The 288,358-nt window shown below is 38.9% G+C and overlaps 2 protein-coding genes and 1 long non-coding RNA gene across 4 annotated transcripts; 1 reads left to right on the forward strand and 2 right to left on the reverse strand.

The window, feature by feature from the left end:
- Nucleotides 1–17,327: 17,327 nt before the first annotated feature.
- On the reverse strand, nt 17,328–205,207 carry LOC121507973 (alpha-1,6-mannosylglycoprotein 6-beta-N-acetylglucosaminyltransferase B-like). Its single transcript, XM_041784406.1, has 18 exons — nt 204,728–205,207; nt 198,525–198,637; nt 132,621–132,771; nt 115,067–115,176; nt 109,097–109,173; nt 107,260–107,439; nt 99,267–99,431; nt 91,816–91,985; nt 50,741–50,872; nt 40,707–40,840; nt 38,285–38,415; nt 37,440–37,445; nt 33,605–33,760; nt 33,249–33,395; nt 30,973–31,089; nt 22,603–22,677; nt 20,131–20,414; nt 17,328–18,275 (listed from the first exon to the last, which is right to left on the reverse strand). The coding sequence occupies exons 1-18, from the start codon at nt 204,793–204,795 to the stop codon at nt 18,077–18,079; spliced, it is 2,415 nt and encodes an 804-aa protein (XP_041640340.1). The 5' UTR covers nt 204,796–205,207; the 3' UTR covers nt 17,328–18,076.
- Nucleotides 205,208–240,569: 35,362 nt separating this feature from the next.
- On the reverse strand, nt 240,570–244,431 carry LOC121507862. The gene is made up of 3 exons (XR_005991766.1): nt 244,385–244,431; nt 242,552–242,673; nt 240,570–240,736 (listed from the first exon to the last, which is right to left on the reverse strand). It is a non-coding gene; the product is annotated as an uncharacterized LOC121507862 (long non-coding RNA).
- A 37,515-nt stretch (nt 244,432–281,946) lies between these two features.
- Nucleotides 281,947–287,383, forward strand: LOC121508886. Of its 2 annotated transcripts, none has more exons than XM_041786018.1 (4): nt 281,947–281,988; nt 282,116–282,200; nt 282,348–282,683; nt 285,285–287,383. In XM_041786018.1, the coding sequence occupies exons 2-4, from the start codon at nt 282,137–282,139 to the stop codon at nt 285,632–285,634; spliced, it is 750 nt and encodes a 249-aa protein (XP_041641952.1). In that variant the 5' UTR covers nt 281,947–281,988; nt 282,116–282,136; the 3' UTR covers nt 285,635–287,383. The 2 variants fall into 2 exon arrangements, with proteins under 2 accessions (XP_041641952.1, XP_041641951.1); XM_041786017.1 differs by having other exon boundaries at nt 281,969–281,988; nt 282,345–282,683.
- Nucleotides 287,384–288,358: the final 975 nt, after the last annotated feature.

Raw genomic sequence — 288,358 nt, forward strand, 5'->3', positions numbered from 1 at the left:
TTGTTAACATTTATGTACCAACAGCTGCTAGGCTTAAACAAACTGAGGTCAGTATGAGCTCTGGTCCAGACAACAGTAAAGGCTGAGCTCTCATGTCCTGAGCCCTGTGGATTTTTTCACATTATCCTCACACTGTGTAAGAAAGTCCTCATTCAACCTGAATGGGAATTTTTATGGCTGGATAGTGGATTTTTGTCAAATAGATCACAGTGTGTCAGGAATAATAGTGTCTTATCTTCCAAACTTCTCTCCTCCAAAGTTTCAGCAGAGCTTTGCTTTTTGTAGGAGTACTTATGAAAAGAGACATTTGGTAACATTTGCCAATGATACTGTCATTGTGAGTCTTAATGAAGACTTAAATCATAACAGATGGCTTAGGCACCAGTTGATATACAGTGCTTAACAAATTTATTAGACCACCTGTCTCAGAGACCATCCAGCATCATGAAGTGCTTTAATGCGGACTCTTTCATTTTCAGTGAGCTCTCAACGTTTTACCATTTTGAACAGGAATGAGGAATTTCAAACTGAATTCACCCTTTTATACCCAAATTTGAGCCGGCTCACTGGGCTTCTCTGAGAAGTCAGAAATGAATCAAGCATAACATTCAACCACTAAAACTCATTTTTCTGTTCAGGAATGCAAGTAAATAACTAAAATTTCACATAATAATCAAGAAATAATAATGTGCTGTACTATTTTTTCATTTTTTTTTTTTTTGTAAATCAGTCAATTTGAAAATTCATGGATAACAATAATAATTATAGTTTAGCATTAAAAATATCATTTGGGTTAAAGAGCTTCTACATATTGGTGTATTAACCATTGCAGAAACATAAAAAATGATTTTGGCTTTACCAGTTTTTACAAATGCTGTTAATTTAGGGCAGCTGTGGCATAAACCTTACTTTGGGTGGTGGTCTAATAAATTTGATAAGCACTGTAGATTACAGTTTTAGATTGATTACTTCAATTGTTTATAGATTATTTTTTCTTCTGACATCTATTTAAACTTTATTATTCATGTTATTTATTGTTAATATTTTTTACATACTGCACATTTTATTTGACGTTTGTGCGTTGTGTCTGACTTATTTCAGCCTCTGGCTCAGTGTAGTTAAAGTCACTTCTTTCCCCACTTAATCTGTATATAATCTTTAGATCTCTATTGTTGTTGTTTTCTTGAATCTGTTGTGTCCTAATGCCTGCTGCAGATTCAATTTCTTTTGCGATAGTAATAAAGTTGAGGTTGAACTCAAATACTGTTTTTTTTTTTCAAGATTTATTTTTGGGCTTTTTCATGCCTTTATTATAAAGAGGACAGTGGATAGAGTCGGATACGGGGAGGAGAGCGAGGAGAGACACACAGGAGATAGTGCCACGGGCCAGATTCGAGCCTGGGTTGACTGCGTACATGGTACGTGCCCTAACCACTCGGCTACCAGCGTGCCCCACATTTCTGCTGTTTTTGCTGACCATAGTTGGAAATATATCCACCCAATCTTTAGAATAATGTTATATCTTGTACTACAAATACTGAAAATAGAAAATTTGCTCATTACCTTCCTGTTCAGATACTGGAGCATGGCTGCATGCTCTTTTAGAAGAACATTTAAAAACCTCTATAACTTTGGCCAATTTAGGCTTCCTGGCAGGTTAAGTTTTACAAATATGAAACACTAAGATCCTTTTTACACTTGGTGTATGGTTTTGGCCAGTCAGATTACAAGTGGATAACATTTGTTCAAGTGCAGATGCACATCAAGATGAAGTGGGGTCTGATCACCTTTTTTGGCATGTGGCTTTGGAAATGTAACATGTAACAATGTAACATGTAAATGTGCATATATCATTTAGAGTTTAAATGCATGTCTCTCCTTAGGGTGTTGTAGTAGCTTGATTATGTGTGGACTTTTAAAACCCTTTGGTTCTCTAAGCCAGCTCCTACCAAACAAATCTAGAGACAGACCTGCAAATTTCTAAAACCAGGGATACCCGACGATGGTTGTAAAGAAAATTCTATAATGCAATTCAGGACAATAAGCCAATAGGGCGAGTGTGTTGAAAGTTGAAAGGTGAGTGTGACTGAAAATACTCATTGTGAAACATGGAGCATGGTCTCTTCTTTGTCCTTTGCATTTTTTCTTTATGTTTTAACTTCAGGCCAAATTAAACACATTCACTGAATTTGAGTCCACTGCTATGCAGATGATACTCAGCTGTGTCTCTATATGCTCATTCTTAGATTATTCAATTACAAGCTAGCTTGTGTTTACTCAAAAAACTGGACATAACTTACTGATACTATCTGATATGACAGAAATCCTGTTTTTTGGTGCTGGAAATTGAAACAAGTCAATAGTATCTTATGACAACTATGCAATATTTAAGTACAGTATTTTTTCTATGCTTGATCAGCACAATGATTTTTTTGAAATGGCAGTAGTCTACCACAAAACTTAACTGCATTATGAATGCATGCATAATAACTGAGATGTCATGTTTACTGTCCAGCAGTGTGCTTTTTCAAAAGAGATACAGGCATGTCATTGCTCTCCTTATTTCTAACCTTGTCCACTTTCTGTTTGAATAAAAGTATAAAAGGCCCAAATATAATTATTTTAAAAGATCCTGAAACTCTTGCAATTGTTTGAAGTTTTTTGGCATAAAAGAGGTAAAAGACAAGTTGAGTTTTCTAAATCTTGATCAGACTTTGATCTGCTGCCGTTTCTACATAAAACTGAGAAAGGTAAAGCTCTATCTTTTCTTCTGAAATCTCACATCAAATCCAGAGCCCTCAGGAAACTGGACTTGTGTCTGTCCCCAGAGTTAAAAAGCAAAAGAGGAAACTGAGTAATCATTCACTTTTCCACCTCCACACTGACATCAAATAATCTGGTGCAGTGAGGGCTTCAAATCTATCTTTGTCAAATTTCACAAACACCCTACACATCTGCTTAATTTTGTTAGTAGTTTTTTTTTTTAACCAGTACCAGTTAACAGACTGTGAATATCCATTCATGCAGACTGACATTTATCGAGAACAGCTTAAAATACAGTCCTTTTACTGGCAGGTATACTTGACTTCATCATATTTCACATGAATGCTCCCTGTCAGTAATGGGCATTTCTCTGTCTTTCTTCGTCAGTGATTTGCTGTCTGCTTCCTTGGTTCTTATAAACTCATGTGGTCAGGGTGTGAAGTGATGCATTTGTGGTTGATTCAGACATCAGACAGGAAGCGTTGGATGAATGTTAAAGCACACCCTCCCTCCCCTCCTGCTCGTCTCTTCAGCCCTCCTGCTGAGCTTCCTAACTGGGCAGAGGAAAGCTCAAGGCCAGCCTCTTTACAAACACTCAGCTTCTCCGCCACCTTTGATCATTATGCTGTTTTCTTTTTTCCTCTTTTGAAAGCAATCATCTTCGCTTCAAAACAAGATTAGAGGAAAGAGACAATTAGCAAATGGTCCGTCTAAAACCCTAGCTTGTGACTGACATGATCTTGGGTTGTTTTTTCACATCAAATTAGTTTTGATTCTTGTTAACCTGAAAGGGCACATTTAACAAGAGTGGGGCTTCACTTTCCTCTGATTGTGTTGGAACAAATTGCTTTAATGATGCATTTGTGATATTTGCTAAAGAGAATAGCCAAGACAAGCTTATGGCTACATTGCTCCTGAACTGATGCGTCTTTCCTGCTATGTGTGTTCACGGACACACAGCTGGACAGAGAGTGTACTTTAACCCACATCATTTTAAATGCAGAAGAGAGTGCCTTCACCTTTAGACTGATGCAAACCTCAAAAGCTGGTTTCAAAATGCTTGCTTAGTCCTTACATTTATTCCAAAATTGCTAGCACTGGCCTCAAGTTTTGTTTGTTAAAATCCTAATCCATATTTTTATTATTATTTTTAAGTCTTTTCATATCCAAAGTTATCTTGAGACAAAGACGGCAGGTCTGGACTGTACCCTTTCATGTATTATCATAAAGACCCAACATTAATCACCAAGAGCTCTAACCTTGCAAAGCAGATGGATATGCCCATTTCCTTGTTTTTCACTGGCGAATCCATCTTGCAAAGCTCCCATCTGAACCATTTGGGCCCGGTTAGAAAGTGACCGCACCAATCAGCGACGAGGGGCAGTACTTTCAGGCGCAGCAGAGTTGTGACCTAAACAAGCGGCAGCAAGAGCTGGTGCAGTTATGGAGGAAGAGATTAACGTGGATGCTGCTAAAGCACCAGTTTTATCAGAACTTGACGACATTTCTTCTTTAAAAGAAGAGCAAAGAACAGCAGTGAGTTGTTTTCTTTTCATAAACAACGAAAGCCGAGTACTTATATGTCTGTAGTTGCCATGTTTCACGTTATATGTCGGTAGATGCGCACGCGCAGCTTGATAGTGGCTATGTTACGTGTTTTGTTGCTCTGATTGGCCCGTAGAGATGTGACAGACAGAACGTTCACCCAATCATACTTCGAGTTTTCATCAAAGCCTCTGCCCTTTCTCAAACGTTTCCTATTGAAGCTTTCCCAGATGGATGTGTGAAATAAATCCATCTGGCGTGTCAGGTTACAGGAGCTCAGCACTAGCTGAATTTAGCCTCATTGCAGTGGTGAGGAAAACCATCCTTGTTACAGGCAGGAACCTTGAGCAGAACCGGACTCATGAAAAAAGAAAGACGGACCTACTATATGATACTAAAGAGAGCAGATTAAGCACAGTTTGAAATTATTCCACATTACTATTGCAGAGCACAGTAAAATATTAAATTGTACCATTTGCATAAAGACAAATTATATGATGTTCCATATTTCCTGCAATATCATTAAAGGTACAGTATGTAATTTTCAGTAGCATTTAGAAGAACAAACTTGATAAAAACAGAACAAAATGTCTTATGCTTATTCATCTGAATATGAAAAAATAAACATGTGCCATATTCCCTCTAGCAAATTAATAGAAATGGCTCACCTAGGGAAATGTTGCCATCTGTCATCTTATGCAGCGTGGTGTGCAGGAATACGGGTGTGAGGAGTTTCTTTCAATCATCTCACCTCAGTGAACAAATAAAAACAGCTAACTGTCTAGTTATCTTATCTACTATAATGAATGCTTGGTTTTTTAAATGAAGACCTTCAAACATACACAGAAAGTGAATCAGCAGCATCATCTGCAGTAAAACTTGGGCATTTGTTTCAGGTCAGGTTACTGAGGTTGTTTGGGTCAAGCCCCAGATATTTGCCCCCTCAAACTTCATCCTGCCTTGTTACCATACATGTTAAATAGAGGCTAGTAGAGTTTCGCTGCTTAACCACAACTCCTCTCTGATCAGTAGTGAGAGGCTTATTGTAAGCTGTGCTTTAAACATTGTGTTTATGGTATGATGACCCCTTTCTCCTTCAGTCTTAAATGCCTGAGTTTGTGACAGTTTTTTGGGAAAAGTTGCAATGCAAGTTGTAATGTTTTGAAGCCTCTCTTGTTGCACATCCACTGTCAGCAACCAGAAACTCATCAATCATTAAAATTAACAGTTTATTGTTTGACAACACGTCTGTCCCATTTATGTGAAGACCTGCAAAACTGAATGTGTAAAATAAGACTTTTACTGAAATTCCAATTTCACAGCCATCCAGGCAAGCAAGAAAATCCATAGACATGTGCAGTACTTAAAAGGAAAAAAATATTTGCATAGTAATAGCACCACTCTTTTCCTGTTGTACCTCTTTGTACCATTTACCAGCTCAAGCTGAAATGGGCTTTTCTCTTTTGCACCCTGTCTCACTCCCTTCCTCTCTCGCTAGCTCTGTAGCTCATTACTGCCGCTCCCTGAGGGGATCCTTATCACTTCTTGCTGGCCTCACCTCAGCCAGATCTGACAGAACTTGGAGGAAAGGAGGACAGATGCAGAGATGGAGGGAGAACGGTGAAAATTTTGGCAAGAAATGTTGTAGAAAAGTGAGACACAGGTGAAGTAGGTGAGAAAAAGGATGGAAGAAATGCATGCAAACAAGTGTCGGTACACTGAAGAAGTTTTCAGCATGACTACCTGTCACGCACTGAGCGGAAGTTTGAGGGTGATTCTTTGCTCCCTGTCTCACCTGCTCACCTGTCATTGATTCACTGCTCACTTTGAGATGGCTCTTTTATTTACACACAACTTTATTTATTCATGCTTATTCAGGCTCACGTCGACACTCAGGGGGAGTCAGCCAATTACCCATGCATTATTGACGAGGACGTTGTCGACCTCTCGTGCATCTCACCTCTATCCCTCCTTCTTCTACTCCTCTTCCTTTTGTCCTTCCCTCCCGCTATGCTCCCCTACTTTACTCGTACAATTCTTCTATTACCTCTTCCCCCTTTTCTGTTATTTTATGTACACTAATTTCTTCATATCTCCTCATTTTTTCTCCTTTATGTTTCTTTACTTTCTTCCCTTTATTTTGCCTTATCTAGCAGTGCCCAAGTAGATTTGTTGGTATTTAACAAAAAAGAAAAAAAGGTGCACAACCAACAAGCATGAGCTCAGCCTTCAGAGGATTAACAAACAAACTTCACGTGGAAGGTTTAGATAAACATTTGATTTAAATATATAAAACATAAAAAATAAACCCTGCATTTCTTTTAAAATCCTAATATATAAATTGTTGAGTCACTTGAATGAGGATGTTTTAGCCTTGTTTTCTGCATTTATATCTTGAATGTAAGATGCTTATCTGGACTTGTTCAGTAGCGCAGCTTAAATTAAGTTTAATGAGCTATTTAAAACACAAATTTCCACAAATGCTCCTACCTAGATTTGAATCCTTGCAGTGAACATAATGGTGGTGCAAAATATTCAGTTTTTAAGATAAGTTAGAATATCATCAAAAAGGGAAAAGATGAAACAGCAACCTTTATATTAATAACTTCGATTTTTTATATTTATTTGAAAATGTTAGGTCAATGTTCAGTGAAAAGACTGTTTACTGTTTTTGTGAGGAACAGTGGGCAAACCTTGCCAACTCAGAGACGTAAATCTGATAGAGTCACTGGAAAGACAGCATGTTGGAATTAAATCAGAAGGTGCTTCAATAAAGTATTACCCTCTGGGTATGCATATTTATGCACCCTGTTTGGTTTTGTTTGTTTTTGATTGATTTACATATTTCAGGTTCCTTCAAAGACAGAACTAAAATGATAGAAAGTTTCCTCGTTTTTTATATAAAAAAGTGGCATTTTGGGGCACAGGTGGCCGAGTAGTTAAGGCATGTGGGTGGCCCAGGTTTGAATCCGGCCTGAGGCCCTTTACCACGTTTCTCCCCCGCTCTCGCCCCTGTTTCCAACTCTATCCACTATCCTCCTCTATCAAATAAAGGCACAAAAATGCCCAAAAATAAACCTGTGGCGTTTTAACATTCTGTGTGGGCTTTTTATAGCCACTGAATCTCATGCATTGCTATTCAGCTTACAAATATCCAGGAATGATATTTGCTTCATATCGTCCAGCCCTAGTGCATATACATTCTTGATCTTCCTGTTCATGTTAGCCCCTGGCATACATGTTTACATGCATGCATGTATGTACATGCATGCATATATGCATGCATACATACATCTGAATATACATTAGCATCTAATCACTACAATCCCTCAGGTCTGAACCCTGCTGATCTTCACTATTGGAGCACTGAAAGAGATTTTCTTTCCAAAGACAGAAATACAGAGCATCAGATCTGAGACTAACAGGAAACAGGCCCACTCCACCTTGATGTGAAAAGCCCAGCAGGGATCTGACCACATGACTAGAGGAGCGGGATACATCCTCCTCCTCCACTTCAAAAAGGCTGCTGGCTTTGTCACAGAGACGTGCAAAGAAACATGAGAATTATGCTGCAAAGAGATGAGAGTCTGTCTTCACATCTGTGGGCTTGAGAGCGCATAAAACCACACATAAACATAGAGCAGCATTCACTGAAGAAGCATCCACTTACTTTCAGACATCAATGGAGGAGAGTAAACATGATAATTCATGAACTGGACATGTTACTATAAGCACACAGAAATATACACAAGGATAAAAACATGTTTTTTACTAAAACAGCAAACAAAATGTGAGAAAGACAGGCGCACAAAAGGGTTTGTGGGTAAGTTGTACTGCTAAAATACAATTTAGATAGGTTTAAAGCTGATTTGTGTCTGGTGAATGTTTGAAAACTCGTATTGAGAAGAATAATGAGTATTTCAGTGTGCAGACTAACATGACCACACACCCACATATTCTCTAATCTTAATCCCAATAGAGGCTGGTTGTGACAAACACGTTTCCTGTGAGCTTTTTCTGTTTTTTAAATCATTGCTCAGCTCAGCACAGTTTTAACATAAATCTGCTCCTGTACTGATAAATTATTGTTGTGCTGGGATGTGGTTCTGATTCAGATTCCTTAACAGCTGACGGAGCAAATAGGACTGATAATAAGCTCATTAATACTGCTGAGTAGATACAGTCGCCCACAAAACCTGGAAGTAGTGACATATAACTACGAAAATTAGGATGGTGATTAACATGTGGACATAACACAACATTTATTTCAGCACTGTACAAAAGGACCATTTTGGGTTCATTTGAAATGATCTGCTGAAACATCTTTACACACAACCAGTGGATTCAAAAGATTAAACCACCTGTTTTGCCCTTTTAAATCAGCATGTAGATTTTTTTTTAGCAGCAGCTGCTGAAAGCCAATCAGTTGACTGTGGGGGGCCCACAGCCTGCTTTGGAAACCACTGCCATAGCTACAACAAAACAGATCTTGTAACTTTGATGACCTTAACTATTAAGGTCTTTATTTTGAGAAGGGTTTGTAAGTATGAAATCCCTATCTCCTGGTTATAAGATATTTTCCTGTAATTACAAGCTAAGGATCTCATAATTACAAGAAAATATCTCTTATCACGTGATCTGTATCTCTTAATCATGAGATAAGGGGTCCAAAATGTTTTTTTCTTTGGGGAATGAAACACACTCCAGTAACTTATGTACATATGTCCAGGACATCAGAAATCAGATGAGATGATAAAGTGTCAAATTTCTGCTTCTATTCAGTCCCACAAACCAAAGATCTTTGGTCAAAAGAATGAAAGCAAACTAAACATCCATGAGAACCTGGATTTAGAAATTTGACTGAGCTGTTTAAAAAACATCTTAGGCCTTTTCCACAAAAAAAAAAAAAAAAAAAAAAAAAAAAATTGGCATTACACCCACTGGTAAGCATTTCAGTTTTCCATGTATATTTAACTGTTGACTTTACATTTCTATGATTGTTACAAGCTGGCTAACAGTATCCTATGCCACTCACCATTCATTTTTTCTTATCTAATGAAAGTAGTTTTAAGCTAAAAGACATTAGAACATTGTAAAAACAATTTCAGTCAATCAGTTCAGGTTTTTGATTGCTCAAGCCTTTATTATGGCAGCATAGCATTTGTTTGGTGTCAGCAGGGCCAACCCTGGTCAAAGTGAGGCCCTAATGAGAAATCAGCGTCAAGGGGCAGTACTTCCTGGTGCAGCAGAGTCGTGATGTATGCAAGCAGCGAAAAGACGCTGGTGCTGTTATGGCAGAAGATGTTAGCATGGATGCTGCTAAAGCACCAGTTTTATCAGAACTTGATGACATTTCTTTGTTAAAAGAAGAACAAAGAACAGCAGTGAGTTGTTTTCTTTTCAAAAACGACAAAAGTCGTGTACTGACATGTCTACAGTCGTCATGGTTTCCATTATGCCGCTAACTATGGAGTTAATTTGTCGGTAACAGAACACCTCGGTTTGGGGCTTTGAGGTCACATGCTAATTCAGATCTGTGTTCTAGATCAGCTTACAAAAATGCACAACCTGAAACAATAAAGAGACTTCTACTTTCATCGAACATACTGGAACAATATAGCACTACAGTGTTATCCAGAGTCAGATGATGTTCCATAAAACAGATGTCAGCAGAGGGGACCTCACAGTGATGGCTGCAAAAGACAAGGAGGTCTGCAGGCAGCCGCTTGTGATTGATCAGTGATCAGCCTGCAGTGTTTACATCTACAGGTGAGTTGGATCCCTTAGTATTAATTCACACCGGTGTTTCCTGCCAACAGCTCTTCACTAAAAACAAACTCTAAACACATTTATTGTCACATCCTGATCTCCATCAGCTCCCCTTGTTACGAGCGACACAAAGACAACATCGTTTTTCTTTCATGAACAAGAAGCATAATCATGTTGCCCCCCACTGAAACAATAACAGTGGAAATTAAAAAATGTTGTTCTCCAAAACTCCTCCATGTTAGAGAAAAACAAGCTGAATCACAGTGATTGTTTAGTGAGAGTCTCAGTCACTCATGAACAGAAGGAGGGCAGATGTTTTCAGTGAAGGAGGCTTGATTAGACTGACTCCCCAGTCATCACACATTTTCAGTGGAGATGTTTCCAGAATAGCATGGGAAATGAGCTGTGAATACAACCTAACAACAACAACAAATCTGATAAATAACTACTTTTTCTTAAGACAAACATTTTTGAAGCAATAGAAGTGTTGGAGATGACATTTACTTTATGTGCTGAGCTGTTATGTATATGTTTTTCTGTTTTTACAGAACCTCTCCTCAAAATAGAGCAGAGAAACCCAGTTAAAAATCTTCCTGCTGGAACAGTAGCCTGGAGGCATTTTGAGAGTATTTAGGCTCCTGCTGTGCGGCATATCTGCTCTCACATACACAAATATACGCTTACACATACACACATCACACAGTGTCCTTGAGATTGAAGTCAAGAGGTTCTTTGATGGGTCTTCTACAAAAAAACAGGAAATGCAGCTGTTGGAAAAAAAAAAATTCCCATCTGGTTCTTGAGCAGCTCTGAGTTTGAAAGTCAAGAGCACGACTTTCAGAGGAAGTCAGAGAGCTCTGAGTTCACAGGATGAAATCATATCAGATAGTTTTGATGAAACTCTGGGCTTCAATCTTAGTACCTGCAGAAGTGGTAATTCTTTGACTTACATCCTATTTAGCTGGTTAGCATCAGAGATGTATGTGTGTTGTTATGTGGGCAATGTAGTGTAAGGTTTATTAGTATAGTGTAAACAATCTCCAACCCATGGATGTTACACAGAGCAAGGAATGTTTAGCACAGATTTTCCAAACATCCCAGTTTAATTTGGGTGCTCCACACTAAAACAAAATTATTTCACAAAAAAACCCCCAGAAACTACCAAGATTGAAACTATTAGCCCCCTTCAGAACTGACCTTCTTGTTGAGCCACAGCACAAATTGATGTTGTGCAATGATGTGCTTGAACGTTGTAATGCTCAAAGCTTGTAAAATCAAGTTAAACTAAAGGTTATCTTCCAATTTACCCGCAGTGTTATAACTTCAGTATTTGAGCTGACAAAACAAAATAAATCAGTTTAGATTTGAAAAAAAGAATTTCAGTGCTTGCAAAGCAGGAGAAGGAGACACAAAGTTATCACAGCATTTCCAAGTGTCAAGAACTGGAGAGAGGAAGAGAAAGATTTCAAAAAATCTGGAAAGAAAACTAGTGAGAGATGTGTCTTAAGATCCCAGAACAACTGCACAGAAACTGATGAATGACTCAGCCAAGTCAGGAATTGTAGTCTCAAAGAAAGGCACAGAAATGGACTGAGATGTTAGAGACCAAGAAAAACTCAACTTCTGCAAAAGAGACACCTTCAAGCCAGACTGAAGTATGCTAAAGACACCTGGGGAAAGATTCTGTTTACTGGTAGATTGATTCTTGTCTTCATGATGTTTTTGTTCTTCCATTATGGGGATCATGTGCACTCAGGCTCGCTCGCTTTTCCCCTCTCTCTACCTCAGACCAGACCTATTTAAAGTTATTAAAGAAATAATTTGCCATATGTCTTACTTTTAGAAAAGCTTAGAACAACTATGAGTAAACTAGTTTCTCAGGTCTGACGAGAAGCAACTAAGCCACAACACAACATACAAGAAACAACATAATAACATCAAAGCAAAATGCAAACAGGCTTTTGCAATGCAAGGATGCTTAAACTGTCAACAAAATAAAGTCTGCATGAGTCAAAATGTGGGCGTATTGCAGGTGCATGTACTCATAGTGCATAGAAATACAACAGGTATGCACAGTAAAATGCTGTTGATCTCATAAAAACATATGAAAAACAGAGTCAGGACAACATGTATGGCAGCTTTATGCCATACTAACACCTGCCAACTCCCCAGTTTTTTTTAGGCTGTGCAGGTGGTGAATGCATCCCACAATATAACAAAAAAAAAAGTGACAGGCAAAGCGGGGGCTCTTTGGACTGTGGGGGCCACACACACCACAGGGGCTGCAGGGGTATACAGATGATACCTTTATAGATTTAGTGCCCTTGACGTCCAACCCTTACTTGTCCTCAAAGTGATACTTGGAGAAAAAATCTAAAGAAAACTATTAAAGGAAAATTACACTGACAAAATAAGCAAATACCAAAACATTTCATCTCATATTTTAGCACACAAAGTCTATTTCAAAAGAAATTAAGCTAAATTAAAGCCAGCCTCTCATTCACTAACTTTTAATTAACATAGAATAAATTTGTGTAAAAATGACTCATCATCATACTCACACCTCTGATTTTGAGCCTTTTTGTTGGCTGCCGCTCACACTGATGCACTCCTAAGGAGGAAGAACAGATTTTCTACTCAGGACCTAAGTGCTTTTTTATGAGCATTGTAAATATTGAACACAGGAAGATGGATGAATTGGGGACAAGTAAGGTATTCATTGCAATTTGAATAACCCCTTGTGTTAAATTGAAACCACCTTCAGCTGGTTAATGGGCTGACATTTTTCCCATCATGCTCATGCAGGTCAATGAGGATTTGATGAATCTGCTTTGGCCTTCACACTTGTGATTTATTATTCATTGAATTCGGCTTTAGTCACTGGGATTCTGACTAAGAGTGGCTCTTTCCCACACACACCACAAACACACATATGACATGTATAACATACAGATAATTAGTAATGAATCAAAGAGCTGTACATTGATTTCCTTCACTTCAAAAGAGGTTAATCTGGAAATCACTTAACTTTTTACTCTAACTGAAATGGCTTGTTTGAGGTTTTATGAACTAAGGAAAATATGATAACTGACTTTAGTTTACAAATAAAGCTGTAAATCCCCTGTTTTGATAGTAATAAATTATCTACCTGTCTGTGCAAGAGGGAATAAAACAACTGGAATATTTTGAAACATGCTGAAAAGGGGGACAACGATGTCAAGTATTAGAGACATCAGGACATGAAGGCATAAATCTAGACTGACCTGTATGAACCAGTATGTCTGGCCGATGCAGACTCCTGTAATGTTTCAGTAACAATGTTTGACGGAGCGTTACAGTGTTAAAACATGCTGTGGAAAGACCACACCTGAGAGGCCACTGGGTGTTTGTCGACATCCTCATAACATCAGCATCCTCTCGTTCATACTCAGAGCTGTTTACAGTATTCCTAATTTATAAAAAAAATAGCAGCAACTAAAAGGTAGAAGAGCTTTCAAATGCATGGCAAATAGATTAAATGCAATAACTGAAGGGTATTATTTTAGAAAGCTACAGCAGGAATGCTGAACATGACAGCGTTACACTGATTTTAGCCTCTCTGCACTGCTTCCTGCCCATTTCAGGATTGATTTTTTGATTTCATTGATTCTTTTAGAGGTTTCAACAGATTGGCAACCCCCTATTACATTGACCTCCTGCATTAGCATGCTTCAATTAGAAAACTAAGGTCAGCTAACCAGCTGTTCTTGGTAGTCCCCTGGTCAACACTAGGAAAAAAATGAGGGAGCTTGGCTGAGTAGGATTTCTTTATAGACCAGTACTTTGGTCAGTGGGAGTTGTTATTATAGGTGCTTTCTGAATAAATTTGACCTTACATGTACTCCAAGGGCCTCTTTCGCTTCATTTCCACATTTGTATGTGACTGATGTCTGTATATCTGTAAATATATTGGTGATGCCTCCTAGTGTCCAATACAAGGAAGTTCACTTTCTATGGATGGATAGAAACCTGACAAAACTACCTGTAGCCATGGAAAGAGGATAATACTGCAGTTTTTTTTTTTTTGCCATCAAGTAGCTTGGAATAACTGTGAGGGAATACTGGGAAAAAAAAGGATTAAGATTGTATATCAAAATATTAGTGAAGAGGTTGGCATACCTGGAAAGTAGCATTTCATTACAAGGACATTTAAACAGCCGAACAGCCTTTGCTAACATATCAATCACCCCCCCTCTACCTTTCAGATAATGTGTGCTGAAACACAACATTCTCAGATTTTCCCCTCATGATGTCATAAGGGGAGTTAGCACCGCCCCCAGGTTTGGTTGGCCCTCCCAGCTTGAAAGAAGGTTCTGCACTCCTATCCTGATCCTACTCTCACGCCAGCTAAGCTGGTGCTTAATACTGAGGGATCCAACTCAGCTGTAGATGTAAACACTGCAGGCTGATCACTGATCAATCACAACAGGCCGCCTGCAGACCTCCTTGTCTTTTGCAGCTAGTGCATATTCTTCATCAGCGTGCGTTGCCTTGATCTGAGGTTCTTTTGTCTTGCCAGAGATGTTCAAAATTGTCAAACATTTTAAAGAGTTACTGTAACTCTGTCATGTTGTAAAATATTGAACACGTGCAATGGTTAAGTTTAAGTATTTGTAGAGTTTGCTATTACAAACACTTTTAAAGTGTTAAATATAACTCTATATGAGTCTAATTAACACTGCCAATTTTTGCTGTTTAGTTTACTTTATTATAGAGGTGCAACTTTACCTGACCAACCTGGTCTGTTCTATTGTTGTTCTTGCTGATATGGAAAGATCATAACCTTGCAAAGCAGATGGATATGCCCGTTTCCCTGTTTCTTACTGTTGAATCCGTCTTGCAAAGCTCCTATCTGACCCTTTGGGCCTGGTTAAAAAGTGATAGGACCAATCAGCGCCGAGGGGCAGTACTTCCGGGCGCAGCAGAGTCGTGACTCGTGACGTATGCAAGCAGCAAGAAGAGGCCGGTGCAATTATGGTGGAAGACATTGGTGTGGAAGCTGCTAAAGTGTAACCCGACACGCCAGATGGATTTGTTCCACACATCCATCTGGGAAAGCTTCAATAGGAAACGTCTGAGAAAAGGCAGAGGCTTTGAAAAAAAACTCAGAGTATGATTGGGGGATTGTTCTGTCTGTCACACCTCTACGGGTCAATCAGAGCAAAAAGCATGTGACGTAGCCACTATCAAGCTGCGCATGCGCAACAACCGAGGAATAACGTGAAACATGGCGACTGTAGACATGTAAGTACTTGTTTTTAAAGAAAACAACTCACTGCTGTTCTTTGTTCTTCTTTTAACAAAGAAATGTCGTCAAGTTCTGATAAAACTGGCACTTTAGCAGCATCCACGTTAATCTCTTCCTCCATAACTGCACCAGCCTCTTGTTGCTGCTTGTTTACGTCACGACTCTGCCGCGCCTGAAAGTACTGCCCCTTGTCTGATTGGTCCTGTCCTAACCGATCCCAAACGTTTCAGATGTAAGCTTTGCAAGATGGATTCGCCAGTGAAAAACAAGGAAACGGGCGTATCCATCTGCTTTGCAAGGTTAGCTAAAGTGTAAGTTTTATCAGAACTTGACGACAATTCTCTCTTAAATGAAGAACAAAGAACAGCATTGAGTTGTTTTCTTTTCAAAAATGACAGAAGTCGAGTACTGACATGTCTACAGTCACCATGGTTAGCGTTATGCAGCTCTCTATGGAGTTTACTACACCATAGTGGTGAACCTTGGTAGCAGCTACGTCATGTGTTTTGTTGCTCTGATTGGCCTGTAATGATGTGACATACAGAACATTCATCGAATCACCCTCTGAGTTGTTTTTCAAAGGCTCTGCCTTTTCCCAAATGCTGTCATCTGAAGGTTTTCCAGATGGATGTGCCAGGTTAGAAAGATATTTCTATTTCATATTTCACTGTACAGCTCCTCTGTAGCTATTAGTACTTGAAGTTAACTTTAATTAAATACTTTTTACTTTTACTTGAGTACACTGATAGACCAGTACTTTTTTTTTACTTAAGCAAATTTTAGCCAGACTTACTGTGCTTTTGTTTTAGTACAATAGTAATGTACTTTTCCACCTCAGTATACAGTCTCTCTGAAATCCACGACCAAAGATCACATTTTTTTCAGCGTACTTACGTCATATGGATGAAGCTATTGTAGAGGGGAAAAGGTTTCACAGGCCATAGGAATTAACAGACTTACAATTAACTTGTACCCTTGACCGTACGTACTATGTGGAAACAAGGCGTACCTCTATGACTATTCTAAAATAGAAAACACAAGTAAATCACAGCAAAATCACTTCAAAGTGCATTTATAACCTTTTTATAAGTGGTAAAGTGTTGCTTTTAAAGTGATGCTTGATGATGTGCTCTAGGGTTTTAAAGTTTCTCTGCTAAAAACTGCTGTCGGATGCCTTTGAAACTGGGTTATAAATGCAATAAAAGGCTAAAATCTAAGGCTGACAGACAATCAATAGGATGAAGGTCACAGTGTAAACAAATCTGTTAAAACTACACTGTGTTAGTAGTTCATAAATGTGTCAAGTGTTATCAGTCTATTCTCATGATTTGTTCAGGTTTTTATTATTTCATCAGTTTTTTGCAGTGATGTTTTGTTTTTAGCCTGAAACTGAATTGTTTCCCAGATTTCTGGATTGAAGCTAGAAAGCATCAGAGTAAAAGATGAAACTTGATTTTACTTTAGCTGGAGTCGTTTCACCTTTAATGTCAAGCCAGTGCAACCTGATCATGATTGCATTAAATATTTTGAATCTCAAAAATAAAAAAAATAATAAAATAAAAAAAATACAAGCACAGTGTTGACTAAAGAGGAATAATTAAAAATCTAAGAAATAAAATCTGATGTTTTCTGCTCTTGTTACTGACAGCTTCAACCACTGCTTACTTTTGGCTAAATTAGAAATAAATAATCAACCTTTTTCTGCCACAGCTGAACAGACGGATCAGAGTTCAGATGAGAGCGAATATAAAAGAAGGGGCAGAAACTTAAGAGAGACTCAACTTGGACAGACATGATGCCACTGTGTGAAGAAAAGACAAGATAAAAAAAACACCTGAGCACTTTGATTCATTCAGATTTTTTTATTTTATGGTTTTGTTTTTCATCATAAAGCCCACAGGACTCTATAAAAATCCCACAGAGAGCTCTGAAAGCTTATTTATTGAAAAATAATCTTGTACCCTTTATCTTTGTCCTCTGCCACCCCCCTACCATTTTTTCCACGACCAGAGATGATTGCATTGACCGATGTTGCCTCAGACTTGGGGTTCGGTCTGATAAATGACTCTGCTCATCATTGGAGGAGGGGAGAAAGAGTGAGGCAGATAACCTGGTTGTCCATCATCCTTTGTCCAAGTGCAGAGAGGAGATTGGATATTGACCCGAGGTTGCCTTCACCAAGCAAAGATATTTGAAGTCTGTCATGAAGTGACAGAATAATCCAAAAGCTGCGTTTCTTTGCAGTCACTGATTTTTCAAGTGGATATTTTCAAACTTAAGCCACTTAGTTTTTCATGTGACGCAGTTGGAAAAATGACGTGGTTAGTACCATTTCACTGGTCAGCTATTGCTGAAACTTTGAGGGTTAATGTAAATGTCTTTCCCCCTCGTCTTAATGCCCCCTGGTGTTATTGCAGCCTTGTTCAGGGAAGTCTAACTGCATTAGATCTGCAGTTGGTTAGACTGGAACAGCTTTAATAACAACTACAGTTGACTGAAATTCTCACCTACAACCTTGCAGCTATTCATGCCTCCGCTCAGCTCTAATAAACCATGCATGCCTCATTCTCATCATTCTATATTTACCACTGTGGGAGGAAGCTGCCTCTGCACCATCAGCTCCTTTGTAATATCTCCACACCTGTTCAAGCCAGTGAGTGCCCCCTAATCTGTGTCCTATTCATCAGTGTCTTTCCCTCACCTCTCCTGTCATTATAGACAGTCTCTACACAGCGCCACCTGGCCTCGACGAAAGTCTCTACAGGGGCAAAGACGTCTATATTTGGGGGAGTGTCCAGCACAACTGAAGAGGAGGGGTTCCCGCTGGAGACCGCATTCACGCCGCAACACTGAGAAGGCTGGGAGGATGTGGTTGATCTCAGAGTCTACAACCTCGCACTGCACCTCCAACCTGAGGGGTGAAACAGAGGAGAAAATGTCGGTATATGCACCCCAAAATAACACTTCACTGGATGCTATCACAGGGGAAACATCCTTCGGTTGTTTTTCAAAGGTTAACTTAGAAAATAGAAGTAATAAAAGTTATTCTTATTTGAGATGGGTAACAGGAAGGTACAATTGGCATAACCTCAAAATAAAAGGAATGTGGAGACAGGAAAATAGCAAAATTTCACCCCTTTCATCTAACTACAGATGACAATTTGAAAAGAGAGCAAAGAAATTTAGAGAAGAAGTGACAAGGAAGTTGGAAAAACTGTGTGGCAGGTATAAGATGTCAGTATGAAGAAGATAAGTTGCGTCAGTGAGCGAAGCTGAAGTAGGAAGAGGAGAGAAAGATCTGAAACAAGGGGAGCAGCACTGTAAACTAACACAGAGGGAATGGAAGTAAACTCAAAAGATACTCAGAGGATGAAACGAGAGGAAAGAATGAGAGCTGAAAGCAGCAGCAGTAGATTGTTGGGAGGAGAGACTGAAACACCGGCAGGCTTTCAGTCTCTGAGCTCCAGAACTGGCAGTGTCTCAAACTTTCATTTCTGGTTCAAGTGGGTAAAATTTGTACAGTAAATTTAAAAAAATCATGTTTAAGCTGAGCTCTTGGTGTCAACTTTAATAACAAAAAATATCTTTCCAGGCATTGCAGACATACACTGCAAGTTTAGATGCTTCCGTGGGGATATTAGGTTGTAAGACAGTTAAAAACATGTAAATAGATCCACAACTACAGCACCACGGTCTTGAAATGTTAAAAAGATTTTAAAATGGTCTGACTATCTATATATACCAATTGCATACATATGCAAATATTTTTTATTTATGGCTGAAAAGTCAATGTGTTTTTGCTCCAAATGCAAGAGTAAATGAAAGTCATCATTATTACTGCAGAGTGCTTCTAAGCAGGCTGTCTTTTTGTACACATGAGTTTTAACACACTTGCACCACGCAAGATTCCCACATGTGTAAGGCCTGGCAACTGTGTGTGGTAAGGGTCTGCTTGCTCACAAATCAGACTCACGTGAGCGCTGCACAATAAAGCACAGCCCTGATTAGCTTGAGACAAGGGGGCAGAAATCACTGGAAAACTGAGTTCATGCAGAAATTGTATGTCAACAGCAGATTATTGAGCCTTTTGGGGTTGATTTGTAATCCATTCTGCCATGATTCCATGATTTTATTGCTTCTGCCATGGGTGAGTTTATCAGGAAGTTCAACTCTGCGGTAACCCCGCGCTGCTTGTGTACATTGTGTGACCTAACTGCTAAGCCATCTGTGTCAAGAAAGTTAAAGAACTTTTAAGCAATAAATCAGTCTTAAATTGTAGTGTTTCATGCCAGCATGGGACCTGGTAGATCATTATGGAGACGGCCTGAAAGGTGCATAATGGAGAGATAGGGTTTATGATGTGGCCTTTGTGTCATTGTTGTTTTAATACATAGCAGTAAAACTCACAATAATTAGCAGGAAAAAAACAAATTTAAGGCTTGCACTTTAAGGATTTTCATTTTTGATGGAAAATTAAATAAACTGTTCTCTTGTGCTTCTTTGCTCCTCTGTCTTTTGTAGACAGCATTTTGACCTGCTACGGTCAGGCTAAGATGTTGAACTGTTACCAAAAAACATGACTTAACAAGAGTCCAACTTAAAACTGCTGCTGAGAAATTCAATACCCATATCAAAAACTATCAACAAATGCCATACATAGTTGGAAATGGGCCCCCTACTGCCTAGGTAACATTTCTCTGGGTTATATTGAAGGAGAAATGTACACGGCTGAATAAAGGTTACATGTTAGAACTAAAGCGACTCACCCTCGGAGGGCCTCCTTGTTGTTGATGAAGTGGAAGTGAGCAGGTTCACAGATGAAACCAGCTGTGCTGCACGCTTCTACACAGGACTGGCCCTCTTGAGAGACAAGCAGCCTGAGGGAGCTGAGTGGAGGCCAGGCAGCGGGAGCAGTCACGTTGGACGCCCAGCCGACGGCCGTGGTGTTGGGAAGGGGCACAAATAAAGGTCCTGTGATCCTGCTGCCTCCAGCAGACCCAGGTCTGGAGATGTTTGCAGGAATAAAGGAAGGCTCAGGGGCACAGAAGTCCTGGAAATTACACATATGTACCATTAGTGCAAGCATTATACAGTACAGTGGTAGAGGAATTGTTAAAATTTAAAGCTGTTCTTTTACTGATTAACTAAGATTGTGTCTTCTTAACATTTGTGGTCAGAATGAGGTGAAACATGGAGAAAGGATAAATTATAGGTGACAATTTTCTAAATATTTCTTTAGATAAGAAAGTTGCAACTCTTGTTCATGTGATACATAAAACTGCAAGACACTATCTTGAGCAAATATGAATTGTAAAGTTTAAATGAAGCTGATATAAGGCCTTATTGGAGCCTGTCACTCAAACCATGTCCGTTTTAATATTTAAAGAACCAAAAGTTCCCGTCTTTGATTCTCTTTCATAATATTTCCTTGCTGAGTCATACCAGATGAACAGCTATAAAAAAGTTAGAATGAAAGAAAAATTCAAATAGAAGAAAATCTCCTTTTCCTTCTGACATGTCATATTAGCTTCATTTGCACTGAAGGTTCCTGAAGAAAAGGGGGCAAAAACAATGTGAACTTGACAGTGAGGGCTCTCAAAAGTCGTCATGACATCCATGTTTTGCATTTTGAGGGGGCTTTACTTCACTAATGCTGTGAGCTATAGCTAGTTAAAGGTTTTTTGATATGCTGCATGTCACTGCTACTGACCTACTACACCCACCTACTCTATTTAGATCAACATTACAAAGGTTGCAGCTTTAAATAATAAAAATTTACATAATTATAATTATTAAAGATAACAGATAAAAAAAATCATGAAACCAGAGAGAATGAATGATGAAGTATTCAAAACTGATATTGTGTTTGGACAGGAAACAATCAGGCTCAGTAGCTGAAGGTATGACTACTGTAAATGGACTTGAGCCTGTGTGATGCTTTCTGGTGATCTGACAACTTCAAGTGCTTTTTTCACCACAGATCACACTTCACATTCACACACTGATGGTGGAGGCTGCTATTTAACATGGACTTGAGTATTAAATAATCCCATTCGTACACATCCAGACACATTCACATACTACTGACAGCAGTGGGAGCAATTTGGGGTTAAATGTCTTACCCAAGGACATAACGACATGTGACTACAGGAACCTTCTGTTTACCATGAACAGCTGTGGTGCATTTCACATGGCGACAACATAACTTACAAAAAAAGTTCTGTAAAAATAACATAATGTTTGATTTAAAAAGCATTTTCTCCAGGCCATTGTTACTTTAATTGCAAATGCATCAGTTGTGACATATACATTTTCTCCAGTATAAAAGAAGGAGTGAATTAAATAACTGCAAATACATACATCTGTTGTAAAGGAATGTAGTCAATTTGATCTAATAATATCTACCTGTTTTAATTGTTTTTATCTATTCTTATCGTTTAGATGTCTATTCTAGATATCTCTTCTTAATATTTTGTATGCTCCTCTGGCCCTTATGTTTCCCTTTATGTAGAGTTCCTGTGTTACCTGGATTCTTCTAGTTTATTCTGGTTTTTAATTTCCTTTTTCTTTCATTTTTATGTTTCTAGGTTTTAAAAATGGTTTGATGATATGTTCCTGTGTTTTTATAATGCGTCTCCTGGGTTATTATGATGTTTGGTTTACAATGTTGGCTGATATCTTTATTTGTTTCTTCTGTTTTCTGGGGTTTGTCATTCTTATTGTGTTCTTCTGCTTGCGTTTTCATTTGTCGTGTTGGATTTTATTAACTGTGTAAATACAGTAGTAGTTTCTATGTCCCAATCAGCTGCCAGTCAGGGCAAACAAAGCTGTAGAGAGACACTGCAGGCTGTGGGACATTTAGAGTGGCATTATATTAAAAATGTGTCTTTCATCCCAGTCCTCCATCATCATCATCATGCTCAACCTTCTGCTCTCTCCCCTTTTTCATCCCTCCTCATTAGTGTCAGCAGACCCTTTGCTTTGGAGCCAGAGGGCCCAAGCATGGATCGTAATGAGAATTAGCATGTAGATTACCTAAAAATCTACATGCGCGGAGTACAGAGGCACTGATACACAAGCACTCACAATGCTCTACGTAAATGCACACAGTGATAAAATACTACACAGAGAAGGGAGTTTAACAGTTCCTGAAAAGATGGTCAGCATAAACAGAAAAGGAAAATCTTGCCTTAAAGAGAAAATGTTGCATTTGTTTTATCCAGAGTGTTAAACCTCACCTGATGCTGAATGTAGGCATGCACTCTCTCCAGCATCCCCTCACAGGTGTACTCATAAGGCAGATATGGCTCAACCTGAAAACCACACACAAACACAGATCAAAGCATATTATTGTTTCAGTATTATTTTGTTATCATTAGAGCCTACTTTTTTATGCCATCACTTCATTGTTAGTACTAATTACAATAAATTGTCTATTTCCTTGTTAATTGCAGCTGATGAATGTTTCTATTGTCAGATTTCTGCAAGGCCTAATCACTGTGTGTCACTGCTTGGCAACTCATTAGACTTTATTTGCATACCAATAGATCATCCCTGCTGTGATGTGTTGGTTTTACAACTAAAGCACAATTTTAATTGGCTTAATTAGAGATAAGCTGGAAGAACTGCATATATACTGTATGTATACTGTGTGTGTACTCTCTTAGCTTATACCAGTATGTTCAGTACACACTTACTAACTGTCTAACACTAATCGGATAACTGTAAAATGACTTCAACTACAATGTAAGAATTCATCCAAATTCAATTAGTTTATTTGATAAACTGCTCTCTGTTTCTCATATCCTAATTAGAAATCAGCCACACTCCATAGACATGAAAAAAGGCTTCTTGCTTGACTTCAAAGAAATTGTTACAAAAGAGAAATGGATGGAAAGAGTTTTCTCTAAATTTTTCTCCTTGGCTAATGGTAGACGATCGAAGTGGTTCGTCTTCACACCCAAATGCAAAAAGACCTGCCTTTGTAAATGATACACGACTCTCTTAATTGCATTTCCAATCTGAAAATCAAAGCAGCCGACTGTTAAGCCATGTGTGAAATCAGACTTGGCCCATTTCAAGTGAAAAGCACTGAGAAGCAAGTATGCAGGGATGATGCAATTTAAAAAGTTACACTGACTGCAGATCTGATCAAAGCTTTATGTTAATCTGCTTTGTAAGATGGAGCGGAACATAAACACTTGGACAGGAGGGCTCCGTGACATAACAATGAAATTTGTCTAACAAGCCAACAATCCTTTGGGTTTCAAAGAATATTCAACAAATGCAAATGCAACAAATCTGCCAAAAGTCTATGAAACTTTTCACTAACTGAAAACTACAACTTTTGTACAACTTTGAATTATAATTTGACCACAGGTTGTTTTAAAAAAGAGCAAAGGACTGAAAATTAAATGAAGACAGAAAGAAGGGAAGGAGGAAAGAAAGAGAAATCAAAACAAGGCTGAAAGAGAAGGAAAGCCACAAAGAAAGAGATGAAGAAAGGATTTATTGGAACATGAGGACTTGTCAGCCAGCCAGAGATTGCTTTGTCCTGCATGACTGAACCTGAGCCTCTGCCACACACTAATACACACACCAGCTCACGCGAACACAAACACACGAAAAGTGTGCATGATAAAATGTATCTTGGAGTCAGTGGCTGTAATTTGAAAGTAAAGCTCTTTAATCAGTGAATTTTCAGTTTCTCTCCTGTTGTGTTTATTTGTTTGTTTGGATTAATTTGAGAGGAATTTCATTATATGTGTGTATGCGTTTGTGGGGCATTGTGCCTCCAGTGGAGGGTGACGGGGTCCATCAGCTCCCTCTCAGCGGTCTGACAGGGCAGACGGAGACGGAGCAGTCAGCCGGTGCTGCTGAACTGTAGCTTGTCTGACAACACAGACAAGATGCAGAGAACAAACACACACAAACACCCAAACACACATGCAGATATACACAGCTATCACTGCGGATATCAACTTTCCTCTAATCTCCATGCACACAATTTCTAATCTGCTAAAGGCACAAACCATTATGAAGCATTTAAAAGATGATGCAGACAGCTGTCTTCTTACAGCACATCATCCCTCAGCGCCTTTCCTTTTGGAGCATTTCTCTGACTAAATGTTTCTTTTAAATATTAAACATAATTAACAGGATTTGTGACATGGAAAGTTACAAGCCTTATGGCATGTCATGAATCATGTGATGACGTTTGGCAGCAGTATCATGTACTAAACATGTTTTTGTTTTTTTTTCACTCAGATTAAAAATATCTAACCAATTTCAGCCACCGGCAACAAAAGTTGTTGAAGTTCATGATTGCCATTTCCTTTCTCTAAATAAATCACCAAATGTTGTGCGAGCTTTTTCTCTCAGTGATAGGAGTAGACACCTTGGGACACAGCCTTGAGGAAAAAAACACAAGGCTCTATGTACTTCCAGTCACATGGCGTTGTTGAATTCCTGACCCATTTTATCAAGAGCTGAACAGTGACAAATGTTCACAACAAAATCCCATTTTCATATGATAATGACGTTTTTGTGTCTGATAATTGTATACAGTATCAACTTAATCACAAAAGTATACAGAATAACACAAGAAACACAAATATATCATCAGATCAGTGTTAATTTTGACAGCTATTATCAATTTTATTCTTAGCCTTTGATTTAAATGCCTTTCAGTTTAAGTTATATTTTACTCATTTCTACCCTCTACCCGTTTCAGTCTAGTTTTAGTCTATAAAAAGTCCTCACAGTTTAGTCTTTACTTTTAGTCCAAGCATTTATTCTCTTACCTGAATCTGGAACCAAATCACTGTAGTGAGTTCTATGCACCCTGCCACACCTGGGGTCCCTGCTTTCTACTGTGGAAAAGAGCTACAGATGCATTGTATTTTGACAAATTTACTCACACTGAAGAAATATCACGGATTTGAATGTCTCATGAAAACTAAATTATATTTTAGCCTAGCTGTAGTTGTCTTGACAAAAGCTAAAATCACTTTTAGTCTGTTTAAGTCATCGAAGGCCTATCTGGTCTTTCTCATGGAAAAAAGACTGTCGATGAATATTTTCAGTCATAGTTTTAGTTGATGAATTAGCATGGCATCAGATGTATGCAATTTCTCCAAGTGGCAACTACTATTACTTGTGGGCAAATATAATTTTACAATGCCAAAGATTGCACATATTTTGCTCATCTTTTGTGCTAGAATGATGTACTACAGCTCAAATTTACCCAGAGAATTTAACCCTTTATGAGGTACCATAAATATTTCAGTGTTCAAAGGCATTTTTATACTTACACTCAACAAATTGCTGTAAATTTATGAGGAAATTTCAACGGTAAGATCCTGTTATGTTTAAAGGTGATATATTTTACCCTTTTAAGACTGAAAACCTTCAGTGTTAGATTTTTGCATGTCTAAAAACCCCTCTGTTTCAGCCCTTCTCAGAACAAACCGTTTCTGTGTCTGTGGCTTTAAATGGTGATTAGCTGTCTGACGCCGCCCCTGACCACACCCCTCTCAGGAAATGGATGCAGCTGTTGTGATATTACAGACACTTTTTTTTCCCAAAGTTTTGACTGGGATTCAATCCATTAATCTCCCAGACCGTAGTCAGCAGGGTAACCCACTGAGCTATACAGCATCTCAGCTGAGTGGTGGACCCCTGGTGAGGTCACTAGATGTAAAATCTGAGAACGGCTTTTTCAGCACACATTTTCTGAAAGGTGGAGAAAGAGAGGGGGAGAGGGAGTGGATTTTTCTGGTACTTGAGGGGATTGTGGACAGGCCAGGGACACATATTTCTGTTAGAAAAGCCTGAAAAAGTGATTTTTGCATAGTATGTCCCCTTTAAATAGAGGACAACCCTGTATAATAATGGTTTATAACACTATTTTACTGTATTATTGCTTCAAGGAAAGAAAACAGTAATTTCTTGTATTTTTTGCATTGCATTTTGGGAACAAGAAGATGAGAGCACATGCTCGGAAGGAGAGTGGAGTTAAGTGGCATTGTTATCCAACCCCAGCCTAACAATAAACAAGTGAGTGCCTTCCTGCTTTGCTAGTTAGAATAGGCAAAAAACATCACTTACTAAGTTTGAAGTCATTTGTAAGATTAGCATTAGCTAAAGTTTGACATGACACACAAACACCGCAGGAACACACAGTGAGTAAATTCTTTGCCAGCTAACATTAGCTTGATCTTAACAGTTGATAAATGGGAAAACCCCACAAAACATTTTCTTGTAATTTCAAATGTTGATAGGGGTTTTTATATGGGTCTTCAATGCGTTGAGACATATTAATAAAAAGCAGCAACCTCAAAAAAAAAAAAAAAAAAAAAACACAACTTTTCTGCAGCATAAATTGTACGTGTTGTTCACAGCCATGTAGATAATACCGAATAGGTCTGATCAGTTATTGTCATCACGGGCACACACTGTACAGGGCTGAATGTTTTTTAATGGCTCTGTTTGGATTGTGTGAACGCTATGTGTTATCCATAGTTAGACGCCTACTGACATGATCAACAGGTTGGCGCTAAGTAACTATGGGTAGATTGGCATGTGACCCCAACCAGCCTGCTCGGCCCTGACCCGTGTAGCTGGTCTAATGCTGATTTGATGCCGATCAGACTCACAAACACACACACAAGCTGTTCTATGTGCCACATAGCACACAACACGCAGACACTAAAATGGACAGCCACACATACAAGCAAACATGTCGGCTGTGTAGAAGTGAGGTGCCCACCAGCAGAGGAGAAAAAGGTTCGACATACAGGAGGAGAAACACAGAACACTCTGCACTGGCTCCCTCCTCAGCTCTCCACCTCTCTGCTCATGGCTGACTGTATCATAGACTGTTTGCGTATGCGTGTGCGTCCTCTAGCTGTGTGTCTCTCTCTCTCCCTCGCAGCCTGGGGGAGTGCAGCACGTTAACATATCTAATTAATATCCAGTTTATGTGTTAACTGATAGTATTTGGTTATGGAGGGATACTTGAATGATAAAAGCTCAGCATATGAACTTTATTACCTCCGCCAAGGAGGTTATGTGATCGGGTGGGTTTGTTTGTTTGTTTTTTTGTTTGTTTGTTTTTTTGTTAGCAACATAACTCAAAAAGAAGCAGATTTTGATGAAATTTTCAGGAAATGTCAGAAATGGCGTAAGGAAAAACTGATTAGATTTTGAGAGTGATCCGGATCACTGTATGGATCCAGGAATTTTTTAAAGGATTCTGTACTATTGGGAGATAGGGTTAATGGCGGAGGGCTGTGCTGTTACCACTTTACACCAGGAGATGGTGGACATGAGTAACTTCATGTCCACCATCTCACATGGGGATGGATCCAGTAATTTTTTTAAAGGATTCTGTACTATTGGGAGATAGGGCTAATGGCGGAGGTCTGTGCTATCTGAGTGCTTTTCTATTAAAAAAAGTTTGACCTGATTTGAGAAGTAGCCTGCACTTTGCAGGAAATATTATAGATTAATATCGATTATTAAAGGACATAAACATAATTACCATTCACTGAGGCCTCGAGAGACAAAAGAAGACAGGCAAGAGTGTGCAAGTGATCATTTCTTCAGGAGTTAGGGACATTCCAGCTGAACCGAGTGAAGCAGTAAACGTCTCTGTTTCTTTGATTGATCAATTAATGAGATAGAATAAACACCTTGTCATAAAGAGTGTTAATAATAGCTGCTTTAAACTTTCTACAATGTGAAAACTGAATTCAGATAATTCATTTAATGTATTTTTGCTTTTGTTCTAATGTTGTTTTTTTTTAATCTTTACAGAATCCTTGCAGTTCCTGTCCGGCAAGGAAATTCAGAGGGGTGAACCTTAGAAAGCTGACCTTTTTGCAGGAGCTTTTGGCAAAACAGCAGCGATACTTAATACATACCTGTATGTATGTTCAATTTCAATAAAGAGACATGGTTTGAGAAGACACTTTGAAGTTTTATTATTTGTTTTGACATTTTAAGTTGCAGTTTCAAAGGCTATGTTTATTTTGTACATTAAAACATGGTGTTTATAACATGACATGCAAGGAGTAATTTATCAAATCACTAGGTTTAGAAAAATAAATATATTGTCAATTTTGCTAGAAGGAAATGAATTCACAGCAAGGTGTAGTATTTTGCTACAATTCACTGTAAAATTCTGCAAATATACTTCTTAAGAAAAAGTGTGAATAAACGGTAATATACTGCTAATGTTCAACAGTATTTTCATGTTAAGGTTTAAAATATCAGCTTTTTGCTTATTAAAACAGTAGCAAACTGTAAATTTCAGCAACAGCAATATACCGTTAATTTTACAGTAACTTCCTGGCAACCCTACTGCCAGTTGTTTTCCATTTTTTAACAGGGGGATTTTCAAAGAGTGTGGGTTTGTCTTTCCTCCTGGGCAACCCAACAGTGCAGTGCAGTAGTTTTAGTTAGCCCATAGCTGCTAGCAAACACGTCAAGACAAATCTGGACACGTAGGAGTAAAATGTGGCAGTACTTATCTTAGATAACTAAAGATCTAATATGTAGCCAGTACCAGTACCAGTACCAGTACCACTGGCTGAATTGCACTGTTTGTTAAAGCTAAAAGGGCTGGATCATGATAAATACAGTGAGGACACTGTTGTTTAAAAAAGGCTAGAATTTAAATAAAGTTTTGACCAAAATAAAAAAGTCTAATTGTGACACTTTCATAAAATGGCATCTGTCTGTACCAACAGAGCTAACTCCTGAAAGTTTTACACATCGAGGAGAAAAGGACAAAGGAATTTCTGTTGATTGTTGTAACTTCATACATAGTCTTCTTCTTGTTGTCCACATTTAGGTACATTTTTGGTGAAATAAAAGTCCTATTCGCAAGGGATTTGAATTTCCTGGAGACCTCTGGTAATTTGTAATAAATCACAAAGGACGTCCGTGTTTTTGTCCTGTAAGAAGTGACCACGTCCATAATTTGCGGAGTAAAATTCCAGGGCAGATAAGCTACCATAATTCAGCACACACAGGGGTCCACAGTCAGTTCTAATACCATGTGAATCGGCATCTCTGTAATTTGGGGTGGTAATTTTGTTTTTACAGTCCATGTGGCTTTTTCTGCTCCTTTTTCTGATCTAAAAAATAACAGAAGCTACAAAGGAAATTGCAAACAAAGTTTTGACACATGTAGGTTATAAATAGTGCTTTTCTTTCAGTTAATTTCAGCTTATGTGTAAAAATGGCTTTATTTTACTTAAATTATTAATTTAAACTTTGCTGACCAAATGTGCATGCACTCACTGCTGCTCTGCTTCCCCCAGTTTCTGTTTGAAGTGCCTGACCATACATCAGTATTTTTTATCTCCAACATTTTAAGCATTTACGAATTGATATGTTTCCCTTAGTATTCACTGGTAAGGCTGCAACAGCCGATCTGCATCTACGGAGTTGTTGTGGATGCATAATGATCCCAAAATCCCAAATAGAGTGCAGAATCATATTCACATATTCACCTGCATAAAACTGTTAAAAGTAACAGGAGAGGTTCATAATTAACATTAGACATCTCCCTTTTTCTTACGTTAACAGGAGGAATGCTCCACTTTCTCTTTCTTCCTCTGTCTGATCAGCTGCAGATACACACAGGTGACTTACATGACCTAAATGCCTAATGGTAGTTAGGGGAGATTGTTCACTAGTTTACATGAACTGAGGTTTTATTTGCCCTTATTTCAGAGTGCAGGATAACCCCAGCTTACACAAGTCCTCCATTCTAATGAGAGCTTTCATAAACACACAGATCTTTAGTCAATATGGACTCTCAACCCTCTATCAGTCTTGCTTTTTTTCTTTCTCTATTTTCATCGTTTTCTATTCATACTTTTCCCATTTTCTCCCTGTTTGTCTTCCTTTCTCCGTCTGGTTGACTCTTTAATTAACCTCTCCCACTCTTGGCAGTTCCTATCATCCTTAGATCCTCTATCAGCACACATTTCCTGCATGCAAAAAAGTTGAACACTGCAATATCAGACTGCTTCCCACGTACTGGCAAAGTTGCTCTGGAAAGCTCTGCTGTAGCAAAGCTCCTGTGCTGTTACATCAAACTTTAAAAACAGTTCATCATGCTCACAGCCACAACATGGGGGAATAGAAATTTGACACATTTTTTCGTAGATTCTTAATGACACAAGCACAAAGTGTGAACAGAAAACAGATCATTCATGAATCAAACTTAAACGGTAAAAAGGTTTGAGTGATTTCACAACTCAAATCTGGTGGTCTGGTGGCCACCTCATCATATAAGAATGATCTTGTTCTGATCAAACAGTATGACTTGAGCTTCAGAGGAAAAATCCTCCTCAAATATCCCACATAGCTCCAAGGATTCTTTATATATACAAGCATAACTTTAGGAAATATCTATGCATCAAAATATCTATGGATATGATTCAACCAACGGTGAAGCTGAATGGATTAAAAAAAGCTCCTTTGTTTGACTGCCTGCCAGATTACTTGCATCTAGGGGTTTTAAGTACCATTACACAATGCACACTCATTTTCTACTCTTGTGAATTACAGTGTTTAGAGGGTATGAGTACCTTAGTCCTCATGATTTCCCTGATGGCAGAGTCAAACTCTAGCGAGTTGTTGTAATCCACAGTCATGACATGAGGTCTACCAATGTACTGCTCTGCATACGGGTGCTGGGAGGACACCTATGAGAAAACAAAAGCAGGACCTCAAGTTAGAGCTTTAAGTATATATATTAGGGCTGTCAAAATTAACGTGTTAATGCGGATTAATCCACCATCATGATTAATCTGATGAAAAATTTTAACGAAATTAACCCATCTACAGCGCAGATTGACCCAAAATCCCAGAAACGTCTCTGGCAATGCATTTCAGGCAGTTTGTCCAAGTAGGGTTACCGTTGAGCACGCTGTCGAGCATCCCGCTGCGCATGTGCAATGGGCCGTTGATCCAGTAGTGTGACCAACCAACTCGATATGGAAGACGCTAAACTGCACATTGGCCCTCTTGATGGGAAATTTGAGTACAAAAAAATAAAACAAGACGGAACAGTCGACCGACATAAAGTATTATGCTCATTTTGCAGGAAGGAGTTTTCTTTTCACCAAAGCACTTCCATCTTAAAATACCACATTAATGCAAAGCACACGTTCATCTGGGATTCTGCTAGCACTTTGGCTAACACGTCACCAAGCTTGCAAAATGAAACGAAATTAATGTAGATTAAAAATAAATGATATTTAATCAGGATTAATCGAAATTAATCCACAGCAACCCTGTGATTAATCTGATTAAAAATTGTAATCGTTTGACAGCACTTTTATTTATATATATGTGTATATATATATATATATATATATATATATATATATATGTATATGTATATACTTAAAACAAAAAGTAAGGCAATTTGTGTTTGGTACATTATTTCTTTGTTGTAACAATGCTTCTTGGTAATAAATCTTATACCGTTGGAAAGCCTATTTTGCTTTTGCTGTTGACTCTTGTTTTGTTCTTCTGGTACCCACAGGTGCTGCCAATCAGGCACCTGATTGGCAGCACCTGTGAGCATGGGCCCTGCTACAGTGGTCAGTAGATGTCTGCTTCAAGAATCAGCATGCCACGTTTGACTGATCTGGATAGGCCCATTGGTTGGGCAACTTCAAGCTGGTGTTCCGCAAAACCAAGTTGCAGCATTGTTTGGAGTGAACCCTAGTACCATCGCCAAACTGAAGGCCAAGTTCCATATAACGGGGAATGTCAGAGACAGGCTGTGAAGTGGGCGTCCCAAGAAGACAACACCTCAAAAATACTGTTTTCTCACCCTGTCAGCAAGAACTCTATCCTCCAAGATGATAACACTCACCCCCACAGAGCAAAGTTTATCAGAGACTACCTCCAGAATTTGGGAGTGGAGAGGATGGAATGGCCTGCCAGCAGTCCTGACCTTAACCCCATTGAACACTTGTGGGATCAGCTTGTTGATCAACTTGTTGGTCACTCGTGCCAGAGTGACCAACACAACCATGTTGGCTGACTTGCGACAAATGCTGGTTAAAGAACGGGATGCCATCCCACAGCAGTGTGTGACCAGGCTGGTGACCAGCATGAGGAGGAAGTGCCAGGCTATTGTGGCTGTGTATGGTGCTTCCACACACTACTGAGGCTCCTGTTTGTTAAATGAATAAATTGTTAAATTTTCAATATGTCTTGTTTCTTCAAAATTCAATCATCCAATCCACCAAACACCCAACAAAGTCAATAGCAGAATCAGCTGTTTGGCATTGGCAGAGAAGATTTGGCACATATTTCATGGGCGCAACCCACATACTTAGCTCTGCTGCCTCTCACAAATGCATGTTCCTTACAAATGTGGCATCATTTAAAAGGGTAATAAATAGGCTTTCCAACGGTATAAAATTTATTGCAAAGAAGCATTGTTACAACAAAGAAATAATGTACCAAACACAAATTGCCTTACTTTTTGTGCTAAGTTTATATATACCATGTCAGCTATCAGCTATGTTGCATTTATGGTATTCTTCTCAGGAATTTCATAAACACATTGTACCAGAAGAACATATAGCTAAAGTCATTTGAACATGGGGTTCCTACTTATTAGCAATATCATATTCCATGCTCAGTTTAGAACAGCATGTTCCAGGCTCTGATCAGACACCATCACTGTTAATGAGAGCTTGCTGGCAGCTACAGTTTGTACCAGCTCCTTTTGAGGGATGTGCTGATGAACAGAGTCCCTTGGCAAATTGATGGGTACTGAAAGCTGCAGTGGCAAAAATACAACTGTCACTCACTGATCTTGTAATGAACAGCGTGAGTTTACCTCTCTAGAAGTTGGTTTGCCTCTGAAGAACTCGTGATTGAGTGAGCTGTGAGGTGGCTGGAACTTGGGCTGTAGGAAGATGCAGCCATTGGCTATTGCTTCCAGAGGGGCGGGGCCTTCGTACGGGAAACCAAAGCCAATGAAGAGCTAGAAAAAAAAAAAAAAATGATAATCATGATAAATCAAAACACCATGCTGTTGGTAGGTTTCTGTAATGTTTTGTGTGTAGGGATAAGAGGAGTGGAAATAGGTAGAGTAAGACAGCAGCTGAGCCTGTTTGCTCTAAGAAAGACTCCAGCAGTGAGAATCTGCAGATAAAATACTGTTTGTGTGTGATGTTCCCTTCAGTGGCTTGCCTTGGCCTTGCGCAGCAGTTGCTGTAGCTCATGCTGTGGCAGAAGACCATGGTTTTTCACAAAGGCTGGGACCTCTGGAGGTCTCTGGGTCTCAAAGTACACTGTCCCGTGGACCTCCATGTATCTGTGGAGAATCTGCAGGAAGCTTTCTTTACCCTGCTAGGAGAAGAGGGGTAAAGATAGGTTGGTGAGACTGAAGGCAAAAGATAAAGACAAGAGGGTGTACTGAAGAGCGTTAGAAAAGGTCAACATTAGACTATTTATAAAAATGTGTGTTGAAGTACAGCATGCTGTGTATGTTTTGTGCCCGATCTTTGCTGTCAGTCTTTGGTGTTCATTTAATTCATGTTTCTGAAATGTACCTCATTCAATAACTGTTCTTTTCGCCACAAACAAAGACAATTCTGTCTCATTTGGTACATGTTTTACCTCTTTTACAAAAGAGGGAAACTGACACATCTCTGGGCTGTAGGTTTAAACTGAACCACTATCTGTTCCTGCTACAACTTTGTTATGTGATTTTTAATATACCTATAAGATACATGTAGGACAGCTTCATACTTTATTACCAAAGGAGAGGCTTTGTTGGTTGTAGATTAAATCTGACTCTATGAAGGAGAATCTTGTTTGTGTTAAAAGTAAGGAGTATCATTTATTTAGGAAACCAACAGGTCATTCATCAAAAGGAAAATAGAACAGAAAAATTAAATGTTACTGTGTAAAGAAGATACCAATCAGCAGATAGGTATCTTGCTCACACAATGATATTGCTCTGGTTTTGGCTCTTGTGGTTGTAAGAGGTGTAAAATATATCACTTTCACTTAAAGCTCTGCATTTATCTCTTCTTGCTTTTGTAAAGACCTTTAAAATTACATTCTGTTGTGTGAGACAGCCAGGGGGCCATTCTTTAAAAATCAAGGTTGAGTGTAATGACTGAATAAAGAAACACCCGGCATCAGTTAACAACCAAACCTGAATCATGTGAATGAAGCGTAACCCTGGGCCAGAGTATCGACTGGCCGACTGGTGTTAAGCAGCTTACTGTATCCGTGCACTGTGGTGTAGCCCCCCGCAGCCGTAATTCGAGGCTGTAGCAATCGATAGCTTCCTCTGTGAGGATTTTCCCAGCCAATTAGGAGATTAGCTCAAGCGCTAAGTGCAACAGACAACATGAATTAGCAGTAGGAGAAACACAGGCGAGGAAGAGTGCAGATCCTATAACCAACTAGCACTTTCTCTCTCTAAACCAACTCTCTCAACATGCCTTAGATTAGGGCTGAAAATAGGTATGTGCTGCTGTGCTGACCTTTATCCATTTTTATTCATTTTTTAACTGTTCTTGCATCTCCTGTGATTTGGATTCAAGGAAATTGTTTGCAGGTCATTGGAGCAGACTCTTTTTTAACTCTGGCATGCAGAGTTAAAAAAGGTATATTACCAGAACTTTGAATTTAGATGTAAAGATAAACTGACCTGAACTTATAACCAATCAAAGATCTGAGTTCCTCAGCAAAAGAGAAACACAACATATTCAATGCACTGACTTAAGTATTAGAAACCATTTTACTGGGGCTCTGCTGCTGGTTATCAGAGCTCGTTCTGCATGCTCTGGCTCTGCATCTTCAATCTCCTGAGACTCACACTGACATTATACCTTTCCACATAATCATGCTAGTGTTACATTAAGTGTTCACTAGCTAGGTGTATTACACGACACAGAATCCATCATCAAATTACACTGGATTAAACTCACTTGGATGTTTAACCATTAGGCCTGGGCGATATGGCCTAAAAATCATATCACGGTATTATTCTTGCCCTTGTTGGTATCGGTATTATATCGCGGTATTACAAAATAAAAAAGAGATAATGCTTTTCAATCCAAATTCAAGTGTTATTAACCCCCTTCTCCCCTTAAAACAAGCCTTTGATGAAAAAAATGTTTTTTTTTTTTTTAGTCTCTCTGGGTTTACTTCTGTCTAACTGCACTCCAAGTTTCATATTTCATCATCTATCCTGATGAGGTGTGTTAAGCTACTAATGACTTGAACACGTTTCCTGGTGAAGGCAATCACAATAAAAGCGTTTCAGAAGTAAAAACAGCCACGGACTTTTATTGTGAAGAGCTTGATGGAAGTAGATGGTTTAGCATTTAGTTAGCTTAGCTTTGGCTGCTGTACCGTAGAGTTTTTGCAGCTAGTTTACAGCAGCTTCTTTGACCTCATCTAATATCGCAGCCTGGATCTTTGACTCACTGTGGACTTAGAAAAGAAATTCAAAAGTTAAAAGAGACATTTAAACGGATGTTTAAGCTGTTGTAAGATGAAGACCTGCAGTGCTGGGCTCTACACAAACCGAGACCAGCCAAAGCAGCACTTAGCTTGTGTTAAAGCCCCAGGCTGTTGCGGTACAGCCATTGAAGTTTGAGAGGAAAGAACACGTGTTTTTGCCTGCTAACCATGCTTAGTTTCAAAGACAAGAGCGGGTGACATCGGTTAGTTACCTGGCTACATGTAATACTAGAGCTAAACGTGCTATTGACTGGACTCAGCCTGAACTGTCCATCACAAATCACTCGCTCTGCCAGCTGTGGGAGCAGATAGGGGTAAAGATAGGTTGGTGAGATTGTCTCACACGTGCATCACAGCACAACGTAGGCATTTAAACCGGTGATGACGGTGTTGCAGAAATCTATTTCGCAGCAAAAATTTTACCGTTGACAGTATTAATACCAGTTTACCGCCTACCTCTATTAACCATTTTATTTTATTTTTTTTTTACTCAATCATGGTCAATATAATTCAGCCTTTTTGAATAAAAAATACAAAAAAAACTCTTTAATGAAATCAGGATTACCTAAGTGTAAATAACTGCAGTGTAAAGACACCTGTGTCTGGAAGGTCTAGTTCATCAGTATTCCTGGCTACCATTACATCATGAAGACAAAAGAAAACTACAAAGGATTACTGAAAAGCATGGGAAAATCCAGAAGGACAATCTTATTCAGTCTGCAAGAGAAATACAACATGGGAAGAGATTTGTTTTCCAGCAATGCATACAATCAAAGCCACACAAAAATGGTTAAAAGACAACAAAGGGAATACTGCAGTCAGATGTTTTGCATTACAAGTTTTTTATTCACTTGACATTACTTCGGAGAAATCTGTTTTCACTTTGACATTAAAGTGTTTTATTCTTTTTTTTTCTAAAAAGCCAATTATATTGAACATGGTTGATTTATAAAATTAAGAAAATGGTAGAAACATCCAGAGGAGTGAACACTTTCTATAGGCCTTTTTTTGTATTAAATCTGCCTGAGAAAATTCGGAACTGTTTCAACTACAGATCCTTGACTTTATAGACAGGCAGACAACAGTTACTATTTTATATGATGAAATAACCACAATATTGTCCAACATCACAATCACTGAAGCATTGCCAAAGCAAGCAAGAGAATGCCCTCAAAAGTTTGAATAAATGGAAACTGAACAGTCTTGGTACAAAGCAAAAATTAAATCCATCAAATTTCTGGTTGTGTAACTCATCTTTGTCTCTCCTGACAAGTAAGAGGATAAAAAGATGATCGCTGTCATACATCAAACTCTGTCAGAGTGGTGGCAGTCTCAGTGAATTCTGTGGTGTATTTGAGTGTGCTTGTGAATTTGTGATGAGTAGCTTCTCATAAATCACTTTTCTGGACCCAACCCCAACAATAGCTGTGTTTGCATAAATACTTGTGTGTATTACTAGGCATGCTTGTAGTTATATGATGCATTCTCACAAACTGTGAGGTTTACCACATAGGATTATGGAGGGAAAATAACAGGCTCTTACCTGAAGCTAATGAGCAGACAGTTCGATTCACAGCAAAAACAAAAACAGAAGAAAAATAAGAGACACAACAGAGAAGTCAGATATAAATGTAGATGTAGCTGGGAGAACAAACAAAAACATTACATTCTTCCTAAGGTTGCCTTTCCTAGGGGTTTTACAAATTAGGGTATTGTATTCTCATAACCCCTGTGTCTACTCTGTGCCTGCATTTTTGACAAGCCAGAAGTATAAAAAAGAAAGAATCCAGGAGATTGTACACAACGTCTTCATAATCATTTTAACAATGGAGACACAATTGTGCTCCTCTGCAGTTTGCACAGGAACAAGCAGACAGCTTTGGAGGGGAAAATTGCCTGTAAATTAAAGCTGAACAATTGTGTATATAAAGCCACATGAAGCTGAGCTGTAATGGTGCAAACAGCAGGGTGTGCGAAATGCTGTCATTGGATTTTTCTGTTAACTCTGCAGTCTTTTGTGGGGGTATTGTGTGTGTGTGTGTAAGTGCGTGTGTAAGTCGGCACGTGTAAACAATGTAAAAGACTGCAGTCTGAGGAATCCAGATTGTTACCTGCACTTCAAAAGCATCCATTTAACAGACATAAAAACACACAGGGAAACCTTTATGTTAATGCTTGTGAGATGTTTCATATGTGTTCATGCTGATTAAAAACGTGTGCATTCTTGTTTTACTGACAGTATACTCTACGCACACAGTGATGTGTGCATGAATAAAGATGTATGTTTGATTGTTTACATTTGATTTGTGTTTATGTAGCTACATTAATGCCCTCGAGGAAAAACATTCAATTTCTTTATAGACACACGGAAGCACAGATTTGTTGTACCTTCCACATGCTGGCCTCTTTCCCGTACACTACGGCCATATTGTCGACTTTGTTCTGCTGGATGCTTCTTTTCTCCGTCTCGTTCAGCTCCTCGGAAACAAAGCCCATGAACGAGTTGTCTGGTGTGTGAGCTGAAGTGTGCGTTTGTGAGTTGCACGTAAGTAATAAGAAAAGCCAGGAAAGAAGTTCAGAACACAAAGAGGGAAAGAAAGTGTATTTGTAAGAGCCATATAGAAAAGACAGAAAAACAGATACTTGCATGCTATGGTTTAATGGCTGAGCCAATGAGATTGTTGCATCCAAATTACAACCCCAATTCAAAAAAAGCTGGGTCACTGTGTGAAATACAAAAAAACATAATAAATTTCAAATCTCATCTACCCATATTTTACCCACAATAGAACAAAAACAACATGTCAGATGTTGAAACTGAAACATTTTACAATTTCATGAAAAATGTAAAATAATTTTGAATTTGATTGTTTGTAAACATCATGGAAGTATGGAGACCAGTTGCTGGAGAGGAATATTGCCCCATTCTTGTCTGATGTGGGATTTTGGCTGTTTAAGAGCCCTGGATCTTCCTTGCTGGGCATGTCATTTTGGGATGTGCCAAATGTTTTCTATTGAACGGTGGAGAGGTGAAAGGTCTGGACTGCAGGCAGACCAGTTCAGCACCTTGACCTTTCTACTGCAAAGCAGGCTTTTGAATTGTGTGCTGATAACAAGCTGGGTGGTCCCCTTTCTCTTCAGTTCACAGGACACAGAGTCTAAGGTTTCCAAAGAGAATTGCACATTTTGATTCATCTGACCACAGAACAGTTTTTAAATGACCTTTGGCCCAGAGAAGATGGTGGTGTTTTTGGATTGTGTTCACATATGGCTTCTTCTTTGTATGTTACAGATTTAACTTGTATTTGTGGATGACATGGTGAACTGTGTTGATTTCTGGAAGTCTTGCTGAGCCTATGCAGTGATTTCCAGAGGAATCAAATGCAGTGCCATCTGAGGGCCCGGTGATCAAGAGCATCCAATATTGACCAATGGTCTTGTCCTTTGTGCACAGATTCTCTGAATCTTTTGATGATTATTATGTACTGTAGATGGTGGGTTATATTAAGTCTTTGGAAATTTACATTATCCTGAAATCGTTCTAAATTGTTTCACAATTTTTGACACAGCTATTTGCAGATCAGTGAACCTCTGCCCATCTTTACCTGTGATAGAAATTGTCCACCTAAAATGCTCTTTTGATACCCAGTCATGTAACTGACCTGTTGCAAAATTCTCCTCCTGTTTCTTATATTAGTACCATATACTTTTCCAGCCTTTTGTTGCCCCATCCTCATTTTCGAGATAGAGACCTTAAATTAAAACATATGCTATTTTTTCATGAAATGGTAGAATATCTCAGTTTCAACATGTTGTTTGTGTTCTGTTGGGAAGAAAATAAGGGTATATGAGATTTGCAAATCATTGCATTCTATTTTCATTTACATTTTACACAACACCCAATTTTTAAGAACTGTGGTTGTAATACAAATGGTAATTAGTAGAAAGGAAGCTGTTAAAAGATAGTTCCACCAAGGTGGCATTCTAAAAATGAAGTGTATTCATGATTTTACAGCTATTTCCTCTTTTTCATCCACATAGGTCATGCCAATTTGTATTTTCTGCTATCAACATTTTCATATTGAATGAAAAGCACTAAATTATTTCTCCAGCTGCTCTCTGACAAGTATGGAGCAATTTGTAGAGGTTGAATCAGTCATAATAGCATAGGACAGTGTGAAATGTTGGCATCTACAGCAGTGCATATTGACGTTCTAATGATCCTACTGCTGAGTGCCAACTACAGCTGAAAGGGCATGACAGTGTTGAGAAGGGAATATGAAAGCAGAAGAGAGATAAGCAGTCCATGTTTCAGTCAGGAGTAGAGAGACAGACACACAACGAGGGCTTTGAAAACAGCAGATTGCATTGTGTAGCATGAAACACAGAAAGAAAAGGGAAAAAATACAGATGATTTTGAGCTTGAAGGGATGTTAGAAGCTGGGGTGGAGCTGAAAATAGCTGCATTAGTCACATTACTCCAAATTAATGTGGACAGGCAGCCACACCTGTCAGAGAAAGTGAAAACATTGAATTGGAGTCATTTTATCATTTCTAGAGAGGCTGTCAAAGCTGATGACACATCAGAGTGTGTGACAGTTCAGAGTTTTAACTTTGATCTTTTCAAGTTATGAAAAATTCAGATGCTTGACAGGATGTGAGGATATGAAAGGTAAATTCTATTTTTAAAATCAAGAATAAGTCAATATTATCATTTCCAAACAACACCACTTATTTTACTGACAGACATCTCAAGAAAGAACAATAAATTCACTCAATATAATATTTGAAATGGGGGGATTGCTCTTACGGAACATGGTCATGTACTGCCTGGCGTTGAGGTTCCAGTAACCCCAGTTGGTACGGTAGCCATGAAGTGTTGCATACTCCTCATGATTGTACGCTGGCTCTGTCCCAAATGTGTCAATCACTCGGATATGACATCTGTGAAGTCAAAACAGAAACACTTTTAACAATGTGGACCATGAGCATTATTTGGATGTATGAGCACTACAAAAATATGATACATCTAAAACAAGAATACACTCCTCAGGATTAACACTGATTACTTAACCTGACTACCTGTATATCCACCATCATGCTGTACTACATCTCTCAAGGGTCTTTGTCTACAGGACGTGCAATCACAGAATACAGCACAATGAAGAACAACACAGAGGACATCACTGCCCTCCCCACGTTGTAGCTCATTTTGAGTAATTTAAGTCAAAGAGGTCCACCAACACTAGTTTAAAATTATTATTGAGAGGAATGGATGTATCAATCCTATGCCATGTCAATATAAACATGCAGTATGAAGCACTCACAACAGCCAAACACATTGGACCCTGGGGGTCAAATGTGCTCAGGCATAGTAAAAATTACCTAGTCTGAGTGCTCTCTAAGTTAAAAAAGAAATTCTGGTATAACCAAACAAAAGCCCATTCATACTCAGAGTCACAAGAAGATAGCGTTCCCCTTCACTGTAACAAAGACAGTCTATTTCTTCCACTTTTTAGCAAAGGTCGCTCCTCTAATTCTTAGAGAAAAAAGTCTTTTTCATTTTATTTATTTCTCTGACTATATCACCCCATCTGTTGAGGTTTGGGGAGCAGGTTTTGACCTTTTCCTTGCAATTGTTGTTTTCTTGTTGTTTGTTTTTGCAAGCAGTATTTCACAGAAACCATTTTTTAAATGATAAGATTCTCTCTCATCAAACCAAAATACAGGACCTTTAGAGCATTCAGTATCAAATCACCAATCCCCCCCTTTTTTTGCAGGCTGAACCCATGTGTCCCAGAAATCCAAATCTTAATGTCTACTTATTATAAATCCTTTAAAAGGATATTTATACTAAATAATATACATTAAGCTGTTTGTATGTTTTATAAATCAATAACAATCCTCTAGTTTTCAATGAAATTGAAAACAGATGTTTAACTAATTTATTACATAATCAATTAATCAATCCCTTATGTGCTGAAGTCGTGCCATAACCTAATATCTCAATTTTTTTCATGATTCAATTCTTTTTGCCATAAATCAATGCTATTGGTATCCCTTTACATCTGTCAGTGAGTTTTAACCAATTTTAAAGCAATGGAAATGTAAAAAAAAAAGATGCTGGTTATAACCACTAAGTGTAAAATTAACTGAAAAATACACAGTTTTTTTCATTCCCTGAAAAGTGATGATTTTGGAGATAGGAGGTTTTGGCTAGACGCCAGAGATAGCACCTTTTAAAAAAATCCCATTTCAGTTAAAAGTGCTTCATAGCAGAGTAAAAAAATGACTGACAAAAAGGTAGAATGGTAGAAGGATTAAGAAATTATTGCACACTAGAATTAATCAAATAATTAAAAAGATAGATGATTAAAAAGACAATTAAAATAAAAAAGAGACAGAGGGCAAAAGGCAAATCAATGAAGAAAAAAAAATAAAAAATAAAAATTTAAAACAGTAAAACTGAATAAAGCAATGATAAAATACAAAAACCCCCACAAATAATCAAAAGCCTCTGAAACTGGACATAATATGATCATAAATAGGGGTAAATAAAATCCTAAAACTCCTCCATGAAAAATCAGAAAGTGACTAAAATAAGAAATAGAATAAAACAGAACAATGACTGTGATAGTACTACTACCAATAAAATTACTAAGTGCTACAGAAAAGCCAGACTAATCAACCTAAAAAAATTGACAAGCACACACTCCCCTCCAAAAGTGTTTAAACAGTGAGGCCAATTTCTTTATCTTTGTTGAAGACAGAAAACATTTGGGTTTGACACAAAAAGATGAATGTTAGATTCCCTTGAGTCTCCTCTTCAGCAGGTAAAATGCATGCTCTTTAGGGTTTAGGTCTGGAGATTGACTTTGCCAGTCTAAAACCTTTGTTGTTTTGCCAGTGTTTTTTGGGTCATTTTCTTGCTGCATGATGAAGGATCTCCTAATCACTTTGGTTGTTTTGGCAAATTCCAGCCTGGCCTGAGTGGTTTGCATCATCTGGTATAGCCTCTGTACTTTTGATCATGAAGTCTTCAGTGAACAGTAGATTGTAATACCCAGAGCCGCCCCTGGCCAAAGTGAGGCCCTGAGCAGACTCTGATACCCCCCCAACACTTTCATTAAATCACCTGAAAATATATGTTGTCTTTATTTATTCACCTGCGATCTGATTTTAAAACAGCTGAAAGTTCGACAGCGTCAATTAATTCCTAATCAGAATTAGAGTGGGAACTTTACTGAGTTTTATCATAAATTCACAAACTAAACAATAGTAGAAGTTAATGTTTGACAGGAGGTTGCAGACTAACAGGTGAAGTTTCTGTGCTGCAAATATCAGGAGAGGGAGAGAGAAAAGAAGGGAGAGCAAGTGTGAGCGGACACTGCCCGCACTTAATTGATCACGGATGGCACCAATCTCCAAAAATAGATATTTTTAGGGTTAATTTACTAATGTGTGATAGCCAGGTAAAGTTTATTTTTTGTCAACGTTGTATACATACATTAACTGGATCATGTTTATCAGGCAAACACCAAACTGATGTGTGGAGGGAGAAGAAAAAAACGCCAAAAACGAGGCCCTACGTGCTATGCGTAGTCTGTGTATAGGCAAGGGCAGGCCTGGTAATACCTTCACTCCTGACCTTTTGTTGATGTCACTAACAGTTGTTTTAGGGTCTTTCTTTACAGCTCTCACAATGTTTCTGCCGTCAACTGCAGATGTTTGCCTTGGTCTACCCGTTCAATGTCTGTTACTGAGTACACCAGTGGTTTCTGTCTTCTTCAGGTCTTCCAAATGGTTGTACTGGCTAGGACCAGTGTCTGTGCAACGGCTCTGATAAAGGAATTGGCCTCACAGTTCCAATACTTTTGGAGGGGAGTGTAATCTGTCTTGAACTTTCATGTTAGGAAAATACATTTTTGAAAAGAGTTCATGATGGAAAATCTTTAGAAACACAAAACAGTCCAACATTATTATTACACAATGAAGTCAAAGGTTTTGCCAAAAGTGAAAGCATGATAAATGACATCGGTGTTGAGAAAACAACAAAAACAGCAACCATTAATTAAGATGCCAGATGCAGTGTGGGAGACTTGACATGAAAATGAGAGAAATATAAAAATATACTTGCACTAAAGCACTTAGTGTAGCACACACATAAAGCTCACACATGAAACTTACAATGTCTGTTTCAGTAGCAGTGAGTGTGTTGAATCCTCCTGGTCTGTGAGCTCAGGGAGATTAATAAGAGCGAAAGGTGGCAGAGTTGGCTATCTCAGCTTTCACTCTCTCCTGGCAGATAACAGTCTATCAGTGTGCCTCTGTGTTAGTGTGATTCAGTCTGTGTGTCAGAAATGATCCCATGACATTCTCCATTAATAAAGCTTTTCTGGTACACCACTGGGAATGCATGCATGCTGTGTGTTATTTGCATGTTAAAAATAGAAATGTACTTGAGTTGGCTTCAGTCTACATTAGCAGTGCTTGAACTTTTCTACCATTTTAGATGCTAAAAATGATACAAAAATGATACTATAATAATATCAACCACCAGAGTGTGCTTGTGTTTAGATATGGCACACAATAAATAGTTCAAGGAAAAATATCTGACAACAGAACTGTCAAAGTCTATTAAAATGTTTAATTTATCTAAGAATACATTCGAGACCCACAGAAGAAGAAGCACAGCTAAAAAGGCTGTAGAGACAGCCATAGCCATCCCTCAGCTGTCTTCTGACCACTCAGGTTAACTCCTTTGTCAAATACAACGTGTCTGGTTGTTGTTCTGCTTTATGGTCTATTGGAGCCGCTCACAGTGGAGAAATTGGTTTCCCTGTCTGTTCGATGATGGATTTCTTTCTGTTTACTTGTTGAACAAGGGTGCAAATGTTGAGTTCAAAGAAAAAAAAATACCCTGATTCTGAAAAGCTGACAGCTTTAAGAATGTATTAATACATTTCTGTGCTGTACCTGCAGTGGGAAAACATGGAGGAGGTGTCATGTTTTCTATATTGGATGAGTTTTAACTTTTTAATGACCTATGTATTTTAAACAGTTGACTTGTTTTTAATCAGGCTTTTTCTTTGCAGAGTTCCTCGACTTACTCAAAATGATGCATAGCCTACTGAAGTGAATCCAGCTTTACTGCTGCATAGAGACAGATCACAAAGGTGAAAGTTTTCAGGAGCTTTCATGCAGAAGACAAAGTTCTCGTTTGAGACAAGGTCACACCCCAATCTTGTTTGACACATCTCAGATATTTCTGTCAATATCTGCAGTAATACATCTTGGGAAAAGCAGCTTATAAAAACAGGCTTATCTGCAAAACAGAGACAAAAAAAGCTATGCTATCTGTGCAGACTTGTTTTGAAGCAGGAAGGATGAGATTCTCTGGAAACTGTTATGTGTCTATTTGTACGGGTCACAGAAAGCTGACAATGAATTATTAATAACAAATCTAAGTTTCACTTGTCTCTGCCCTTTCTGGCTTCTCTCTTTTCTCTCTCCAACCTGCGCTATCACATATCGCCAGCTCCAAAACCAGGAAAATGTTTCTGCCTGCAGATAAGGGGTCCCGAAGGAAGGCGAGAAAGAAGGAGAGGAAGAAGAGGGGATAAGCGGAGGAGTAGCTGAGCTGAATATCTATCGGGGGATCAGAGTATGGGGCTAATCTGGGTTAAACGGCTGCTCAGCAAGGCTCAACAACCCTTCAGGGTGAAGGGAATATGGCAGGGTGGTGTGTCGTCACCCACAGTTTCAGCTTTAGCTATGGGGGATAAGGGCAGTCAGAATAAAACAGAACAACAGTCGCCTCAAACTTGAATCCCAAGCTGTTTTTGTGTTTTCATGCTTTACCTGTGGAATACATTAGCTTCATGCTGAACTCAGGCAAAATCTCTGTGGCTTTTAAAATGCAGATGCACAGAGACGGTTCAATCACAGCACCTCAGATGAACCTACATACTTTCCAAAAAAACTGCTTGTTATAAATTCAAAGAACATGTAATAAGAAACAGAGAATTAGAAATGAAGCAGACTTTCCCAACATTTAAGAGATCCTCTTTGATAGGGAGATGAGTAGGCTTATAATCTCCGAAACATGAAGTTATTGCAGCAATAAAAGGAAGTGAAAGGGGCTGTACAGTTTGACGGAGCTCTTAAACAATTCCTGCAGCAGCTAAAGAGAAAGCATTTGCTATTTAATCAAACAAACATGAACGTACACTCTTGTCTTTTAAATAAAAGATAGGGAAATGGCACATTAAGCACAGGCTGGGGTGGTTGTGTTCCAAGGTTTTATAGAGCATGAAAACTAATGAAATAACAACAATTGAAAGTAAAAATTATGTTAATTAACAAGACTACAAAAAAAAAAAATCTGGATTTTGTGCCGGTCAAACTCACTTAAAAACTAAAACTACAGACAAATTGTCCTTGTCTTATACATGATGATTTAGGCTATATGTTTCATGAGTTTGTTGATAGTACAAATTTAAACTGATCTTTTTAAAGCTACAGGCAAGAACTTTGTTCTTTTAAATAACGTGTGATGTAAAGCCTAAATATCAAACCACTCTTTCTGATGATCTGGTGATCTCAAACATCCAATAAATCAAGGGCTATTTAATAAATCATCAATAGAAAAAAATCTATAGAATTGTTTATGTGCACTGCTTGTAACATACAGTGTAACATGACAGCTTTCAAAGAAAGAACACTTGTATTTTAGGTGTTTTAGAAATAAGACAATCCCAATACAGATAAGTGTACATCACAAGTGAGATATTAGTATTTTGTTTTTGTTTTGGACATTATTTTAGTGGAGAGATGTCCTGGAACCAGGAGAATTTGGAAGAAATAGCTAAAAACCAGTGTTTCATTGTCATCTGCACATTTGTATCAGCATTTCACTGACATCTTAGTGGGTTTAATTAGCTTTAATGCTGTTGCTGCAAATCAGCACATGTGCTAATGCTGCCCTTCAACAGCTGGTGTGACCCTGGAGCAAAAGGTTTTTTCAAAATAAAGGTAGTGCTTTTAGTGTTGTTTAAACACAAGTTAAATTGCTCAAATAGGGGTAAAATTGGTCATTTTAGCTAGAGGAGGTTTTAATTTTTCACACGCTATGCAGCTTACCTTTGTCTCAGTGACTGCCTTTGTTTCAACGTGTAGTGGGGCATAAAATACCTCATCATTTGTCCTACATTACTTCAGCATTACTTGCTTTATTGACTATACTACATCTGTTAGACTGCAGCAGAGTTTGTAGAGTGGAATTATTTTAGTGTGTGTTGTTGTTATCCTTGGAGCTTGAGAATTGATGTTTGTCATGCATGAAGAGAGCTAAACAGCCCAAGAACATGGAGAGCATTCCTTCATGTGTTGTTCACATAAGATCCAGCTACTTACACCTCTACGGAACCCAATTTTCTGCTAGCTTAAATTAATTAGCCTGTTAAAAGTTAGACATGTATTCCCAAAGACCCAAAACTCTGGGAAAGCACAGGCGCTATAAGTTGTGTTGTGCATTAGAAAGGAGTTATTCCATTTGTTCTTCTGCAGACCAACTCCTGGATAAGTTCTCAGATTTGCCAGATTTGCCATTTCAGAGCAGTAGATTCAGAACACAGAGAGAATCAGTGTGGTGGTCCAATTATCAGATGATGGGGTGTGATTTAAGACTGTACTCCATTGGTTTCCAGAATCTTTTACAGCAGCACATGTGCACTGAAAAACCCTGATGTGCTCATGTGTACACAAACATGCATAGTCCCACATACACAACAACACACTGGGCAGGACAGCTCAGTCTTGTCTAGGCATAATAAATGAATGTGGACGTCTGTGGGAACATAAAGCAAAAGTAATTAAAGAGAGCTGAAGAGCCCCAAAGCTCAGAGCGCTTGATTAATGATGCCTTTCAGCTCACAGGATTCGACTAGACTGGTCTAACCGGACAAGAGGGGAGAGAGAGAGGAACAGAGAGGAAGAGAGAGAGAGAGAGGAAGAGAGGGAGAGAAGGGAGGGGTGAATAGGTGTGTGACTGACCTCTTGTAAACCTGTAAGGGATTGTGGAATTGTTGGGTTAAGATAAATCTGAAACAGGTCAAAGTAAAGATGCACCAGATCAATATGAGTTTTTGAGTTTTCTCAGCTACAACAGTAGTATAACACATTATGTATTTTCTTTATATATTTGAAATCATTAAAGCGCATCCTGAAGTGCTGAAGTGAAGATAAATGTTCTGTCCATGTTTAGTGCTGAAACATTCAGATAATCTCCTCACCGCAAGCTTCTTGGAGAACAAAAGACCCGTCTCTTATAAACACTAAAAGTCACATTGTGTTAGCGAAAGCAGAAATCAAGACTCTACGCGGTAATGTCAGACCAGAGAAGTGCTGACCTCAGCAGGCAATTAGGTGCAAACTGCAGGCTGACTGGCATCCTGTCTAGGTGAATTGTGAGATTTTGTGTATGTGTGTGTGTGTAACAGAGAAATTGTGAGGAACAGAGAGAGGACTAAACAGGATGTGTGCTGGAAAGAAAAAGGTCTCCAGCCCACCCATAATGCATTTTTCCCTCTCTTATAATTGGATTTTAAAAATACATGGAGCAGCCCTTTATATGTGGTGTCAGGCTGACTGAAGACACCTCCCACTTCCTGAAATGTCTGGTTTCTCTCTTTATGTTCTCCTTTGTTGCCATCTTCACCGTTTCATCTTCCTCTTAAGTTGTCACTTTCATTAATTATGCCCTCAAATCTTCTATCTATTTTTGTCAGACCTTTACCTTAGAGCAGGAAAAAAGAAGAGCAAAATGCCAATTGCTTCCATCACATGCAGGGGGTCAACAAAAATTCCAATTTACTGGACCAGGAAAGATGAGATAGGGACAGAAGGGGGGCAGCTACATGCTGTTTTTAAGGGGTTAGAGAGGACGAGGCACAAGTTGATCTTTCAGTTTTATGTGTTTGTGGGGCAACAACACGGCTGACTTATAATGTCATAATGGGCATGTGTTGCTGTGCTCTGCGGGGTCGTGCAGCAGATGTTCTTTTTTAATGGGTAGTTTAAATTCTTGTTTTGTGGTATAACTTTCCTGTTTTTTTTAGCCTCAGATGCATGCCTGTCATGGCCTGCTTTTAAAGTTGTTTAATCCATGTAGCAATGCCAAAAGCCAATAAGCAAAATTTAGTAACAACAAAACTCTCAGTCTGATCCCTTTATTCATATCACTAATCTTATTTTTTTCTCATGAACCTGGTGTTGCCTGTCTACTTAGTTCTGTGTTAAATCCCAATATTCCAGTCTGAAAGTAAATGAGTGCAAATAGAACTCTGAAACTGATGGCAGTTTCTTTATCATAATTCAACCGTTCATATTAAACTTAACATAAAAACCTGAGTTCATTGTGATTAGAAAGAACATGAATACATTCAATAAAATAAATCTAAAAGCCCATATTTTCAAACCAGGGCATGGAGGACTGGGAATAATGCCCATGCTCTTACACATTTTGGTGTTGTCATATGGAACTCAAACCAGCTTTTCAATGGGGATGTAATGGCAAAAAATAAAATACCAAGTCAAAAATGAAGACTGGGGTAAAAAAGTGATGTCTGCATTTATTATATAACAATTGCACTTCGAATATGTGCAAATGGTGCAGTAGGTGTGCATTGAGCTTAAAATATATACGTACATAGACATTTCTAGACACTGGGAAACCAAAATGTTTGCTAGAGCCTCCACAATCTCAAAAACTTGTCACTTGGTTCCCCCTCACTACTCGTGGCATCTATGAAGCTATTATTGTTGTAAAACTATTTGCAAATGTGTACAAAGCTCTGTACACAAATCTGCAAAAAGTTGTGTACAAAGGTCCACAAATGTGTGCACTTAAAGTTGTAACTGATTCATGTGAATACCTTTACAACTTAAAGAAAAAAGAGTGAGTTTCCTGAACCAAAATAAACTAAGTCCACAATAAAAAATTGGTCTACACATTTGCAGATTAGTGCACCTATAACTGAATTATTTTCCACCTAATTCCATTTTTATCTCAGGTCTGCACAATATTGGAATAAACTTGATATGCTATAATACTGCGCCATGTTGTAATAAGGATATAAAATATGATCAATACGCTCAACCTTTTTTTATAGCTTCAAAATAAATCGAAAACGCATTTTTTAACCACTAAATTGGCTCATACAAATGTGAAGGCTGCTGATTGTAAGCTTGGGCTTCATCTAACCAAGTCACAATAGTATGAAAGCATTGCTGTAACACACAGGCCTCCGGTCATCAGGTAAAATGTACATACTGTATTCTGATTGAAAAAGCACTGCTTCTTCCATAAAGTAATTTGATCTAATTTACTGTAAGGAATTTAGACTTTTAAATATAAACCAAAAAAAAATTGAACTATAAAACTATAACTAACTTTAATGGCTTTCATGACATTTCAATGATGATAAAATTGCACCTAATAAGAGGTGAATTATTTTATTAAGTGCAATTTACTGCATCTTCTCCTGTGCATTTGAGGTATTTAAAAAATAGAGATTGATAGTTACAGGGAGGCTGGAGCATGTTTATCTGACAGAAATAGTGTATGAAATTAACAAGCTGAGTGAATTATACTCAGACATCTGGACAGAGACATGACACCTTATTACCAGCAATAATTACTCCATAAACACGGCCAATAAACCCACCAACCTGCCTGGAAAATTGCTGACACTCACAGAGACACCCATACACAAACTCAGGTAAAGCATCACACATATTCAGAGAAAAACTGGGGCTCCAGAAACTCAATGAAAGTTCACTTACTTGTGTTTCTTGAGTGAGAGCCCCATGTGTTGCTTCATCTGCTGCAGGCCATGGTAGTCCGTGTAGATGAGGTCAAAGGGGAGTGGGCCGGTCAGCGGGCAACTGCCTCTGCCTGGGGGTACACCGAGGAACCTGCAACGCGCAAGAACAAAATACAGTTTAGACAAGCAGACACATGGGGCAGAGAGAGAAGAGAGGAGGTCTACTCCAGAAATACTGAGTGCATTTTAGCCTGGAGAACCAACGGAGCCTCAGTAGCATTCATTTTTAACTCAGACTAAAATCTTTGATTCTTGCTGGAGAAAAGAAAGCAATCTACTGGAGGAAGAAAGCCTTTTCACCATAACAATCAAATGGATTTTTGTGATTTAAAAAAGTATAAATTGAGATTGTTTTTCTTTGGATGTTTTTAATTTTTTGGAATAAAAATTCATACAGATTCTTTAGGGTAGTTTATTGCTGTATGAAAAGGTTTTTTTTCCCTTAAGGCATTTAAAGGTGTTGTAGAGCATTAAGGTGACCCCAAGAAAAACTAGCAGAGATAAAACAAGCAATCTTCACCCTGCAGCAATTTCTTGTCTCACTAGCCTGAATTTTAACAACCGAATGAATGAAAACCTTCTTTACATTAATTTTCTGCCCTTAAATAGTAATTAGTCAATCAATCAATCATCAGTTTCTTTTAAAAAATATTCTGTATTGTTCAATGCTGCTTGGACACAATCCAGGGCCTGATCAACCGTGGCTGGGTTTGCCTGAGAGAGGGTGTCTGATGTTGTTAGACCCAAAACACCCGATGACCTCAGGAAACTTCACTGATGATGTGTTCAAGTGTATCCATGGATGTATCTGCATACCAATAAGATTGATGGTTTGTAGAGTAAGAACATTTAAATCACATCACACAGACCGTAAAGACCAAATAAAGACTTTCTCTCATTCTGTTCTGTAGGCAAATGGTAATCACCTCCATCTTTCCACAGGATCAGTCACACAGTTGCATCAAAGTTATTGAAACTGCTAGAAAATAAACCACAAATATTGGAAAGCGTTTAGTTTGACTTTAGGTATTAATGTTAAGTGACTTTCTCTCAGAAGTCCTCTGTGATACAGTAGAACCAGAATGATTTGTCTCAGCCAGTCAGTGGAGATCAGTCAATGTCACGAATAGGAACACCACACCATCCTAACGATCAGCAGTGGCAGAGCATCAGAGCATCTTAAACTTAAACTTCTTATAGAACTCCTAAAATGCAGTTTTATGTCTCCTTTGCTCCCATAAAAATGTCCCTAAAATCCTAACTAATTACAATAAGCTGATGAAGCTTACGCATTATAAAGGTTAATAGTAGGGCTAAATGTCATGACAGGTTTTGCTTGGGATTTCTAGCAGTTACTGAAATTTTAGTGTGAAAAGTGGAGGAATCATATCAGGATATAGGGGTGTAAAATGATGTCTTAATTTAGACATACAGCCAACTCATCTAGCATACAAAGAGAATTTTCTTGACAATAACTCATTATAATGTACAGGATAATAGTACTCTATAGTGTAGCTGGATGTTTCCACAGGTTTGTAAAACCAGGTTTGTAAAACAATTAAAGAGTGATCCAGTGGTAAATTTGACTAAGTTATAGAAATTTTCATAGTAAACAGGATTCAGAAAGTTTTAGAACCTTGTAATGTTTTTTTTTTATATATATATATATATATATTAACTTATGTGGTTTATATCAGTTTCTATTTTTTCTTTAGCCTTACTTCTGCTTAATTTAGTTTAGAAATTTGTAATTTTTTTTTACATTTTCTGGTGGAATAATAAAGAAAAATAAATTGTATGAAAAAGTATATGATTTCATTTGTTTTACACAAGCATAACAATTTTATTAAACATAAATGGCATAAACCAGTTCACTTTTTAATTAACATTCACTAGGTTATTCAATATTTTTGATTATTAGGTGGCCTGTTGGAACTATAAGATAGGACTGGTGGTACCACAATTACTTTTATATTATCCTGAAGCTAGTCATGCCTTGCCTATAAAAGAGGTCTGAATCTAAAGGCAACCTCACCATGTCTTGCCAAACGAGTATTTTGTATTTAAATGACTTATCAATGTGCAAGTCAATACTCTTTAAACTACACGTGTTTATTTTTCATTTTTAGCATCTTAATATCCTAACACTTTATGGATTTTTGTTCAGTCAGGACCACTTGGTCAAGACGCACATATGATTTGCAGCTAAAAACATCTCTTTACTAGCAGTTATCAATTAGCACTTATGTTGTTATTTATGTTTGGCAGGGTGGCTGTTTTGGGATTTCCTACGAGCCTATATGGAAAGCATCAAACAGGAACCGCTCTTCCTATGCCGATAAGGAAAGCCTAAGGCAGGGAGAGAAGCAGCAAAAACCCAGAGCAGAGCAGGCATCAATGACAACAGATGACACTGGTTAAGTCAGAAGCAAAATGAAGGAGGAGCTGGGGTGGAGGAGGGTCGCAAGAGCAGTGTGCAGAGCGAGCAGCAGAGCGATTAGTCAATAGCATGCTTAGAGCATATCAGCTTGCCGTCAGTTGCATGAGATGAACTGATCTCAATTATATGGCAGCACTTGATTCCATGGTCTGCCTTAACTCACACTACATGCTCATTTTTTTACCATAAACAGGCAAGAAACCATGTATGTTCACTTTGGTGACCTTGATTTTCCCCATAATAATTATATGCATATCTATACCGTATACATAGGATTGTCCACCAATAATACTCTTGGGCTTAAATTCTGAATTTCCAAGTATTTCAATGAGTGCCTTGTAAAGGGTTAAACCAAACTTTCTTCAACATCTAAAGAGTAATGTCCTCCACATCAGCTTCAACTCCACTAAAATCTGCTGTTTTTTAAGTGCCTGCAATACTGGAGTTATTTTTCTATGGCTGATTCTGAAAGAGACATTTTGCCAGCAATAAGTGAAAATGTATTATCATTTTTCTTGTTAGAGCTTCAAAGTCCAAATTCATAACACAATGTCAGCTGGAATCATCTGGAAAGTAAGGCATGCTGAATAACAGATTCCCATCAGCATAGTGTTTTAGTGTGAGCAGTGATAGCTGAACAGGCAAAGACTGCAGCAACACAGAAAAAAAAAACTTCTTCAGCATAAAAGCCTGTGTGACTGACAGCTAAATTCTGAAAAGTGCAGGGGGCAAACCACAGCCGTGAGGTCTAAGTACAAAATATGGATTTTTGTTTTTGAAAGAACTGTGAAGCTTTACACGAACAGATGTATACATTTTTAAAACGCATGCCCCTTAAAGAAATCAAAGCCCTTAACCCGGGGGCCGTAACACTCAACCTGCTGAGCCACACAGCAACATAAGTGAGAAAAATAGACTGAGCAGATTGCAAAAGGAGGGGAAAACTGAAGCTCAGCATGAAGAGAAATTGTATCAAAAAGTGAAGTTTAAAAATCAAATCACAGCAGAGAAAACTTCTTGCATTGTGTCCTACAAAAGGACCAAGGGTGAACTCTTGACAAAATAACACAACAGGGTGACCTGAAATAATCAAACGCCATCACTGTTTACATCTGCCCTTGCTTTGGGAAGACTCTATCAAAGTGAAATCTCTTTCCCCTGAAGTGAAGAGAGTAAAAAAAGCTATTAAAAGGAAAATTGTGTTTTGATGGAGAGCTGAATTAAAAGTGTTTGTTTATCAGATAGGATCGTATGTGTGACGCTGAGTTCAATCAAAGTCAAACCAGGAGGAGCTGGAAGGCTTTTGGCAAAACATGATTCAGACAAACAGGATGAAAAGAGCTGAATGTGTAATGACCTGGCTCTTGTACCTTACAGCAGCAACATCAACAACAACAGATGGTCAAAGCATGGAGGGAGAGAAATATAAAAAGACTAACTCACGTATTGAGACTGTGTGTGTGTTTGTGTTTGATTTGTGCTTAGCTGTAAGAAGCTGTTTTTTTGCTGTGATGTGGACCTGCTGTGTGACTGCCTGTTAGAGTCTATTTGATTCCATTAAGACCTTGAAGACACACTGTAGACACCTATACACCAGTACAAACTAAAGAAGATGGAGATATAATTATTATGTATGCTGTACACTGTGTCCACAATCACATCCTTGTTTGACTCACTTTCAACTCATTGATCATCTGTTGGCCTCTCTGTTACCGTGCCAACAGACCTGCCATTGGATACCTGACCTGTGAGTGGTCTGCTAGCTCTTACTTAGCTCTCTTTTCTATGACAGATGAGGCCAAAGGCTAATGGAGACTGTAATGTAATTCATACCCCATGTGAATTTCCTCTGGCTATGCTAGTTTCATATTGGAGTCTTTCTGGCTGCTCTGCTTATGCTAAAAGGTTATTTGATAGTGTTGTAAGGGAAGCACTAAAACGAGCTCTGCTGGCAACTGCCAACCATCAAAGTCAGCAGTGAATAAATTGAGAAAAAATGAGTTTAATGAAATGATTGAAAAAAAAATTGAAATAAAAAAGTACAACTGTTTGTTGTAGCATGCGGGGAACAGGATGTTTTATTTCTGGGCATTTGAGGCTGAAAGTACAACATCACTGAACATTTTTGCAGCTCAAATTTTCACTTTAGAATACTGACACATACATATTAAAACAATTCTTGGATATTTATGACTGTCTCTCCAGCCTTGTAAAGATGCCTCATAATAAATGATAATAATATGTTTATTTATATAGCATCTTTTAAGAACAGCAAAGTCACAAAGTGTTTTACAAAAAAGGCTAAAAGAAACAGACAACGATACAAAGTACATATGAAAAGAAACCATAGTACACAAAACAGTAAAGTCAGTAAATGCCAGTCTGAACAACTAGGTCTTAGTTGCATTTAAAAAGAGTCAACAGTGTCTACTGATCTTAAAACCAATGGAGGAGAGTTTCAGAGTCGAAACAATTACCTTAAACGCACAGTCTCCTTTGGTTTTAAGTTTGGAGTGTGGAACAACCAACAGAGCCAGATCAGAGGACCGAACAGTCCTTCTGGAACTGTAAGGGTGCAAAAGTTCTGTAGGGTAGGTTGATGCCTATCCATGCAGGGCTTTAAAAGTATAACCAAGAATTTTGAAATAGATTCTGAATGTATGGGAAGGCAGAGGAGAAAGTACAGTGTTGGTGTTACGGGTGACTTTTTGAAGACTTGGCAAAAGGGATGGGCGGTAATACAGTAATACCATATCCTGGGGTATTAAAAAAATAGCCGGGGTATTGCTTTGATTACCGTCATAAAAAACAGTGCTGGGTAATGAGAACATTTTATTTATGATATAATAAATTCCTCAAGAATGTGTCTTTTTCCACCAGCAGCACCACTGTCTACGTATCATGCTTTAAAGTGATGAATGAACTCCTGTTAATGATGTTGGGCCAATTTTGCAAAAGACAAACAGTCATATATATATATATATATATATATATATATATATATATATATATATATACTGGTGCATGGATACCCGTGTGCCGTGGTGCTGACATGGCTCTAGCACTGTGGACAATGTGAGTTTAAAAACACTTACATTCTTCTTCCTGGGTGTAAATCAGTGATGAGAAATGATAAAATTCATTAACAGTTCTATGTGCTGCATCCTGCAGCAGCCATGCGAGGCACAATTAAAACAAACAAAGGTTTTTAAAAAACATTTAGATTTATTTTTACCCATTTTGCTGTAAATGTAGATTAAGTTAATCAGTGATTGTTGGTTATTTTAGGTACTGAATTATGAGGTGATTCCTCAGCAAGAAGGAGCTCGCCATTTAAAACAAAATGCAGAAATAAATCATATTTAGAAACAATCTTTATCTATTTAAAAGCAAATGGAGCATTACTTCACATTCCCAGATCCTATAGTTTGGGATTATTCTCATACTAATTCTGAGAGGAAATGAGGGAAGAAGGAAAAGAGTGGATGCCTGTGTCATTCATGGAGAGAAAAGAGAAACTTCATTTGATCCTCTGTCCTGATTCAACATATTTTACTTAACAAGTATAAGAACAATGCTTCAACTATAAATTACTTCCAGCACTCCTGTAAACACACCATGAGCCATACATACCATACATGTGTGTGTATAAAAAATTGAGATATGAGTTTTTTTCCCCAACACCAGTGATATGTAAATCATTTTTCCTCATTCAAAAATAGCGAAATTACTTATAAAACTGAGCAGATGTTTGTTTTGTAAAAACCAATGCAACTTAACCTGGCACGCCAGATGGATGTGTATCACACATCCATCTGGGAAACCACTCATAGACAGCGTTTGGGAAAGGGCAGAGCTTTTGAAAAAAACTCTCGAAGGGTGATTGGATGAACGTTCTGTCAGGAGTGTTTCCCCTATATGCATCCAGCAGCGGTGGTTCAATTCAATAAAATGAATTCACACACACACACTCGTAAATATTTTGTATTAATTAAACAGTGTATACACACTTGATCTTGCATGGCTGTTTTGATTACTATGCAATCTCATGTTATCAACTAACAAAAACCAGCTGTAATAAATATGCGTAATCCATTTATCATGAAACATCATTCAGTCTAATTATTATTATTATTTTTTATTTTTCTGCAGGCGTCTAAAGCAGTCTCTTTATGTGTCAGCTTTCTTGGCAGAGACAGTAGAGATGTAAGGCCAGTGAGACAGAATTCTGTTGTGGTTATTTTGATTCAGCAGAAAAAGACAGTTGGACATCAAATGAAGGTAAAATGAAAACAGGCATGGACTGAAACGTGCCAACCGCTGAGAAAAAAGCAACACAACAGAATTTAAAGAGGTTTTTCTTATTCTACCAGCAGCCCATTTTATCTAATTCTTTTCCTGTAATCCCTTTCTTTTGGCAGCTATTCCACCAAAGCATATCGCCCAGGAAAGAAAATGACTTGTTTTTTTTTTTTTTTCAAATAGTCTCATTTCTCCGTTTCTTTTGTGAAGGAACACCGGAGGGCGATTTGGCTTATGAAACTCTTCTGAATAACGGCCTTTGAATGACACATTTTAACCCAGCTGAAGTGAACCGGCCGCCCATTAAATTCACCCTCTGATAGAGGTCAGTCAAATACCAACAGCCTGCTCCAGCCTTGTATAAGACAGCTCAATGGCATATAGACAAGTTTGGATGTTCTGCTGACCTTGTTATAATTTGTTTTAGATGTTGCAGATGACATATGTTGTAACATTGGTGCAATAAAATGCACAACTACTGTGAATGTTCCTAATGTCCCAATGTGTATGTGCATTATTGAAATGAAAGTGTGCAGCTTTATTACATTAACATTTCTCTAATGATGACATGTATGTATCCTTTCCAAGCCACTGTTGATAATAAGCACTTAATAGAAGCTCAGGTTGCTAGGATTAGGCTTTGGTATGCATATAATGTACTTAACACAATGTTGACATCAGTTCAGAGACATTTCAAACATCAACATTTCAGTTTTGTCTTTGAAAGGTCCAAAGATGTTAATGTATTAAAAAAAGAGATGTTAGTAATTGAGATTGAATATTGAAAAAAAAAACAATAATAACAATCAGAACCCATTTGTATCAGTTTAGATTTAGATCAACTTTGTCAAATACAACAATAATAATTAGTATAGTAAATAAAAATACTTAAACAAAGTGTACATCATGTATTAAGATGGCATCTTTAATCCAACACAGACACTCAAAACAGACATCAGTAATAGACACAGTGACACACACAAGCACACACTCACTTAGGATGGCAACCATCCCAGACACAAATCCACTGCCATGCAAGGCCACACAGGAGTCCAATTACCCAAGGTTCTCTTGTCTCCTGTCTGGCATGTAGTCAACGAGCTCACACAATGATCACACACACATACACACCAACACGCATACACAATATACTGCCATGGAGAACAAAATACACGAGTAAGGCAGAAAAGACATAATTCACTTTTCCACAAAAGTTTTTGTTTAAAAGAAATATAGGAAGGTAGACTACATTATGCTTGAAAGGAACCATACATGATAATACAAGTTCATCTTATGCTCTCAGCGTAAATTGAAGAAAATAGAGACATAGAGGCAAAACAACAGTGAGTGGAGCTGATAGTTTGTTACAGTGCCTGCTGAGAGAGGGAGATCGCCTGTCTAGGTGAGCAGTCCTGGTTGTTGACACTCACACAGCTCTAAGTCCCACTATTCACACCTGGTTTGATCCTTGTCATATCCCAATGTATCAGTGATCACCTAAACGCTTTCCTTTTTTATATGCAAACAAAGATGGAGCCCCATTCACCTTCAATAGCCCTTACAAGCAGGATATTAGTGACATACCGCGCAATGTTGTGTTAATTAGGCAGGCCTTTAACCCTATGGTTTTTGTTAATGTATACAGAGCCTCGCTTCATAAAACAAGGTGTTAAGCATGTAGAAACAGAGAAATAAAAAGATGGACCAGGCTACTTTGGCTAAATGCTAATATTAAAATATGAACCAGGTTACATGGAAAATTAACAGAAACAGTATGGCTGCATTTTGTGAACCATATCATCCATAGAAATTGTCAGTGCATTTTTTTGGGAGTATTTCTTACATGATTCAGATGCTGTGATGTCAGAGATCTCAAAATCACTGTTTTATGAAATTACTGAAATCGTGGGCTGAGTATTATACTTCATAATGTGAGTTACCCTACAATTCCCAACCCTCATTATTATTAAATAATGTAATCCACATGAAAATGCCCTTACCTTAGAGCAGTGATACTCTGTCTGTGGTTCTCAAGCCACATGTGGCTCTTTAGTGACCAGCTGCAGCTCTTTTAACCCTTTAAAGCCTGTTGTATCATATTTCATATATACTTTTGTGAGACCTCTATCTAATCAACATGATCAATCAATGAATCAAAAACCCTTTGTATACAATATGATAAATGATAAATGCCCTACAGAGGATTTACCAAAAAATTCCTGATGTATCAGTTGTGATACAAAAAAAATCTATCTGTGAAATTGTTTGGGAATTTAATCCTTTTTTTTATTTTGGTAAAAGTTAAATAAACATTTCAGTTCCAGAAAATGAGAACTTTCTGGCTATTATTTGAGTTTTTAGGCTTTAAGGGGTTAAGGCTTACTAGGAAAAAATAATCCTCATGAAAAACATTTACAAAGGTAAACACAGTCATCAGTAAAGATTCCTTGCGAGTTGCATCGATAAATCCATTTCCAACACAAAGAAGACATACTGGGAGAGCTGGAGGTGTGGAGGGCAGGTTTTAGTCATTTGGAAGTCAAAGGCAAAGCATGGAAAATAAGTGGGAAAAAAAAATAGAAAGCATCTTTTTTAAATTAACAGAGCCACAGAACTACAGTAAATGTTCAAATGTGATATAAAAACACCAAAATAGACAATCATTATTCATCAGTTCTTTGAAAAGCATCTCATAGCTCAAACTTGGCACATTCTAGTATTTAAACAAGTCTTTAGTCCAGGTGGACCTTACATAAATAAAATGATAGATGTTCATATCATTTCTTCTAACACTACAGACATTTTCATGGAGCCTGTTGCATCCTATCAAACCACACAATAATCCACCAATTTTTGTTAGATTTAATTTCAGCTATGAATCAGTTGATCTTTGGATCTACCTAACATCCCCTGTTTTGGATTGTGTCTCTTACAAAAGTAATCTTAAGACAATGTTGCTCTTGGCTAGAATAAGGCTGAGTACCACTGCCTTAGATTCTGTCTTCAGCTTTTATTTCTACAGTTTCTTACACATTCCTTCCTTTTCTGTCTCATGTTATCAGCCTTCTCAGCTTCAAAGCCTTTGCTCATTCATTACATGAAAAATCAATAGCATCTGAAATGCTTGCAATTCACTGTATATGTGTGAATGCGTGCACCTATGTGTGTCTGTGTGCGTGTTACAGTTGTGTTTTCCAAGCACGGGAATATATAGCTATTCGGCTCAATACCAAATGACTGTATTGATCTCCTGAGGAGCAATTTAGCAGGGTGTTATTAGATGCACAAAAGCACAAAATGAGCAATAACACATAGAGCCTGTGGAGAGCAATATAAGTCATTTTGCACATGGGTCTGTTACTGTATACTGTGTGTGTCATGCATGTGTCTTAATCAGATGGTGAGGTAAAAGAGATGTTGTATTCTAACTCTCTCCTGCTCCTTAGTCTGTACTTACTGTACTGTGTGAGATAGTGTGTAGGTCTGATACATCTCTCTGTCCAGTCCCGTGTCTGTGTGTGTGTTGGCTGGCCAAGTGTCACTGCGAGGTGAAGGGATTCCTCTCCTCTGCCAACACTGAGAAAACAGACGATCACCCTGGCTGAGTGCACGTGTGTCAGCACAGATGTGTTTGTCTCCATGTCACTAAAGTTGAAGGACATTCCAATCAGCACTGTCAGCTAATGTCATGCCCACCGTCCTGGCTGACAGAGGGCGAGACGGGGTCAGCAGTGAAGCAGTGAGGAGGGGGATGGAAGCAGCTGAGACTGTGACAGGCACTGCCCAGAAAGTGTGTTTATGTCTGTGTGTGTTTGTGTGTACGTGACAGATATAACCCAGCAAGTGTAAAAAATGATGATTGTTGTGTTCAGCATCAGATCCAAATCAGATCAAGGTTTTGTTGCTATCTGATGCTCTTTATTCTACTTTGCATAATTTCTGCTTCAACCAAAGAAAATTTTATTTCTTTAACAGGGAGTTTTGCATTAAAACTAACATGTTTATGTCTATAGACTTATTCATCAACCTCTAAAATCACACAAAGAAAATCCAACCAGGCATATATCCTTGACTCAGAGTGATCTATTGTGGGCTTTAAAAGAACACTGTCTTGTCTGAAATTTTTTTTCAGATGTATCACGATACAAATTATCTCTCTAAGAAAAAAATAATGCAACCATTATTTGTTTCATTACCATTTTCAAATGGACAATGGTCAGGCCAGATGCATCTTTAGAGTGCATAGATAAAAAGGAAACACTAAATATTAGGGCTGTCAAAATTGACGCGTTAATGCGGATTAATCCATCATCATGATTAATCTGATTAAAAATTTGAACCCATCTACAGCGCAGAATGACTCAAAATCCCTGTCACGTCTCTGGCAACGCATTTCGGGCAGTTTGTCCAAGTAGGGTTACTGTCGAGCATGCCGCCGCGCATGTGCAAATGGGCCGTTGCTCCAGTAGTAACAAACCAAATCAATATGGAAGACACTAAACAGCACATTGGCCCTCTTGATGAGAAATTTGAGTACAAAAAAAACCCCAAGACGGAACACTTGACCGACATAAAGTATCATGCAAATTCTGCAGGAAGGAATTTTCTTTTTACTGAAGCACTTCCAGCTTAAAATACCACATTAACGCGAAGCATACGTTCATCGGGGATTCTGCTAGCACTTTGGCAAATGCGTTGCCAAGCTTCCGACCAATCCCCCTCACAGAACGCCAAATTTAAAAGGGAGATTATGAATTAAAGTGAATATTTTTCATCAAATTGATCTGTATTGTTTCGAAATTTGACATTACCAGCTGCTTACTGGGTGCAAAACATGTCTGGCCCATCTACATTTCTAGATTTAAAAATCTGGCCCAGTTGAATTTGCAATTGAATAGCCCTGGCATATATATTCCCTTCTTTCTTGAGTCTGCTTGCTTATGCAAAATGAAACGTGATTAATATAGATTAAAAATGAATGATATTTAATCATGATTAATCTAAATTAATCCACAGCAACCCTGACATCATGCCTTGACAGCACTACTAAATATCAAAGCATCATTTTATTGTAGTACTTGTCAATAATCAGCAGGTTGAGTTTGTTTCGAGATGCTGTGAAGATGTCTGAATATAAAGAATATAATAAATATAATAAGAAAGAAATCAGGATGGTACAGTGCTAACAAAATGTTTGTAACTACAGAATTTATTACGATCCTAACTGCCTCAAAGGGATATATCAGTATTTTTTAAGTTGGGTTGTATGAGGTACCTAGCAGTAGTAGTGCATTAGCCTCTGGTGATCTCAGTGAGCATTACTCCTTTAAGAAAGACTTGCTAGTTATACCAGCCAAGAAGCTATGCTATACAGCATAACAAATGGGTACAGTTTCTCCGTGGAATTTAGCAGGTATTAGGGAAAAGCGGGCTTCAAAGCAATATTGGCTCAAGTGTACGCACTATTGAAAGCTTTTGAAGAATTTTGTTTTTTACCAAGAAAGCCTCTGTGTTTTTGTCACTATTTTGCAATGCAGGCTTTGGCTACTATGTGCTCTTGCATTGCAAATAGTGAGCAGCTGAGACCAAGAAGAAGGAAATATCTACTCTTTTCTGCAGCTAAACAAGGAGGGAAAAGTCCACTTTTTCCTGATATGTGGCTACATTCCACCTCTGAGACATGCTGCCACCTCAATCCAAGAGGAAGACAGATAGAAAGAGGTACTTTAAAAATACAACCGCTTGCTTCTGGTCAAAAGTGTGCCAAGATAATGCAGAGTAAACTTGCCAATACAGTCTCTAACATGACCAAGTAAATCATTTTTGTCATCACAGGGCCCTAGTAGTCTGTAGCTCCAGGCAATTGCCTGCCTTTGCAAGATAGTTAACCACCTCTGTTTGAAAGCAAAAGTGGTATACAGGGGAAGTGACATGATGGGGGATAGGGAGGGTGGCAAACTGAAGCAAAAGATGCAATAATATTGGATTTTATTGAAAATCTGTACATATTTATGATGTTTTCATGGCACCAGTTTCAAACCAGTACACCAAAGAAGTCTTCTGAAAGGTAACAAGGACAATTGGAGCAACAGTGTGGCATGCAAACAGAGACAGACAGACAGACAGACACGTAGTTAGTTTTTTTTTTTGAGCCATTCAAGGGTGGACTTGCTGGTATTTTTCAGGTCATTGTCCTGCTGCATAACCCAAGAGCACTTGAGCCTGAAAGCATGAACTGATGGCCGGCCGTTGGCCTTCAGGATTTTCTGGTAGACAGCAGAATTCATTGTTCCATCAATCACAGCAAGTGGTCCAGGTACTGAAGCAGCAAAGCAGCCCCAGACCATCAAACTGCCACCACCATGTTTGACTGTTGGCATGATGTTCTTTTTATCAAATGCTGTGTTATTTTTACGCCCGATGTAACAGGCCGCACACCTTCCAAAAAGTTCAACGTCAGTCCACAGAATATTTCTTCAAAAGTCTTGGGGATCATCAAGATGTTTCTTGGCAAATGTGAGACGAGCCTTTGTGTTCTTCTTTGTCAGCAGTGGTTTTGGCCTTGGAACTCTCCCATGATGCCATTTTTGCCCAGTGTCTTTCTTATGGCTGAGTCATGAACTCTGACCTTAACTGAGGCCAGTGAGACATGCAGTTCTTTGGATGTGGTTCTGGGTTCTTTTGTGACCTCCTGGATGAGTCGTCGTTGCACTCTTGGAGTCATTTTGGTTGGCCGACCACTCCTGGGAATGTTCACCACTGTTCCCAGTTTTCTCCATTTGTGGATAATGGCTCTGACTGTTGTTCACTGAAGTCCCAAAGCCTTAGAAATGGCTTTGTAACCTTTTCTAGACTGATAGATTTCAGTCACTTTGTTTCTCATTTGTTCTTGAATGTTTTTGGATTGTGGCATGATGCGTTTCTCTTTGAGATCTTGTAGCCTACTTCACTTTGTCTGACATCTTCTATTTAAGTGATTTCTTGAAATCTGGTGGTAATCAGGCCTGGGTGTGGCCAGTGAAATTGAACTCAGCTTTCCAGTTCACTCAAGATTTAACAAGGGGGGGCGATTACTTTTTCACATAGGGTCAGATAGGTTTGGATTTTTTCCCCCCTTTAATAATTCAGACACTGCATTTTGTATTTACTTGAATTGTCTTAGTAAAATATAAAAATTGGTTTGATGATCTGAAACATTTAAGTGTTATAAATATGCAAAAACATCAGGAATCAGAAAGGGGTCAAATACTTTTTCATGGCACTGTAATTAAAAACATTTACAAATTTTAAAACAGAGCACGTTGTATTGTGGGACTTTGTTAATAAGACTGTACTTCATTAAAACAAAGACCTTAAAGCAGTTACAGTGCCAAAACACTTTTTTGTCTTTAATTGTTTCAGATGGGTTCATAATATACAGTAATCCTTTATCACTAGTAGGCTGTTGTATTGAATTTGAAATATGATTTTATGATACAAAATGTCATCTTGTTGTCCATAGAGTTGATATCATGTCATGAAGAACTGGTGATTTACACTGCTTCTAAATTAGGCAGTAACATAATTCCATCTGATGTGAAGCCAAACTTCACTACCTGAACCTCATAAAATCTCACTTAAAAAACAAACAAAAAAAGAAAAAAACCCTGAGCAATTTCATTATAATGTTTACAAGAGGTCTAATATATAACGGTTTCAAAGACTGGCATAACAAATATCAAAAAGTGGAACCAAAGAAGTCTTTAATGTCTTGAAAATGTTGCCTTAGTGTTGCGTAAGGTGACATCAAAAAGTTTCTGCCTTTAAGCCTGAAGAGTTGAATCTGGTTAAAAAGTTTATCACCGTGACATGATGACAAAATTGTGCAACACCAACTTGATCCTCTTATGTGTGGACCCCGGAGGCAGGCGTAGGCAGCGTAATACTCCCGCTTTAGAGAGACAAGTCGACTTTACACGTCATAAAGTTAGGTCAGTGATGTGGGTGTGTTTGCGTGCTCTTTGGTGCATAAACGCATAGATAGCTTGAATATATAAAAAAACTGCTCTGAAAAGATAGACACATAAATCAACATGTTTTTAAATCTCAATCAAAAGATGGGGCACATACACACACACACACACACACACACACACACAAAGACACACAGACATAGGCATAATCAAACGCTGACACATCTATGTAATCATCTGTTTCCATATCCGCCTCTGATTACCACCAGCCGATGGTAATCTGTGAGCGCGCTGCCAAAGTTCCTCGAACTTGAAACGTCCAAGCTCACACACACACGCATATGTATAAGCAGATAAGCACACAATCTTGTACACAACTGCACTCTCACACTTACATACACAGCGGTGCTGGAAGCAGCTGACAGGCCCCAGTTATCAGCCAAGGCAGGGAGCACTAGATAAGGGAGCTGCAAGGCATCATAAACACCAATACAGAGACAGAGAGAGAGAGAAAGAAAGAGAGTGAGAGAGAGGGAGAGAGAGAGAGTAGAAGAAGGGATGAATCAGAGATGAAAGAAGGAAGAGGAAAAAAATTCAACACTCCTGTCAGAGATAATAAAATCCTACGATGAAGAGCCGTGATCCAGTGAGAGAGAATTAGAGTCGCTGGGGGAAGAAGACAGAGACAGGGAGAGAGAGAGAGAGATGAGGGAGCAAGGTGAAAGGAGACATGACAAGTTACCTGCAAGGGGCAGGTAGTCAAAGAGAGAGAGGGAGAAGAAGTGGGACATAGCTAGAGGGGAGAAGAGGAGGGGTGGAGTGAAAAGGGAAGGAGAAGAGGCCAAGAGAAGAAAGAGAAATCAGCAAGTGAAGAAAGCCTCTTTGTTTGGCACTATTTTGTGATGCAACATTTGGTGACGTGTTCTTCCACCACAGCGTATTGTCATTTCCTGATCAGCTGTTTGGGCATGCAGGTTTTGACAGAGATAACAACAAACTAAACTAAACTAAACCAAACAAAACAAAAACTAGTTATTGCACAAGATTTCCACTTCAAAAGCTGGTACATGGGTTTGATACAGAAGACATCCTGTAGACTGGATTTTGTCTGTATTAAAAGAATGAAGCAGCCAAAAACTTAGTTGGATGACAAATTTACATTCAACTCAGCTGGTCGGGGTCTGTTTTTACAATTAATCTCTGGAGAGTTGAAGAAAGTCTGTTAAACACAAGTATTCAGTAAGGCATTAGTTCCCAACCTGGGGGTGCCAAAATTTCAGGGGGGTGAGTGGCTCTGTTGATCTGAGGTTGTCAAAATAAGATCAGCAGACATTTTCTTAAAATCATGGTTAGACACATAATGGCAGGGTTAGAAAGCAACTTATTACATTTACTCAAAATACTGTAATTAAGCAGCTTTTTAGGCACTTGTAGGTTTTTGAGTACATTTTGAAATCAGTAAATTTTCTTATAGTTCAGTAAATTCTAACCAGAGTAACCATACTTTTATCTGAGTACAATACTCTTGTACTTTTACCATGCTGTTGACTGCACAGTAGCACATAGAGAGAGAAACATTCTACATCACATCTGGAGTGTTGATATTGCAGGTTTATTAATTTCAGAGTTGATTTTAACTCCCAAAAATATCAAGTCAATGAGTGAAATGATCTTCAACATTGAAGTTACTTGACAGTTTTGATCCACCAGTGTTAGTTCAACTCTGTAGAGTTAGCTGATCTAAGCTCTGCCCACTGTGATTTCCAATCCAGGGGGATGCGTGGTGATGTTTCCCATCATGCCCTTGGGCAGTGTTTAGTTGTGTTTGGATGTTGCCTGTTGTACAGTGATCCCTGCTTGGTTTTTGTTTTGCTCATGTGTCTGGTGGATTGTTGTTTCTGACGTAAGACATATTTGCACCATGGTTGAAGTTTTCAACTGAATTAGGGTTCCCATGTGTCTTTAGATGCTCCTATAAGATGCATAGTGCATATTCTTCATCAGGATGCATTCACACCAGCATGCACATCTCTAAAGTCTTACCCTTATGAGAAAAAAGAAATAAAAGATCATACAACTCTTCAGTATCTACTCAGTACTCATTAATTAAAGTAAACTTTAAATAAAATACTTTTTTGTGTACTTGAAAAAATGTATTGATCGCTATTCTTACTTTTACTTGTATACATTTTAACAGAGCACCTGTACTTTTACTTGACTACAATAGTCACGTACTTTTTCCACCTCTGTATAATGAATAGTTCATTGACAGATCTTTTGGCATTGACAAGGCTTTTTCTTTTGAGATTTTAACAAAGTAAACAATAAATAATTTACTTTTAATCTTTTCATGTTGATCCTGTTGGGGCCCAGCTTTTCTTAGGAATAAGTTAAGGGGTCCCTGATTAAAAAAAAAAAAAAAAAGCTGGGAACCACTGCAGTAAGGCAGGGCATCCTGGCTGAAGAATGATGCAGACTGCTAATGTATGTGAGCTGCTATCATCTGTGGTTTGAAGGCCCACTTTTGACAGCAGTGGTACTCTTGGTTAGTGGGCATGGGCTCACAGTTTGTACACCTACACCACTGGGCAACTTGGGATCTTTCAAGCTCACCAGTTTCCAGCGAAGTTTCTCCTCTTTCTTTCTCTTGGCTTGCTGAGTCTCAATCTGCAGAAGTTGTTCCTCTGTGTACTCCGGGTCATAAAAGAATCCATTCCAATCCACAGTAAACAGCATGTCATTGTCACTCGAGTCAATATGGCAGATTTTTGTTTCATTTTATGTTCACTTCGCTGTCTCTGTCAAAGCTGCCGATTCAAACAGTGGTGCCCCCAGCTCCCTCTGCTTAAGGGGACAATGCACACTGACATGTCTGGAGGCTAATGCCATCACTATTGCCATGTACCTTATACAACCAACTTAAAAAAAAATCCAAAATATGCCTTTAAGAGGCTCAAAAATTAGAATAAAAGAGATGAGAGAAGCATAGGCGAGTGTGTCACCTTTACAATGATGTGATAATTAGAACAAGAAAATACACCTTTATAACCTCCCAGATCTGACTTGTATAGAAGTCAGCGTTCTCAATGATGTGAATGTACACACAAACACACACACTGAATATGCACCCTTCACTAATAAAACAAGCTGCTGCTTTGTCTCCCAAGACGTCAGGCAGTCTGCTCTTTTCCCTTCGTCAGCAACTTTTGATCTAATCCCACTAAATCAAGAAGAATAAGAGGCGGCATTGGTAGTGACGGAGGAAGTCGAGGGAATAGAAAAAGCACACACGCCAGTGGATCAACGAGTAAGACCACACAGCACAGGCTCACACACTTTAATGAAAATACATATGGTGGGGGATATGGACGTGTAAATAGATACTTTGGCAGATGTACATATCATTACGCTCTCACACATGGTGCAGATCAGATAAATCCACTTTGCAACCTGCTGTGGCACTCAGGAAGGAATGAAACAGAAGCAGAGTGCCAGTGGAGTGGAACAGCGAGCAGATGCCTTTCAGTCAAGTGTGCAGCGAACGCGCGCATGTGGATGAAAGTGTAGGAACAAACACAAATCATCTGAAGTCAAGTGGACGTGTGGTGGATGCAAGTGCCATCCCACATCTCAGCACACAACGCACACCAACAAACACATACTCAACATATTCAAGTGATCTCATTAGTATTACCCAGCTGACAGGATGAAGCACCAACTGAACTCATTTTTATCGATGTGTGTTGTACACCACTGACCCTGTGAAGCCGCTCTCAAGCTCCCACCTGACATTAAACTTTCAAACCCACACTAACTCTAAAGGAGAGATTTTCTAGTAGCAGTCAACTGACAGAGAACCAATCCATCTCTCATCTTTACCTCTGTAGCATGATGAAAAACTTTTGAAGAATAGTTATTGAAGTACTCTTTAAACATGAAATATGAAATATAACATGAAATATAGAACTTCTAAAAAACATCCTCACCATAAATATCTGCAAAAACAATGACAGAAACATTTGTTTCAGCTGTGAAAATAGGCTAATTCCAGCATTTCAATGTGCTAAGCTAATCTGATGCACCAGGAAGATCAATCCTTGAAAAAAAAGGCCTCTTAGTTTCAGAATATACAACATAGTAGTCGAGCACTTCCACAGAAAGTAAACTACAAAATGTTAGCTTGACACGCAGCTTTAACCATCTAAAACAGTCACAGTTGAATATAGTTAAAGTTGAATCTTAATTCCTGCCAAAGGCCAAGATGTGCAAAGGGTGATAGAATGCTAACTAGACATGATCAGAAGTATACCTTATGCAAGGATATGGGCAGATGTAAATGAGGTAGATAAGATGATTTAAGATAGTTCTTTAGTGCAAATGTAAATGTGAGGTGAGGCATTTTACCACAGAGAGCCTTCTTACAGAATTTGAGTTACAGTCAAAAAATAAAATATTTACAGCACTTGAGTAAAGTAAAAGGATTATACTTGTAATTAGTGCAGTATATATAGTGCAAATGTGCATATGAGGAAAGGAATTTTACCAGAGTGAACATTCTTACAGTTTTTGAGACACATTAAAGCAGTAAGAGACGGTACAGGATATTTTAAATATTTGCAAAGGGGTATGCTTGCTCAAATCATCACAGAGCAGGATTAGTGGAACAAACCATATTCTTACTCTTAACAAAATCTCATTGTGCCTAAACCTAATCAAACTGTATTACAGCTATGTAAGATGCAAAAAAAAAAAAAAAAAAAAACCAACCAAAAAAAACCCAAAACGATATATATATGGCAGGTTGACCTTGGACGTCATGGCAATTAATGATGCTTTGCTTACTGTAACTTTGGATCTGCATGGTGAGGGTGTCTTTGCCCTAAGTGAATGAGTTGAAGTACCTTGGGGTCTTGTTCGCTAGTGAGGGTAGAAGTGACCGCAAGATTGACAGGCAGATTGGTGCAGCATCTGTGGTATTACAGATGTTGTACCACGCCGTCGGGTAAAGAGGGTGCTAAGCCGGAAGTCAAAACTCTCAATTTACTAGTCGATCTTTGCCCTAACTCTCACCTATGGTCATGAAATCTGGGTAATGACTAAAAGAACAAGGTCATGGGTTCAAGCGATCGAAATGAGATTCCTCAGTGGGGTGTCTGGGCTCAGCCTTAGAGATGGGTGAGGAGCTCGGACATCCAGAAGGATCTCGAAGTAGAGCCGCTGCTCCTTTGCGTCAAAAGGAGCTAGCTGAGGTCATTCAGGCTTCTGATCAGAATGCGTTCTTGACCCCTCCCTGTGGAAGACTTCTAAATACGTCCAACTGGAAGGAGACCCGGGGGTAGACCCAGAACTCGCTTAAGGGATTCTATAACTCATCTGACCTGGGAACGCCTTTGAATCCCTCAGGAGGAGTTGGAAAATGTTGCTGGGGAGAAAGATGTCTGGGTTGACTTGCTTGGCCTGCTGCCATCGTAACCTGACCCCAGATAAGTGGAAGAAAATAGATGGATGGATGGATCAGAAAATACTGATGTGTGCTGTTTTTAGGGCAATTAGTAAAATATCAAATTGAACTTAATTTGGAGGAGTTTAGAAAAAGTATTTCCAGGATGAAATAAACAAAGGCACAGAAAATATCAGATTTACAGTAATGTACTGGGTTATAATGATGAGATCTCACCAAAAGAGACAGATGAAGACATGGGAAAATAAAAACAAAAGTGTTAAAAGTGTTTTTTTGTAGCACACAGATGTTATGGGCCGTCTAATGTCTGCTCACTGCTCTCCATCAGAGAAATGGAGCAGAAACACAATGTTAGGTTGTCAGTGAAGGAGCTATAATAAAGCTGTTAGAGCAGCATCTGTCCAGACTGATATTGTACAACGAATACACAAAAAGAGCTGCCAGTGTATTTTATAACTGCCTTAAACTGCTTGAGTTCAGTTATCAGCCGAGATCTGCCACACAATCAAAGACACAGAGAGAGGAAAAAGCCAAAGTAAGACAAAGTGGGGATTCAAACAGAAAGTAAAGGTGAGAGAAGAGACAGCAATCTATTCAGAGTTAGTGAAATCAACACCTTGCCTCGCTTAGCCTAATTTCAAGCCTGGCTGCCCTAAAATGTCCCATTTTCTCCTCAGAGAGGGCACACAGATATCAGGTGTAATGACAGCGTGTCACTTTTAAAGCCATTAGGAAGAGGAGACGCTGACAGTATCATCAAGCAAAATATTTCAGGCTCCTGTGTTAACTCTTAACTCCAAGGACACTTGCCTGGTGAGGTAGTGTATGTAGGTAACAAATCCAATTATTCTTGACTTTGCTCACATCAGCCGTGCTCTCGTTTCTATGAAAGTGGAGATAACAAGGGCTGTGATAGAACTAAAAAGCACTGTCAAGTTTCGTAGAGGAAAAAGGCTGTAATAAGAGGTGTCTGACCTCATTTTAAGCAGTACTCCATACCGGCATGCTAAATTGGTGTCTCTAGTGTGAATGTTATTTAACTTACTCTAAGTTTAAGAGATAAGATTAATTACTCTAATATGCAGCTACAGTGAAGGCTCATAAAAATCGAGCTGTCATGACCATAACATGTCACTCACAAAAGCAAAATACAACGATTTCTAGGGAATTCAAGCATGAGTCAAAATGTGAGAACTGTGTCTGAGCCTCTGCCAGCTGTTAAGCTTTACGATGCTCAGAATTGATGATGCACATATTGATATTTTCCTCTAATGCATCACCGCATACTCTCCAAACATCCGAACAGATGACTAAATGCTTGCTCTGCAGGTACTGTGTGCTCATTTATCAGTTGTGGTCATGCACTACTGCACTGAAAACCAATTAAGGACCATTATAAAGTTCACAATCTTTCAAGCCAGGGCTCATTATTTCTCCATTTCTCTTAACTAAAAAAATGACTCTAGTTCTTTCAGCCTTACCCTTCAGGATCCATGACATTTTGCCAGATTTCAGGGTAAGATGGCACGTTAAATATACTGCCTGAAAGAGACCTGTTATTAAATGGATGGATGGATGTTAGCGCATACTTAAACATAGTGCATTCGAAAAGTATTCTGACCCATTCACTTTAATTAGTTTTCTTATGTTGTAACCTGATGATGCAGTTGAGTAAAGAAATATATATTCTAATTAATCTATGCTCAGTACCCTATCATGACAATGTGAAAACAGATTTTTAGAAAATTTTACAAATTCATAAAAAGCAAAAAACTGAAACATCACATTTACAAAAGTATTCAGACACGCTGCAAAACACTTGAAATGTAGCTCAGGTTCCTCCTAAATTACAAGTGATACTACATGAGGTTACATTTCTTCTGAAAACTCCTTTTCTTTCTACTCTAGTCAACATCTTAAGAAGAATAAAGCTTGTTGAGTGAAAGGAGGTTGATAGATGGCTGATATCGCTGGTTTTACCGGGGCTTGCTCAGTGTGTCCCCAGGCCTCGGAGTCCATTCAGTGGCTGAACTCCCCTCCTCTATTTCCAGTAAGAGGAGATTGAAAAGCCCTTGGTGCCTGGATCTGGAATGATGAAACACACACACGCCTATGCAACACATTCACCTTGTCTGCCACACATCCCCTTTCTGTACCTGTCTGTGCACCTTCTTTTGTTTCCCTTCACTTTATTTAGCCTGAGCCAACTGTTTTGGCCCCTCAGCCGATAGAGGCTGACCTCTCTCAGCCTTTCTTCACATAGCCAGACAACTGAGGCTGCTTTTATTCTCCTCTCTATCCCTCTATTTTGGTGGTTTTCTTTCACACAGTGGAGAAAATGACTGGCTGAAATAGCTGACAGAAAGTTGTTTCACCAGCAGGACAAGAGACCCTTAGTGGGCAGTTCTGGCTTGAATAACAGCTGTGATAAATACAACAGAAAAAATGTCTTTAATCTTAATAATGAGGCTGCAATGGCAACAGCAATCCACATGTACACAGAGTAACACGTGCCAATGTAAAATGCAATGAACATACAGTATATTGCACATACTCTTATCACACAAGATTAAAGTTTAAACTATTATGATAACAATGAGGAAAAGATTATATACAATAAGATAAAATCTAAAAATGTGAAAGTGAAGAGAAAAGAGAAAACCATAACGTTACTGCACAATCCACACAGCCTAAAGAAACATTATTCTAAATCCTGATTTACTTCAATACAGTTTGTATTGAGTAGGGCTTATTTATTGTCCTCTATAATGATCAGCAGTGTATTTTATGTATTTTATCTTGGCAGCTGAGGTGTCAGGTGTTTGTCCTTGCTAAATGGAAGTTTTATATATGTTTTGTGTCAGCTTTATGTGGAACTACAGATGAAATCTTGTGCAACTATGTTTTCATTTATGTATGAAATATCAATGTCTTTGATCACTGTCCCTTGTAGGGCTGTGTATTAGCAAGAATCAGGTGACATGATACAGGGGTGCTGATACGATAAATTGTGATACTAAAAGCAAGGTGATATAATGTGACTTTTTAAAATGGTATATACAGTATGACTACTATGTAAAATTAAATTAATAAACACAGAATAAAAAACAGAATTAAACTATTCTTCCATAGAAAACTACTGCACCACCAAAGTAAATTATGAATTAATAAAACATCACTACAGAATTGTGCCACGAAATATCTCAGTATTTTAGCCTATTGATATTTTCTAACACCCCTAGTCCCTTGATAAACACATAAACTAAACAAATCAAGGTGGGCACAAACAAGTTTTCAAGCCAGTTCAGTTTACATTTGGTGACTCTTTATTGTCTACCAATGGTAAGAGTTCATACTCAAAGAAGAGGATGTAAGAGCAGGCAAAACTTACTGAGCTTGCCTTAGAGAAGACTGCTCATATACGGACTGCAGGAAAAGGTTTTCAGCCCTCCCAACAACCTTTGTCTGGGCTATTATAGCAAAAATCAGAACCATGATTAAGTGAACTTTTACCTCAGTTACAATCTACAATCTACCCTACCATCTTGTGCTCTTGTGGTAATTAACCCAGAGGGCCTGATAAAAAACTGTCATTGACTTAAATATTAGTTAAAAATTTCTTTGGGCTAATGGATGTTTAATTTCATGTCCATAATAAAACACTGACAGTCTCTCAAATTTTCATTCAAAAATTCTCAAAAGTGCACCAGGTCACATGACCATCTCACAATGTAACTCAAACAAATCTTCACCAGAAATTTTGTTCCACACCTTATTTAGCTGACATAGCAGGTTAAGGTGGATTTAAAAAAAAAAAAAAAAAAAAAAAAAAAAACATTCAGGAAAGTTAGTTCTCAGCTGGAACCAAGAATACTTGGACCAAATAATCAGACTCAAGAAACTGCCTGAGTAATGCAGAGAACCAGCCGCCCACTTTGGTAATGCTTACACTGGTGTGAACACATGCTGGTTCACTGAAAGCACCAAGGTTTGGAGACTCGAGAAGAGTGCCAGAGCAGAACCAGAACTGTATGTGTGTTCACAGACTGCTTGAGAACAGGGCACCAAGCTAGAGTGATATCAGATCAATATAATACCTTTCCACAACTATTATTCATAAAAAAAACAGCTGGCTGACTGTCAACTATACACTAAAACAGCACATGATGAATTGTAAACATGTAGACAGCACGTAAGACCACATTTTTTGTTGTCTTCTCCCACACAGCTCTTTTAGCTGTTGAACTGATCAGGGATCAGATAAATGCTTCAACAACTCAGTGTGCTTTCTGTGTAATTACATGTCTTGAAATTGCAATGCCCACTCTGTCTTTGTGTCAGGAAGAATGACAGCTAATTTCAGTGCAACTTCAGGTGTCATGCAGCAGAGACGGGCATTGTCGGGTCAGGCTACCACAGGTGGAATAGAGCATTGTTAATGTTATTAGTTACGCTTGTCCATCTTTTCTGTGGGGAAAATTGAGACTGTTGCAAAGCCAATCATTTCTTCTCATACAGTCACAGACGAAAGTATTGGTGCCCCTGGAATTTTTCCAGAAAAATACACCATTTCTCCCAGAGATTGTTGCAATTACAAATGTTTTTGGTATGCACATGTTTATTTCATTTATGTGCATTGGAACGACACAAAAAAGCAGAAGAAAAAAGCCAAAATTGAGATAATTTTTCACAAAACTCAAAAATGGGCCCAAGGAAATTATTGGCATCCTTTTAAAAATGTGTGTAAATCATTTTTTTTCCAAGCATGTGATGCTCATTTAAACTCATCTCTGGCAAGTAACAGGTGCTGGCAATATAGAAATCACACATGAAGTCAGTTAGAATGTGTAAAAGTTGACTGAACCATTGTGTTGTGTGCCTGTGTGTGTCACACCAAGCATGGAGAAGAGAAATAAGAGTCGAGAATTGTCTAAGGACTTAAGAAGCAAACTTGTGGAAAAAAATATGAAATATTTTACAAGACAATAGTTACAAGACCATCTCCAGAGATCTTGAAATTCTGTTGTCCTCTGTGCATAATATAATCAAGAAGTTTATAACCATGGAACTGTGGCTAATCTCCCTAGACATGGACAGAAGAGAAAAATTGTCAAAAGAATGCAACGCAGGATAGTTGGAATGGTGGATAAACATCCTCAGTCAACTTCCACTAAAATTCAGGCTGTCCTGCAGACTCAGGGTGCAAAAGTGTCAGCTCGGACCATACGTCGTCATCTGAATGAGATGAAGCGCTATGGCAGGAGACTGAGGAGAACCCCACTGCTGACAAAGAGACTTAAAATAGCCAGACTGGAGTTTGCAAAAATGTACCTGAGTAAGCCTCAATCCTTCTGGGAAAACATTTTGTGGAAACATGAGACTAAGGTAGAGCTTTTTGGAAAAGCACGTCATTCTACTGTTTACAGAAAATGGAATGAGACCGACAAAGATTAGAACACAGTACCTACAGTCAAACATGGTGGAGGTTCAAAGATATTTTGGGGTTATTTTGTTGCCTCTGGCACTGGGTGCCCTACTGTGTGCAAGAAATCATGAAATCTGAGACTATCAAAAAGTTTTGGGCTGCAATGTAGGGCCTAGTGTCAGAAAGCTGGGTCTGCGTCAGAGGTCATGGGTGTTCCAGCAGGACAACGACTTGAAATATACCTCAAAAAGCACCAAGAAATGGTTGGAGACAAAGCACTGGAGAGTTCTGAAGTGGCAAACAATGAGTCCGGATCCCTTTGAACACCTATGAAGAGATCTCAAAATTGCTGTTGCAAGAAGGCACCCTTCAAATCTGAGAGACCTGGAGCAGTTTGCAAAAGAAGAGTGGTCCAAAATTTCAGTCGAGAGGTGTAAGAAGCTTGGTGATGGTTGTAGGAAGCAAATGTTTTCAGTTATTTTTTCCCAAGGGTGTGCAACCAAATATTAAGTTGAGGGTGCCAACAATTTTGTCCGGCCCATTTTTGAGCTGTGTGTAAAATTATGTCAAGTTTGACTTTTTTCCTCCTTTTTTGTGTTGTTCCAATGCACATAAAGGAAATACACATGTGTATACCAAAAACATTTGTAATTGCAACAATTTCTGGGAGAAATGGTGTATTTTCTGGAAAAATTGCAGGGGTGCCAATACTTTCATCCATGACTGTAGGTTTAATCCAGAAAATACTGAGTAAAAATCTGTTGAAAACACATCATCATCGCCACAGTTTCAAGGGATATCAAGTGAAATAAAGGTAGAATAAGTGCATTCAATTATGACCAAGTTTTAATTTGTGTTATAATCGGCCTACATGTAAGAGGTCTAAAAAACAAATTTCACCAGACTGTAAACTAGAAAACACACTAGATATATGCTGTGACTTGTCCTGTTTGTTTTTCCAGTCCCTGTTGTGTCATGCAGACCAATTAGAGGGAACGTCATGCAGAGATGTGAACCTAAGCAACACCACTAACAAAAGAGAAAGTCACCCTAGGGCCACTACTGTTATTTTCCCTTCAGTTCTTTAAATCTGAGAAAAGGGATAAGGAAAGTCATTACCAAGTGTGTGCCTCAGTGGTGTCTGTGTCTGTGAGGGGTTAGACTAAAGGACAGGGGTGATGAAATGCTGTAAAAATCTGGGAAGTTGCTAACAAGCACATTGATTTAAGCTTAGAGGGGAACAACTGTAGCAAGAAAGAAAAGGAAGCCAAAGACAAAGAGGGAGCAAGAGCCAGACTGATAGGGATGGAAAGAGAGAGACAAAAAAAAAAACAAAACAAAGATGAGGAGGCCCAAGGACAGAGAGGAGGGGTGGAGATATTGTACAAAATGACAGGGAGACCAAGGGCAGAGTATGGAGATGTTCTACTTTATTTAAAAGAATACTCATACCCTACTGAAAAAACATGACTGTATAATCCAGGACCGAGAGAGTGCTATTATAATAACTGTGCAGGGCAATACTGAGATCAATATGAAAAATAATTAAGCTCATCAAAAGTTTGCTAACTATTTTCTGCTTTAAGTGTTGCTGCACCTATTTAGTGAACAATTTTCAAATGATAGCTAAGATGCCTAGTGTTTTTTCATGTTCTAAACCCAATATTGTATTGTTTTTGAAGAGCTAGTGTCCAATCTACTCCAGGAAAGAAACTGCAGCTGTTTTAAAAGGAAAAAAATGTAATGGACATGGTTTGCAAGCATGAATATGCGCTTTGAGTGTGTATGTAGTTACCCTATTCTTAACTGTGCTTTTATTTGTATGTGTTTGACTTGTATCACTGCAGCGGATCCATCCTGCTATGTGTATAAATAAAGTATAAACATTTTTATATCTGTCAGTGTCTGATATGTTGTTTACTCTAAATACTCCATGTTGCAGAGCTCAAGGGCCAGCTGCTAAGAAGCATCCCCACAGCATGATGCTGCCACTACCGTGCTTCACAGTGGGGATGGTGTGTTTGTTGTGATGTGCAGTGATTGGTGTCCTCTGGACACAGCGTCTTGTCTGATGGCAAAAAGGCAGTTTAGTCTCATCAGACCAGAGAACTTTCTTTACCTTGACATGGAGGCATGCCTCTTTGTGAACTCTATTCAATCAAGATCTAGTATAAATTTTGGACAACAGTGGCTTTCTCTTTGCCACTTCCCATAAAGCTTCTGGTGAAGAACTCGGACAACAACTGTTGTATGCAGAGTCTCCCCCATCTCAGCTTCTGAAGTTTTTAACTCCTTCAGAGAAGTGATAGGTGTAATACTCTGTTTGTAAGGACAGTCTGATCTAGGCAGATTAACACATGCCATATTCCTTCCATTTCTTGATGATGGATTTCACTGATGTTCAGTGAGTTGGACTTCTTTTTGTATCTTCATGGTGTAATGGTAGCCAGGAATATACATGAACTTTCCAGACACAGGTGTTTTGATACTACAATCACCTGAGACACATTCACACCACTCAGTTGATCAGGAGATACTTTTTATGGGCACTGTATGTGGGTTATCAGTAGATGGATGGCGTCTCATAGGAGACGCACAGTTTGTTAAGATATTATCTATGACTGAAAATACTTAGCACATCTTTTTATGATACAGGTGTGTAGGGGGGTCCATCAAAAAACTTACAGGTAAATTGTTGTTTATTGTCTGACTTACAAAAGCAATTATATTACCAGTGTTTTGGTACTAGATCATCATTAGGCAAATGGTTTATTAAGAAGGGCAGAACATCTAAGTTGTTAGTCTAAGCTGATAATCAACAGTTATATGACAACCTAATACTAATCAAGGCCTCATAGGCGGTGGGCCGAGGCCACAAATCTGCTTTAGTTTGGAAAAATAGCAATCTCCACTGAGGGAGGAGCCAGATTTCTCAAATTATGAAGATAATTTCACTATTAATCTGATTCTGTTTGTTGTCACTTGAAATACTTGCACATTTTTCTACCAAACCTAAACCTAAAGTTCGTTAATTTTCAGGCAAACACCTCTGCCTCCTATAATGTTTGGCCAATAGCAGGCTATGATTTTTATGGCGTGGGTGCTATTGGCCAATCAGAGACTGCGTTACACTGAGAACTGGTTTCAACACTAAAGGACGGTGTAGTATGCCTATACCTGCAGAATCAGTCACCTGAAAATTGTGCTGCTGTCTATACACTCGGCGAGTAAAAGGTAAGTTTATGTTATTGCAAACAGTGACTATGAAGTTCCCTTTTCTTGTAAACAATATGTTTAAACGTATGTTTACTCATTGTAAGAGTAAAGGTAGCATGAGCTAATGCAATACCATGTGTAGCATTATTGTAGTTGACATGATGCTAATCACGTTAGTGATTACTAAAATGGTAAAAGTACTAAAAAACTAAATTACTGGCTTTAGATTTAAAGGTACTAAAGGTAATGATATCCTTACAAGAACATAAGACATGATTTTTCTGCTCTTGTTAAAGTGACCTCAACTCGTTTATCGTGTTATGATGTTGACATTTCTGATGCCATGCAATGAAGTTAAAAAGCTGGTGTGCTACGAAATTTATACTCTGTTATCAGAGTGCCACATAACTCACAACTAATTTGGGCAATATGGAAAAAAAACATATCTTAGTAGTAAATTAGCTGAATGATTTATATTTGGTTATTTTTAACCTACAAAGAAATATCAAGAACAGTCACCTCTAAGTCAAATCCACATGGATCAGATGTCCCACTGTCACTTTTATTAACAACAAGCTGATCAGTGTCAACATTGACATGGAAAATTACATAAAAATAAACTACATGTTTGTGGGGAAGACACACTATTTAACAATAAAGGCTTTTAAATTAAATAAGAAAAATAAAATGTTATTTTTCCACAAGACTAAGCATTTAGAATGAATTATTTTATGGTCAGTAAGCCTGTTAGTGATTTATAGTCCTAGTATTCCTGACTTTTTAGAAGTGCTGGTACTGCATACTGGTGCGCACTGGCCCACTTAAAGCATTGTTTAAAGATCATGTTGTTGTTTTGACAGGTAAGGTGTATAAACTCTGTCGCTGCTGAAGTGAAATTGTACTTCTTTGGCCACCAAATCCCTGTCCCTGATTTGTAGAAGCACACCCTGATCTCTTTCTGGAGCTGCATGGAGCAACTTTCCTGCAGTGAGTGTTTCAAACTGAACTAGTTTTTCTTTCATCTCTTTTTTGACTGAGTTTCTCATGTTTGAATAGAAAGCTTGTGCTTTAACATTAAGCTACAAAAAATCAAAAGGTAGTCTAATATAGTATTTCCTTTTGGTTTGCTCCTTATTTCCATTACTTGTCTTCTTCAGATCAAAAGTTCAAGGCTCAAATTGAATTAAAGATCCTTGAATCAGTTCCTTTAATGTTTGATACTAACCTTGTTTGACAGTCTCTCTCTGAATAAAGACTGGCCTTTATTGTCTCTTCTGGGTTTATTTCATCTTGGTAATGTTTGTGAAACAGCTGTAGTGATAACCAGTGTTAGCTAGCATAGCTGCAGGGGTCTGCATATCCTCATACAGCTTGAAATGTACTACTGCCTCTTCCCTGATGCCAAGCCATTTCAAAGAAAAACAGAATTAATACAATTTCCCCACCCTGTGTCTGTGACTGGGGTGATGGGCCCATTAGTCTCCACTGTGTGCATACAACACTCCGGAAAGAGTAGTACATAGGTCATTTTTCACATCATTTTATAGCATTTGAGTGTATAGATAATTAATAAACAATGGAAATCTTCCCAGAACGCACTTCACAGGAATTTAATGTTATTGTTATTGTTGTATATAGATGCAATTTAAAATTTTATGGATTGTAATTTGACATACAGTATATATATCAAAACATATATAAATACACATAAATGTGACAGTAAACACAGCCGTTATCCAATTAGCAATAAAATTACATACAACCCTGCTACTTAAAATGACTTCTGTAATCACAGTATGTAATATGTTGTGTGTTTTCTGTGATTTTTTAATAACTGTAACCTCCTGTGTAGTTAAATATGGATGTACACAACTATCTAAGTCAAATCAATTGATAATTAGTCCATTCATTCGTCTGACAGCTACAACAGACCTTTGAGCCCGAGACAGTTTTTCAAGCGCACCACTGGATGAGAATCCTAATTACGTCATGCATATCGGACCCCAAATGTAGCTGTCTACACTATTTGCTGGTTAAAATAACTTCTAAAACTTATCGATTACAAAAAATGTGTAAGAAGTGAGCGTGACAACAATTTTAATTTACTTGTACTGAAATGGAGATTCAGCAGTCAAAGAATTATGTATTCCCTCGCAAGGTATCATCTAAACACACGATATCTCCTCTTGGCCCTCCGCCTATCACTGATATTTTGCTGGTCAGTTGTTGGTAGTTTTAGTATTTTAAGCATTATGTGTTGACTTAAACTTGCTGTCAAGTTTAATTGGAAAATTTGCATTGTTCGTGTCACATGTCACACAATTCATTGGTGGTTGAAATAACTGTCGAAATCACCTCTTGTAAAATGTAATGAACTGTTTTGAATATGTATAAATAGGTAACATGCAATATGGTTCTGGACAGTGTTTGGACATGCTAAATAAATTGTACTCAACATTGTTTTTTTCTGAGTGTCTTTTCACCTTTAGACTGCTGAACTAGTCTGAGCTTCAAAGCCTGTATCATTAAAAGGAATTTGGTTGCTAGGAACACCTTTAAGGCTGATTTGTGTGTAAACTGCATTTATTTTGATTGTATTTCTTCAAATCCACCCAAAGCTTACGGATACGGACCAAACATTGCAATGCCACTGGTAATTACAGGGGCAGTGTTTAACAGTGTAGATTAGAGGAAACTGTTCTCCAACTTTCTGAGGGAATATTATCCAATAATGCGTGAGTTAGTAGATACTACAAAAATATACAAAACATGTGTTGACTTGGGCACACAGACAGACAGCAATGTGTGATGAACCAACCTTTTCTGTAACAGTAGCTGGTTGATATCAAACTGTCAAATGATTTCAACCTAGTGTAAAAATTGACCAGCAACACGTAGTAAAAAAAAGACTCAGTTTAAGTACTGGTACATTGAAGTTATACTTAAGAGCTATTTGTGTATTCATATCTACTTAAATTCATGTGGGGTGGGGTGGGGTGGGGGTGGCTGCCGGTTTGTTTTCTTAAAGGAGACATAATGTTGCAGACTGAGCATACAGCTCATTTACACGCTCTAGTTTTTAACAAAGAGAAAGCTGACGCTCCATTTCCCTCACCCAACATACACACATAAACACACACAAACTGCTCTCGCTACTGATAAATGTTAAAGTGCTACCTTTTCTTTAAAAAAAAAAAAAAAAAAAAAAAGGCTCCCGTCAGGAGTTTTACACACCTCAGCAGGTTCTCCTAAATAAAGGGGTCGGATACACCCCGCCTTAATAATATTAAAAAAAAAAGGTTGTCCCCTGCACTTAAAAAGACGAGTGAATAAAATTGTTGTGAGTCAGCTGCTTTATAAGTCTTTTCCCTCCAAACCTCCACAACTAAGTCAGGAACAGAATAATAATTAAGCAATGAAAGAAATAAGATAAAGCACTGGTGTAAGGAAAGTAGGAAACAGCCTAATTGCCAGGGAAGAAAGAAAGAAAGAAACATCAGTGCTTTAAAAAGGATTTGTGTGTGCCGTTTGTGTGTTTGTTCTCATCTGCTTGAAGCAGCAAACAGCCCGCAGGAGAACATGAGGTGAACTGAGGTCACTGACTCCAGTCTCTCTGCAGGCTTCGCTTTAATGATGGCAGAAGGTGGGGGAGTCAGGACAATGGTGGATGATGAAGGAAGAAGAGACAGTGGGAGAGCGGAGGCACAGAGTGAAAGTTTTGGATCATTGTGACACCCAAGGACAAAAAAAACCTGAAGTAGTGTACAATCTGAAAAAAAAAAACAGAATCTCTCTCAAACACCCATGCATTACCAAGAACTCACTTAATCTGCATGTTGCCTACCAGAGGGTGAGAATCATAGGGGAACTCACAATACAGGTTAGGATAGGATGAGATGGGATGAAATAGGATAGGATAGGATAGGATAGGATAGGATAGGATAGAATAGGATAGAATAGGATGGGATGGGATGGGATGGGATGGGAACAATGCAGTACAAAAAAGACAGTGTGATACGATGCAATGCAAAGCAGTGTGATAAATCATAATACAATACAACACTGTAAAATAATGACAACTAGAAAAGCAATCGGAGAGCGCAGACCTCCACCATTAGCCCCGACTCCTAATAGCAAAGAATCCTTTCAAAAATTTCTGGATCCAGACGGTGATCCGGATCACTCCCAAAATCTAATCAGTTCTTCCTTGTGCCATTTCTGACATTTCCTGAAAATGTCATCAAAATCCGTCCCTAACTTTTTGAGTTATGTTACTAACTAACTAACTAACTAACTAACTAACTAACTAACCCTGCTGATCACATAACCTCCCTGGCAGAGATAATAATTAACCTTGCAGAGCAGATGGATACGCCTGTTTCCTTGTTTCTCACTGGCGAATCTATCTTGCAAAGCTCCCATCTGAACTGTTTGGGCCTAGTTAGAAAGTGACAGGACCAATCAGCAACAAGGGGCAGTACTTTCAGGCGCAGAAGAGTCGTGACATAAACAAGCAGCAGCAAGAGCTGGTGCAGTTATAGAGGAAGAGATTAGCTAAAGCACCAGTTTTATCAGAACTTGACAACATTTCTTTGTTAAAAGAAGAACAAAGAACAGCAGTGAGTTGTTTACTTTTCAAAAATGACAAAAGTCAAATACTTACATTTCTATAGTCACCATGTTTCGCATTATTCCTCAGTAGCTGCGCATGCGCAGCTCGATAGCAGCTACGGCACATGTTTTGTTGCTCTGATTGGCCCATAGAGATGTGACAGAATGTTCATCCGATCACACTCCGAGTTTTTTTTAAAGCCTCTGCCTTTTCTCAAATGTTTCCTATTGAGGCTTTCCTAGATGGATGTGTTTCACACATCCATCTGGCATGTCAGGTTAGGTAATAATGTGATATGGTAGGATTTTGCAATACTCATTTGGTCCTATTATAATGATAACATCATGATACAGCATTTCTTCAACAATTTATACATTGCAAGCCAATGCAACGCAATGCAATAATACAGGGACGTTTTTGAATAATTTAAGAATAAAAATACCAATAAAAGTGTAATGTAACCATTTTCAGGATTTATAGTCTATTTCACCGCATGTTATGCTTAATCTCTTAATTTATGAACACCACTGTCCAAAATTGCATCACTGTCTTCTTCTTTTATTCCAATCTTAACTTCTTCTTTTGCCAATTAAAGAGCAACTTATAGGTTGGATAGCCCAGTCAATCAGCTTGTAGGAAAATAACCAAGAAACAAAACACTTCAGTGTGGGTACCAGTACAATTTCCAGTGTCTGGTGGCCATGTACCTGAGTGCTTCCTGTATAGAAGGTGTTCTTCTGCTCTTTGTCCATGTCCTTACCCTATTATATTTCTGAGCAGTAATCCTTGACTTGCTTGATAAAGGTATTGAGCTGACTTGAGTTGACAGACATTTTAAAACCCACACAATGCATTTGACAAGATCAGGGTAGATGTAAGTATCTTAAATGAGATACAGATCAAAGCAAAAGAAGAAATGGCAGTGAACAGGAAAGAGAAAGAAGAAAATTGATATGAAATATGAAGAGTCCACAAAGAGTCCCACAATGCAGACATGATCAAACTAGAGCACTCACAGGCCAAAGCAAAATACATATGAAATTAAGTGTGTATCTGAAGACCAATCCAATTCTATAAATTGTTACATAACCTCAGTATTTGCTCTTTTTGCATTAATCTCCTGGGTTATGCAAGCCATTTCTAGGCCAAAGTGCCAGACTTAAGCCAATGAGCTTATGATGCAAACTAGTTCACACACATGGATTCACATACACATACGGAGCCCTTCTCTTCTTGTAAAAACACACGACAGGCGGAATTACACACAGACCAACAGGTAGATTAAACACAAACACAAACACACACGTACACAGACAACAGCTGGATTAGACTGGCTTAAGGCCCAGATGTAGCACTCACTTTAGCCTAGCCTTACTATAAGACACCAGATGCCCTGTATTGATAAAATGTCAGACAGATATTCAAGCAAAACATCACAGGCCAGCAGATTGTTCCTTTTTATACAGTGATGAGATGTGTTTAAACCCCCTGTGTAGGTGAAAAGATTTATAAAAATCCAAACAAAAATCCAAACAGAACAAACAAAATCCAGTATCATTGTGCAAGAAAAACAGCTCTCTCACCACTTACTCTTCCTATGAGAGAGAGCTCAAAGCACCAGGGGATATAAACCAAGGAGTGACACTGACTGAGCTCCCCTGGTCCTGTGAATGATGGTCTTTAGTTGTCTGAATGGAAAAGAGGAAAGCAGAAAGGAGAGCTGTGGAGCCTTAACTATGAATATTTTAATGCACATAGAATAGAGTGGCTGACAATATACAGAGGCAAATAAAGGTTTAATGGCACTGATGAAAGTTAATGTGCAAAACATTGGTGAACAGATGACTGTTACAGCAAGAGTTGGCTGTAAGTTTGAATGGTAATAAAACTAAAAACCCTACCATCTTATCACCTGAGTGAATCTTTGACACATAATGTTTCTAAAGAAACAAATGACCAGGAAGTTTTGTCCACACTTTCATCTTAATAACTGTATTAACAGAGGACCATCTAGTAAAAAGAGCATTAACTACTGGCTTAAGCTGAGGCCTTAAAAAGTATTTCTTCAGCTTAAAACTTCACATCAGCGCTGTAATGTAGGAAGTAATTTACTCCTCTGAGTTTCTGAAATAAAAACTCTATTCACTCCTATTCATTGAAATGAACCCTAACAGACCTTAGTGACTCAAAATTAAACTAGCAGAAATTTAGGCTTTAATGATTTTGTATTGGTTTACCAAGAAACACAGCTTTACATGAATGTTAAATGAAGAGTTTAACGCTACAGTTGGTCGTAATCAAATGGAGCATATAGCGTTGGATCAGGCTGGCCACGCGGAGCACCACCTTGTATTTGAGATCAGTTGATCTCACGCAACCCCTTATTAGCTGAGAGCCAGCTGATTCGCTCTAAGCAAGCTGTTGGCTAATTGCTGTCATGCTGCCATGTTTAAACTGCTTAAGCCTGGCTCAGTGTTGCTGCTCCCTCTGCAAGCTGCTTTTTGCAACCCTCCCCCATCCCAGCTCCTCTTCTACTGACTTAATCAGTGTCATTATGGCAACCCCATAACACAGAAACCTAAGGGCCGGACTTTGATTCTGATGGTAGTCACACTAGTTTTTTGTGCAAGTAAAGGCACTGTACTGGATAAATGTACACAGCAAGATAAACAACATGTAAACAGAGACAATAAGACCTTTCAATGAGTGCACACAAAATACTTTGTACAGTTAGATCTGCCCAGGTTAAAGCCTCTTACTTGTGATTACTGTGTATGATTAGAGTCTGGTGTCCAGCTGCTCTCAGGAGTAAGTACTGATCCATTAATGCTCCTTCCATGGTTCCAGCGAGTGAAAAGTCTTGTGGAGTCAAGAATCAGCTTTAAGATGAGAGCAGGGCTTGTATTGTGCTTTGGGCTGCACGAGAAGAGTTGGTTTCTGTAGCACTCATCAAAGGAAGGAAAAAAGTAATTTGTACTCGACTGGCCGATTGTTTAAAGTGCTACAATGTAAGGTGAAGCTGGAAGCATGAAGTACACAGTGGAAGGCAATTGGTCTACTTATGTGCGGGCAGTAGTTTGGGCCATGGGGGGGTGGTCACAGTGAGTTTTATTACCTGTCGACCCCCTGCAGAGTATCCTTGATTCTCCTCCAATTAGGGAGGAGATTGTGTCCTTCTGCATGGGCTACTGAAAGGATGAGTCTTTCTAGGATGACTGAACATTCTTGAAAGTTTTTCGCCAAACTACAAACTACAGGTTTCAGGACTGCCATGTACGCTGAGTCTATGTTCATGGCTGATTCCTAACAGTAAGTTAAACTCATGAAAGTGAGAAAAAGGTGCAGCATCAGTTTCACAGCTCTACCTACTCCACCGATACGTCCACATGTCTTGGCTCCAAATGAAGTCGCAAGAATAACATGTCAGCAATTATCATGGGGTATTTCAGATTCACTTTTGGACAATGGAAGGAGATGAGAGATGAAATACACATTTATACAAGTTTTGTACTGCTGCAGTCTGTAAACTGCATATTTCATTTTTTGTTCTCTCCTGAGCAATAATATTACACATCACAAAACTTTTAATTTCTTTACTTACAGTATTGACAAAACAAAGCAAAAGTTGCTGACCATCTTCCTTTACACCTCTCAGATCTGAACCTCTAAGCCTTTAATGTAGAACAGGGGGAGCACTGTCTTTTCTCTTTCACACACCAATACATCTCAGATGCTTCGCCAATCAAATTGGCACCAAAATAAGCCTCATTTCCATCAGGGCGCTCTGTAAGTCACCACTGTGAGGAGTGCACACTCAGCAGATGTGTATGGATGGAAAAATCTGGAATGAATCACCTCTGGTTTGTGTGCTGTTGTGTGCTGACAATTAAAGCTGCTGGTTTATTTTTGCCTTGTACAGAAATAAACAACAATCAAAAATATTCCAACAAATTTTTCACAATTATGAGCGCTTTCAAAAAAAAGCACCAGTTTCATGCATCAAACCATTATTTTCATATTTGAATAACAAGAGTCTCCGTCCCAACAGATGTCAACTCAGCACTTTGCTCTCCTTCTCCTTTTTCCTCTGCTCCCCTGCAGGCTTCCCTTTCTCTTCAATCCATTCATTTGCACACTGACAGCCTTGACACTAAACTATGACTCTGCTCTGTCACAGAGAAGGATGATTCTAATTGAATTATTCCCAGTTTCATTATGACCTGCAGGCCACAAGACAACACAATCACATTAATGTAGAGAGAGAACCACAAAAATCTAAAAAGGTTATTATTATTATCTATAACATACATTTTCTATCTTTATAAGCCAATTCAGTCCAGAAATAAATCTATTTAAGATAAGTGACCTTGGCAGCAAACCTAGTATGTGTGTGAGTCCCTATGTGCTCTGTATGTGAATCTCTAGAGATTTATGTCCAGCAACCTAAGTGTATTATAGACTGAGAACTACAAAGCAGGCTGTATGCTATATACTGTAAACATTTAGACCAAATCATCCCCTCGGTGACCAATTACAGCTACCCTTTGTTTCCTCCTCAGCCAATTACAACTCTCTGTGGTGGCCATGAGAGCAAAATATCACAGACTAGCAACACAAACCATCAAGGAACTGTGGAGGTGGTGGGACCCTTAGCACTTTTTGTTCTGCTCAAAGCAAAGCTATGAAAAGTTTTCAAATCGGTGTCTGGACTCAGCACTAAGAAGCCTCTTTGGGGCGGTTGTCTGTTTATCTGCCTGGTTTTCTGTTTGTCTCAGTTGGCAGCAGGGTCCAGACTACCTACCTGTTTGTCTTCAGACAGAAAAACAGACAAATAAAAACCGTCAATGTCCCGCCTACTGCTTTTTGCAGAAGTCCTACATATTATTTTGGATATTAGGGAAAAGGAAATAAGCACTTTGTCTCCAAAAAAAAAAAGAAAAAAAAAAGAAAAAGGGGAATCATTGGGAAAAGGTGAGGTAAAGTTTATATTAAAAATCAGCTAACTACAATATGGCACTCTAACAGAGAAAAATAGCCTGAGTCAAAATGAAGATGTTTAAAGGTTTGAAGAGAAAAAGAAAAAAAAAAGAATAAACAAAATATAAAAGACTATCCATCACTATAACTTTCTTAAAACTAGCATACAGTGTTCTGCCTTGATGCAATAACTCAACATCAGCAGGAAAAATGAAATTAAAAAAACAAGTCAGTATGGAAATGCTGTAAACAGATGCACTTGTGAATCTAATCTCCAGGATATTCTTGTGAAACATTGGTTGCAAGCGACTTGTTTTATGTCTGTAACAAGCCACTTTGTTTTTTGTTTGTGTCAGCTAACAGAAACAATGCTCCATTTGCTTTAAATATTGCGTACACTAGGAATGGGCTGATGTGGCCGTCATTACATGTGCACTGTGAGGACACCAATTTAAGCTGCCATATTTTGACTGATTTAGGATTACATGTGTACTTGAACTTGCCAGGGTCATCTAACTGAATAAACTTTATGAGGAATAAAAAAAAAGTAAGACAATTTTGAATGGTACCCAGTGGTACACCCTCTTCAATATGGCTCCAGCTTTATTACAGTAACGGACATATTTCTGATGCTGGTATCAGAATCGGAACAACTCTGCTTTTTGGCCACCAGACCAGATACTGTTTGGTGGATGGCAAACACTGCACATCACCAAAAACACAACCATCCCTACTGTGAAGCACAGTGATGGCAGCATCATGCTGTGGGGAAGCTTCTCAGCAGCCAGCCCTGGAGGGCTTGTAAAGATAAAGGGGAAAATGGATTGGGCATATCAGGACAATCCTGGAAGACAATCTTATTCAGCCTGCAAGAGAACTTTTGGTATTGAGAGAGGACTTAACTGATTCACAAATAATGCCTCTACCATGATTATGGGGTCCCAAGGAACAAAAAGAAATCAGTCTTAAGCACTGGATTCAACAAACAATGTATTCCCTATGGCTTGACTGTAACATTATTTTTTCAATCTCTCTGAAAGCACAGGATGGAAAAAAAGTCTTTAGGAGCAAAAAATGATACATCACAAAAAAGGATTGTTACATGCTTCCACTGCCCTGCAGCAAACCTTGTGGAAAGATGGGCATCAGGAGGCAAGAAAATGTGATTTTTATCACACTTGTGTTTACGGTATAAAAGACTTCATCAGGATCTTAATGTAGTTTACTGAAAGCCTGAACTGCAGCCTCGAATAATCCAAAGCTGAGAGATATTTTATTTTCCAAAGCCATTCTATGATAGCAAGGTGAACAAAATATTTCTTCTTACTGGTGTGTTAGATTAGACTGCTGATTTCCTAACACATCACAGCACAGGTTATGAGATAGGCCAATTTTAAAATGGAGGTCCCGAGACACTGCGACAACCGCACTCAGTATAAACGATCCTGCCATCCATTTCAAATCTGACAAGTAAGCCTAGCCTTGTGGATGTCCCTGCCATCTCTAAACTCATTTTTTATATATAAAATTCCAGCAGATTTCCTCTTCTCTGCTGCTCCCAGCAGAGGTGTTATATGTCTACAGAATGACTGCCAAAGGCTGGGGGTCAATACAATACTTCTTCTATGATTTGTGGGAGTTGTCGCAGGCAGTGCACAGTGTAAAAGAGTGCAGTAGGGTCTCTGTAGACATCATTATATTGATCTATACTCCATACATGTGTCATAGCAGTGACCAACGATGGCAGAAAGACAAAGACTATCAGCCCAATCAAGGATGAACAAAGACGTCACTCATCTGTAATGTGATACGGACATTTGCAAGAGCTAATACCTCTTGAATGCATAATTTTTAGTGATCAGTATTAGTCATCCATCTTCATGGGAGCCTGACAACCTGTGTGATTTATTCCGTCAGGTAGATATTGCACGGACTGGACGGAACAAGCCTTAGGGATTTCTCCCAACAGGGTAGATTTACATCTATCCTTGTGTGTGCGTTGGCTTCACATCAGTATCCGTCAGCAGAAACATGCAAGTGTGCTGACGTAGGGGATAAAGAGACACACACCACTGCAGACACGCTGACAGGAAGCTGAGGAGTGTGTCGATTCAGGATCAATACGGCAACTGATAAATCAACGGCACCTTAGGGCCCTCATAGCTCTTTGGTTAAAGTGGGAGTGAGGTGTAATTAGAGCACAATGCTTTAGTACACATTTTAATGCACTATGTGGGCGTAAAAGTGCACATTAATAATGTATAGGATGTAAAGGATCATTGTTTTTTGTCAAACCTGTCGTCAGGATTCATTTCCTCAAGACATCATGCACCTCCTTATACAAATGTGATGAATAAAACAGGCTGCCATTGAAGAAAGTTATCAATACAGCAAATATAACATGTATGTATAAGAAAGACATTCCCTTATTCAAATAATCAAACTGTTTATTGAAAGTTTCAATCAAGCTTATAACTGTCCTCTCTTTTCATAGTAAGCAATAATCCCTGAACTGACATTATGGCTGGTCAATTGGGAAAATTTTGTCTACAAGCTTACTTTAATAACCGTTAAAGGTTTGTGGCTTTGATCAGCTACAAGCCTCCGCTATACCACAGCAAACGTAAGCATAAGTAAACAGTAACTCACCCCTGCAGCTCCTTGACAGACATGGAGATCTTGAGGTTATGTCCCAAAACATGCAGGGCAGTAAGGATGTCCGCCCACTGGACCATCTCTCCCAGAGGACCCCCCTTCAGCACCTTGGGGCTGAAAACATCTCCAGACTCCTCTGTCAGGAAGCCGACGTGGACCAGGATCTGAAAGGAAACAGGAACACAATGTGGTAGAGTCTAGGTTAACGTCTGTGGAGAAGCTGCAAAACAAAGATTCATATGAGAAGAACACTAATTGCAAGACATATTTTGATGTTTGGCTTAATATTTAATCACTTCAGAAGCTTGTTAAATTTTCAATGATGGCATATCAGTTTATATTAAAGACTATTACAGCTTTAGTCTATATGTTATAGTCTCAATCAACCTTTAAATTGGTTACAAAAGCACTGTACCTTTAAGATTGCCACATAGGATACGATACAGTACGATATGATTTATTTTTTTGAATCCTTTGGGGAAATTTGTCGTTGACTCCAAGTCCTGCACCCATACAGCTGCCATCAGATTAATAAAGAGAACATTAAGCAACAACAATTCCCTTGTAAACATAAATACACAAATAAAGAAGTACATTCCAATGAAAACAAAGAACCAGCATACAGTTTATTGCACATACACCTTGCTAGTACTGTGTTGGACCCCCTTTTGCCTTCAGAATTGCTTTAATTGTTTGTGGCATAGTTTCAACAAGGTGTTGGAAACATTCCTCAGAGATTTTTGTCCATAATGACATGATAGCATCACACAGTGGCTGCAGATTTGTCAGCTGCAAATCCATGATCCAAATCTCCTGTTCCATCACATCCCAAAATTGCTCTACTGGATTGAGATCTGGTGACTCTTGATGTCATAGGAGTACTGTGAACTCACTGTCATGTTCAAGACACCACTTTGTAATGATCTGAGCTTTGTGCATTATCCTGCTGGAAGTAGCCATCAGAAGATGGTCATACACTGTGGTCATAAAGGGATGGACATGGTCAGAAACAATACTCAGATAGTCTGTAGTGTTTAAAAAATGATCAATTGGTACTAAGGGGCCCAAAGTGTGCCAAGAAAATATCCCCCACACCATTACACAACTACACCACCCTCAACTGTTGACACAGAGCAGGATGGATCCACCCGTTCATGTTGCTACACCAATGTTTTTCTAACTCCTATCGTCCATTTTTGGTGAACCTATGTGAATTGTAGCCTCAGTTTCCTGTTCCTGGCCAACGGGAGTGGCACCCAGTGCAGTCCTCTGCTGCTGTAGCCCATTTGCTCCAAGGTTCGAAGTGTTATCGATTCAGAGATTGTATTCTGCATACCTTGGTTGTAATGAGTGGTTATTTGAGTTAAGGTTGCCTTTTTGTCATCTTAAACCAGTCTGCCCGTTCTCCTCTGACCTCTAACATCAACAAGACATTTTCATCCACACAACTGCCGTTCACTGGATATTTTCCCTTTTTTGGACCATCCTCTGTAAACCCTTGAGATGGTTGTGTGTGAAAACCCAATAGCGCAGCAGTTTCTGAAATGCTCAGGCCAGCCTGATTCTGATGCTCAGTTTGAACTTCAGCAAGTGAGGAAAAAAATATGGCAAGATAAAATATAGAAAGGTAAAAATAGGAAAAGTAATGGTATAATGGTACTGCTACAGTCAAGTTTAGCAAACCTATTAATTTTAAGACATGACGCCTGAGTAGAAAAGTTAAATATGGTGGCAAGATTAAAATTATACATAACCATCTTTTCCCCCTCTAAAATTAGGTTGATTAACCCAGAGTTCACTTGAGACCTACACCATCATCATACTGTATTTTTATAACCTATTTATTTACAATTAAAGATGGAGGGAAGGCTGAAGTTACTCTTGAAAAAGTAACACTTCATCACAAACAGGTCAAGGCAGCAATAAACAGGAAAGGGTGCACATTTTTCATGGACTCTACATTATTTGAATACCCATTTACATACATTATAATGATTCCTTAATACAGTTTAATAGTTTATGATGTCCTGCAGCTGATTATGGCATTTTCTGAACTCCTCATTAACTCTTTTTAAAGTTCATATTCCCTACTTTTCAATAACAACCTTAAAGTGTACATTCATTCATCAGTATTATCACAAAGAGCATTTATTAGACTCACATACTTAAGGGCAAGATGCACTGATAGTTGTTCAGTAATTTATATATAAATTATGTAAAATGTGTATATTTCAAAGCAGATTTAATTAATCTCATTTCCATTATAATATTTATAGATGTGTGGGTGCTGTGTAAAGTTAAGCTCCTTGAAAGTTAAGCTTGTGCAGTGCAAACTGTTTTAATGAGTTTGAGGATTAGAATCATTAGAATTTCAGACTCTTCCAAAAGAAAATTATGGAAACCAAAAAGTAATTCTTTTGAAATCCCCAATGAATTATCCCCACATGCCCCACTGGAGCAGCATATGCATGTAGAAATCCATCATAATGGACTTGACTGTACAACTCATTTCATATGCACTGTATGTCTCTGCAGATAACTGTATCTAATTTCTCTGCACCCCCATGGGGAAATGCCCTTTGTTTTAACACATTATGTTACACGCGTGATGCAGTTATCACAGTCTATATGTTCCGGTGTAAAACAACTTTGCACACAATCCAATCATGCATGTCCATGAAGCTGCTGCATAATTACTGCTTCACACCGAGAAATAAGCAACACGTTGCCTTTCACACCGGATTAAACACAACCATGTCTAAATGTTGCTCTGCTGAGTAATCCTGATTAACAAACACAGCATGAACACATCCATGAAACACACAAAATAAGCTCAAAGCCAACTGTGGGAGCTTTGCCAGAAAGTTCCCCATGTCTCATGCTAGCATTGGGTCTCACTCTGGCTTGTAGGTGAGTTAATGTGCATCCTCACATATTTACAGGCCTAGAATGACTACTCTAAAAACTGAGACTGAGAAAAATACACATCTCATATGTCATTTTTGGGATAATTTTGTGGGCAAAAGAAAAAAATGAATAGCAAAGCAACTGCAGTCGTTCCACTGATGTCATAAAGTTAACGTGCAGAATGCATGTAAAACATCAGACAATGGTGCGTATGCAGCAGAGTCAAGCTCCAGTGACACTCCAGCTGGCGTGAAAAATCCCCTGATTTAATAAGCCTGCTCTATTAACTTCTGCTTCATAAAAAAGATAAGTGAAATTTAATTACAGTTTGGGTGGCAGATGGCAAGAGTGAGAATTTGTGGCGCCAGTACTGTTCACTCTCCTGGCTCAGTGGTGGTTGTGGTGCTGGTGAGGCTGGATCACACAAACACTGGCAAACACGCAATACTGGAGACAGAAGGGGGCCGACTTTCACACACTGGCAGCAGCAGCAGCAGCACTAACGCGGCTAAACAAATATGAGAAATATCACAGAGTGGAAGGAGAGCTGAATAACTCTGGAATGGATTCTATAAAACTGGCATCCATACACAAATGCAAAGTTTATATAGAGAAGCTGCTTTACATAACTGGCAGCTTGAGTCTGGATGTGACTACTGATGAGCGACTTCACTTTCTCTCTAATAGGCAGGATTTATCTTCATTTACAAATGTTAGCTGCTCTGTTTGGTATCTGAATTAGAGAAGAGTTAAATGAAACACACCAGAATGAGGCTAAGGAAAGAGGCAGCCTTTAAATTACAAAAAGGGAATCAAAAGGTAGAAGGTGAGAAACAAAGGGACATGTTTCTGACTGTGCAGATCAACACCTTTACCTCTGAGACAACCTCATATGTATGCTCATGCACTTGCATGTAAATGAACTACAGAAAAAGCCATGAAATGGGAAGATGAGGGAGTATCTCAAGCTCAAGCTGTACTTCCACATAAACTCCTGTTATCAAGGCCAGCTTCCTCCCACAGGAGTCTGATCACACATGAGAGAGTAGAGAGCTCTTTATTCAGTGGACTTATGCTAGTCCCAGATGGCATGTGTCTGATAATGGATCTTTAATGTTGTGTGTTTTTGTTTGTTTGCGTACATGAATGAGCTGTGTGCGGGATGTTTGTATGTGTTAAGCATGAACGCTCCCTGTCAGCTCGGGGGGATTCTCAAAAAGAACCAAAGCTACTCACTATGTTAGCATCCTTTGGGGATTTAGCACAAAGACATGGCAAACCCCACTGAGACAGGCAGAGAAGCACGATGACAATCTCACTCACCTCTATAACTAACTGCTGGGTGCATTTTTTCACGCGCCACCTCTCTCACACAAACTCTCTTCTGGATGTGTTTTTTGGGATTATGTAACAGGTTTAAGCTTAAAGAAATCTTCAGTGTTTGATGTGAAAAATGTTTCATGCTATACAAGTACACGTCTGTATAAAATCCTTGAAAAGTCCTTGGTGTGCACACTCAAGAGCAGGAGAGTAGAAGTGGCTCTTGAGTACGTTGTAGCACTCCACTGTTCCACTCTGCTCCACTCATCACTAACAGGCTAACGACGGGAGAATGCTAATGCCTGTTTCTGCATCTGTTAGCGCACATGTACATGTGTGTTTGACTCCAAGGGTGTGTGAGACCCTGTTCACTCACGCTCCATAGCCCTCATGAAGGTCGCAGCTGTCAGTTGGAAGGCCACGGGTGGGAACACAAGCTGGCACTGCCAACCATCGCTTCCCTACCCTTATTTTCACCTTTTCCATCATCCTTCTTTTTAAGCCTCTACTGACTACTTCCTTTTCTCTCTTTCTCCTCACGTTTCATCTCCTTCTTGTCACATCCCTGCGACCTAACCCCCACCACTCCGTTCTCTTTCCTCCTCATCTTTACTTCCTTATGCCCCCCTTACACCCCCAATATACTTACTTCACCTTCCATATCCCATTAGTCTGTAACACTGTCTGCACTTCATCAGTCAGGGGTCAATTTACTCTCAGGAGGGCAGACACATGGAGACAGGAAATTAGCAGTTAGGCATGTGCTGACAAACACACTAAATGTGAACGCTTGAAGCACACAGAGAAGGCACAGATGCACGGATTCACTTGCTGGGACACTTAAGGTAACACTGCACATATAGAGAATACGCTGGAGGAGGTTAACAGGATACGGTCAGTGTCTTTAAATATGTGCTATCATCTCTTAAAAACCTTTCATAGCTGAGCATAATGTCCCTACTTTGATGTCTAGTTGAATTGTATTATCTCTGAACTCTAAAAGCACTGTGGAAATAGACAGATTATACACAAAATAAGAGATTTCCAAGAATATCTGAGGCAGGCTTCGACTTCACTCACAGCGGCACTCTGCATACAAAAGCGTCCGCCTCTTAAACACATTTGACTGCGCATAAATCTCTTCTGCTCTGATTGTAAGGTAAAAAAAAAGAAACCTTCAGAATAAGTTCCTGCCTTTGACAGCTAAAAGAGTCGTCTTGTCTTTTCTCTTATTCTCCTCTCGCTCTAGATCTTTTCTCCTGCCATACTTGCCATCTCTGCTCTGCTAATTTATTCTTTTTCTGGGTAAACATCCACTCTGCTCACAATCAAAGCGAAGCCAAACAAGGATACAGAGCAGAATCAACAGAGTCCTGTTGGAAAAGCAAAGACTGCAAACTCATGCAGGCAGTAGGTTTTGATAATAGCAAAGTTTAGGTGTGCACAAAGCGTATTCACGTCGAATGATTGATTTTACTGAGGTCAGCATCAATTAAAACCCAATTTGTTCTTCTTCTTCATGTAAAGTAAGTACTTCATTTTAGATAAATGAAAATGAATCTCCCAGTGAGGGAAACAGTCAAAAACATTAAATTTGATTGGTACTGACAGAAATTTAATTTCCAAATAAAATGTATGACATTCTGCCTTTGGCTTCAATTTTAACGATATCCAATTAGCAGTCATGCTCAGGCACACACATACAAACCCACACAGACAGACACAAACACATTTTCACTTCAGCTTCTAATTATTGTGATAAACAGCTTCTGACAGCCAAGGCTAACTCTTGCTAACGCCAAGACATCTGCTGTTGAGATAGCTGCGGCACGTTGTAAGGCATAAAGGCTTCTCGAGCAGCCACAGAGCCGTGATAGAGGATAACAAATCCCCTCTGTGCACTACAAGAAAAGAGAACATCCATCTCAATGACAGAGGACTATTTCCACCCTTGTTAACTTATTTTAGAGAGATGAGGGCAGAGGGAAACATTTTGGGGAGAGGGAGCAGAATCAGAGCATAATCTGCCTACTCACATTAAACCATACATTCATCGCTATTTTGGTAAGATTATGAGTCTACTCAGACTAAGATAGGAAATGCAGAGTAGGTGGAGAGGCTAGAGACAGTAAAAGGTTACACACAGCAAAAAAGTTTCTAGGACTCCCAAAGTTTTAATTACACATTGCTTTCATTGACATTTGGAGAAGTGGGACTCTATATTATACCCCTAGTTTTATATTAAATCCACTTTTTAATGAAATAGCCAGCATCAATAGCTACCTTAGCCTTACTGTCTTTGTCTAAGCGGTACCTCACGACTCCTCTCTCTGCCTTCATCAATCCCCTCCTAATCCATATTCCACAGTACTTTCATCACTTCCACCCACCTCCATTCATGCCCTTCTTTTCTCGTCTTATTCTTCTCCCTCTGGCACTGGCACATGCTTGGCCTTTCATCTTAATCCCGATCATTCATCAACATCATTTCTTACCTTTTTTCTCCTCCTCTCTCCATCTCCCTCATCTAACCTTCCATTCCTCTCCCCTTTCTCTCACACTGGGCCTTTGGCATGCACAGCTAAGGCAGTCTTCAATGCCAGCAAAAGTGAGATGTAACAATTTAACTGCATGGAGTCTGCAGTAAATTCTTATTTAACAGTGTACAGAAGTATTTTCGAAACAGATACATAATGACACCTACACAGAAATTATGCAGGAAGAATGCAAGAGAATGCAATGAATGCCCTTCATTACATTTTATATCATTTATCAGCCACCACCATTTAGATGCAGAACCCAATGAGAAAAAGGGGTTTTTATATGCCTAACTGCTTGACTGGATGCTCATGCTTCCCTTATACATCTCTGAATCAAAAAACAGTTAGCTAGCCTTGAATACTCAATTTAAGTATGTGCCATCATAGTGAGTAAGAGTGTTGTTAAACATTCAAAATAGTACATACCTTCACATATCAGTGTTAGTTTAAAATGAGTACTAATGTATTTCACCTGCTAGAGTTCAGTTTATTTGCTGTGCATGCTTCTTTATTTATTGCTGTTTTGTATTGGAGTATTATATAACACCCTTCATCCTAGACTTGTTTGGTCAGTTTTTTCCTTATCCACATTTTATAAGTCTCACAAATGAATGTCATTAGAGAACCTAAACAATGTCCTCCATGAGCAATCATTTTTTAATTTTCTCTCACTCTCACCTTCTTCTGGTCCCTCCACCGTTGCTCCAGCTTGATATCGAGACGGTTGGCAGCTGTTGCCCACTGCTGTGCGAGGCGGCGAATTCTGCGCTTCATGAAGCTGAGGGACTCCTTTCCTGTCCCGACCTGATCCAACAGTACAGAGAGGTCTGTGCGGAAAGCAGCCTGGGGACAAAAAAAAAATGGAAAAAATAGAAGCAAAGATATAAGTTAGAAGTCAAAGGAGGTTTTAGGTGGAAAGGGGATAACTGTTATTTAAATGCTTGCATTAAACAGGTGTGTCCATCAGATCCTTGGAGGACTAAAGTAGTGTCAGCTGAGAAAAGTGCTGATATTGTTAACAACAGCATGAAAAACTAAGAAAAGTTCACACTTAACAAAATCAGTTAGGTGAAGCATGAGAGAAAGAAGGACAAGGGATCAATAGTGAGCTGTTTGAGCCAAATTTACAGGTAAGTTACCTTTAATTGTTACTCTCCACTCTGCTGCTGTGAAGTCTTCATTATTTTTCAGAAGATGATGAATTTGATGATGATTAAATATTTTTTTGCATGTTTGTGATGAATATAAGGTACAGTGTATGGGTGTGCATTTGTGTTGTATAAGATGAGATTGTTGAAGTTTCTACTGAAAATGTTTTTGTGTGTTAATTTGGCGTTGTCCATGGTGCTGACTGACAACTGTCACGTATAGAGAGTGAAGGAAGGAGAAAGGCTGTAAACACTTCTTTCCACTCTCTGGTAGAGATTCTGAGTGATTATCGTGATTGCTCCGGTATGTCCGTCAGATTGTACTGATGATGCAGTCGTGACCCATGATCATGGATGCTGTTGTTTGTTGAATGGACCAAAGCGTGCCTTTCCTACTGCATTCCCGTATGTGACGTAGACAGACAGACCGCAGTATGTGATAGAGAGAAGACATGAAGTAGAGAAGGTTTCATCTTTAGGTCAACAGTAGGCAGCTACAATATCCTACATTCCCTCTGTCTGACAGCAAGTCTGACTGGAGAGTTATCAGTGTAAAAAAACATATCAGTGGATGGCCACATACCTTTGCTCCATCAGTAATGTTGATAAGTAAAGACTTAATTGCATCACCCCCTTATTGTAAGGTTCAAATGTGTTTTCCAGCCCTTCAAAGATTTTCTGGAAGGGGGTATAAGCAAAAAAAGCAACTTTGCATATCATCTCAATAATCTTTGGACAGAATTCAATTTTCAAAAGCTATTTGCTTCCCATCAATAAACTTTGCATGATTCCTGTATTGTTTTTCTGTTCCTGCAACCAGCAGATAAACTTTGCTGTGTGAGGCCCAGCTCTGAGATTTGCAATGCAACAAACCTGTTTAAGAATAGCACTGGGAACAGTTGCAGTTATCTGAACTGAGCTGCGCATATAGCTCGAACAATAATCAAGGTGATGTTAATGTGCAATACTGTCCTTCTTGTAAACACAGTCTCAAGTTTAAACTTGCCTTGCCCCAAGTCTTTGGCCTGAACTGTGTCTGTTATTGTGATGTCTTATTCACTGCTGGACTGATCAACACATCGACCAAAGATCAAAGATAATTTGCTTCTTTGTTGTTCCTCTGACTTTCTAAAAATTACAACCATCAGGTGATATTTTAACTTACCTATAACTCTTATCATAAAGTAACATACCTATTAGAGCCCGACTGATATGGGATTTTTGGGGCCGATGCCGATATCGATATTGGGGGCTAAAAAAAGCAGATATATATTGCCTGATAACGGATATTTTGGCCGATATATAAAAGAAGGACATTGATATACACAGGATATATACTGTATATGAACACAAATGTGGACATATGAATAACCAGTTGCATTTATCTTTGTTTATTTCACAAAGATGCAACTTAGATGACATTAAAATGCTGTATAATAGTCTTATACTGTGGCTGTGGACAATATTAGACAGGAAAATGATAAATGGAGAGCCATATTTACATCGTTGTGGCAAATATGCACATAGAATATGTTTACAATGTGTTTCTTGATAACCCTGAGGAAGGCCACAAGCTTAAATGCGCCTGTTTTATAAAGTTGTTCTCTAAAGATCTACTATTAGCAGAGGTGTGGACTCGAGTCAGACTCAAGTCACAATTTTGATGACTTTGGACTCGACTTGACAATATCATCAAAGACTTGCAACTCGGACTTGGACTTTGACATCAATGACTTGACTCAGGACTTGACTTGGACTTTAGTCCGATGACTTGAAAATACTTGAGATTTTCAGTGAGTGTGCTGAGTAAAATGTGCCCCCATTCAAAGTGTTCAACTAACGCAGTGATACCCAACCCTCTCGAGCCGCATGTGGCTCTTTAGTGGCCGGTGGCGGCACTTTTAAGGCTTACTTTAAAAACATCCCCCCAAATCCTCTATAAATATAAGTCCACACAAAGAAGACAGACTTTAACTTCCAAATTCAAATGAAAACTTGTGGGTTATACCATTGGATGTGTGCTGGACGGAGGAATGTGCGTAAAAGAGCACTGAGGAAGTCCACTGGTGTCGCGTTTCTTCATTAAGTTCATTTATAGAGGTGTGCTGTCTTGTGTTCAAATTGAAGCTTCTAATGCTCTCGTTTAAACACATTTCTTCAGTCACTCCCTGCCGATGCTCTCCCATACTCGTATTTGATGATGACTTTTATGGTGCGCATCATCATCAACGAGCCAAACACAGACAGATCACATTTTGAAATCATGTAAAATTGAGTAAAACTTGTCCAAATGTGGGTGTTTTATTTGATCTTAAACATACTAATGATAAATTCTGTCAAAAGGGCAGAAACAGAAAAATGAAAGCAACAAACTGGCAGGGCAGAAAGATTTGTGAGGGGGAGCTGCAGGTGTGAAGCAGGGCCGGTTTAAGCCATTTGGAGGCCCAGGCAAAGACCAATATGGGGATCGTCCCCCTTTAGCCAAAAGCAATAACAATGAGAGGAAAAAAATAGAAGGCACAATTTTTTTTAAGATTTATTTTTGGGCCTTTTCATGCCTTTATTTGATGGAGGAAGGACAGTGGATAGACTTGGAAACAGAGAAGAGAATGGGGAGAGACATGCGGTAAAGGACCTCAGGCCAGACTCGAATCCGTGCCGCCCCCGTACATGGGTAGCGCCTTAAACCACTCGACCATCTGCGCGCCCAGAAAGAATAACTTTAAGTTAACTGTCACAGAACTACAGTAAATGTCAAAATATTAAATATAAATACCCAAACAGACACCATGATTCATTGGCTCTTTTTTTGTGTATTCACTAGGAGGCAGTCATTGTGTTCACATAACTTGACGTCTTATAACTTAACACATAACACATAACTTGAGGTTAAGAACTGGTTATAACACCTTAAACCTAATGTTGACCAGTCAAACATGTTCACTCACAAACACACACAAACCCTATAAATCCACTCACACACCTATAAATATACACCAACTCACCACACAGACACACACACTCACATTAGATGAGTTAAAATGACTGTACAACGTCTTCAGAAGTTCATTTGTTGTTGCACCACTTAGCACTGATTATATCCTGAATGCTATGTCAGCATTCTTTTTCTGTGTGATTAAGTTCTGTCAGACTGGTCTTATTTTATTTAAAAAAATAAATCAATTCAAAATGTATTCATTGTATTTGTCAAATTTAATAGATTGTTACATTGTTAAAATGGCATTTTATTTGGTAAACAGTGCTTATGACTTGTAAGGACTCGAAAATTTCAAGCCTATGACTTCAGATTTGACTCAACTTGTCTTGTCTTTACTTGAGACTTGACTTGGACTTGCACGTCTTTACTTGAGACTTGACTTGAGACTTGGGATTAAAGACTTGAGACTTACTTGAGACTTGCAAAACAATGACTTTCTCCCACCTCTGACTATTAGTGAAACTTTCTGTCTCCACACTGGTAGAATATGTCACAGGAAAGATAAACACCGTATGAATGCTTTTCTGGTTTGTGCTTTTCAAAGTAAAAGCCCGGTTTAGCATTTCTATAGGAATACTCCATTCACTTGTACAGAATGCTTTTATTTTGAAAAGTTTGTGACACACTTCCTCTGTACACTAAATCAAGCAGCTTTTAGCAGTGTTTACTGAGGTAAAACTTATGAAGAAGGACAGGGCTTTGAAAGCAGGGAGATGCGGCTGACATGCAGAAAACTCGCGCCCTGCACAAGGACGGGGCTACCTGTGAGTGCTTAGGGACGGAGAGGGGCCCATGGCAGCAGCGCTGCTCAGTGAGAAGAGCAACAAAGATACGTGCTTCTATGTCAGAGTCTCAAAAACTCTCCAGTAACACCAGAATAAGTCGCTAGATTTGTCGCTAGTTGCTTTTTTGAAAAAGAGTCGCCAGAGGGGTCTGAAAACTTGTTAAATATAGCGATGAAGTCGCTAAGTTGGCAACACTCAGTGAGGGAGAGCTGCTGCTGCACTCTGCGTCTGAGGCGGAGGGGACAGGCACTCAGGCTGAGTTCAGCATGGGGACATAACCCAAAGCGACAAGAGCAGAGACAATCACCACGGAGCAAAGAAAAGTTATTATATCGGCTACATTTTGGCCGATGTTAATTAATCTGTAAAGTGCTATAATCGGCCCAATTAATCAGCTCGCCAATAAATCTGTCGGGCTCTTATACCTATAAAGTGAATTCTCTGAGCATAGCAGCCTCAGTAAACCATTAGCTCTCTTTTTGAAAATCTTCGCATTGTTAGACTTGTTTTGCCTTGGATTGTGTAAAAAAACTGTGCTGTAAAGCAATGTAAATGTTATAGTAGGTATAGATTTAAAAGAGGAACATGCCATTCGCAAATTTAATATTTTTTAGCCAATGAAACCTTTGTTACAAATCTTTTTGTTGGCTTTTCTAAGAAGGTATTTTGGTATTCCCTACAAATGGAGAAAATCCCCCGTTGGTAGAGTTTTTAAAGAATAAATCATTTTGCAACATGCCACAATATCTGCCTTGCAGTTGCTTATGTGTAAAATAAATATTTCAAGAAAACGTTTGTCCTTAGAGAACCTTTTCCCCCCCTGCTATTAGTTTCCCAATGTCAAAGAAATGTATGGTAAGAGGGTACAACAGCATTCATTTTCCAGCTACTGCTGCTCTAAAAAACTTGTCTCCTCTGAGGACAACCTTGGCTGAACTCTGTTTGTGTGAAAGATACAGGAAGACTGTAATCCACAGTTCAGTAATTTGGGTCACAGGGCAAGATGGAGATATCAGTCTTCATTTACACTGACATTCTGCTTTGCCTCCCGGAAATTTTACTGCTTCCACAAATAAATAACCTGTAAAAAACAAGGTGAAAGCATACAGGAAAAGATAATGCACACACATCACTTTTATGACTGCTTTAAACTTTTATGATTACTTTGTGCTCTAAAATAAACATGAAAAAGGCTGAAAAGGCCACTGTAGATGTGAACACTGCAGTCTGAAAGAGTGTGTGCACGCTGTCATAATTTAATTTTTCAGACATATCAATCTTAGGAGGTTATAACCCCAGCTTTGTTAAAATCTCGTAAAAACGTGAGGTTGTTTTGTTGACTTTTGGTGCTGTTTTTTCTGTATAATTGCACTCTTAGTAAATACAAAAAAAATGTGAAAATACATTAGCAGGTAAATAGTGAAGCACTAGTTGATGTCAAGTTATTTTTTAAATTAAAAAGTTTCTAATAATTTCTATTCCTGTCAATAGATGATCTCACTGTCAGTTTTTGACAGTACACTTCTCTTGAACCTCTCATCACTGCCCATCAACACCTGTCCAGCATCTGCTGTGTGATGGCATTTTCTGACAGTGCTTGGCGCAGAGCAAAAGAATTGCAATGATGATCAAGTCTTTTCCTTTTCTCTGAATTTGAATTAATTTATGGTTTTCTGACTCCCTAAAAGCCAAGTAGTAATTTAAACACTGGATATGATCCTCAGATGGCTCTCTTCGTAGTACCAGTCTGTCTAGAATTAATCTATTAATATTTTCATTGCACCATGACCCAGAAAGCAATGTTAGAAAAACAAGAGAGGATAATGTTGAGAAGGGGGCAGCCCTGTTTTGATAATTAGTCTGAAGAGGGTCAGATGAAGGTTAACTATTTTGTTGTAATGGGGGCAGAGATCTCACAGTCTTGTTACTGAACAGCTTCTATTGAGCATAAGGGACTGTTTTCTTCTCCCTAATTTAAGATTGCTCTTGACCTCTGACTGACAACACAATGAGAACTATTAATCTTTATGACCATAATTTTGAGATATCTTTTAATTTTAGGGTGTCTCACACTTACTATATAGAGGGGACAATTTGGGACAAACGTTGGAGATGGAAATACTCAAGTGGGAGTATTTTTGGTTTTGTTTAACTGTGATCATAACAAGTTCATGTCTTATTCAACCATCCAGGCAGCTGATATGGACAACATCTTTGCCTAATTTAATCTCATTTTTTTCCCAACTTCATTAAATCGACTGTTCTTATCTAAAGAAAAATAATTAACTTTAATTTACAAAAATGCATTACATACTGTAGCTAGTAAACAAAAGACAAGGTCAGAACCAACAGGAGAATGCTCATTAACATGACACATGACAAAACAATGCCGAGCTTCACCATGTTTGCAACATGTTTTATTCATGTCACAAGGGCAATGCTGCTGTTATTTCCCACAATGCTATTTGTTTGTTTGTTATTGAAATCATGTTAGTGTTCTTACTAGTGATGCAATGGAAAAGAAACCTCTTCATTAAAAATGACAAACACTATCTAAGCTGGACAAGCATAAATCATAAACCATATATCAGTTCAGTTAAAAAGTTTGAATGGGTTGAGATAAAGCACTCCTAATAATAAGAAGCACTCTTTAAAAAAGAAACTCATGTCTGATTTTTCATTAATTTGATCCACCGTGTTTTTCCACATAACCTCAGTGATCTTAGCACGTCTCAGTGAGAGGCCTGGTCGTGCTTTGGCCTCTCTGAGCAAACTGAAAAGAGAGCAGTTCCACAACTTGACTGTTTTTATTCAAGCTTAATGAAAAGAAGCAAGTTTAAATTTCAGGGTTAATGGAGAGAATAATATTTTTTTCACAGAGCAGTAGATAGAGATCCTAAGCTTTTCTGGCAACAGAGTAACAATATAGTTTTGTAAAATAAAACTTCTCATTATTTTTCAGCAGACTGGGAAGTTTGACACACAGTACCAGTTTTTGATCTTTGACTGTACTGTATAGATGATACTTCAACATATATTTGCTCTTCCTCTCCCACACTTGAGTGAATATTTCTCTTTGACTGTCACAATAAAGTAAACTGATTTGAAAAACTCTAGAAGGACTTACTATGATTTCATAAAACCCAGGATTGACCTCAAAGATGTATGTAAATTCATTTCCCATCATTTTTAATACCTTGAAGAAATGTTCATGTATGCTCATACTTGTCATAAAAAGCTAAAGAACTTGATTGACTTAAGTTTACTTGTTTGAAACAAAAAAAAATTAGTAACTTTTTCACTGCAATGTCAGACTGAACAGATACGGATGGTTGAAAAAAATGTAGTTGTGTTTACTTGAAAATCCAATACAGCTTTTTAACTCTCTTACTACTCTTAACTCAATTAAACATTTCAATCTCAGTTTTCTTCACTTGAAATAAAAAATTTAAAACTAGCACAGCACACTTAAAATAATACGGTTAGCATCAGTATTTATTACTCAGAAATAATACATTGGTGGGATTGCAGCACATTTAAAATATCTAACTCACAAAATTCAACTTTAGTTTACTTGTCATTTCTGAGGCAACTGTCACATTATTTTTAAGTAAGCTCAACTCATTTTATTTTACAGTGATCCTTCACAAAAGCAGTAAGCTGCTACAAACACTTCTGACAGCGGTGTTTTATAATTTGTGGTTTGTGTATTCCTGTCTCCTTGTGGAAACTGTCCTCACCTGTCTCTTTGGGGCTTTTGTCTGATGTGAATTCTGGGTGGGGGGGCTGCTGTGATTCCTCCAGGCCAGAGGGGGGCAGAACCACTCCACCTCACTCAGGTAGATGAGGAAGGAGCAGTCAGAGCCATCAACACCGTAGAAGGCATAGCAGGGGTCTGAGGTCCAACGCGCACGCATCCACTACATGGTGAAAAGACCATGTATAAGTGAAGGGTGATTTACATTAACAGACAAAAAAAAATACATGCAGTAGATAACAGCGGGGAAGTGGTGGTGGTGATGGTGGTGGTGGGGGGTGGCAGGCTCTGTTGTGTCCCCAGGAAGAGATAACTTGTGCATCATTTCAAGAGGACACCTATTACAAGTGCATACTGCATAAAATAGAAACGGTGCAAATTTGACAGCAATAAAGATGTTGAACAAACATATATCCGCATATATCTAGTATATTCTTTGAAATAAAATGCAAAGACAAAGTAAGCCATCTTGTAAAAATATAGATTAAAACATTTCAGTTCACAATTTAATTCTTTCTAAAAGCCTCCAAATGAATTCTAATGTCAAAACAGCATTGTTGAGCTCTTAACATTCAAACTTGTCAAGAAAAGTATTCAGATTTCACAATCATTTAGGTCTAATTGTTTCATAATGAATGAAATCTACAATATATTTTATTTTTACTTTTTGTTAAATTAAAGTGCAGTTTACAAATTTTTCGATCAATTCTTACACATTTTGTAGGAAAAGATATACAGTCATGGACAAAAGTGTTGGCGTCCCTGGAACTTTTCCAGAAAATATACTACTTCTCCCAGAAATTGTTGCAATTACAAATGTTTTTGGTATACACATGTTTATTTCATTCATGTGCATTGGAACAACACAAAAAAGCAGAAGAAAAAAAGCCAAAATTGACATAATTTTACACAAAACTCAAAAAATGGGCCAGACTAAACTGTTGGCACCCTTAACTTAATGATGGTGGTTGCACACCCTCACCCTTGCACATGCTCATTTAAACTCACACAGGTGATTTTAAATGAGCATCACATATTTGAAATGAAATTATTTACCCACAGTTTTTAAAGGGTGCCAATAATTTTGTCAGACCCATTTTTGAGTTTTGTGTAAAATTATGTCAACTTTGGCTTTTTTCTCCTGCTTTTTGTGTTGTTCCAATGCACATAAATGAAATAAACATGCGTATACCAAAAACCAATACTTTCGTCCATGACTGTATGAGACCACACGTTAGACTGCCACCTGAACAAAACAAGGGCAATATGAAAGGTGAAACAACAGAGAAAGGCTTGATAGGCTTATAATAATCTCCCTCAGCCGAGAATCCTTCACTCAGAAGGAAACTGTAAGTAAAAACAGCACATTAATGTGCAGGACTGGGTACCGTTGCAATTTAGGCGGGTTAAAGCAAGATCCACCTCCATGACACATAAAACTATGGCATTAGACCCAGTCCCTTAGTAAGTCATTAATCTTACTTCACAGTACAGCTCTCTGGTCATGAGAGAAATACTTTGGATTGATGACTTCCAAACTTCAGGGTCATGTAGGGATGATTAGCTACAAGGGTGCACTAAATCTTTCAAAAAAAAGGAAAAAAATGAATTTCTAAATCCATATATCAAATTCACTGCAAACATACTGACCGTACGGTGCTGTACCGTAACTTAAGAATGGCTTAGTTTGAGACTTCCTTGTAGAAAAAGGTAGTAAAACTTAAGTTCTGACATCCAAACACAAAAAGTAACAATGCTGTCAATAAGAGAAGGTTAAGAATACAAACAATGTCATGAGATCCCAGAAGATTATCACTCACATCTACTTTCCCAGGACACTCTGGAAAGCGGGGATCTCTTGGTACTTCACACTGGCCTGATGTCCCGTCTCTCACAGCTGTTAAGACACAGTAACTTTCATTTAATTTTGATATGAGTAATCAAGCATAGAAACATCTATTGTACATCAAGATCCACTTCAGTTTTTGAAATCTAAAACACTATCAAATATTATGGCCTCTCACCAAATACAATACAGTTTTTGCTTTGCCCAAATCCTTCCTCATTAGTTTAGATCAGTGGTTCTTAACTGGTCTAGCATCAAGTCCCACCATCATCCCCTGTGCAACAGGTTGCGACCCAAAATTCTTAAATTTTCAAATTACAACAAAATGTTTTTAAGGTTAAATGTGGCTGTTTGGACTTGAGATGGAACAAAAGTTGTCGCAGAACAAAGAGACAGAGACATATCCTACAAAATAAAAGCACAATCATAGACTTTTTTGCCCTATATTTTCTCCAAGCACATAGTCATGACCCAATGAAAGTGGCTTTTGGGACCAGACCCACCAGAAATCAAGGGTTTAGAGCAGTGATCATCAACCAGGGGCCACATCAGGCACCCCATCTGGCCCTCAAAAGATTATCAGTCAGAAAATGTACAGAGGAAAATATGTAATGGTATTTAAGGTTTCTTTCTTTTTAAATCCCTACAGCTACTAAAGCAACTGCCCAAAATTTTTTTATTCAAAATTTGTCATCAGTAATGGTTTTAAATTTTATTAGCATTTACAGGACTCTATCTGTCAACCAATAATAACCAGGCACATCCATCTTGAAAAGCTCCAATTCACATCATTTGAGAGTACGGTCTAGACCTGCCCACCTTATAAAGTGTCTTGAGACAACTTCGGTTATAAATTTGAACTAAACAAACAATTATTGATTGACTGATTGATTGATTGATTGATTGAAGTATGATGCATGATAAATTTGTACTGATCAGTCCACTCTTGATTAAAGTTGCAACTTTCAGCATCCATATCAGACGCAGGATCTTAGTAAATGCTATTTTCCTTTCCTGAGAATAAAAACTCAGGGCCAGCTTCTTGAGTGTGATTTCACCTATCATGACAGAGCATATTAGCATCAAACTCACTGATGGGAAACATGACAGCTCCAGAAATATGTGGCTAAATACCTCAATCGCCACCTTGTGGCTGGTTGTACTATAAAGCAAACATAACTAAACTCACTAACAAAGGATACAATTTATGCCCATTTGAAAGAAACTAAAAATGAACAAACACACATTAAGTAGACCAAATTTGTGTTCATTTAAGTTTATTCTTAATCCATCACACCAAAGCATCAGCCAAGGAGAAAGCTGAGCCTCGTAAAATTGTAGTTGATGACCCCTGGTTTAGAGCATCACTAAATTTTCTCCCTAGTGTCACTTGGCTATAATGTAAATGTCCAGTGGAGAAACAGCACTCAACTGGCATAAAATTATCTGTCAGCACATTTAACAGTATATGATGCCTGTCAAAGTCTCTTTAAACTCAGATCTTATTTCTGAAACTAAATAATCCTTACAAAACGTATCTCTAGACTTGAACTGGTTTGACCCCGAGGCCCACACTTACAAGGGGACAGGCTACAGTTCCATTCATTTACAGCTTAGTATTCTGGTTTTATGGCAATCTCTCTATCATTATTTATCATCACATTCAGCATTTCCCATGTGTGCTGTCGCTGTCCATAAATCCCTGTGGTTTCCACTTTGTGACATCACTAAATTCATGCTCTGCTGCAGTGAACACTATTCACTGAGCCCTGACAAAGCAGAGCAGCCTTTCTGCCACTGCTGCCAACCATCCTGGGGTTACGCTAGTAAGTCCGCCTGCTCACTTAGGCTACACTCCCTGCATTAATTGCTCCACTGACTTAGTTAACCATCTCCCTGCTGCTGATGTGAGGGAGGAGAAGGGCAGAGAGTGACAGAGAGAATGAAAACTGGGATGGTGTGTCCCAGAAGAAAACCAATGTAGCATTAATTTCTTATTGTTTTCTTTCTTTCACACTCTATCTTTGAATTCACTCTCTTTTTTCTCTCTGTGGACCAACAAATTTGCTTCTCTTGGATCCGTCTGTTTCCATTTGCCTAATGAAAAAGAGACTTTTCTCCACATAAGTCTTCCCTTGGGCTTCTCTCCATGGACTGAAAACACTTACACCGAAACACACACTGCCTACAAATATGATTACAATAGCAACCACGGCAGCAACAATTGTAAATGTGGTCAACTAACTAGATAAAAACTTGACTCTTATCCCTGCCAGACAGAACATAAAAGCCTTGTCAGTGCTTAAGGGGAGAGGAAATTCTAATCACGTCTCTCTTTTCTCCTGTCGTTCCCTCTCGCACATGCCTGACCACGAGATAAATAAACCGCCACTGAGCCGTATGATAATAAAGTGTGCCAGCAGTGTTTCAATTCATCTGTGATTAGAGAAAGCAGCAGTGTTTTCATTTTGGCGTGCGCCGTCGCCCCTGCAGATGCAGTGGGGGAAAACAAAAGGAGATGTAATGCTCATTTATTCTCTTGTAAAGAGTTGGGCAATTACCCTCAAGAGAAAAAGTGAGAGAGGAGGATAAGGGGGAAGAAATAATCATAATGGTAGATACATTATGTGTTTGTGTGTCTGTGTGTTTCAGTGTATAGACCTGTCACAAGCTTAGCATTATTTAGGCTTTGATTAAAAATGTGCAAGAACCAGACAAGAGCAAAAAAACAGGGTGGGATGGATGCAGTTAAGATAGGATTAAATATACAGAAACAGCTAGAGTCCTTCATTTACAACGGTACTTCCAAATCATTTGGTTACATTTATCTCTCTTGCTTTCCTTTATTAAAATGAATGGGCAAGCAATAATTCATTTGACTTTGGGCAAAGCTGGAAAATCTCCAGAATTAAACTGTTTAGAGTCTATAACTCCCAGAACTTCACATTATCTATTGACATAATGGTTGATAACCTATTTTTAACTTTACTCTGGTAATCAAACACACAATGTTTTGTCTGACTAAGGCACATCTGTATTTTGCCAGCTGTCAGGAATAGTCGCATAATTGTGAATTTAGCATGTGCGTGTCAGTCTGCAGATCTGTGTTCTGTCTGCTAAGCAACTGAGGTTTTGCTCCAACACAAGTTAACAGCTGTGCATGAGCCCAGCTGTGCTTCAAGCTGAATAAAACAAACAAAAAAAAATGCTAGCTACAAAGACAGGCACTTTAGACTGCCCTTCAATCTGTCTGTAAGGCAATTTTCTAGACAACCTCTCATCTGATTTAGGTCACACTCAGATGTTTTGCTGAGGACCAAAGGAAGAGTAGTTATGGGTCTTGCTGGAATGTTGCTGCCTAAAAAAGACTAAGTCATATTCTAATTGGTGCTTCTTTTTGTATCACACACTATGAGGAGCTGCCACTCTCTGACTCTCACTGCCCCCTCCTTGGTCAGTGAAACCTGCACATACTTTTTGGCTTGGAGAAAATTTGGCTAAAGACATTATTATTAAGACACGGGTGTGTTTGCACTGAGCCAAGGTTACAAGTAGCAATGTTAGTGATAAATACCAGAAGTGAAATAATTTCTGTATTCGACTATAAATGCAAATGTCAATGGTTATTGTAATTATTTCCCTTTATTCTAGTGAGTCTACTTTCTAAATCTCTCCATTCAATCTCAGGAGGAAACTCTTTATTAACTCTTTATTATAAAAATATTTAGAAAACCATTTATTGTAAGGTATAACATATTTATAGGTAAGATTATATATTTTGGTAGATGTTCTCTATGATGATTGATTGTCCTCCATTGACTTTATCTACTCATTTTCTCTCTCTTCACTATTATTATCCACACACATTGCACATCTTTGTCTCCTCCTGTTGTCTCTATGCCTGTCTGATCTTTTGTCAATACTTTTATGTTTATAAAGGTTGAAGAGGTTCTGTCCTAATCTGCATATGGATGAGGTTTATTTAGGAGCGTAAATAACGATCATAAACATTGCCAATAGCATCAGGTGCTTTGAGAAACATGCACGCAAGGAATAAAAAGACAAAATGGGTCGTCCACCAGTTCATTGATCCCAGATGAATGAATGTTAAAATGATAAATCAATCATAAGGTGACCCACGGATGGGTCAGTCAGTCATAGTCTGTATAGGAACTGATCCCCTCCAATATTCACGGCATACCTGCCCCCAGTCACCTGTGAGGGGCCGTGCGTATTTCTGCCTGCTGTGGTGAGAAAATCATAAAGGAGCCGGTGCAGACATGAACCCAACTATCACTGATTTTAGCCACGTTTCCCTATGGTTTGTCACTTTGCAGCGTGATATGCGTGATATTCTAGCAAACATTAAGTCAAGTCAAGTAAAACTTTATTTCTTTAGCACATTTCATACACAAGGCAACACAGTGGGCTTCACAATCATAGGCAAATTAAAAACAAAATTGAAGGTACAGAAGAGAAATGAAGGCAGAAACTCAAATAAGTACAACACACCCATCACACAATAGCCACACAGATTAACGCATACAAACACACACACACACACACCCACACACCACACACGCATACATACCGTGCACACACACACACACACCCCCCCACACACACACACACACACACACACACACATACAACCACACTGAAAAACAAGCAATAAGATCTTGCCATAAACTGATGCAAAGAGTAAAGTTTTCAACTTGCTTTTAAAAGTGTTTACTGTTGGAGCAGCTCTTAGGTTTGCGAGCAGGGCATTCCATTTACTCGGGGCATAGAAGCCAAAAGCAGCCTCCCCTGCTTTGGAATTAATGCGTGAAATGGTCAGAAGACCTCTACCTGCAGACCTGAGAGTTCTGGCTGGAGCATAGCTTATTAGTATATCTTTAATGTACTGAGGTGCCAGGCCATTCAGTGCTTTGTAAACCAGCAACAAAATCTTAAAATCGATCCTAGTTTGGACCAGGAGCCAGTGGAAAGATTTGAGAACTGGCGTGATATGTTCAAATTTTTTTGGTTCTGGTAAGAACTCTTGCGGCAGCATTTTGAATGAGCTGTAATCTCTGAACAGATGATTTAGGAAGGCCGGTGAATAAACCATTGCAGCACTCTAACCTGCTTGTAATAAATGCGTGTACAATTTTTCTGCATTGGGTGTTGACAGAAGGTTCCATATTTTCTAGATGTTTTTTAGATGATAAAATGCTCATTTTGTGATCTGATTTATGTGACTTTTGAAGTTTAGATCACTGTCCATGATAACACCAAGATTTTTTGCTTCTGTAGTTCATTGGAAGGATACTGAACTGAGATGACCAGTGATTTTATGTCTCTGAGTTAGAAATTATGATTTATGGTTCAAAAGTTTTCTAGCTTTTCCCAACCTGTGTCACTTCTTGTTGTACTGTATATGACAATGCCAGTCTGGCAGGGTTAAACAGTGCACTCTTTTGTTTGTTTAGCTTACTTTATGGTTTTTCTTTTTTTTATTTTTAGGGCAATATACTGTGCATTTTGGAAAGTCTGGGTCAAAAAGAGAAAGCCATTTTCCCAGTTGCTTTTCTTTTAGTTTAAAAAGTTTGGGAAACCCTGCTGGAGTTGATCTATGCTCTCAAATATTGTAGCCAAGAAGACACAAAGATGGAAATTACTGCAGCCAATCTTATTTTCTTTTCATGACAACTCATTATCCGAACGCTAGGTAAACCTACTGATGAGTACCAAAGAAAGCACAGGCAATATAGAGTATTTTTAGGATGGTTTTAAAAGTTATTTTGGTGACAAAAGCTATTGAGTTGCACAATCAAAATGACAAATGTTCTAAAAAATTATTTCCCGGACAGTAACTGTGGTTTCTTTGATACATGTGGTGTATTTACTTTGACACATCAGCAGTACGATGACAAACACTGTGGCTGTCTTATGGCCTTACCTCTTCCTTGCACCATACTGTTCTGCAGAATCTGCTCCACTCTGATGGCCATGTTTGACACATTCTGGGCTATAGCTTGGATCCTCTCCACCAGGCCAGCTGGTTGAAACCTGCATAAAAACATAAAAACAAAGAGAGAGTGAGACAGAAAAATTGTTCATTCAAAGTTCTTTCACTCTAAAAGTTTGGGGTTTTAGTGGTGGACAGGACAGAGGTTGCTTTAATCGAAAATTGTCTGTCACTGGCAAGATTTTTTTAAAGGATAACTGAGAATTTAGAAGGCTGGCCGACATGTGACCGGCTGGAATAATGAGGATGACCCTGCGTTTCAGCACACTCAAACACACAGACGCAAAGACCTTTTCTACTTTGCACACATGGCCCATCATGGAGGTTATAAAATCTATAATTCATATGAAATTTACCTTATTACAAAACGAGTGTCAGCTTATGCAGAAAAAAATGATAATGAGAGCAGGGGCTGAGTACTCTGTAGTGTTAATGAGATCATTCAAAGGACTAGCGTGCTCAAATAAAAAAAATCCAGGAATATCTGTGCCAGCTCAAAAAGCCCTTCATAGCAAAAACAAAATCCCAAACAGATCAGCACTCATCCTAAAGTCTTACACTTTGTTATTAAAGAAAATATAAGGCGGCAGCATACCGAAATGGAGCCGATTGAAATGGTTCCACATTTGTAAGGAACATGCTTTTGTTGGATGAGTGGCAGAGCTTAGTATGTGGGTTGCACCCATAAAAATTTGCCAAATCTTCTCTGTCAAGGCCAAATAGCTTATTCTGACATTAATTCTTGTTTTCTGTTGTTTGGTGGATTAAATGATTGAAGTCTAAAGGAACAAGACAAATTGGCAATTTAATGCTTTATTCATTTAACAAACAGGAGCCTCAATAGCATTTGAGAGAACCAAACACAGCCACAACAGCCTGGCACCTAGGATTGGGTGATATTCACTTTTTATTACAGTCGTACCTCCCCAAATTTGACCAGGGTATATGGTTTCACTGCCAGGTGTTCAAAAACCACATTATACAGTCACTTGTGAGCATGCACACGCAAGCACAGCAAGCAGAGCGTGCACTGCCACCAGCGTTTCATTAAATCGTTTATGAAAATGCTTGAGTCTAAAAAAACTATAACAACGTTCATGAGGCAAGGTTTACAGGAGTGCAGGAAGCAATTTATGGCTGAAGAATTGTTCTTATATGTAATAAGTAAACTGAGCTACAGACAATTACAAAAGAAGTTCCTCTCTTTTTTCTCTTTGTCTGTGGCACATATGCACTCTTTTTCTCTGTCTCCGCCCTCCCCTCCTCCCTGATTATCATATAAGACCTGGAAATGTGAAGTAATGTTCCATGTGCCTTTAAAAATGTCTCCTCCACACTTCAACCCTACAGTCTAAGCCGTAGATCCAAGCCTACAGTTTCTAAGTGCCAGCAGGGTGAGGAAATGGTCTTCTTGGGGCATCATCTTGTTATCATGCCTGTCTCTGACATCTCCTGTTATATGGAACTTTGCCTTCAGTTTGGAACTGGTTCAATGGCTTGCTCCATATAAGGCCATAATGTGGTTTTGTAGAACACCAGCTTGAAGTTGCCCTATCACACAGCCCTAACCAGATCAAATGTGGCATGACAGTTCTTGGAACAGATGCCTGCTGATCACTGTAGCAGAGCACATGGTCACAGGTGTTGGCAGCTGTGAGCACCTTGTGGTATCAGAAGCAACACAAGCAACAGTGAAATGAGCTGTTTGGCATTAGCAGAGAAGATTTGGCAACTTTTTCATGGGTGCAACCAACATACTCTGCTCTGCTGCTCATCCCACAAACACATGTTCCTTAGAAATGTGGCACCACTTAAAAGGGAAATAAACTGGTTTTCCAAGGGTACTGGATGTATTACCAAGAAGAATCATTATAACCAAGAAATAATCTACCAAACACAAACTTCCTTCCACAATTGCTTGTTCCAGTTTCTTAAACATAAGAATCTCTTGTTTGTTGTCAGAGGAATTGGTTTAACTCTGTTGGTTTGACAAAAGAGGCCATTTAAAGATTCACATTGGGCTCTGGGAAATTTTAATGAGCATTTTCCAAAACACTCTGCCATTTATTGACATTCTGTTTAATTAATTACGTAAAAACAAATTAGCACTGATTAATCAAACAAACAACTGTATGCTGCAAACTGAAGAATGACTCAGGCCGAGAGTGTGCAACTCTGCATTAAGAGAACATCTAATCATATGCTTATTCACTCTATACACACAAAACTTCTTCAAAACTAACTTTCAGAGCTGCAAAAAGTCCTTCCTTCCTCACTTCAGGCATGGGCTACAGTCATTTTCCTCCTCAGTTATTTGTGTCTTGTTGCTGTATCTCATTGTTGTTGGTTTTTTCTGCCTCAACATTTTCTCCAACTCCTCTCCTTCGCCTGTCGTCCCCGGCTTCCTCTCCCTGCCTATTTACATCTCAACAGATGTAGAAGTGTTGCTGGGAGATGCAAATTGTTAGACACTTGGTTGGAGCGTGAAATAGAAAAAGACCGTTGCTGTTAATACTACTTCCTCTATGGGGTGAGAGACTTCCCATACACATAAGATATGTTGAGTATGTGTGTGTATGTGTTTGAGTCTGCCTCCATGTGATCATCGTGTTTCTGCATATTTTTGAAGCATCTCACTGCATGATTACACACCAGGAAAAGCCAAATTTCCTACTGCTGTGCCCATTGTGTTCAATAAAGTGACTTGATATCAGTGTGCATTTGTGTCTGTGTTTGTCTTTGTTTGTACCTTCCTGTGTTCTGTATTGTCCAACTAGCAGATGCTATTAGCCCTTCTTAAAACCAGAGGCTTCAACTCTGTGTGAAGGCCTATCAAAAGAGCTGATAATCAGATTGATTGATTGTGTGTGCATGTATTGTGTGTTTGGGCACAGGCTGATAAACAGTTGACAGTAGCTGCATTAGACTAAAAATAATAGAAGGCAGTCATAAAAGTCACAGAAAGTCCCCATGCTCCATTAACAGCTTTGTGTCACTTCTAAGCATCCTGTTGAATACATTTCTACAACTGAGAAGCCATGATGATCCAGGTAATGTTTGTTTCAAGTAAACAGACGTCTTCAAAACATTATATAAAGAGTTTGTAGGTATTGAAATTGTGGTGTCATCCTGTTCATATTGCTTAACTGCAGCATGTTAGCCTGCCAATAAATGTAATATAAATGTACCATTTATTGAGGTGGAAGTAGTTTTTTTGAAAGTTACGGAAAAAGTACATGACCAGATCTCAGTTCTTTCAGACTCTCAATGACATTTAGGTGAAAATGTCAAACGGCACTTTGCTAAAAAGAAAACAAACAAACAAACAAACAAACAAACAAAAAAAAACTAAAATGAAATAAGGATCTTTATTTCAAACAAATGTATTCTGGAGGGGGGATAACAATTCTGTAATGTATTATCTTCCTAACTGATGTTCAGAAATGCAATCACTACTGCAATTTAACTTTGATGAAGACAAACTATTTTCCCTGGCAATATGGCTAACTCCTCATTGTGAAGCTGATGACATAAATAAGTGTAATATGAATAGCAGTAAGCTAGTGAAAGATGACAATGATAGCAGGCTAAAATAAAGAAGAAAACAGCCGGGTAATATGTAACAGTGTTTGAAAGGAGAGGCCTTCTATGGTGGGGCGTTCAGCAGCAGACCTCTACACTCTAATGCTCTATACTTTACTATGTTGTGTTTTTAACACTGCCTAAAAGTTATCCTTATGAACATTAAAGTGAAAGTCAATGTCACTGAAGTGAAAGTTACTTTCTGTGAGACTTAAGCTAAGACAAACACTCGCCTCAGCTCAGTTTGGCATATAACATTAATTACTTGCCATTTGGCAAGCTTAGCTCAATGACCTTCACTTTGCATACCTCTACCGAACTCCTCTTAGGGGATCTCAAAAAGGCTTCTGAAGCTAAATAGCATGCATAATCCTGTTACTGTGCTCTGGCTCTGCTGTATGGTCTTCTTCCAGTTGGTCATGCATGGAACGCTTCCACAGAGAAACATCCCGGAGGCATCCAAACAAATACCACAGCAACTTCACCTTCTTAAGAAACAGGCAGCTAGTTCTACATTTTTTTGGATGATTGTATCTTATGACCAGTGGGGTGCCAACCGTCCTGAGAAGGAAATTAATTTTGCCACTTGAAGTCATGATAGCACTGGGCAGTTATAAAAGGCTGATAGTAGTGGACAAGGGTAGACCACTCACACAAGAGGACTGTCTTTAGAGTTCAACTAAATTCAAAAAGACACCTGAGAAGTGACAACTCTGACCACTACCATCTACTGTTGGCCTTAGACTGTTATCAAGGTCATTTCACAGCCCTTCAGTGTTTAACTTAAGCTTCCAACATCTCACGAGGTAGGCATATTAAAGTGCAGAATTGCAGTCATAGACTTGCACAACAGGGATTCATTTCAATCAAGAAATGAGAAATCTTCCATTTTAGTTGGTGAGGTTACTGAGTGCAGTGAATGTTTTCTTTTTCCTATGTTAAAACAGAAAAGCTAACCTTTTAAGCTACACTCAGCGTGTAAGCACAAAGAATAGAGTTATTTCAATTTAGACAGAGCTAATTATTATTTCACTTCCCTGTTATGTGCAGCTGAGGCAAATAAAGTGTACACATTAGAGAAAGTTATTACCTTATATTGTCTTATAATGAGAGCATGCATTATATTAAGCTATAAAAGGACATTAAAATATTAACATCTTACCATGAAGCTCTACACTAAAGTTCCTAGCTGTGGAGGATAACAGCCAGGCCACCTTTGCCTAGAAGCTGCAGTGTATTTACTGAACCTTTGCTTTGTAAGCTGGGTAACCTATGAAACTATAAAGCTCTCTTTGGGAGGCTTCACTGTAACCAAGCAAGCTGGCTTTTCTATGACTTGACCTTTTCATCTGAACTCTAATGTCTGCTACTCGTCTTAGGAGTGATGGAGAATAGAGGAAAGTCAAATGTATGAAAGGCGGAGAAGGAGAGGACTTCACATTGAGATCTGAGGAGGGCAGGGGGAAAAGCACACACAGCGGGGGAGTAGAGGAATAAATGCAGACAGAAAATAAAGAGAAGGAGATGAACCATCCAAAGCAAACAAAGTACCAAGGGGGACCTCTGAGTAAAGAAAGAGAACTGATAAAATAAAGAGATGCTCGGTCCTCATGTGGAAGTCAGCGAAGCAGCTTGAGTGAAACATTAAATGATGATTATGATCAAAGAATACAAGGATATGCATATTTGATGGCCCGCTGTTACGCTCTACTTGCAGTGAAACTTCCTCCCTGTTTGATGAATGTAGACAGTTGGCTCTTTTACAAATGAGTGAAACAACACAGTAATGAGGGAGAACAAAGAGACGACAAAACGGGAGGAGAGTATGGGGGAGAAGAAATGAGAGGAAAATCCACTGAGCAGAGAAAGAACACAGAAATAAAAGAAGAAATCAGGAAGCAGTAAGAGAAAATCAATGATTACCAGAGGGAGAGTTTCTAAGGATACAATGTGTGCTCGTGTTCTCCTTATTTCTCTCCCTCCCTCTCCGTCTAATGAGCTCATCCTCTTAAGGGAGGAGGACAGATCTGGCTGTATCGCATGGGCTAAAGCTGTCCAGGGCAAGAGATGCATGTGACAAGATGTAAGGATGGGATTGTGTGTTTGTATGGGTGTGTCCCGATTTATGACAGCCATGCTTATGTTTTTCTCTTGAGTTTTAGAGCCATCTAAAGTCAAACAGTACATATTCTGCAGCATGAGCTATTTCTAAGTAATTTCACATTTGTTCTCTTATGCTCTGCGTATAAATGATGCTTTAATTGTGTGTTAAATTTCACACTTTAACCCAGAGACAACATGCATCCATACATTTTATTTAACTCCTTTTTCTTTTTATGATAAAGAGTACTTGGTGGTTAGTCTATTTATTCCATGTGCTTATGTGCTTTATGCCTTTATTAGATAGGACAGCCAAAGAAGAGACAGTAAATATGGGGAGAGAGAGTGGGAGAAGACAAGCACCAAATGCCCCGGGACCTGGAACTGATCCCATAACCATTGTATTGATGACTATAACCTCAGACAGTAGGTGCCTGCTCCACTCCTGTTTACTCATGATCTTAACTGATTCATCTTACAATCTCTTCTCATAAGTTTATTCAAACATTATCCGGTGATGATGACAAAAAAAAGTAAAAACAAATGTATGGACATGATACAAAGACATGACATTACACATTTAATCATAGTGGATTCAAAATATAATGTAAAAACATTTTCTTCTTGGACATGCCCAATGGCGCTCCAAAGTCACATGACAAGAACAAGCAGGGAACACAAGTCTGATTGGTTGCCAAAGTCCAGTGACACGGAAAAGCAGTAAAGGCAACACAGTCTGGAGGAGAGAGGAACAGGAGAAGCAGTGGCAAGATATATGTCCAAGTACTGATATCGACACTGCCTACTATGGTGGAGAGTAATGAAAGTAAAATAACAGAGTGAATTGTGACCAGAGTTTACACTCGACTTTTTGTGTCTACGGCCAACTTAGCCAACAGTCGCCAAGAATTCCAGCCGTTTCAAACAACTACTGGACATGAATTAGATAGCCACGTGTAACTGATAACTTGCATTTAACAGCAATAAAACATAAAAACCAAGACACTGATACAGCTTTATGTCTGCACTAAAAATAAATCAACCTGAGTCCAAAATAGTGGAGACGGAGCTCCACAATAAACCCGAATTGCCGTTACCCTTTGATTACAGCCTGTTTGACATAACAATGTGACCAGAGCTTGGAAATGACTGAGAAAAGACATTCTTTGATTCGTCTTAATGTAAGTTGGTAAGACAAAAATAAAGAAAGCTGTGTGCTGTTCCTTACACACATTAAGTCAGTTGGCACAACAGAGCGGTGCAGGAATGAGTCTAACACACAGAAGTGAGACAGCATTTTACCACTTCCAGTTTCCTTGTCTGAAAGTCAGTGGGATTTTTGACTGTTTTTTAGTTAAATGCCTGAAGTATGTGGAGAACACAAGCTCATGAGATTTTAACATTTTTTTTCTATAACATAAAATACATAAATAATATCATTATATCAAAGTGTCCCATTTTTGAATTTTATATCTTCCTGCATCTTAATAAAGGCAGGTGTTAAAAAGCAGCTAACTAGGACTACAGTGTTATACGTCATCACGCTGAGCGTGGCAACTGAGCCTGCCACTCACTCATATCCTCGCATGGGACACGCACACTGATGATGTTAAATTCAACTGTGTTGTAGATCAATATGGCATTAGCTTTTTACTTTCATCAATTCAATTTATATGAACCAATTATGATGCTTGTATTATTAACTCATGGAAAATATCTTTCTGAACAAAATATGTAAGTTTCAAAAACTTTTATTGGACATTGCTCTAATTTTCAGCATTGATCCAAAAACCCATATTAAAAAATGCCACAGGCTAACCGCTGAGGTACCCCTAGACAGATCCGCACATCTGCTTGTGAAACTGGCAAAAAGCCGGTAAATACCGGCTAAAGTAAACTCTGACTGTGACAGAAACAATGTTAATTGAATCCTGGCTTTTTGCTTCTGAAATTTTGTGCCCAATTCTGGAATTGGGCACGAAATATCAAATTACCACATGTCTGGCAGTCATCATGTGGGAAAATGCCACATGAATATAAAGTCCCTGTATGTCACACAGATGACCTTTTCAAGGTTGAGTACAGGTCAGGCTGGATGCAGGAATGTTCAGATAAGACATTAACATATAATTGAAACTCTAATCAGCACACTGAGCTGAATCAGCCCCTAAAGTATCAACTGGATGCACATGTCACAATAACAGACAACAATGTTGTGGTGAAGCAGAGAGATCAATAACTTTAAATCTATTTTATATAACAGTCATGTATTTAGCATTGGCCAGAACTCTATTATGTGTACTGTAATATAAAGGGCTAAATAAAGGCATCACAACATATTCTGTTTATTTTTAATTTTCCATACCTAGAGATGAAAAATGATCTAAAAAGAGAAACGAAAGGTTTCTTTGCTGCTGTATGGCATTGATAGAAGTGCTGTGGAACAGCAGGCCTCCTGGTATAAAGGTTGTTTCTGACAGAGCTCAGATGGGTGCTTAAGAGAGGAGAAATAGGTAAAGCCAAGCCAGAGCGGTGATCTTCAGAGAGCGTATGCCTTAGGGGAGACTTACCAATCTCCTCTCTTATCCGCTGCTGAGTGAATCAACTCTGCATCCTTCTCCTCTTCCTTCATCCCCCTCTCTCATTTTCTAATCCTAACCCCCACCCCCTCACCCTAACTCCCTTATCTTCCTTTTCTCCCTTGTTATTTTGCCTCCGTTTTCTGCTCTAACGAGTGGCTGCCCCGTGGGCGAATTGCAAGCTGGGGCCTTAGACATCAAGTCCCATTCGCTGAAACACAGGAGTGTGTCAGCAGTGATGAAGCTCACATGGAGATGGGGCTCCCTCCCTGTAAGTGAGGGAGTGCGTATACATCTTGACTCTCTGACTGCGTGCCTGACTGGCCTGGATTTGGGCTATGTTTTCATAAAGCTCTCTCTTCCCATTTGCTCCTCTCCCCATAGGCAAAATCACTTTACCATGTCACTCATATCCAAACAACTTTCTTACATGCTGTCTTACTCTCTGACTGTGTGAGTGCAAAGAATGGGAAGAGAAGAAAGAAAGTGTAGTAAATAAGAGGGTAGAGAGAATAAAAGTGCAGAGAGACAGGAGAAGAGGGGAAACAAGTGATGAAATCAAAGTCATTCGACTGAAAACTTAGGTCATCTTGTTGTGAGAGTGTGTGAGTGTGCATGTGTTAGTCCATTAATCCTGCAGGTTATGTCCTCAGTCAGGGGTCTGAGCCCTGGTCTCACGCCCAGACTGGTTGGAACAAGTGTAACCTTAAGTAAACTACGCAGACACAAGCATGGCACATTCACAAACTTCATGGTTCTTAAAGTCTCTGTAAAGACATATAACTTCTCTATTTTAGGCTTTGTTGTAAGACAGAGGGCTTTTATTAACTGAAATGTCAAAAAATAGGCAAGAGAAAATCTGCGGTAGGATGTTGAGGGTGTGCTGAAGCCACACCCACTCATGAGAAAGATCACCCTCTCCCAAAATAAAAAAAAGGCTATAACCTGAATGGAGGACTCATCTGTCTGCTAGGTTAGAGCCACCAGAGACACAATCACATTCATGTCATGACAAGCAGAAAAACACCTGAGGTCCAGATCCACTCAAGAATAGTGTGGCTTTTTGCAAGTTCTGTAGCTGTATAAATGGCAAAGAGGTTGCATCTGATCACAGAGCACACGAAAAAGTGAAATTGATGCTAACTGCTCACAAAATGCACACAAACTGCATAGCCAAGCTGGCAGTGCCCGGTTTCATTTGCATGCATGTAAATGCAATGCCTCACTACAAATAGCGACTAATTCCAGAAGGCCAGCACTGTCTGCCACAAGCAGCAAGAGTTGAGCAATTTAATGTCAAATAAAACCAGGTATTAAATTGGCCCTGTTTCTTACTCTACCTCTCACTGCCTCCGCCTCTGTCTGCTTAAGTCAGTGCATCCAGAGATAAACTTTTCATTTCCATTGGTTGTGGAACCAGTAGGACCAGAGCATCACTCACTTTTGAATAAAGATTTTTTAATGGAATATACTATTCAGATATATCTGGTACTGATTCCATGTGTTCCCCACATCCCCTATCTGAAATAAATCATTTTGTTTGAAAAAAACACTCCAGATGAGTGTGAGCTGAATTATTTAAGGAGCAGTGGTAAGTGTGAAATGTTCTTTGCTATTTCGCAGTATGAAATCAGATGTTAGAGTGATATGCCTTAACATTGAGTAACTTTACATGGACCAGATCAGTTAAAAATAAATGTTGTCAGATAGGTCTACCCTTTAGTATTGTGCGTAGAAGTAGTTCTACATGATATAACTTTTTCTTCATTTACAATAGCTATTTATCTAGAAATTGTAAATGCTTCCAAAAGAAATAAACAGCTCCACCATTACGCAGGGTACATGCACTGTTTTGTACACTGAGATGTTTTGTTTTTCAGCACAAAAGTAGTCCAAGATATTTGATCCTAAAATAATTTGGTTTACCCAAAAAAGAATGTAAAGAACACTGTATATTAACAGTCCGGTGCTGTCTTATCTAAATCTCGCATTTCTCCCCTGTTTGAGTTGTTAGGTTGCAGCAGAATACACTCCAATTCCTGAAGATTCTCTTTAAAATAAAAGTCTTCACTGATATTAACTTGACTTTAGCATTGTGACGCTAGCAGACAGCGGGCCTCTGCTTTGAGAGAGACAAAGCCACAGCCGACTTCTTTGAATCATCCAAGACTTAAGACAAGTAAGGCATTAGTTGTATCACACTTTTAGATGCTTGCTCCTGCTGGACTGGGCTGTAGCGTAACCAAGACAACCACTTCAGCATGGTTGCACTCGTCGTCTCAGAGTGTGTCTGCTTGTCTCTGAGTAGAAGAGGTGGAAGCTTGAGATTAAATTGACTTTTTTTTCTGTCACAACAATCAACAACGTCATATGATAGATACATCTTTATTCTAAAATTCCTGTTTGATAGATATCTGCAATCTTCAAATTGAGTTGTTCTTTCATTTCATGGAACAATGTTTTAAATGTCCCCTTCACAGTATGATTTACTGGTATTGCTTTAACCAGCTGCTCATAGAGTATTACATGTGCTTGGTAAACAAACAGATATTATGTCAAAATGAACCTTTACAGTTCTCAAATCAGCAACAAATATAGGAAATGGGTTAAATACCAGTTGTGTTTAATGGGGCACACAGCCAAGCCTAAGGCACTGCCTCCAGGGATTATTAAGCCTGAGTCTCTGCAGTGTTGGCTGAGCGCACTTTACCCCATAGAGAGGCCTTGTGAGTAAACCCAAATATCAGACGATTTTAATCATGCACAATTTATCTTAAGCCAAAAAGACCGGCTCTGTTAATAAAACTGACTTGTTTATTGAATGTATGAAGTGGAATTAAACATGTAAACTCTGTCAAATGGCACCATGATAACCTTTAAAGGGGAAATATTTTACCCTTTTAACACAAGTTTCTATTGGTCTCAGAGGTCCCCAAAACATGCCTGTGAAGTTTGTTGCTGAAAAAACACTCTGGGGTAGGAATTTTGCATGTCTAAAAAGCCCTCTGTTTCAGCCTTTCTCAGAACGAGCCATTTCTGTGTCTGTGGCTTTCAATGTTAATGAGCTGTCTGACTCCAGCCCTGACCACACCCCTCTTAGGAAATGGACGTGGCTCTCCTGATGTTGCCCAATGTTACAGACACTTTTATCCAAAGTTTAGGACCTGACTGGGATTCAAACCATCAATCTCCTAGACCATAGTCAGCAGAGTAACCCACTGAGCTATCCAGCATCTCAGCTGGTAGTTGAGAGGAAGATCAGGAGAGGAGAGTGGAACTTTCCTCCAAGTGGGGGAGGGCCAATCAAACCTGGGGGGCAGGCGCTTACTCCCCACATGATATCATGAGGGGAAAATCTGAGAACGACTTGTTTCAGCACACATTTTCTGAAAGGTGGAGAAAGAGAAGGTGGAAGGAAATGGATTTTTCTGGTGCTTGAGGGGATTGTGGACAGGCCAGGGGCACATATTTTTGTTAGAAAAGGTTGAAAAAGGGATTTTTGCATATGTCCCCTTTAAGCTGTGAATACTTACAAGATATTAACTTTTTTTTGCCCATCTCTGCCTCCATTAACTTTGAACTTATATCCTATAATGACTATGCTTTTAGAATCTAAAACAGAAACTATCATTAATGCTTTATTATTTTCCGTGTTATTAAAGTAATGATGATAAAACTATCCTATTGATGCGTCTTAAACTCCAGGGGTCTGATGACAGCACACTTTTTTAACACCTTTTTTATCACTGTACATTTATTTTGCCTTATTGATTTCTGCATTTTTGGCTGACCACTGAGGGCAGTGCTACAGATGGCTCTGTGTCTGAGTATGTCCGTCGGTTAGTAACTGAGTGAGTGAGTGACGCTTTTGGTTCAGCATAAGCCTTAGAATACAGAGTTGCGTTTGCTTGGACTGCATGCTGGCAGTGATGGCTCCCTCCACTGTGTTAACTAGGCTCTAGTTAACATTATGTATGGCTCATACATACAGACTTGCTCTATGGGCGGGGTTTACTCATGCTGACAGTCCTTTCATGGCTGCCCTTACTGCTCTGAATACTCATATGTTTAACCAGAACTGGGCCACATTTATGTATGGCAAAGAATAAACAACCCTATAAGCTTTTCATGTTGAGGAAGATGTTTTTACTCCTCTGCTGAGCTGCTTTGACATGACTATGTGATACTTTAGGGGGAAAAGTGTGACTTATTTGAATGCTTGTGGCAGCTAGCCAAACATTAGCTAGGTCTTAGGCAGACTGACACATTTCTTCATCACTTTTAGCGCTGAGAGCAACACGGAAAGCTTTCTGCGAAAGAAAACGGAGATGTTGTTCTTCCGCCCCCTGCTTTGGCATGACAATGTGATAGTTAAGGGGAAAGAGTTGCTTGTTGTGTACAGCTAATAAGTTCTTGTGTCCCAGCTAATGGTTAGCAGGCCTGTCTTTAGCTGGGACTGAGCCGAGTGGCGCTTCTGTCTGAACCAGACAACGTGTCTGAATCCAAACAAGCACAGAGAGCAACACTGAAAGCTTTCTGTGACAGAAAAAATGTTCTCTGTCCACTCTGTTTCGGCATGTTATTCCGATCATGGCGGTGAGCTTGTCCCGTTTACTCTGTTAGCTGCGTTAGCTGTTAGCTTGGACGTCGCAGTAGGACCACTAATGTTTAATCCAATCTAGGCGCTGTTCTTGTTCAAATCAGGGCACAGCGACAGCTTGTCTTGTGCAAAGGATGGCCTTTTGCTCTTTCCTTGGATATCTTCCATGGTGATTTCCAGTTCAACATCTGACTCTGTCATATGGCTGCTGATCTGCATCTATGTACTGATACTGTGCGCCAGTTTTCCCCTTAAGGAGAAATATCGTCACATTTTCACATTGCAGCTTGAGATCTCAGCACACCCCTGGTAAACACCTGTCATAATTTCACAATATTTTAAACAGATTTAAAAGGACACACTTTTTCTCACGTTCTAGGTTGATTACTAGTCCAGTGGCTTAAAGCTATCTGATCATTTACCATATTTAAAGGGGATAGTAGCATAAAATTGATTCAAGCTCTTGTGTTCGACCCTCATTACAACGTGACCATAACCTTCTATCCACCCAAACGGCCCTCTTCAGAGCAATAACTACAAATTGATTTCTGTTACAGCTACATGTGCATGTACTGTCCTCTGGATACTCCCTCAGCAGGGCACTTCTTACCAGTCATGGCCTAAGAGTAAAACAGCTTCCCCCACATTAAACAGCCCATTACTAGACATTGATTGCAGTTAACACTAACGCCACTCCGTATTAATCGTTCCATCCTTCCGCTCTGGTACCTCTGTGCAGATCTAAACCTGAGCGCTTATCCAGGATCATCTAACAAGGTTGGAAGAAGTGAGGGGATTTCTGTCAGCACGTATCACATCACTTGTGCAGCGCTGGGTTTAGTCAGTCTGTTTGAAAATGAAAGGAGTCAGAATGAGGAGGACGTTAGATTGGAAAGACAAATGGGATGTTTTTGTACTAACGGGGCAAAATGAGGAGCTGTTTGATAAAACCAGTAGCAGCAAGGTCAGACAGACTTGTCTGTTTTCAGCAGCGGTTTGGAGGTAATAGGCGGCAATTTCCACAAGCAACTGTATGAGGAAAAAGTTGAGAGTAAAGATGAGAGGGAAATACTATAAGGCAAGGAGTAAAAAGGAAAGATGGTAGAAGTCATGACTACACTGGAGATAGAGAGGAGATGTGGGGTATGAATGACAGTGGGGAATAAATCTTTAATATGATGGGTTCTATTAGGGAATTATATGTTTATCTGTCATAAAAACATTAATCTCACACAGTTCTACCAGACGCTCTCTGTTTGTATGAATGTGCGGGTGCTTTCACACCGTCAGCTCATTTGCTTTGTTCTGATTCAGGTGATAAAATGAATCATGGTTGAAATTTTCCCTTGGGTTGTTTGTGGTCACACTGCAATATTGTAGAGTAGGCGTAAGCACACACCAGCTGTCCTTACGTCATTACATCATAGGCTGCTTTTCTCACTGTGGAGGTAAACATAGCCACTTTTCTCCAAGATGCTAGCCAGCTAGCCTATCATTAAAATGAGTAGTGGGTTGGCTGCATGAATAATAGAGGCTTTCAATGATCCACCGGTGTCATGGAAAATTGTGTGACCATGTTAAATGATCTTCAGTGGCTTTCTTTATGAAATTGTCTTGCATAATTTTCATTAAAAAAATCTGTCAAACTCTTTTTTAATTCAAGTAATAAAATGAACAGAGAGGCCTAGATTTGCTGCTTCACATCTGTTGTAACTACAGCATTACAGACAGCATTGGCTGGAAATCACAAGTTAACATGGTCAGTCTTTAAATCGTAACATCTGTTGGTGTTGTTCTAATGATTCTATAGATAACATTAGGCAGTTGCTATTTGTATGCCTTTTTGTGCCTGAGCATCTAAAGCAGTGCAGAGACCCAACCCAGGTCAACAGTTTGGACGGCTCTGGTCTAGAAGTAAATTCCTCGTACAAGTCCTCCTTAAACATTTCCAAAAATCCTTTAATCAACATTTTTAATCATAGAACCAAACAAACCAGCTACCCCAACACTTATGACAAGAAAACTTTATTGGGCATGAAAGTAGCATTCACAAATGAGGAGGAAGTGTAAAGGTACAAGGGACTATACCACAATCTATTATGATTCTTTTTATTCACTATGAATGACCGTTTTTCAAACTGTCAAACCATACCTGTACCTTCTCAAAGTCTTTACATTTTTAAGGTTAATAAATATTTCACAGGTTGCGGTACCACTCTAAGATTGTGGGTACTGTAGTATTTTTGAATAAGATCATTGATAAACTTTGTTTTTCCTTGAGAACAGGTTGATATCTTAAGAACTCTGGTCTTCTCCGGGAGCATATACCAGTGTTCAACACTCAGGTAGCTTATGGTAAGTGTAACTTGGGTATTTCTGACATTACTGTGATTAATCAAATCTACTGTGAAGAACATGAATGGGACTTTTACTTCTGGAACTACACTGCTGAGCTTTATTGGATGGCAAATAATAGGTTCATCAAAATTGCCTCATAGCCATACTACCACTGCTGCTGCTGCTGCTGCTTACACTACTGGACAATGATAAGACAACCTGCAATTTGTTCTGGTTGCTAGTTTGACTGCATTTGCACTGCAAAGGAACCGCTCCAAGGTTTGACTGGAAGTGAGCCAAGACCACCACCACTGAGCAATCTCAGCTTTCTTGTGTTCCCGAATCAGAAAATAAATCAGGCCAAAGGTGGAGCGCTTGTTTTAATAAAACTTCAACAACAAAAGGAATCCTGATGTATCATAGGAGTGATAATAAGTAGTAGTGTAAAGATAAACTGATCTAAATCAGTTAACTGATCTGTACATTAAAGATCCTAGAGCATCGGTCCGTTGGGCCCTGGATTGGTAAAATTTAGGCCTGTAGTCAACCAAAGAAAAAATTGTTCGATCAAAATTACACTCACACCAATCAATTGATTCAAGAAGTAAGGAAAAAAACAAGGGGGAAAAAAACCCCTCACATTATCTCAAAATAAGTAGAGTCCATGACAGGTTCCTCATTGCACTCTCCTGATAGTCTCAATGATCTTAAAAAAAAAAAAAACATTATTATAAAAGTGTTATTAATCATTTTCAACCTCATTATGTTGCACTAAAATAACAGCTGACTCAAAGATGATCAGTGAGCATCTGCCTTCAACCATATAATTACCGTGATCACGGCACAATAACTATTTAGCACCATATAGCCCACAAAATATCCTCAGATCTTTTTTGTATTGATTCATAACAATAACTATTAACAGGAGAACCTGACCCAGTAATTTACAAGCATATTTCAGACAGCATCTTACTTTACCAAGGTAAAGTAAAAAAAAAAAAAAAAAGTCTGCTAGATTTAATGACCAGGAGTTAGCGTGTTTTCTCTGTTCTGCTTTCTGTCCGTATGTAACAGACACTAACGCAGATGTGTACATTTAAATGAATGATAAAAGGACTTAATACTGGTATTTGCTGACCAGTGAATTAAACAAGGCATAGGAGTTGATGCTTTGATGGAGGGCAGCAAAGACATTTTTCAGCCAAACTTCTACACAAACACCCTGCATCTTCATGTTGAGTTTAAGACATGCTGTTTCCACCATCCAGACAGCAGGATTTTAGTCAGATGAGAGCGTATCAACCAACCAATTGGAAGGTGTCAGCCCTAGTATAATTGTAACACAAATCTTCTTTTATTGTGAGCCATGCTTTGGCTCAGCATCTTTAATCCTGCATGATTTGTGGTGACCTTTAACCTTCAACTGAGAGTAATGGTGAGAGTCAAAGTGAAACACCTGGGCAGGTGTGTGATGAAGACATGTCTGAAGGTTTGCACAGGAGGCCTGTAGTTTTTTTCCTACTATAGATAAACTCAAAGAAACTCAGCCTATTTTGAAATCATCTCGTCTCCTGCTTTTTCTCACTTTTACAAAGGAAAAATCATGTGGTTTCCTCAATAAATCTGCATAAGATCGAATCAAATTTAGACTGGAGCCAACCGAAGTGTTCTGTATTTAACGATCATCAGTAAATCAAATCATAGTCCATGAATCGAGATTTGAATAAAATTGTTCTGATAAGGAGAGATTCACAACCCCTATAATAAACACTGAAATATTTGTGCTATCACTGCATAATATTGTTCAATGCAAATTTATTTACGTAAAAAAAAGCTTGAATTTCCATTTAAATGCTACGAAATAATTGAAGTTTTCATGTGAAGGAGAAAACAAGAAAAATATTGCAAATTATTTAATCTAATACATGATAAAATAGAGGTAGTTTGACCTTATATGTATGATTTTTCTTTCAATGAATATAATTTTTAAATCTATTTAGGTTTTTCTTCTTCTATACTTCTAAAGAGTTCAGAATTAATTTTTTTGCATTTAATTCGTGATCAAATTCAGTGCTCTGCAAACAGATGAAGACCAAGCTGCACACATGTGATCCACTGCTTTGTTGACCAATAAGTGATTAATTTAAAGAAGAATAATTAATAAAACTACTATTTTGCGAATCTCACTGATGTTTGTAAGCAGCAAAATAAAAATGTTTTAAAATAGTAAAAGTTAGCACAAGATAAATGGTTAAATACATAAAATACCATAAAATAGTCAGAGTACCTGTTGATAGCAGAGCTGAGCTCGTCGAGACGTCGTGCGTCGGTGGTGGACGTGTTGTCGAGTTTGGACAGGCTGTCCATCCTCTTCAGAATCACCTCCAGCATGTCACTGATCTTCCTCAGCACCCCACGTGACTCCACGCCTCCCAGCACTGAGTGGAGCCGAGAGACAGGAGATAAATGAAAAGCTGGACAGCCGAGTACATAACAAACTTGTAGAACAGCATGCATATTAATCACAAAGCCTGCAGCTCTTCTGGCTCATCAAACTGTAACTGATGTTGGCTGAGTTTTTGCTTTAGACAACTGTCTCTTTGCACTTCACTGCCACACTGATAAAAAATGCTCATTCCCTTCTGTGTGCCAAACAAATGTGTAATGTTTATATGTCTAGATAGTATCATAATATTGCATCCCTTTTGTGGTCAAAAATAATTATTGTGGTTATGTTTGTTTATTTTTTGAAGCTTTTTTTTATATTGAAAACAGTCTAAAGGCCAATGAAAAAAAAACATTTTTTCTGTCTTTGTTTTGATTGACAGCTGCTGGAAATCTATGGAGGTGTAGGCATTGTACTGTAGAAACTAGACAGGGTAAACAAACATGAGCTGAGGTCCACATGTTATGGACAGACAGACTGGAATATTTCAGAGGGAGGTCGACAGAAGCAATGAACTAAACAAATATAACATTCACACATAGTTTGAGATGCTGCATTTACATGGATTGTAGCTTTGGGTTTTGTGTTTTATGCATGATCTGAATTATGCTTGGTGAAACTAAAATATTATAAATGTTTTAACAGATGGTAGTGAAAATATGATAGATCTCACAATCCCACCCATTAGCTATACTACTTATACTATGTGTGGGTGCAGCTGATCCCAGCTGTCACAAGGTAAGAGGTGAGGTACAACCTAGATTGATCACCAGTCAATCATAAGAGTTCCAACTCTCAAACTAGAAATCCTGTAATATCTCATGTTCTTATGTAACATTTTAATCATCATTCAATCAGAAATATGAAAAAAACTATGGATGAATATCTAAATGCAGCCTAAATATGGGCTGTTTTAGTAGAGTGCAAGCTGGAGACAAGATAAAATGGATTGTGGTTGTTGTGCTTCCTTCGTTCAAAGCCTTTTCAAATGGCTATCATTTTCCTCCATGTGACAATCCACAGAACATACTCAGCAAACTTCCCACTTGCTTTTTGTTGAAGTAAAGCTATAAAACCTCATTTTGTTTAGCTGCACTGAAAGTTAAGAACACTGAAACACAAGGACTTTAACTTTTAAGTGAGAATACACCTACAAAGACATCACTTAAACTTCATTAGAGCGAGTCATCTTTGTGTGATCCTGAATATGATCTCTTAAAGTCCTAAAGCCAACAGTTTGATCATCCCCGCCTTTAACCATTTTATCTACAGCTTGATCTTTCATTTCCTCTGTCCACAGCACTCAGCACTGTTTTCTGATCTTGTGTCATAAATTGACTTTTGTTCAGGCCAGACACCCAGACACTCTGGAGTCTGATGTCTGAATAAGGGCTTACTTTTATATCCTTTGATTCCCCTTTGATATGAGAATGAGGAATTCACCAAGACTGAGTTATAAAAGGCCACAAACTAATTACACCATGTCTCTGTTTTCTCTGTCTGCCACTGTGTAATTACAAATTTAATTCTTTCACCTTGCGTGACAGACGGAGCTCTCTGTGGACGAAGGGGAAGGGCTGAGAATGGTGTTTGTGTGTGCAGAGATGCATCACTGGTCAGCATCACAGCTAGAAGTTTCTACACAAAATTACATGCAAATATAAGCAGCTGCAGGAGGCAGAACACAATATGAATGAATACACTCCTGTAGTCAGAGTGTCTTTGCAATTAGTTATAAAAGCCAAGAAAAAGAGAGGCATTAAAGCCAGAGAAAAAGATGGAATCATTCTCTAGAAGTGTATCAGTAGTTTGTTGGCCTCACTTTCTAAGTCCTTGCAGAGAAAAAGTTGGAGGAATCTTCAAATAACAATCAACACATCAGAGGGTATTAAATAAGGCCACGTTATTGCTTTAATTACATTCATGAAAAAAGGTGCTGTGTAATGTGTTCATGCTTAATATAAATGCCTCAAGAGTGGGTGTCTGTTTCCAGCACCAGCACTACTGCCTGTGTGGAGATGTTATAAAAGTGATGACAGAAATCCTGTTAATGTTGTCAGCCTCATTTTTCAAATAACACACCTGTAGAAAAAAAGGACCTGCTATTTAGACGTGCTCATACTGGCACATCACAGGATAGGACTGTGCAAGGGTTGTCTCTACTGTCAAACTGTAAAACATGTACTGATGCTGGTAATGTGATCCATGGCAATTTCAGTTTGAAAACACTTTTCTTCTTTCTAGGGGTGAATTAGTGATCAGAAATGATCTGAAGTTTATTCTTAATAATCATATGTACTGTAAGATACTGCAGCAACATCAGGCAGGATTAAAACCAACAGTTTTCAAAAATGTTTAAACTTAGATTAGCCTCTTTTTATGGGAAATGTAGGTGAGGTTGATCAATAGAGGCACTAAAGTGATCTAGAACTTAAGTGTCTAGCCCAGTGATACATCAACATGTGACTGCAGGAGAATTTAACCCACATACTTCAGATTGCAGGACAACTGGCTCTACCTTCTGAGCCACAACAATGAAAGGTAGTTGTTATATATCACATGGTGCTGATGACTTTTGACTTTTCCACTGAGCTGTCTGTAATTTTTTTTTAAGTAAAATGAGACATTAAGGAGCAGCGATGGACTTATTTGACATCACTGTGACTGCAGGGAGAACCCATAATGGCTAAACCAAAGTGTGCTTTAAGGGAAAATAAAACATGCAGTTTAAACCTATCATGGACCTTAATTAATCTGAGAATAATCTTGACAATCTTGAGTGCAAAAAGACTGAATAAATAAATGAGCAAGAATGAACACTCAAACATGGGTTCTAGCAAAAGTTTTCTCCCTTAAACTAGTTTGGTAAAATTATTTTAAAACCCTTGGTTCCCAGGCAAAAGCTCTGCAAAATTCAACATTTTGTCTTATCTGCTGACCAGTAGCGTCAAATGTAAACAAGTAAGTTTAGTATAGAGAAGGAAATGTTGTTCTGCTCTTGTAGTGCAAGAAGGATTTGTCTGTCTCGTCTGGTGTGTAAAAAAAAAAATCAGAGCAGTTCATTTTGTTAATTTTAAGAGTAAATTCTTGACTGTTATTTTACTAAATAATGTTCTTGGGCCAGTGTTCTGGAAAAGCCACATGCCCAGAATGCCAGTAACAAATGTAATTTGAACCCAGGAAACGTAATGTTTTGTTTGTACATAACAGATTTCTACTTGTTTTTTCATTGATGCATTTTAATGTCAGGTGCAAGTTTCACTCATGTAAATAAATCAAAATCAGCTTAATCCAAATACTGCCATTCATGATAATGCAGAGTAAATATGGCTTGCGGGAATATGCCATTACTGCACATGATGCAGTAAATGGGCTAATAGGATACAGCTTGAGGACATTAGGGACACAAAGATCAGATTGTAGACCTCTAGGCTCCTTTCAGAGAACTTGGCAGGGCCCATATTGACACTGCAAACACCTGGATTACTCTGTCTGACCACTCTGTCAAAGCCCACGTCTGCCGCCTGACAGGCAATTACAGCCAATGGGCTCCGGTGCCGAACAGCTCCAGTGCAAGGTCATTGTTCGCCTCGATCTCAAGCAGCGTCTGAAGGAATCCTCCGTTCACTGAGTTATCTCCTCAGCCACAGAATTGGTCGGCTCAGACTGACGGTGTCATGTCCTCTGACTGTGATGAATCGCAGTGTCACAGTGGGTCAGAGGGTTGCTCTGGTGACATCTTTATGATTGGCTGATAATGGGTAACATCTGTGTGAAGGGTCAAGGGAATGAGACTGATAAAATGGTAAGCAATTTGTACAACGGAGTTAAAAGAAATGATATCAACATTTTAAAAAATCTGATTAATTGGAAAATAGCCTTGCTGATAGATCAGTCACAGACACTAATAAAGCAGCGACAAAGCAGAGAGGGTGTAATGGACTACCTTAAACTAAATCCAAAGGTCTGTACAGCACAAACAGTTCATGAGTTGATCTTTCATATGTTCCAGTGGTTTGACGTATCAAATGGCATCTCCAGTCAGGGGGCCAATTGTTCTCTGTGAGTCTGTATTTCTTGACAAATCACTGTGTCAGGATTTAGTCACAGAAGCTGCACTCCCATGGATCGCAAATGACCAGCTGTGATAAATGAGATGTGCCTCAGAAAAGCTGATCTTAGCAGCGATCTGTATGTGAGCTTTGATGAAAACACACAGGAAATCTTTTTAATGAGTTGCACTAAGATGCCCAACGACAAATGTAAAGGATAACTGCCAATTTTCTAAAAGCTTGCCTGAATGATGCCATCATAGAGGAAATGACTGCCCGCGTCTGCCCTGACTGGATGAAACCTCTTTCAGATCTAACTGGTGTAATATATTAGAGAGTGAAGGACACTGTGACCATCGATGATGTATGTAATAGACAGAAGCAGAAGATAAACAGCAGCAACATTACCGCAGAGATGGAGATGGTTTGACTCGCTCATGCTCAAAGGGCAGAGGAGTCGAAAACAGTGGAGTGTGTGTATGAGTGTGACACACTGGTATTAACAGACAAAACAGTCTAGAAGAACAGATTAATGATTTGTGTAAAACAAGATGTGAGGGAAAAGGACTGAAAGAAAAAAAAGGCTAAAGACTGCTCGCTGCAGGATCAAATTTAAAATGCTTCTTGTTCACGCTCCAGCCAGAGAAATGGAGTTCAGAGAAAAATCACACAGGAAGACTGTTTCTACTCATTCATTAGTCACCACTCGTTTATCCATCCCTTTATCCATTCTTCTTCTCATCCCACATTATGATTAGCTGATATGAGCATTCACTCCCTTGAGTGCTAAGCTAATCAGATTCTGCCACAACTTTGTTTGACTAATCATCATGCACCTGTCATATTTCAAATCTATCATACTCTCTTTCACAGTCAGTGAAAATGTCAACGCTGCAACCCTCCTCACCCCCAGCTACCTCCAGTCAGTTCATCAGCATCTAGTCCAGATTCTCACAGGCCATCTGCTCATCTCATCCTGCATACCTCATCAACACCACCAGGGTCTAGACTCTGTAGGGGGATATCTTTTTCCTGCTGTTTGCTGTACTACCCCTTCAAGTACATGAAGTCATCACGATGGACTCTAATCACCAAGGACTTTGCACACTTATCTTTAATTAGAATTTGTAAAACAAATTACTGTTAAACTCGGATTAAGTCTCTCCTGATTGGGCTGTGGTCAGTCAACACCTGCTCCTTGTTGTTCAAATTGTTCAAAATTGTTCAAAACAAGGTTCAAATCTAGGGAGAATCGAGAACCTGTGGAACAGCATAACACTCCATAGATAAGATCTACCACTACAGATTTCATATATTTTACTTTAACTACTATTCTGTGATGGGTTGTGTATTTTTCCTCCATGTTAACATTAGTTGCTTCAAACATGCTTACAAATAGAGTTGACTTGTTGTGCCAAGTTTATCTTGTGGTGACTGCATAAATAAAAAAATGTTAAGGACCTAGTACATGGTTTGACCATTGTGCTCTGTTTACAAAAGGGTAGCTAGGTCAGTATCCCATAAATGGTGTTAATCTGTTAAAACAAATTCCGTTCTCCATCTATGAAAGCATACTCTAAAGCACACAAGGGAAAATCCTTATTGCATTATTCATCATAAGCAAGCATCATAAATTCTACTTGTGTGTGCAAAAGTAATTATTACTAGTGCACCAGTGGTTGTTTCACTTGCAGACTGCCACACAAAAGTGAAAGTTGCATTAAAATGTTTCTGCATAGTTGAAGTATTGTATTAAGTCATGAGTGGGGTTCAGGATAGATTTTAAGATTTTATTGATCATTTTAAAGCACTCAAAGGTCTCCGCCCCAGTTACATTACTAACCTTTTAACTCCTTATTCCCGTGCACCCACACTGAGATCCTTGGGCAAGGGTCTTTTATCTGTGCCAGAATCTCAGCTGAAAACTAAGGTTGACCGAGCATTTTTAGTCCAGGGAAAAGCGTCTGGAACAACCTACCTGAGGAAAGGTCGGCTGGCTCTGTGCTTTCCTTTAAGTCACTTTTAAACATATTTTTACTGGGGGGGGCTTTTCCTGCCTTTAAGTAGGGGTTGAATATAATATGTCTTTAAATTATTGGCTTTTCTTACACTTTGAATCTCATTGGGTTTATGGGTTAGCTGGTGCATAAATACAACCGTTCCTATGGAATTTGCTGATTTTAATTTGATCTGTTGTGCATGTCTTGTGTTCTGTGAAGCACTTTGTAACATCTGTTTCTAAAAGTGCTTCACAAATAAAGGTTATTGTGATTATTATCATTACTATCCACCAGTTTATTATTTGCACATTGAAAACCCAACCGGAAATGCTGCAAACTAAAAACCCACAACATATCTACAGCTGTAGTCAACCAAAGAAAACAGATATTAGATGATTGGATGCGAGCTCATTGGCTGACTAAATGACCAGTCACCTACAGGATGTCAGCCCTAAAAATAAAAAGCTTTTAATTTTGGAGGAGGAGTTAAAGTCGGCGCATCTTTTAAGGAAAAATGGGGTTTCTTGCAGTAGAGACATAATAAATGAATACATGCCAATATCTCTGCATTAACATGCTTAAGTACGACTCTCCATTTCCACTGATAAAGTCCTCCTGAGTTTTTTATCTCTATACTACTTTCTACAGTCATGAGTAGATGCTACACTGTAGCGGCTTTAGCCATTAACTAATTACTGTTTTTAAGACCAGAAACCAGCTAGGTCAGGCTCAGCATACTGCAAATAAGCAGACTGGCAGTCTTACCACGACTATTATCAAACCCGGCATAGCACACTGAGGCAGGTAAGAATATTCAACAGAATCAACTTCAAAGACACAGACTGTCAACCATAATGCAACATGGTGCTGAGCCCTCCTCTTCTCCAATGTTTTGTCATTTTTTTCATGAGTAACACAATCTACTGCTCAACCTGTTCACTCCAAATACTTGCAAAACATTAGTGGATTAAGATACACACAAATGTGCATTTTCTTTTTCAAAATTTCTAAAAATGATTGTACATTTTATGAAACATTTTTATGGTTGACCCAGTATGGTTGCCTTAAGGACTAACATTGAGCAAGTTTAAGTAAAACACCCAACCAAAGGCATCCATGAGGCAGAATGACTGAAGAGAGAGTGGGCACCATTAACATGAGCTGTCCAAGAGTAACGCAATGAGTGACTTTGTGTCATGTTGAAATTGCTCAATGAGAGCAATGCATGCAAAGCCGATAGATGTTTCACCCGCCCCTGGAGCTCCAGTTAGGACAGAACGGCACACAAAATTAGTTTACTGGCCTTCAGTCAGACAGAGTTGATGCCTTTCTGCCTCACTACCTGTTTGTGTTAGCATCAGATGAATGCAGACTTAAGATTCAATGAGAGTAAAAGTGTTCAGCTAACAGGCACAAGCTGCTGGTGCACTATTTCATGCCACGTTTGGCTTCCCCCACTGGCATAGGCAGGAATAAATAAAAGAAACACACCCTGCACAGTCACACAGAGTGCCCTGCTTTAGCCACCATATTGGACTGAATATTTAGTGTCACGGTACATCATATTTCTCCTGAGGACTGAAATGCATGAAGCGTGAACAGAATCCTTGTTAGTGTCTCTGCTGAAAACTGAGTCCAAGACTTATTGTGTAAGTGTAAAGTGTGTGTGTGTCTGCAGAAGCCTCCAAAGAAAGTCGACTCTTCTCCCTCATCTAATTTCAGTGTCCCAGCAGCACAATTTTGACGGTGGAAAGAATAAACATCAGTGGCTTGAAACTAAATCGCCAGCCACATGCAGCTTTACTAAGAATCCATACAAATGACTGAAATTTCACTGAGGAGTAGCTGTGTCCGTCTTTGTGCAGAAAATCCGTGCATGAAATAGCCACAGCATGTTTGACAGCTTGACTTTTACAGTAAAGTTCATGACACAAAAGGTCACGCAATATATATCAGCAATGACTTCTCTCCATTAAATCCTTTTATGTTACTGAATTCAAACATTTACAATTCATTCAGCAGGAAAAGTATTTGTCATTGTCAGCTGTTCTCTTCAAAAGACCTTTCATATCCCAGCACAGCAGGGTGCCACAGTGTAATAGACACAGCACAGGCAGGGGAGTGTCTCTTCAGCATAACAACGACTATGACTATGACATGTATTGTGTAAGAACTACAATCTGTAATGGATTCTTCCGCTGAGGTTGACTTCTTAGCATAAAAAGAGTGAAACAGCGGGTTTGCTTCTGTTTAAAGAGCACGATTGTGCCCCTGGGTGTTCTGGCACCCTGTGTGAGTCTGAGTGTTTATCTTTGTTAAAAGGACAGAGGGCAAAGAAAGGGCATTCTGCAGTAGACTGAGTTTGGTTAACTCTGTTTTTTTTTTCTTTTTTTGCATGTTTAATTTGATCAAACCTTTAGGTATTGATTGCAAAATGTAATCCCAAATCTAACAGCATGTGTGCACTTGATCGCAGATGTTTGGATTTGGATTTGCTAAGTTTATTGAACAGCTAATTCTCACAGTCTAGAAGTACAAATCAAATACTGCATGATCCCATAAAAAGCATTATGAAAATGATGAAATCATATCTAAAGAAACTCATCTAAAAGAGAGGAATGAGTTTCCGCCTGCAGTGAAGTAATGGCACTTTGCTGTCGCCACACATCAAGCACTATGAAGCTCTGTCTTTGAAAATGAAAACGTCTTGAAGCGCACTCTGTCATTTGATATGTAGTGGGTTTGTGAGACAGCTCTGAACTATAATCCTTCCTATGTGAGCCCGCCAATCATTCTCCCATGTTTGTGTGTGGATGGCATCCAATTTGTGTGTCTACACATCATCTCTGAGATGGTTGCAGCTGTACGCAGCACACAAGTGACTAACTGATAAGTCAGCACACCCAAACGTGCACATACACACACACATCTGTGGGCATGAGGTATTCTGGGTGCCAGAGCAGGATGGTTTTCTGATTGGCTGCGGGGGGGAGTTTGCATATTCATGAGAGGAAAACCATTTGTGGTTTGATGAATGCTGACAGAAGGGCCTGCTGGATAAGAGTTGACACAGCTAAATTAACCGGAGAGCGATGTCATTTCATCACAGGAGGTGCACACACACTCTGACACACAGGACTGAAAGCTACTAAATCAGGAAAATCAACCTCAAAGAGGAGTCAATGAATTAAAACAACAAACAATTCTATTTGAGCTGGGAAACAGAGTCACCATGTTACATTATGGAAATGTTTCATTAGTGCTTAATAACTCTGTGGGGCTCAGAAGTGTTTGTTAGAGATTCCATCCCAGTGAGTATAATCTGAAAGCAGAGCTTCCAGCTGTGACTAAGAATAAGCAGACACATCCCAGTGAAATCACCATGGGTGCTGTCATGGTGTCCTGCCTGTTGTTTCCCATTATTCGCTGTCAGCTCCAGCATTCGTCTCCAGATGACATCATCACTGCAGTCTGTTTGGGTACCTCAGGAGACTTTTTCAAAATCACAACCTCAAGCTAAAAAGACACACAAATTCACATCTATGTTTGTATACTTCCTATTTATCATCATTCCCTTGATCTTAAAGCTCCTGAGAATTTATCTGGTAATGAGACGGCCTTAAATTAATGCTGAAGCATCCTTAAAAGTGAAGAAATCAAAGCAGGTCATCAGCATGAATTTTGGCTTTTTGTGTTTTGTTTTCTGATGCTGTTACCACAGAGTAAATGGGAGCCATGCAGAAAGAGGTCCAAGCCAAAGATTCTAAATGAGTACAGCCGGGCGATACAGCTCAAACTTTATTTCAGTCAGGAACACTCTCATTATATATTTTACCTTTTTAATTGCAAAATGGATTGCTTGGCAGAGAAGGCTCTTCTCAAAAGATGCTCCCTGGGTAAGACCAGCAGCATGCTCTGACTTTCCAGGAGGTGCATAACTAGAAACTCATACATGGATAGCTATATAATTGACAATGTACTGAACATAATAAAGTTAGTTCAAAAGCAATAACAAACTTAGTAGCATAACTCTCAATATGAGGGTGCAACAAGCTTTATGCTATAAAGGAGGAGGCTGGGGTGGAGGAGGTTAAGCTTTGTCAGCAGCAGCAGTATGGTACATCAGAATTAATGCAAATAGGGATACCAAGTCATATTTAAATGGGCCACTGTGTTGAGAGAAAGAGCTGTGATTGGCTGTGGGAGCTGGGTGATGATAATTGGGATCAGTAACAATTGTGATAATCTGCACCTGTGGTTTTTAAGTTTAATTTCTCTCCTGCAGAGGTGTGTCATGCTGCTTCTGACAACTAAGGCCTAACTGATTAATATGCTGGCAAATTTAATCAGTTGATTATACCTTATATAAAATTATTAGTAATTGGCCAAGAGTTGTCTGATAGACGCCGATATTAACACTTAAATTTTTGCTGATAATGTGAGGCGGATAACACTTTAATATATGGGGATTCAAATAAATAAACAATAAACAAATCTCTTCAAAGACACTTTAAATTTCCTTCTCTTTCTTTCCCCTCACATGCCTTTCTTTTCCCGTTTTCCTCTTGTCCCATCTAACTACTCCACTGACATGGAAATCGCCTCAGTTTACATCACACTCCCTCTCATCTGCAGTAAAGGAAATGACATAATCAAAACAGTTAAAGTCTGGGCAGACAGACTGGTGCTCCATACAGCTACCACTCCAATCTCCACTACATCCGCTCTCCTCATTTCCACACCCACACTCAATTACAACAAATTGCATGCAGCTTAATTATTATGGCACGGGAAATCTACCGTTCATTAGCTGAAAAATGCCGGGATTGAGTGCAGACAAAAAAGGGTGGGATGGAGTTTCTTTTGTGAGCATCACGGTAGAAATGGAAGACTTCAGCGCAAGCAGAGCTTTGAAATACAGAAATGTGGCAAATGAAGCATGAAGGGAGTGAAATATCATAGTGGCAATAAAGCAAATACAATGAATATCAATGATGGAAAAGAGTATTTAATAAGATGTAGGACCACATTTGGCAGGATGATCAATATGCTATTTTGAACCTTATGGGATAGATTGGAACAGAATCAAACCAGCTAGTGATGATTGAAAAGAAAAAAATAATCTTAATCCCTCCTCTTGATTTAGCTTTTAAAATTTGTATTGTTCATCTGGTTTTGACATTTTTTCACCATTCATTCAACATTGTCACGGCAAATTGGATTTCATGACAGCAGATGGGATGGATGAGAGGATATTAAAGACATAAAGAAAGACAGACAGCTACAAAGCTTATTAATGCTGACATTTACTGTCACTTCTCTTTTTAACGATTTTCCCTCGCAAAGTGATCGAGGAGGGGGATTAGGAAAAAGTTGGAGCATCACTCCAACTCTTGTGTCTTTAAAGATTAACTTCAAATTCAGAATGGTTTGCATACAGCCTAAGACAACTGTCGTTTTGTCAGTCAGTCTCAAAACGGGCAAGATATTTATCTCTATATATTACAATCCTGCTCTAGCTTCATTATCTCCTCGTATTTTTTTATTTTCTATCACTCTCTAATTTTCTGTTTCCCTCTGTGTCTTCTTGATTTTTCATAGTTCATCTTTCGATGATGACAGAGGCTGAAAAACTGCTATCTCTGAGCTCGCAGACAAACACCCACACAAAGCACTTGAGACAGACAAATAAAAAACAATATTTGAATAGAGACTAAATTGTATATGCTCACAAACAGCATGAAAGGCTAATCTGATGACAAGCTCAGTGTGTCTGCGTGGGTGTGGGTGTGTTTGCTTCTTGATGAAACTGTGATGAAATGTTGTGATAGCGACGTCTGTCTCAAATGGAATACAAAACAATGGATTTCTTCTGAGCATTACACATGAACGAGCACTGTTTTCTCCGCCGAACTGAACGGTGACATTTACGAGTGATGACCTCACATTTGATGTCTTAACGCACCCACCCTCTTCACGCACCATCCTGACAAGTTTGACAGACACAGGCCTGGCCCTCATTACCATCTCCACCACCTACTGAAGTTGCTGTCTCTCAGAAAGCATTTCTCTGATGACTTTCACTGCTTCAGCGCGGCTGTGCTGTTCAGAACAGACAGACATGCAGCTCCAGGGGCCCCTTTCAACACAACCACGTCACTGTTTGTTAGCGTGACAGAGCGTTGTGCTTTCATGGCCAGACTGGCAGAGATGGAGAGGCTGAGTTAAGAGTATGTGTAAGGTGGGGGTATACAGGATTTAGATGGGAAATATGTGTGACATGACCTTTTCACTGTTCTTTGTAGCTGAGCGTGCATATTTGGCCACAGTGTGGAAACAAAAGAGTGTTTGTTTATGTGTGCAGGTTATGACAGCATGATGTTTTTCCTCTAAGAGGAATCTAGGAAATGTGAGGAGAAACTAAGAGAGGAAATGCCAGGTGTGGTCAGCTTGCAATTTATATATATTTATATATTATATATATATATATAAAAGCACAGTGGACAAATTCTCATGTTTGTGGATTCTTATTTTTAGTTAGTAAGTTAAAGCTAAGAAATAACGTTCCAATGCCGCAACATAAAATCCATTAAATTAAGGAACAAAAGTCAGATTTCGCAGCTAAAGTACAATAAAATGCATTAGACAAAAAGAGAAAGTAACCTTGTTTTCATCTAGGTTGTTCTTTCTGTTCTCTGCTCTCATGCACAGATGTTAGCTGGGTAATGAAGGCTTGTTTGAGGAAATGGAGGTTACAGTGCATGAAACTTAGTTCATATGCACAGTCCCATATGTGTCCATTTTGTACCAAAATGCCCGACTACTGTCACTGCAAAAAGGGAAAGAAAGCCATGATGTAAATTTCTGGTCAAACTGTCGATGCCTGGGTGTTAAAGACTACAAAACACAAAACAAAACTAAAATGGTGTTAGGAGAGTTTTTGCCTATAAATGTTTGGGAGTGGGTGTGGGGTTGCTCCTTCCACGTTCCAGCAAGTTAAAAGTCTTGTGGCATCAAAATTCAAGTAATTGAGTGTTTTAAAAAGGTAGAGATAACAAGCTTACCAGTTCACAGTGATTAAAAAACAGCAAACTGTTGCAATGTGCATAAGGAGAGAACAAATTGGTAGGGATTAAGGCTGAACGATTTGCAAAAATTATCTAATTGCAATTTTTTTTTCCCTTAATATTGCGATGTGATATAATATGCAATTATTCTTAGGTCAATCTTGTGTTTTTTTTTTGTTTTTTTTTTGATAAATTCAAGCAATAGATAATTCCATAAATAAGACCATGTGCATTGAAAATAATTAAATTATTTAAGAAGCAATTAATACATATAATATATAAAATAATATAATATATATAATGTATATAATATAATATATAATAATAATATAATATTTAATAATAATATAAAATATAACAGTAGCATGATTCTGAATATGGGGGTACAAAAGCTTTAAGCTATAAAAGAGGCAGCTGGGGTGGAGGAGGTGTAGCGTGCTACCAGCTGATCGCAGCTGGGGGTATGACTTTTATAAAGTAACGCAGGCTTCTCAGTTTAATTTAGAATGAGCTTACTATTTTTGCTCATATTGCAAATGTGATGTCATTTGCTTTGTTTAGACATTAGCATTTTTATGTCACTCATTTTGATTGAGAAAAACACAAAAAAACATGAAAAGGAGGATTTTTATAAACCATAAAAAAATGTCACTTGAATGTTTGCGTAATGTGCATAAAATCTCTTAAGCTGCTGCTGCAAAAAATATCAAACTGGTATTTTAACACATTTTGATTTAAAGAAATACTGCAATTTCTGTGATTTGTAAATTGCAGCAGGTCAAATTGTGATTTAATGTAATTTGCAATTAATTTCCCAGCCCTAGTAAGGATGCACGATTTTAATGGCATCTGCATGGGCAGATATTGGCTTAAAAAGCTAAATACCAGCTTCACATATAATACTCCTGAAGATATTTACAGCTGTTATATCAGCCATACATATCAGCAGTAATATACTGGAATTAAATTTTGGCAAAATGTACAACTGTAAAATGAAGGATGGTAAGTATTAAGGGTGCCACTCACTCAAGGGCCCCCAAACAATCTGAATGAGACCATAAAGTAAAACTTCTCCCAGATTGTGGACCTCCTTGTCCCTTTCTTTGCACTCGTGCACTAGATGTTCTTTACAATAAAAAAGGTATCTGTATCAGTATCACTTAAAATGAGTTTGGAAATATCTGTATATTGGATATTGCCAAAACTCTAATACATCCCTATAAATTAGGTACATTTTGCACTAGTTTGGTGCAAATAAGCAAGGCTCATTGCAAAGCTTGGTAAAATTGGCAAATAGGTTCACTTAATGCATAGAAGTATACACAGAAGTAGAAAGGAAAAGGGTTAAATGTGAAAATATCTTTTGAATTTCCCAAAAATTAGGCCAGTTAGGATTCTTTTATGTCAGCTGACCATGTGTCTTGCTGTCTAGAGATCAAAACGTACCTGCTCATAGGTGCATTACCACCATATTTTCAGATTACATTGTTGTACAAAGCGTCAGAAATTGTTCTGAGCAGCTTTTTATTTTATTTTATTTTTTAAGACAAAACTATCTAAAGTCACATTCAATAACTAAAATGAAAAAGTTTAATTTGAAACATGGCTTCCAAATAATCCTCAGAGACAAACCATGTCATTTCAGTTTAGTAAGCATGATTGCTAAGTTCATTTCTATAGCAACATAAAACCTCTGCCAGCCATGAATCAGGCTGTACAGAAGAAATGAATTCATGACACTAAAGGATGCAATCCCACTAAGCAGATTGGACTGCTTTGTTTCTTTTTTCTTTTGCTACCATTAAAAGAAAGAGTTTAACATTAAGACTATTACATTGCCCCTTTGTTGGGCTCTGTGTTTTGTTAAACCTAACCAAAGAAAACCTTGTACCATATGGTCTGACTAGATTGAAAAAATATTCCACAGTAAAAGATGCCCATGAGTTGGTTGCAGAGCAAAGCCTTAGGTAGACATTGCATGTGCTCTATCCTCGTTGCCTCTGCATTATCTTTCGCCACATTTCCCGAAGGCCTCCTATCAATCAACATGCCAATGAAACATGGTTGCACTGCAGGCCTTAGGGGAGGATAAGGCGAGGATGGAGGACTGAGAGTAGGACAGCAGTAAAACCCATCTAGGACGAGTGGATTGTAGTGGTCATTCATCGGTTTTCGAGAAATGTTAGGATAATGCCAGAGGCCAGTGTCAGATTCTGCTTATCATGCAGAAAAAATAGCCATGATGCCATCCAACAAAAAAGGGTGAAATAAATGTTCAGCTCTGCTTTGCTTGCTTCCTCTCCTTGTCCTCCATTTCACTTCAGTGACACACTTGCTGGAAACTTTTCTAGTTTTGCAGCTTACTTTAGCGAGTGTTTACCAGCTAATCTGTCTGTTGCCAGGCTCTCTGATGACTTACAGTGATTCATTCTCACCTGTATGCTCAACTATGACCCCTTTACACTGTGTGCAAACTTTTTTGACTCAGTGTTTTGTCAACACTTGTATAAAAGTCAGAATATGCTAGGGGTAATTTCTATGGTGATGTGCAACCACAAATAGGCTCACCATATTTTTTGTCTCTACACATTTATCCTGTTAGAGTACAGATACTTTAAAAGCTATTTGGTCCTACAATCTGCCTATTCTCTGAACTCTCAATCATCTTCCTTTCATCTGTCTTCATTTTTTTTGGGTCTCAGACTCTTTTATCCTCATTCTTTCCCTTTAAATCTTATCAATTAGTCCCTCCATCTTTCTCTCTCTAGACCTTTAACTGTTTGTCTCTGTAATTCAGCCTTCGGCACATAAATTAGCGTCTCTCAGGCTCTGTGCTGAGAGCTTTGGCAGGATCTGCTCTCTTTTTTTGCTCAGTGAAATACTTTAGCACCCTGGCACTTTCACTCATTCTGTTATTTACTCTGACTCGCAGGTAATGGAGCAGAGGACTAGTGAAACCGTGTGTGAGAGAGGAATGACAACCCGCTCTTGGGGCCAGAAAGGACATCTGGCCTTCTGATGATGGGAGACTGGGTTGCAAACTGAGGATATACAAATTTTTACAGCAGAAATTAACAGCTGGGCTGTGGGCATTAGCCAGTGGCAACATCAGTGCAACATCAGAGTCTCACTGAGCTGAAACAAGCCTTTCCACTTCTCTTATTCCTGGTTCTTTGTAAAAAGAACTTTTAGACTGAAAAAATTAAATTCCTCTGCATTCCTGGAAAAGTTTTGCAACAAAAAGAGAATTTTTAGGGTGTAAGCAGCAGCTGTGGTGCTTTAGAAACGGGATGCACCTTTTTTTTGAAAGTCATCATGCTTTCTGAGTGCTACAAGCTTCTGAACTTGAAGTCGCTGATAGAATTTTAAAGAAGCAATTTTTTTGTTCCCAGAGAAGGCAAAACAGAGGGCCTTGTTTAATTTTTCAGGACACACAGCTAGCAGCAACTAGCTAATCTCAAAGACACACTGAATAAGAAAACAGTGATAATTATTTTATGTGTAACTGTGAGACATCTCATCTATATGTTTTTCTTTTCAGCTTACTGAAACAAACACTACAGATTTAAAAAAGGGTTATAAAAGTTGTTTTTATTGACTTGAGATTTAAAAAAGAGTAATTATTCGCTCAAATGTGTTAAAAACATTCAAACCAGTTTAAAGTAATTTTGATGAAGAGGCATAGAGGATTCAGATTTCAGGGGAAGTTAAAATGTATAATATTTGTGCAGGTGATTTCTTTTTTTTTTTTTTAACAGTTTACATTGCCTATAAAAAGTATCCACCCCTTGGATGCTTTGCCCTTTTATTGATTTTACAAATCAGTTATGGTCAATATAATTTGACTTTATTTACCAAAAAAAAAAAAAAGTTAAAATAACCTCTTCAATGTCAGAGTGAAAATAGATTTCTACAAAGTAATGCCAATTGAATAAAAATATGTAATGTAAAATAAGTGAGTGTATAAATATTCACCCCTTCAAGTTAGTATTTAGTAGATTCGCCTTTGGCTGCAATCACAGCACTAAGTCCGTGTGGATAGATCTCCATCAGGCTTGCACATCTGGACACTGCAATTTTACTTCATTCTTCTTTGCAAAACTGTTCAAGCTCTGTCGGGTTGCACAGGGATTGGAAGTGAATGGCTCTTTTTAAGTGCAGCCACAAATTCTCTATTTGATTGAGGTCTGGGCTTTGATTCAGCCAATCCAGAACATTCACCTTGTTGTCTCTGAAACCATTTCTGTGTAGCTTTCTCTGTATGTTTCAAGTCATTGTCTTGCTGGAAAATGAATCTTCTCCCAAGCAGACTGAATAAGACTGTCCCCCAGGATTTTCCTATATGTTGTCATATTCATTTTACCCTCTACCTTTACAAGCCTCCCAGATCCGGCTATAAGAGGCATCCCCACAGCATGATGCTGCAACCAAGGGCTTCACAGTGGGGGTGGTGTGTTTGGTGTCTGCCAAATGAAGTGTCTTGTCTGATGGCCAAAAAGCACCATAATGGTCTCATCAGACCAAATGAACTTTCTTCCACTTGTCCATGGAGCCTCCCATGTGCCTTCTGGCAAAACTCTAGTCGAGATTTAATTTGAGTTTTCTTCAACAGTGGCTTTCTCCTTGCCACTCTCCTATAAAGTTTTTGACTGGTAAATAGTGGTGTAAAGATAATCCAATATGGATCGGCTAACTGATCTTGACGTAAGCGGTCCGAGTGCATCGGTCCGCGGAGCCCTGGATCGGAAAAAATGCGGCATGAACCGGTCTTTGGACAGGTTTTAATGCGTCAGCGTCAGCGTCTGTAATCTCGCAGGACCTGCAGTGACCTCTTACCTTGAACGAGAGTTCCGTTTGCCGCAGGTGCTCGCTAGGTAGCTGTTTCACTGGTTGTTGCCTAAACAGTTACAGTTCTGCATCTCAGGACAAAGTCATGTGGACTTTATATGAAGGAAGGATAACTTTCTAAATGTCTGCCCATCTGTACGTTTTGGAGAAAAGAGATTGAGAACTACAGCAGCTCATAAATCTCACCTGTTGAGACAGCGGAGCTAAAGTTTAGCTAAGATGCTAACGCTAAATGCAGCATAAACAGACCCAAACAAACACTTTTCTGAGTTAAAACTCTGAGAAGTCTTCAGTTATCACAAAATATTCACCGGGTTTACAACTGTAACGTATTGTTGGGAGTGATTGATTTGGTGACATAATCAATACATCTGAGCCCACTGATATGACATTAAACAGAGAGGACTTCACTGAGCTGGAGATCAGCTGTTCTCCAGTGAATTAATTCAAGAATGAAAACAATCAAGAACGGTCAGATACACAGAGAAAGGAAATAACCATGTTTTTGCGACATGTAGACTGAATACTCACATTAAGAGGAATTATGAAAGGAAAAAAATGTATAGAAAGCTGTTTTAATTTGACTGTTTTCAATATTATTTTAACCCCTTGTTCTCCTGTACCAGCAGACACACAGAGCTCTGTCTATCAAAATCTCCTTGCGACTTAAAATTTGTTTCAATTTGTGCTTCTTGGGAAAATCTGATATTTAGTTTGCGCTGTTATTGGGCTTAATAACGCTAAGGAAGTAACAAGTACAGAAGGACGAACATGTACCAGTAAAAACTCATATTAATATTTATCTCCCACTTTAACGTCAAAGTAAGACACCTGGGTGTGATGAAAACTTTCTTAAACATGATTTCAGAATGTTAGCAACAGGAGGCCTGGCATTTAGTCTGTTTTATAAATAAGATCAAATAAACTTAGCTTATTATGAAATTATATTGTTTTCCCCTTTTTTGCTAATTTTTGTTAAAGCAAAAAGTTATTATGATTCTATAATCAGATCGTACTGGATCAAATCGTACCGAACTGAATTGAGTCGGATCGGATTGTCTTCATGGTGTAATGGTAGCCAGGAATTCTGATCAGCCAGTGACTGGAATGTCCAGACACGTGTGTCTTTATACTACAATCACTTGTTTTCACTTTGACATTAAAGAGGTTTTTTGTAACTTTATAAAACAGGCCAACTTATATTGATCATCTCTGATTTGTAAAATCCATAAAAGGTTAAAACATTCATGGAGGTTAATCCTTTTATAGGCACTGTATATACTGTAATGCAACAAAGTGAGGAATAAAAACATTGTCTCCAGCTTCAACAATCTTTGCTTGTCGTGACATTTACCACTATTTATGGCAAACACGGATCCTGCCATGGTCTGTTGTAAATGTCAGATGTAGGATTAGGCAATATCTAATTCTTAATACTGTTAAACCTTCCCTAAATTATTCCCCTCGTATCCAGTATAACAGCATGTGATTAAAAATCACATTATACAAAAGGCTGGACCAAGTAATTGCTAGTTCTTTTACCGCATGTAAAAAAAAAAAAAAAAAAAAAAAAAAAAATGAGGACACTTGGCCTGTATTACAAAGACACAGGACGTGATTCATCATTGGTTACAAACTTTGTTGGCAAACTGAGTTAGGACAGCTGATCAAATGTAAACCTTTTCACTTTACTCTCTTCTTTCCCATCCAGAGGATGTTAACAGCAATCACAACCTTAGACAGATTCTGATAATGTGCAGTAATAATCTGTATGCTACAAGTCAGATAAAGGTAGCCTCCTAAGTATCAGTCTATTTATTCTTTGCAGCTTGATCACAACAGTTACATGTGCTTTGTGGACACTGGACTGTGATCAGCAAACATGGAAGAAAATGTTGGTGTAGTGAGGATCTTACACCAAAAGAAGATGTGGAAAAACATCTGTATTGGTATCAGCTTGGCATAAGCTAAATCAGTCATTTTAGCCATTATATTCTCAATCTGTGGATCTCTAATTATGGCACAACCTTTGTTGTCTACTGGTTTAAAAAGGCATTTGGATCAGTGTCTGCATAAAAGTATGAAAGAATGAAATATTCAATAAAGAGTTTTGTTGTAAACTCTAGCCAGCAAAGTGTGAAATCTTAATCAGGCAGTTAATTAGAAAAACTAATTAAAAAAAATATAATCATAAAATCTCATTCTTGTCAAATATGAGTGTGTGATGAGATTTGCAATCTGCAGCTGAGGATCAGAGAAAATAAACAATGTGGAGAAGAAAACCAAATACAGGCGAGGGAAACGCATATGGCAAAAACTAGGCCAAAAGACAGAGGCCTTTGTGTTTAAATGAACGATGACAAGAGTGACCTCAGTTTCCAACTGTTACTCCGTTTTGTAATCTGCAGCATTCTGCTGCATCTGCCTGCTCTGTGTCTGTCTCTCTCACACACTTAAGTCAACACATACATATACTTAAAGCTCAGACTCTGATGTGTCTTCTTCCAGCTCTGACAGCCATGTCAGCTTCAATAAACCTCTGTCTGCAGCTCAGGCTCTCAGCTCTCCGCCTAATTGCATTATCTCTCAGCTACCTGAAACCCTGCTGTGTTTTATTCTGATGATACTGTGGCAGACGTGAGGAGAGAGCAATTGAAATACTCAAAACAAAGTTACTGCCGTGTTGACAACTTTACTTTTCACTTCAAGGTGATCGTACATGACTTCTACAGTGATGGCCATTGAAATGTGTATACACAACACACTCTGTAACGCGTGAATGCAAAGAACGTGCTTATTAAATCCCACAGGATGCCTTTTCAATTATTTATTCATCCTCCTCTGCTGGGGTCGTTGTTCTTTTGAAATATTGATGACAAGGACTAGACATGGTGTTTTTGTTGTTCCTCTGTGTGTGTGGATGTGGACAGCAATAAATATGTCATTTTGTTACCATGTCTTTGTGTGTGGTGTTTTGCTTGCTGGTGTTATCACGATACCAGAAATTTAACTTTGACATGGATACCAAGTTTTGTGTCACAATACTCCATACTGAAACAATACTTGAAACTGAAACAATACTGGTTCATTATTTAAGGGATCAGAAGCAGGATGTTCACATCTTGGAGAGTTAACTAACAACCTAAGGAGTAAAAAACATATTTAAATAAAGTTTTAGTTATTTAATATTAACTCCTTATTAGTCAATATTCAAGTTTTTGGTATTGTGGTGTTTATTTTGTATTGAATATTTTACTTTGTGGTACTTCCGGTTTCCGGAGCTGGTTGCTGGCTGCTAACTTGACTCTGTTTCTCCTGAGGCGTTCACCCTGCCCCCCTGGTGCTGTGGAGAGGCACACCTGCAGCGAATCCTCTAATCACACCTGCTATTTAAGACTGGCTGCAGCTCTCTACAGCGCCTGAGTCTTGTCTACATTACCTCACGGTAAACGTCGTCTCCAGGCTCCTTCTCGTGATCCTTCAGAGAAGTTCTTTGTGCTTTTTGGATGATTCCAGTGATCTCTAGTGCTTGCATTTTGTCTATATTGTCGCTAACGTGCCTCTCCTCCTTTTTTCCAGTGCCTCCTGCTCAATTCACCACAGCCAGCTCCAGCACTCCCTCACTCCCTCCTGGACTCTTGGAATCCCCTTCCCTGGTGCACTTATCCTCACAAATAAACTGTTAAAACTGCTTCCGTCTCCGCACCTGAGTTCAACCCACACACAAACATCACAGAAGACTCAGGCCAGAAATGGACTCAGCGGAATCGGACACCCTCAAAACAGCCATCACCCACCAAGGACAACGACTAGGACATCACGAGTCCATGTTAAAAGGTATCATGCAATCTCTTCAGACTCTCAACACCCAGGTCTCCAGCATATCCGAGCAGTTACTCTCAGCCACTCAGCCTCACCACCCCACTCCACCTGTCAGTGTTCAGCCACCCTCAGTAGATCCCTCACCTTCTCCTCCCCTCCCCCACTATAGAGAGCCTTATGTACCTCACCCTGATTTCTTCTCAGGAGAAATAGGTAGCGCTAGTGGGTTTTTGTTAAGATGTTCCCTTGTGTTTGACCAGCAGCCCCTGAGTTACCCCACGGACAGGGCCAAGATAGCTTTTGTAATTAATTTGTTACGTGGGAAAGCCTCCCGCTGGGCCACTTCTGTTTGGGAGAGAGAATCCCCAGTGTTAGCTTCTTACTCGTTATTTTCTAGTGAACTATGTCGGATTTTTGATCATCCCCTCTAGGGCCAAGAAGCAGCCAAACGTTTATTTTCCCTCTACCAAGGTAACCAATCAGTAGCTGATTTCTCCATTGATTTTCGTATTGTAGCCTCTGAGAGCGGGTGGGGGGAGACCGAGCTCAAAGGGGTTTTTCTTAAGAGTCTTTCTAGTGAGCTTAAGGATGAACTCGCTTCCCGGGATGAACCTGACTCCCTTGAGGGTTTAATTTCACTAGCCATTCGCATTGACAACCGTTTGAGAGAAAGACGCAGAGAGAGGAGTCAGCAAAGGCCCTCCAGCTCCCGCCCCGTAGCTCCCCCCTCTGGTCAGTCTGCTCTTCAGTCTCCTGAACACACTAGGTCTTCCCGTGACTTTTCCCCCACTTCTGTTGATGAACCCATGCAGTTAGGCCGCACCGACTAACCCCAGTGAGCGCCAAAGACGCTTTAACCTTAGACTGTGTATCTACTGTGGTCAGACAGGTCACTTTCGCTACTTGTCCCCAGACGCCAAAAGACAGGGCTCACCCGTGAACGCAGGGCACTCGGGTGAGCCAGACCTCTTCCTCCTCTAGCCCTCCCCGCGCATAGCCGCTCTAGTGTCCTCTGGGGGCGCGATTCCGTGCCCATTAGTGCGCTTGTTGACTCCGGAGCTGACGACAACTTTATTCAGGACACGTTAGCTCAACAGCTCCAACTCCCCCTTGAACCCTTACCAACTCCTAAGAACGTCACTGCCTTAGACGGCAGGTTGCTTGCTAAGGTTACTCACCGGACAGCCCCCATAACCCTCATTATCTCGGGTAATCACAGTGAAAAAATTCAGCTGTTTGTTATTCCGTCCCCTCATGCTCCCGTTGTTTTAGGTCTCCCCTGGCTCCAATTACATAATCCTCAGATCAATTGGAAAACCGCTACCATAACCAATTGGAGCATACACTGCCACTCTCACTGCTTGCGTTCAGCCAATCCACCGGTCAGTCGTCCTTCCGTCACTCCCACTCCTCCTGATTTATCCAATGTCCCTCAGGAATACCATGATTTAGCCCCGGTCTTCAGCAAGGACCTAGCCGTCTCTCTCCTCCTCACCGTCCCTATGACTGTGCGATCGATTTGCTCCTGGCGCCCCTGCCCAGTAGTCGCCTGTACAACCTCTCCGCCCCGGAGAGGGCGGCCATGGAGACTTACATTCATGATTCTTTAGCCACAGGTCTCATCCGTCCCTCCTCGTCTCCTCTAGGAGCTGGTTTCTTTTTCGTCAAAAAGAAAGACTCCACACTCCACCCCTGTATCGATTTCAGAGGACTTAATGACATCACTGTAAAAAACAAATACTCACTTCCCCTCATTGACCCCTCTTTCGAGCCTCTCTGTTCAGCCCAGGTCTTCTCCAAGCTAGATTTAAGAAATGCCTATCACCTCATCAGAGTTAAAGAGGGAGACGAATGGAAAACAGCCTTTAAGACCCCTATTGGCCACTTCGAATACCAGGTCATGCCTTTTGGTCTCACTAACGCCCCCGCAGTTTTTCAGGCCCTCATTAATGATGTGCTCAGGGACATGCTCAATCGCTTCGTGTTCGTATATCTTGACGATATACTTATCTTCTCCAGGTCACTCCAGGAACACCAGCAACATGTTCGTTTAGTCCTCCAGAGGCTACTAGAGAACAGACTTTATGTCAAACCCGAGAAATGTGAGTTTCACACCCCATCAGTCAGTTTTCTAGGTTTTATCATTGCCCAGGGCCAATTACAACCCGATCCTGCTAAGATCAGAGCAGTCACTGATTGGCCCGTCCCAGGTAACCGTAAGGAACTCCAGCGATTTCTAGGCTTCGCAAACTTTTATAGAAGGTTCATTAGAGATTACAGTAGGGTGGCTGCTCCTCACTAGGCTCACCTCCCTAGTTCCCCTACCGGTGGTCACCTGAGGCTGCTGAGGCATTCACCAGGCTCAAGACTCTGTTCACGTCAGCTCCCGTCCTCAAGCACCCTGACTCCTCCCTCCAATTCGTGGTGGAGGTGGACGCCTCGGAGACCGGAGCCGGGGCTGTTCTGTCACAAAGAGACCCCGTTACGAAGAAGCTTCACCCTTGTGCCTTCTTCTCTCGTCGTTTGTCCCCGTCCAAGAGGAATTATGACGTGGGAAACCGAGAGCTGCTGGCTGTGGTGTGGGCACTACAAGAATGGAGGCACTGGCTGGAGGGCACGCGACAGCCCTTCATCATTTGGACTGACCACAAGAACCTCGACTATCTGCGCACGGCGCGCAGACTCAACTCCCGTCAAGCCCGGTGGGCTCTTTTTCTCAGTCGTTTCCACTTCACCCTCTCCTACAGGCCAGGCTCCAGAAACACTAAACCTGATGCCCTTTCTCGTTTGGACTCCCCTTCTCGTGAGAGTGTTGAGCCGGACCTGATTCTTCCCCCCTCCTGTATCGTCGGTGCTGCCACATGGGACATCATCCAGGCAGTCAAAGACGCCCAGAAAGCCCAACCGGACCCTGGAACTGGACCCCCAGACCGTCTCTTCGTCCCGGACTCAGCTCGCTCTCCAGTGCTCCAGTGGGCTCACGCATCAAAACTCACCTGCCACCCCGGTTTCCAGAGGACCCTCGGGTTCCTACAGCAGAGTTTCTGGTGGCCGGGCATGACCAGAGACACCCGTGAATTCGTGGCTGCTTGCTCCACCTGTGCCAGAGGAAAATCCTCTCATCAACCCCTGCTGGCCTTCTGCGCCCCTGTCCACTCCTGGTCATCCCTGGTCGCACATAGCCTTGGACTTCGTCACCGGTCTCCCACCTTCTGAGGGAAACACAGTCATCCTGACTATAGTGGACCGGTTCTCCAAAGGCGTCCATTACGTCCCTCTCCCCAAGCTCCCCTCTGCCTTGGAGACGGCTCACCTGTTGGTCCTCCATGTCTTCCGTATCCATGGAATTCCTAGCGACCTCGTGTCGGACCGCGGACCCCAGTTTGTATCACGTGTATGGAAAGAGTTCTGCAAGGAGCTGGGGGCCACAGTCAGCCTATCCTCTGGGTACCACCCACAGAGCAACGGCCAGACTGAAAGGGCCAATCAGAGTCTGGAGGCGGCCTTACGTTGTGTTGCTGCCCATCATCCCTCTACCTGGAGCTCTCACCTCCCCTGGATTGAATATGCCCACAACCCTCTCACCTGCGCTGCTACCGGCATGTCTCCGTTCATGTGTTGCCTCGGGTATCAACCCCCCCGTTTCCCTACCAGGAGATCTCGGTCTCCGTCCCTTCCGTGCAGCACCATCTCCAGCGCGTCAGAGAGGTGTGGCGGACAGCCAAGGCGGCACTCTCGCAATAAAAGACTGGCTGACGCCCACCGCACTCCTGCCCCGGAATATCTCCCTGGCCAGAAGGTCTGGCTCTCCTCCAGAGACCTACCCCTCGAGACAGAATCCAAAAAATTGACCCCCCGCTACGTTGGACCTTTTGAGATCACCAAAATCATCAACCCCTCGGCAGTACAGCTCAAACTTCCTGAATCCATGAAGATCCATCCCACCTTTCATGTGTCACTACTCAAGCCGGTCTCCTCCAGTGATCTGAGCCCTCCTACCGTCGCCCCTCCTCCCCCCCGGATCATCGATGACCATCCCGCCTTCACCGTTTCCAAGATCCTGGACGTTAGACCTCGAGGCCGGGGTTACCAGTTTCTGGTAGATTGGGAGGGGTACGGCCCGGAGGAGCGCTCCTGGATTTCCAGAAAACTAATTTTAGACGACAACCTTCTTCGGGATTTCTACAAGGCGCACCCGGACAAGCCTGGCAGGACGCCAGGAGGCGTCCGTTGAGAGGGGGGTACTGTGGTGTTTATTTTGTATTGAATATTTTACTTTGTGGTACTTCCGGTTTCCGGAGCTGGTTGCTGGCTGCTAACTTGACTCTGTTTCTCCTGAGGCGTTCACCCTGCCCCCCTGGTGCTGTGGAGAGGCACACCTGCAGCGAATCCTCTAATCACACCTGCTATTTAAGACTGGCTGCAGCTCTCTACAGCGCCTGAGTCTTGTCTACATTACCTCACGGTAAACGTCGTCTCCAGGCTCCTTCTCGTGATCCTTCAGAGAAGTTCTTTGTGCTTTTTGGATGATTCCAGTGATCTCTAGTGTTTGCATTTTGTCTATATTGTCGCTAACGTGCCTCTCCTCCTTTTTTCCAGTGCCTCCTGCTCAATTCACCACAGCCAGCTCCAGCACTCCCTCACTCCCTCCTGGACTCTTGGAATCCCCTTCCCTGGTGCACTTATCCTCACAAATAAACTGTTAAAACTGCTTCCGTCTCCGCACCTGAGTTCAACCCACACACAAACATCACAGGTATCTGCATTTATTTGTTCGAAGACAGTGTGCTTATGAGACTCTATGAGTTTACAAAGTCCATGTCTAAAGATATCTTTCGTCCAGAGTTGAGCGCTGCCATAAATTTGAGATCAGCTAATCTCAAGCCCTTATCAGCTGACGGGTGGTTTGCTCTAAGCAAGCTATTGGCTAATCATACTCGTGCTGCCTTATTCAAACTGCTCTAGCCTGGCTTAGCTTTGCTGCTCCCTCTGAAAGCTGTGTTTGCCACCCTCCTCCACCCCAGCTCCTCTTTTATTCTGCCTCTGACTTAATCAGTGCCATTCTGTTGTTGCTGATACCTGCTCTGCTCTGGGGTTTTTTGCTGCTTCTCCTGCTGCCTCAGGGTGTCCTTATAGGCACAGGAAAGGCAGGAACGTGTGCTGTTCCTGCTTGATGCTTTACACGTATCGTGGAATGGCAGGGGATCCCAGAACAGCCACACCACCAAATATAGACAACAGCAACTAAGTGCAAATTAGTAACTGCTAGAACATTTATAGCCACACATCATGTATGTTTCTTGACAATGTGGTCCTGACTGAAATGTAATGTTTTGCAGGCTTGCCCTGCACAATGCTCTTATCATTCTATAAATGAAACAGACTGTATTACTCTATGAGCAGGCCTTTTACACTGAATTATTGCTCCAGCAATCAAATCATATTTTATTTCTGTATTTATCCAGGGAATTATGTTTACTGCATTGACATGTTCATAGAGGAAGTGTGACTTTTTGTCTTATCTGACCCTTTAATATCACACTACAGACCCACAATAGTGACATGTAACATATGTTAGTAGCCCTATTGTAAACCATCTAGATTATAAGTTGCTTTAAAAGCACACAAACAAGACACCAATTAACTTTAGCATCATACATTTGTCTTTTTGGAGCTCACGTTTTCCTGTATGTCTGTAAGTCTTTTTATGCTGCAGGTGCGATGTGCTACTAATTTGCTAATGCTAATTTCATTGTGTAACATAATTAAGCAGCCCATCATCTTCCAAGCGGGCTAGCCTGCTAGCTGATATGCAAACCTGTCATGTTCTGGAGAAGTATGCGGGTTTGTCACTGAGGTGCTGGTGATCTAATAAGTGTGTGCTTGCTGGAATGACACTCTTCCAAAGGACCTTTAGCATACATGTTCAGTAAGTTTGTTGATTCAGCGTCGGCTCTGAGGGTAATGTAGCACCATCGAAGATGGTGGTAGCCCATTCTGCTCACCTGGACAGGGCGCAGAGGTACAATATAGGGGGTGACTCGCTGTTGTTGTTAGTAGTGGATATGCTTTCTCTTACAGCTGAGGCTTGAGCTGTATTAAACTGAATGAATGAATGACTGGAGCTAGCAAACAGCTGTCTACTTCACCATGCCTGCCTACTTTGCTCATACTGCCATCTTGTGGCGATCCAAGGGAAACTTTTTAACTCTCTCAGCCTATTTAATACTCGGTGACTTGCACCTGAGCCATATTTGACCAACAAGTGAGTATACCATTTTAAATAGTTATGAAAAGTTCTGACATTTTGGTTTACCTCACAAAGTAGTTACTTGTGAACAAAAGAATGAACAGGAAATATCCACAAAGTCTGACCTTGAAAGTTATGTTCCCTTAAAGCTGTTTTGTGTGTATCATTCCGCACAGTTAAGTAGTGAAATAACCCATCTCTGTCATGTCTGTCTTGAAATAACTGTGAAGAAAAGAAAACTCACAAAAAGTGATTTAAGGTGAGTCATTCAGAAGAAAATGTAATATCAAAAATGCACTGTGTCACATTAGTGAACTGTGGCATAATTGTTGGTAGTCACCACCGCTGTAACAGAAAATATAACCAATACTAACCCTCAAAACCTCTTTGTGATGCAAGTATGTTTAGATAAACTTCAACTTCCATGCTGAGATTTAGTGAGATCCTTGTTTTATCTCAGGATTAAGTAACTCTCTAAAGGCATCGTAATGGATGTTAATTATACTTTTGACTTTTTTTTTTATCTTAATCCAAAGAGCCTGAGGAAGATACTGATATTAATATTATTATTATTATTAAATGTAATTCTGTCAATAGGAAGTAAGTAAAAATAAAGGTCTCTTTCAGTGGATTGACTTTGTCCATAAAGAGTCGATGCAAGATTCAACACAGACACCTTGCACTGCACAAAGGGATGTTACATAAGTGTCACAGACAGTCGATTGACACTGAATTGGCCACTTATTCTTTCCTCATCCCATCATTGGCCCACAAATGATGACATGTGGTCACTTTGACACGCACAACACAGCTTAACCTCAACAAATGTTGTCTGGTCATTGACAGCAGTGACACTGATTGGTCTGGTAATGATGGTATGGTATTGATTTGGTCAGCTGTGGATAGCAGACATTTAGCTTGGAGGCAGAAATGATGGGAGCTTGTCTGCAGGTAATTTCTTTACTTCAAAGGGACTCAAGCAAGGCGAGGTGATAGTTTAATATAAGGGTGTGGAGTAGAGATATTTATAACACAGAGTTTAAATGGTAATAGGTATAAGGAAGATCAGTTTATGAACCGTTAAATAAATATTGTTAAGTGTTTGAGTCTCCCATGCAACATTTGTTTTTCTGGAAAAAGAAACGGCACAGAAAATTGTGGATATATTACAAAGTGAAGAAGACAAAAAGAAGCTATATATGGGACATCCTCCCTTGAAATGATAAGAAGCCTTGTGCAATAACCTTTGCCCTCTTTGCTTCTTGTCCTACCAACATAGAGCGACTAAGCAATCTATTGCTGATGTTTTGCCAATCTTGTCCCGATTTACAAAGCAGGTTTTCAACATATTCAGCTGCTACATTCTTTATGGCTTGCATTGCCTTGGTTATAAACCAGTATATTTCCTCCAGCTGCTGCTTTGACAGCAGTTCACATTGGTTCTATTCCTCTTAGGTAACATGCACCTGCTCTAGATTTGCAGAGTGACAAAGCACCACCACCCCAACCAAAAACATTTTCATTCCACCCTGCAGCACTGCAGTATTTCTTTGTGAACTTGTGCATTAATATCCATCTATCAGCTGAAGTTTAATGCTCCCTGTATGTTAGAAATAAGTGCTAAACTGTCATTGTTGGCAGTTGCGTGTTCATGAGAAAGTCTGCTATTTAGGGATGTAACATTATTTGGAGATTAACTCGAAATTTTTCTCAATTTCAAATGTTCATGCAGACCCCCGTTGAATGTGTGGGCATCCAACTATACATGACAGTACCTTTGTAAGTTTTGCTGATATTTTAGTGGATGGGTGATCTATACTTCCAATATGTATGGCCAATATGCATTTGTTTTACGCTGCTATATGAAGCAATACATACAAATTAAATTACAACATTACTATATAAGGTAAAATATAAATACTACAATAAAGATTAGAGTAGAGACAAGGTATGTTTTGAAAATTGGAAAAACTATCCTTAACAATGAATGAAATGGTGCACAGACTGCTTGACTTCCTATTTAAAATACATTTAATTTCCACAGATATTTTTCGTCTACTTGATAAACTGTCTGAGTTCATCTGCTTTGGAGGCTTGTTGGTATTAGATTTGTGTTTGTGTAAATGTAAGTAAGAGGAAGTCAGAGTTAGTGGCTGCACATGTGTGATGTTGTAAATGTCTGTAAAGAAAGTTTATCTCAGATTTCAAAATCACAGGATGCTGACTTAGACACATTTCATTCTTCTCAGACTGATGGCCACTGGGGAGCCACAGAGCCTGACGCTGCCTCACGCAAGTCCATTAAGGAAATTACAGTGATCAGTCAGAATGAATTAATCGAACTTTAAATCACAAAGGCACACATAGAAATTTGAATACAGACAAGCAGGTCTCCAACATACAGTATATGCAAGGACAAACAGAGCATGCTGGTACTTGTGCCAGTAAAAGAATGTAAACATGATTAAAGCAGATCCATGCAGTTCTGAACTCACAGACCAAGATGAGGCCATTATGGAGCTACTAGCTTTAAGCTTTAATAAGTAGCTGTAGAGCGCTCTAAGTATTTCATGCTTTCTGTCTGCCACTGTAACTCAACCTGAGCTTAAAAGGAACAGGAATAAACTCTCACTTTCATTTGTAAATCCCAGGAAAGAGACTGTACCCCACCGCAGCAATTGTAAGGTGAGTGATTCTGACAAGAAAAAATGGCTGCGCTTGTTAAAGCCATTCCCATTCAAAAGCAATGGATTCTCAGCAGACAAATCTACTGAATGTTACATGACAGAAACAGAGAATGAGAGATTTGAGAAAACCTTTTAGAAAAAAAACCTCCTTCTATTGTGGTTCAGCCCATCTTTTATTTACTGAGAAACGGATGGGCCCGATCATCTGAGCTGACAGGTAATGCCATTTAAACGTTCCCAGAGAGAGAGAAAGCCCAAGGCTCGGCATATACACTGTAACACCTAAGATGCAGTCGATGCTGGAGCAGAAGAGAGCTTGAAGAAAAAGCAACATGTTTATGAAGGAAAAGTCACCATGTGTTCAAAAAGAAATGCTGTTCTGTTCCCATGTTGGACTCATTTTAAAGATTTATGTTATAGACTCCATGCTACTATGAGCAAACAACACTACTTACACTACACTACTACAAAACTACTAATTTTGAAGTACTTGTTCATGGTTTGATGCAAGAAGATAAGTTTATATAGTTTTATCTTTTTTTTTAATGAATACTGGATGGAATGGGCATTTTATGGATGAAAGACTAGACTGAATTTAAAACTGATGCCTGAAGTCAACTACAAAAGCAAAGAAGAACACCAGAAGGTAGATTTAATATGCCTGTACAGTTTTGTTTAAAAGCCTTTCATCCCTGCTGCAGGGTAGGGGCCAGATTGGGCAGATAATAGCGCACTACTAAAACAGCCGTTTGGGTGTTTTTGCCCGAAAACACTCAAAAAATACAGGACAAGATCAGGGAAGAGATTGATTTTCCTGCTTTGTCCATGGGGAGGTGCCAAATTAACCCAATCAGAATGTTTCTCACAGAAGCTTTAAGTTGTCCGTGTTAACATGTTTATTATATATTAAAAATATGTGAGTTGTGGGGCGCAGGTGGCCTAGTGGTTTAAGATGCGCCCCATGTACGTGGACGGACGGGGTTCAAATCTGGCCTAAGGCCCTTTACTGCATGTCTTTCCCTCCCTCTCACCCCTGTTTCCAACTCTATCCACTGTCCTCCTCTATCAAAATAAAGGCACAAAATGCCCAAAACAAATCTGTAAAAAGAAAATATGTGAGTTTTAACTGAGAATACTATTTAAAACATATATTTTTTAAAAGAATGAAAATAAAACACAGTACACAGAGCTAAAGCCTTTCCAGCCACAGCTCTGGCTTTATTGCACAAAGAGTCTGATTACAGCAACAACAAAGCCTTTACAACAGCTACGGTAACTTGCGAGGGTCATATGATTCAAAAGTGCGATAGCCCTGTTAGCATCAGTTAGCACACATTATTTGTGATGACACCAGAGTGAGGAAGATGAGCCTGCCCATAACTTAAGTGGCAACAGCAATAAGCAGGCTGATGGTATCTGACCAAGAAGAAGTAAAGGTCAGCTCAGAGTACATGATTTTTTGGTTGTTCACAACAACACCATGTCAGACTACACAAAAAAAAATCTCATCCTGTCTTGTCTGACAGACTGGCCTCACTACACATGTGGTTTCAACCACTTATCGTATGCTGACGTCACTACTGTCTCTGCATCTCTGTGCAAGTTCACATGTCCCCGGGGGGTCGGGTCAAGGAGAATATATTAACAGTGAAGATACAAAACAAGAAACAAATATGGACTCTTCCTGATGTATCAAGAGGACAATATTGACCGGCTCTCCTTCAAATAGAAGTATGAATGTAAGAAAAAGTCAGGGAAATCACTGTATGTACACAGAAATCCCCAGAGGGAGGAAAAGTGGGGGCTTGTTTAATGCAGTGGTGGAAAGTAACTTATTACATTTACTCATATTACTATAACTGAGTGCCTTTTTCATTTACGTGCACTTTTTTGAGTACAGTTTGAAATCAGTAGTTTTACTTCTACTTAAGTAAGTTTTAACTAGAGTAACTTTAACTCAGTAGAATAGAGTTCCCCATCATGCCCTTGGGCAGATTTTAAACATTGTTTTTAATGTGTTTATTAGTCTTTAGACGTTCCCTGATGTGCAGTGATACCTGCTGGGGTTCTTTTTCCTCATGTTTATGGTTGATTGTTGTTGTTTTTTGTTGTTAGACACATTTGCACCATTGAGTGAAGTTATCCACTAAGCATTGTGCATTAGTAATGCCATGCTCAGGTTTACTCTCTGCTTTGTTCTTGCCAGAGGAGACAACCTTGCAAAAGAGTTACTGCAGCTCTGTCATAATGTGAAATATTTACAGCAAAAGAGGGAGGTTGACTGGCTGCTCAAGATGACTAAGGTGCTTCAATAATAAACCCAAATTGGGTGCTCTTGGAAAACAGGTGGAAAAAAACTGTCCAAAAAGGAGGAGAAAACCAGGCACTCCAAACAACAAAATGAGCAAATGAGGAAGGAAATACTAAAAAGCCTTTATTGTAATGGCCAAATCATTAAAAAGCCAACATGTTTCAACCAAACTGGTCTTCTTAAGGGCTAACAAACATTTGTGGTGTGGTCACAAACCTATGTAGACTACAGCCAAAGAAGGCAGTCACATGAATCAGTGAGAAGAGAAATCAGGTGAGTCTTCACACAGGACGCACTGATCAGGCATTGGCCTCTCCAAATACCAGTACTGGTATTTAAGAAAAGAAAAAGAAATTAATTTGTGTTTTCATGTCAAATTTTTACATTTTGCATCTCACATTACACCTTAAAATTATGATTTTGAGGTTTTTATTTCATATTTTGACCTTTTAGATTCACAGTTTTACATGTAAAGTCATATTTTGACCTTTTAAACTCTTCATTTTGAATATTATATTAGTTTTGACCTTGTCAACTCCTAACTTTGTCTTTTAATCCCGTATTTTGACTTTTTAGACTCATAATTTAAAATTTGAAAGACATTATTTTTTAATGAATCTCAGATTTTGACCTCTTAAATTCCATATTTTGACTTCCTATCTCTTTTATTTTCCCTTTGAAAAAATATTTAGATTTTTAATTTCTGTGTTTTGACCTTTTGAACTAATAAGTTTGACTTTTTACCTCAGGTTTTGAGCCTTTGACTGTTTTCTAAATCTGAAATTAATCTATCATCAGTGTTAAGTTTTTACCCCCATAGTTAATTACTGTTGAAAATAAGGTTGACAGTTCATGATTAAATGTTGACCTTGTTAGGCTGTCAGGTTAGACCTTGATTCAGAATCTAGCCCCTGCTGTGACTGAGTTTGAGGCCCCTGAACTAGACGATGATGAAAGAAAAATGTTCTGTCATGCTAGTCTTGTTGAAAGGTGCGTCTGGGACGTCCCAGACATGCCGTTATTGATGTTACAGTACAAGACTGTTTGTATCTCCTAAAACGCATAATCAACCTCAGCCACTGACAATGAACTGTGATGTTGCTGTTAGGCCGTAATCTCAGCCGGCCTTAAAAGGCCACCATAATGGCTGACAACAGCGATGAGAGTTGAACAGGTACAAAATACTTGAGCTCACACTGTGTTTGCACTGTCAAAACAAAAAGTTATCAAAAAGAATGTAATATAATTATGTAGTTGAAGGGATCTGAGGCACTCAGGGTGATTGATAAAAAGCCTTTATTTAATCAGGGCTACAGACTCATAAAAACATGCCTCATCATCACAAATAAAGCATCAATGCTGACAGCACTTATTTAAAATTATCCATTTTGACCTTTTTTCTCAAAAGTTCAACGTACTTTTTGGGTTTTCTGTGTAGAACTTCACAGTTTTATATTTCAGATATCTGTCAAACACTTACACAGTCAGGTTTTAAATTTAGTAAATAAAAGAAACACAAGAGAGTAAAGTAATCCCAAATTTAAGCCCCTTCTTTTCCTCAAACTAATAACACTAAAACATCACAACGAACACACCTCATAGGAGTAAAAAACAAAATCCGTGATTGGACAGTGACGCTGATAAGTCAGCCATTAGTGGAAGCTTTTGAGAGTGTCAGTGCGTGATAAGCCCTGCAGCCAACATCCACAGCTTCATGACATTATCACGCACCGCTGACAGATGTGCAACAGAGCGGCCAATATCAACGCTGCTGGTGTGATTAGCTCTGCCACATGATTACTGGAAGCATGGGGAAGCTTGACGCATGTTTGGAAGTGTGTGAAGTGTTTGTGTGTGAGGCGAGCAGCAGATTGAGGGAAGGAGAGAAGGGAAGGGGAGAAAAAATAGATGCAGGGAGGCTGACCATAATTTCACCTGACTGCGTGACAAATGCGTAAACGACAGTGTTGTTGCATGCATTTGTCTTTTCAGCCCACATGCATCTTAATTTAGCTTTGCAACCGTGTGTATCCTCATCCTGATTTAAAATGGAACCGTCTCAGTTGCCTTCAAGCTGCTTTCCTCTCCTCTCCTTAACTCTCAGCCATCACTCTCCCCTCTGTTCAGCACTGTTTTACAGGCGGGCCCGGAGCAGTTCATCTCCCAATGTTGCTAACAGGGCCCTCTCTCTCTCTCTCACTTACACACAAAGATACACGTAAACAAACACATCTAGATGAGGTTGAGTCCACCTGTCTGAAGCTTAGAGCCCTCGTTCAGTTCTCTCTCTCGGTCTGATTTTCTTTGGTTTTGTGGTTGAACAGCTGCTCTCATTCCCTGCCATTACCTGTCAGAAGGAGTGGTTTTCTGGTTTATCTTGAGGGTGAAGATGAGGTACTGTGGGCTGGAAATCAAAAGATTTAACTTTGTCTTCAGCTTGTGAGCCAAAAGAAAGTAGAGGCAGTAAGAGTATCCATTCTTTCATCTAGCGGTGTAATGATCAAGGCTACGGCTGTAAGTCATTTCTTGTCTGATTATAAACCTTTATAAAAGAAGATTCTGAAAAGAGAGATGTTCCTATACAATTTTTTCTTTCTTGGTATTGCTTTTTAACCTTCACGTGGGTATTGTCTGTTTCCAGCTGCCATACTAGTGTGACTGAATTTACATACAGCAAAGACATAGTTGAAAAACGAGCTTCTGATATCTAATTTGCAAGGGTTGATATTGATGGCCCTCACTTGTGTCATTTTTAATTATCACACTGTAGTTTTCTTGACAGCTGTAGGTTATTTAAGGACTGATATGTACTACTATATTTGCATGGACTTGTAACATTTATGGAACAGCGATATTCTTTACTTTAAACTAAAATGTACATACAAATGGAAAATGGAAAATGAAAAATTATCTTTGCTATCATTGTTGTTTATTTATTCTAAGTGCCAAAAGGTTTGGGTCAGCTCATTAGGATATGGTTAAAACATGTCAAAGCAGTGCTCTAAGTAGGTAATAAATACATGTATGATATACGTGGGGCCCTATGAAATCTGTTTTATTTTTTTACCAAATCCCGTTTTTTCAGTTTTAATTTTTTGGAATTCCATTTTGTAAGATTTCCACTAATTTTACCATGAAAAAGAATGAATAATGTTCACTAATTAAATAGAAAAAACCTTAAATTTATTGAAAAAGGGCCACAGGTGGCCACAGAGGTGGCCTGGTCTGAGTATTTCAGAAACTGCTGATCTAGTGAGAGTTTCCGACCGGGCATCTCTATGGTTTACAGAGAAAAGTTAGAACAATGGAAAATATCCAGCGAGCAGCAGTTGTGTGTACAAAAATGCATTGTTGATGTCAGAGGTCAGAGAAGAATGGGCTGACTGGTTTGAGATGATAGAAAGGTAAAACTAACTCAAATATCAACTTGTTAAAACCAAGGTATGCAAAATACCATCTCTGAACATGCAACATGTCGAACCTTAAAGCAGATGGGCTACAGCAACAGAGGACTGCACTGGGTGCCACTCCTGTCCGCTAAGAACAGGAAACTGAGACTACAATTCCCACGGGCTCACCAAAACTGGATGACAGAAAATTGGAAAAATGCTGTGGTGTCTGATGAGCCTTGATTTCAGCTGGAACATTCAAATGCTAAAGTCAGAATTTGATGTAAATAACATGGAAGCATGGATCCATCCTGCCTTGTGTCAAGGGTTCACATCTTCTGATGGCTACTTCCAGCAGGATAATGCACCATGTCACAAAGCTCAGATCATCTCAAACTGGTTTCTTGAACATGATGATGAGTTCACTGTACTCCAATGGCCTCCACAGTCACCAGGTGGAATGGGAGATTGTCATCATGGAGGCGAGATAATGACATGATGCTTTCATGTCAATATGGAACAAAATCTCTGAGGAATGTTTCCAACACCTTGTTGAAACTATGCCACAAACAATTAAGGCAGTTCTGAAGGCAAAAGCAGGTCCGATCCGGTACTAACACGGTGTACCAAATAAAGTGGCTGGTGAGTGTATATATCTATAACTTCAGTCCTTCAAACACACTTTAAATTGTAAGAATGAGGATGAACAAAGAAATGGCTTCAGTTGACATACTGTGGGTCTGTTGGTCCTGCCTAAAATGTCATAAAAGTATTCATACATGTGGCCAATATTTACAGCCAATATACAGTTTCTTAATATTGGCAAAAATGTGCATGTCTGTGATATAGTTACCAACTTTCTATGCTTATATCTGCCGATACAATATCATGTGATAATATTGTGAATCCTTATTAAACAGGCAGCAAAAAGACATAAAAATTAAAATATATTGAAATAATAAATAAAAGAATTTAAGAAAATGCATAAAACCAAAATAATACGGTAAAAGACAAGGATGATAGGAAAATATCTTCCTTACACTACAGTGTTATCATGTCCTGATGTCCCTGATTACAGAGTCTTACTTTTCTGAACGGCACAGATTCAGCTGCTTGTCTTGATCAAAACAGATTCCGTTCAACAATCCACCCGAGAATGTCCTGCCAACTATTTAGGTTCATTTTCACTCCATCTGTGTCTAAACTGCCCCAGAAATCCTCAGCAAGCGAGCTGTAATGGTCACAATATGTTACTATGTCACCAGCTGTGATTGAAATGTTTCAGACATATCTCAGTTGTTTCTTGAAAGCTTTTCTTTTTTTTTGCCTTTTATTAATTTAAAGTAACCTGCATATTTGTATGCTGGGTCCGTCAACAATTGTCAACAATGCATATAAGTAATCAGCTCAACACATACACAAGAATTTGGTGCTTTTTTGTCACTAACCATAGAGTTGACTGGTTTTGTCTGAGTAGTCGGCTTGTTCAGCACCACGGACAGCACACTGACACCTCCTCCTCTTTTGGACTGAATTAAGTCGAGCACACATTTGCATAATCTCTTATTCTTTCTTAACACTGAAGATCGGCAATAAAAAAGGGTTTAGTTACATCAACACCTAATCAGTCCAGTCACCTTTATAAGGAAAGAATGCCATATTTTCAGACCAGTACCCATCCTGCCTACACTTACACTGAATGTTCTCAAAAGAGTGAGAAAAGAAACTTTTCAGCCTGTCAGGGCCTTGGCCATAGATGTGTTCATGTAGAGCTAAAATTCTGTAAGCTTTCATTCCTCAGCAGCTTATCTAACTGAACCTGCACATAAATGAAAAAGTAGTTCCATCTGAACTGCAAGAAGGTATCTGTTGTTGAGTTGTTGTGACGTTTACTCCCAGCTGTCTCAAGCTGAAGGCTAGCTTATCAACCTATGAGCTTTTTTAATTGTGAGTAGGGTTCAATCAATCAATCAATCAATCTTTATTTATATAGCACTTTTCATACAATGCAATGTAGCATAAAGTGCTTTACACACAACATAAAAAGTAGAGCTGTGAAAAAATACCGATACAGCAATATATCGCAATACTTTGACATCCGATACAATATTGATACTTCAACTCTTAATATCGATTTTTTTGTAAAAAGTAAAAACTCATATTTCAGCCGAGTTGTTAGTGAAATACGACTTCCGCACCTCCACATGTCTTACAAAATAACAACACCTGCACAATTCAAAGCTGACGTTTGGAAGAATTTAGGCTTCAAAGTTAAAATGGTGAGCACAAACAGCGAGTTAGAGGAAGGAAATGCTGTTTGCAAGCTCTGCCTTGCTGCCGTGAAATATAGCGAGAACACCACCAATGTAGTGTGTGATTTACATATATATCATCTCTATATTTTTCTTAGTTAACTGTGTAGAATGTCGCAATATATCACAATATCCTGATATATCATGATACTATCGTCTCGTGACCCAAGTATCGTGATGCGTATCGTACCGTGAGGTTCTTGCCATTACTCACCCCTAATAAAAAGTTAAAGGGTTAAAACGGGTTAAAACTATTCCTCAATTATCTGAGTGATCCGAATCAAAAAATTCCTCGAGGCAAATTATCTGCCTCGAGGCTTAAATCAGTCCCGTATCCGTATATGTCCACGTTGTAAGCTTGGACATTGCGCCGTGATGTACAGCATGCTGAGTTTCGCACGGACGGCTATTTGTGTGGCACAATGTACTTGTTTTCGCTGTTACTATAACATAGCATGCATGATACGAAGGGGAAAAATCACGAGGGAAGAGAAGTTGGTGCGTTGATGTTGACAGGCACGCGTCCTGTCTTTTACGCATCCACTGGCGTGGCTTCATGGCAGATATGGCACTATGCCTGCACCGGTGAACCTACGCAGATCTCTGAGTTTATGTGCTGCCTGCATGACTCGCTAGTGTGAGACAGTTTGTGTCTGCAGACTTCAGGGAATTTCAAAAACTTCTCTGATTGACCCGACAGTTTCACAGAAGACAGTCAGGCTTCACGATTCAAGTCCTGGTTTGGTGCTTTCCCTCTTTCTCTCTCTCTTCCGTGTATGCACTTTATACATTTGATTATAAATTATCTAAAATTCAGCACACTGACGTCAAAATGTTTTAGCATCCTGAATGATTTGAAAAGACTTATACTGATCATGAATTGACACCAATTAAATAGAAATACGCTATTGCCACAGACAGTAAGTCAGAGAGAGTCTAAATAGGTCAAAGTTCATCATCATAAAGTCAGGATTCAACAGGTCATAGAAGCAGCGTTATCCCTAAAAATGTGTTCTCCATGTCAGTGGATGGTCTTAAAAGGTCAGGTTTTTATGGTGGATGAACTCACAAACAAATACGTGCAAAAATTAAAAGTGAACACCCTTTGAACAAATAGACCATATTCCTGTAATCTAAAGGTTCACCTTTCAGACACCATCAGACCACTGTGTGAATGATGACACTCTAGTCTGGCTAGAATGTGAAATATTACATTCATGCATAAAGTAGAGGATGTTAAAATGATTAAGTCTCCCTTTACTTTCATGGCAAATTGGAAAATAAATATGAACTACAATGAAAGAAATAAAGAGTTGGCATCAAACATTTCCTAGGAGAGGATCCCTAAAACTCCAAATATGGCATAATCTACTGTCATTATTTAACTTCCTTTCCTTGTAACTTTAATAAATGTAAACCATCATCAGAACTTAATTGCACGTTGTAAAATATATTTTCTTTAGAGAACCTCTTACTACCAATTTTTAATAAAGAAGTAGTTCATGTGAGGGGGCAATCTTCTCTTCTCATTTGTCTAGTACTACTTCTCTTGAAAAAAGTAAAAGTGACTGATAAAAAAAAAAGCTATATTTCTTATTAGAGTACTAGATTAATCGCCAGAAGAATTGATAGAGTACTCGACAACAAAAAGAATCGACTACTGCAGCCCTAATTGTGAGTGTCTAGTGTACATGCGCAGTAGTCACATCGCAGGTGTGATATTCGTCACATAACCTAAAGCACATTGCTGCCACTTCTGTGTTGTTTGGTGGAGTCAAAAGGCTTAAGTTTGCTTGTTTACTTGGCAAATCTACATTAACAGCCTGTGATATCCCCATCAATAGTCAGAGAACAGAGCACTGCGCATGCATAGACTGTGTGAGCCCTGCAAAATGTTCTGACTACAGGTGACACTGATGGTATTACAGATACATCAGCATGACACTGGAAGCAGACGTTCAGCTATGCACAGTCCATCTTAGGTGAGTATATTCCCTCAACAGTCACACCTCACCCTGTACACTGTGGCAATATAGACAGCCCGTTAATAGCATGGACATGCCACTGATTGTTTATATTATAGCTGCCTGCGTTCACTGCAGTGTGTGAGTCACAGCAGCGGAGTGATGGACTTTCATGTAATTAGAAAAATAAATCATGAGGCTGATCATGCAGAAGATGCATAACTTTGCACATCATTAAAAATGGTTGATGATGTTTAAGTAACACAATAAATAACAAGCAATAAGTTTTTTTATAATGTTTACCAAGAAATGTATCACTCCATGGAGAGAGAAAGACCACATCATTTCTCTCATCCTCCTCCTCCTCCACGTATCTATGTCAGAGCCATTGTCAGAGGGTTATCTGACAGCAGATAAAATATCGTACAGCATAATTATGGGCTGGGGGTATTTGCTTTAGGTTAGGGAATGCGTTTGTCTCAGAGAGCTGGTGAGATGAGCAATGATTGTGTTAGCCTGCTAGCATTAGCCACAGTTAGCTCACTAATTCTGGAAGTCCGTTTACCTATTTGCAGATCTGTTTTCAATAAAAAGAGAGCAGCCTGCGAGTAACTGGAAGGATTGATCGGATTCATAACTGATCTCAAATCATGTCTTTAGTAAACTTTGAATATATTTAACATAAGTGCGTATTATATAACAAATAATCACATCAATTTTTCTTCTGTACAACTGTTTCACACAAAACTAGAAAAGCACTCAAAGAGCGCAAACCTCTGCTATTAGGCTTATCTCCAAATAGTGAAGAATCCTTTAAAAAATTCCTGGATCCGTCCCCATGTGCCCCCCAACATGGCATTGCCCACCACCAAGCCGATTACTCCCTCCCCAGTAGGGTGGACACGCGGTGAGGCAAAGCATTGGCTTCGCTATAGGTGGACTGTCATGGCGGGAGCATTGCCTGCTGGTGCCAACAGATGAACTGTCTATGGTCTCACTGGACGACTGGAAGTCATGGCAGAGGGTGAATATTCCTCTATTCCTCCCAGCATTGTCAGTACTCTCGCTAAAATTCACTCTATTTCTCTCTGTTACGCTCCAACTTGTCTCCTCGACTGGGCCCGGAGACTCCAAAGCTTTGAATAGAAACACACCCAAAAATACTGCTGGGATTGAAGTTACTCATGTCTGCCATCTCCTGGTGTAAAGTGGTAACAGTGCAGACCTCTGCCATTAGCCCTATCTCCCCATAGTACAGAATCCTTGATCAGGATCACTGCCAAAATCTAATCAGTTCTTCCCTATGCCATTTCTGACATTTCCTAAAAATTTCATCAAAATCTGTCCACAACTTTTTGAGTTATGTTGCTAACAAACTAACAAACGAACAAACCCACCGATCACATAACCTCCTTGGCAGGGGTAACTAGACATATCTTGAAAATGATGCTATTATTCATCCTGGCATTTTTATGTAGTTTAGTTTACATCATTTTCCACCTCCAGAAGCTTAAGTTCAAATTTCCCTTTATTTTTCAAAAGAAGAAAAAAAAACAACCTAATCAGGCCAGCAAAGCTTATTTCCTGAAATAATTCCTTTTTCAGTCTTCAGTCACTCACGCTACAAAGGAGAAACACTGGAAATAAGGATGAAAAGAAGAGCTGCAGTGTTAATGCAGCAAACAAAGTAAATCAAACAGGAGTAAAACATTGAGTGAAACAAACAAGCAGAGCAGAGTTAAGTCTTATTAGAGCATCCCCTCTCATCCTTTGTTTTCTCTTCATCTGTCTATCTATACTGCATCTCTGTTGCCCTAAGAGACGTGTCACTTCCTCCTTGCAGCGGTTCCTGAAATAGCAGCAGTGCCCTCAAAGGCGTAGCACTCTCTCATAAGTACTGTCTCAAACAGAGCCCTTTGGATACAGTACATACAGTAGATGAGATTTACTGAGCCAGCCCTCTAAAATCACTGCTGGTCGCATTATTTATTTACGGCGGCTCATGCATGCATTTCTTTGCTTTGTTAGGCTCTCGCCATGTGTCTGCCTAGGGTGGTTTTATTTTTGTACGATTACAGTGTGTCATGTCATGTGCCATGTTTGCAGCAGGCTTTTTCAAATCCCCTGTAAGGCTTTTTATTTCATGTTTGTATTTTTTTGTGACAAGGACAATGATTTTCATTCATCTCAGTTTTTATGCTGCAAATTGTAGTCACTTCATTTAGGGTTTTTTGTACATTTTCAGACATGTATGAATTATTTAAACCACTTTTCTATTATAAACAGATTATTGTTAATAGTGTGCTTGAGTCAAATGAAACTTTCAAACTTCCCAAATAATCATTATGTGCTGTGATATGTTTGTTGAACCTTCTATCTTGTTTTACCTGATTTTTATAATGATGGTATTTTTTGCATATAAGAAGATATGTACTGGTACGTGCCTCCCATGAATGCACCGACTGCTGTGTAATGTCACATGTTAAAATTATGCTGTTGTTTTAACCTGTTTTGCTGCTTCTTGCTGCCAATATTTCCTCTGTACTAATTTGAAACTGTGAGTAATATTGAGTCTTCATGAATCCTTATCTGTATAGCAGTATTTCCTACAGAAAGCACAGGGATTTCTCCCTACTTTCAGAAATATAAAACCTTTCTATTGCACAATTTAGACTCATTCTGCAATGCAGATTTCACATTATCAAAAAGGTTGAAAACCTGCCAACAGCTATATCTGTTTTGCATTTGGGATGCCCCAATAAGACTTAATGAAGCTGAAGCAAATCACTGATCACCTACGATCAGTTTATATTGATATTAATCATATTTTGTGTGTTAATATAGCTGCTGGTTTAGTGGTTGGCCAGTCTGCTTAGCTATGTAGCGTACTGAGACCACAAACCTCTGAAGGAGAAATGTAGCATGTCCATCAGTAAAGGCCTTTGCACATTAAGGACAGTGTGAATAATTTGGAGGTGAACTATGTAGCCCCTTTCTATGCACATCAGGAGCAATGAGATTTCCTGAATAAATTAGGAAGATTCTGCAAAGGTCTATGGCATTGGCTCCCAACCTGGGGTCTGGGGTGCCAAAGATCTTGGGGGGTGGGGGGGGGGGTTTTCTGCTCTGAGGCTGCCAAAATTAAATTTGCAAATATTGACTTAAACCGTGATAAAGCAGTCATTAAGGAGTTTATACAACAGTATAAACTATGTTGATTTATGTTGATTTTTTAATGGCAGTGTGTCACTTTTTTCTTATCTCCTGGGTCCTGGGGGGTTCCACTTTTCTTAGATACATGTAGGGGGGGCTCCAAGAAAAAATGGTTGGGAAACACTGGTCTACCAAGTGTTTCCTTCTGTCCTCATCGAGCTGACTGATCTAGAGCAAACAACTCTACTCATCTGAGTTTCGGTTCAAATCCCATTTTTTTTCTCACATTTACATCTGACCAAATCATGAGAACTTAATAGTCCTCTTTCTGACCTGTTATGTCAGCTAACTTTTAATCTGCTACACAAATTTCAACATTGAATGAACTTTTTTTTTTAACTAAAGGGACTGATAAAGTTTGGAGGACTGTAATCCCCCTGCTTTAAGTGGGGGACTTTGCAGAAACAGTTGAAGCAGCAGCAGCAGACAAAGTGACGGGATGATTTTCAAGCAGACAGCTGAAGGAGCTGCATTTCAGTTTGATTTGTTTCAAAATGCTGATGTGTTAATACTTAATGTCTGACAGTTCAGTTAGCCTTTATATTTACACTACACTGCTCACACAGTACTTCTCTCAGCTGCAGACACCAAAGTGTAAACCAGATGAGAAAGGCTCTGAGAGTTCAAACTATATTTCCATTATTTAGAAGAGTATTTTGAATAAATATCATCCAATAATGATTGGCAATAGTCATGGCATTTCTATGATATAGTGTATGATATCTTATGAAAGTCTTTACTAATATCCCTCATTCAGACCATCTTAAAATGATGATTTAGGTCTTTCAGAAATGGTAAGAAGGTTAAAAGTCAGGGTCTTTACAGGGTGGCCTTACTCTGTGTTTCTAGATGATGAATGTCTGCTACTGACCTGAAACTAAGCCGAATTATTTAGACACAAATCTTACACTTTGATGATGTAGTAAACTGTTAAGAAGCCTTTATTTCTTTGCCATTTCATCACGCTTCCACTATCAGGGTGTCAAAAAGTATGATTTCTACGGCATTGCAGCAATCATTACTGTCACCATTCAAACAAAAGCAGATGTGTCTTTATGACAATAAAAGAGCTTTCCAACTGTGTTCAACAGAAGCACGCATGGGAGAGTAGAAAAAAAAGGCAGCAGAATAGGCAGAAATGTTCGGGAGAAACAAAGAAAAAGCTACAGCTACCCTGCAATTATTCAGTCTCACACCAGGCATTTAATATATTCATCTCAGAGGGAAAGAAATGAGACAGAATCAGAGGCAGGAGGAGAAGGGGAGAGAGAGAGAGAGGTAGGAGAAGAGGTGGCTCGAGGAAAGAAATAATCTCAAGTCATGCTTGGTGTTCTTTTACAACCTTATCAGCCCACACCAGCGAAGACACCAGACAAATACGGTCAGCTTTTTTGTCAACATAGACATAATACACCGTGAGTCTTCCTAAAACCGTCAGGCAACAGAGGCCGAGTCTTCGTAAACACCATTAGCCATTAGTATATCTGCAGAGAAGAGGCCTGAGCTTGCTTGAGTACGACACTATCAGCACCCGAGCAAATAACCAGCTTATGGCTGAGGAAACGATGAGCTAGCGACCTGTAGACAAAGCTTGATGCAGGCTGGGTAATTGAGACAGCATATTGCTGCAGAGCAGCCTTCCCAGAGACATAACCATCATATAATGTGCTGTGGAGAAATTTCTCATTTACGGCCGGGTAATAGCACTTAGGCCAGAACAATGGCCCTCTCCACTTGGAAATTGGATAGGCTTTCTCATTAATATGTATTGGTGTTAGCAATGCACTAAAGCAGGAATGGCACAGTGAACGTCTGAAGTTTGCACACAGGAGAAACAAAGTCAGGGAGAAGAGTAATAAACAAAGACAGTACGGGTGTTTAAAGATGCAGCCCAGGTTCACACATTTGTATGTGTTTGTCTGATACTGTATTTACAGCATGGATGAGAAAGCAGGGATGACACAGCAGTGTGGGAAAATACATGATTTTTACAATAATTCATTATTATATGGAAAAGATCTGATGTGTTTAGCCAACAAAATAGAAAATAATGATATTTTATGCAATTGCATAAAGAATTGTGTCTTCATTCACGCTTTAACATCAGTAGTTCATTCGCCTACCACTTGGCTACCAGCTGACTACCAACGTCCAACTAAATCTGCAGCTAAGGAAATTTTAATCTGACATGCATACCTACAGTCATGGACAAAAATATTGGCACCCCTGGAATTTTTCCAGAAAATACACCATTTCTCCCAAAAATGGTTGCAATTGCAAATGTTTTTGGTATACACATGTGTTTATTTCCTTTATGTGCATTGAAATAACACAAAAAATCTAAGAAAAAAGACAAAATTGACATAATTTTACACACAGCTCAAAAATGGTCGGGACAAAAATATTGGCACCCTCAAATTAATATTTGGCTGCACACCCTTGGAAAAAATAACTGAAACCAATCACTGCCTATAACCATCAACAAGCTTCTTACATCTCTCAACTGGAATTTTGGACCACTCTCCTTTTCCAAACTGCTCCAGATTTCTCAGATTTGAAGGGTGCTTCTTGCAACAGCAGTTTTAAGATCTCTCTATAGGTGTTCAATGGGATTTAGATCCGAACTCATTGCTGGCCACTTCAGAACTCTCCAGCAATTTGTCTCCAACCATTTCCTGGTGCTTTTGGAGGTATGTTTGGGGTCATTGTCCTGCTGAAACACCCATGACCTCTGATGTAGACCCAGCTTTCTGACATTAGGCCCTACATTGCGGCCCAACATTTTTTGATTGTCTCAGATTTCATGATTCCTTGCACACAGTCAAGGCACCCAGTGCCAGAGGCAGCAAAACAACCCCAAAACATCCTTGAACCTCCACCATGTTTGACTGTAGGTACTGTGTTCTTTTCTTTGTCGGTCTCATTCCATTTTCTGTAAACAGTAGAATGACGTGCTTTTCCAAAAAGCTCTACCTTAGTCACATCTGTCCACAAAATATTCTCCCAGAAGGATTGAGGCTTACTCAGGTACATTTTTGCAAACTCCAGTCTGGCTATTTTAAGTCTCTTTGTCAGCAGGGTTCTCCTCGGTCTCCTGCCATAGCGCTTCATCTCATTCAGATTACGACGTATGGTCCGAGCTGACACTGTTGCACCCTGAGTCTGCAGGACAGCCTGAATTCATGTGGAAGTTGACTAAAGACATTTATCCACCATTCCAACTATCCTGCATTGCATTCATTTGTCAATTTTTCTCTTTCATCCATGTCCAGGGAGATTAGCCACAGTGCCATGGGTTATAAACTTCTTGATTATATTACGCACAATGGACTAAAGAATTTTAAGATCTCTGGAGTTGGTCTTGAAACCTTGAGATTGTTCATATTTTTCCACAATTTTGCTTCTTAAGTCTTCAGACAATTCTCGGCTCCTCTTTCTCCTCCCCATGCTCCATGACACATACAGGCACAAAACACAAAGGTTGAGTCCACTTTTATACATTCTAGCTGGCTTCAGGTGTGATTTTTACATTTTCAACACCTGTTACTGCCACAGGTGAGTTTAAATGAGCATCACATGCTTGAAATAAAATGATTTACCCACAGTTTTAAAAGGGTGCCAATAATTTTGTCCGGCCCATTTTTTGAGTTTTGTGTAAAATTATTTCAATTTTGTCTTTTTTCTTAGATTTTTTGTGTTATTCCAATGCACATGAAGGAAATAAACGTGTGTATACCAAAAACATTTGTAATTGCAACAGTTTCTGGGAGAAATGGTGTATTTTGGTGTAAAATTCCAGGGGTGCCAATATTTTCATCCATGACTATATTACTCAGCTGATACGCTAGACCAGCGACCAGCAACTGGCAGCCTGAGGGCTGCATTAGACCCCAACAGCTTCCCATCCAAACCCAAAAAGATGATCAAATTCAGAAAACATACAGAGGAAAAAAAATGTTGTGGTATAAAGTAGAGCTGCTCGATTATTGTAAAAATCATGGACACAATTATTTTGATTGGTTTTGAGATCAATAAACACAATTACAAACTGATTTTACATCTGTATCTGTGCTTGAATTTCAAATGACTAGGCCTCAGTAAATCAGTGTTGCATGGAGGCAGTCACAGCTGTTCAACAGTGTTAAATATCTTGGTTTTATAAGGACTGATTCTATACAGGAAAGCATGAAGAGATATACTCAACTAGATGAAAACTAATGCACGTCAATAAAACGTATGAATTACTCTGCATTTCACAGGCTGTTTGTGAAACCTTACAGGAATGCTAGGAATACAATCTTTTTTTACAATAAAATATAAGGATATAGGCCACAATTTCTCTATTTGGCTGAAGGCCAAAGGTTCAGTTGTGTTTAAGTGACTAGTCTTAATGTTCAGAAAACAGTCAAATTTAGCAACAGGGTCATACTGTCAGTGGGTATATTATGTGAGGTTGCTGTGCTGATTAGAGGTGTGGCTAAAGTTAGTGGTTAGCTCTGCTGGCCTTTGTTCCTCTTTATGGAATATCAAGCTTAATGTGGTTACTCATCACTTCGGTGGAGTAGTTATTCATGAGTATAACCCTCAACAGCCAACATACAATTTTATTGACATTTTCTAGCTTAAATCACTGTCATACCACGCTCCTCCTATGACACGCTAAACACTAAGCCTCTGGTGTTTACATCCAGCAAAGTGCCAGGGAAAAGCTCTGGCAGGAAGGCAGCAGCATCAACTGAAACTAAAATAGCTACTAGTTTTAAAAGGGTCAGCTGGAGGAAAAGTTGCGCTTCCCATCAATGTAGACCATCAGTGAAGTACTAAGCCCAGGCTCAAAAGTCATACAAAAAAAATTCAAAAAAGGAAGCACATCTTGAAATCCAAGTTATGGAAGACAACACAATAACATAACCTCACATCATGGACAAATGCTTATGCATTTTGGAGCATTTTGGAGCTCTGATGCAGGCCTTGTGCCAAAACGCATACAAGCATTTGTCTATGATGTGAGCCAAATAAACTAGTAAAATGTTATTGTTTTGTCCTCCATAACTTGAATTTTGAGATGTCCTGCCGTTTTGAAACTTTTGAATGAGTTTTAAAAGGGTATTTGATTGGGAATTCAGGTCTGTGTTTAAAAATAGATACATGATCAGTTAAACCCATTGGTACTCAAACGGTGTGGCAAGGCACAAATCTAGGTGTAGAGGGGGAATATGTCCATATGCCATTACTAGAACTATACAACAACAAAAGATATTCAAATCTGTGTTAAATAGGCTATTTTGCATGGATATGAACATGGTGTGCCTTGAGATTTTGGCTTAATCATAGGTGGGCCTTGGGAAAATAAAGTGTGAAAACCACGGTTATTCCAACTTGCAAATCTTACACGGTCAAATTTGTTATTTGAATTTACCCTTTAATCAGGCCAACCACACTTATCCCTATCAAAAACATGAGCTTTAGAAGCACACAGGTGCAAATAAGCACTGCATACACTGCAAGAGTCAGAGAGGGAGCTCGTGAGATCTCAAAGGAATAAATACCACTCATAATCTGCTGATTTAAATGATGAAATAGCATGTGCAAGAGGGTGTTGTGATTCATGTTTTTTTTAAAAAAAAAAAAAAAAAAAAAGGTGGCAAGGACCTGAAAAAAAGACCTTACAACTTTGCAAAGTGACTTTAGAAATAAAATAACTACCTTGGAAACAACTTCAGAATAAAAGTATTGTTTGAAAACTACAGTAGTCTTATAATTAAAAAAAAAAAAATCACACTTTAGTTTTAAATGCTTTATGGAAGTGAACCATACCTTGCATCTTTACCAGGGATGTCGTGGCAGTCAGGATTGAATCTGTTTCAGGATACAGTGCTTTTCAACCTGTTCCTAACCTAGCATAAATGCTCGTCCAGTGGCTGCAGATTGAGCTACAGTAACGCTGTCACTCATAACGAGGAAACAAGACACTGTTCACTGAAACATTTAGCACATTCTGGCACAACCCTGTGGGCACTCTATGCTCTAAAGGGAGGGTGCATGAGCTCCGTTTATGATATTAAAACAAGTGGTGCACTGCATGTGCCATGGTAATAGTTTAGCCCTGATTATCTTAAATAATGTTCATAAGAAGCCACAATCATAACAGTAATTTAAACTCAATTCATCACCCGGCACTAGTACAAGGGTATTTTATTTACCAAAAAAATGTATCTTACAAACTTTGAAGCACTCCCAAAAACGGCTGTAACAAGACTGTCTTCATGTTTGATCTTTTTTACAGAAATCCACCTGTCAGTCATTATTAATGATTATGCTTGAAAAAAACATGATTTTAGTCCACTCCTGAAAAAAACTTTCCACTTCTGGCACTCTGATAGTTCCATTATCCCTGCCAGAGAATCAAAATAGTAGACTTTACTTTTTTTCCACCAATCATGACATAGCATGCTAGCAATAAACCCAGTGATGGACAACCAGACAGCCTTTCAAATATGAAGCAAAAATATCTCATTTGCAGTTGCAGCACAGGTGGTTTTAGTTTATGCCAAAGTCTGACCCCCACAGGACCTGCTAGGAAAAGCTGGCCCTTGTTCAAATGTAGTTGATGACCACTGCTCTATTTAACTGACTCTTTAGGCGCCCTGTCTTAAAGCGCACAGCCTTTTCTGCTACAGCTAACTATAAAACTGTAGAACTCACATGATTGAAGCCTTGACCCAGGTGTCATAACTCTATAGTCAAGTTAGATGATCACCAGTCTGCCATTTTTGTGCATTTGACAGCACTGAAGCTGTGAAGATCAGTAAATGCTCTTCTTTCTTCACCCAGCTATTATCCACTGACTTTTCACTCTCGCCTCTTTCACAGTAAGTATAGTAATTTGTCACACAAACCTCATAACTGTTATGTGTGAAACACAATCTTCAATTTCACCCTCGGTGGTTGCTAGTCATGTTCCCTTCTTAAATCCACAGTGAAGAGGGTGACAAATATGAGAGTCTAATCTCTGTTTGTTTTGTTCTATTTGTTATGCTTTTGCTTACTAGTAGGGGAAAAAGTCAGATAAGGAATAACACCACTCTAGGACTACACTTAGACCCTGACTGAGGTGTTTCTGGTTTTCTCACCAAACAGAATTTTCAAACACAGGTGGGATGCTGTTGAGAAATCATTATGTCACAACAATAGTGTCTCCTGCTGGTTGATCTATAAGCAACGCCTCTTTGTGTGGTCCAGAGGTGGAAATGAACAGCAAAGAAGCAGAAAGCAGATGATGCAACTCTGCATCATGCTGATTTGGTTGCAAATAACAACAGCTGCTCTGAAAATGAAAAAGTGTCTTGGTAGAAATGAAACTTCTATACTGGGAAACTTGCAATGATGTGATGCTACATTTTCTCAGCACTTCTTGTTCTACAGAGGATGCTTGTAACAACTCTCCAATGACAAAAAATGCACTAAGTATTCACCGGCTTCCTTTCACCACTTAAATCCATTAATCCCTGAAACTAATCCCTACACATCCTACTACATTCTCAAGTCTGTCATTATCCTCAGTTTAATTTTACCCCAAAGAACAGTTTGCTTTTCAGATTAACAATATTTGGGATGCTTTTTGACGTCCGTGTTTTATTTGTTTGTTTGATGAAGACCAGATTCCATGCCTGTCATCAGCTGGATCCATCTTGCAAAGCTTCAATCTGAAACACTTCCTGGTCAGAGAATGACTGGGCCAACAGTATCATTTAAGGAGAAAAGGCTGGTAACACCAGGCACAGTTTAGTTCCACTGTAAGCCTGTAAACAATGGCTGCAGCCGGTGAAGAAATTAGCGTGGATGCATCTCCAGTTGTGGTTTTATCAGAAGTGTAGCGTCTAGAAAAGTAAAGAACCAAACTGAAAGCTTCTAGGTGGAAAAGATGTTTCTGCTTGTCTTCTAAAGGCTTCAGCAAGAGTTTGATATAATAACAGGCTCCACTGATCGTGAAGAATGATAACAACTGTTGAGTTTGCATTATGCAGCCTGATGCACAGTTGTGTGTTTAGTTCTGTCGGAGACAAATGCAAAAATCCCTTTTTCAGGCCGTTCACAGTCCCCTCAAATACCAGAAAAATCCATTGCCTTCACCCTCTCTTTCTCCACCTTCTAGAAAATGTGAGCTGAAACAAGCCCTTCCCAGATTTTACCCTCATGACCTCACATGGGGGGTAAGCACTCGCCTCCAGGTTTGGTTGGCCCTCCCCTCTCAGCTGCTAGCTGAGATGCTGGATTGCTCAGTAGGTCACCCTGCTGACTATGGTCTGGGAAGCTAATGGTTTGAATCCCAGTCAGGTCCTAATCTTTGGATGAAAGTTTCTGTAACTTTAGGAGTGCCACATCCATTTCCTGAGAGTGGTGTGGTCAGGGGTGGAGTCAGACAGCTCATTAACATTTAAAGCGACAGACACAGAAATGGCTCATTCTGAGAAAGGCTGAAACAGAGGGGTCTTTAGACATGCAAAAATCCAATACTAGAGTGTTTTTCGGCAATAAACTTCACAGGCATGTTTTAGGGACCTCTGAGAACAATATAAACTTGTCTTTAAAGGGTAAAATATGTCCCCTTTAAGTTATGGTGTAAAGTTCAAACTAAGCCCCTGTGTTGAAACCAGTAAAGTTTGAATGTAAGTTGTGTTATTGTTTGGTTGCACCACAAAGACGCAAAGTTTGTTTTACCTAATAGAGTTTATCGTCTTAAATCAACAAAATAATGTCATAGATATGATGTTTCTGTACCATTTAACCCATCAATGACAAGCATTTTTAACGCAGTGTTTGTTCCAGTGCTGTCTCTTGTGTCAAAATTTCTCTAACCAGGCTAATGGCTGAAAATAACATGCAAAATGCTTAGGTCAGTGCTTCCCAAAGTGTGGGCCAGGGCCCACTGGTGAACCCCAGAGGTAATGCAGTTTGGCTGTGAGAGGTCAAAATACTATGACTATGGGCTCTAATTTCGTGGCACAGCGCAGGGTGGCGCAGGGTGGCGGAGCGTGGCGCACCCCGCGCAGTGGTAATTTCATTCGGTGCACCACCGTGCGCAGCCAATTTGGCAATTTGATTGACCGGGCTGCGCCAAGATGGGTGTGGCGGTGCACCAGGGGAGGTGTCGACAGATTCAGCTTGGCGCTGTGACAATTTCGTGCCGAAAACACTGCGCAGAAGGTGCACTGAAAGCCCGCCAGCTCCAACCTGGTCTATTCTCGGCGCAGGCAAAGCGTGCCCGGTGTTGTGGTAATTTGGCTGACAGGCACGCAGTGCGCACACGTCACCAAAACCTCACAGGCAGGTTTCCAGAGTGTCGGACACATTTCAATGCAATAAACAATCACAGCAACCACTATTTAATGTAACCGTCTGAACCAGCATATACATTTGTATCTATATAAATTGTCCCAACACATCTGATGTCAGATCATAGGTGTTTGTCATGTGTAATTGAAACTAAACCTGATGGCAGCTGGGAGTGATAAAAACTAGCGAGTTCACATCTCTCAGCCAACCACAAACAGCCACGGCATCCGATTTAATCTTTATTCTTAACGTGATCTAAAAAGATGGAGTACATTATTGCAAGGAGGATGAGGAGGAGATACCGGGAGAGAATATATCACCAAAGGTTCTCCTATTTGGTGATGACAGAGCAGGAATGCAGGTGGATCACAAGCATGATGCCTGGATTAGCCTGCTGCTGTGTTTAATGTCATTGTCACTTAATTTTGTAATCTATTCATGACACAGGAACAGATTACATCTGTCCCGCGAGGTGGTCCACACAGTGACGTGCATCGTGGCCTCTGATGCGCAGCCTGGTGGCCACTGTGTGCCTTCTTTGCTCTGACAGCTTTTTTTTTTGGCCCTTCTCCTTACATCATTGAACCGTTTTTTACATTGGGCAGCGGTTCTCAGAATATCTGGGCAAACTTGATTGACAATATCAGTAACTTCCTCCCAGGCACTTTTTGCATCATCAGCCCGTGGAGGTCTGTTAGCATTACCATATATTCTGGTACTGCGAGCTTGGACCTCCCGGACCAGCACATCAGTTTCCTCCTGGGCGAAGTTTGGCACCCTGGAGCTGCTGCTGCTGTCTTCGTCCATGGTGGTGGCGAGGTGAAATTGGCACTGCGCCTTGCCCGCAGTGCATTTAAAGGCAAGAAGAGGCATTCATTTGATTGGTGAAGATTACACTAGGCTGTGTTAAACCCACTCACGCCTTCTCTCCTCCCTCTTTGCCACTTGTGCCGGTGGGAGGGACGGAGGCATGGGTGCGCCGCGCTGCGCCGGACTGCGCCGTGCACGAAAATTGCAAAATGCCCTGTACATATCCCGTTGGTGTGGCGCAGGCGCGGTGCAGGGCAGGTGCGCCGCGTCTGCGCCTGGTCTACGAAAATAGTGCCCTATGTGTTTGGTATGTCTTCTTTGTATCATTTATTTTGTATACAACCAGTGTTACAGTTTACCTAGTGTTGTGATTAAGTGGTAACACTGTTGACTATTCTACTATGCCACTCTCTTCTATTTTTAGAGTTTATTACCGTCTTCAGAGACATCAGTGCTACCAGAAAAGAGACTAATATTACTCAAGAAAAACTGTATACAAGTGCCTCTGCAGAGGCCTGATCATTAGAAATAAATGGCAGTGGCTAATTAACAGTACCTTGTAAGCTCACAAACACTTTGTGTCATGTTGATGTATTTCAAAGTTAAAAACTTGCTTTAAAAATGATCTTTTTATGTAACAAAATATGATAAATTAAAGGTAAATATTTAAGTCTTATGATATGGTTGTACAAGGTTTGTTGTCCAATAAAACTCTGCACCTTCCTGCATGTTTGTGTTGACGTGATTCTGAGTTATTCAGAGGAAAAATTCTGTGAAAAAATCAGAAAATAACATCTTATATCTCTGCATCACTTCTTTGTGAGCGGTCACTCTCTGTAGGACACTCAACTGTGTACAGCACGCTCCCTATCTCATGATTATCTGGCTAATGAGGTTTGGTCAGACGAGGGATCATCGACCAACCAAGTGGAGGGTGGCAGCCTTACAACTTGAACCCCTTTCTTATTAGAGTAAATCTATTTCAGTCCTAAACTGTAAAAGTTTTCAACATGAAGAGGTGACAGATTAATTGACTGAATTACAAATAGTTGTGTTTTTCCTTATTTCATGTCTTTACTGATTGGAAACAAACACTGAATGACTGAATGATGCTCATATTTTTGGAAGCAGTTGATGGTGTTATCTAGAGAGAATCATAAACCCTAAAAACCAAAAACACACACATACACACACAGTCCATTCAAACTCCTCAGGCTATGAGAGCGCTGATAAAGTGTACTCCCAGAGTGACTCCCCTGCTGCACCTAGCGCCAGCGACATGCAGAAGATTGTCATGCCAGATTTGTTCGACACGAAGCGATGGGAAGGAAACATAACTGCAGGGACTGTGAGATAGAGATGAACATCCAGTGTGAAAAAAACATGAAAAGGGACCACAGACTGGGGGGGGGTCTGATGTGCTCAATCGGTACCAGCTGCTGCATACTGATGACCTGAAATCTACACATGCTGAATCATGCAACTTAAAATAAATAAATAAATGCATATGCATATAAAGAGTAAAATCTCTGCTGAGCTTCCCCTTGGATATGAGTAAAACCTCCTCTTGGGAATATGACACATTAGTGTGAGTCTTTTTTCTGACTGATGACGTGGAAACTTTCAGATGCACATCACAGAAGTCTGTTTAATGCGAGCAAAAAAAAAAAAATCGTCTTGGCCCCTGCTTGAATCCAAGCACAGCAGCATTTCCAAGCATAGTATTCTCCTCTAGGCAATCGTAAGTTTTCCATTTCATAAATAACAGCCTTTGATTGACAGTTTTCTCATGCATGTTGAGCCCACAGAGATGAGAGAGAGAGAGAGAGAGGAGAATTATTAGCTGAGGCAAAAATATAAACAGTATATTTTCTTCCTCTCTTAGCAAGAGCCCACCTTGAGAGTATGAAAGGCCCTGCGACTTTCAGCTAGAGCAAACTTTGTTCTTGGTCTTTGTTAATGTAATAAAGTGAAGAGTATATATAAGCCCCATAGGGAGAGCCTTTGATCAGAGCAGCATATCACTTATGTCTAATGTATTTTAATACAGAGAAAGGAAACCTATCTCTTCTTTCAGGTACACAATGCAACCACTAGAATTTTCTTTCTCTTTGCTTAATCTCAGATATACAAACAATCTCTGCTCCTACACCCATGCTCCTCCTCCCCCACTTTCTCATTTTCACTATTGAGCCCCTACCTCTTCATCCCCGGCTCACAGCTCCTGATGAGTTTGTGACTCACCGAGAGGAGACAGGGATTTCAGAAAAAAAATACACTGAACCTCCAGTGGAAGCTGATAATCCACAGAAGCAAGAGGTGGCAACGGAAGTCGGCAAACACCCCAAACAATAGCTATCAGTGATACTCCCACTGAGATGACAAGCCCCTACACACATTTGGCTGCTGTTGTGTATAAACAGCAAGCTAATATTTGTGTATAAATGGCTACGGCACAATAGGAGATGAGGTTCTGTGAATTTGATTTGTATACAGAAAAGCAGATTGTCTTCTTGTGTTGTCAACACATGATGAATAATAATCAGCTTTAGAAAGCAGCTGCCGGATCAGTTAACCCTTTAGTCAGGATAGGAGCACACAGGAATGGCCGTAAGTGGTAGCTTTAGGTTGTTACAGATAATTATTATCATGTAGTGAAAGCAAAGTTTTGAATCATAGACTGGCCAAACAGTGGATGATGCCCACCTTACATTACCGATCAATTAGCTGGTTGCCATTGTGGTTGAAAACTTGAGTTTGGCATTTGGCAGCTGAATTTTTTTAGTTTTCTGAAGCCATCTATAGACTAGAGGTTGGTGTTTGACCTGGCAATGTAATAATAATAATAATAATATCTTGTGAGATATATATTGTGAGGGATAGGGTGAGTGAAAGGCGTAGTTTAGTGAAGACTGTAGGCTGTGGTGAACAGGTGATGCTTGAGACATTTTTTTGAAAATGTCCAAAGATGGAGCTATGGATGTCTACTGGCAGAGTGTTCCAGAGGGTATGGGCTAGAGCGCTGAAGGCTCTGTCTCCAAAGGTTCAGATTTTGATTATGGGAATAGAGAGTAGGCCAGTGTCTGAAGACTGAAGGTTGCGGGTTGGTGTGTATGAATAGAGGAGATCAGAAAGGTACTGAGGAGCCAGGGCATGGAGAGATTTGTATGTGAGGAGGAGGATTTTGTAGTTGATGCGGGACTTGATAGGGAGCCAGTGAAGGTGGATGAGGGTCGGAGTGATGTGTTGCCAGGGTCTAGTATGGGTAGAAGTCTAGCAGCAGAGTTTTGGACAAACTGAAGTCTGTCTGGGGTTTTACTGGGTACCCCAGACAGGACTCCATTGCAGTAGTCTGGGCAGAAGGTTATGAAGGTGTGAATGAGGGTATCTGCCACAGGGTCTGGAAGTGATGGTCAGAGTCTGGAGATGTTTTTTGAGGTGATAGAAAGTGGATTTGATCACAGATTTTATGTGGGACTGAAAGAAGAGGGTGGAGTCCAGGATGACGCCCAGGTTTCGGACCTCGGAGGACAGACAGATTGTTCGGATCTTTTGATGTTATGCCCTCCGAAAAGGCTCACCAGGAAGCACACACTGTTATGACTCGTGTTTGTCTTTGTTTTGAATTTATTAAACTAAATGGCCACAGGTCATAAACCTGAAATACAACAAAAGATAAAGATTACAATATTGTCCTTTTAACATATTGTGTTAAACAGTGAATGTCCAAGCCTTTAAAGCCTTAGGTGTTATTACCTTTGACATTATCTCAATAATAACAAAGCTGACTCAAAATAATGATATTTGACTACATTACCCAGAATGCTTAGTGTTAAGAGACCATGCGCAAACGGCACTCTGCCGTCCGTCACCGGCAGTTGCTATGGACGCGGAGCTTGCGTTCATTTACCACACGTGTTGCTTATAAGATTCATAACACACAAACGTAACACAACGCGATACTCTGCAATGGATTACAGGAACAAAATCACTCTTTACTAGACAACACTGCCATTGTTACAGTAAGTTACCGAGTGTTCAACACACCTAGCATTATGCTAATGGCTAACGTCAACAACCCGAACTTATAAACTGTCCCCGGCTAATAATCATTAGCTGCAACTAACACAACACACAGTGGTAGATGTTAATGTGTACAAACGCTACACATGATATAAACAGTGTTAGTAAGCTGAGTTAGCAGTTAGTTACATACCAACGGGCTGTGTGCTCCTGACGACGGTCTGAGTAAAAATAACAGATAACAGCCCAATGCCAAACGTAACGTTTACCTGACGTAGCTGCGCATATGTGTTACATTCACAGAACCAGAAAAATAGGAAACATCTGGACACTTATAAAACTAAAGATAAAACTTGTTCCTATTTTAACTCAAAATAAGTATCATTTAGTCCATTAACTCAAAAGTCTTAACACAGATGGAGGTCCCGTCCACATCAAGCATGAGATCTCCAACCTTCTGCATGTAGGCTTATTTTATATATTTCAAATATATTCAGTATTTTATGCCATATGAAGACAGCTATGTGAGGCCTAACACATTATAGTAAAATGGAATAGATTTATAATATATAAAATACCTACAGCAAGGGCCAAGATATCACAGAGAGTCTAAGCCCATGGCAAACAATGCCAAGAGGTAAAGCTCACTGACTGAATTAGTTGTGGCTCTCACACAGAAGCACCCACTTAATCCAAAACCAACTTTAAGCCTTACTACCAGCTGTGTTACATAAAAATTCCCCTCACTTTCTACTGAGAAAAAAGAGCTGCAGAGACCAAAAATGCAATAAAGATGTTTAATTCTTTTGTAAAGTTTGGAATATCAATACGGGGCCCTGTGGGGTTAACTCAATTTGGATCTGGCCTCAAGAAGCGACTTGTGGAACTGCACTGTATGGTCCTCATAATATCTGTGGATGGAATAAACCCTACCTTTCCTGCTCATAGATTTCACATGATGCCATGCTAGAGCTGCACGACTCTAGCTAATATAATAATCACAATTATTTTAAAGTGAGGAGAAGATAACTGGATTGAAACAAGGTGAGCAGTTGTTGGAGAACAAAAAAACCTATGTATATTAGAAAATAGAGAATTTGACGTATGATTTAACATAATGTAAAAAGGCTAATATACACTATATGCCAAAAGTATTCACTCACCCATCCAAATAATTGAAATCAGGTGCTCCAATCACTTCCATGTCCACAGGTGTATAAAATCAAGCACCTAGCCATGCAGACTGTTTCTACAAACATTTGTGAAAGAATGGGTCGCTCTCAGGAGCTTGGTGAATTCCAGTGTTGTACTGTGATAGGATGCCACCTGTGCAACAAGTCCAGTTGTGAAATTTCCTCACTACTAAATATTCCACAGTCAACTGTCAGTGTTATTATAACACAGTGGAAGCAATTGGAATGACAGCAACTCAGCCACAAAGTGGTAGGCCACGTAGAATGACAGAGCGGGGTCAGTGGATGCTGAGGCGCATAGTCACAGAGGTTGCCAACTTTCTGCAGTCAATCACTACAGACCTCCAAACAATCTTCAGATTAGCTCAAGAACAGTGCATAGAGAGCTTCATGGAATGCGTTTCCATGGCCGAGCAGCTGCATCCAAGCCATACATCACTAAGTGCAATGCAAAGCGTCAGATGCAGTGGTGTAAAGCACGCCGCCACTGGACTCTAGAGCAGTGGAGACGCGTTCTCTGGAGTGATGAATCCTATTTCTTCATCTGGCAATCTGATGGATGAGTCTGGGTACGGCAGTTGCCAGGAGAACGGTACTTGTCTAACTGCATTGTGCCAAGTGTAAAGTTTGGTGGAGGGGTAATTATGGTGTGGGGTTGTTTTTCACGAGCTGGGCTTGGCCCCTTAGTTCCAGTGAAAGGAACTCTGAATGCTTCGGCATGTTCCCCTTGATAGAACTGATGTATTTCTTACACCAGTTGTATCTTGAAATAACGTTACGTCACAGAGCCTGTGAGACTCGATAGCAGTATTGATAAGCTAAAACGTTATTGATTTTCGGGTATTACAAAAATATAGAACTGGGTCCTTATGGACCTGGGTTTCGATCTCCATCCCTAGTCCAAAGTGACAAAAACTTTAAGTCCACATCAATATCTCTGTGTTTTTATGGTTGACAGGTGATGTATACGGTTCAGACTGGAGCTTTGCAAGATGGAAACACGAAAACAGGTGTATCCATCTGCTTTGCAAGGTTAAAGATTCACATCACTACTACTGTAAACAAACTGACGTACAGTAATAATGATGTGTTAAGGTAAGCTCAGTAAAAGGACCTTATTTGTAAATGTAAATATAATGTCGTGGTGTGTTTAAATGTACCGGATACAGGAAAATGAAACGTCAATAAACACAGCTGTGAGGGTGGGAAATGTGCTTATTCAGCAGTATAAAATAACGGAATTGTGACCTTTGTATCAGCTCTACTCCTCTTAAACCACTTCTGTTAAAAATGGATTTTCATTTTGTCTTTCCACCAAACAAATAGAAAAGTATTTTTGATAGTATTGATAAGGAACCAGATCAATAAGGAGCTTTAGGTTGAAAATATGACTTGCATTTTTTTTTCTTTGGTAACTTTGGTGCTTAAGTGTCCTATCATCCATTAAGATGAAATTCCTTAAGACTGGAATGACGCTTCATAAGAGATAAGCTCCTTTGGGAGATCAGTTTCAGGAAACCATGATAGTGTCAAGTTTCTGGATGAGATTCAATTTGCAATTATTTTTCCATGTATTTAACTACAGGCTTGTATTTTTGGCAAAACAGTAATCAACAAGAATTTTTTGGGTTTTTTTCCCCCAAGAAACAGAGGAGTGTTTGTGGGTGACAAAAATATCTTAGGCAAGTGTTAAATCTAGAAAAAGCAAGGCAAGAGCCAGAGAGAAGGGGAATAATCAACAGATTGATTTTTTTCCAACTCACAGAACAAACATGATCCTACAGCAAAAATATTTTTCCAGTAGCATCTGTCATCATAGCTGATAGAGTCACTGATGCCAACTTTTTACTTGTGGGAGCTTGCTGTCGAGACCCCTTTGATAATAACCAATGTTAGTGAGGTTTGCATTCATGTTTTCATGACAAAACAGCAGCTGATAAAGACACCACAGATAAATGAGCTCTGCTTTGCTGTTCTGAGCAAGAATTGCAGCACCCAAAGGCTGTATTATAATGGTTTTAATTTGGTAATGCAGCCAGTGTCTTCCAGAAAATTTTCACGTACTTAGAAAACAAGGGAGTGGCACTGAATTTCTGCATGTTGCTCTGCAGGTGTCGAGTGGAGGCTTAATGAAAGGGCCAGTTGTTTTTGCGGGGCTGATTTGCAGAGAGCAGATGGATTGGTCTCTCAGTCTCTCCGGTCTCAATCTTGTCCCACATTGCTGCTGTCGGCCCATTTAACAGCCAATTTCCTGCCAGCTCATCACAAACACACATGTACACACTCTGTGGGAGGCTGCAACGAAAATCAGTGTGTAGTTGTTGACCACAGAGACTCACATAAAAGGGAAAAAGGGCGAAACAGTAGGGCATGTACACAAACAACTACACCCAGGCACACTGATAACAGAGATATGGGCATGTTTTGTGCACAGACAAGCACAATTTTGTGAATTAAAAAGTACACAGCAACATTTAGAGACTCACAGGCTAACAGTGGATTCCTAAGGGGAAGCACGTTTGGACAACATGCAGATTTTAATGAGCTTGCTCCAGATGTCTTCCCAGCCTGCAGCACACGACTACTTGATTAATCAAGTACACTTTACCAAGAACCAGGCACACTAATCCTAATTTATCACACAAATGCAGTAATCTCAATTTATCACAAACACAGTAATCCCAAATGACCCCCTCCTCTCTCTGCCTCATTATCTCTCATACACACTTCACCTGGTCTCTAATATGCTTCTACATCTACTGTGAATGCTCACTTAAGTCTGGTATTTGTTCTCCATCCAGCCTCACTGCTTCATTTCTTTCCCTCACAGATTACAATAAAACCACACACTCAAGCACACCAACACCTGACTGAATCACACTCAGAGTTGCACTCGCTCTATCTTTCGGTTACTCCACACCCACGTTAACTGACACATGGCTTGCCTCAGCTACTGTTGTGCCCACACACATTCTACACGCATGTGGAAACGCCCTGAGAGCACACAAACTCTCACATTTACTGCAGAAGAACTGAACAGTAGCTGGTCTCCACAAAATGATCTCTGACTCTCAATCTTGGCGCCTTGTAAAGCTGGAGATTACAAAGGCGCTCCCTTTTCTTCCTGCCTTGCCACTGGCAGTCAGCCTTCACTCCAGGTCATGTGACATAGCTGGCAGGCCAGTGTGCTAATGATATTTCACTGCTGAGATACGGCTCTGCGGGATGAATGTTTCAGTATCCATGCCATACAAGTGTGCAGTATTGTAGAAAATCAGGGTTTTCTGAGTCAATGTGACAGTTTGGATGTGGACTGAAAATTGTGCCAACATTACTGAAGGGTCTAAAAGCACAATGCTTCATTTCCAGGTTTTAACCAATTTATTTTGCATGGAAACTCACAATTCTAGCTTAATTTGCAATAAAACGTGCTCTGTTGCTCCTTTACAGCCACAGCTATCTTTACTGTCTGGTCTTACAGAGCTGATAGCAGTCAAAGGCAGAAAAAGAAAACAATGATTTCCCAAAATTCAATGTTCTATGTGTGCCCACAAAATTTACATCCTCTTTCTAACCTAAACCTTACCAAAAAAACAAAAAACAAAAAAGTTTTCTCCATGACTCCAGGAACAAAAAGAAGAGACAAAGCTCATCACTAACCCTAAAGCAGGGTACAGACTACAAGATAGCCTGGACGCTTCCAATCAAAGCAAGCAAAGGATCCAGTATCTCGCTGAAAAGATTCTCTCATCAAATTTTCCTGTAGTGTGCCATTAGTTATGACTGGTTTTCATCTCCCTGATCATAGCGCCACTCTGATGGAAATATTTAACATTTTCAGTATTTGCAACCAGAAATTCTGCTGTGTGGGGGAAACACTGAGGACAGCCAAGCAAAATGACAGTCAATCAGGAAACACAGCAGACAGCCATGGGACAAAAGTAAATGAAAGTCATATAGTTAGACAGACATCAAAAATGGAGGACCGACTTGTTCATTTGTTGCAACAATACGAGTTTACGCTATGTGCCCTGTAAAACATACCACAAATCAAACTAACCAGGAGGAGAGCTGGACCAAAATTGCTATAGGCTTAGCGGGAAGCTAACAGCTGTTTAGCTGTGTTATCAAAAGCCTTAGCTGACTGAGTGAGATTCTGATTTATGAGAGTCAAGACTAGTTGTTAGTGAGCAGAATCTATTAGTGTGATGTGAAGTGCTGGTCTTGATGAACACCATATTCCAGGGGTCAACTACTTTCGGGCAAGATTTAGTTTTGACAGACTCTGTTTGGCTGGACTCATGGAAAAGACTTGTTTAAATTAAACTAGCATATTATTGTATTAGTATTTGTATTTCCTTCCATTTTTAACTGTTAACACTTAGATCAGCCCCTACAGCTATACTGTAGCCAGTCACAAGGAGAAATTGTAGTTTAATATTTAATAGTTTAATACATTTCTGGGATTGTCATGTTGTCCATCACTGGGGTTGACAGCACTATGCTGTGTCCTGATTAAAGAGAAACATGCAGGAGATAAGTCTTTTCTTGTAATTCACAGGAAAGTTGCACTCTCCAAGAGCCTGAAATGGGGAGTTTACTCAAAAAAATGCAGTTTTAATTTAGGATTTTAATTGTGTTTATCATGTATTGTATTACTAATGATGGCTGACATTTGTCTGATGACTAAGGCCGGCCACACACTACAGGATTTTTTTTTTTTCCTGAGAAGAGCCTCGTCACAAATGACTGTTTGTCTGAGTAGTGTGCATGTGTGTGGTGTCAACACAATTGTTTTACTGCTCCAAATCGTGTCGCAGCCTCCAAAATCCCGAATCGTACATATCAAACACGTTTTATATTTATGATTCTAGGTCGTAGTGCCGCTGACGGAGTACCCACAACAACCAATGAGAGCAAGCAGATAGGGTAGCGTCACAGCCACATCAAACGTCCTTTCACCACTCGCAATCATGAACACAACTTTAACAGGCTTAACTCTTACCCCATGGGTTCCAAGACACTTTCATATCCATCAGCTCCAGTCCAACCTTCCAACCCCCTTGGAAGGTCAACCCTCTTCACATAACATCTAAAGCTGGGCTATTCAACGGCAGGCCTCTGGGTTATATCCAGCCCACAGGCAATCTCTGAGTGGTCCCAACCCAATCAATATAAATGTATCCAATCAATGTATGAAAAAATAATCAAACAGTATGCAGAGCATGTGCATGTGCAAAATTAACAATTGGAACAGAGGTTTATGGACTTAGCTGTGCTCAGAACATTGGGACCATGTTTAGTAGCAGAGCTTTTGAAAACTTCTTTGCACCAAAATAAAAAAAAATGATACTGCCAATTCCAATCACAAAAGCAATAAGCCTCATCAGCAACAACTATGTAGTAAAACCTTAAGAGATATTTATTTTTTAATACAATGAATTGCATCTATTAAAATGTGTCTTAAGAGCAGAGAAAAATTACTCTGAATGCTTCTTTAAATGTCCGACATGTAATTGCATAGCCCAACATTCCTATATCTGCTTCAAGGAAGAGTGTTTTTTGTGCTTGCTATGGTTAACGTAAGTCTGTAATCTAATTTACTCCACAGACTCAAACAAGTATCAGGAAATGAAAAGGAACCCCAGTGCATCTTCCCTGTGTGCTTTCTACTTGTGGTCACAGCTAAAGTTTTATAGGTTTGCTTTAATGGACCTCTATGATGTTGAGAATTACAGATGATTATGACAGGCTGCAGGAGAGCTGTAAAGTGCATTTCAGGCCAGGCTGCTTATTACTTTTCTGTAGTCATCAAAAATTATGAAAGAATAGGAAGGGATATTGAGCTGTTTCTATGTGTTTCTTAAGTTTTTTTGCTTTGTGTTAGGGTTTTTTCAACCACATTTTCACATATGACTTCATCCAAGAGCCATACAGCTTAGAGTCAAAGAGAGAGCTAGCTGCCATCAATCCAGAAACAATGGAAATGGTGCAGGTGAAACACAGAGTTATAAACCTAGCCACCAGCCTTTTACCCACTGAAGATCAGACCAATAACTCCTTAGCTACCCAGTGCTCTCTCTACTTCATATCCCACCCACCAGTTCAATCTGGACTTACAAGCACGTTGATTTAAATCACACCACTTGACTGCAACTATAGAAGAGGCAGCTTTTCCACTGAAGGTTAAATGAATGAATTTCTCATGTCATACAGGATTTGCAGTGGAACTCGCATTTACTTTATGTTTTTTTTTTTTTTTGCCTCATCCTAACATCAGGCCATTTTATGTTTCCAGTGACAGGTGCTGCAGCTTTGACAAAGTGACACAGGGCAGTGAAGCACCAGCAGGACCATAGAGAGTTATAGAACAGCAGTATGCAGTGACATTATGGCATTTATAGCCCAGTGAAGGGACTGTTTACCCACAAACACACATGTATTCTCACAAACTCCACATGTCTGTACCTTCTGTGCGGATGGTGAAGGGGGAGTCCCCCAGTCTCTTGGCTGAGAACTGCCCCCCCAGAGAGGTCATTAGAAAGCACAGGCTGAAGAAGCCAATTCCCACCACGAATATCCTGCAACACAAGGGGAGGAGAGAGGGAATAGATGAAAAGAGAGCTGAGATGGATAGACATATTTATAGGGTAGGGCAGGTAAATAGATGTTTTGGGTTAGTATGGAGATGCAGAGGGAGAGAGAGGGAGGGTGTGATAGTGAGGTGTTTGGAGGCAGAAAATGGAGTGGATAACAAGTTAGCGGCTTGGAAAAGAAAATAAGCATGTAGGCAGATGAACAGGCCGGCAATTATAGAAGATAGGGTTTTGTAAGGCGGAATCATCAGCAGCCAGAAAAAAAGGGAGAGAGAAAATAAAAGACATGCAAAGATGAAGAGACGAGGGAAAATGCGGAAGAGAGCAGATGAGAAAAAGCGAATAAAGGAGTCAAGAAACAGCAGGCAGCACTTCCAGAGGGCAGAGAATAAATAGAGCAAAGATCACACGTAGAAAAGAGGGAACTCAGGGCCAAAGGGCACATGAAATATTTTAGTGTTTTGATGCCATCAGTTGGCATACATGCAGGACAAAACTGCCAGCATAAGGGTGAGCAGTTTGTCCCCAAGTGCAGCCAAAATGATGATGATGATTTATGTAATATCACAGGCACAGCGAGGGCAGATGAAGAAAAGCCAAGAAGAAGACAGAAGATAGCCAAAAACAGTCAGGCATATAAGGTTATTACAAAGGGGTAGAGATGGCTGGAAATGCCAGCCAGACTGGTCTTATCCACACTTATCCATACACACTGAATTAGGTCAGAATAAATTACACTACACTAGTGTTCACGAGAATCATATTAATCTTATTTCAAAGGCCAGATGTCTTGGTCAACTTAATCACTGTTTGCTTAAAAAGAATACACATAAGAATAGTTAGAAGAGATCCTTATAGATACATATATAGATCATTTTGTAAGTGACTGGTAATAAAGCTTACAGTCTTGGGTTTAGCTTGGGAAATAAATGACTTCAGACACTTAAAACTCGTCCAGTGTGCTCATGAACATTATTGCTTTGTACTGACTTTGATAGAAAAATGTGAAAATACCTTTTAAAATTGTTTGCAGGTGCAGATATTCTAAAATCCATTAGGAGTTGTGCAAATCTGAGCTTCTCAAACAAACTCCTGCTTATCCCTGCTCTGTGGCACAGATGCAATATTTGAACACAACCATTTCTCTGAAGGGAATATAAAATGCGACTCTGTGTGGGTTCCCTCTTGTTAAGACAGAATCAGATTTTTGCCTTAAAAGAGTTGGAAATCAGGTCTTTTGTATCTGTGTAAATCCTGCCCTAGTTAAGCTACTCTCTTCAGTGTATGGATCAAAGGTTATTTTATGATGCAAAAACTGTCTGGGGAAGGAGGGAGGCAAAGCCGTCTGTGATTCTCATCCGTTGGACAAAATACCAGTCAGCCTCCATGACTAACAAGTTCCACTTTAAACATGCTTGTTTCTGTGCTGCTAACCCCAAAAGAGGAAGATTTCTGGGAAGAATGTGTAGTTGTGCAGTACAAAGGCAGATTTATGTATCTACAACAAGCAAACAATCCCCATGCTTTTGCTGCATATTGTATCAGCTTAAGTCATATTCCCTTTTTTACTGTGTTGTGCTTTTAGTGTTTTGTTTTGTTTTGGTTCTTTTTAGCTTTTTAGTAGGAGACATTTTGTTGTATTATATGGAGGGCTTCTACAACCCCAATTCCAAAAAAGTTGGGTCACTGTGTACAATGTAAATAAAAACAGAATGCAATGATTTGAAAATCTTATAAACGCTTTTTTTTCACAGTAAAACACAACGGATCAGATGTTGAAACTGAGACATTTTATCATTGAATGAAAAACAGCTCATTTTAATTTGATGGGAGCAACACATCTCAGAAAAGTAGGGACAGGGCAACAAAAGGCTGGAAAATTAAGAGGAACTAATAAAAAAACTGCTGGAGGAGCATTTTGCAACTAATAGGGTTACTTGGGAACGAGCCAGTAACATGGCTGGGTATAAAGGGAGAATTTTAGAGAGGTGGAGTCTCAAAAGTAAAGATGAATCTTAAGCAACATCAGTGTTGTAAAACTGCATGAAGCAAATACACTCATCTTAGATTTTAGGACAAAGTTATGCATGATTACATCTGTATTTATGGCCTCCTTTGTGAGGGCACTTTAAACCTTTAACTTCTACACCAGAGGTTAGAAACCTGAACAAACTTAACATAACAAAAGAATGAATTATTCACATCTTTTGCTTTCTATTCAAAGAAAGACAAGAGCTTTGGGTTTGCCTGAATGCACGGCCCAGTGAGAAATTTGACAGCACTTTCTGGAATGGTACACTAAGTATTTGCAGTCACGCTAAGTTCTGAACGAAACCTGTTAATATTGATGAGGCTGTGAGAAATGAGTTCCTATCAACAGCGAGGAAGTATGGCCACTTAAAAGAGCATTTGCTGGAGTGATCAGATTGACCCAAAGGGATCGAGATGATGCTGAATAATCTGTTAAGTATAGAGCTGGTGGTTTGGCAAGCTCCCAGGGTGACTATATTCCAAGACAGAGCCAATGTGTCTTGTCCTGAGTGGTGATATGCTGGCTTCAAGGACAGACAGAGGGATCTATGATACAAGTTGACACTGAATAATCGTTAAAAAGCCTCCTATCTAAAGAGCGGCATCAAACATGATAACAGCTGTGTGATCACTCCAAAAAGTCATTATCTACAAATTGGTCCTTTATCATCATTTTCCATACATTTTGTAACCCAATTCATCAGATTACAATTTAAGCTGCAGCAGGATCTAATGAATTATCATCCTGATTACACTTGAAAGATGACAAACTATAATTTGTGTATGAATGCATGTTGAGATAAAACCTCCCCCATTCCAATTATCGATGTAATTTGTGTGTAGAGGATTATTAGATGATACTTTGAAGTAATGATGGCTGGATTAAAACTGGAGGCTTCAAATCAAAGTCAGCTTGTCAACAACCTGCCTGTTTGAAACATCTTTATTGATTTAAAACATGAGGAATCATAATGATACTGTATTTAAATCAAAGTGCAAGCATCCAAGCAGCTGGCACACACTCACTCACTAGAGTTTCTCATTTACCTCTCTGTCTGTGATATTATAAAATAATAAAATAAATATTAGTCCCATCTGTTCCAGGCATATTGCAGAATTAATTAGAATAGCTCAATCATTGTCAGAGGACCACAGAGCAGCCACACGATAACTGATGTGAATCCAATCCCATACAGATATGATCAAGGGATTATTTGTCATAAATCTGGCACCATAATGCCTGCATAGATTATGTATTTGCCTTACAGCCATCAGGGTCAGAAAGCCAAGTAGGTGGAAGGTGAAAATCGTTATCAGCAACGTGATTAAGTATTTGCTTTTCATTCTCATTCTTTGTTTGTTATAGTAAGGAAAACTGAATAAAGGTTAACAAAGATAAAAGGTTTACAAGGAGGGAATTTCAGCAAACCCTTCAAATCGGCTTCATCTATTATTTTCTCTGTGATTTATGCATCAATAATGATTTGTGTGAATGTGTTTGTAAAGGATAGGGTGTTCGTTGCAGTGCTGTAAGCTCCACAGTGATGAATCGGAAAAGAACATAGAGGAAAGAGAAAAATATTAAGCTTATGTGGGCGTACAGTATCTGGCCTGATGCAGTCCTAGGGCGATCATTTCTGCTCTTATCATTTAGACATTTTTTTCCAAAGTGGCGTTAGGTGGGTGATATGAGAGGATTAGGTCCCCGGTCCTGCCTGACGAGTCTTTAATTAACAGACTTAAAGTAAATGCTCTGCTCCCTATAATTGGATCAGAAGGCAAGATCTGCTATCAGCTAATTGGCTTCCTCGCACATATAGACTTATCAGATTTTGCCTCTAGGTAGATGATTTTAAAGCTAAGGGAGCTCTGCGAGGCGTGGAGGAGCCGTGGTATTTGTGTTAGTTCTGCTGTTTTTCAAGAAACTTTTTCTACCATCAAAGATAAACCTCAGGACTGAAACAACTTAAAACTTTGGTTACTCATGTGTGACGATGCTGATTCCTGTTGATATGTTTATACTGATAGTGCGGGGAACTCGTATCAATTCAGAACCCTACTATACAAAAAAATGCTTTATTGCTTTGATGCTTTGTTGTTTGGTTTATTATATACCATTAGGTTGAATGGTTTGCAAAAATAATCTAAAATCTGCATTTTTTCCCAACATTGCAATTGTGGTTTAATATGTGATCATTATTAGGTTCCTTATCTTATGTATTTTTCAACAAATTCAAGCAATAAAGCCTTCTATATTATAACCTAAATTCCAAAGAGTGTATAGCTAGAAACCCCCACATGCATAGATACATTTATCCATAGTAGTAATCCATAGTAGCATGAATTTGAACATGAGGATGCAACAAGCTTTAAGCCATAAAGGAGGTGGCTGGGGTAGGGGAGGTAAAGCTTTGCCAGCAGTAGCAGAAGCGTGATGCATCAGCACTGATGCCAACAGAGATTAGTGAGAAGTACGTCATATTTAAATGAACGTCTGTGTTTAGAGAAAGGGCTGTGATTGGCTGTGGGAGCTGAGAGGCAATAATCGGTAGCAGCTGGCTATCAGCTGATTGTAGCGGAGGATATGACTTCCATGAACTAATGCTGAGCTTCATCAATATTAGATAGAATGAATTAGGGCAGAATTAGGAAAAAAATAAATCTAATTGCAATTATGTTGCTTATATTGCAAATTTTATTAATTGCTACATTGAAAGGGATTATTGTTTTTATGTAACTTGTTTTGATTAAGAAAAAACAAACATAAAACATGAAAAGGAGGATTTTTGTAAACCACTCTGAAAAAAATGAAACTTGAATGTTTGCATAATGTACATAAAATGCAAAAAAAAAAAGAATACATTAAACTGTTACTGCAACTTGGCTGCAAGGAAGCGCAGGGGTTAGCGCTGTTGCCTCACAGTAAGGTTCCTGGTTCTCTTCCTGGTCAGGGCCTTTCTGTGCAGAGTTTGCATGTTCTCCCCCATGCATGCGCGGGTTCTCTCTGGGAACTCTGGCTTCCTCCCACCACCAAAAACATACTCTTTAGGTTAACTGATGACTCTAGAGTCTAAATTGACCGTAGGTCTGAGTGTGAGCGTGCCAGGTTGTCTATATGTCAGCCCTGCAATTGACTGGCGACCAGTCCAGGGTGTACCCCGCCTCTCGCTCAATGACAGCTGAAATAGGCTCCAGCCCCACCGTGATCCCTAACGGTATAAGCGGTATAGAAAACGGATGGATGGTACTACAGCTCCTGCGATTTGTAAATTGCAGCAGGATATATTGCTTTATAAACTAATTTGCAATTTATTGGCCAGCCCTAATCCATATTGAATTTTTTTGTACTTTGAATTGTCAAGAAAGTAAAATATGTAATGAAATTAAGTTATAAAGGTCACACAAAGGTCTTGTAACAAGCTTATCTGTATGGCAGGTGAGTATCTAGCAGCATGAGCAAGTCTTTCATGAGGAACTGGCTGCACAGATGTTACAATGTGGAAATACAGTTAGTTACAACAGATCGAGAGTGGGTTAAAAAGTGGCCATCTTTCATCCCCCACTAGGTACCACTAAACTTGAAGAACATATAACAGAGAAAATAGAGAAATTATGATCTCAAAGTCCAGGCACAGAATGATAATAGAGCCATCCATGCAGTAAGAATCACAGTCATACCTGAGATGACTGGTAGTAAAGCTTATTTCGTTGAGATCCTTCATGATTTATTCCGGCATATTGTCCCTCTATCCATATGGCTCTAAATCTCATTCATCCAGCAGAGGAACATCTGGCCTGTGTGAGCATATGTGTGTCCATGCACACCTCCACTCCACACACTGCTGTAGTAGTGAACTTTGTCTAGGCTTTACTCTCATTTCAGCCTTTATATTTAGTAAGTACTTGACACTTCTGTTCAGGAGGGTACGTACAAGTGTCAACATCAGTGCAGTGAAAGAAACATACCATGTAATCGATACTAACCCATTAAAACGCTCGAGGCTGCAAAGAAACAGATAACATCGTGGGCTCTTTGTCTCTTACCTGAACGGTTTGAACGTCACTAGACATCTTCTGACCATTATTTTTCCGTCGGTGCTTCCAGTAATCATTTTCCAAAACGAGCGACCCCTGACATTGTTGCTAACCTCCCGACCGGGATCTTCAGGTGACCACACATTTTATCTTCGTCCCATCCAGAGGTCCGTGTAAGTGGCAGAAACTCGGTTATTTTAATGAACAGGCACCCATGTGTGCTTATCTAACCCCTCCAGAAGAAAAGGTTCAAAGTTTCATTCAGCAAATCTCCTCTCCAGTGAGTGAAAGAGTGATTTAAAGCGTTATTCCTTCATCCAGCGGACTCTCAGAATCTGAGCTGAAATCGCTGCAGGCTGGGTTGGCAGTAGGAGTCATGACCACGTCAATTATTTAAAAATTGCGTTGTTGTGAAATAAAAGTGTTACGTTCCGTGTTTCTTTGTGATATATATCACGGAGAGGACAGCCTGCTTCACGTACGGTTCAACTTCACAGCACAGCCCGCGCGACTGTGTCAGGTAGCCTTGTTGTCTCACACTCACTGACTTCTCACGAGACAAGTTAACTAAGGCAAAGTCTTTTACATCCTGTTGACACTTTCACAATAAAAGCACGGTTGATAAGTACCCCATTGTCATTGAAGAGGCTATCTTTTCTTCTAAATTTATATTGATCAAACCTAAAATCACTGGCATTGCCTGAGATGATTGTACAAATAATTTTAAGTGGATTTGGGGGGGGGGAATAATGTAGACGACTGAAAATAGGAAAAACTTTATAAAATGATTTTTAACAACGGATTTATATATATAAAAGGGATTTCAAATCTGCAAAAGTTTATTGCAATTAATTAAAAAAATTCTGTAAATAATTGTTATTGAGTGCATCCCTTCTTTTAAATCCCATTTTAAAATTCCACTTTAAGATCACAGATGAAGACATGAACTGAGCCATGGCAAAAGGATCATGTTATGATGGCATAAGAAATTAGGGAACAGTACACAGGGACAATGTTTGACAGCACAAAGTACAGATGCCCTTTCTCTTTCTTTCTTTCTTTCTTTCCTCATTCATTCATTAAGGAGTTTCACATTAAGGAGTGGTGGTGGACCAATTTTGCACCACTGTGGCTGCAGGGTATGGTGGCCTTGAGGTGCAATTCAAAATTACAAAGTCTGAAACAATTACAAAGCTTGAAACAAATTCATATATACCGAAACATTTCTACATTTCATAACAGCAAAACACTTTTGCAAATGATGGGAAAAAAATTTATATTAAAAAAAAAAAAAAATTGAAATTGAAATCAGACACAGAATTACAGTCTGACACAGTTTTAACAAACACATTATAACACAAATATAAAACTTGGTAAAGTACAATGGGAATTTGAAATTTGCATTTTAGAAAACAAATTAACACAAACACTGCTGCATGATCTGAGACAAATTCAAGGGTTGTCGAACACTTTTACAACTTCTGGAACAAACTTTCAAACAACGGTATTTATCAGAAAATTACCAGATGCCCGACCTCACCCAAGTTTCAAGTTTTGCAAGAGTGCTTCAGATTTTGTACTTTTTAAAACCAACTTTGTAAATGTGTTAAGTAAAATGTAAGTTTGGTGTTTAAGACTGTAATTTTGAATTGCACTTCCAGGCCACTGTAGCTGGGAGAAGCTGTATAATGGCTGAACTAAAGTGTGTTTTAAGGGACAATAAAGCATGAGATTAATAGTGCCATAAATAAATAAAAGGCACTAACTGTGGATCTGAGTCGTTAATTGGGATTAATGCATTAGTCATTACTTTTTGTTAAAGCCATGACAAACACAAATTCTAAAGTCAGTATTAAAATACTGCACAAGGAAAAAATGTGTCATTCAATGAATAATTAGATGAATTTATTGCTTTTTTTCACAATATGCTGACACTGCTGATAGGGTGAAAGATGGATTATGCTATGTCCTGTCCTCAAGCTGTACTTTCATTGCATTTAAAATGGTTTTACATAGCAGACTGCTATGTAGCAGGGGTCTATTGGTTTAAAACTTTGTAATCAACCTCTTTGGTACAGTAAGCCCAAAGGAATAAACGCTAAAAGCACATTTAGCGAAAGTATCGTTTTCTCTTATTTTGAAGGGGAATCCCGGTTTTCCTGTGTCGGTGTACCTTCCTTTGGTTGATTCGATGCAGGTCCATCGGCACAGTGATGGATAGATCCAAAGGGTTTGAAATCTCGGCAAACATACCACCACCCCCAACACACACACACACACGGCGCTATGACATGACATAAACAAGGCCTAAAAACACCCAAACAGCACTGAAAATTTCAACTTTCACTGTTTCTACATCCAAGCTCAAAATCTCCAAGCTGTGAAAAACTACTTTTTGATTGTACACAAAAAAGATCGTCGCTTGACTGAGCTCTGAATAGCAAAGTTGGATTGATATTGTTGAACAGTGATGCTCAAGGGGTCTTTTAATTAGTTTTAGGGGGTGTCTCTAAAGATTTAAAAGGTCACATTACTTATGGCACTTGTTTTGACTCATTTTGGACCGTGATTGAACCATTTTGTAGTGACTATCAAGAGGGAAGCAGGGGAAAACCCATTTTCTCTGCATGGCCATTTCAGGACCAAGGACAGCGAACGTGAACAGGTGGCAACAGCGGCACCCAGCGACAAGCAGAAGTACAGCAGCAATGGTAGTACTGTGTTGACAATAAAAAAGGGAGAGATGCAGAATTAATTACCACAGTAAACATCTCAGTTCAAGAATGTGGTCTTCTTTTCTCAGCTGCCACCTAGTAAAGTCAAAAACACACAAACCAAAGTGGATATTTCTATACAGGTAAAGGACTTGAGCTACACCTTCAAATCATATTTGTTCTGTTAAATGATCTGCAGTCAGTGGTAGTCAGAGCCCAGATTACACAGTCTTTGTGGCCAGCAGAGCGTTAGAGCAGAAATGGATGCAGAAAGGGGGGAGAGATCTGCAGGGGACCAGACTGAAGATGACAGTGAAATCTCAAACTCCCTTCATGCATCACTTGCTTTGGAACATGTGGATTTGACTGACAGCGTGCCGCCCACGCACGCTGTCCCTCTCTGCGGGTTGTGGGAATAGTTCTCCTCTATCAGCGGGAATCCACTGGGCAAACATAGGATTTTTACACCTTTTGTTTGTATGCCTGTGAGTGTGCGTTTGTGTGTATGCAGTAAGCTTCAATACACGAACACAGGAGTGTGCAGACACACGCAGGCACACATACACTCTCTAGTAGAAATCACTGAAGTTTAGAAAGCATTAGACAGTGGCATGAGGCATCCCCAGACTATGGAAATAGCAAGTATACTTTGTCCCTTGACCACTTTTAATGAATCATTTAGAGATGCCTCCTAACCTTTAGAAAAGCTGTGTTTAAAGAAGCTACCAAAGGCATCAGGGAACAGGTTTTCTTTGAAACCTAAGCTGGTATCAATTGTAATTCAGCTACACTGTTCTGGTCCTGTCACAGCTTTAATAGCCAGCTGTATGCCTTCACTACTCCAGTCCTGCTGTGTTGGTTAAGTTCCCTCTACAGCACTTGTCACTATTGTTAATGAGCTATCTACTTTGAAACAGCATCTCTCCCTAGGCTGTGCTAACCAGCATCTGTAAAGCCACAGACACAGCAGAAGCAGGCAAACTGTAACAAAAACAAAAGACAGACCTGATGTTTTGTGCTGGGCATGTAGTGATGTTGTTCTGCTTTGTTTGTGGTAAGGCTGAGATACTAACCAACATATATGGATGCTGCATGAAGGGGGAAGTTAGGACAGTTCTGCCAGGGGCCCCTAAAACTATGATGATAATTTTTTCCATTCTAAATTATTAACCCATCCCAATGAGAGGATCCTTTCTTCACTCTTGACCAATAAAATAAAGTCTTCTCTTGGTTTTATTGCAGTAAAGTAACATGGAGGTATGAGTTACTAAAAATCAAATCCCTGTATTTTAGATAAGAAATGGTTACCAATACCAGAATTCATAATTTTGATGTGATTTTTAGTAAAAATCAACCATGTTACCTGTTTGATCCCACAACATCAAAGTTAAAGCTCGAGGCACCAACCAAAACTGAATAATCCTTCATTTTAGTTATAAAAAAATGGAAACAAATACTGATATACCATCTAAATTCTACACAGACATTTGCAACATTTTCCTATATAAAACCTGTCAAATGTTTCTATACACTTTTGTGTTTCAGAGTGCAGTAGCTCAGGGTTGGTTTGGGATGTGGTGGTGGGGATCTAATGTGACCTCTTTTCACAGGGCCCATAATTCTTTGCAGCACCTCTACTTGCACACAAAGGCCATTATTTTTCTCAGCAAGTGAGGAATACTGCAGGTATGATCATTAGAGATCTCATTTCAGACTAGGGGATGAAAAAAATGTAATTTAATTTTCCAAGATTTTTTTCATGATGTAGCTCATGCAAGCCAAAATCACCACGCCAAACAAATTTAACCAGTTTTTTTTTTAATCATCTACACGCTCATCCATTATTTCTCTATGCAAAATTTAACAACCAGAGATCCACCACTATGTTCCAGCTGGAGAAAGCAAAGACGTATGATCCCACTTAAGGGCAGAGCCCTGGTCACATCTCTGCTGTGATAGTGTGATTATGTTTCCCCTAGTGAACCTGATATTTATAAAACAGTGGAAGAAAGATTTTTAAAATCAGTCATTGAAAACTGGAAGAATGTTTTCCAAATAAACAATTAATTTTAAATGACACAGCACTGCAATACATTTGAATCAGAAAGCTAAACACATATGCAGCAACACTGCAAAATATAAGGATTGCTGTTAAGAAACTCAAACACTAGGACGCTTTCAAGAGACTCAGAACGACTGGAGCACAGATCACGGCAGCGTTTCATGCATATGGTTTGCTTAACACACCTTTCTTGTAGTCTGGGTGACAAAACAAGTAAACAGACAGGCACATAAAGTAGACTAGAGCAATGGTTTTCACCTGGTCAGGGATCAGGACCCCCCCACCTCCTTCTTAACTTCTTAGAGTTACGGGGACAAAGGGTCAAAAACTCTGACCCATGAATACCCAAATTAAACTGATCGCTGTGTCTGAACCATTTGCAGTACAAGCACAAACAATCTCGCCTGTCTTTAGAAAGGTAACACTGATGTTTCTGCCCAAACAGACTCACTGTAGCTGCTACTGGTACTGAGTAGTACAAAAAAAACTAAATTACATTTTGTAAATAACTAAATAGTTGCAAAGAAAAAAAAATAGAAAAAAAAAAAGGGCCGGCCTGGCGAATCACACCCCAAATACAAAAATGACAATGTATTTCATGGAAAATTTTACAGTTTGGACCCTAAAAGAAAGGGAAAAACTATTAAAGAAAGAGATAGGACAAGGCAAAAACATTTGAAAAGCACAGAGGGATTTTCATGCAGTACTTCTTATTTCACTTTTTTACCTCAGATAGCTGCTGGTTGGTAATTTCTCTTGGAATTTACTTATCTTAGGAAAACCAGCTTTATTATCAAACAAAAAAGAAATAAATAAATGTAAATCTTGAGACAAGTACTGAAATTTATGTGTCATCATAGGAAAGCCAAGAAAATACATGTATGAATTTACTGTAAATCCACTCAGGGGCATAGACATACATAGACTTTTGGTACATTTTCAATAAAAAGAGCTTCCCGACCCATTTTGGGTTCAGCCCACTAGTTGAGAACCACAGAGTTAAAGCATATTTCACCAGAGCTTACCTGCTCTAATGCTTTAATCAGATTCCTGCTTCAAAGACTTTCTTGTAAATGAATAAAGACTTTAAAATAATGATGAAAATCTGAAATAACTGGTCATCGATCATGTGAGTTCAGAAAAGCTGAATATGGCACAGGCATAAGCAAAACTCGTTAAAATGTCACTGGTTGTAAATCATGTCTATGTCTTTCATTTCACTCAATAACTTATAGTTGTTACATTATTTAAAAAATCAGGACAGTCCATGCCGAAGTCATGACATATGATGGCTGACAGAAAGAACATTAGACCTCAGCAGAGATTGCTTTGCCATTGCATGGAGTATGTTTGCATCTCTGTGATTTATTTTTTAGAACATGAAAAAATGTTCAGATAATTGAGTTGCATGTTTTACCAAAGTCAACAGTCCATGTAGGGATTCTCATTTGTTTGGTAGGATTTACTTTACATCCTGGTGCTGAAGCCAAAGTCACAGCTAACACCCCAATTCTTCCTCACTGTTGTTTTTCTTTCTTGTTTTTTTTAAAGACCAGACATTGAATGATTTGTTAATCTTGTGATGTGTCAGGGTTGAGGAATCCCCTTTTCTTGTAAATGTCAGTGCACAGCCTGCAGGATTATCTCCAGCATATTTGATTGTCACATGTTAAATCATCTAAACAAATCTGGATGGATGAAGCAGCACAAATCTGTGACTGAAATGATGACGAATAATAATCAGCGGAGAAATCATTACAGCTTGAAGAATGATTACAAAACTAATCATTGCTCAGCAGCCTTATGTGTCATGAAGATGCCCTCAATTAAACTCTGATCTACCAGCCATTAGTAAATAAATGCTTTTACCTCGTTAAGAAAAGATAATGATTAATGCATCTCCAAAAAAAAAACAAACAAAAAAACAAACAAACTTGTTTTTAACACTTTTTGCTGTTATTTGAATTTTAACGAACTAGAGAAGCCAAACATCAAGGATTTATTATGACTGTCATAAAAATAATCTACAGAATGTTTTTCATACCTGTCAATTAAAGATCACAAAATGCTCTCAGTGATTGGGTGTGTGTCTAGTTGGAGATCTCTGGACATACTGTGTCAAGTTAAGGCTGAGGATTCTGTATTTTTAGTCAACGTAGATTCATCAGGACAGCAGTGTGAACTGATTTCCTGTTTCTGATGGAAGCCAAACTCTAAGCTACTATCTAATTTCTAAATGCATGTTGAAAAGGATGAAGGGAATGCTTAATAAATGAAACAAATGCTATTTTGATTGACTGATTCATGCCAGTGATGTTAAAGGTAAACTGCTGCCTCGGGAAGAGTTGACAAATAGATGGAAAATCAAAATCAAAAACTGATCATGCAGAAAAATCCCATATCACTGCAAACATTGGTTACGGCCAATCTTATTTCTCAGGCAGGGTGGAGAAACTGAAAAAGAAAAGGGAAACAACATAAGTGTTCCAGTTCCTAGGGCATTTTACTAAAGCATCCACATGAGAGCCATGTAGTCTATTATGCTTTTAGCTTGTTTTAGCAAATTTATTAGACCACCCTAACCCTAACCAAAGAAAGGTTTATGCCACAGCTGCCCTAAATTAACAGCATTGGTAATTACCAAAATCTTTTTTTATGTTTCTGCAATGGTTAATACACCAATATGTAGAAGCTCTTTAACCCAAATGATATTTTTAATGCTAAAATATAATAATTATTGTTATCCATGGATTTTCAAATGGACTGATTTACAAAACACTGAAAAAATAGTAGAGCAGATTGTTATTTCTTGATTAATATGTCAAATTATAGTTATTAACTTGCATTCCTGCACAGAAAAATGAGTTTTAGTGGTTGAATGTTATGCTTGATTCATTTCTGACTTCTCAGAGAAGACCTCAGAGAATGGGTGAATTCAGTTTGAAATTCCTCATTCCTGTTAAAAATGGTAAAACGTGGAGAGCTCACTGAAAATGAAAGAGTCCGCATTAAAGCACTTCATGATGCTGGATGGTCTTTGAGACAAATATGACAGGTGGTCTAATAAATTTGTTAAGCACTGTATATACCACAATATATATAAAAATGATACAATAACAGTTGTTCTCATCAAGAGTCAAAATTCACTACAGTGAGGATGAAGATAGGGTTGGGTAATATATAAGGAGTATACTCGATATATCACGGCTTTTGCCACATGAGATGTATAAAATGACTATAGTAACATCTTTTTTTTTTTATTAAAAAGTGTGCTATAATGATTTACCCTTTCTGTAGACAAGCTTTACAAAATATAACACAAAAGTCAACTATAATCATCATACAGGTGACCTTTCATGCATCAAAGAGCTGAATTAAACATTTACACAGCAATTTATAGGAGATTTTTTTATTTTTTTATATAAATTGTGAATCATGATATAGCCTAAAAATATCACAACATACGTTTTAGACCATATTCCCCAGCTCTAGATGAAGGACAGCATGTCTAATATCACAATAATTTTTCATTTTGATTTGATTGAGTTAGCTTACACACTGCACTGAGTCAAGTACACCAAAGCAGATCAAATACTTTGTAGCATAGCTGGTTGGTGTTGCAGCTCCAGATCCTTAACCTGACATGACAGATTGACTGTTTCAAATATCCATGATATATTCACATTCATCTGGGAGAGATCCAATGGAAAGTGTTTGGAAGGGCATAACTTCACACTTCAAGACTACAAGCTTTCGGTGTGGATTTTTGCTCTTGTTTTAAAAGGAAATGTGGTCCATTTCTGATTAAACTACCGCTTTCCTACAGTTAAATCACTACAGCTATCCTTTCCATCATCAAAAGTTTTGATTGTTGCTCTCTTCCCTTTCTAGCTCTGTATACAACCACTCACAAAAAAAACTAACCCTTGCCCCCAAAACTCTCACAAACACATGCTGAAGCAGGCCAGCAGAAGAGTGAAAACATTTTTCCCCATCATGAAAAACATTTAGTGTTGTTTTTATTATTTGTTTCATGCAGAAACATGGTCAAGTTCTGGTAAAACTGTTGCTTTGCTAAAACCACATGCGAGCTAATCTCTGCACTGGAGGCAGCCTTTGCAAACAACTCTGAGCACAACTTCATTCTCCTCAGACGACTGCTGATTGGCCCAAACAGTGCCCTGTTAGGCACAAACATTATGGACTGGAGCTTTTCAAGATGGATTTGCCTGATGACAGAGATGGAGTCTCACAAATCCATCTGCTTTGCACCAGCTTTGTTACCAGATCCTGAGATGATTTCATGTTCAGCCATGTCTTTTTTTTCAATGTCTTGCCAAACAACCCACAAAAGAGAGCATTTTAGTTCACTTCCCTTTTTTGGTCCTTGTTTGACTTGGATCACATTCTTATTACTCTAGAGCACATGGAAGTGAACTGAGACCTCTGTCTTCAAGCAGAATAAAGTTGGAATCTTTGGCCTGTTGCTGAATTCACTTGTAAGTTAACAGCTATTTTTCTTTTGATGCTGGCTGTAAAACCATATCTGGACAAATTATGTATTTACTTAAGTAACTTATACAATCACCTGGCAGTATATGCCTATGCAAGGTATCTAATTGCTGTATGGCAAAAGTACAGTTATGGGTCAAAAAGAAGGGCTGTGGTTTTGTCCGTGGTAGTATGATCCATACACTCTTAAAACTGCTGGATTAAAAATAACACAATTAGGGTTATTTGTAACCCAGTGCTAGGTCCACAAGGGACCGACTCAACCCTGACTTAATTCAGCTCAGCAAGATTGGGTTATGGGCTTGACACAAAAGTGTTGGGTAAAAATGTAAATAAAAATCAATTACCCTAACCCAGACTAGACAGGAAATATCCTATATATAATCCTTCAGCATATTCTGGGTCTCCTTCCAGTCAGATGTGCCTGGATTTAAATGACAGATGCAGAGCTAGGAGGCTCCATGAGTTTAAATGGAATTGCTTTCTCTACAGCAGGCCAACCTTGTCCCCAGTCAGGAAGTGACCAACTTAGTGGATGACTACACTCATGGTGCAGAAGTGTTTAATTGAAACAACAGGAAGACACCAAAAGCATGAGCAAAAGAATCCCAACAATGATTGCTGTACAACACAAAACATCTGAACACATATAAAAGCATCTAAAACACATCTAAACAACCCATCAAAAGCATGATGGGAAACCTCGGCCCCCCAAAATCTGAAATGGCAGTGTCTGTCTTTCATTGCCCTGCCCATTAAGCAACCTATTTTGCTGGGTCCATATTTTAAATCCAACATAGGGTCAAACCTAACCAACCTGTGTCCCAACAGCCTTGACCCAGCATTTGGGTTATAAAATTAACCCTGCATTATTGTGTTGAAATGTTATAGGCAATGGCTGACCAAGGGACTTTATGACTTTGACCTTTGAACTCCAAAATCTAACCATTCAATCTTTGAGTCACCCTGGACATTTGTGCAGTTTGAAAAAATCAGTCTAAGCATTCTTAAGATATCACATTCACAAGCAAAAGATGCACATGAGGCCTTTGACTTTTGACCTGTGGCCTGCAAAATCTTATCAGTTAATCCTTGAGTCCCACTGGACATTTCTGCAAAGTCTCAAGAAGATCCCTCAAAGACCTCAAAAGTTGTGTTCACAGGAATGGCTTGGAAAGGAGCTTATATAAATGTTACCCATTGACCTTGACTTTTGACCTATGGCCTGTAAAATCTAATTATTTCATGATTGAGTCAGGGTGATCATTTCTGTAGAATTTAAGGAAATCTGTCAGCACAATCTGCAGTTATGGTCAGGGCTGCCCAAATAATTGACTGGGCCCCTGAAAAAAAACATGAATGGGCCCTCCCAACTTGTGATTTATCTAGGAAATCAATATGATAGATGGCACTTTTTGGCAAACTTTGCCACTATGTTGTCACTTTTTTGCCACTTTGAACCAGTTTTTACCACTTTCACCATTATTTGCCACTTTTAAAACCATTTTCCACTTTCAACACTTTTTGCCACTTTACACCGTTTTTCTTTTGTTAATATTTGCCCCAGTCTTGCCACTTCATATCCATTTTTTCCCATTTAATTCGCCATTTTTACCCATTTTTGCCACTTTTTGCCAATTTTAACCACTTTTTGGCCATCTCACCATTTTTTTTTTTGCAGTTTTCACCAATTTTTGCCACCTTTCACCTTTTTTTTGCTACTTTCCCAATTGTGTAATTATTTTCTATTAAGCTCTCTGCTTTATGCCCCCTTATGGGCGGCCTTGGATTGTTGTTTATTAGAATGGCCTGACCCTTAGCTATTGATGGTGTGGGGGCATAAAAATGTTTCAGAAGTTCAGCCAATGCAAAATGGGAGTTTAGTAATGGGAAAAATGACTCAGCATCTAACTAGAGGGACTCTGTCATTTGTGGGGCATCAGTCGTGGTGTAGGGATAGTTAGTGTAATGATTCTCATGGGTGTGGTTGTGAAAAGATAAGCTTCCTTCCATTAGGAGCACAAACTGTGAAGGCATCTGTATGCTCTATTTTTTCCTGTGCCAGGACTTTGCTAATTTAGTTCAGGCTTTCATGCCGCTGCAGGGTACTACTTTCTCATGAAAAGGCTCATAAGTTAGCACCTATTTGTTGAACATAGTGGAGCGTTTAGCAGCTTAGCCTCACATATTTCCCTGAGGGGTCCGTTTAGAACAATACAGACACATAGCAAAAGCAGATATCGAATTTACATTCACAAGATTTCAGAGACATTACAGGATGAGTAAAAAGAAACCTGCTTGCAAAGAGATTGCCTCATAGACTTGAAATGTTTTTACATCATTTGGAACATTTTTTTTGTTCTTCTTGGGTAGCAAATAAATTCAGTTATTGCTGCTCACATTTTGGGCACTGTTGCTCAAACAAACAAAAACACAACACAGACTCAGATCTGTATTGTAATTGGGTGTGCTGCTGTCTGTTTGTGCAAGAACAGCGAGAGTTCTGCTTCTGAAACACAAATTTACAACACAAATTAGGAAAGACTACAGCACTCCTGCCAACAAGGGTTATTTTTCTGCTTCAGCACCCAGATTCTGAAAGTCTGCTGCAGAGAAATCCTCAAGTGATAGAACCAAAAGGAGAAAATTAGCCATGGCAGTGAAATAAGCCTCCTTTTGTTAATTTAGAGCCACTCGGTTTTTGTTCCGCCCACCCTGGTCTCTGAAACAAAGACGGCCTAATTGGGAGTCTGGAGTTGGGCACAAAAAACAAACAAAAAACCAATCCATTACCTCTGAACTGTAATTGAAAACAAAGTCTGGAGCTAATTACTAATCATTAATCATCCTTTTCTCTTCCAGCTATCCGCACCCTTTATCGCTTTTAAACTTTTTTATACCAATCACAGAGGCTCCCTCTAGATGGGACAGAGGAGAAAATGTTGAAGGGAGAGATAAAGACAAATTGACAGATTGATAGAAATCGATGGAGGAATAGAGAACTGACTTGAGATAGAGGATTTAACAATAAGGGGGATTGATTTATCAGTAATGAATGAGGGAAATGGCTCACTGGAGTGATTTGTCCCCGGCATGTCTGGGTTGATTGTGAGCCGTTTTGTGAAAGGTTGAAAGGAGATGGAGGTTGTGATGCTGATTGACAGCAGAGGTTGACACAGGAGGGACAATTTGCATTTTCATTACATCCGAGATTGACTTCCTTCTCCTGTGTGACTTGACACTCACATACACTCACACCCTCCATCACATAGCCTTAAACACTTACCGATACAAAGATGGAAATATCTTGGAGCCGTCTCTGTGCAAAGTCTGACCCTCGGCATTTCTGCAGAGTGTGACTGAAAGATACACAGAGGGTTTGTGTCATATTTGGAAATGATAACAAAAGATTTGCTCCTAAAATAGATCAATGATGCCAAATTATTTTTCATGAAGAAACCCTGAATGTGACAAGGGGCTGTATTTTTCCAGAATTTAATCATCTGTTCCACTAGAGACAGGAAATCCAAATCTTTCAACCTTAAAACCCTACTTTTAAGAACAGAAAATACTCTTAGATTTATTGTAGATTTAGGATTCTAAAGGAAAAAATATTGGTTCTTCTTGTGGAGTTCATCATAGTCTGCTTTGGCAATTTTATTTAACATCAGTTTTATGTTTCATCTCAAATACCTCGATGATGATTACTTCCACGGGTGATATTGATTGAATTTTGTTTTCTTTTCTGAAACAAACACTACATTCTACAAATAGCCATACTCAACATAGGTGGAAAAATCTATACAAAATAGTACAAAATTACAATACAGCACAAGCATCATGTTTTAATGTGGGCCTTATTTCATTTTTTCAATGAATTTACTGCAGGCCAATTAAAAATGGACCACACGCTGCAGTTTGGACACTACTGGTAAAAATTGATGATACTTAGGGAAACAAGACAATATTTTTGACACTCTACATGCAGTAAAACTGTAAGAGAGAACATCTATGTTGTATAATTATACTGGGTCCTGATTGATATTCTAATTTAATTCAAAATAACAAATCCCTGCTCTCAAACACATATTGATGGTAGCTCAGAGGTGGAAAAAGTACTAGACTATTGTACTCAAGTAAAAGTAAGGATATTTTGCATCTTTAAATCTACTCAAGTAAAAGTAAAAAGTCATTTAAAATGCTCTCAAAGTGCTAGGTACTGAGAAGCTACTTTTGATACCTGAGGAGGTTACACAGTAAAATATAACCTTTTCTTAAAGTGAAATAATACAAGAGAAAACGAATCGATAACCAGGTTGTTTTTTATAAAGTGTGACTTAACTTAAAATCAAATGCAACAGCTGTTTAGGATGAAATGTGGAATCATTCTCTCGCTACTGAACGCCATGTGCTGTGAAAGTCAAACTTCTGACCATTTACTTGTTGGCAGAAAGCTAAAACCTTCTCGTTTTAGCTTTCTAAACGAATTCTTTTTACTCAGTACTTGATGCTTTTTAAAATGAAGTGAAGAAAATACTTCCGTCAAAATGTACTTAAGTAAAAGTAAAACTAGTGATTTTGAAAAGCACACCAAAAAAGCTACCTAATTACAGTAACTTGAGTAAATGTAATTAGTGACTTTCCACCCCTGTGGTAGCTTAATAAGAAGGTAACATTAACATTAAAGTTGCAAAATCTGTAATAATAAACCTGCAATCTAAATTAATTTTTACTCTAACATTATGCTTATAGTTGATGTAATATGGTGCTGTATTGCTCAACTCCTAACTGTCACTATCTCTACTGAATCTCTCTCTCTCCATCATATACTGCTGTTTGTTGGTCTGTCTCTATTTTCTATAGGACAACTACTTTAAGCACAGACGAGTATTGGCTCGTTAACCATACAACAGCACCTCTAACATCAATGCAGAGAAATAAGCATTATTTTATAAATAATCCTTTAATTAGAAGTTAGAACAGAAGCTAACCACGCTGCCATTTCACCGACTGTAACATGTGGGCTGTAATGAGGAACTGGTCGAATGAGATATGTTGCACTGTGCAGCCCTGTACATGATACAATACGACACATTTTGATATGATACGATAGGATATAATATAATAGGATACAACACAATGTTATATGGAAAGAAAGTACATAGTTTAATACCATTTGATATGATACACTGATATGATACAGTACGACATGGCATAATATATTATTCTTGCAATTAGGGATGTTCATAGGGAACAAATCCTATCCAGTTTAAACCAAATTATATATGCGTTTGCCTGACTAGTCCAAATTTGAGTGAATATATTCTGTAAACCAACTTCACATAGTACCGACGTAAAGTTGGTTTACAGAGTGTGGCTAAAGTTAGCAGTTCTAGCACCACGGGCCTTCAAACTTCTCTGCAGGTTGAGCTCCACATTCCTGTGTTGAATATTGTCTTTCACTGCTTTCACTGTATGTGAGTATAACCTGATACAGCCTCTGGACAACTTCATTCACATTTTCTAGATCGAGAGAGTGCTAAACCATACTGTTTCCATGAGATGCTATTGGTGCTATCAGGTAGCAGTTATTTATATCAGATTTAAGTGCATTGTGGCAGCAAGGCAGTAGTCATTGCAAACAACTACAGTGGCCACTAATGTTTGGGTGGTTGCTTTAATGTTTGGGTGGAGTGTTTGACTGGGATTGTGGGCCTGAAATGATTAAAAAAAAAAAATAGTTAAACCAACTCGCAATCCTGGTGTTGACAAAGGGAACTGACTCTAACCATTTAGCTGGCTAATTGCGAGCATCCTTAACGGAGTAATGTGTTATACACATTCAGCTGCTGCTACAGTAGAATCTTAAGCATGTTTCCAGCAGACCGTTTTGACAACCAGCTACTGAATGGAGCAGCCATCTGAGAGTGGCATCACTAAAGAACATCAAAAAGAAAAAGGCTGCAGGAGACAGTGATGGGCCTTACACTGTCTCTGGCATCATGACCGGCCAACCTATTCTGTGACAGCTGGGTGACCAATATACAGTCAACAAGCTTCTGGGTGCTTGAATACACCTTCTAGGAGAACGAAAACAGCAGATCCTCACATTTGGATCAATATAGAGAGGCTTCTGTTTCCCACAAAACACAGGGGAAACAACAACAGCTACAGGAACCCCATCACGCACAACCATGGCAGAGGAAGTACAGACAAAACAAAGAAACATGAAACAAGATAGGGAGTTACACCTAATCTCACACACAGTACAGGAGAGTGTTCTCCTTTTACTACATGGTCCATAAGTGGACTAGTAGGCAATCTTAATACTATAGGTAGTGTGGTAGTTTTTGAAATAAGTCTAGATCTCAAAACAGATGACAAGACTATTTTGTGGCTGGTTTGGGTTTATGGTCTCATTTCCTCCAGGTTTTGATCTTGTGTTGGCCTTGAAACTCTGGATAGGGTCATGACTTCAGCTCGGCCTGAGTTGGTTGTTTTCACAGCACTTGCCTCAGGACACATTGATTTAGTTCAGTTTATTGGTACATTATAAAAAACAACAACAACAATACAAGGTAATCAAAGTAAACCATTGTAAAGGGGGTGTAAGATGCCCCAGAAGGCTTGTAAAGATGCCTTTCTTTTGAAGTAACACATTCTATTCCTGGCAGTGATGTAGGCTTGAAAAGGAGAAGAAGGTCTCTATATCTGCAAGACATGCGTGCTGCATTAATTTGCACCTTTGATGTCTCTAAATCCTTAAGAGATAATTCTTTTGCAGTTTGTTCATGATCATTTATGTCATAATGTGGGATCAGCATGAACACCATCGAGATGTGTTAAACTGCATTGATCAGAAGTGTCAGTCTACCCTCACAGGAATATTTCCAATGCAGCATATAATTTTCAAAATATCCTGAAAACATATAAATGCAGGATCATAATTGTCATTATTGTGCTTTTAACCTTTACACAACTGTTTCACTGAAGGCTGCTGTCGAAGTGTCTGAATATGTTTAGTCTTGTTATGTGTTGGTTTACTCAGCTTCTTTCAGACCTCGCTGTCTGACTCCCTTGGTACACATTTGTTGAGGCTGAAGCTTCGTCCATCTCCTGCACTGGGAGTAAAAGATAAACTTCACAAAGAGTGTTTGCCCTGAAGCCTTCTAGCTGTATGCTCTACTTACCGCCATCTCCTCCAGCGGCATCCTAACAGTTTCTCATAGGTTCACCAGGGTCTACCATTATAGCTCTGGGCAATCCGCTGCAGCTTCAGGAATTGGACAGTTTTGAAAATTCAGGCAATGAATGAAGCGAGAAAAGCTAACTAGAATCATCCAGTGAGGGAGTGAAGGAGCATTCACATCCAGTTGGAGCTAACTCTGGATGAATCTCTAATCTTTGAGTGAAAAAGCAGAGTCCCAGGGAGGTTTTCTCTGCCAAAAGCCTGCCTGCACAACCACAGTGGTTTAATGAAGTTTAAGCTTAGCCGATGCACATGCTGTATTTCAGAATATTCTCATACATTCATCACTCTAGCATTTACCATTTACTCTGTCATTTCACCTGCAGCAAAGCTGCTAAAGGTGGACTTCCTCTCTCACCCCAGTTCCATTTCCATTTCTTATCACCTCTCAGTACAGGGTTGAATTACTTCAATAGTAGTGAAGAAAAAAGAAGATGCTGATTAACTACTACTTTGTAGAGGTAGCAACATACAAGTTTACCATAATAGCACTATGGCATAATACTGGGGCTTTGAAAACAGACACTTTAGTTGTAGGCTACTAGATCTCTGTTCATTATTTATATTTACTTTAACAAAGCAACAAAAATTAGTTTATATATTTATGCTTTGGTAAGATATAGCCCTCTTAAAAATGTAAACCTTAAGACTGAACAGCCTTTTTATTGATGATGTCAACATTGTGGATGGGCATACTGAGCTAAATCATTAGGAAAGCAATGTCTAGGCCACGATTTGTACAAACATCAGGTTGCAAGACAGTTAAGTAGAATAAGACACAACTTTCATAGAAAATAACTGAATAATTGTGAAAAGAGACAAACAAGGATTTAAAGTGTCTGAAATTGGTTAAAAATTGCAAACATATGGCTAGAAAAGTAAAAATGGGTTAAAAGTGTCAAAAAAAAGAGTACCTCATGTTCTCATTCATTTACTTGAACTGAATGTCTTTTTTATTGTTTTGTCCCATATTACAGGAGGCAGGTCTGCCACATAAGAACACAAGTAGACGAAGAATATGTGAGTTTTTGGACTGAAACCCCAACTATTACATTACAGTGAGGTCCTTGTCTGCACCCAGGTCTCTCTCAAAAAAGTGGTAAACATTGACAAAAAAATACAGGAAAAATTGGTCAAAGGGGGAAAAATTGGTCAAATTGACAAAAAGTTCAGGGAGCAGGTGGCCTAGTGGTTAAAGGCGCTCCCTATGTACACGGGCGGCCCGGGTTCGAACCTGGCCAGAGGCCCTTTACCGCATGTCTCTCCGCCACTCTTGACCCTGTTTCCAACTCTATCCACTGTCCTCCTCTATCTAACCCCTTAAAAAAAGTGTGGCAGTGTGGAGAAAATTGGTTAAAATTAGCAGACAGGAAAAAGACAAGAAATGGGGGAAAAGCAGCAAAAATGGGTTAAAAGTGGTAACAAACAGTGGGAAACAAGGGCAAAAAGCAGCAAAAAATGTGTTTAAGAAGAAAAATGTGAAAAATGGGTGGGAAAGTATAGTTAAATGGGTTTAAAAGTAGCATGGATAAATTATTAAAACATTAGAACCCAATAAAAACTTGACACATTTTTTGCCCCATAATGAGGTTATTGACAGCCAGGATGCTAGCACCAACGCTGCTGATACTTGACATCATCAGTAAATCACAACTGGGGTGGGCCCATTCTCTGGGTTTTTGGGAGCCTAATGAATTCTGTTGGCAGGCATGTTTACATCCCTACAATGCCTCCCTCTAGGAGATCCTACAAAATGTGCTTGAACTCAACAACTTGATAGCTAATTATGCTAACAAATAATTGTTATTAGCTTCTCTCTTGCTTTCATACATTTGTTTCCTTTGAGATGAAACAAACAAACACTGACACTGCCTGGGCGAGCTTAACTACAGCCTTTTGCTACAGTTACACTGATGTCAAATTATTGAAGAACAAACATATTAAGACTACATTGAAAACCTGACCTGACAAGCTAGTACTGCAAAGCTGAAGTAAGCCATATCGTCTGACGCAGTGGCTAACTTATACGTAGCACATTGTATTGCATGATGGAGAGAAAGTGAGAGGGGGCTGGCTACATCTCTGATGCCCCCTATTGCCAACCATTCATATAAGATGCTATCTCTGTCAGAACAGAAATACATATTAAAACTTCAGAAATAAAATTGAATTAAACTTCCATTTAAGGTCAGGGTAAGGGTTAAGGTAACAGGATACTAAAAGTTAAAAGTTACCATCAGAACCTAATTATGAAATATTTAATAAAGCTAAGCAAACAGTTTGGTCTATACATACAGTAATCTAGTCCCAGATTAAACCCCTGACCTTTTTCTTTGTTTTCTTTATGAAATGTTGCTTAGTTTGTAGTGTTTGCCGTGTGGTTATCTTATGGATATAACTGACAGACTTTTTTTATAATGTAAAGTTGATTTTTTTCGCTTTTTTAAATCTGAAACTGGAAATACATTATACCAGCAGACTGTCATGGGGAAAGTAGCAGCTGAGTAGAGGCAAACAGACAACTGCTTCTTGGAAGCTAGCTCGGCATGAATCAGTGCGCTAGTAGGGCTACCTTGACCTTAAAAGTCTAGACACACGGTCCCTACCACTTCCACCATATTACAGCAGCAACATACTTTGATGAATAGTTGTACTTCTCCATCCTCTTGTGTGTCTAAGGAGCCACTGAGGTCTCTGCCTTTAGGTGGCAAATGGAGAAAAGCGGAGTGATTGATCCACTTTCCACCTTATGAGGCAATAAAAAGACAGACCAGGGCAAAAATCAATAGAAGTTCATAAAGGCTGCTGTTGCGCTGTGGATATGATGTTGTGATCATTCTGGACTGAATGGAGTAAGGTGAAGGAATAGGAAGTCTTTTAAGGAGGCAAACATTTCAAAAATAATAATAAAGAATCACACTAATATGTAGGATGGACACTTTTAAACAGCTTTTGTGATGTTAGTGATAGGGTGAGGTGTGATCACAAGAGAAACATCACAGCAATTCTGCATCTTCAGTGCTCTATGAAAGGTCCAAACAACACAGACACTCCCAATATCTAATTGTCTACACGGGATAAGATGGTGTCCTAAATAGGACAAATGGTGCGAGTGGTCTGAGAAGGCAGCGATGTGTCAAACCCTGCCATGGTTGGTGAGAGGTTGGAGAGCCTGAGTGATTAAAGCAATGAATCACTGGTGGGGAGGTCTCAGCTGCTGGCGTCATCACACTCACAAACTAACAATTCAGGGTGCCTATAAGCAGCAATTCTTCACTAAAACAAGAGAACAAAGTGTGTGTTGGTGTGTGAAAAAAGAGGTTTCAATACAGAGACATTGTTTTCCCTCTCCTGCTTACACAACACTGTATAAATGTGTCCAATTTCATCCCTTGCTGGCAGAAACAAGACTCATAAATCTAGATAGTAGATGCGTATATTGGGCCACTAGAGCTTTGTTATACAGAGAGAAAATCAGCTCAGGTGTTATTTGCAGGTGTTTAAAGGGCTGGAGAGATGCCAGACTATTTTTCTGAGATTTGATTATCCTTGATGTAAAGTTAATGTAGATGAAAAAATGTTGCCGTGAAGACTAAAGCAGAAAATAATATAGCTAAAAGAAAACAATGCAAATGAAATCTTTTTTGAGATTGAGGATGGCATCACTGCCAGTGTGAGTCACCAGGCGCTTAGTGACAGAAGGTACATACTTATGATGGAAATCAGCGGGGAGTATGCTGTAAATGGCATTAAGTCATCAGCAGAGAAATGTCTTTCAGTCATTTTTTTTCTAACAAAGAGGGCAAAATAGATCCTCAGCTGATGATAAATGTTTATAGAAATATTTGGATTGAAAGGCTTAGCTGTGCAGTTACAGTAGCTATCCAGTGGCATAGTGTATCATATCAGAGAATTCAATCATTCAGTTAGTGATCAATATAGTATGGACCCCACTCCATCCTCCCTCCTTTTGTTTTTACCATAAAGAAAAATAAAAATCTTAAATATCAGTGGATCAATCATAAGGGGAAATGATATCTAAGGTGACAAGCACACCAATCATTAGATAAAGTAGCCTATAAGTGATTTAACTTGACTCCCACTTAATAACAGTTTATATTAGCAAGATTAAATAAAAGTTGAGTGATCCACTCCATGAGAAGGACTCAGAACTCATCTTTAGTTTTAAAGAAACAGTACTCAATCACTTTGAGTTTTTTGTGCTAAAAATTGTGACAATCAGCTCTTAGTCTGCAGAGTTTTCCTCAAATGCCTCTGAGTATTAGACACTTTGCATCATGAGTGCAGTTACTGATTCAGTTAGAGAAGTCCTGTGTGTGTGGGCCATTCTCAACATGACCAAGATAATGAACTGAATTTTGTGGAAGAGTACATTTTAGGTCAAAGGTCACCCTTCAGTCTTTACAGTAATATTGAACAGTTAAAGGTTATTAAAACAAAACTGAGCTATCTCACCTCTATAGAAAACATTTGGTAGTTTTAAGTAAACCATACTCAGTCACTAAGTATTTTCTAAACAAAATTTTTGATGATCATCCCTTAAAGGGGACTTATTTTACCCTTTTAAGACAAGTCTATATTGTTCTTAGAGGTCCCCAAAACATGCCTGTGAAGATTGTTGCCAAAAAAACACTCCTGCATTGGATTTTTGCATGTCTAAAAAGCCCTCTGTTTCAGCCCTTTTCAGAACGAGCTGTTTCTGTATCTGTGGCTTTGAACACCCCTCTCAGGAAATGGATGCAGCATTCGTAATATCACAGACACTTTTCTTTCCCAAAGTTTAGACTGGGATTCGAACCATCAAATGGGGGAGGGCCAATCAAACCTGGGGACGGATGCTTAGGCCCCTGGTGAGGTCACTAGATGTAAAATCTGAGAACGGCTTGTTTTAGCACACATTTTCTGATAGGTGGAGAAAGAGAGGGGGAGAGGGAATGAATTTTTCTGGTACTTGAGGGGATTGTGGACAGGCCAGGGACATATTTGTGTGGGAAAAGCCTGAAAGGGATTTTTGCATAATATGTCCCCTTTAATCTAACCTGACACGCCAGATGGATGTGTTTCACACATGTATCCGGAAAACCTTCCATAGATGGTGTTTGGAAAAGGGTAGAGCCTTTGAAAAAAAACTCAGAGGGTGATTGGATGAACGTCCTGTTTGTCACATACCGGCAAATCATATCAACAAAACACATGATGTTGCAACCCCAAACCAAGGTGCGCACCTATGAATTAACTCCATAGATAGTCGCATAATGCGAACCATGGTGACTGTAGATGTCAGTAGACGTCTTTTGTCGGTTTTTAAAAAGAAAACAACTCACTGCTGTTCTTTGTTCTTTATTCAGCGAAGAAATGTCATCAAGTTCTGATAAAACTGATGCTTTAGCAGCATCCATGCTAATGTCTTCCGTCATACTTGCACCGGCCTCTTCTCGCTGCTTACCTACGTCACGAATCTGCTGTAAGTAGAGTACTGCTCCTCGGTGCTGATTGATCCTGTCACTTTCTAACCGGGCCCAAACGGTTCAGATGGGAGCTTTGAAAGATGGATTCGCCAGTAAGAAAGAAACACAGACACGGGCGAATCCATCTGCTTTGCAAGGTTACCCTTAATCTGCTGCTTTCTCAGAATGCCCTTAGGCATTAAACACTGTTGCACTTCACCGCGAGTGAAGTTACTGAGTTAGAGAAGTCCTACCTATGGGAAGCAATCACAATGATTTGAGTTCTATTAACTAATTTAAGAAGGCTCTGTAAAATATATATTTAATCTTAAGTCTACTCAAAAAATGTATTTCCACTACTTAAAAACTTTGATGTAATCAGTTCTAACAAGATTTTGAGTATTGGTAACTACTTCAGTTTTACAGTGTAGAAAACAATAAATGAACCCCTGTAATATAGAGAAACAACTTTGTAGAACTTCAATCTTAATTCTGTTTCAGATCTAACATTAATCTAGCCTGGCTTTACAAACTGCTCAGCAACAATCAAGAGAATTGAGAGGAACATAAATTTTAAGTCTGGTTGCAAAGGGCCTGAAAACTTATTTCGATGTGATACTTCATTTTTCTATTTTTCAAACTTAATTCTATATCATGAAATTATTCTTTGATTTTAGTTATTAGTAAGCCTTTGTTTTGTAGCTTGTTCTTCTGTTGAAATAAATTGTTATTTTTTCCTTCTTTACCTCTGCTGAATCTTAAAACTTCACAAAAAGAAAAAGAGCTAGTTAGTAGTACAATATCGCCTCAGCTGACCATGGTCATGCTGGCCACTCTCACAGATCGAGGTGATCAATCCTTGTAGTTCATTTTTAAACCCCTGCCTGCATCATTTATCCTGTTCAAGTGCTGTGTCAATGCCAATATTAATCAATACGTAGTGTGATTGATGATGACACCCACAGTCTGCCACAGTGATTCTCCTGTCCATTACAACAAGACAGTTAAGGTCTGCCTACTGACAGAACAGAAACAGGGTCTGTCCTCTAAAACAGGTCAGAGCACAGTCCATCAAAGGTCACAGCTCCTGTGAACACATCATAATATTCAACAGACATGTTTTGTTGACTCTTTTTTAAACTTACGATAGAAACCAGTGACTATAACATAGTCCACTTAACTCATGTTTTTTTTTTCCACACGGGGGTTAATAGGATAAAATAAAGACACTTCATTTGTCTGATTTAGGCCTCTGATAGCATTGATCATGGCATTGATGAAACAACAGCTATGGATTTATTTTACATCCACATTGTTGTTTGTTTTACTGATCTCTTGGGAAAGGCTTTGAATAAACACTGTGGGCTTCAGGATCTGGTTTTGGTAAGGTTCTTTCTATTTGTAGTACAGGAATTATCAGGTATTGACAGTGACCTTTAACATGGGCTGGACAGTGGTCACTTTAGAGAGCAAAAGGTGAAGAATACAGGCCACTGTACTGTGGTTCTGGAACTCAACAGTAACAATCGAACAGCAATTTGGCTAATTTAACATCTAAATACAAAAGATGGCCGGTTGGCCTCCGCCAAAGCTGCCCCTTATCTATGATTCTGTTTTGTGATTTTCATGAACAGGATCTCCAGATGCACCTAGGGGGAGGATGGTTTTTGGTTGGGTGACCTCAGAATTCCATCCTGCTTTTTGCAGATGATGTGGTTCGTTGGCTTCCTCAGCCGGGGACCTCCAGCAGGCACAAGGAAGGTTTGTAGCTGAGTGTCAAGCGGTTGGGATGAGGGTCAGCACTTCCATATTCAAGGCCATGGTTTTCTGCCAGAAAACTGTGGAATGCTTCTACCAGCTGGGGAGGATGTCTTTGGCTTAAGTGAAGGAGTTCTTAGGGTCTTGATCACGAGTGAGGGTAGATTGGACCTCGAGATCAAAAAGCGAATTGGTGCAGCATCAGCAGTATTGCAAATGTTGAACCATCCCATCATGTTGAAGAGGGAGCTGAGCCAGAAGGCAAAACTCCGAATATACTGGTTGATCTTTGTTCCAACCCTCACTTATGGTCATAAGCTCTGGGTGACAACCGAAAGAATGAGCTAGAGATAGGGTGAGGAGCATCTGGAGGGATCTTGAAGTAGAGCCACTGCTCCTTTGCCTCAAAAGGAGCCAGTCTAATTTGTTCAGACATCTGATCAAGATGCCCCATTGGTTCCCTCCATATGGAGGTCTTCTGGGCACTTCCAACTGGAAGGAGACCCCAGGGTAGACCCAGGACTTGCTGGAGGGATTATATATCTCATTTGGCATGGGAACGCCTCTGAATGTCCCAGGAAGAGTAGGAAAATGTTGCTGGGAGAGAGATGTTGGGGGAACTTGCCCTGAAGATTTGCATGCTGAAGATCTGCAAAAGCTTGTGCAGGTGCAGGTGCACAGCAGTAGATTACCATATCATCAGCATAAAAATGAAACAAGAAATTGGGAACAGTCTGTCCAAGCCAATTTATATGTATATAGTAAGCAACAATTTGGGGGCCCAGTACAGACCCTTGAGGCACCCCCTTCTCAATTCTTAGTACCTAGAGGTAACACCTTCTGATTGAACAGCCTGGGTTTTATCAGTCAGATAGTTAGCAAACCAACTGACAGCATGTTCCGAAAACCCAGTAGCTCTAAGACGGTCCAGTACTGATGCACAGTGTCAAAGGCCTTGGAGAGGTCAATAAAAAGAGACCCTGATAGCAGATCTTTGGTTCAAATAAGGGCCAAATGAACAGCAAAAGATGTGATCCACATTCAGAAGTGAATGACAGTCTAAATCCAGTTTTGAAGGTGTAGCAAACCATATGTGGTTATGATTTGGCCATATCCTATCCAGATGTGGCAGATAAATGCCACATGTAGCCTAAAAGAAAATACTATAACAGCAGAAGTTGAAAAACAAATTCTTTTAGGTTTTCTCAACATTAAACATGGTAAACTCTGTTACCTTGAATGTTTCTTAATCTGTTGACATCTTTAAATCTCCACCTTAAGCACTCTCAGGCCAGTTTCTCTTTACAGGGGCCATACCAACTGGCATCTCTTGTGGCTAATACACTTAACATTTACAAACACCTTATAGGACCTCACTAAAAAATTGCCAAACTATCACTTACAGTCATTAACAGTAAATCTGCTAGTGCACTTTTTTAAACTATGGACGCTCTTAACCTGATCCTCTATGTAAGAGAGATCTCTGGCTTTCAGTAGGACTAACCTTTGAAATAATATTATTTTTTCCAACCAATATACTGTAACTATGAGATAATGTCAGTCTGGGTTTAATTATGTATTGCAGATTCCTCAGCAGGTGCTAGACACGCATGTTATAAATTTAGGGCAGCAGGGAAAATGAAAAAGAAAATTTTGAACTGGCCACCTGCTGATAATATCTTAACCCATGCCAAGCTGGCACAGTCTTAAATATGGTCTTCTTCATTGAGCTAATAGACTCCTGTTTACAGGCATGTGAACAGCAGGAGATCTCTGACCCCAACTCAATCAGCAACTGAGCCTGAATCGTCTGTAGCTACAAGCCTAAATTCATACTGTACTAAACCCGAGACATGGTTTATCATCAAGAGCTCTGTTCTGTGTGTTCCAGGTCTTTTTACTTTTAACTGGCTCAGCAAGAGAGGGATGAAGTCATCACATAAAGCATCCATTATGATGAAACATGGCAGTCAGAATTGTTTTATGTTCTGCCTTTGAGGGCTGTGGGCTTCGGTCATTTGACAGGATTTTGGTTTATTTGGGATGTTATGCCTGGAGAGAGGAAGGGGATCAGAAGGTAGGAAAGCTGTGAAGTGAAGCCAAGTCTGTTCATTTTAGCAGAACATCTTAGTAATAATGATGCTCAAAGTGAAAGTCAAACAGCTCTTTAAAGCTGCCTCCAAATACACAAGGGGCTTTTAAAAAAGAGGGTTGAAAACGGATCTGTTATCTTGTAAAAAGCATCACACTTATAACATTAAAGTGAACAAGACTGTGAAGGAGATGTTGGTAAGATTGTTGTCCAATTGGGGAGGGCTGTGATTGTTAAGTATTTTGAGGAGGCTCATACTGGGGACAAGGAGGGAGAACTGATGGATGATAGGACACTAGAGCTGATAAGTCAACCCTTGAAGTGACAGATTCAGAGAGCTCATTTCCCTTTCATAAGAACAGAGTGGTGGTTGGATTCACCTTGGACTGTGTGTGTATGTGTGTATCAGTGTTATAAAGTTAGCTGCCACCAGTAGGACTTAAGATCTTCAACTCTCTTGCATGCTCTTTCCCCAACTTTATTATCGAGAGTTTTATCTTTTTGAGAAAATAAGTTGGTACTAAACATCAGGAGGGCAATCAGGACATATTCAAAGGAAAACAAAAATACTGAATACCTCATTAGCTTAAGTTTGCAAACAGTTAATGAAGCATTAAGCAACCGTCTATCACTGGCTGTGTTCTAATTCATGGGTTGCATCCTTTGAAAGACACATTTGAAGACTAAAATACCCTTCATTCCACAGCCAGCAAAAGATCTGTCTGGTGCATCCTCCATGTCCTTCCACAAACTTGAGAGGGGTCTAGCTGCAGACTGAACATCAGAGATGCTGTCTCTTTGACAGAGGAAATACACACTAAAACTAAAATCAGATTAAACTTCCATTTAGTGTGAGGGTAAGGGTTAATGAAAGGGCTAGGATACCAAAAGTTAAAACCTGATTACAAAACACTGAATAAAATCAAGTCTGCTGATAGGAAAAAAGCTCATCCTCCATGAAAATATTGTTACACAGCAAGTGTATATATGTAGCTTTTTTTAGCTGCTTAAGTAGATAATGTAGCTATATAGCTAACTGGCTAAAGTTACACTCACAAAGCGGCTGCATAAGCTATGTAGGTGTGAAGCTATGTTAGCTGAAGCTACATTTGCCAAAGCTCAAATGCTAAAGCTAACTTAGCTACATCGGCTTATGTGTTAACATTGTTTACATAACTTGCGTAGCGATGACATCTTTAAGTAAAGCTAGGAAGCTAAAGCAAAGCACCACTCATGGAACTGTTTTTAAAAAGGGTCTAAACATAATTTAATCCTGGATTAGACCTCTGACCTTTCTCTTTGTTTTTATCTTTAAATTTAATTTCTAAAGTTTACAAAACGGTCATTTTATACATGTGACTGCCAATCTTTGTTTATGGGAAAAGTTAAATTCATTATACTGGCAAATTACCACACTTCTTTCTGACAGAGATGGCATCTCAGATGAAAGGTCTGTGAGGGTGGCCATCAGAGAAGTATGGTCTGCTGCCAGACTGTCTGACAAACCCTTGCATATTTATTACAACAAGAGATCAGACCCCCAAATAGTCAACTAACATGTTATTAAATGTAAATAATTTCAGTTAATCAAATCTTCAGCTTTTAATCAAAGCTAGACTACTAATAAAAACGTGGCCTTGAAACTTGGTTGGTTGGTTTGCAAAGGTGGACTCACATCCACATTGTGATCCAAAAGTCTTTTTAATCCCATTTCCTAAACCAAAGATTAATTAGGAAAAAATTCTTCTGTGGAAGATTGCAATGCCAGTTAAACCCACTGACTACCATGGGTGCCCGTTTAGGTTAGTTTGAGATGCTGAAGTCCTCAATGCACTGGTGAGGGATCGAGTCCAGGTCTTGGTGCTGTTTAGTGCATGTCTTCCCCCTCTCTCTCTACCCACATTTCCTGTCTCTCTTTGACTGTCCTATCTAAATAAAGGTAAAAAAAAATCCAAAACTAATATTGAATAAAACAACAACAAAAAATATCTACTGTCACAAAATATATTTGATCACTGTTGGGTGAAAACTCCCTCCCTCCAAAGTCACTACTTCTCAGGTAATGAAAAAAAAAAAATTGCTGTCTTTAGAAAATCAAACACTGCATTATTTAAGTCAGCATAATACATTATATATGATTGCTAAGCTGTTACTGTATGGTCTCAGTTAGGTGGATGCGTTTGGCTATAAGCCTGCTTAATAGTGGGACTTACCAAAATGTAACAGTGATGATCAATCTCTGTGGCTATAACCATTTAGCTTTATTTAATAGCAAATTTATCACTAGTAAGATCATGAGCAGGCAAACTAAATTTAGTTTTTCACTGACCACCAAAATATACTGTAACATCTACCACTGCCCACAATTTCAAGACTACTTTAGGCATTTTTGAGAAACAAAGACACCAGTGGAATGTTAATACAAGCATTTAAACAGTGAAGTAATAGATTTTGATTTTGCAAGGTACATTGAGAATGAAGTGTGAACAGATGTGCCATCTCCTCTTCTTTCATTAGAAATACCACTAAGAGCTTCAACAAACATTCAAGAAGATATCAGGTACTATAATCAATACACTGCATCATGGTAAGAAACTGAAAAGAAATATACTCTCCCTACATGTTTTCAGCTGCTTGATGTTTTTTCCAGTTAAAACACAGGCTCTGAAGCCCACTCCTGTGGGAGGACTCCTGTCAGCAGTGATCGATCACTGAGGGGCCACCCATCACAGGGTGACATTGACAAGTTTAAACAGCTATTTTTTTTCTTCCAGGATGAATGAAGGTTTGAATTTATTGACTCTAGACCATGATCTTCACAGTTTACTGCCATACAGACAGTGTCCTTCAGTCCAAGGATGGTCATAAGAGTTGCATTTTGATCAGGATTAAATTCCACTGCTATTATTCTTGCCAGTGACAGTATAACAGTGATAATTGCTACATCCATTAATGTCTTTCTTACTTTTATAATCATTACTAGAACAATTACTGGTCTTTATTATAATTTGGTTTAGGCTTTATTATGATATTGATGATTAACACTGGTCTGCCACAACCTCGTATGTCCTCTTTTCATTGGCAACAACGGAGAGTATGGTCTAGACTTGCCTCTTAGTAAATTGGCTTGAGATAACTTTGGTACAAACAAAGATTGATTGAATTATCACATCATCAGTACTTTACTATTTATATATCTGTCCTTTTCAAGACGATTGATTCGAATCTCGATTCACAGACTACAACTCAATTCACTGATGATTCATTAAAATACAGAACGATTCGGTCCGATCTGATTATAGAATCATAATAACTTTTTGCTTTAACAAAAATTAGCAAAAAAGGGGAAAACAAGATAATTTCATAATAATCTAAGTTTATTTGATCTAATTTATAAAACAGACTAAATGCCAGGCCTCCTGTGCTAACATTCTGAAATGATGTTTAAGAAAGTTTTCATCACACCCAGGTGTCTTACTTTGACATTAAATTGGAAGATAAATATTAAAATCAGTTTTTACTGGTACATATTTGTCCTTCTGTACTTGTAACTTACTTAGCATTATTAAGTCAAATAACAGCACAACCTAAATATCAAATTTTCCCAAGAAGCACAAATTAAAACAAATTTAAAGTCACAAGGAGATTGCATAGACAGAGCTCCGTGTGTCTGCTAGTACAGGAAAACAAATGTTAAAACAATATTGAAAACAGTCCAATTAAAACTTTTGATACATTTTTTTCTTTTTTTTAACTCAGAGAAGTGTTTATGTTCGGGTCTGTTTGTGCTGTTTTTAGTGTTAACATCTTAGCTAAACTTTAGCTCTGCCGTCTCAACAGGTGAGATTTATGAGCTGCTGTAGTTCTCAATCTCTTTTCTCCAAAGTGTACAGATGGGCAAAAATTTAGAAAGTTATTCTTCTTTTATATAAAGTTCACATGACTTTTTTCCTGAGGTGCAGAACTGAAAGACTTTTAGGTGACGACCGGTGAAACACATCCAGCTACCTAGGGAGCACCCACGACGAACGGTGAACTGATCTCTGACACTAAAACCGGTCCAAAGACCAGTTCATGCTGCATTTTTACTGATTCAGGGCTCCGCGGACTGATGTACTCGGACTGCTGACGTCAAGATTGGTTAACTGATCCATACTGGATTATCTTTACACCACCAATATATATAGTATATATTGGTGGTGTAAAGATAATATATAGTATGTATTTATATATATTAGTGCTGTTAATAGATCAAAAAATGATCAACTTAATCACATCACTTTGCTATGATTAGTCATGATTAATCACAGCATTTCTTTAGTTTAAGTAATTTTTAGAATTTTAGACGTTCTTATTATCAAGTGTTTATTTCTCATTATTTCAACTTTATTTACAGCTTTTTACTAAAAACAATTATTATTATCTATTAATTGACACAGTTTTTGCTAACATTAGCAACATTAGCTATCAAGGCTTGATTCTGTGTTGTTGTTAGCGTCTGTGCTAACATTAGCAAAGATGCGTTTTGCTGGTACTTAAGAATCTTTGTGCTTCGGAGTAAAGACAGTTCATCACCGCAGTATGTACACACAACTTTTGTTTCATCCAGACTTCCATTAGGCAGCTTTTTAAATCAAAATTTGCCATGAAGTAGACCTGGGTCTGTCTCCTCACTCATCACTGCTGGCTGCGTTTGACCCGACTTTAAACTTTTCACCCCAGGACGTAAACATCTGCGCAGGAGGAATATGACAGCTAGTTGTGATCAATCTTAGTCATATGATTAAATTGTATTATTATTTTTTAATGCTTTAATCTTTTCTGATTAATCACAGGCATTAACGCGTTAATATTAACAGGCCTAATATATTTATAGCTATACACACACACACCCATATATATATATATATATATATATATATATATATATATATATATATATATGTAGTATATACAGTGCTGAACAAATTTATTAGCCCACCTTAACCGAAGTAAGGTTTATGCCACAGCTGCCCTAAATTAACAGCATTGGTAATTACCAAAATCATTTTTTATGTTTCTGCAATGGTTAATACACCAATATGTAGATGCTCTTTAACCCAAATGATATTTTTAAAGCTAAAATATAATCATTATTGTTATCCATGAATTTTCAAATTTACTGATTTACAAAAAAAATGAAAAAATAGTAAAGCACATTAATATTTCTTGATTAGTATGTCAAATTATAGCTATTATTTACTTGCATTCCTGAAGAGAAAATGAGTTTTAGTGGTTGAATGTTATGCTTGATTCATTTCTGACTTCTCAGAGAAGCCCAGTGAGCCAGCTCAAATTTAGGTGAATTCAGTTTGAAATTCCTCATTCCTGTTCAAAATGGTAAAACGTGGAGAGCTCACTGAAATTGAAAGAGTCCACATTAAAGCACTTCATGATGCTGGATGGTCTCTGAGACAAATATGACAGGTGGTCTAATAAATTTACATACAGTCTACTCCTGATCTGATCCTGCATCCTTCATCGATTCCACTTCCAGGGCCCTCAGTACCCCTTCAACTTCATGATGGAGTCTGATTCATGATGAAGACAAAGACATCAAAGATATTGCACATTTCTCTTTCATCCAAATTTGTAAAATAAAGTATTGTTTATATATACATGTATAGTAGTGGTTTCTGAAGACAGTGTTTTTTCCTTTAAAGCAGTATCATATGAAGAGCTTTGGAGACAGAAATAAATGGATTCTATTTGCGGACACCTGCTGTGTCTAGACAACCCAGATACGCCAATAGATGATCCGGCACACAGTCACTGGCGGCTTTACGCTTAAATATCTTTCCTGGCATAGAAAGATTATATTTTAGCACATGTGGGTAGATCTTTTGTGCCTCTGGGTTTTTTTGATGAGATGAAAAGAAATTTTTGCTTTTCATTCTAAATTCGAAGGCTCACATGCTTAGTGACAAAAGTGCCCACTCTGTCTTGTGCCCAGAGGGGGTGTCAACATGTGAAGTTCTCCCCCTTGCTCTTTATTCTGCTCCAAAAATACTCAATATCCACACTTTGTCCCACATGTAGGCTTTGCCCTCTTGTGTGAAAAATTTAAAGTGTGGATAAATACCACCTGCTGCTCAGTAAAGCTAATGATTGTTTCCTGGCCAACAGTTATTCTCCTTCCTGCGGCTGCTAAGTTTCTCCAACTGCAATAACAAGGAGTGGGTAGGAACTGGTGTGTTTACTCACACAAAGAAAGGACTGTCTGACAAATAATTCTGTTAAAAACATTTCAGACTCACAGATCAATAGTGGTATTAATTCAAACAAAGGCAGTCCAAAAAATGACTACTCCAGAGAAAAAATTGTGTGACAACAAACAATGATGCTTTATCTATCTATATAATGAAAAATATATGTTAAGATGAGTGTTGAAACATGTGTTACAGCATCTTTTCATGTTGCTGGCATCCAAAAGAATGACTGAAGAACAAAGGCCCCGCTATCATCTCTCACAGTGTGACAAACCTTACCTTTTAAATTTGTATTTTAAATCTTTGCTCATCTTGCCCCCAACATGTGCATGTATGATTTTTCTGACAAGAATTCTCCCCCTGCTACATTTTTACTGTATACGAATGCAAGCACAAAAACAAAAATTCATGCACTACGCTGTGCGGGGAGGTGGGCCCAGTTATATCTAGTCAGTATCACTCCGTCTCCTGCACCAACTCCCCAGCCAGATATGTAACATTCCACATGCCCAGGGAGTTTGGGTGATTGAACAGGCCATGTAACAAGACATGTCATTGGTCACTTTTTAAATGAACAGATATTTAAATTTAAATTGGATTTAAAATTCTACATATTGTACTTTTAATGTTTGTGAGTGCCTTGTTTACAAAGCGTCTTATCTCTCTGTCAGCTCACAGACTGGGTGTGCAATCCTGCGAATGGAGATAAAAACGGTTTCACCCAGATGAATAACTCTCCTATGGTTTTGAAAGTAAAGTCAAATGCAGCAAAAAGCCTCTGCAGACATAATGTGTTTATCACCTTCAGCAGAGGGGAACAGAGGAAAACAAAGCCTGAAACTGCCCACTCACATGATGTTACTGCACATTTCTCTGCCTGCTCCTCTTTGTCTCTCTGTTTAAACTCCCATTAACCATTCACACCTAATGGCTCTGGTATTTCAGACAATTTAAAGCCCCTCTCCGGCAGAGAGGACGGTGCAATCGAGCGTGGCGAAGAGCTAATTGAAGTCCACTGACACCATTAGCAAACTGCCAGCGGGCTTATAGCCGGTCGTATAACTAGAGGCTGAGGGCTGAGGAAGAGAGACAGGGAGACAGCTGATGATGAAGAACACTACAGTGATTTCTTTCTCACAGGTCAGACCATGCCAACTTTAACAAGCTAAAGAGAGAGAGGTGATATGAGGATAAAAATGGGTGGACACGCATTGATATTTAAGCACAAACAACTTAATATTCACAGGCTTCTTATGTTAGTTTTTCCTACATCCAGGAATAATTTTCAAAATCTCTTAACAAAGGCAGTGAAAGCAACGGCTGCACTTGTCTAGTGGTGTGCTACAGAACTGGAAACAAAGCTATATCAGTCTTATCTACAAAGGTCATTGAATTCAATGACCTGCCAGCTGCTGTCACGCACTGGCCTTTATCTCTGTGCTTCATGTTAATGCACCATGACTGTTGCCTTTGCTGAAAGGAGTAACAAGGGTACTTTTGGTGAAAATTGTTTCACGGGTATGTCTAAACAGCGACATTGTGTGTGTGCTTTTTAGTCCCGTCAGCACACTAAGGGTGTATAACAAACACGGACAAAGCAGGAGTTTGCCCTGCTTTTGCAGGATTATTATTTTAAATTATCTTCCAGCACCATCTCTGGCAGTTGCCCACAGTGGAAATCAAGCCTACAGCCCTAGCGGTCTTAACAATATTAAACCATTAAAGTACCCCCAGCTTGGCTTGAGAAGTGCAACAGAAGGAGACTAAACAGGCCAGCAACATGCTGATCCATGCCATTGTCTCCCCCACTGTGCTGTGGATTTGATTTGGCTGCGACCATCTTTATTTCCCCTGGGCTGCACGGCTATCACAAAGAGGCGAGGAGGTGAGCCATCGTGCTGAATGGAAATGCTTTCACAGATGTGCAGTATGTGAGGGACTAGCCCCTGGGACCAATACTGGCTAATGGCTATCTGATTGACTGGGCAAAGAGAGGAAGAGAGGCGAGGATGTGAAGATGGGGGAGTGCAGGAAGGTGACGAGCTTGTCTGTCTGTTTGTCCCCTCAACAATTTGAGTATAAAACCATGTGGAGCATGTTTATGCATGCTTATCAGTCTGCTGTGTGTGTTTTTCTATGTGTGCTCTATGTCCCCCCATGCCTTTCAGCCTGTGGCCCTAATGAAGGCTGCTTACAGTATAATGAGAGATGTGGTCAGATAATGGAGGAGGTAATTACTCCAGCATGCAGCAGTTGCTGGTTAAGAATTGCATTATTGATCAGTTGGATTCAGCAGCATGACAGGCCTGGGAGGGAGAAAAAAAAAATCAACTTCTAAAATAAACAGCTTGTCTGTCTGGCATCCAATCAAAGCTGAGGCACACAGGTGAACAGAGTGTGTGAATGACGCACACAACACATTCCAGCTGAGCGACTTCTCTCCACAGGGGACAGCTGCAGTTATGTGAATGTGTTGTAATCCAAACGGCTCCACTGAGCAGGGAAATGCTAGGACTGAAACTAAGCCTAAGCCTAAGGGAAAGTTCATCCCTTTTAGAGGTATTCAATCGTAATTCAAAGAAGCTGAGTTTGAGAAAATTTGCTGAGGCTCAAGACTGGAGCCTCAAAATGTATAACAAGCTTTCTGATTCAGCTCCTCATAGTCTGAAGAACTGTGTAGTTGAATCAGTGTTTATATTCAGTTAACAACTGGCATCAAGTTCAGTTCAATTTGCTTAATATGACCAGCCACTCAGTCTAGTGAGGAAGGCCAGGCCACCAAGACACCTATGACTACTCTGAAGGAGTTAGAAGCTCCAGCAGCTGAGATGGGAGACTCTGCATACAACAGCTGTTTCCCTGGTTCTTCACCAGTCAAAGCTTCTGGAGTGGCAAAGAAAAAGCCACTGTTGAGAAAACTCATATTAAATCTCCATTTTGCCAAAAGGCATGTAGGAAACTCCATGGTCAAATAGAAGAAAGTTCTTTGGTCCACTGAGACCAAAATGGTGCTTTTTGGCCATCAGACTTGATGGTATCTTTGGCAGACACCAAACACTGTACACCATCCTTGCTGTGAAGCAGCATGCTGTGGGGATGCTTCTTAGCAGCCAGCCCTGAAAGGTAAAGGTAGAGAGTAAAATGAATGTGGCAATATACAGGAAAGTCCTGGAGGACAATCTTTTTCAGTCTGCAAGCTAACTATGGCTTGGGAGAAGAGTTATTTTCCAGCAAGACAATGACATGACATGACAAATGGCGCTGGTTATGGCGACAGGCAGCAGCAGTATGTGTGAGCAGCAGAGTGTGTGTGAGCTTTTTTAGATTGCTTGTATGGTACTGCTGGCTGTGAAGCAAATTGCCCCTTGGGGATAATAAAGATATCCTTGATCCTTGATCCTCGATGAAGCCTGCAGTGAAAGCTACACTGGAGTGGTTTAAAGACAACAAGGTGAATGTTCTGGAGTGGCCAAGTCAAAGTCTAGATCTCAAGCCAATAGAGAATTTTTAGGCTGGACTTGAAAAGGGCTGCTCTCGCCTTGCAACTTGACCAAGCTTGAGCAGTTTTGCAAAGAAGAATGGAGTAAAATTGCAGCATCCAGATGTGCAAGCCTGACTGAGACCTATCCACACAGACTCAGTGCTGTGATTACAGCCAAAGGTGCATCTACTAAATACTGACATGAAGGGGGTGAATCTTTAATGCAGTCACTTATTTCACATTACATACAATATGTCTAATTGGCATTAGTGATATCCAGAGGAGTCCAGGTGCGAGCCAAGGTGGATCTGTGGATGACTCCTCTATGGTTCCAGGAGTATTGGCCAGGCAAAGAATAAAAGGCAGCAGGAATCAACTTTCTGAAAAGTTGGACGCTATCATCCTTGTGGTGGCAGAAGAGGAATTTGTTCTTTCTGTGAAGAAAAATAGAAGGAGAGAAACTCTTGGTCATAACCATTTTGTTGCTGTGTGCCAATAATCCTCAAGGTGGGGACAGGAGAACAAAAGAAAACACACCTGAAACAACACAGGGGTGCTCTGTGAAAATGCTAGAGCTTTAGTGGTCTATGTTATATTGTAATGTAGGTTGAGTCATTGTTACTTTGTTACTTTACACAACACAGAGCTGTCTGAAATGACCTGAAGGTAGCTGTTCTCAGACATGGGCTCTGGCTATGCAGCACCTTTCATCATTGGGCCTCTGAGGAACTGTAAGAGACTTTGAAGCAACGGCCTCAGTGGGACTCTAGGGTACTGTAGATGACATGAAGGGGCTTGGTAGTACCTGAAGTTCACTCACAGAAGCTGCACTCTGTTTTGTAGAGATTCAAGGCTGGTGTTTAAAACAATTCTTTTAAATGGTTATTTTTTCAGTGTGTTTTCTATTGTGTTTGAGCATTTCTTTTAGACTTTCCTGCAATAGCAGAAATGGAGCAGCATGCAAAGAAAAGCCATCACAATCCATTTCAATTCAGGGTATACCTCTAATGCAAATACACGTCTAAATTCCCTCTGATTTAGACCTATAACTCCAGGTTATACCCTAAAGTTGACCAGACGCTACACGATTTTAAGCCAGACTGTAGGCCAGATTTGCTTCCTTGATGCATCGAGGGCTTGTCCAAATCATCAAGCATGTGGTGTCCACATGATTATTTTACTGCTTTTTACAGCCTCCCCATAACAAACATGTTTAATATTTATGATTCCGGATTGGATTGCCTCCTATGGCGAAAGAGAGTGAGCAGACTGGGTAGTGTCACCAACCACATGCTATGTAGACACGTCTCACAACTGCACGCATTTACACCTTCCTCTCAGCAAGGATTTCAGCCGTAGTCTTGTCTTTGTTTATTAAATTATTTTACACATGTCTGGTTGGCTGGCCGAAGGTTTCAGTCATACTCCATGTTTGTTTTTCTTCTGAGGTCAAGTTTGATCACATAGGTTTCTGCGACAGCTTGTGTGTGTGGAACTTGTTAGTACAGACATCAAGTGTCCGGTCTCATGGTCTTGGTTTGATAAAGCCAACAAAAAAATAAACCTAATGACTTCTGTTGAGCTTAAGAGAATTAAAGGCTAACCAGGCTTCAATGTCTCTCAGACACTCGAGGAGAGGGCCCAAGGGGTTGGAAGCTCTGATTTTGAGGGGTAAATACAGCTGAGTGTCATCAGCATAAAAATGAAAAGAAATGTCATATTTTTTAGAAATGGAGCCTTGGGGCAGCGAATACAATGAAAAATGAATCGAGTCAAGTATGACCTAGATGAGCAATATAAGACACCGATCTTATTAAATGCAGTCAACATTCAGTTTTTCAGGTAAAGCTGGCATCCATAGAGAGTGAACAGCAACATCATCAGCTAGTAAACCTCAGTCATACACTGCAGGTTAGTGAAGGTGCTCATAGCAGAGTTGGTGACAGCCATAGATAAATGTCAGTCCACTAGCATTAGTTAGCTTGCATGCTATGTGCTTCTAGCTTAGAGGGTTCTCAGTGAGAAGAGTGTAGTCAGTTGATAGTAGAGGTGCTGCTCTGAGTGAGCTCATACGGCTGGTCTTAATATCTCTTCTGTGTAAAGGCACACCGCACCTGTGAGAACTGTGTCTGCCCTGAGACTGCTCTCATCTTTCACTTAACATTGACATTGCAGTCTTCAAATCTGTAGTAGCTTGTACATTTGAATACAGGTGATTGTAAATCGGACAACAGGCTTTCACACTGTACCTCTTGATCCCAAAGCTTCAATAAGAGTGGATGGATTTCATTCCTCTGGTGACTAGATTTATCCACTGCAGTCCTGGAAATTCCTGCCCTCCTGTCTCTTTCTGAAGTTTTGTCATCTCTTTCTGTCAAAAAAAAAAAAGCTGCTTCAGTAAAAGACATCTGAAGAATTCCTTGTCACCACCGCTGTCTGAGGAAATTTCTGTCAGCTGTCAGTGAAGAGTTCAAAAACCAGTATTACAGAGGTATGAATTAAAACGTTCACTCCAAGTTAGGCTTAACTCTTCTTAATGAACTTACATAGTTAATAAAGTTCAACTTTAGTTCATACTGAATGGTGATATCATAACATTTACAAAAAGAGCACATTTGTAAGCACTGGCAAATACATTATTTAAATGGTAAAAGAAATCTTCACAATAAAACTTTTGCAAAAATAAATTATTCATTGCTGTAATTGTCTTTATCACATAATGGCTTTCATTTCAATGTTAAACCCTTCATTATGTGCTTGGCTGCATTGGAAAGGACAAGGAAAAGGTGACAGGATGCTGCCAAATCTAAAATCTCTTAAATGCATTGATGACTAAGACCTTATTTTAGAGCACACTGTGTCTCCTCTCTAGAAGTGTGATGCCATAACAGCCACCAGGATTTGCTCCTTTAGATGCCCCTGCTATCTCCTCAGTGTAAGTCATGTCAGGCTTTTATCTTTATCTCAGGCATGTTTTTAGCAACATGAACTTAAGCAGAGTGTCAGCTCCTTTTACTTTAAAAGCCAGATATGATTGCAGACCCATGTGTTGTAAAGTGTGTTTGAGTGCTTTCTTTTTGTAAGGCCAGACCAAGGTTATAACAGTTTCGGATTTTTCATTAGTTTTTATTTCTATTTCGTTTTCACTTTGTGTTCGATTTTAGTTTAGTTTTAATCAGTTTTGACCGCTGGTTTGTTAGTTTAGTTTAGTTTTTATTTTGAGAAAATGCTTTGTTTTGGTTTAGATATTTTAGTTTTAGTGTTAGTTTTAGTTTTTTTACGGATAGATGTCGAGGCTCAGAGGGCATCATACATTTTTAAAAACATGTTAAAACAGGCTACTCTTCACTTATCATTTTATTTTCTCAATAATGATGTTCGAATACAAATCCAGACAAAAAACTACCACTGTGTGAAGTCTTAACCAATCAGATCAGGCAATTTTACACTCCCCAGACTTGTGTGTAGGTGCCAGTCAGTATGGTTGTGTCAAAGACTAAAACTAAGGATATTTTGTTTTCATTTTTATTTTACTTTAGTTAGTTTTGTAAGCGCACTATACAGTTTTAGTTAGTTTTCGGGTTTTTTTTTTTGTAAAGCTTAGTTTTTATTTAGTTTCAGTTAACTAAAATGATTTTTGAACTTTAGTTTTAGATATTTAGTTAGTTTGAGTTAACTACAATGACCTTGGACCACACTCTGGCCAGCTCACGTTATTCCTCTCCTCACAGAACCCACACAGACAAAGGCATCCATAAGGGCGGAAAAAAAGGGGAGCTTTCTGGGGACAGGCCAAGCTGGGATGCCCATCGAGGTCAAGAAATTCATGGTTCACTATAAAGTTAATCTATGATGAACATATTTCCATGTCAACCTGTTATACTGAACCAAATAAAGGACTCAAATGCAAGACTCAGAGATGAGAGGCAAAATTCCAAGTCCATTTAATCAGGTCGGTACACAAAAAAATCCAGCAGAACAGGCAAATGTATCCAAATCAGCAGGCTAAATACTAAGTTGGAAAAAACAAAAACTGGGTCAAGATCTAACTGGAAAACATGAGGAAATGTGAGTAAGCTTACACAGAGGAAAAGACAAACTGGTGGGGAAGGAAAGGACCGGGAAAGACTAAATACTCTGGGGGAAGGGAGACAATTACACACAGGTGAAACACATGAGGCAATCACAGACGCGGGAGTCAGGAAGGAATGGGCAGGAAGTGGCAATCTGAAAAGAGACACAAGGTAAATATCACAAAATAAAACAGGAAGCACGAGACAAGAAACAGGAGGATGACTGATTTACAAAATAAAGACACTGAATAAAACCTGTAGCCATGACAAAACCTGAATAATAACCACTCTTATCAAAGAAACAATATAATTGTATTTATTTATGCTGTAGTGAAATAGAGCTCTTTTTTGTTTAAATTAAAACCCATTTATTTAAATAGATTTACATTTTTTTCTGGCAATGTGGAAGGAACTAAACGCCTTTAAAGAAAAAACAAATAACTGCAAAAAGAGACAAAAAAGTGATGATTGGCAAAAAATTGATTAAAAGTGGAATAAAATGACAAAAAAACATGTTTACAAAAAAGTGGTTACAAAGTGGCAAAAATGGATCAAAAAAGGCAAATATGACAAATTTGAATATAACTGTGATTAACCACTTTTTTTGGAAAGATGAGTTTAATTTCCCTACATTCTGGCCTGATTAATGCCAGAGCTGTTGACTCAACAGATCACTTAAACAGAGCCTGTCTGACAAGGTGAAGTGAGCTACAAGATCTCAAAAAGAAACACATTATGCTAAAGAAATTCCATAACAGATGAGAAGCAAATTCACTGATCTCTATCAGTATGGAGAAGGTCACAAAGCCATTTCCAAGGCTAAGGGACTCTAGACAACCACAGCGAAAGTTATTATCCACAAATAGAGAAAACTTGGAACAGGGGTGAACCTTCCTAGAACCTACCAAAGTTTCTCCAAGATCCCCTTGATGACTTATCTAGGAGGTCATAAAAGAGCAGAACATCTAAAGACCTGCAGGCCTCACTTGACCCAGTTAAGGTCAGTGTTCATGCTTCAAAAACCAGACAGAGACTGGGCAAAAATGTCATGCATGGGAGAGCTCCAAGGCCAAAGTCACAACTGCACCAAAAAGAGCACAGAGGCTCATCTCACATTTGCAGGAAGACATATTGATGATCCCCAAACATTTGGGGAAATGTTCTGTGGACTGATGAGACAAAAATTCAACTACCTGTTAATCTGACTTAATACTAATAGCATTTCCTAAAAACAACATGGTCTGGGAGAAAGAGAAAGAGAAAGGGAGCTATAGCCAGGGCAGAAAAACAGATTAAATAAGAAGTTTTAATCAAATAAAAGAGGACACAGACTATATTGGCTATTTTGTTGCATCCTTACCTTCTTTCAGAGTGTCCCAAACTTTGTGATGACATTCATGTTGTTTTCAGCTTTAATACACCACAACCTGTTATTCTGGTGGTTCAGATTCAGATTCAGATTCAGGTGCACAGACATTTGAAATCTGCTCTTGTAGAAATAGAAAACACACAAATTTCCATCAACATGATGGAAAAACAGCAGGAATAGGCAAAGCAGAATGATAACCTTTACTGATTTTCAATATAAAAATATACCCCACTTGCCAATTATCCCTGCCCCCTCAGTCACTTCCTCTTTGCAGTTGGTCTGCCATTCTCTGACTCACCTTTTTTCCTCCAGCCATCTCTGAAATTGTCCTTGTTGCACCTCCAAGTGCAGACACAGGTATATGTTCAGGCGAGGTTATAACAAGCACAGTACAGAAGCATACATTGCAGATGTTGCTGATGTATTGTTAATGATAAAAAGGACTGTGAGGATGAGGAGCAGACACATGGACATCAACATATGGAGCTTTTTGGGGATCATCAGCCCGGGCATTAATCCTCTCTCTTACTAAGTTGTTAATTATGACTGTGCCAAATATTTTAATTGTAAGGAAGAAAAGAAAAAGTCTCAAATTATTTTATGGCCCTGAAGTAGTGACACGTTCAGGCAACAAAGCTCACAGAGACATGGCAGCATAAATGGATTAAAAGCCTTTGTCTGTAGTCTGGACACGTGGTGTCAGAAAACAGTTTTGTATGGTCTGTTTCCACCAAGCAGTCTGGGTTGGTTCAGTACAGTTTGGCACGTCAAATTCTGATTCTGCTTGTCTTTTCACAACTGATGATATCCATTGTATGAGATATATTTCACATTCATCTAGGAAACTTTCCATGCAAAGCATATGCGAAGGGCAGGACTTTAAAAACAAACACTGGAATTTGATAGATTCATTGTGGGCCAATCAGAGCAACAAAGCAAAATGAGGTAGAAGGCATGTGCAACTCCGGTAAGTGATGTAAGCTTGGCAGGCTTGCACTGTCGTAGTTTAAGATTGGTGAATCCTGTTGGTGCATCAAATTCATGCCGAGGTCGGTCAGGAGAAGTACAAAAGCATCTTAACCCATCAAGAAAAGCTTTCAGTGTAGTTCTCTGCTCCTCTTTCAATACAGAAATCCTGTCCAGAAATGTCACTAAAGCTAAATCTGATCTAATAGCTTCACTGGTGGCAGTCATTGCTACTGACTTGCAATACAACTAAACCCTCGGATCTGTAATCCGAAAAAACGTCATGCTCTTGGACCTTGCACACTGAGTCCATTGCTTTTTTATATTCCTTCACTGCGAAAACTCATAGAATGTGGCAAATTGTTTCGTATTGCAAGCCTGGGGCTCTGTCACTCCTTTAAAACCCCGCTGGATCCATCCATCTTGAAAGAGAGCTTCATATAGCACCTGCTCATACATCATAGTGCTGAGCCAAGTTGGAGAGATGGAGAACAACTTTTTAATTGAGTCTCTGTTATGACCTGTGAGTGGGCTACAAACTTGTGTTTTTATCTGTTATATAATAGTAATTATAGTAATTGCAGCATACAGGTCCTCATAGAGCTTTAATGTCCTCACTTTTCTCCAATTCCTTTGATTTTAAACCAATGCTCCCCATTGAGCTAATCATTTTTCAGAGTAGAATTCTATTCAATTTGAGTAAAATTTACTCTGATAGATTTACTGTGTGTACAAAAGCATAAATATCCCGGATAGACATGGTTATGCTTTGATGTCCGACTGAACATCTTTCCCCCGCTTGAGCCAGACCTGGCCTGGACCTGAGATAAAGGGCAAGGATCCTGTCCTGACATGGTTCCAAGATGCGGGCCACATTGGGCCAGCCTCTGGCTTGGGAAGAGAACCTAACCTCTAACCTCTGTATGTTGTTTAAAACTCAGAATAATTCCAATAATATTATGAACAGCTTTAGATATTAAGCACATTTAAAAATTAAGGTACCAAAGTGTTTCATTAAGGAGATTAAATGAAACAGACTGGTTATTTAAACTATAATGTGTGCAACAATGTCCATCCATCTAAAAATAAAACAGTAGACATATGGATTCATTTATTAATAGAAGACATTATGGAATATGTCACATGATGGCTAACAAAACCTGATAAATTGCCTGTTATGACAGTGACAAAGTACTCATACTGTATGATTTTTCTAGTCTGTTAGTAGTTGAAGGCCTGCATGCACATGCTGCTCACATAGCAGACATATTTTCCTTTGCACACAGTGAAAATTAGCTTGACTTGATACCCTTCATCCACAGCAGGATTGATCGTTTGTATTGATTTCCTCTCAGACAGCTGCATGTAAGACAGAAGGGTCTGCTGTGGTTCTCCAGTTCTTCTAAACCCTTCACCATGTTCGAACATCTGTTCACCTAAGCACACATCAGGCAACACTAAAAACAACAACCTACCATTCACATTCAACTGAACTTACAATGAAAAAAGGCAGATTTCACCAGGTGATCAAGGTGGTGACCCTGTTTGTTTAATGTCAGCAGGACTCCACATGGGATCGGTCTGGACCCTGGCCGCCAGCTGCAGATGTGCATGTGTGTGTCAGTCTGTTTGTGTGCCAGTATGTATGAGTGCTCTGTGTGTGCAGTGGTGGTTGCTGAGGCTTAAGCTTTTCATTAAAACAGAAGACCTGGCAGCTAGCTGCTACAATGTCGGTCTCCAGAGACTGCTTTTTTCCTGTAGCCACATGCAATCAATTCACCGAGCTGCAGGACGAAAAGGAGAGATAGATGTAAAAGGGTGGACCGAAGGATGGATGAATGGATAGAAGGATGGAGGGACAGGGAAAGAGACAGGACGGGACTGAACCATGGCAAACAGGATTGATGACAGAAAACTCTACTTGCATAGAAACCCCTTCATTTCTGTCAGGGGGCCTCCTGTGGGCAGCTGGGGAGAGCGAACAAAGTCAGAGGAGCCGGAGAAAGCGAAGAGAGGAATACTGAACAAGTATGATAGTAAAAGCAGTCTCCTTTTGCAACCCCCCCCCCCCCCCCCCACCCCCACCCCCATCCCTGAAGAGGTGTTACTCTATGACCATGATCACATTTTCTTAATGCACCTTTCTACACATCTTCACATGTTGAAGCGATTGCTTTTTCATACGTCTCCAGTTGTGCTGAACCAATAATAGCATGCATGAGTATGCTAGTCACATAAAGAATATATCTACAGAGAGTGATGTCTAGGTTATAATGTTACAAAGAAAAACAGTCTGCAGAGTTATTATCATATTTGTTAACCTTTCTTTTCACTGTTGTGTTATTGTATGCCTGCTGACAGTAGGTTAGGACCCAAGCACAGAGAAACACAAGTGGCGTTTTGTTATTTATAACAGATGAGTTAACTACCTGGCAGATGTGAGTAGAAAGACAGGAAAAACTGCTAACAGAACACAAGCAGATAAGCAGGCACGTCCAGTTTACAGGTACAAATCAAAGCAGCAAACTAGAGTAACAAGGTAAACGGAAACCTAACCCGGAATAATTCTCACACCTACTGTGTGAGCCTGGTTAGTGACGAGGTACAGGAAAGAAGAGTAAGAAAATTCAGATCACTAATGGGCTGATTATAAAAGAGAACACACGGGAAGATGAAGGATGGGAAGTCTGAAGGACTTGGAGGAAGAACAGCAGGTGACATAAATAATTGGTCATGGGACTGTTGAGAGTGAACAGGAAGACAGCCTGTGACACTGAAGAATATATTTGTGCTTCAAAGTTGTTTTTAACTTTATTTTGAAAAGGTTAGATGTCTTCTGTTATTGTCAAATGACAAGAAAAAAAAGTTTACAGACACTGCAAACAATTTAAAACTTCTTTTCCCATCCATCAACATGAAAAGTTCATCCCAGACACAAAAAGACAACATCTTGGCAAGGTCTTGAATCTAATATGAAAACTTAGATTCCTCCCAAAGTTTATGAAAAAGAAAAACAACATAAAAACAATAATCACAGGAAAAAGAAAACAGTGACAGCATTCTAGGAGTATTTGGAAGCAACACAAAGGGTGTTTGGTCGATGGGGGGTCCAGAACACAAACATTTGCTTGTGTTAGTGTTACTCCATTTAGCTACTTTTTAAATGAGATGGTGCCATAGAAAATATTATATTTAACATGTCATAAAATGATTGCAGATATCTAATACTGACATTTAGTGCTTTTTAAGAGTATATATTTAGCACACTGAGGCGGGACAGGTATAGGGAAGTCAAATGCAAAAGTCCATAGCAGTGCTTTTCAAAGGGTTGGCCACAGCCCTGTGGCAGACCCCAGAAGTACTGTGGGTAGGCTGTAAGGGGTTATTTTCAGGCCCCGTCAACATGGAGACAAATTCAGGCGTATACGCAAAATTTTTTTGTCATATTGGCGTTTCCATATAGCTAAGTAGCTACTTAAGCTTCGTGAGCTTTTGCTTTAGATATGTTAGCCACGTGCTTCTGTTGTCTACATAGCTTACACAGCCAATGGTGCTAAATAAGCAACATTGACTACATTAGAAAGTTTTAATGAAAAATTAGATTTTTCCCAGTTAGCAGACTGTTTACTCAGCTTTATTAAACATTTTTCAACTATGTTTTGCAGGTCAGGTTTTTACCTTTTGACTTTAGGTCATTACCTCAACCTGTACTAACCTGACACTGGTAAAGATTCAATAGGAAATGTTTGAGAAAAGGCAAAGGATTTGAATAAAACTTGGAGTGTGATTGCATGAACATTCTGTCTGTCACATCTCTACAGGCCAATAAGAGCAACAAAACACGTGACATAGCAGCTATCGAGCTGCGTGTGCGCAGCTACAGAGGTATAACGTGAAACATGGCGACTGTAGACATGTAAGTACTTGCCTTTTGTAGTTTTTGAAAAGAAAACAACTCACTGCTGTTCTTTGTTCTTCTTCTTTTAACGAAGAATTGTTGTCAAGTTCTGATAAAACTTATGCTTTAGCAGCATTCACACTAAGCTCTTCCACCATAATTGTACCCCCTCTTGCTGCTGCTTGTTTACGTCACGACTCTGCCATGCCTGTAAAAGTGTGAAAGTACTGCCCCTCATCGCCGACTGGTCTTGTCCTTTTCTAACCGGGCCAAAATGGTTCGGACGGGAGCCTTTCAAGATGGATTCGCCAGTGAAAAATAAGGAAATGGGCATATCCATCTGCTTTGCAAGGTTAAACATGTACCCTAACCTAACCAAAAGTTTAATCTGTTTTTATTTTTAAAGGTTTAGTGTGTATTTCTGTTCTGACGGATGCAGCGTCTCACAATAACAGCCTGTGGGGGGGGGGTTTGAGAGCTGCAGTCTGCAGCTGGACTCCTTTCAAAAATTGTGTAATATCATTTATCATATTATTGCCTATTTACCTTTTAGCCAGTTATAGCGTTATTGATGCAAAGACCTTAAAGGATGCATTCTTATCCAACGACTCCCATACTAATTGATATGCCAGGAAGAGATTTCATTAACAGCCGAGCTTAGGAAGCTCCAAACATTCATCAGATGTAGGGAATAGAAGAGAAAGCACTTTGTCTAACAGGAGTGAATTTATTATTCTACTTAAGACAGGAAGTGAAGATATCTCTTGGACAATAGCTTTCACAGAAGGAAGTGACTCAGCAGCCCACAGGAGCGATGCTAAGCTGCAGATGGAGCAGAGAATGAGGGCTGGATAACAAACACTCCTGTACAGTTACTGCAAGTAAGATATCATTCAGCAGCTATCAGACAGAAAATCATAAAGGTAAGAGAAAAAACAGCTTTTTAATTAGCATGATGATTTACAAGCAGCAGATAAACCTAATGAAAGGAATGGATTTAATTATGAGGCTGTTATGTTTTGAAGTTTATACCAATATAACCTCAAACTGACAATTTGGTGACAACATGACTGACAGCTATGGTAAGTTATTACGATCATAAAACAACTGATACCTCCCCCATCTGCTAAAATCTGTCTGTTGAATTGTCTCTTCTTATTATGTTGCTTAGCTCTAAGCACAAAGGCTTAATGCTTTCAATAAACAGGGAGAAGTTTGACTTCTAACTTTTGTTTGGAGCTAACTTTTGTTTTATCAGACCCTTAAGCCTTGGGAAAGAAACTTTCTTGAGTGGATTAAACTGACATTTCTGATGAGATTGTTTGGCTCAAATGGCAAGGGCCTCTCCCTTGGCACCAACGTAATAAAGAAAACTGATCCTAAATTGAAACTGTGGCTCACTTTTATAAAAGTGCCATGTTAAAGTAGCATTTTGTTTCATTTCCTCTGAAGTGTAATCTGAAAGAATTTTTACAAAGAAAAAGCAGGGGGTGGGGGTAACTCGATCTAAATTCAAAGATTTTAAAGAGCAGGAAACTTTACTGAAGAAAACATATAAGTGCCGGGAAACGGAAGGTGTGCTAAAAACCTGGAATGTGACATTCAGCTTACCTTTGTAATTAGCTTCCCTCCATGTGTCTTTAACGTAAACACCATTGTGCCAACATCAAAGATGGATTACAAAGTACAATAGCAGCCTTGATTCACTGTAATGAGAAAGGGACTGTGTAGAAAAGTATATATTTGCAAACAAAAGACAAAAAATTAAAGAAAAGAAAATAATGACTATTGCATCTAGGAGGATTTAACGTTATGCATGTGATATTTCCCAGTTATGTGATCTATAGGTCTGCCAGGAACAGTATTATATCCACCCAAACATGAACATTATAACATTACATATATGTTGTATTGTTGTATGTTATATATTATAACATAATAATGAAGTTTAAGTGTTTATCAAAGGAGTAATTTAGATCAAATACATGGAAATCAAGAGAACTGTGACCAAATCTCTAATATTACTGCTATACTGTTATTTTAGTAGTAAGTTACATAAGCTTTAAATACAGTAATGGCTGTACAGATGCATGCACTGTTAGCTTACACAAAGGTTAAATTAGGATGTATTGCTCGTTGATTCTGTTGTTGCATGAGTGATATACACTCCTCTCCAAAAGTATTGGAACAGTGGGCCCAAACAGACAGGACTTTATCCACACTGACAAACCAGCTGCTATCAATGGTACTGTTATAAATTGTCACTGATTTTGCATCAAAGCTTTTTATCAATGAAACATTTATCCTTTAGCCACAAACCTGCTTGACACTCATGCGACTCATGTCATGTCATGCATAACAAACATGCGATTTACAATTTTTTTTTCTTCTCCTTTTAAAGAGCAACCTGACAAAGCTAAAACTTTGCTTTTTTACTGCAAACTTTATTCTCTTTTAATGTGAGGAAATCACTTTAAAATAAGTGTTGAAGTAAGCATGAGTGAAGCTCCTTTCACTTTTGTACATTCTACTGTGGACTTAGATCAATCAGACGATAACAGATGCTGATTGCCAAAAGGTTCAGGGATTGCATGAATAATAATTATAAGCACATTAAATAGCAGCTTTGAAAGCTGAACTGTCATGTAAAGATCTGTTCTCATGGCTGCTTTGTACTCTAATGACACTTGCATGAACAAATCTCCTACTACTACTGTTTCCTAAAGGAAAAGGATCAATGATTTATTAGCCAACAGTCTTTCCTGTGAGTGTTTCCTCTGTATTTCTCTTGATCGCTCTTTGTCTGAGTTGGCAAACACTACATTTCTGGCATTCCTTAGAACAGACCTCCAGACATCTCCTCTCTCTAGGACAGAGAAATCAGAGAGGGTATGAAGGCAGAAGGGAGAAGCGTGCCATCCTAACTGCTAGGACTACAGGAGTCTTAAACACCATGCAGTCTTGTATCAAGTCATAAATTAGTCATAGGTTCTTTGCTTTTGGAATAAATCTTGGACTCTTCTATATTCTTTCAAACAAATGTAGTTTTCATGGCTGAGTTGTTGAGGCCAGTGATCTTGAAAAGCAAATTTAACTTAATGTCAACTCCTAAACACCACATAAGGCTTGAATCTGCCCTTCTTGATCTCGTGGAGACATTTTATTGATGATTTTCACTCTATGGTGTTAAGGAAAAATAATGGATGACCTGTCTTTAGCACTTTTCTCTTCAAGGGAATGATCCTGAGGGTCTCAGGGGTGTGTAGCCATTGATAGCGAGCTATTCTCATCAGCAGTCAAGCAGCTTATTTTATGCACTATCACTAATGGACAGGGCTATCATTTATGAAGGGTAATGCCTTTAAAGGGGACATCAAGGAAGGCTAATGATCTGGCCACCACTCTGTTTGAAGCAGTCCTTTGTTAGGTGATATTTGGACGAGTATCTTTAATGTGGGGCTTTCAGTGATGAATGGTGAGCTTATAAAAGTTATGTTGATGAATGAGATGTGCTCCTTTAAGGTGAATAAATTAATATAGTTTCCGTTCAAGATTTGTCCCTGACTTTCCTCCTTTCCTTGAACACTGGAACTTTCTTCTATAAGCTCACAGAGAACAGATAGACAGTAGAGACGTGGGCATGGTCTCAGTGATGGAAATACTGACTTTACTGTTGTGTCTCGTTTCAGAGGCTGCAGATTTCCAGCCTGTGCAGACTGCTAGTAATAGCTAAAGTGAAATGGTTTGGTCTATGCCCATCCATCTACGCCTCATATCCCATTCAGGAGCACAGGGGACTGGGGCCAATCCCAGCTATCGTTTGGCAAGAGGTGGGGTGCATCCGGGACTGGTCACCAGTCAATCACATAGACATATAGAGAGAAACGGCTTTTGTCTCGGCAATTACGAGACTAAAAATATGCCTAATGAGTCTGGCTTTAAACTGGAAGCCAGATTACCTGGAGAGAACCTATGTATGCACAGGGCGAACATGCAAACTCCATACAGAAAGGCAAAACCGGAATTCAAACCAGGAACCTTCTTGCTGTGCAGGCTTATAGCTGACATAAAATACCGTAAATATTATTGGCAAACAATTATCCTCACATGTAGATTTATTGATTTATTTATTACTCATGAAAACAGCTATGCATACCATATTCTGGGATATGTTGGGCCAAGATGGATGCACAGCATAGATCCTCATTAGTCAGCAGCAACTAAATAGGAAAGCCACCACAGGTTGCTGCTAAATTGCACCTCAAGTCTTTGTACCTCAGTGTCATCTTGGATTATAGCCTGCTTTTTCTATTTTGCAAAAAGCCTTATTCTATTATTCAAATCCCACACCCCTGAAATTCATCCATCCTTGCTTAACAAGCCAAATTTTTTTCAAAATCAGAAACATAGGCATTCAATTTAATTGTACACTTCTCCTTCTCTTAGTCCCATGTCTTCACTGCCAGTCTAAGGCCCCTGCACCCCCTTGTAAACAAAAGCATAAATCACTTACCCGTCTTTCTCAACTGCCTGACTGAAATTCATGGTTCTCGACTCCACTAAATCACTGTGGACATGTATCCAGGGGAGGCTAGAAGGCTAATACACACTGTCCATGAATACTATTGGCAACAAGGCCAGTCCAATACATCTAAACATAGTCAATCCAGAGATGGATGGGCTGGAGCTTAGCAGCTATAGGTGAAAGGAGGATGCATAATAAGATGCCAAGTGTTCGATAGCTGTAGTTTGGTCAGTTTTAGTCATGCAACACAACTTTAACCATGAAAACGTCAGCCTTGCTGAAAAAAAAACAATACCCCCATGCACATTAGCATTTACTGTAGAGAAAGGGTGAGTCATAGGTCTTATCAGGCAGGTTTTGTTTTCTGGGAGCAATAGTCATCAAGCTTTAATCAACAGCATTCATGTTACTGGCTAGAACTTGCACTTTCAGATGAAAAACCAAGTCTCAGTCTGAGGGGTTTACAGAGTGAGCAACTAATTCAGGCGCTGTGAGCTTAAAGGGATGTCAGGCAACAAAAGGTGGCAGGGGTAAATATCCTGTAGTGAAACTACCAAGAGAAAGAGAGCTGCTATTTAAGAAGACATCCTTTATTAAGCCCTCAAGGGGAAATTCAGTTTTCACACTTTATTATTGAACATGCTCACATATAGGCCCAAAGACATGCATAAAAAGGTTCCTATGAAAAAGCATAAATGGAGGGATGTCAGAGTGAGGTGTCGCTGAACAGAGTGCTGAACTCAGGAAGTGAACTGGCACCTCTCCAGCAATTTCCAGACTTGGTTCAAGGGGGACCTGAAATGGTGACCCTCAGGCTCTCAACCCAAGTCATTATAGATTGAGCTACTGCTGCCCCAAGAGCTGAGAAAGATGAGCTCTCAGCTCAGTCTTTAGCTCGAAAGATGGTGCTCACAGACACACAACCCCCTCCCCGCCTCCCACAACCTGACTGGAAGAGCTATAAGCTTACTAAAAGGAAACAATGATGAGAAGCCAGAAGATGAGTAGCACCATGAAGGAGATCCACTCGAGTGCATCCACATTCATCCCTGGATGCAAACCTGTGAAGGAGCCTGGGGTGTCAAGAATTTCCTGCAGACAGCATTACAGTGTTTGAATTGTTGCTGGGTGGTTAACCACGTTTCAATTTCAATCATAAGTTTAGCTTCCCTCAATCATGAAAATAAGATAATTGAGATTTGGCGATTACTGTGCCACATGCTGTGTTGCCAAGAGAGCAAAAGAAGATGGAGAGCCAGCCGCTGGTTAACAAAAAGGTACAGTCTAAGTCATATCGAAACATCCTGATTTTAAGAGTCAGACAACAATGAAAATAGCTTGCAGAAATTAGCCTGTGGTGCTGTTTGGGGGGAAAAAGTTCAGGCCATTCTAAGGGCCCATGAAGTTTGAAATAAAGAAGTGAAGAATACATTTTTAAAATGGAACCAAACCATAAACACTCTGGTGTCTATAGTGGCAACTATGGGTAGAGTAGAGTAGGAGGTTGCGTCCTTGGGTAAGACCCTTCACCCCAATTTGCTCTCGCTGCTTTGTTGGTTGCTTAAAAATGGGTGTGGATGTATATAGATGAGTTTGTATGGGATTAGCTAATACTGGTCACCAATTATCTGCCACCAGTGTGTAAATGGAGTGAACAGTGTGAATGGGTAGGTGTGACCTGCAGTGTAAAAGCGCTTAGAGTAGTCAGATGACTAGAAAAGCCCTATCTAGACATTCAATTCTTTGCAACTTTTTGTTTTTAACTATAAAAAATTACAGACAAATGTCAACAAAATGTCAAAACAACCAAAAATATTGTCAATACTTCCAAACATATACAGTGCTTGACAAAATTATTAGACCACCATAACCCTAACCAAAGTAAGGTTTATGCCACAGCTGCCCTAAATTAACAGCATTGGTAATTACCAAAATCATTTTTTATGTTTCTGAAATGGTTAATACACCAATATGTAGAAGCTCTTTAACCCAAATGATATTTTTAATGCTAAAATAGAATTATTATTGTTATCCATGAATTTTCAAATTGACTGACTTACAAAAAAACTGAAAAAATAGTAAAGCACATTATTACTTCTTGATTAATATGTCAAATTATAGTTATTTACTTGCATTTCTGAACAGAAAAATTAGTTTTAGTGGTTGAATGTTATGCTCGATTCATTTCTGACTTCTCAGATAGCCCAGTGAGCCAGCTCAAATTTGGATGAATTCAGTTTGAAATTCCTCATTCCTGTTCAAAATGGTAAAACATCGAGAGCTCACTGAAAATGAAAGAGTCTACATTAAAGCACTTCATGATGCTGGATGGTTTTTGATACAAATATGTCAGGTGGTCTAATAAATTTGTTAAGCATTGTAGGCTATCAGAGTTTTCTATACTCTAGATGGTGGTGTTGGAGCCTTTTTGACAGGGCCCATAATTCCTAGCAGCACCCCTGGTTGTAGCTTTTCCTCCAGTCAATGTTACAGATTTATTTAGCCGTTTAAAACTCATACACACCCCCAGATGTTGTTTAATCAATAAGCAACATGTTTAATAATAGGGGTCTCAATATTATTCAAAATAATCATGATTATGATTCTGCCACAATCCAGCAGCTCTAGGTTAGACCAATGAAGAGGGAAACAACCCTGAGGGATAACACAAACACTTCAAAAATCTCCTCAAACAATACAAGGTTAAAGAACATGTGTTTCCTTTCCTCCCTGCAGGTCCTTACATTACTATAGGTGTGCATATTTACAGCTACTGCTGCCCTGAAAGGCAGGTCCTATTTACGTTGTGCTGCTGCCAATAGAACATTTGTGTTATTTCCTCTGGTTTAAGACTTAATACAGTCAGCACACTCAGTATTTCCTGTTGCTGTAAAGCCTGTGTTATGCGTACTTATGAAGCTGCTGTGAACAGTACAGTTGTCTTTTTATTATCATTATTTTTATTATTGTTGTTGTGTTTCTTTGGATAGAAAGCATATCCTCCAATATTAGTTAAAGGTGTGGTGTAGACTGAGATGAGATATTTTGCTCCCAAACATACCACCATAAAAATCCCCTGATGTCTGTAGAACCTTTTCAGTACAGTTCCTCCTCTCAGTCACTCTTTTGTTTGTAAGCATGTTGCAACTAGGATGCAGACTCACCTTGCTGAAATGAAGGTGAAGCACTGAAACTTAATTGAGAGAGCTGCATTACGAGCACCAACATGGGGACATCTGTGTACACTTAAATGGAAAGTAATTTCTCTAGCAGGCACGAATGGCTCGTAAAGGGATAAAATGCACAGAGATCCTCATGTGCTTTCACTGCAATTACCATAATCATTTCCTTTTTATAATTAAGGGGAATACACTTAAATCTCAGGCAGTGAAGGAGTCTGTCTATAAGCACTTCAGTGTGAAGTGCCTGTCTGTGTGTTGTTAATCACACAGGTCATCTTTTTTAGAGTGGCAGTTTGAACCACATTTAATCATCTGATCATAAAACACCTTTAGGAGTTAGAATCTCATCTGGGAGTTGAGCCAAAATAAAGGATATGTGTAGGCCCAGTTATGCAGCAATAACACACCAGCAGCTTCAAAGTGTAAGCAAACAGAGGAGGCTAATCCTCTGCTTTAGCAAACATTGGCGTCAAGTTTGAGCACGGTTCTACATCCACTAAGAAGGTAGGCCAGCTACCCTGCATGCTCTGAGCCAGATTAGCTCTCAGATTCAGAAAAAAACATTCCTCTGATCTCCTCAGAGCTGGTTTCAGAGTGATAAACTCAACTCCCTCTAAAACATAAATGCGTCCTTCTTCAAAGCAGCTGACAACACTAGTGGGATTAGGCGCTTGATACTGTATGTACCCAAATATATATATATTTTTTTATCATGTTTATAGTCCAAACAAAAGATAACAGCATCCCTGAGCATTGTCTTAGGAGAGATTAGAGACAGTTTTAGCTCAGATAAATCTGATTAGATGTTGAACAGGGGTGATTTAAATCAGCTAATATCAGCACTGTACCCTTGACTTCCTACTTCACTAAATGTGTCAAAATATAAATAAATAAAAGTCTAAGTATGCATATGCAGTAGGGAAAAATGTCACAGGGCCTGTCATAGTGTAGACTTTTCTTTTATGATGTGCAAATAAATTAGTTTAACATTCATGGCATAAGGACTAGACTCCTCAAAGACTTGAAGTACTTTGCAGTTTTTAGTATGATGGGAAGGCACAGAGTGCAAAATTCATCTGTTATTTACCTTTTTACCTTTGTCTTATATGAACACTTTAATAAAAGGAAATAACTGCCTTAGAGTCATGTTCCCCGCCATCTTAACTAGTGCTGTTACAGTCACACTGATGTGGTACTGTAAAATAGCATCACTGGGCTGCAGTTTCTCCCAGTTCATACTGGGTTCCCAGCCCTAATCTCCTCAGTCCTGTTCATAAAGACATGCTGTTAAAGACATAATAGTTTTCTCTTTGATCTGATCTATAATCCCTCAAAAGCCTGTTCCTACCAGCTGAAGCAGGCAGCTGCACCGCAATCACTATTGTTAACTGGATCATTGTGAAGCCTTTTACAGCCTGTACATAATGGTGAGATTGATGCATAATGAAATCACAGATGGGAAATCACAATGTTCCTTAATGTCTCTGTGTTCATGTAGAGTTGCAGTTCTATTGAACGACACATGAGTAATTTCTGCTCTGCCCAATCATTTATCCTTATGTGTGTCATTGTAATGACTAATAGAGACGAGGAGATTTCAGTTGTTCATAACACATAATATGAGAGTTCAGCATAGACCTATATGAGGCCCTTTCCCTTTTAGCTAAAAGCAACCATAGCAAGTGAACAAATATACTTGAATGAGCTGTCAGTGATTACATTTTTATTTGCAGTTAATCTGGGAATTTCTAGTTGATCTCAACTTATGTCCCCATTCTTAAATTCCATAATATCCTGCATGTACATAACAAGGAAAGAACATCTTGGCTTTCCATAAATACATTTATAACATAATAATATTTTGGCTTTTTTTAGAATGTCTACTGAAGTTTATTTAAGTTGCTTGCAATGTTGGGAAAATTTACTATTGAATTTTCAGGAATTGTTATGTTAGTTAAGGGAATTTGTTTAATATGTAGAGTTTCATTTGACATTTTGAGGGAAAAGGCCTTGATTATTTTTTTTTTTTTTTGGCTTTTTTAAAAACGTATTTGTAAAATTTTAGGAATGTGATTTGGTGATGCAACAGGGGTAGTCCTTTGAAATTTTCAAGACTTCATGGAAATTTCAGGGAATTTGTTGAGATGTTTGGGGAAAATTTATGTCAAATTTTAAAGTTAAAATTGAGGCATGAATTTGTAAATATTTGGCAATTAAATAAGAAATTTGCATTGAAATTTTGGGGAATTTGCTTGGAAAGTTTACATGGGTTTTGGGTACATTTTATTGGAATATTAGCCTTTATATTAAAGTTTCACTGAAACATCTGGAGAATATTTGAATAAAATTTGGGGTTCTTTTTATGGGGTACTTTGAAATATGTTCAAGAATTTCCACAAAAAATCAGGTTATTTCTTTAAAATTGTAGGGAATTGGTGTGGATCAATGTTATTATACTTAAGTAATACTAACTAGGTAACCCATCGATATTCTGGTAGCAGGCTTACATTATGACATGGGAGGCACCCAGGAAACATCCTGATCAGATGCCTGAACAACCTCAACTGGTTCCTTTCAATGCAAAGGAGCAGCAGCTCTACTCTTAGCTCCCTCCGGGTATCTCAACCCCTCACCCCATCTCTAGGGCTGAGCCCAGACACCCTCTGGAGAAAACTAACTTCAGCTGCTTGAATCTGCCATGTTATTCTTTGGGTCATGAACCAGAGTTTATGACCACAGGTGAGGGGTGGGAGGTAGATCAACTGGTAAACAGAGAGCTTTTCCTTTCAGCTCAGTTCTAAAGTACTGCTGACGCTACACCAATCAGCCTGTCAATCTCCGATCCCTTTTACCCTCACTCATGAACAAGACCCTGTGAGACTCAAACTCCTTCATCTGAGGCAGAGACTCACTCCCCTCCGGAGGGAACAATCCACATTTTGTTTTCTGTTTGTTTTTTTTTTGGCATGGGGATGTTGTTGGATGGTTGAAGGAACACTCTGTGGAACTCCTTGATCTGGCCAACACGTCCACCTCCTCAGGCACGTTAACTTGTCCACTGAGCTGTCTGTGACTTTTTAAAGTAAAATGAGATATTAAGGAGCAGTGTTGGACTTATCACTGACCGCAAAAACACAAAGGCTGTAATAAGTGCTGCTATCATCAACTTCTTTTCTCCATGAAGTTAATTTCCACTAAAGCTTACGTTACCACTGTCCACGGTAGCCTGTCTAAAATCAGTAATCTCTCATTAATAAGAACATCACCTAATGTCTGACTTAAATAATCCCGTAATGTTAAGTTGAATTGAAACACTGCAGAAATGACTAACAACATAAGGTTGTTTTTCTTTTTTGTCTTAGTGTTAGCTTTCTATGGACTGCAGAAGAAGTGATTAAAGTCCCTCTATCGCTCAAGGGTTCTACATTCATACCTTAAAGAAAAGGAATATGTGATAAATGTGATGGACTGGGTATTTTTTCTAAGATAATTAATATGGCAATAAATTGCATGTTAAAGTGGTGTGTCAAAGGCTTTAAAATGAACCGACGACTGCTTATTAACCTTGCCTGTCTACTCTTTTTTTATGTGGCCTGTCACTTCTCTGTTTTTTTTTTTTTTTCAGTTTCCACTCTTTTTATCTGCAAAAGGTCATTTATGGCAGTCAGAAATAAAGGCTGGGGCAAAGTGACTCATTCATGATATTAGCTTGTCTATTTGTCAGACCTATAGGGTTTGGCCATCAAAACTGAAGTACAAAATATACAGAGAAAAAAGGAAATATCAGTTGCATCTGACTGGCAGTATATGACTAAAAAAGCTCAGTGAAGGATGAAATTTGTTTTTATATAGTTAAATAAACGCAGCGGTCTGTCCTCAGTTAGGTCAATTAGACAAAGACGGATATAAGATGATGCTTATTTACAACATTTTTTTATGTAAACTGGTTTTTACCGTGGTTGAAAGTTGTTATACTTTGCAAAAAATAAAACTGGTTAAAACAGTCTTTTATGGGATTTCTCTGTTAACAGAAAAAAAGCTGAATATTCCTTTCATGAAATTAGCATATATCAAAGTAGGAAGTTTGAATGTGATTAACTTGAATAAAAACAATGTCAGAAGACAGAATTTAATGTGATTTTTGCTACAGTTTTGTTTAATGAAAACTGAGTGCAGCCTGTGGAGTCATTTCTGCTCACTCCCATTTATTCAGTCTCTTCATTCGCTCACTCTGTACCCTCCAACAACTTCCAATAGATGCTGTTGATGTGATGACAGTCTTTATGGATGGAGATTGGGTTCAGTGCTGCACAGCTTTTAGAACAGCACATAAATGTGATTCATGGACGTGTGCAAAGGAGATGTCTTCAAACTTTAAGGACCTAAATAAAGGACACAGGGGTGGAGAGACAGAGGATGGGTTCATGTGTCAGTATGGTTTCTGTGTTCATCTACTTGTCCATCTTCTTTAAGTTCAGTTGTGTCTTGTATTTGACTGACTGTCATCAAACTCCATGAGTCTGTTTGTCTGGGTTAAAAAACATTTGTCACCTTTGCAGCCCCTGCTGTCAGTTTGCAGATTAAACTGGTTAGCTTCTAAGACATTTCCTTTCTTTTTGTACTACTCTTTGTTCTGTATTTCAGATGTAAATGGGCCATAGGCACTAGGCCACAGGTTGGGTACTAAAGATTATGACATCAGTAGTGATATCCAGAACAACAACTTAGCTTTGAGTGTGATACTATGAGATATAGCTGTTCTACAAACAGAGGTAGAACAAAATCAGCACTGGATTATTTTTCAACTCCATCAACTTTACTAGTTCCACATTTTTCCTGAAACTAGACAGAGGAAAAATACTGTCAGCTTTACAGGTACATTAAAGTACTCAGAACTCCTGGCTGGTTGTAAAAAGTCCCAGTTATGTTGTCTTTTATCGTCCCTCTTGACTAGAGGAATTTTCTAGTCTTTGTCAGACTGCTTTAAAGCAGTGTTCAAATTATAGAAAGGCTTTCAGGGAGCCCCATTTTCCGATGTACACCACAGTGTTCCAAGTCATATGCACCGCACAGAGATATATAAGTGCAGCATGGTCAACATCAGAGTTAATAGTCATTCTGTCACTTCTGCAGCAGTAGGTTAGTGCAGTCAGTAACCTGTTGTTTAGGCACAATACAACAACCAGGCCTGCCCACAGAATGGCCTGCCCCAGTTGTGATTTATTGATGATATCAATGCATGTGTGTTGGATCAGTAGCATTGGTACTAGCATCCTGGCTAACAGTGACCTCATTTTGGAGCAGAAAAGTATGTCAAGCCATTACTGGGTTCTGATGTTTATTCGTTACACTTTTTAAGCACTTTTTAACCGCTTTTCAACAATATTTTCACTTAAATAGCCACTTTCCACTTTTGCCCATTATAAGAAGTGAAAAGATTAATCCTCATTGTGTGCACATCTCACAAATGTTTGGCTGGATTAAAATGTATCTTATAATAAAAAAATCAACAGCTTGTTTTGAAACTTCCGTGTTTTTTCAATGAAAGGATCACAGACTGAACGACAAGGACAGTTCTATTTTTTACTTATTAAGTTTATGATAAAAGTAGCATCTTGAGGAAACACGTTATTTTTAGGTATTGCTGAACAGTTGAACTTCACATTAATGATGCTGTGGTGATGTTTACAGCCACCTCTAAGGTAAGCAGAGACTTAATAAAGCAGAGGAACTGTACATTCAATTGTGCTTGTTGGAGTAAAAAATAAGAAATAAAAATAAAAAACTTTTCCTGAAAAGTAAAAGATGAAGAACAACTGGATGTATCGACATTCTTCTAACCTCTATTTCAACTTGCCTTTCAATGGATTCTTGGCTCCCTGGAGCTCTGCTGCGTGTTATCATAGCTTGTTCTGCTGTGCTTTGCTTTGGCTTAATGTCTTTAATCTTGCGTGATTCACGGGTTGACCTTTTACCTCTAAACAAGAGTTATGTTAGCAGTAGGTGCTTGCTAAGTAGCTAGGTTGTGCATCGCTAAAGCATCTGACCCATTATGCCTACATACACCGGCTTTGCTGCCCTGCAGTGTGCTGTGGATTTTCTCTGACCGAAGCTGAGCAACCTCACACTCCAAGTGTGTCTAGTTCACTGTGCAGCCCTGAGCAGCAGGACAGAGATCACAGGAGAACTGCAAGCTAATGCAGGAGTAGCTCTTTATCATTTTGCCTTTCCGGAGTTGATTGGCCATTTATTTTGACATGATTTTATTGCCTTTGCCATTGGTGAGTACATTATGAAGCTAAAAGGTCAACATTTGCACAAATGATGTGCAGTTTCATGTAAATTTTGTGGTCCACCTCAAAACTAACTTTTCCCCATCAATGGTGCCGTTGTACCTCTGTAACCCACTTACCTCCCAATGACCTTTTGCTTGTGCTGCAGGATGAGACATAATGTTGATATAGTGAGGATTTACCATCAAGAGTCAGTACATTGTGTTGTATTTTGACGTTGACCGGATGCCTTGAACATTTTCCCAGCTTTGCTCTATGTGGACTTACATGGTTTGGCAACAGCTGGCACCAAAAATAGAACTGCTGCATATCTCCAACAAAGTGGAGTGAAGTGGCGCTTCTGAGATGTTCCAAAGCCAGACTAGAGAGTGGGCAGTGGTACTGCTCTGACTGACTAGAGAGGGGGCAATTTGCTCTGCAATGCACTTTGCAGACAGATTACAGCACATCTGCTGTATGTGGAAATAAGAGGTTATGGATACACTTCACTCCCTCAGTAATCAAGTCATGAGAACTTAATATGAAGAAAGGAAAACCTGATTTACTTTGGTAATTAATATTTTGTTTTTAATGTTATAAGAATAAATAAATCCAGTGAAGTCACAGGTACAGAAAGGGCAAACATCTGGGTACCAGTTAAAACTATTTTAATATTTTTCTTCAGACTAACTGTCAAATTTAGACACCTGGGCAGGTGTTTGATGAAGACTGAAGGTCATAAGGTTTGCACAGGAGGCCTGGGATTTCACCTCTTAGATAAACTCAAAGGTATTTCGCCTATTTTGAAATGATGTCATTCACCCTTTTCTCAGTTAAATAAAGCAAAAACTTTTGGGGATTCCAGATTGGATTGGATTGAACCGAATCATTCTGTATTATAATGAATCATCAGTGAATCAAATCGTAGGCTGTGAACTGAGTTTTGAATTTTAATACTTTTGAGAAGGAGAGTTTTACACCCTGAGCAATTTTATATGTTTTTTGAAAAAAACAACAAAAAAATAAAAACAAAACATGAAATGAGGACTCTGGAAACGTATTAAACTATGATGGGAATCAGATCAGTCCAACGATGAATAAAACATTCGATCTTGAATAGGCCTGGTCAATTAATCACAAATTAGCTTAAATTGCAAAATGGCCTGCTGCTATGTCAAAATTGCAGACGTTGCAGTATTTCTTTAACTTGAAATGTGTCTAAATAAGCAGTTTGATATATTATTTTTTGCAGCAGAAATTTTATGCACATGATGCAAACCTTCATGTGTCATTTTACAAAAGTCCTCCTTTTAAATGTGTTTTTTTCTCAAAACAAGAATGACATGAACACGATAATCCCTTCCAGTAAAGCAATCGATATCATATTTACTCTTTCTCTCAACACAGCGGCCATTTAAACATGATGTAATTCTCACTAATCCTTGCTTGCATTAATGCTGATACACAATGCTGCTGCTGCTGTCAAAGCTTCACCTCCTCCACCCCAGCTTCCTCATTATAGCATCAAACTTGTTGCAACCTCATATTCAGATTGATGTTATGATCTATTATTTGCTTTTGAAATAATTTCATTGTTTTCAGTACACATTGTCATTAATGTAAATTCCTATCCATATGGGGGTTTCTAGCCATAAGCTCACTGGAAATTCAAAGTATGCTGCTTGACTAACCCAGGGAGTATCTTTAGAGCAGAGCCTTCTCTGCCAAGGAAAACCGTTTATCCATTTTGCAATGAAATGGTTAAATGTATGATGATAGTGTTCCTGGCTAAATTTACAGTGCTTAACAAATTAATTAGACCACCCTAACCCTAACCAAAGTAAGGTTTATGCCACAGCTGCCCTAGATTAACAGCATTGGTAATTACCAAAATCATTTTTTATGTTTCTGAAATGGTTAATACACCAATATGTAGAGGCTCTTTAACCCAAATGATATTTTTAATGCTAAAATAGAATTATTATTGTTATCCATGAATTTTCAAATTGACTGACTTACAAAAAAAACTGAAAAAATAGTAAAGCACATTATTATGTCTTGATTAATATGTCAAATAGTTATTTACTTGCATTCCTTAACAGTAAAAAGAGTTTTAGTGGTTGAATGTTGTGCTTGATTCATTTCTGACTTCTCAGAGAAGCCCAGTGAGCCGGCTCAAATTTGGGTGAATTCAGTTTGAAATTCCTCATTCCTGTTCAAAATGGTAAAACGTGGAGAGCTCACTGAAAATGAAAGAGTCCGCATTAAAGCACTTCATGATGCTGGATGGTCTCTGAGACAAATATGACAGGTGGTCTAACAAATTTGTTAAGCACTGTAGGTTGTAATATAGGGTTATTTATTGCTTGTATTTGTTGAAAATACACAAGAAAAGGAACTTAATAATAATCACATATTAAATAGCAATCACAATATTTAAAAAAAAAAACACACAATTAGATTATTTTTACAATCCGTTCAGCCCTAGTCTCAAATATCTTTTGGCGTACAAGAAAAGTCATAATTACTGTCTCAAAATAATATTTCAGCTCATACTCCAGTGTTCTTAGCTGAAGCCTAAAATCATGCCTTCAAGAGACCCACTGATGCACTTTTGTCACACTTTGCTCAAATTGGCTCTATTTTGTTTGAGGAACAGCATATTTTCTACCTGTGTGCAACAAAGAAACCATTTTCTTTTCTTACGAAACAACATTTTAGACAATTGTGAGTGCTCTGTGCTGCGTTTACTAACAGCTCTGAGGGGGATGAATTGATTAAATCTCACCATTTTCCTGAAGTCACTGCTAATGGCTGTGCTAAGAGCTACAACCATGCTGCTAGCAGCTGGAAACAGCAGCCAGAGAAGAGGGCATACAAGAAAGACCATACGGCCAGGAGCAGAAGCCTCATATGTGAGTTCATGTTTAGTGTTGAGGTGTTTTTGATTGATATGCTCAGCTTGCTTTGTTTTTAATTCCCACATTATAACTGTTTCTAAATATGTGACTGGAAAGACACTGGGATATCATTTTATAATTGTCATAAAAGGCTTCCTTCTCTCACAAACAATTTAGCCTGAGGAAGTTAGTACATCAAACTTTGCTCTTGTATGAGTAAACTGGTGTTTTAAATGTTTGTGGCTGTTCCTATGTCCATGTTTTATACAGTTGCCTTTTTACTCTACAGCCAATGAATATAAGAAAATGCAAAAAGAAGAACAAGTAAGCATGAACAAGCAATCTGTTTGCCCTTGAAAAACAAAGCAAGGCTAAAATAGAAGATAGATGATAAATGGAGTGAATCTGTATCTGCCATTTTTATGAAAAAACAGCATCGATTTAAGATTTCTGCAGAGCCTAAATAATAACAGCAGAGGTTAGTATTTTCATTCAAACTGTCTGAGGGAAATAAACAACCATGAATGTTCAGTTATCAAAATAAAGGCATGATAGTTGAGGCAAAGGGAGCTTCTCAAAGGATGTCTGTTGACTTTAAAGACACCGTTTCTTTGTTTACTAAGTCATCACTTTTTCAGGAAAACCCCAGAATAGTGCTCTCCCTCAAGGATTTTTCTTATTAGTTTCATTATCATGCTAATAATCCCAATAATTGTAATAATAATCCTAATAAATACTCTTAACTAATGTGGACTCGATCATGACCAGATCAGTCACAGATAGGGATGTGATGGTTCACACAGGTCATGGTTTGGTTTGTACCTCAGTTCTGAGCTCACAGTTTGGTACAAGTTTGCTTTGTAATGAAATTAAAAGCTACAAAAATTGCATAATTATAAGTTTCTTTTTTGGAACTTCTTAATTGACGTTACAGTCTGTTCTTTTGGCAGTACAGCAAACTGAATGAGATGTTGAGAGAGTATTCACAAATGTCTCTTTGTGTAGTCGATGAGCATATTCTGACATTTCAATACAAACTAAACAAAAAGGGAAAACAAAGATGAAGCACAGAAATGATTAACATATTCTGACTTGAAAATGCAATTTGTAAAATATAAGGCAAAGAACATACTCGCCTTTAGGTGCAATGTATCATAATGAGGATCCATGAATTGGTGGTCACATAGCGTGGAGTGTTACATAGTGCTATCCATCAAAGGTTTCTACAACAGTGGGTGCACCCATGCTAAATGCCATTGACTTATATTAGCACATAATGGGACAGTGACAGGCACGCACTTTTAAAAAGCACTTAAGGAGAGGGTCCTCTAATCATTGGGCATCATGTTTAAAATGCATCAGCTTCAGTACTATCTCTGACCTGCTTTTCACATCAAGAGTCTTATTAAAAGCAGCACAGATAAGCTGTTGGATGCCTGTTCTCTTTTGCATTCCTCTGGTGAAATGTCACATTCGTGCAGTTGTGGACTCAGGATGTTTTTTAGAGGCAGAGTTAATAACGATAAAAAGGGTGCCTGCTGCATCGGGTAGGGCACCAGTGTTCCAAAAGTTGCCATGCTTTTATGGTGAAATTGTGACAAATCCTATTAAAAAATATTTATTCATTATACTCCTTTGACAGACAAGAAATTCTGAACAATTCAGCCATTAATTTTAGAAATACACACAAGTGAGGATGCCAGTGAAAATATGCCCTTCATTAAAGTGCATAGTCAGGGCAGAAGTAGTCAGGATGTTGGGATTGATGTGGAAGTCTTTATTTTACCATGTCTTCACTTTATTCAGAAGGGCATCCTTTGATGGCACTTTGTCATGTTGTGTCTATTTGAACGGCATCCTGTAGGACACATCAGCATGTTTTATGTACCAAAGAAGCATGTAAGAGCTGATAATGTAACAAAATAATGTAATAAAAACTTCTAATGTAATAACTGTTGGATAATTTAACAAAATGCTGCTGTTACATGTTCGGTCTGTTGTTACATTATAAGAAAGTGTAAAGTTGTAATTGTATTACATTACAGAGTGAGTCAATAGTTTATGGATTAACATGGTAACTGCTCCACAATAGAGTGTAATCTGTACTAAAAGCACTCTTTCAGTAGTTTTTACTTTAATTTAAGCCTAAAAAATGCTTATAAGCTTTATCAAACAGGAAAGTTTTAAGACTACAGTAGCTTAACTAACAAAGGACTGGTCCAGGTCTGAGGCAGCCCTAACTATAGTATTATTTATGAATGAACATGTTTTAGTCATACACAGCAAAATCTGTGCAGTTAAATTTAACTGTCACAGTTAATACTGACACTTTTACAGTGTCTATATGGATCCACACCACAGAGAGTTTATTTGACTCTTTTTGTAGGGTTGGTACCTTAACACTAAATAAGTGTCATTATTGACTCTTTTTGGAGTTAAAAAATTAACTCATCTTAACACCAACACGGTTTCTTTAGCACAGCACTTCTTTGTAGTGTGGATCTCTCTGATCATTTGAAATAATTAAAGTGTTATCCTCATGTTAACACTGTAAGGTGTTAATATTTCTGTAATTAATTACTAAAAAAATGAAATATTGCTAAAATAGTGATTTAACACAAAATTGTGTTATTTCCTTTAATTTCAGGTGTTAATTAGAATTATTTACAATTTGGATTATTGACACATTGCAAAGCTCTTTTTCATAATTTATAAAGATTGGCATTTTAAATTGGACTCCTGTGGCAAGGTCAGGTGTTTTCTGGCAAGGTTGGAGCAAAGAGACAAATACAGAGCTGGGAAACATCCATTAATGAGATATAGCACACAACCCTCAGAGGGTAGGTAACTCAGTGGATAACCTCACTCATTATGCAGAGGTGTTCAACATCAAAAGCAAAAGCAAAGTAATCCCAGCAATGATCACCATACAACTGGCAACATCTAAACACTTCCCAGGGGTATAATGGGAAAACTCTGCCCTCAGATTTGAAATGGTAGTAGGTGGAGCTTAGACCAGTTGACTCTCTACATAGTCTGACTAACACTGAATGGATCAAATCTGTCAACTTCAGCACTGAAGACCATTTTGCTTAGAATGGAGTTAAAATTATACTTTGGGAATTAAATTAACTCAGAAATGTTTAACACTGAGATTTAACACCCAAGTTGTTGCAATGTAAATTTAAGTGAAACTACTGAAAGTGTGAATTTAGTACAGAGAGCACTCTATTGTGAAGCACTTACCATGTCAATCCATAAATCACTGACCCACTTTATAATATAATAAAATGATTACATCATTAGGAGAAAAATATTTGCCTACTTAATAATAACAGACACAAAATGTAACAGCAGCATTTTGTTACATTATCCATCAGTTCTTACATTATGACTTTTTGTTACATTTTTTGTAGCATTATGCCATTTTTTCTTTCATTACGCATCACAGTTACATTATCAGCTCTTACAAGCCAGCCCTAACTATAAATTTTATCAAAGTGAAAAGTTTTAAGCCTCTGGAACTATGCATTTCAATCTTATTAGCCGAGCATCGATAACTGTGACTTTAGACCTTTAGCCATCCAGTGGCTGTTACAGCCTTGTTTGGGGTTTTATTATGGCAGAGAGGGTGATTTTTATAGGGTGGAGCCTCTTGTTTGGATATAAAGTGTGCTACAGACAATAATTCTGGATTATATCCTGCAGCAAAAAAATCTTGAAACTCTGGCAACCCAAAAGAAATCTCCTGACTTTTGAATGAGTGTTGTATATTAATAAAAGACAGCGAGAGGCCTGCCCTGTTGTTGTCTATGTCCAAAAAGTGTCCACACAGCTAATAACTGGATAACTGATCAACCAATCAATACACTGATCCACATCAATGGATCATTACATCTGTATTAATAACATGTTCATGGCAGACATAGCCGAACTTGCGCTGATAGTAATGTTGTTAACTGGAGGTTTCCCTTGTTTACATGCTCTCACAGTTGCTCTTTCACTATGTTGTTAAACAGAGGCTTGAATGCACCATAGTGGACACTGTTACACATAAGACTCTTCAAAGACTAAGACCCTGCTGCCAGTGTTTGAACGAGACTCATTCAGTCTGTGGAAAACTTTAACTAGTTATGATATGGCAGTTTTGTTACATCATTTAAAGCATGTTTTTGCGTTTTCATGTGGCTGAAGATGTTTTGGAGAATGGAGGACAGGACTATTTTTGCAAACAGAGGAGCAGAGGTGTCAAAAGTATTCACATTCATTACTCAGGTAGACGTATAGATACTAGGGTTTAAAAAGACTTCTGTAGAAGTTGAAGTATAAACTCAAGCTTTTGACTCAAGTAAAAGTATAAAAGTACTGGTTTCAAAACTACTTAAAGTATAAAAGTAAAAGTACTGTAAAGGGGAAAAATTCCATTAAGGACAAAAGCTTAGGCCACGCCACAGGGGCCAATTCCATTCTACCATTCCATTCCATTTCATTCCACCATTACATTTCATTATACTTTCCATTCCATTCTACCATTCCATTATACATTCCATTCCATTCTACCATTCCATTACACATTCCATTCAATTCTACCATTCCATTCCATTCTACCCTTCTACTATTCCATTCCATTCCATTCCATTATACATTCATTCCATTCTTCCATTCTTCCATTCCATTCTACCATTCTACCATTCCATTCCATTACATATTCCATTCCATTCTACCATTCCATTCTACCATTCCATTCCATTCCATTATATATTCCATTCCATTCTACCATTCCATTCCATTCTGCCATTCTACCATTCCATTCCATTCCATTATACATTCCATTCCATTCTGCCATTCTACCATTTCATTCCATTCTATCATTTCATTGCATTCCATTCTACCATAGTGTACTACCCCACCTTCCCCCAAAAAACATTCTTCTAAAGGCCATAATGACTATAATGTTATATTAAAATGTTAATGTTGAAAAATTTGGAATGCACCTGTTTCAGTTGTATTTATGCCCATTGAAAATGAACGCATTTTAGTACAATGCAAATACATTCAAGAACCATATACAGTATGTGTACTACCAATCTCCTCGCTGGTGCTTGGTTGGGACATTTTGCTCCAGTTCTCTTGAGTCTCTGCCACGGATATCTTTGTACTAGGCTACATATGTCTGCTATTTTCTTGCTGGAGCGTGACATGATTTGTCATGTTCAAAGGTGCAATAGATGGCGTACAAACCAATAGGGTGCCAGAATGGTATTATGTTTATTCTTCTCATCCAGCCACAATCAAATTCACTCTATCCAGATGGCTCAATTTATATGGATAGTTTTTGGGGGGGTTTATTTGTGTTTTTGAACGATGCTAAGCCGAAAACAAGCTGAAATGAAATAGCAGTAATGAGGCTATTTTTAAAATGTAAGGAGTAGAAAGTACAGATAATTGCGTGAAAATGTAAGGAGTAGAAGTAAAAAGTTGGCTGAAAAATAATTACTCCAGTAAAGTATAGATACCCAAAATTTCTACTTAAGTAAAGTAACGAAGTATTTGCACTTAGTTACTTGACACCTCTGCAGAAGAGTAATACATGTGCTTACAAAAATACCCACCTATGTGTGGACAGTCTAATACTGCTTCATTTGTTATTTAACGGCTGCTGCGAACAAGCTTGCTGCCTTTCATGTGTGACTGCCTTTTTTTTCTCCACTCAGATGTTTTCTCCTGAAGACTGGATGCATGACACCCCGAACACGTCAGTTCTGGATGATTACAGCTACAGTGAAATATGCAGTGATGTGTATGTATTTAGTTTGAAATTTGTAGAAGCATCCAACATGTTGTTGGTGAGAATCTTAATAAACTTTTAGAGCCATATGCCAGCACAGCTTACTCCCTAAATCTGGTTGAGGCTGAGCTTTAGTGGAGCTTTGGGGGGTTTTAAAGCTAAAAGTCTTTAACAGGAATTAGCTACACAGGACTTATGAGTGCTACTTAAAGCAACATCCTCAGGACTGTGATGCAATAGCAGATCAAAGGCTCATGTAATGCAGTAATCTGTAACAAGTTCAGGAAAACATCCCCTTGCCATCATTTAAAATCCTCTATTTGGCGTTTTTTTTTATTCTTAAAAATTATGCATGCGTTGAACTCTTTTACTCTTGCAGGCTCTGCTTCCTGATGAAGTCATATTAGTTTTTAACAATTAACCAATATTTTTTAAGTCAGTGAAATTTCACTTTTCCCAGCCATGACTAATCCATTGAACAGAAGTGACATCCAGTAAAGGTCAAAGAAATCACTCTTTGTGTTTAGCTTGTTGAAACTGCATCTGTGACATTACTCAGCCAGTGTGGAGGGAAAAATGTGACATTTTTCAGTCTGAAATAAATTGTCCTCATCATAAAGTAATTGCCAGATTTCCAGACACAAACTTTTCAGCTTACTGTGACAGAATCAACCTGACTCAACACCAAAGCAAAAGGTCAAAGGGAGACTCCATTTGACAGAGCTACAGCCAGGCTTTAAACATGGCTTGCTAAACGGCCTCTGTTTACTGGACCCTCTGCAAATCTGTTAAAGCCTCAGATAACACTCAGCATTATGGGTAATCTGGTCCCACAGCAATTAAGTATAGGATAAAAGTTGACATGCTGTGGAACTAAGCTGCACAGCTGCAGGAAGGGCCTGAGAGTCTGACATCATGACTTTCCTTGTAATGTGATATGGTATAACCTTCATATGTGTGTGGAGCATGTATGTGGCTGTGTGCACAAAGACAGACTACACACAGCATTAACCATGACACAGAATAAAGGGGAGCATGAGTGACTAGACCGTCATACAAGTTTTAGTCCTTTAAGGGCCTTTCACTTCTCACAATTTCATCCTAACACCTTTTTGGAGGTTCATTTACAATGGCCTTGAAGGTCAAAAATACCACAGCATTTCAATTTTAAAAAAGAGAGATGAAACACATGTCGCAGAACATGACAATTTTTTGAGGTAATTTAGTTTCTTATATAGGGTTACAACTAATGTACCTGCAACTAAAACATGCTTCAAACCAAGGGAAATATCAGTATGCTTTTTTGTATATTCTCAGAACACCTTAACACATCTAGATTATGTGATTAGTTGTCAACATAAACTAATCAGCTGCTAGGGTATTTATAATCCTATGTGCTTTGTGTATTTCCTAATCAGTGCTATCAAAGTTAATGGTCCTGCAGGGATAATTGTCAGAAAAAGGTGTAGTAATTCAAGAAACTTCCAGCTCATAAAATCAAAGTTCAGAGCACAAAATGTGTGGCAGCTAAATTGATAGCAAAAAGAATAAATGAATAAATCTGTAACATAGGTTCAGCCATACTCAGTATTGTGGTGACAGAATAGGATTATCAGTAGGTGCTTTCCAACCAACTTTTATTTCCTGAGAACTTCTCCTTAAGGAACTCAGTGGTTTCTTGGACCACTGTTGTCTGTTGTCTGGTTTTAAAGTCCCAGAAAGATTGTGTAAAGCAGGACATTCTCACGCCGTCAGGTTCCAGTAAGAAAAAGTAAATCACATACAGTCATGGACAATATATTAGCATCCCTGGAATTTTCTTAAAAATACACCATTTCTCCCAGGAATTGCACAAACAGCACTTAGCCAGAGTTTTAAAAGGGTGCCAATAATTTTGTCTGGCCTTTTTTTTTTTTACTTTTGTGTAAAATTATGTCAATTTGGCTTTTTTCTTCTACTTTTTGTGTTGTTCTAATGCACATAAATGAAATAAACATATATATATATATCAAAAACATTTGTAATTGCAACAATTTCTGGGAGAAATGGTGTATGTATGGAAAAATTCCAAGGATGCTAATACTGTCGTCCATGACTGTACTAATAAAGATTTAGATAGCTAGGATCTACTTTTTAACAGACCAAATATAGTTGTCAAATTTTTCTTTTGCAAAATTGTGGTTTTAATTTGAATTACATTTTTGTGGACTTTCTGCCGTTGTAAGATAGGACAGCTGAAGAGAGACAGGAAACACGAGGCGAGAGAGAGTCGGGGAAAAGACACCAAACATGCACCAGGGCTGGGATTCCTAGCTTCTAGGTTCCTGCTCTGCCAACTGAGCTTTAATCATTTTATACCTTTTGAAATTATATTTGGATGCAATGAGAGCCAGGAGACAGACACAGTCTCTATAATCTATGATATAATTCTAATCTTATTAAATGTCTGGGTAGGTTTTCAATCATTCAGCTAATGGTCATCCAAAGCTTGATCCAAATGAGGCAACTGGACTTGGTAAATGTTGAAATGTTTCTCCTCTAAGAGGCTTTTTCAGCTCTAAAACTGACTGGGACCAAAGAGACATGCATCCCTTTGTCAACCATTTAAATATTGAAGAGTCACCTGAGAGTCAGAGTTGTTGAGCTATTATCTGAAACATCCAGCATTGCAGTCCCACCCTTAACAGTTGCTGCACTGTGAGATCAAGCAGTTGAAGGTTGTTAAATAAAAAGAGCTGTGTTAACTTTAAATCTGACATTGCTATTCTAGCTCTATTCTTCATGTTGGTTTAACACATTTTTAGTTTAAAGTAAACAGTACTCACCAATTCTAAATATTTTTTGCCACTGTACTCAAATTATTTGACTATCGCCTTAAATCTGCATAGATTTCCCTGGATATCTTTTTAGCATTACACACGTTTGCACCCTGGCTGAAGTTACTGACACAGTTAGTAAAGCCCCATCTGTGGGGACGAATTTCAACATTGTAAGGAAGATATGTTTAACTACAAATAAGTGCACTTCCTGAATCAAATACACTTTTCAGTCTTTTGCTCTAAGACTGAACAATTAAAGGTTGACAAAAAATATCTGTTGCGTTAGCTTAAAAATCAAAAAACAGTTGTTTCGGCTCTATTTTTCTGAGTTAATAGAACTCACTTTACTTTTAAGTAAACAGTCCTTAATCACTTAAAAAAAATCTGTAATTATTTGAGAATCCCCCTTAGTCTGGAGAGTTTTCCCAGAATGCCTTTGGATATTAGACACTTTTGCTCCATGAGTGAAGTTACTGACTCAGTCAGAGAAGTCCCAACAGTGGGGAGCAACCACAATACACAATAGATGGTACTAAACAAGATCAGCGACGACTTCCTGGTCCAGTGTGGACCCTTCAATTAAAATTGAGATGAAATATTACTTGAAATGATAGTACCTGATACAATTAGTCAATTTTACTCGAAATTGCCAACTAGTATATAAAGTACTAAGGTACTCTAGTATATAAAGAGTTTTCAAGCGGTTACATTTTTACCCCAGAGCAGTTTAAAAGCACAGTGGACAGATATAGTGGTGAAAAAGGGATAAAAAGTGACAGAAACAGGCAAAAGTGGAATTAAATGGAACAAAAGTAAAGAAACCAGCAGAAATGTTGCAAAAAAAAAAAAAGACAGAATAAAGTGGTATAGGGGATTATAGAGTGGCATAAAATGGGTCAGAAGAGGCAAAATTGGGCGAAAAGTGGTGAAATTAGTCAAAGTGGGCAATGATGTTGCAAAAATGGCTGAAAAAAGTAGTCACAAGGGGTTAAAATGTGGCATAAAGGGGCCAAGTGGAAAAAATGACTCAATATCAGTAATAAATGGGGAGGGCCATTATCAGCCAATTCTCTAGGCAGGTCTGCTTGTATCTATGTTGAAATAGATGTACTTTATACGAGCAGCATTTAGATTGTGACAGATAACCTGAGAAAGCTGTGAACTTGATGAAAGGCAACTCGTGTTGAAGTCCAGCTAAATTAACTCAGTTAAGTAAGGCTCTGTTGCACTCATAAACCCATAAAACTGGTAGTCAAAAGGCTTGGCGGAGAAAATTCCCCTGTCTGGAGTATTATAGAGAGATAATAAAAATAAAAGAAATGTAGTTCATCGACATGGATTGGCCAAAGTATCAGTAGATAAACTGAGATGATACAGACAAAGGAAGTTCAAACATTACCATGACACTTTAAGTTTCTGGTATTAAATGTTTGGTGTCTTTTCTCTGAGGGGAAAAATTAAAACAGATATGAAGAAAGACGGGCCCCTCAGAGCAGATATGAAGGCAGCAGGGTAATGTAAACACACCACCTGTGTGAAAGACTGACAGTTATGCTGATAACATCTCTTTTGCTTCAGATTTATTTATAACTATATCGAGTTAATAAAAAAAAACATGAATTCTATTTTCATATGTTTTCCAAAATGAGCATACTTTGACAAGTTGGTATAGTAAAAACACAAAACTGCTTCTGTTATAGAAATGGATGAGGGATTGGCCTGTATGTGCATGAAAGCTGTCACAGCAAGGTACAGGGAACAAAACACAGACCTTGCTGGACTACCTCATACAGTGAAAACAGCTATAAACAACAGGTGCTATCTGTTGTTTCTTTACAGTTGGCGACCAGCTGCTCAACCAACGGTCACTGCTGTTTTCTCTTAATTATTTGAGATGTGGTTTAAATTTCAAAACGGGGGTTTTACATGCCCATAGTTTTTGTTTGTGCATTTTAGTTCATTTTCAGCCTACCATTTGAATAATATGTCTCTGAATAACAGACTACAAACATGAATTTTCCTTTGGGGATGAATGAAATATATCAGAAAAGTATCAGATAATCTCTGTCACACTAAGTTAAAGCTTTTCATGGTAGGTTGTCTACCATAGCTAAGTTAACTATGCTAACTTTAGGTATGCATAGCTAAAAAGTAAGGAAGCTGAAGATTTTTTACATCCAAAGCCCATAAAGTCTGAACACAAAGTTACAAGATTCTGCTCCAGCAGAAAAGAACAAAAGAGGACACTATCAACTCTAAGTGTATCACATCTTTAATATATTCCAGCAAAATGTGTGCATAACACATACTTAACAGTTAGACAAGATCTCCCGTCAGGAGCCATCAGGAGTTTATTCATTAGATGTTGTGATGAACCACAACCAAGTAAAATGAGAAAAATACAGGTAAAACTGGTTTACCTTCTTCTATTCTTACATCAGACCAGACATTAGGAACAATAACAAATATAAAATGAGGAGGAAGAAATCTGCTCCTGAAGAAGTCCTCTAACTCATTTGAACAGTCAAATATCTTTTGAAAGACTCCTGTCTCAAGAGCCTCGTCACAAAGTTCCTCTTGGCAGTCATCTCACTGCTTGGTGTCACTCTTTGTCTCTCTGTGTGCTCAATTTAGTAAATGAACACCAGTTACTGTCTCTGTCACACACTCGACAAGAAGCTCTAAAGTTAACACATACTGGAAGTGTCATTGAAAATCAACGCTTGTTATGACTTCACTTTTATTGAGTTAATGTTGCTGTTCGAAAAGTGTGAGGCTGACTTCAGTGGGCGTTTTTATGCATTTTATGAGGTGTGATGTTAAATATGATTTGTTACTCTGGTTATCAGTTTTACTATTGTTACATTTCTGACTACTGTTTTTCTGTTTAATTGCCACCTGGATGAAAAATCAGACAACAGTTACTGAAAATCCAGAAAGAGTTCAGACCACATTAGTGTTTGAAAAATATATATTTGACAACCTTTTAACTAACATTAGACTAAAGATAACGTTAGCATCAACCATATCCCAGTTGTTTTTATTTTATAATCTCAGATAGAAAGTAGCATATAAAGATTTCATTGAACATATCTAATTAAGCCTGAGGTTAAAAAAAACCTCAGTAGATGCATATACACTTACAAATGAACACCAATCATAAAGGTTTATCTATAGATCTCCTGTTAGATTAATGTTACTATATCTTATGCAGTTTATTAGGTATTTCCTCCATTCACTGTTGATTAATTATCTCAAAAAGAAATAAAGAATAATACAATCTGAATTGAGCGTTATATTGCAATTCAAACCACTGCCCTGAACTCTGAGAGGTGAACACATCATGTGTGACTGGCTTGTGGAAAGCTGAAATAAACAATAGGTGAATGCCACCGTAAGCTTTAATCTGATTGCAGTTAACAGCCTATCAAACATGCCTGTTGTACATGAAATCTGGTCTATAGAACCCAGAGAATATGTAGTCCTTTATAATCAGGAAGTTATTAAATATCATTAAATATTGATTTTAGATGCTTTTAATTTATCTAACAAACAACCTTCAAACAAACAACTTCCCACCCTATGTGTGATGTCAAGGAACAAATGAAAACCACCTGTTGGTACTGCTTGTGCTTTCATGGTTATATGTGTGTATCATTTCTCACAGTAACAGAGTAAAAAGTTGTATGCTCCCTTCTTGATCAACAAATTAATTGAAACTAGGTCAAACAACTAGTATTTATAATCTCAGAATTTCTGTGGTTAATTGCAATTAACTCGAACTAAAGGAAGTAAATTGTGATAATTAAAGTAACTGAATCAGGAAAAATGCAATAAATAGTCTGTAAAATTTGTTCACAATGTCCTTTGAAGCCTACATTTTTTTTTATCATAAAAAGGAGCAGAAAAAGTCACATCAAGAAGTTCTCAGGGCCCGTTATGTGCACAAAACTCCCAGAAGTCGTAAGATATGACTCATATTCATGACATAATATAAAAGAATAAAAGAAATACTTTGATGAAAAAGATGCTCATATAACAGATAAATAAAATCAGAAATACCTTGAAATTAAAAAAAAAGAAAGAAAAAAGTATGCCACATTTTAAATCTCACTCTGTGTTTGCTATCCGTTTTGCCTCCAGCTCCTACACCATTGTGACGTCAGCTTGGAAATGGTCTATATGTTCACCTGTAGCTTCAGCAGACTCCTTTGCCCTTCAGAGTTTCTTTTAGTGTGTGTGTTTGAGAGCAAAGGCCATCTCCTCTTCAGCATTGTGGCGGAGGGTATGTATAGGTAACCTTGTAAAGCAGATGGATTCGCCCATTTCTGTGTTTCTTACTGGCAAATCCATCTTGTGTACAGGGGAAGTGACATAATAGGGCATGGGGAGGGGGGCAAACTGAACCAAAAAGCACAACCATTTTTTTTTATTTTATTGAAAATCTGTACATATTTCATTTTTTTATGGCACAAGTTTTCAAACGACCAAAAAGTCCTCTGAGATGTATCGAAGACATTTGGGGCAATGGTATGACATGCAAATCCAGACAGACATACTAACACGCTGCCAAGTACTGCAGGAAAACTGCATCCTTTATGTCACAATTGGAAATTCCACTATTTTGCATCAAGTTTTTTTTTTTTTTTTTTTTTTTTTTTAACTATCATAAACTAAGACTAACTTCCTGTTTGGAAGCAGACCTGCTTTTGTAGGTAGTTCGAAGAACATAGAAACTTCATGGAAAAAAGGAATTTGTTATGGATTGAAAAGTCAATAAGGAAACATTTTGCTGGCTGTTTAGCTCAGTGGGTACAGCTGGCACCCATTTTTAGAGGCTGTGGTCTTCAATGCACTGGTCATCGGATCGATTCCAGGTCTGCAATGTTTGGTGCATGTCCTCACCAGTCCTCCCTCCCCATGTTTCCTGTCTTTCTTTAGCTGTCCCTTCCAAATAAAGGCAAAAGGCCCCCAAAAACTTTAGAACTAAAATGAGGTAACAGTTAAAAAGATAAATGTATAATATACAAGCAGTCGATGACTTCTCCTTGTCCACTGAGCTGTCTGAGTGTGTGTTTTTTATTTTTAGATGGAATGAGACATAAAGGAGCAGTGACAGACTTATCTTACATTACTGTGGCTGCAGTGATGTGTAGAAAGAGACAATAAAGCATGCAGTTATACAAATTAATGCACTAATTATGCAACCTTAATTGATTGTGATTGGTGCAATTAATCTTTACAGCCCTACACAAAACTGAAAACATTAAAATGACAAAACATTAAAAGCAAAATTAAGGTCACCATTCATGTGTATTGGGAACTGACTTTTTCAGCCAATATGCTGTGTGTACTACTGATTCACTCATTCATGATTAAAGGGCTATTTCTGATTAAAAGTGACTCATTTACAATAAAACAGATTCAAGCTCTTGGGGAAATCACAGATTAAAGTGTTTCCCCTGCAGCTACAGTCATGCAATCAGAACAATATCAGACATTCATTATAACCTAATGGGAAAAATCTATCCATATTCTGGATAGCGTGTGATGATGAAACAGATTGCTGCTGCAGCACATGAAAGGCAGGCACACAAGTCTGTACTTGTTGCAGCTTTTTGTGTTTTCTGAATAGGTCTCAACTTGCCTAGTGTCTGCTCCTTCCACTTTCTCTCTCTGACACACTTGCAGTCATTTACACACTCAAGCAACAAAATACTGCCTTTTTCCTTGGTGTTTAGGTTTTATCACACCCTAAGCAGTGATAAGTCTCGTAATGTCTTGTTATCATTAACTTTCCTCCTCTAGGGACAAGGCTGAAGGTTGACTCGTGTGATACAGCACCTTTAGTGATCAAACACTGCGAACAACAGAGGAGCAGCCATCCGTCTAAGGTAAGATCTAAATAAATTCAGGACTTAACAAGCATGTTTGATTAAGAAATATATACAACAAGAAAGCATGCTGACATAATTTCAACCCGATTAAAGTGCATTTAAACTGTGTTGCTCTCTGTTACAGTGAAATGCAAAAGAAGTGAGAATGGGGTTCACATTGCTACATTTGCTTCTTTGGCTTCTTGCTGCGTTCACTATCACAACACAAGGTAGATGACACTGCTTTTAACTCTTCATTCACATGTGTTTTATGATTTAAGACTCTAAATACATTTCTAAGAAAATGCTACTTTAATAATTTAAAGCTGTAAAAACAGTGTTTCTGTAATGATGACTGTGTGTATCTTTGTCAGCAGAGGTGTTGAAACTAAGTGTCAGTCCCAAGATTTCTGCAGAGTGTGGCCAACCCGTTACTCTCCACTGTAACGTTTTGTCTTCTCAACATGGACTTTCCATCAAACATATGGAGTGGTACCAAAACAGTAGCTGGTATTGTTCTGTGGACAGCGAGGAAAGGATAACACAAAACCAGCACATTCACAGTAACTTCCACTGTGAGTATCAACTGGGGCGACTGTCACTCATCTTTGAAAATGTACAGCCGACTGAGAGTGGAAAATCACATCACTTTGGGTGTAAACTACAATCAAACAAAGGAGCTCAACATGGAAGTACAACAGTGGAGTTACAAGGTCAGAATCCACATCTGTTATCTATGACTAACAGTAATATGTCTTTACAACATTGTAAACCTGCTGTCCTTGAAGTCGCCGTCCTTTGGCTGTTTCTATGATCTTAGTAGAGGCTTTAGTATGTAAAGTGTTTCTGAGTTGCCCTTTACAGGTTTGTTCTTGGCAAATATGTTACTCAGAAGGATACTAAGCATCCTGAAGACCTACTAAACATGGTGAACGTAATTTCCCATCATTAACATTTTAAAACTCCACTTTGTATTTGAAGTTAAGTTAATTAAACCAAAATGTTTTTTCTCATTCCAGCTGAAAACATGGCAAAAAGAGAAACAAAAAATGATAAGGGATAGAATTTTACTGTAAAAGCTAATATAATTAATACTTTGCAATCAATCTCAAAAATACTTCAATAATGATGGATTCCCTTTCTTTGTCACATTTTGGAATTACAACTAAGAGTAAATGACTTCCTGTTTGAATACAGACCTGCTTTTATTTTGAAACAACATAAGGAACTTATGGGTAGATCAGAGATTTTTACATAAACATAACTCTAAAAAAGGAACTTGTTATGGACCTAAAAGGCAATAAGGAAACCGTAAAAAGGTAACTGATAACACAAGATGCAGGTGACTTTTGACTTGTCCACTGAGCTGTCAGTGAGTTTTTAAAGTGAAATGGCACATAGTGTAATTGTATTAACGATGACAGCTCTAAACTAAACACAACAGTGAAAATGTTCCCAAAAGATTAAAAAGAAAATTGTAGAACTGTGGAAAATAACTGAATACGAAATGCTAAAAATCATAAAAACCAAGATAGATCAGACTGTTTTCGAGTGCTGGTCTGTACTAAATAGTTTATTTTCAATACTCTATTGAGTATTATAACTTTTGAGACAATAAATACAATAATTGAAGAATATTTAATGGAGAAAAGGTTTAAAATTAACAAACATCAGACAGAATGGCTGCTGCCAAGTATGGCTGCTGTTATACACTGTAAAATCGAACAACTTGAAAATACTCAAAACTGATTAGGTCAAAGGTTTTAAGAGGTGGAAATACATTTTTGGAGTAGACTGAATCAAATCTAGAGTATATGAGATTTTTAAAGACTCCACACAAAAAGGTTATGACAACAGATGACTATTGACAAACAAATAATGCTGTCGGTCAGTTAGGAGAATTAAATGATTTAGGCCAATTTATGAACAGGCCTTGGTGACTTACGGGATTTTGAACCTGACTTAGGCCAAATTTCTTCTGGAACTACAAAACAGACCTCCACCATTAGCCCTATCTCCCAATAGTAATGAATCCTTTAAAAAATTCCTGGATCCAGATGGTGATCCGGATCAGTCCAAAAATCTAATCAGTTCTTCCTTTTGCCATTTCTGACATTTCCTAAAAATTTCATCAAAATCCGTCCATAACTTTTTGAGTTATGTTGCTAACAAACTAACAAATAAACTAACCCTCCCGATCACATAACTTCCTTGGCAGAGGTAATAAATGATTTAGGAATATACTTCTTTTTTCTTCACTGTCACTGCTGTGACAGACCATGAGGAAGGGTAAGACACAAACATTACAAAATGTTAGTGGAGCACACAGAGATTCAGGAGACAGAGACCATGCTCATTTTTAGCTAGTCTTATGCCCTACTGTACGGGGCTAGAATTGCCTAGCAACCTCTGGTAATTTGAAATAATCATGCAGGAAGTGGGTTTTTAATCCAGTATGAAATCAACCATGTCTGTAATTTGCAGAGTAAAATTTCCAGAGCAAATTACCGACCATATTTCAGCACACAGAGATCCACAGGTAATACTAATCCTGTGAGTACAGGATTACAGTCCATGCAGCTTTTTCTGCTCCTATTTATGATCGGAAATTAATTGAAGCTGTTTAGGAGATTGTTAGGGTATTCCCTTCAGTTTAAAGTAACAGGAGAGGTTCATATTTAACCCCAATCATCTTCCTTTCTCATACATTAAGGGAGGGCTGACTTTCTTCTTCTCTGTCTGATCAGCTGTAGATACACACAGGTGACCTATGCGATTTTGATGGGTAATGGAAGTTAGGGGAGATATTTCATTAGTTTACCAAGTTAGAGCTTCTAGATGATTGACTTTGAAACATATGTATATCTTTTGATGTACTTATTGTTTCTTTAGTGTGGCATTTCCAACAAGAACTTTGGGGAAGGAACTGACAACCAACAGGGAGGTCAGGTATCCATAAAGACCTACTGTACCTGCTCACTCCTGAGCAGGGTTTTGAGACGTCCCTCCAACCCTCAAAAGCTTTGTTGTAACTTCTCACTATGAAAAATTGTTTCACTTAAACACTTTTCCACTTATAGCCTGGATCACTTCTGTTGTGGTGCAAAGATACTGTATTCTATTTTCTAAAAATATTACAATTCAAGTTAAATTAAATATTGTCTTAAGACTTATTTTCATGAAACATATTTACATTAGATTTCAGTAAAATGTGCTGGTTTTTGATGGTTTCACATCATTGTTTACTTAAAAAGTGGTCATAGAGTGCACCTGGAAGCTGACTTGAAAAGCTCCTCTTCTGCTCTTTCTTTCAGAGTGCTGTGATCTCATTGAGGGTGTGATGAACAATGGCAAACCCACCTGCACTTTCAAGTGTGCCAACCAGGACGTAGATGTGCACTGGTTTCACCACTCTCGCTATCTCAAACATGGACAACACACCAGGAGATCTAAAGAACCAGGGGGTTGGTGGACTATCGAGAGTCACCTCGAGTCCAAAAGTTCAGTGGTGCCCTACAACTGTTCTGTGAGGAGCACCAGAACTTATAGATATCTAGCCAGCACTGTGATTGAAAATGGCAGTTCAAATGAAAACACAAAACTACAGGGACATATGAGGACAGTTTTGTTCTTTTCAGTCTTACTTGTTGTCATGGTGAAGTAATGTAGAAAACCACATTCATAATTGAGTGTAATCAACGAGATAAGCATGACTGTGATGGATGAGGAATAATGAGGTACTAACTTTTGTTTTGATGAAGCATTGGCACACCCAGTTAAGCCAGTTATGTTGCATATTTCTGAGTTTAGAGAAGCTCATTTGGCCTCTTTTTTACCAAGAATACTTTCAGTAAAGTTTATCTGTAATCATTTTTATTTCATTTTTCTTCATTTTAAAAGTATGAAATAGGACCACATTGGTCACGCTAAACCATCCCACATTGCTCTAAGGCTATCCAATAGCATAGTTTGCCAGCTAACCAATGGCATAAAAACAAGATTAAACGTATTTTAATGTATTTCAAAAGTTGTGAAATAGCATTCAAATCACTGTGCAGCTGTTTAATAATGAATTTTATTGTAAAATGTGCTAACAGGAGGTTGGTGGTCATACCAGATACACTGTAAGACAGAACAGTAGAAGGCTGTCAAAAACATTAAGCTGTGTTAATCTTAAAAAATCCCCAAAAAGTTATTTCAGCTCTAGTTTTCTGTGTTGACAGAACAAATTTTAAGTTTTAAGTAAACAGTTCTCAATCACTTTAAGTATTTTTTTTGTCTTTGTACAAAAATTATTTGCCAATCATTCCTTAATTTTAGACACTTTTGCACCATGTTTGAAGTTACTGACTCAGTTAGAGGAGTCAGTGGTGAGCAATCCCAAAATACTGTGATAGATACTGAACATGATGAAGGAGGACTTCCTGGCTCAGTGTGCACCTCTCGGTAATTGAAACACTTTATAATAAGTACTTTAGCAAGTTTTGAGTTGGATAACAACAGAATTTTAAGTGTAACTGTTAACTGTTAACTTTAAAAAGTTAATTTAACCCAACATAAATGTACTAGTAAAACCCAGCTGATTTGACTTAAAATGGCTAAGTGCCTCCTTCTAAACAATGTTTTTTCAGTGAGTGTAACTTAATTTTTTTTTTATGTAATCAGTTACCTCTAATATTTGGAGTTCTATTAACTTAACTTATATTTTAACTTAAACTTAAACATGTATTTCCACTACTTAAACACTTCAATGTAATCTGTTTTGATAAATATTTTAAATATGTTTAACTTGTTTGGTTTTACAGTGTAGTTGTCGGCTTTCCTATCACAGCATGGCCTGGAAATACATAAATGATAAAGACATGTGATGATAAGATGATATTCTGTAGTGGGATGTAGCCATTCTTAAGCTTAGTGTGCAGTATGCTGGATATACAGTATGTCTGAGTATGTGGTTTCAGACACAGCCATTGTGTGTCAGGTTTTTTGAAGTAGTTTTTACTGGCTGTGTTTGATTCATTGTGTAAATGGAGACACGCTGTGAAAAGGAAGATTAGGGCACTGTTTTGGTTTTAATGCAATAACTACTCATTCTTCCCCATTAAATGAGATGTTTTTAATTTTGGATTCATTGATGGATTTTATGTGTGTCTGCTATGCAGATGGATGTTTTCTGCTAAAGAGAAAATCATTTCCTCTTGAACCAACTGAATTTCCTTCAGAGAGTCGTTGAGTGCAAATGATCAGTCAGCTGTACACAGGAACTTTGAGCCATGCAGCAACTCTGCATGGTTTGTTGGTGAATGCTTCCCTCTAGTGGGTTTGCTGTGATCAGTCAGTCTTGTATGTAAAGCCTCATCGAAGCTCAAGCTCATCGAACACAAAATGGGAGAACTAAATGTGTTTTGCTATAATAAACAACAACAAAAAAAAAAATGTTGACCTACCTTCTTTGTATTTGTTTATGCATGCACATTCCTGACCAGGTTTAAAGCTTCACTACACATTAGGTGACATGTTTGTGGCGCATAAGCTTTTTTTTATGATATCCTTCCTCTGTAGTAAGTAGTTCCAAGAACTGTTCACAAGGTATAATAGGTTCTTGGTAAATGTAATTTTACAAAATTCATGGACTAGCATTTTCTCTATTTCATTAGTGCAGTTGCACAGATCCTGGAGTGGATGCTCAGATCCTAGAGATGATACAGTGCTTAACAAATTTATTAGACCACCCTAACCCTAACCAAAGTAAGGTTTATGCCAAAGCTGCCCTAAATGAACAGCATTGGTAATTACCAAAATCAGTTTTTATGTTTCTGCAATGGTTAATACACCTATATGTAGAAGCTCTTTAACCCAAATGATATTTTTAATGCTAAAATATAATTATTCTTGTTATCCATGCATTTTCAAATTTACTGATTAACAATAAAAACTGAAAAAATAGTAAAGCCCATTAATATTTCTTGATTCATATGTCAAATTGTAGTTATTATTCACTTGCATTCCTGAACGGAAAAATGAGTTTTAGTGGTTGAATGCTGTGCTTGATTCATTTCTGATTTCTCAGAGAAGCCCAGTGAGCCAGCTCAAATTTGGGTGAATTCAGTTTGAAATTCCTCATTCTTGTTCAAAATGGTAAAATGTGGAGAGCTCACTGAAAATGAAAGAGTCCGCATTAAAGCACTTCATGATGCTGGATGGTCTTTGAGACAAATATGACAGGTGGTCTAATAAATTTGTTAAGCACTGTATGTGAAAGTTTTTTTGGCACAGAGTCATAAGGTTTTTAATCAAAATCTGACTAGCTGTTGGAGTCCTGGGTGTAAGATGAGAGATTCATATTACTCCTCCTGACTGCCATTCTTCATTGTCTCTCACCATTCCA

The sequence above is a fragment of the Cheilinus undulatus genome, linkage group 4 (genome assembly GCF_018320785.1).
Source record: "Cheilinus undulatus linkage group 4, ASM1832078v1, whole genome shotgun sequence".
NCBI classification, from domain to species: domain Eukaryota; kingdom Metazoa; phylum Chordata; class Actinopteri; order Labriformes; family Labridae; genus Cheilinus; species Cheilinus undulatus.

Bases quoted from the DNA above. Each gene is read 5' to 3' on its own strand.
- LOC121507973 (XM_041784406.1), bottom strand. From the start codon at position 204,795: ATGATTACTGGAAGCACCGACGGAAAAATAATGGTCAGAAGATGTCTA. The intron at 99,432-107,259 runs GTGAGGACAGTT...TTTTGTCCCCAG, and splicing joins CAAAAGCCCCAAAGAGACAG to GCTGCTTTCCGCACAGACCT. The intron at 18,276-20,130 runs GTGAGTCGCTTT...TTCACCCCTCAG, and splicing joins AACAAGGAGGCCCTCCGAGG to GTTGGAGGTGCAGTGCGAGG.
- LOC121508886 (XM_041786017.1), top strand. From the start codon at position 282,137: ATGGGGTTCACATTGCTACATTTGCTTCTTTGGCTTCTTGCTGCGTTC. The intron at 282,201-282,344 runs GTAGATGACACT...TATCTTTGTCAG, and splicing joins GTTCACTATCACAACACAAG to CAGAGGTGTTGAAACTAAGT. The intron at 282,684-285,284 runs GTCAGAATCCAC...TCTTTCTTTCAG, and splicing joins TACAACAGTGGAGTTACAAG to AGTGCTGTGATCTCATTGAG.